The sequence below is a fragment of the Lissotriton vulgaris genome, chromosome 5 (genome assembly GCF_964263255.1).
Source record: "Lissotriton vulgaris chromosome 5, aLisVul1.2, whole genome shotgun sequence".
Classification (NCBI taxonomy): Eukaryota; Metazoa; Chordata; class Amphibia; order Caudata; family Salamandridae; genus Lissotriton; species Lissotriton vulgaris.
Genome location: NC_141693.1, coordinates 985,759,811 through 986,048,168, shown reverse-complemented (window position 1 = coordinate 986,048,168; position 288,358 = coordinate 985,759,811). Strand labels below are relative to the sequence as shown.

Below are 288,358 nucleotides of genomic sequence, written 5' to 3'. Positions count from 1 at the left end.
TCTTCTCGCACGGCGAGAAAGCGGGGGGGGGGGGGGCGGCGCCCAAATGCCCCCATGGTAGACCGCCACTGCGCACTCGTCATTTGCGGTCCGCTGATACCAAAATCGTCTATATCCGACGACCTTCATTGAACGGGCTCAGAATCTCCGAACCACAAACCCTCAGAGTCACAGAACCACACACCTTGCACTGCCCCTTCCAGCCTGTACTCCCCTACCAACCTTCACTTCCCATTACCCCATACACACTTCCCCTTGCACCCTGCTCTTGTCCAGTGGCATTGCCAGTGTGTCATGGGCCCTAGTGCATAGAATGAAATGGGCCCGCTGGACGCTGGTTGATCCATCAATAATCAGGGTTCAGTTGGCCCCTCTGGCCTATGGGCCCTGTGCCACTGCACCCACAGCACCATTGGAAGTTGCGCACCTGTCTTTGCAACATTGCTCATTGTGCTCAAACTTGTATATTTCCCTCTGCCCTAGTACCCTGTCCCCCTTCCACTTTTCATCCTCCAACCTTGACAGTGTCAAGCGATTTGATTTGTGTTGAACGGAAATGAGTTCTTTGTGCTTTGCTCTCATGGAACACACGGACAACATGACCATAAGTAGTATGTCATGGTGTTACAGCAGTGTTGTGGCAACAAATGATGGACGGAATGCTGAATAAATCAAACATTCTCCCCCAGTCAAAAGATCTGGGTTAAATCCATAATTTTTTTGCTCACTACGCCACCCCAGTTTGGACCCAGCCACATGCAAATCAATGGTGTTACAGCAGGGCATTCCCATGGCTTGAAAACATGAACAGTAGATATCAAAGTAGACATATCCCTCACATGCTAAAGGCATGATTTTGTGTGTGTGCATTGTGTGATGAGAGTTGGCTAATGTGTGAAAAATGGTCAAGCACCTGGTGGGAAGAGGGGAGACTTTCGGAACATACTTAGTTCAGAAGTAATCTAATCTCATGCCAACCACCCCAAGTCCGTGATTAGATTCTACATAGACATGCCTGGTGAACGGCGCCTCAGCTCAGAAGGACAAATGCACATGTGGTGTTTGTATGGGACTGACTCACTTGAGTGGAATGCAAACTAATTTCGAGGTTTAATGTTATCTACCCAAGCTTCCACATCATCCAAGTACAGCTTGCTCACATTGGCTACGCTTAAAAAAGTTACGGGATCATGTTTGCAAAGGTAAACGGGCATGTGCAAATGTACTCAGATTTAAATATACTACTGCCCCTAGTAGTAACTTAAGCCGTTTATTTCACCACTTTCGAGTGTAAAATTATTCCTAAGTGCAGGCTTACACATCTCCACAACCTGGTAGCGCCTTCTAGAATGGGATTTATGAGTATAAAGTTACTACTCACACATAGGCAAAGGCCTCGCCACCAGGGCGGCGATCTCCCTATGGTAAAGTATAGGAAAAATGTATGAAGTTTATTACATTTCTAAAACATACACATATTTGACCATAGAATATTAATGTCTAATATATTCATATATGATCACCGGTCAAGGAGCTTCGTGCTCTGAAACGAGTTGGGTAAATTTTGCTGCACCTACTTAAATAGACAGGCATTTTAGGCAGACATACATGAAGCGCTGTGAAGGTGGACCATTTGGTGGAATGTATAAGGGGTTTGCTACCATGCAGTGTGCTTGCTCTAGCAAAGTGGCTCACAGCTCAGCAAGGACTTACTTGAATATATATATATATATATATATATATATATATATATATATATATATATATATATATATATATATATATATATATATATATATATATGTTTAAGCAAAATGCCCTAAGCATTAAGAAGGCACACGCCATGCTTCGCCTTCCAGCCTAAATGGCCTGCTTGCATCTTCAAACTCCGGCATCCGATTACCTTTGCCGACGCGCTTCAGGGCTCAAGGCTCCTTCTTCTTGGGCGTGAAAAACAAACTCGAGGCCTGCACTTCGTTGTTACTGGCTTTATTAAACCACATCCCCGCCTCTCGTGGCCATGTGATGGATTAATTGTCCCTCGGGGCATTGTGGGGCATGTAGTTTACCATGCAGGGAAGCATTCAACTTTAAGTAAGTTCGAGTGTGCTATTCAAATTAAAAAGAGTCCATTAATTTCTCTAAGTGAGTTCCAGAGAAAGGTGATGCAAACCCATCATGCACAATGGAACATGGCACTGTTCAAAGCTCGGAAAAGTTCCAAACTGCAGCTCCGTGCAGCCGGTAGAGAGCGTCTCCCACAGCTGCCGATGATGCTCTTCTCCACGGCCGGGCCGCCGTGCGCAAATATGTTTAAGCAAAATGCCCTAAGCATTAAGAAGGCACACGCCCTGAAACGCGTCGGCAAAGGTAATCGGATGCCGGAGTTTGAAGATGCAAGCAGCACATTTAGGCTGGAAGGCGGAGCATGGCGTGTGCCTTCTTAATGCTTAGGGCATTTTGCTTAAACATATTTGCGCACGGCGGCCCGGCCGTGGAGAAGAGCACCATCGGCAGCTGTGGGAGACGCTCTCTACCGGCTGCACGGAGCTGCAGTTTGGAACTTTTCCGAGCTTTGAACAGTGCCATGTTCCATTGTGCATGATGGGTTTGCATCACCTTTCTCTGGAACTCAGTTAGAGAAATTAATGGACTCTTTTTAATTTGAATAGCACACTCGAACTTACTTAAAGTTGAATGCTTCCCTGCATGGTAAACTACATGCCCCACAATGCCCCGAGGGACAATTAATCCATCATATGGCCACGAGAGGCGGGGATGTGGTTTAATAAAGCCAGTAACAACGAAGTGCAGGCCTCAAGTTTGTTTTTCACGCCCAAGAAGAAGGGGCCTTGAGCCCTGAAACGCGTCGGCAAAGGTAATCGGATGCCGGAGTTTGAAGATGCAAGCAGCACATTTAGGCTGGAAGGCGGAGCATGGCGTGTGCCTTCTTAATGCTTAGGGCATTTTGCTTAAACATATATATATATATATATATATATATATATATATATATATATATATATATATATATATATATATATATATATATCATCAATGCTGTTCAGATTTTAAAAATTGTATGTTCCCTTTGTTATTGGATGCTCCGTCCATCGCCACCATCATCACCATCTGTCCATCACCACCCCCTTTTGTACCGCTTTTGGCCGCCATAAGTGTGGCAGGTATGCTCAGACGTGAGTCCCTTGCTCACTTTGCCACTGGATTCAAGCAAGCCGGGCTGAGGACGGCTGGAATGCCAGAAACCGGGCCTCGGAAGCTTGTTTCCGGTCCAGGGAAGGCATGGCTTGGCAGTTCGGGCTGGACTGTTTCCATGAGGCACAGGGTCAGACTGATTTGCATATAGCCATGTCTGAACTGGGGTGGCAGAGTGGGCTAAAGAACGGTGATGGATTAAACCCAGATCTTTTCACTGGGTGTGAGTGTTTCATTGATTCAGATGCTCCGTCCATCACCACCCCCTTTTGTACCCCCTTTGTTATTGGGTCACAACTTAGTTTTGGTACTTTTACCATTTGTGTATGTCATGAATTTTTTTATGTTGTGTAAATTGTAACGATTTTAAGTAATCATATACAATAAACTATGACTTGACTTGAAAATATATATATATCATGTAGAATTAACAAAATAAAATGTTACAACACATTAACTGTGTTAAATAATTATTTCGAACGTATTTATTTAATTTAAAAATAATATCCCTAAAGAATTAGTTTTAAAATTCCCACTCAAACGTTATGTAAGTGTTTTTAAAAACACTAATACATATTTTTTTGCCCAAAATACATCCTTGTGTCCAACATAAACAGTATTTAGTGCTAAAATATAGTTCTAAATACCAGTCTTGCAGTTTGCAAAACTTCATGTAATTGTTAGGGAAATTCAAGTAATTACACAAAAGCAAAATAATTAGACCAATTTTACACACACCTACGACTTTAATTCAAGATAGCTCTTAGCCTGGTACTGGTGATGTGCACCCCTAAGTAACTATACATGAAATAGCTCACATCTTGACATTACTTTGCTCTAGTAAAGATAAGACTACACTGCACCCATGAAAAGTGTTTGTGTCTACAAATAGATGCCATGTTCCCAACCTTCAGACAAGGAAGCGAATGTTCCTTTCTCAGCATCAAAGCATTCCTCGTGTATACAGAATAACTTAAGTCCAGCACCATGGGATTCAGGCTAAAAATACAAAATGATGTGAACATGAACCTGAAAAAGAAGCCCCCCTCTTATTCGACAATAGGAAGGTACATTTCTATTCTTTTATTTTTATTTAGTTATTTTATATTTTTATTTTTCTGCCTGCTGCTGCATGGTGTGTAGGCAGGCAGTAGAGCATGAAAGCCTGCCTGACTGGTTAATGCCCACAAATCTATTTTAGTTCAATTTAAAGCTAAGCATTTATAGTGGACCGTGGATTTTATTGTACTTCCTGATCTGGGCCAGTTCAGGCACATTTTCCTTGATGCCACCTTGATGCACAAAATCTCGCATTTACTTATTGTGCGTGTATTTTCGAGCGGGATTCTGTTCCCCTGTTTAATTTTAAACCACACCAAAAGGCTTCCTTGTGTATCATAAAACTGTTACTTTGCATCTGTTTGTAGTCCTATAGTATCTATACTGACTGATCTTTCACCTGCAGTTGCAGGTATACAATGTGTCAAGGGTTGTCATGTAACCTGAAAATAGAGTATTTTGGTTACATTTTATTGACCTGAAGGTCAAACATGCCTCTCAAAAAACGTTAAAATGTAGCCGATACCTCTTCTACCGCTCTCCCACCTCATAGAGCTCGCCTTCCAAGGAAAAACCAGCCTGGGAGAGAAAAATATTTCCCTGCCAATGAGACACAATCAATGGCAAAGACAATAGTTCATGCCTTTCAAACCCTTGTATCTGCCAATGCCTTTTGTTCTGTTTGGCCAGCAAAAGAAAGCTAAAATATAAATAAAAAATAGGAGGGACAGAGGTGGGAACGCGTGGGGGGGGGGGATGCTTAGGGGGAGTCGAAGGGAGTAAGGGAAGAGTCCGTCAGGGTAGTAGGTGGGGTGGAAGAAGGAAAAAGAAGCACACAAGGGAGGAAGCAGCAAGGTGGGTGGTAAGAGGCACACCTGGGAGAGCAAATCACGGGAGTAGGGCGCAACACATAGATCAGAGCCATGTCGATTATGGGCAAGGACAGAACCAAATGCTGTCACCTAGGGTTGGATTGGTCTGTAGGGCGGTCTGGCAGTGCCTGAAGGCTGGTCTCACAGATCAATGGCTGGGATGTTTTTTGGGTGCTTGTGGGCCCATGTTATTGCATGGAGGGTCAGTTTTTACTGTTGATTTATCTGATATTACCACAAATATTGCCTGCAGCAATAACAAATGCATGTTTTCTCAAGTATCCTGATACACAATTATAGTGTGTCTTTACAGGTTTAAAACTCGCTTGATTTAAAAATGTGTGCCGCTTTTTTTAGCTATGTGAATCCAGTGGTGTAAAAGAAAATTACCAATAAAATATATGGTTGGGATACCTGACACCCCCTCTCAACACAATCCCCAAGAATGGGAAGACGGAAACGGTTCTGAACTTTTGGAAGGCGGGAGGGAGTTACCCTCCCGGCCGTATTTATTAAAATATGAAACAAAATTAAAACATTAAAATAACAGTTTCATATCATGTACAATTTCATTTACACATTACAATGTTCTTGGCTAACCTTAACTCATCTCTAATACAAAGGTTCTCCTAGCCGATACTAAAACATCCTGTAAATGCATTTCTCAAAATTGAAATTGTACATCCTAACATTACGGGCCAACGGCAAGGTCGTAACCGGTGTCAGATCCCTAATACCAGAACTCCCCCCTCACTTGTGAGGGGCGGGCGCACAGAGGACTGTACCTCTGTGCCAACTTCCAATTTCCCTTGTCTTCACGGGGGCCCCTGTTTACTCGACGCCATCTTTAGTGGTCGTCCGAGGACTCGTGTGAGGTGTCTAGAAGGTAGCGTAGACCCCCCTCCCACCCCACACTGCTTACCACATCTGCCGTCGCAGATGTCCTGGCCCCGGGAAATTCCCAGGAGGGGCCCGTAGCCCCTCCTCCCCAGGGAGGGGCCTATGACCGCCTTCCCTTTCGGCGTCCCCCTCCTTAGAAGGGGACCGCCTCCCCGTTTGAGGGGCCAATGGCCGCCTCCCCCGGGCGCTCCCATCCATAATGGGTGACGCCCCACCTCTAGGGATCTTCCAATTACTGCTCACCGATCATGACCTTACCGCCCGACCAAAAATAAATACGACATTTTTAAATAAGAGAGAATAAAACAGACAATTATACTGAGCAATTCCAAGTATAACTTCTACTAAGCACTACATTTAACTCTGCTGCAATTACTTTGTCGAATACCTGCTGAAAGATCAACCACTTTATTACATACCAAATTATCAACTTTATTCACAACAACCTGTAAAAGAAACAGGATCATGTCACTCGACTTTATTCAAAACAAATCGCTGTCATCAGGGGCTGGTGGGTGGGTCAAAATTGGCTCTTCGTTCCGTCTCAAGCTCACGTGCAACGGGGAGGTGCAGCTTCAGAGCACAGGAACAAGAGGATGCTTCCTTGGCTTGTTGCTCCTTTTATCCTTCCTCGGGCGGGCGTGGACCCTCCTCCAATCCGCCTCCGGGGCGTGGCCATCGGCGTAGGTGTCTAGGACAGCCCCCTCTTGGGCGGGAAAAGGCGCGCCCCGGCTACGCCGCTTCGGGCATACCAGCTGAGACTCACCTCCCGCCCAAAATGGCTTCCCGGGGGGATCGGGGTACTCCACCATACGTTCGGGGGGACCGAGTGGTCGCCCCTTTCCATATGGTTGGGATACCCGACACCCCCTCTCAACACAATCCCCAAGAATGGGAAGACGGAAACGGTTCTGAACTTTTGGAAGGCGGGAGGGAGTTACCCTCCCGGCCGTATTTATTAAAATATGAAACAAAATTAAAACATTAAAATAACAGTTTCATATCATGTACAATTTCATTTACACATTACGATGTTCTTGGCTAACCTTGACACATCTCTAATACAAAGGTTCTCCTAGCCGATACTAAAACATCCTGTAAATGCATTTCTCAAAATTGAAATTGTACATCCTAACATTACGGGCCAACGGCAAGGTCGTAACCGGTGTCAGATCCCTAATACCAGAACTCCCCCCTCACTTGTGAGGGGCGGGCGCACAGAGGACTGTACCTCTGTGCCAACTTCCAATTTCCCTTGTCTTGACGGGGGCCCCTGTTTACTCGACGCCATCTTTAGTGGTCGTCCGAGGACTCGTGTGAGGTGTCTAGAAGGTAGCGTAGACCCCCCTCCCACCCCACACTGCTTACCACATCTGCCGTCGCAGATGTCCTGGCCCCGGGAAATTCCCAGGAGGGGCCCGTAGCCCCTCCTCCCCAGGGAGGGGCCTATGACCGCCTTCCCTTTCGGCGTCCCCCTCCTTAGAAGGGGACCGCCTCCCCGTTTGAGGGGCCAATGGCCGCCTCCCCCCGGGCGCTCCCATCCATAATGGGTGACGCCCCACCTCTAGGGATCTTCCAATTACTGCTCACCGATCATGACCTTACCGCCACAGGCCGGATAGTTGACCGGCTATCCGGACCCCCCACAAAACTCCTACTTAAAGGTCATGGCTGCACAAACTCTTTAACCAAGCTAGGAAGTCCCCTATGAGTAAAGCATTCCCCTCCCGGGACAAATGGACCCCATCCTCCAGATACATATGGTCCCCCCTGATACATCCATGAGAAATAGAATGCAATGTACCTGTACGGAACAACCTACCAAGTTTGTTATTCACTTTCTTCACCGACTGATTTAAAGCTGACACAGAAATAGCCCCCCGCCACACCTTCCGCGGAATCATGTGGGACCATGCAATCGTGCACCCCGGAACCCTTCTCGCCAACCAACTTACTGTGGATAGTATTAACTCGAGAAGTACTCGTCGACCAGTGGTCACCAAATCATTGCCCCCAAGATGCACTATGATTACAGATGGCGGTGACCTTGTCCGCCCTAACAGACCCTCCATAAAAGTTTGAAACTGGTCAATACAGAGCCCGCCCCTTCCGTAGAAGGTCACCCTGTACCCGTATTCCCCAGCCATGTGAATCATGTCACCTGCTTTGAATACGTCTGCGGCGCGCCTCACGTATGAGTGGCCGACGACCCACACCACTCTTGCCTCAGCCGGTGATCTTTGACCGCTGGTCCCCAGGTGTCGGGTCAACTGCACAGTCCGCCCCGCAAAGCCTGCTCGCGAAACTGAAAACCAAACAGAAAACAAGAAGCGTGAGTGCATGACATTAGCTTCACAACATGTGCAACCGCACATACCTCTTATAACAATTCGAGGACCAACGCCCCAACTGTTTCACTTTATCCACACTCAAACCCCTGGCTGTAGCCTCTGTAGCAGCACCTATCCGGAATGAGTGGGTCCCAAAATCGCGCGGGTTCAAGCCCGCTGCCGCGATTGCCATTGTTAACACCCGCTGAAACTGAAACCTGGTCAGTGGAGTGGCGTCGGTATGTCTCAGCAAGCTCCCCCCCCCATGCTGCCGCCCTTTGCGCTAAGTACTCCTCTACGCATTTCACTGGGCACATGTGGAACCCTAGCATGCGCTGAACAACCACACTGTCTCCGATCGCTCCCTGATCGGTTTTGGACTTGGCTATAGTGACTACCATCATGTCACCCTTAATCTGGATGTGTTCTCGACACAGACCTCCCCCCGTATCCTGCTTGTTCCTCGCTACCAGTTCGCTTATCCGCATAGCCCCATGGAATGCTAATGCAAAAGCGGCCCGGAACAGCACTGTCTCTGACTGAGATGAACAAGTTGCAGGGAGTACGGACATTAACTGGGACAACCTTGCTAGCCCTATCGGGCGCCTCTCGTCCTCTCTACGACCCTCAAGGCGTTGCCACCCGCGCAGCGCCTTTTTTACCAGAAAGGACGCTGTGAGGTCCTGAATGCCATGAGCCTGCGCCATGAACGCAATGGCGGCTCGGTGTCTATTGGCTGTTGCCACTGATCGGCCTGCCTGATGCAATGATACTAGAAATTTCAGGACATACTCTTCCTGCCCCCAATGTTCCCCCCTAGCTGGACCCAAAAATGCCCAATAAGAACGGAACGCCCCTTCATAAGCCTTCCTTGTCCTGGGGGCTAAACTCTCTCCCACGAGGTTTTGTAATCCGGGGCACCGAGCGACCAGAGAACTTCGGGAAATGGTGCCGCCACCAAATCCGCAGAGGGCAGATGTCCCCGGAAGGCCTGCATGTGGGAACGAGAGAGTGCATCAGCCGCCTGGTTCAGTACCCCAGGCACATGTTTTGCTCTAAAGTGAACGTTCAGTTGCATACATAGCAGGACAATTTCTTTCATCAATCTCAAGATCAATTTGCAGCGTGCTGCCTGATTATTAACACATTCTACCACGGTCATGTTATCAGACCAGAACACCACAGCGCGATCACGAAACACCTCTGGCCATGTCTTCAGGGCCACCAGAATAGGGAACAGTTCAAGAAACCCAATGTTACCCGCGAGCCCACTCTCGTGCCACCATGCCGGCCATTTTTGTGCCGACCAATGATTACCAAAAATGGCGCCAAAACCCACACTCCCTGCCGAGTCGGTCCACAATCCCAGCTCCTCGGAGGAGGCCGCTGGTTTGTTCCATAGGACACGACCGTTGAAATCCGCCAGAAATGCCAACCATGTCACGGCTGTTGATCCTCAGGGTCGGAATGATGCTCTAATGGGTCCACCTCCAGACGCCCCCGCACTCTAGCTAATTACCTCAGAGTGCAAGGTAGTCAGGCGAGGGAAAATATGGGTCGAAGGACAGGAACATCCGGGACAGGGACCTGAAATGACAAGAGGCATGCGTTAACTAAATCCCCCGTTAGTCTACTCTTCAACTCACTGTTGTTATCACGAACCCTCACCTGATACTGCTCAGGATATGGCTCTTTCCCTGTTTATACCCCTTCTTTAGCTAAAGGTAGAACAACAAAACAATGGTTATAACTCTCTGGTAACCCCCTATGTTTTAAATATATGTGCTTTAATATCCCAGCACTCATTCACTCACCAGTCGCCAAAGAAGGGGAAGTAGTAATGAGATCACCGAAGGAAATAAGGAAGGAATAGGCTCTTCCTCCGCTCTTTATCTTTAGATAGAATCTCCAATGTTCCTGATAGAAATAATAGAGTAACCAAACTGAAATACAGCCACCCGGCTTTTTACTCTGAGTAATTTATGCGAAAACAATGTTTTGTACAACCGGATTAGGAGGGGGCAATCCAGCGTCTCCTAATCTCGGTAAACACTTTATCAAATGAGCTCACAAACTTGGCGTGCAGTGAAGGGGGAAATCCAAGCGTCTCCACATGCACGTCCAGAACAGTAACAAAAAGAACCCAAAGGCGTGGAGGGGGCAATCCGACGTCTCACACGCAAAGAACAAACTAAGCACCAGCCGGTGCCAAGAACACAGTATATTGGCTATAAGCGTGAGCGAACCGGAGGGGGCAATCCTGCGTCTCCAGGTTCCTCACGGAAGCAACAACAGTTCCGCAAGTGCGCTGAGGGAGCAATCCGGCGTCTCACGCGCCTTGCGGATGACTCACGCAAGCACAGTCAACACCCGTCTCGCTTCCAGCTTGCTCTACAGCCGCAGAGCAAAAGGACGAACCTCACCTTCCCAGCAGATCCGCGGGGACAGGGCGTCCGCCAACAACAGCATACTATTGGACAAATCACGAGCACCTATTGCAAGGTCCCACCTATCTTTATGCACTCTGTCATCACCCCCCTAGGTGCAAAGCATTCTGGTAGATGTAGTTCATCATCTGGGCAGGCACATTTGTCAGACCCTGACAGTATGCCCCCCCGCCCTGTGCCTCCTAGCACCAGGCTTTCCCGGATTACGGGCATAGAATGAACGGATCAATCGAGGGGCATGCACCTCATGACTGGGCTCCCATGAGTCATCTTCAGAGCCGTATCCCTTCCAGGCGACAAGGAACCACAGCTTCCCCTGACGGAGCCTCGCATCCACGATGCGACGCACCTCGTACTCCAGCTGGCCATCTCTCAGCACTGGCGGGGCGGCCTTGCTCCTTACAGAACCAGCCGGCTTCAACAGGCTGCTGTGAAACACAGGATGTATTCTCATGGACATGGGCAACTTCAATTTGTAGGCCACGGGATTGATCCTTTTGATGACCACGTACGGACCAATGAAACGTGGGTGAAATATGCTGCGATAACGGAATCGAATGTTCTTTGTGGACAACCAAACTCTGTCCCCGACCTCATACAACGGACTCTCCTGTCGATGCTTATCCGCCCATTTCTTGTATACAGTCTTTGCTCGGACAAGGGTTTTCTGTATTCGTTGATGTGACTCCAACAAGGCCTTCACACGGGCGGCCACCGTAGGGTGGTTCTGAATTTCCTCAGGTATGGTTAACGGAAGGGTGTTAGCATGAAAGCCGGTATTGGCCTTGAACGGTGTTTCCCCAGTTGAGCTATGCCATGCATTATTATAGGACAACTCAGCCAGCCAGAGAAGAGAGACCCAAGAACGGCTAGCTTCTTCTGAATAGCACCTCAAGTACTGTTTTAGTGTCTGATTCAGTCTTTCGGTCTGTCCATCCGTCTGAGGGTGGAAACTGGTGGATAGAGCGTCCTCCACCCTCAGCGCCTTGCACCACATACGCCAGAACCGAGCCACGAACTGTGGTCCCCTGTCCGAGACGATCACACGAGGAATTCCGTGTATCCGGACCACCTGTGTCAATAGTAATTGAGCAGTTTGACTGGCAGTAGGTAGATTTTTGCATGGAATAAAGTGTCCCATTTTGGTCAAACTGTCTACCACCACCATGATAGCGTTGTACCCCTGGTCCATAGGCAACCCTACGATGAAGTCCATGCTAATGGTGTGCCAAGGACGGGACGGAGTGGGTAGTGGTCTGAGTTTCCCACGACTCATGGAACGATCCCCTTTTGCCCTTGCACAAGTATCGCAGTGTCCAATCCACTTTTCTACATCTCTTGACAATGTCTCCCACCAGAAGTGTCGCTTTACCAGATGGATGGTTTTTGTCACCCCCGGATGCCCGGCCAGCACTTCCCCATGACACCAGTTGAATGCCTGAAGCCGTAGATCGTGAGAGGGAAGAAACAATTTCCCTCCATGCAAGGGGACCCCGTGTTGTAGACTTCGGAGGCGGTTCTGGCTCACCCACTTCTGCCATTGCACTTGGTTTCGTTCTTTCCGTACTTGTTCTATAAAGCGATCAGCTGTTATTAAACAAACCACTTTCTCGGGTGCAATGATCGCTTTTGGTTGTTCTTTTTCCGTTGTCTGTTCACCCCCTAGTCTGGAAAGTGAGTCTGCTTTCTTGTTTTCAGTTCCAGGCCGAAAGGTGACGATGAAATTATATTCCGCGAAAAACAGCATCCACCTCATTTGACGTTGCGATAAGTGACGAGCCGTTTTCATGAACAACAAATTCCTGTGGTCGGAATACACTGTTATGGTGTGTTGTGACCCCCACAGGTAATGTCTCCACTCTTGGAAGGCTCGTTTTATTGCCAACAGTTCTTTTTCAGAAATTGAGTAGTTGCTTTCAGCGGAGTTCAATTTCCTGGACAGGAAGGCAACTGGATGTAACTGGCCTGTGACCCTATCTCTTTGCGATAGGACTGCTCCTACTGCGACATCAGAGGCGTCCGCCTCCACTATGAAAGGCAAGTCCAGTTGAGGATGCTTCAGGATAGGGGCAGAAACAAACGCTTCCTTCAACAGTTCAAACGCCCTCATGGCTTCGGTGTTCCACTGAAAGGGAACTCCTTTGCGTAACAACTTGGTGATGGGTGAAGCCAACAAGGAGAACTGTGAAATAAAACGTCTGTAATAATTGGCAAAGCCAAGAAAGCATTGCACCTCTTTCACGCTCTTTGGCACTGGCCATGCACTCACCGCATCAACCTTCCTCTCTGCCATGTGAAACCCCTTAGGTGTGAGTATAACCCCCAGAAATTCCACTTCCTCTACATCAAACTCGCATTTACTGAGCTTGCAGTAGAGCCGGTATTCCAACAGTCTCTGTAACACCAGGAGAACATGACCAGTGTGCTGGTTAAGTGAATCAGAATATACAAGGATGTCATCTATATATACGATGACGAACTGGTCCAGGTATTCCTTCAAGACATCATTAAGGAAGTATTGGAATGCCGCCGGGGCATTGCAAAGCCCGAACGGCATTACCAGGTACTCGAAGAGACCATATCTGGTCTTGAAGGCCGTCTTCCACTCATCACCGCTACGAATCCGGACCAAGTGGTAGGCACCACGGAGATCCAACCGTGTGTAGATCACTGCCTCTCTCACCTGGTCCAGTAGCACAGGGATGAGGGGAAGAGGGTACCGGTTCCTTATGGTCTGCTTATTTAACTGGCGATAGTCAATGAGGGTACGTAACTCCCCATTGGCCTTCGTCGTAAAAAACAAAGGGGACGCTGCCGGTGAACGGGAAGGTCTAATGAACCCTATAGTATTAAAGTGTGTCAGGTATTCTTGCAGATGTTTGGACTCAAGCTCTGACAAGGCGTACACCCTGCAAGAGGGAACAACAGCGCCTTCCACCAAATCTATTCCACAATCGTACTCCCTATGGGCAGGAAGTACTTCAGCCTGTGCTTCACTAAACACCTCACTGTACTCGTGGTATTCTCTAGGTAGGACGGTTACTTTTTCCGCCGCAGTGGCTATGTGTGTTATCTGGGCCAAGGCTATCGTATGTGATGAAGGAGTACTCATACAAGTGGTCTGACATTCCTCTGACCGAAAGCTCACAGTTTTTTTTCTCCAGTCTATGGAAGGGTTGTGTTTTTCTAACCATGGGATACCCAGTATTAGCTCGTATTGCGGAGCCTCGATGATGTTCAAAATTATACTCTCAGTATGTTTGACAATACTGTTCTCCAGAACCAATACCACCTCTTCAGTACGTTCAATGATAGGACCTGACTTCAAGGGGGTACCATCTACTGCCAACACGGTTTCTGGATTTTTTGTGGTCACTCTGCCCAGCCCCAAACGGCGCACAAGGCCTTCGTCCACAAAATTCCCAGTAGCCCCTGAGTCTATCATGCTCCACACGGCATGTTCTTTGCCCTGACTCAACAATAAGGAGGATAAGGCAATATGTGTTATAGGGGCCTTGCCATCAACCGAGGCCAATGATGTGAGTCTCCATTCTTTTGTCTTCTGCCCATCACTCACTGAAGGACTCTCGACACTGGTATCAAGATCAACAGTGGTAAGAGCCACCTTCTTAGCTGAGTAAAAGGTTTTGGACCTTTTGGGTTTGGAGGGACACTCCTTAACGTAGTGTCCCTTCTTCCCGCAATACATACATAGCCCCTGAGAGCGGCGGCTCTCTCTTTCGGCTTTAGTAAGAGGGGATCGGATGGCCCCAACATCCATAGGTTCTGTTGAACTGTCTCCAACCCGTGGAGCCGGCGGAAGCAAGTGACTCACTGGATCTGAGGGCCTATCATGTTTCCTTCGGTCGCCTCCCCGCTCCCCTATTCTATGGTCCAGGCGCAGGGTAAGATTGATTAAATCAGTACATGTCGTAGGTTGGGGATCAATCTGTACTATGATGTCTTTTAGCTCATCAGACAAGCCCTGGTAATATAACGCCATCCTTTTGTCTTCTGGCCAGCCTGTCTCCGTCACAAGACGATTTAAAGTAGTCATATATGACACTAAATCCTTCTTCCCTTGTCGGAGCCCCAATAATTCCTTATCTGCACTAAGTGTTGTCGCTCTCCGATCAAACACCCGTTCGAACTCTCTACGGAACGCTGACCAATCATTTAAGATGGGATCATCGTTCTTCACAAAGGGAACAGCCCAATTCGCTGCATCCCCGGACAAGTAGGAAATGGCAAACGCCACTCGGGACATATTATTGGGGAACGAAGCCGGCCTACACGAAAAATGAAGGGTGATCTGGGTTAGGAAGGCTTGAATTCTCTGAGGGTCCCCAGAGAACCTCTCTGGACTGGCTAAAGGAATTGGAGGTGGCACCGTTACTTGAATGGTGCGACCACCTGGTGCTGCATCGAAAGGATTAACCTGTTGTCGGTCCAACCTCTCTTTTAAGGCAGTAACCTCCAACTTGGACGACGCCAGTTCCTGCTGTACTAACAACAGAGCCTGGAGCACGTCGTCCATAGTTGCCATAGCTAGAGCCTTCTTCCGACCAGGAGGTATTAGTAACGTGGGCTCGTGATTCTGTCACGGCTGTTGATCCTCAGGGTCGGAATGATGCTCTAATGGGTCCACCTCCAGACGCCCCCGCACTCTAGCTAATTACCTCAGAGTGCAAGGTAGTCAGGCGAGGGAAAATATGGGTCGAAGGACAGGAACATCCGGGACAGGGACCTGAAATGACAAGAGGCATGCGTTAACTAAATCCCCCGTTAGTCTACTCTTCAACTCACTGTTGTTATCACGAACCCTCACCTGATACTGCTCAGGATATGGCTCTTCCCCTGTTTATACCCCTTCTTTAGCTAAAGGTAGAACAACAAAACAATGGTTATAACTCTCTGGTAACCCCCTATGTTTTAAATATATGTGCTTTAATATCCCAGCACTCATTCACTCACCAGTCGCCAAAGAAGGGGAAGTAGTAATGAGATCACTGAAGGAAATAAGGAAGGAATAGGCTCTTCCTCCGCTCTTTATCTTTAGATAGAATCTCCAATGTTCCTGATAGAAATAATAGAGTAACCAAACTGAAATACAGCCACCCGGCTTTTTACTCTGAGTAATTTATGCGAAAACAATGTTTTGTACAACCGGATTAGGAGGGGGCAATCCAGCGTCTCCTAATCTCGGTAAACACTTTATCAAATGAGCTCACAAACTTGGCGTGCAGTGAAGGGGGAAATCCAAGCGTCTCCACATGCACGTCCAGAACAGTAACAAAAAGAACCCAAAGGCGTGGAGGGGGCAATCCGACGTCTCACACGCAAAGAACAAACTAAGCACCAGCCGGTGCCAAGAACACAGTATATTGGCTATAAGCGTGAGCGAACCGGAGGGGGCAATCCTGCGTCTCCAGGTTCCTCACGGAAGCAACAACAGTTCCGCAAGTGCGCTGAGGGAGCAATCCGGCGTCTCACGCGCCTTGCGGATGACTCACGCAAGCACAGTCAACACCCGTCTCGCTTCCAGCTTGCTCTACAGCCGCAGAGCAAAAGGACGAACCTCACCTTCCCAGCAGATCCGCGGGGACAGGGCGTCCGCCAACAACAGCATACTATTGGACAAATCACGAGCACCTATTGCAAGGTCCCACCTATCTTTATGCACTCTGTCATCACCCCCCTAGGTGCAAAGCATTCTGGTAGATGTAGTTCATCATCTGGGCAGGCACATTTGTCAGACCCTGACAAACCATATGCGCATGTCCTGGCGAACCTCTGCCGAGAGTCTTGTGCGGTGATGCCCTTCCTTAAGGCCCACCATGGCTTGAGCAATAGAGCGAGAAAAGGGGCGAGCCATTGGTATCACTCTAAGGGCAAAATTAAGCTGACCCACAACCTGCTGCAACTGATGCAATGTTACTTTCGTCTCGCCAATACATGTCTCAAGCGAGGCCTTAAATTTTAACACCTTCGCCGTAGGCAAACGGAAGCACCCCTCTTCAGAATCGAGCTCAATTCCCAGAAACTCGAGTGAAGTAGACGGCCCCACAGTCTTGCCTGGTGCCAATGGCACACCAAATCTTTTCATGAGATCACAAAATTTACTCAAAGCCTGCGCACATTCCGTGTCCCCGGCTGCCCCCAGAAACAGAAAATCATCAAGATAATGCATAACCTGCGTAAAGCCTGTGGCTCTGGTGAACGCCCATTGTAAAAAACTACTGAACTTTTCAAAATACGCACAAGAGATGGAGCAACCCATAGGCATACATTTATCCATGTAATAGCGTCCCTGAAACACAAAACCTAACAGACGCTGATCCTGCGGGTGTACCGGGAGCAACCGGAACGCTGACTCGATATCAGATTTTGCCATCAGCGCTCCGTGCCCCAGGCGATTCAACATGGCGACAGCCTCATCAAAGGAAGCATACCGCACCAAACAAACTCCCGGGTCAATCGCATCATTCACGGAAAGACCCTTAGGAGCGGACAAATTATGTATTAACCAAAACTCACCTGGGTCCTTCTTTGGGACGACACCCAACGGTGAACAAACAAAGTTATGAACAGGCGGGTTCGCATAAGGACCCGCCACCCGACCTCGGGCCAACTCCTTTGCAATCTTTGCCTGTACTACAACCGTATTCTGTTGCACCGACAGTTGGTTTTTACACAGTGCTTCCCCCCGAAAATCCCCCGCCGGGATGCGGAAACCACTGGAGAAACCGTCTCTCAACACCCCAGCGGAGACATGATCGGGGTATTCGTTCAGCCAGGGGATCATTGCCATGATGTCGATGGGAGTAGGTAGCAGCGCCCCTCGGCCATTAGACCTGTTTGGCGCCGCCTCTGCCCCCTGTATCGCCATTCTTGGCTCGGCATGAATTCTCGGGGTGTGAAGACTGCCCGCACCCTGCACACTCATGCCTGAACTTGCACGTCCCCTGTGGCCTAGTGCACTTACCCCTGTTGAAGCTCCAACAGACCCCTTTCTTGCCAGAGTTCCCATTACTCTTTGTGTGCTGATCACTACCGGTGCCCGCTCGAAAGGGCACCGACGGGAAATGGCGGGAAGGCTCTGCCCCATTCCCGCCAAACGAAGACGGCTTTGCCGGGTTAGACCTAACCTGTTTCTGCCAGGAAATGGAGTCGAAACAATCCCACGTCAGGGATGAGTCGTGCTCTTTGGCCTTACGAAATTTGTTATCATAACCCAACCATTGATCCCCTTCGTACGATTCATAAAATTCCATTATCCGTGTCTGGTAACAAGCCAGTTCAGTCAACACCTCGGGCCTACGCTCCCCCATGATTGCAGTGAAAATCCCAAAAGCCCTGGCCCAATTAGCGATTGTCTCATCAACTCTGAAACCCGCCATCTTTGCTCGCCATACATTAGGATGCAACAGTTCCTTCTGGTTTCTAACATGTTCTATTTCATAATGATCAGTCAATAGCGAAAATATGTTCACATATTTATCCGCCCATATCATTTCCTTTGTGGCCAACGGAATATGTTGGACCACCTTTTCCCTCCTTGAGGGTACCGACCCCTCCCCAGCCATTGGCAACGGCTTCTTACCCGAATCGGCTGAACTCGCCGCAGCCGCTGTTCCAACGCTCGAAGACGGTTGTTCTGCGGGAACCTGAGAGGGAACAAAAGGACAAGGTGCCTTCGCAGCATCTCGCGATTGCCGCAACTGCTTCATTATTATTTTGGCCTCTTCGGCCGTATCCCCAGGAGCAATGGCACCCTCATTATTCTTGCCCAACCACGCCGCCAACTGGGCGGCCAACTCAGGTGGCATATCCCCCTCGTTCACAGGTGTAACTACGACAGGGATCGGCTGTCCTGCGTCCGGAATCGGAACTGGGGCCTCTACCGGCCTGCCCGGGCTCGCCGGAGGTGACTCGGGAACCGGTGCCTCATCCCCAGCCGCCCTGTTCCTGGCCCTTTTACCTCTCCCGGCCGGGACTACTCCCGGCAATGCTGGTCCGATGACTTTTTTAGGCCGGCCCGTACCGTTCATGGCCGCCATCTGCTTCTTCATGTTCGCCATGTCCTTTACCAGCATACGAAGCATTTGGTCGGTGCTAACCTTCTTTCCGACCCTTTTGCCCGGCATTTTCTCACGATAGTCGACCGAAAGGTCCTGGAACCAAAGCTTGAAGTGCTACAAGAGAAAACAGAAAATGACAAATTTTCAAAATTGGCTCTTCGTTCCGTCTCGAGCTCACGTGCAACGGGGAGGTGCAGCTTCAGAGCACAGGAACAAGAGGATGCTTCCTTGGCTTGTTGCTCCTTTTATCCTTCCTCGGGCGGGCGTGGACCCTCCTCCAATCCGCCTCTGGGGCGTGGCCATCGGCGTAGGTGTCTAGGACAGCCCCCTCTTGGGCGGGAAAAGGCGCGCCCCGGCTACGCCGCTTCGGGCATACCAGCCGAGACTCGCCTCCCGCCCAAAATGGCTTCCCGGGGGGATCGGGGTACTCCACCATACGTTCGGGGGGACCGAGTGGTCGCCCCTTTCCATGATGTTCTTCATTTGATTTGTTTATACTTCTTGATGTAGAGGAATATGGACAATGCTTTGGTGGAATGAACCTTTATATATATTGTTTTGAAACATTAATATTTGATATCATATATCACTGTGGTTTATAGAGCACCCCGCGGGGGCTTGTGCAAAGTGCGTCGCTTTCAAACAGTCTCTGTTTGTGTTATTCGTTGTGTTACTGACGTGAGCCAGTCAGGTTAAGCGACAGCACCTAGAAAATAGGTATAAGAGTAGATAGTTTAGAGTACTAGATTCGTATTTTGGAGTGCAGAGTGTCAATCTCAAGCATATATTCTTTACCCCAGGGGCTCATTCCTGGCACTCAGCACCCACACACCATGGATTTCGATGAAATTTCACACTTAACAACTAATCAAGCAGATGTAAAGGCATATTCAGCAGAGGAAGCAGAGAGTGTGTATGCACTGATAAAAGATGTTAGAGATTTTCAGGGAAAACCTGGGTCCACCCCACAAATGATAAAGCAACTACAATACACATTAAGGAAACAAATCAACCAAAGGCTTCACGCCACTACGCTAATTCAGTACCACAAAGTAAAGCGTATTCCACGCGGATTGCGTATATCCCTTAGACCACTACTTTTCAAATTCAATAAGCCGTTCATGTTAAGGTGGTACGCGATACTTAACAAGTGTTCTTTAGATCTGATTTTGCTCATAGTGGAAGAGCTGTCCAATATTTTAAAAGAATTAGACACTGAGATACAAGAACTGCAGACAGAATTATCATCAAGGTTATCGGAGGAAGTATTGGCTACCACCCTTAAGAACATCAACGATCAATTGGAAGAGCACACTAGGGAAGTACATGAACGTAAACTGCGCAAGTTTAAGCGCGATACAATAGACTATAAGCTAGACAAGGTCTATTCTTTGGCAGATCAGTATACCCAAAGAAGAACCTACAAAAAACCCCAAGCTTCCTCTTCAGAAGAGAGTGTAGCAACCGAACAAGACACTTTACCTACCCGTACACCACTTGCAGCAACTCCTAGCACAAGTAGTGAGACAGGAGCAGAGGGAGGTTGAAACATCACCCCTGGGCCGGCTTTTTTAGAGGGGGGCAAAACATCCAACCACCCCCCCCCCCCACGGAACAATCCCAATCAAAACAAAACGGACAAGGAGGGGACATGGTTCAACAAAAAAAGCAAAGAAACAGTAGGAACTTGTGATGAATATTTCAGACTACCAACTAAATCAAACTGAATTAAGGGTTTTGAACAAAGGCATGTATTTTGTACCGACGTACTCCACCAACAAATTGGAAACTGAGGTTTCATTATTTAAATTTATGAGGAAACTTCGCCTTCTGTGGTTTTTCCATACGATTAACTCAGAGTCTGCAATCTCAACTACCATACCAGAAAAACCACAGGTCTTCAGACCTAAGAGTACTTTTATGGCTCCATTTTCACACAAGGCCTTGGATCTATTTGAAACTCTGGTAAGAAAAGATGAAGAACAGGTTTCAACCACAAAGACTAGACAAAACAACTTGACCAAATTAGAACATCAGACTTTGGCAAAATTGGCACAGAATGATAGGTTAAAGATCGTACCAGCAGACAAAGGAGGAGCACTAGTTGTGCTCAACCATTCCTATTACCTGGCAAAGGTCAATCAGCATGTTACCGATGAAGACACATATATCAAATTGGATACTGACCCCACAGTCCGTTTTCAAACCATTTTGAACACAATTCTTGAAAGAGCACAGGAGATGGGTTGGATAGATGAGCAAACCCGTAAATTCTTGACTGTTCAATACCCCAAGAGACCTCATATATACATGGTGCCCAAAATGCACAAGAATCCAACAGACCCCCCATTCAGGCCAATTGTGGCGGGATGTGGGTCTCTGCATGAACCTTTAGGCAAGTTTTTAGATCACTACCTACAACCACTAGTACAGCAATGGAGCACATATATACAAGACACCACAGACTGTTTAAAAAGGATCAGTGAAGTTGTCATAACACCAGAAGAAAATGTTTTGTTATGCACGGTGGATATATCAGCTTTATATACCTCTATTCCTCATCAGGAGGGTATAGAGGCAGTGGAATGGATGTTACTACAGCATGATTATGATGAAGGCATCAATGTTTTTCTTTTAGAGTTGTTGCATTTTTGTTTGTACCATGGATATTTCAGATGGCAAGACAGTTTTTACCTCCAAAGGACAGGTACTAGCATGGGTTTTACTGGGGCACCAACTTTTGCTAATATATTCATGGCAAAGTATGAGAATGAGAACATTTTGCAGAATTCCCAATGGTCACAACATCTTAAGCTTTACGTCAGGTATATTGACGACATCCTAATGGTGTGGGATGGTACACATGAAGTGCTAGAGAACTTGCTGACTGAGTTAAATTGCTGTCATGACCAAATCAAGATTACACACTCCATTGATGATAAATCCATTAACTATTTGGATATACTCATAGAAAATAAGGGAGATGGCCTACACACAAGATTGTACAAAAAATCCACGGTCCGCAATAGTGCTTTGCACTATAGCAGCTTTCATACCTTGTCTTTAAAAAATCACCTACCTTTTTCACAGTTCTTACGTGCACGCAGAATTTGCTCACAGGAGGAACAAGGTATCCATGAGATGGAGGTTATGGTTCAGGCATACAAAGAGAGAGGCTATCCCGAAGAGGTATTACAACAGGCTAAACTAAAAGCCAGCCAGAAGGACAGACAAGAACTGCTCGTAAAAACTGTTAAACAACCACTTCAGAGGGAGGTATTTGTAATCAAACACTCCACATCGAGCAGATCCATTAAGAAAAGCATTTTGAAAAGATGGGAAGTTATTGAACAAGAGACTGATTTTAAAGATGTGTTTTTTGACAAACCATTGTTTGCACATACTAGATCCAAGAATATAAAAGAGATATTAAAACAATCTCAGACTAGAACAGGCAATGTTCGATATAGAGGCATGGTGAAGTGCCACAATTGTGGCCACTGCGGTAACGCAATGGTAGGGGATGTTTTTACACATCCACAGACAGGCAAGCACATACAGCTGAGGCACACGTCAGATTGCAACACCAGCATGGCAGTCTATGCCATTAAATGCCCTTGCGGGCTGGTATATGTGGGTAAAACCACTAGAAAGGTTAAGGTCCGCATAACGGAGCACAAAAGCTTGATAAGAACTTGCAATCCCAAATCCAACTTAGCAATGCACTGGAAAGAGAGACAGCACACGATCCCACAATTGCGTTTCACTGTGTTAGAAAGTATAAATCAGGAGGTACATGCTGACACCAATCGCCAATTATCACAAAGGGAGACATACTGGATTCGCAGTTTGAATACGCTAGAACCGGATGGACTCAATGGCAAAATTGAATTTGCATGTTTTCTGTAACAAGCATATGTATTGTGTACAACAATTGTTATTATCATTGACAGCATGAACAGCAACTTTGTCACAACTAGCACTCACTTAGTAGAGACATAAGAATTAGCACCCTTTTCTTTTTCACGTACACACTCTTTAATAATGTCCAATCTGTCTCGTTATTCACCTAAATTCCAGATCACGCGCACTATTGACTAGCTAAAAATGGCGCCCGTTGTAGTGCTTAGCGCATGGAGTCCGTTTTTAGTGTTTATGCGGAAATAGCAGTTAGTTCATAAGGACGGTGGAGAGACATCGTCTATGAACGCAAGACGACGAGAGAAGTGATAGATTTCCGGCAGCAAGGTAACGAGAGGCACGGATGCGGGTCAAGGGTGGGGAGATGACAGGATTCGTTAGCCGGGCATTAACGGCACCGTGTGTTTTTTTCAGTTTAAGAAAACGAATGGCCAGGCAACATTGACGCTCACTCACATGGGAGAACGCTCATCGATATAGGTAGGCGGCAGTCTGTTTCTGTTCTTAGAGTTTTCAGAAATGGCCAGCATAGATAGTTACCAGTTTTTTTACCAATTTAGGAATACCACACTTTTTACAGCACAGTCGTGAATTGCATCGAGTCAGGTACACGTTTATTACAATATTCATTTGGATATGGACACAGTGTGTTACGTGGTGGTTTTTAATCTTTGCTTTCAGACACTCTGGTGAAGGCTAAGCTAAGCTGGTACTTGTTATGACAAACTTGCACTAGAACCGATATGCACATGAGGTGGAGTCTGGGGCTCCCTAATTCCCAATTCTGATTATTGTTACTGTGTTGATTTTGATTACAGTATTCCCCTGATGAAGGTATTGTTATACCGAAATGCATTGGGATTAATTGAAAAAGATGAATGGATGTACATGAAGTAATGTACCACAAGACAGAAGAACAAAGTACAGGAAAAGAAAATTACCAATAAAATATGATGTTCTTCATTTGATTTGTTTATACTTCTTGATGTAGAGGAATATGGACAATGCTTTGGTGGAATGAACCTTTATATATATTGTTTTGAAACAATTATATTTGATATCATATATCACTGTGGTTTATAGAGCACCCCGCGGGGGCTTGTGCAAAGTGCGTCGCTTTCAAACAGTCTCTGTTTGTGTTATTCGTTGTGTTACTGACGTGAGCCAGTCAGGTTAAGCAACAGCACCTAGAAAATAGGTATAAGAGTAGATAGTTCAGAGTACTAGATTCGTATTTTGGAGTGCAGAGTGTCAATCTCAAGCATATAATCCAGTGGTGTCACCATGCTCACAGTACAGCAAGCATGACAAATAAAACAGTAATGAAGAGATTTCATTACCATTTTATTTTTCATTCGAGCCGAGTGGCAGCGCTGGGCGCGGTCATAGCTGCTGATTGGCAGCAGGGTGCAATGTTGCTGGCTGCTCCAGTTTAAACTGAGCATGTCACTTCAGCCGGCTGTATTGTGACGGCCAGCCTGACATGCACATTTTAAACCTCTCCTCTCATCTGTCTTAGGCAGGTGGGTGGAGAGCAAGCACAGAACCCATTGCCTGGTGGCGATATAAGGCAGCCCTTTCCAACCTATACTGGTGCTTCTCTCATGCTGTTAACATTATCAGCAGCATTAGAGCAGTGTCCGGATTCGTAGAGAGGAGTTGGCTGAGGCTCCGGGAGGACTCACGCTGACTGCATTCCAGAAGAAACACAGAGCAGAGGACAAGAAGGCGTAGGTAACTACAGTTTTGATTTGTTTTTATTGCGAGAGGTGTGGCGCAGCGGACAAGGCAGCTGACTCTAGAGTGCGGGGCTCACGATTCGATCCTCAGCGCCGGAGGCAGATCAGCTCAGCATCATGTGACTCTGGGCAATAGCTCACTTAATCTCCCCAATGGCCCCAAGCGCCTTGAGACCCTTACAGGTGATTAGTTCGCACTTTACAAATACCGGGTTATTATTATTATTTCAGGACGGGCACTTTAACATTTTTAAAGCATGCTACTGTATGTTGCCAAAGAAAACCAATTATTTAGACTGGATTCGGTGCTAGCCAAACTCGGGGTTGGATTTAATTATGTTTCACAAAGGACGGAAAGCCTTTATAAATGCATCTGAAAGGCCTCATGCTAACATCACTTACAGGGGCTTAATTACAAGCCCCTTGTGCCGCTGGTGCGTCACTTTTTGTGATGCACTGGTGGTGCATTTTGCTTCTTCATATTTACAAGGACAATTAAAGCTACCCCGCACGGCTATCACTGATCTTGTACATACAGTCCCTTTACACTCTACACTTTGTGTGAAAGGGACCTTCAGTGGGTTTTGCTGTGGGGATTTCCACGCATCACCCATGGAGCCTGACACATTTCTAGATTTATGAGAAATCGTAGACCGGTAAATGTGTATGAATGCTACGCCTCCCCAGGGGAGGCGAAGTGAGATGCAATGAGGAGAAATGTATTCATTTCCCCTTGTTTTTTCCTCTTTCTATGCGTGCTACACTCTGCAGCACGCATAAAACAAGGAAATCACTTCTGGTGATAGTTTATGCGCAGGAAGGTGACCCTTTCTGCCAGTGCTTAATTTGTAAAAAAATAAGTGCCGGGGCTCCCGTTGGGAGACCACTGCAGCTTGCACCACACAGTGCCCCTCCCACCTGCCAATGACAGTAGAAACACAGAACTAATTAAAGTTGAGCAACCTTTAAACAGTGTAGCGCACACTCCAAAAGTTCTTACCAACTCATACCCATCACACTCTTAGAAGTGTGAAAATGCATAGTATTACAGGCCCTCAAAGCGATCAGAATGGCTTGGGAGGCAGGGATTAGTCACAGTCATTTTAAAGTGTTCATATTTGTCTACAAAGGATTCAAATTGCTCATTATGCAAAATAATGTTTTATCGTGTGGGGCCCACAGCTTCAGTTCTTCCGCCACTGCTGCTGGCTTCTAACTTAAAAAAAAGATTTCGCTGCAAACGATAAAAGGTAGCAGCAGTACAGGGAGAGCTGCAGCCACGGGCCCCACGCTATAAAACATTATTTAGCAGGATCGTACATTTCAGTGCTTGGATTGTAGACAAATATAATGCTGGTCAAAGGCATTCATTTCTTACCTGGATTTCGGTAGAGCCTTCCTAGTTTGAATTAATCAGCGGCAGAGGAGGCTAGCTTCATGTTGACTTGCGAATTGCTTCTGTCCTGTGATAATGGTTGTGACGTGCCCTACGTCAAGACCCAGCCGAGGCCCCAGTCAGTTGCAGTTTCGGTTTCTGGCTGTATTGTGAGGTGTGTAGCTCAAATTAGGCGGGCAGCAGATTTGAAATACTTTACGCGCGCTCCACCATTCCAGTCTCTCCCCATCCCTGTGAAGACCTGATTTCAAACATCAATGCATGCGCGCCGCACGCTTGCATTGATGTTTGATATCAGCTCTTCACAGGGATGGGGAGAGACTGAAACGGTTGCAACTACAGTGACGCGCAAGAATGCGCAATTATCGCTCATTTGCATGTGGGCTCGTCTAGAGAGTAGACCCGGCCCTGAGATATAAGTGCCGGTGCTAAGCACCGGGAAGCACCGGCACAAATTAAGCACTGCTTTCTGCACATAAACAATCATTAAAAATATAACGTTTTGCATGTTCTATGTGTGCTAATGCAGCACACATAGAACTTGAAAAACAACCTTTCAGAGTGTCCCATGCTGTACATAAACAATCATCCTCGTGAGGCAGGCATCCTTGCACCATGGTGCAACGGTGCCTGCGTCGGCGCATGGCAACAAATTTTGCGTCAGTACAGGGTAGAGCAAAGGGATCCGTTATATCCTTGTAGATATGATGCATCCCTGTGCTTTGAAAGTGCTGCAGTCTAGTACAACCAAAGGGCTTGCGTGCTGGACTGCACCACTTTCTTGTAAATGAGGCCTACAGTTTCCGTAAAATACACTAACCTTCGGCTGAGCACTGATTCTTATGCTTTGAGCTGGTTCTTCCACCCTTCTCTCCAGGAAAATCTTAGATTAATTTCTGATGTCATTAGCATGATCCATGACGGCCACATATGGGAGAGGTTAGAGCAGGCTGGCAGAGATTAAACTAACCTGCGGAAAGATAGCACTGATCCAAAAGCATGGTTTAAATTTATTTTTTGATGTAATTACTTATTACCTTTTAGTCTGTATGTTTGTTTTGGACTTTGGTAAAGCACTAGTGTCTCCTTAAGATTACTTAACAGAAATCAGCCATGTACAAAAGAGCATTTTTTGGGCAAGCGCATGACTTGCTTAGCTTTTCCTCTCAGGGAGCTCAGCAGACATGACACTTGCAAAGTCCAGATATTCAATTCTAGTAAAACTACACTCACTTTAATTTATTTTCACAGTTTTTACAGGGAATACCATCATTTTGCCGCTTTTCTCCCCTGTTCTAAGCACTGCCTCTCCTCTCTCCATCCCTCCTGCCTCCCAGGCTATCACATCTTAAATTAACCTTCACTCTGGAGAAGAATCCCAGCTCTCCTCTCTTGAGCACCCTTTCTTCAAGGCGTCGAGAGATGATTACCAAGTGAACAAGCGCAGATACTGATGCTGTGCAGCAGCACACCCCTCTCTTTCTCCCCGCCACGGCAGCAGTGCCGCATAATTTGAATGCTAGTCACCTGCACTTATCCCTGTCTGCTTCACCTGCAAGCACATGGTATGAAACATCTCTTCTGTGTGCGGCAGGGACAACGAGATAAAGACAGGCTTTCAAAGCCTGCTCAGCAGGTGGGAACGTGTGCTCCTCTGCACTTATGGGCATTCCCTCTCTAAGCAAGAGAGAGCACGAGGCACAGACTGTTCTTTTAAATGGACGCAGAAGGTGCTTTTCTTGTTTGATTCATTGGGGCCTGGCAGTATTTCCATTAACTCAGAAATTCTCATGAAGATGTTAAATTGCTATATTTCTTTGGCTTCGTATCTTCTCGACAGTAAACCATTTCTTTCAGCGTAATTCTTGTCACTGTTAAATATGATTTTTAGGTCTCGGCTTCGAGACCTATTGCCACGGAGTTCGCTCTCAACGGAGACAGAGCGGTGCACGAGAGCCGATTGCACATCGTGGACGCGCACCCCGAGCCTCCTGGAGCCGTGCACATCTCTTGCTCCACATTCACACTCACGGAAGCACACACTCACGCACGCACGCACACACACACACACACACACACACACACCCACACACCCCCACACCCCCACACGCACACACACACCCCCACACCCCCCCCCCCCCCACACACACACACACACTCAAAGGACAGAGGCTTTTGAGCAATACTGGTAAACGTGTGTGTGTGTGTGTGTGTGTGTGTACACACACACACACTCAAGCTTGCTTACTGATATTGCTCATAAGCCTCCATCCTTCATGCACCTGCAGCCCTGTGGATTTCTAAGTGTTGAACCCAGCCCCAAAGTTACCATGTTCCCTATGTGCTTTTGTTTGTGCTTACTAGGCTTGAGAACATTCCGTGCTCTTTTTAGTGTAAACTAACCATCTGTTTATATGCCAAATGAGGTGGTTACATTCCAAAACACAGATAAGGTACAACAGAAGCTAGAAATCCAACATTCTGTGCAACAAGTAGAAACATCCATTGTTACAACATAATTTGGGTTGCCTTCATAAATTAAAAAGAAGTTAAAGATGATTTCAAGAATAAAAGGGTACTTACATTTGTGGGTTAGGGGATACACGAGTAGAAGGCAAAGGCAGGTTAGAAGTTAAGTTCACAAAAACTATGAATGCTCACTGAAACCATGAATGATTCTCCGAAAATTTCAGGCTACAGAAGGTTTAAAAATGCTTCATTTAGTTAGTTAAGTCATAACGTGTAAAGTGCTCTGATCCCTCGGGCCCAGCTAGCACTTTAGAAAATCAAAAGTTTAAAAATAAGTAAAATAGCTGAACTCTGAGAAAATGTACGACTGCTTTACACATTCTGCTGAAAAAGGTATATTTATGGAAACGTCTGCTCAGAAAAGAGGCATACAGAACACTTTTGTAAAAGTGCCTAGAACCCTAAAAAAACGTTATGTTGCAAATCTCTCACTGGCCAGAGTATGTTTGTAATTGAAATGCAGAAATCTACTTTTTGTTAAAAATAAAAGGACATTGTTTTAGTTACTGCAAGACCAACGCACATAACTTTAATGCGTGCATAAGGACTGTGTCAGAATAAGTGAGTTAAAAGAATTCTATTCCCATGAGTAATGCAATGGGGTCACTCCACTTCAGCTGGGTCTAAAGCTCCCAGAGCTGGTCAGTCATCGTATCCCTAGCGCAAAGAATGGCACTGTGCTGTTGGTAGTGATGCTCGGGTGCATAGTGTTATGCTTCAGGCAAGCAACACATGATGCAGGCGCTCAACTTTCCCAATAGGAGCTCAAAGTACAGTGCTGGATACAATTCTAATGTGCAACATTCCCAAGCCTCACCTGTAGCTGGTCAGCACGCTCTTGTTCACCACAACGAGCAGGAAAGAGCTAATGCCGTCACCCCAAATGTTCATCCCTGTATGTAGAGGGATTCGGCGGAGTCTTCGCCTTTAACCAGCTCATGCTGACGTCTGTAAACTTCCACCATGGCCTCAGGAATGTAATGAGAGTTGCGCATTCGCTGTGATGGCTGTGGGAGACGAGAGGGAGGTGCCACACAGCTCAAGCACAAAAACAATGTCAATGTCAATGTCGTAGGTTTTTATAGAGCGCCATTATCACCGCAAGGTCTCAAGGCGCTTGCAGCATAAGAACCGGGTAGGAGGAGACAAATACAGAAAGGGCATCATAGCAAAGAACAGGGGCCCCATGCTAGGGAAAAAGCCATGTTTTCAAGGCTTTACGAAATTGCTGGTGCTCATTAATGGAAAGAAGGTGAGGGGGTAACTTATTCCAGAGTGCAGGTGCGAGAAATGAAAAGGAGCGCTGCCCGTGCCTAGAGGTTCGCACGCGAGGTTGCATTAGCAAAGACTTGTGGCTAGATCTTAAGGACCTCTTTGGGACATACCAGTTCAGTTTTTTTTTAATATACCAGGGACCCTTATTATACAATGCATTGTGGGTCAAACATAGGATCTTAAATTGACTTCTTTGCTGTATGGGAAACCAGTGTAGTTGTTTCAAACTTGGAGCGGACGCCGTTCTAGGCGGCAGATCCAGCACCAATCTAGACGCCGTATTCTGCAGAGTTGGAGTTTTGTCAACAGGTCCTCATTCAGGCCGTGGTACATGGCGTTCCCATATTCAAGATGGCTAATGATCAGGCCCTGAGCCAACGGCTTCCTGGCTTCAAGCGGAAGCCATCTGAAGATCTTTCTGAGGCCACGCATTATACCATAGCAGGTGCCAGTCACCTTGGCTACATGATTTTTCAAGGACAGAGCGCTGTCCATTATAATTCCAAGGTTCCGGACCACCGGCTTAGGGGCCGGGCAAGCTCCCAACTCGGATGGCCACCACTCTGGCGTCCAACATCTGTCTGCTTTTCCAAACAGAATGATTTCGGTCTTGCCCGCATTGAGTTGGAGTTTATTCGTCCGCATCCAACAGTTGATGGACAGAATGCAGAACAATGTCATACATTCACCCCAGTACAGAGATCTGGGCCAAGATCCATCGTTTTTTTGCTCACCATGTCATTCCAGTTTGAACCCAGCCCTATGCAAATCAGTCTTGACCCTGTGCCCCATGGGAACAGTCCAGCCCGAACTGCCAAGCCAGGTCCTCCCTGGACTGGAACAAGCATCCTAGGACCAGTTTCGGGCTTTCAGCCCTCATCAGCCAGGATAGCTTGATTCCAGTGGCATGGAGAGCACATGACTCACGTCTGAGCATACCCGTCCCACTCGGGGTGACAAATGCAAAAACAACAGTTGATGGACAGAATGCAGAACAATATCATACATTCACCTCAGAACAGAGATCTGTGCCTAAATCCATCGTTTTTTGCTTACCATGCCATTCCAGTTTGGACCCAGCAATATGCAAATCAGTCTTGACCCTGTGCCTCATGGGAACAGTCCAGCCCGAACTGCCAAGCCAGGTCCTCCCTGGACTGGAAACAAGCATCCTAGGACCGGTTTCGGGCTTTCAGCCCTCATCAGCCAGGATAGCTTGATTCCAGTGGCATGGAGAGCAAAGGACTCACGTCTGAGCATACCCGTCCCACTCGGGGTGACAAATGCAAAAACAACAGTTGATGGACAGAATGCAGAACAATGTCATACATTCACCTCAGAACAGAGATATGTGCCTAAACCCATCGTTTTTTGCTCACCATGCCATTCCAGTTTGGACCCAGCAATATGCAAATCAGTCTTGACCCTGTGCCCCATGGGAACAGTCCAGCCCGAACTGCCAAGCCAGGTCCTACCTGGACTGGAAACAAGCACAGCTCAAGCTCGGCAGACTGCAGTCCGCCCACAATCGAGGACGGCTGTGTAAGAGAATTGCTTCATGTTATCCTGTTCTTTCACATTAATCCATCCATATCCATACTAATATAATAAAGAGAGAGCCCAAACCTTTGAGGCGGGTAATCTCAGGAACCACAGCACCAATCACAACACTCAATACAGCGTTGGAAAGGGCATTTGCAGCAGAAGGACATAGGCTATGCAGACGCCCACCACATACATTTAAAAGGTAAAAGAACCATGCTAGCAAAGTAGTCCCTTGTGCGTGTGTCTGCATTGTGCTGTGGGCGTGTGCTGGGGGCGTGACAAACGCTGGGGGCGTGTGGTGCGTTCTGCCCTTCATGCCATGTCACATATTGTGTGCAAATCCCACCCTGCTCCCTTTAAATACCCCTGCACCCCATAATCATAACCCACCCTTACTCCTTAAAATACCACAACACCCTTAAACACTAACCCATCTTAACCCTATAAACATAGCCTGTACCCCAAAACCCAAACCTATCGCTAAACCCTAAAAATTCTCCTGTACCCCAAAACCCAAACCTAGCCCTGAACCCTAAAAATACCCCTGTACCTCAAAACCCAAACCTACCCCTGTACCCCAAAACCCAAACCTAGCCCTGAACCCTAAAAATACCACTGTACCCCAAAACCCAAACCTACACCTGAACCCTAAAATACCCCTGTACCCCAAAACCCAAACCTAGCCCTGAACCCTTAAAATACCCCTCTACCCCAAAACCCAAACCTACCCCTGAACCCTAATAATACCCCAATACCCCAAAACCCAAACCTAGCCCTGCACCCTAAAAATAACCCTGTACCCCAAAAGCCAAACCTACCCTTGAACCCTAAAATACCCCTGTACCTCAAACAAAACATATACCTCAGTACCCCAAAACATATACCCCTATACCCATACTTACCTTATCCAAACATTAAAAAAAAACATGCTTTTACCATTCATGCATTTACAACGAATTTCGCTGTAAATGTATGCATGGTAAACGCATATAAAATGTAATGCCATGCGTTATAATGGCATTGCGGACTCATGGTACTTTCGTAATGAAAGTATGCGGAGTCATGGTATGCGGAAAGAAAGTTGCGGAATAATGGGTGTTTACCCTCCCCCGGTAAGTACATTGGTGGCACGGCGGCCCACATCTCCAGCAAAATACTCATATTTTTTCACCACCCAAATGAAAAATGCACAGGTCTCTCTCATTGATGGCCAACACCGACGACGACTTTTAGACACACCGCCCCCCACAAGTACTAGAATTGCAAACTTTAGAGCCGGGGAGCTACGTTCCAATCTCGGCATCAGCTCAACATCCTGTGATTCCAGGTAAATCGCTTTGTAAATTGTAAATTGATACTTGTATAGCGCACTACTCACCCGCAAGGGTCTCAAGGCGCTTGTACGAATACCGCTGTGGAACCCGTCCTGGCTTTCCTTGTGAGGCGTCCACTCCTGGGCACCCCCAAGGTGGAGGCCAGGCATCCTTAGCGTTGTGGCGGCCGTTTTGGAGATTAAGCAAGCTATTGCCCAGAGTTGTAGAGTGGGACTCCATGATTGGAATAGGCACCGAGGAGAGAATTATCAGGTCCGTGGAATTTTGAGCCCAAGACCCGCTGAGGCGGGGAATTGAACCCTGGTCCCGGGCCAGACCTCTGCGTCAAGGTCTGCCGTTCTAACCATTGAGCCACACTTCTCCACTCCCCGTCTCCCTGTGCCTACCACAAATGAATGTGTTCTTCTGTAATGTAAATTGTGCTCATGCCATGTTGTCGAGTTCGCGCTATATAATATTGCAAGGAAAAATAAAGTAGGGAAACTCGAGTTCACACACTTCTGAGCGCGCACTCTTAAGTGCTTCAGCAGTGCACTGTGAATCGGAGCGTTTCACAGGCCTGTCACAGATAAGAAATGCTATCTAAACGAAATCCTACAAAACAATATACTTCTGGCCGGCAGCAATTCATACCCGGACAACGTCGGGACGGGCTACTAGTGTTAATATAAAGCACGCACCCATGCATTAAAAACAAGCATTGGCATAATCAATAGGTCTCGCCTTCAGGACCTTTTAAGTGTTTACCCTTGCAACAGTTGATGTTGTTGCACCAGTGATATTGTATTACATAACTAAATACTTATAAGGTCCCAAAGGCGAGACCCATTGGCTATGCCAATGCTAGTTTGATTCAGTTTTCTCAGTTAGCGGATTCAACTATAGTAAAAAAAAAAGGCGGGCCTTCAAATGTAAATCTGTGCAAATTGTACATATAAGACTTAAACTGACATTTTTTCCACCAGCGTAATTTCTTCCACTTTACCTTTGCATATACCTCAAAATGTTCCCCCTTTTTCCATTGTAAGAATATTTTTCCTTGTATAGAGACCTCTTATACTATACCTCTTGGAACTTGGGGGCATTTGTTTGCTGTTCACACCCAGTTTACCCACATATGCCAGACTTTGCTGGCAATAACTTTAGGTGCATTAATTGTGTTTGAAAATCATAAGCAACGTGTGAATAGCGACAAAGTTACGATTTTGTGGGTATGATTTGCCTCCTAATTCCTCCTAGCCATCCGCTTGAAAAATGCATGTTCTACCAATACGCCTTAAATTCACTGTACCCGCAGGTTATTCACCATGCTACTCTCCAGCGCCATCATGTCCTGATTCTCTAAATCTGTCTTTTGAGTCAGGATCTCAGAATTTGTGCTCACAGATTATTGTGCATCAGACTTCATCTTGGGTATTCAGAAAACTCTGTGAATCGGTCCCTGTGTATTTAAGGTTGGAACATGCCTATGATTGAGGAGTAAATTGGCTAGTAGTGTAAACACATTTGGTACAATGCCTGTGGATCACCTGTTTTGTCATGCAGCTGACACTGATGCGGAAAAGGACCTGGGAGAGTGAAATAAATGGGCAAGAATTGTATGTAGGAGGGAGAAGGGGACATGAGGTGGAATCAATACTAATCAGAGTCTCGACGTATGTCAGCACCGGCAGCAGGCTGTTGAGAAAAAATTTCTGCATCGGCACTTATTTTACAAATCAACAACTGACAGTGAATGTTTGGCTTAAAGCATTGTATTGAGGCGCCAAAGGAAATGTAGATGTTATCAACAGTTTCTTTTCACTAAGGCAAATATTGTGGTATATTTTTATACATTCTACTTTTTTTCTAGCCGCACTTAGAGTTGGTGTCTCCAAGTTTGGTTATGTTTTTGTGAACACTGCATGATGGTAAATAACCTCCGTTTGAGTAAAGCAATTCTAGAAGAATTGCCGGCTTACCAAGCAGCCGTTTTGCAGTTTTCCTTACTACATTGTGCTATATCCTTACTACATCTGTGCAATTGCAGTTTCAAGATGAGTGTGCTTCATATTTGAAGTGTCTTTGGACTTTGAAGCCTGGTTCTGCATAGAAGAACTGTCAGCCTTCCCTTGGGCTTTGCATATTTAGGGTGCTCAGAGGCTGCCTTGACACAATGTAGGCGCACAGAGAAGGATAAATGGTGTGGGAGACCTATTGTTATGTATGCAAAGCTCCCCACTTACCCCATTTCACTAACCTTCTATCACAAGCCTCTGTATCCCAGCACATTCATATTTTTTCATATTCACGTGTCTCTGCATTGGAAAGGAGGTATATATTGCCGAATGACAAAACCCGATTGGCCCGCTCACGACATTATAAGGTTTGACCTGGAAAGAGACCTAATACGTTGTGCTCAAAGTCAAAGCTCATCGCATTGAACATTTATCAACAGAAGTTTAGTGAGGAGAGTTAATTGTAAGAGGAACAAGCGCACACGAGCCTCGCGCAAATGCGCTTATCTGCTGATGTGGGTCGCGCTGGCTCCCTGGCCGGAGCAGGCTATGTTGTTGGGGGAACGGCAGGGATCGAGCGCAGCCATGCAGTTTGTTGGGGCGGTAGTAGCAGTGGGGGATGCAAGCTGTACCAAGCATGCGCGCGCCTCGCACGGCAGCAGGGGGGAGAAGGGAGGCCTACGCGATTCCCTTGCAGGAGCGATAATTGCTACCACATAGCAGCGCTCGCTTCCGCAAGTGAATCGCCACACGTGCACGCGATGCCATTGAAGGCAATGGAATGCATGCACGTTTTTTGCTGAAAATCCTTAGCCATTTCTAAAGGTCTTTTTGCGTATGTAGGATATGCGCGCTGCGTAGGCAAGACCTAAAAAGGAGCAACAGCATTGGTGCTAATTATGAGTGTTTCTGTAATGCAGACAGGATGACTGTGTAAGAGAATTGCTTCATGTTATCTAGTGCTTTCACATTAATGTTAATATAAGGCACACACTCGTGCAGAGAAAAGTAATGAGAAGCGGGCGCCTTGCAAATGATTTAAAAATATGAGCCTCTGCTTCGGCTCAACATCAGGGGATTCTGGGCAAATCACTTAATCTCCACATGCCTACCAAATAATGAATGTGTTCTTCGGGTCCGGTTCACGCTATCTAAAACTATAAAAAAAAAGCCGCCCCAGAGAAATTAAAGGTGCGTCAGCTATTGTGAAAGATAAACACTGTAATACCAAAAAAAAGTGCTTAGTGGCTAATTAGGAGACACTGTCTCCTGCCCCAAGTAAAAGATCCAATCCCGGTGGGTGGGGTCAAAGAGGACAGGGTGGCAACCAGGAGGGATTAAAATGCCTCTGGTGGAATCATTACACTATGTTTAGCATAATCCATGACGACAAATGATGCACACAAATGAAAATTGCAGGTGGAGCTGAGACACAACTTCTGGTACCGTATTGATTCGAAGAAGAGAGCGAGAGCAGGGCATGCGCGCTACTAACGCCAGGCGAGACCTAAAAACAAAGTAAATCTCCTGGGTCATTGAATACAGGACCCCAGAAGAGCTTACCATATTTTTTTAAAGCACTCCGAGCTTCACATTTATGCCCTCCGGCTGCGGCGCCAGCACCTATTGTGGCTGGCTCTGTAATTGCACTTTGTGGCCTGGATTTTTTTTTAAAAAGACTCAAAGACATGTTAATGTTTTTTTTTTAAAGGCTTTATTGACAATTGTTTAACACAATCACTTTCATTAAAATTGCTGTGTGAATTTATTACATATACATTTGATTATGGTTACTAGTGACTATTTGACATAGACAAAAGGTCTGCTTTATATATGTTGAAATGCTGACCTCTTGATGAAGCCAAAAAGCCATTTCTTATATTTTAGAAATGACACCCTTTATATTGTTGCCAGCCTTCCGCATCCAATCCCGCAGCTGTTTATGGCCATAGGTTGTGTGCAGCTAGGGGTTGGGCGCACTTGGGGAGGGGGTTGGATGCAGGGCCAGGCATCCAACCCCATGCAATGCCAGTGACTAAGCCAATGCTTTTAGTCAGCCCCTGCGCCCAACCCGATGCTGCACATGGGTATGAACATCTTACCTTATGATAAAGCAAACATGAAAATTCACAGAAGAAACATAGGTTAAAGTGAGGTTATAGTTAGGAATTGTAATAATATGTTTTTTTGCGAGTTTTATATAGTGTGAACTAGACCCAGAGGTATCAGAGTGCTTTACTTGAGTACCAGTTACGTTACAGAGAGGCACATTCATTTTTGTTAGGCACGGGGAGATTAAGTGATTTGCCCAGAATCACAGAATGTCGAGTGTCCCTGTCGAGACTCAAACCCAATTCCCCAGCTCTGAGGTCAACTGCCCCAGCACTTAGGCCACATTTCCTCCCCTTTCTTTACATTACAAAAAAGTAGAAATTAACAGATAAAACACAAAAGTAAAAGTGACGTTATAGTAAGGTGAAAATGTCAGTCCAACATACTGTTTTAAAAGAACAAAACCACTGAAACTCACTAGTTACAATTATCTGAAGTAACTAGATCTCGAGCTCTAAAGTAACTATAACTTGCAGCCTCGCCATGCACTAATTAACTCACATATTACATCACTCACAACATATTCTATGACATCACTGATAACATCACTGCAACATCTGAACTGACATCATTCTTGAACGTACTGTGCATCTGTGTGGTTAAAGGTTGCATGGAAAAGGTCTGCGTGGTAAAGGCATGTGTTGTATTGTCATACATCCATGTTGCAACCCTCATCCAGGGTGGAAAAGGGGCAAACAATAGTCTGCAATGCTGTGCTGGAACAGGGCCCTACATTGCCTATACACCATTGACTAAGAGAGGTCAGAACACTGTTGGAGGGACTGTGGGCAAACGTGGACCATAACTGATATCCTGTGGAACAGCCCAAAGCTGGCAGGCTACTGCAGGAAGGTAATATGGACAATTGAAGCAATCACAAATTGCGGGTCCCAGAGAAACCTACCAGTGTTGTTAGGCTGGGTGTTTAACATCAAGTGTGGAAAGAGAAGGAAAAGGGTACAGGCACAGATGGTAAATTCACTGCTAATTACAACTAAACAGGCGATCCTCACCAAATGATGGGCACAACTGTAACACTTTATGTATATTGGTGGAGGATAAAAATCAACCCCATGTAAAGGAGAGGAATGGCACTTTTTAAAGGTCAGAAGTTCATTGTTGGACTATTTTGTGAAAGACTATAGATCACTCACATGCCAAAGGACTCTCCGAGCAGTGCAAATACACACATATTGGGTGGCTAATGGATGAAGGGGATGGCTCAGATCATTGGTGGGGGTAGAACTGGTGGATGGGGAAGTGAGCCTAGATGTGCCGGTCATCACTGTTTGGGTAGCAGTGTAGATAACGCAGTGGTACTCACCCCTTTAAGTATGCAAGGAAACAGCAAGTGTGGTGGACTGTTTTCCAGTGCTCTCCCATCCCACCAAACTCTAAATGATCCCCTATGTCTTGAAACTGATGAATGGCTATGGTAATACTGCTGCATTGCTGATGGTGAAAATGATCAAACTTTTATTTGGCCTCACAATTCCCTCAAGCCTCCCGGATTGTGTTTCTACTGATGAATGTATTCTCAAATTGGACCAACTTAAATAACAACGAAATATATTTGTCCTTTTCTTTTTCCTTGCTAATCTGTTTTTACTTTAACTTTTAGGCAACATTTCAAGGCTTGTGTACCACAGTGTGGCTGGTAGTCTGATTTCAGTCCTGATAGGGGACAAGCTTTGATCTCCTGCATGTTGAAGATGACCTCTTTGTACTGGTAGTCAATTGAGACATGAAGCTGTTGGGCCTTTTGGATGCCATACACCCTTTACAGATGTTTAAACAACAGGCAATATATCTCATACGTTTGCTAAAAGTTTCACAGTTTTTATGCAATTTCCCTGTTTAATGCCAGCCCTTCGAGGAATCATGTCTGGGTTTCATGCCAACTACTACTATTAAATATTCTTCAAAATTATGCGTGAACCTATTTAAAACTTTGTCTTCCTGAGCCTACACTTTCAAAGAATTGAGACCTGGGCGGACCTTTGCTGGTTCAACTTAATCCTGGAAAACTAAGTTTTCCTATATGCTTCAAGTTAGGCTTTGGAGTGCCTGCTAGATCTCTCTCTGTGTGGATGGATTGTGGCCATCTTTTTTTCTCTTCTTGTGAGTTTGGCTGTTTGTTTTGTGTTACTCCCTCTGTTGCTTTCTGTTCCCTATAAGCCTTCCCTTGTTTATTCAAGGAAGCCAGCCACCTTTTCCACAAGATTCTCCTGGGCTACGGAAATGTTGTCAATTTTCTACTCCAAGATAGCGATTTTCGTAATAGCCACAGCACAGGATTGTGCTATAATTTTTAGCTGATTCCTCAAGTGTTCCAGACTCAAACAGGTCTGAGTATATTTTTTTTTTTGGGGAGGGTATTCTCCAAGGGGAGTTTCTTAGCATATTTCTTTCCTGCATTGGTTTTTGCTTTAGGGCCTTGTTTTGACATGGGTAGGGGTTTTGCTTTAGATTTGGATTGATTTACAAAAAGGGGGTGGTGATGAACAGAGTGTCTGAGTTAAACAGACCACTCTTACCCAGTCCAAAGATCAGGGCTTGATCCATCACCGTTATTTATCTCACTGCCCCATCCCAGCTCAGAACCTGGCTATATGCAAATCAGTCTGTCCCTGGCCCAGTGCATCATGGGAACAGGGCAGACTAAACTACCAAGCCAATTCTTCACCAGAAAGGAGACAAGCTACCGGGGACCGGTTTCTGGCATTTCAGCCTTCTTCGGCCCGGCTTGCTTGAATCCTGATGGAGCAGTGAGAAAGGGACTCATGTCTGAGTATACCCTGCCACACCTATAGTGGCCAAAAACGATTTACAAAAAGGGGGGTGGTGATGAACAGAGTGTCTGAGTTAAACAGACCACTCTTACCCAGTCCAAAGATCAGGGCTTGATCCATCACCGTTATTTATCTCACTGCCCCATCCCAGCTCAGAACCTGGCTATATGCAAATCAGTCTGTCCCTGGCCCAGTGCATCATGGGAACAGGGCAGACTAAACTACCAAGTGAGACCCTTGCTCATTGCACCATCAGGATTCAAGCAAACCGGGCCGAAGACGGCTGCAATGCCAGAAACCGGTCCCCGGGAGCTTGTTTCCTTCCCAGTGTAAGAATTGGCTTTTGTAGTTTGGTTTGCCCTGTTCCCATCATGCACTGGGACAGGAACAGACTAATTTGCATACAGCCAGGTTCTGAAACTGGGATGGTGCAGTGAGCTAAAAAACGGTGTTGGATCTAGCCCTGATCTCTCGACTGGGTGAGAGCTTTCTGCTTAATTCAGAGACTCTGTCCCTCACCACCCCTTGTTGTAAATATTAGATTTGGATTGAGCAGGCTCCACATTTGTATGTCTACCTGCCTCTTGCCTGCTTTTCTTGCAGGGGGACTCTCCGCCTGGGAAGTTCCTTTGTGTATTTTTAAGACTTGTGGGTCCTTAATTCAAAGAAACAAATGAGGATCAAATAGTTGACATCATCAGACTCATAAAAACGAGCTCAGCTCTTGACCCCTGTCCTCCTAAGATCTTTCCCCTTGTATTCGATCTGATTAGTGAAATCACTACACAAATTTGTAATGGGATGTTTAAATCTGGGGTCTTCCCGGACGGGCTAAAGAACACGTTATTAAAACCACTTCTTAAAAAGCCTGGTTTAGATAAGAACTCGCTGAAAAATTACAGACCCATTGCCAGCCTGCCTTTTTTAGCCAAGGTGGCCGAGAAAGTAATGAACGATCAACTCTCAGAATACATTGAACAAAACACATTGCTGGATGACTCACAGTTTGGGTTTCGGAAAATGCACGGCACCGAGACCGCGCTCATCAAAGCCGCTGACGACATCAGAACTATCAGAGACCAGGGGGGTACGGCGGTACTGGTTCTGTTGGATCTGTCTGCGGCTTTCGACACGGTCAATCATTCCATTCTGATTGACCGTGTCAGAGAGTTGGGCATCCACTCTAGGGCTGGAGCCTTGCTTGCCTCCTTTCTGTCTGGTAGAACCCAGGCCGTAACATTGGGACCATTTAAATTGTCCGATTTGGCTCTACCCTGTGGGGTTCCTCAAGGCTCATCCCTAAGTCCGACACTTTTTAACATCTATGTGTCTGACTTAGCTAGGGTTATTAAGATCTACCGGATGAGCCTTACTACATATGCCGATGATACCCAGTTGGTGCTAGCCATCAATAATGATGGAGAAAAGGTGGCGGCTCGGTTTCAAGAAGGCATGTTGGCAATTAAGGAGTGGATGGCCTGTAATTGTTTAAGGCTCAACTCCGAGAAGACCGAGGTGATTATTTTCGGTAAACTGTCACCTATGTGGTCATCAATTTGGTGGCCCCCACTACTCGGAGCTCTACCAATCCCTGTTCAGAAGGTCAGGAATTTGGGGGTTATCTTTGACGAAAAACTGAATTTTGTTAATCATGCCAATCAGACAGTTTCCTTAGCATTCTACAAACTTAAACTTTTAAGAAAAATAATTTCATTTCTACCAGAAAGTGCTAGGAAAACTGTGGTGAGTTCACTGATTTTGTCATCCCTAGATTACTGTAATGGTTTATTTGCAAATGCTCAATATCAGGTGGTCGCCAAATTACAACTGGTCCAGAATGCGGCAGCAAGACTGAATTTGAATTTTTAGTTATTTGTAGAGCGCGCGTTCACTAAACAGTTTCTTGACGCTATGGGATTTCAACCTGAGGGAGACATCGAGGGCTATGGGCTGAAAGCTTGCTGGAATAGGAAGGTTTTAAGGGCCTTGCGAAACTCCTCGTAGGAGGGGGAGGATCTGAGGGGGGGGAGGGAGTTCCAGAAGGTGGGCGCAAGTACCGAGAATTTCCGGCCACCGGATCGTTTCTTCTTGAACCGGGGGATGACCAACAGGGATTTGGCAGCGGAACGTAGGTCTCTAGTGGGGCAGTAATTCAAAATAGCAGAATTGATGAACGCTGGAGCAGTGCCCGCCCTGGCTTAAAAGGTGAGGCAGCCAAGCTTGAAAAGGGCTCTCTGTTTGATTGGTAGCCAATGAAGGGCAATGAGAAGGGGAGAGGAGTGATGGTGTCTCGGTAGGCCATGCACCAGGCGAGCTGCCTGGTTCTGCACCGTCTGAAGGCGTTGGAGTGCATAGGCGGGAGCACCATTATAAATGATGTTCCCATAATCGATCTTGGATAAGACCATGGCCATAACAACCAATTTTAATGCTGAGGGGGAGAAGAACCGGGAAACTTTCCTGATAATACGTAAAGTAAAAAACAGGAAGAGACAACAGAACTAATATGGGTGTGAAATCTTAAGTGGTGATTAAGCGTAATTCCAAGGGCCTTAACAGAATGGGAGGGAATGGGAGGGGGACCAAAGGAAGGGGGCCAGAGGGTGGGTGACCAGGGGTTGCCACCGCCTCCAGTCAGTATTAGCTCCGTTTTATCCGGGTTAAGTTTGAGATGGTTTGCGTTCATCCAAGCCCGGATAAACAGCACTGCTATCTGGGACCCCCAAATTTAAACCAATTAAGCAAGTAATCAGGCATTATCATTCGTTGACGGTCAAAAACCGGATTAGATTCAAAACTCTGTGTCTTACCTTTAAAGCTCTTCATCATCTAGGGCCGGAGTTTCTTAAACAGAAGCTCACTCTCTATCGCCCTATTCGACAATTAAGATCCATAAATTTATACCAACTAGTGGTGCCACGGACCAGGACTGTCACTTGGGGAGATAGATGTTTCACCAACACCGCAGCCAGACTCTGGAACACTCTTCCATTGGTGATTAGATCTACACCTACACTGTTTCAATTCAGGAAATTGTTGAAAACCTGGCTGTTCGACCAGTAGTTCTTCTCCTCACCTCATCACCTTTTTAAAGTTTGATACTGTTCTCACTGAGGCATTAAGTTGAGTCATAGCGCCAAGACGCCCACGGGCATACGCCGCGCTTTATAAATCTTAAAAATAAATAAATAAATAAATAAATAGTACATACATTAATAGGGAGTGGGATAGGAGAGAGCGTGGGGATAGTGGCTCTGGGTCAAGGGGAAGAATACACAATGGTTAAATGCTTGTGGTTAGTTTTTCTAATAGACTGATTCTACGCAGGTTCCATGGGGACTGTGACCTTTGGAGTTGGGAGAACAAAATCTTTAATAGCAGAGTCCATCATTGCCTCCACCCTGTCAATCTCAGTCTAAATAGCACCCATAACAAATGTAAGGTAGCATTTAATTGAATTTGACAACGCCTCTCACCTAGCTTTGTCCACAGTTTGATGTTTCCCCTCACGTTCCCCCATCCTTAATCCTTAGCACTTAAAGGATGTACAGTGCCAGGTTAAGTTAAAACAAATTACCTGAGTTCTGTTGTGATAAAGTTTTGCTTTAACCCTGCCTCTCCGATTCAGTCCACAGAATAGACAGGAAGCCTGTAGATTGGGTTTTTTCCAGGAGATACTGATGAGAACCAGAGCCAAGAGACGTGGTCCAGGCCAGCCTTCTCGGGGCTCTGACGGGCACAGATGGACCCGCTCTTGGCCTGCTCTTTGCAGCAGCGGACTGGGTAAACAATTTTTCGAAAAATATTCTGTCATGACATGCAGATCCCCAATCCTGAACAAGTAGCTCCCCATGACATGATTACAGCTTTGACCCTGAGTCACTCAATTGAGATAGAAGATGTTGTCTCAGCCATAGAGTGCATCCATCTGAGAAAGCCCCGGGACCTGATAAAGTACCAATGGACCTTTGCAAACGTCTTCCACAATTCTGGGCCCGATAACAACCAATGTCATTAGAAGTGGAAAACCAGAACCCCTAGTTAAGATCTGGCAGGTAGCCATTATCGTGACAATTTTCAAAAAGGGGATAATAGGCAACCACACTGCTATCAATCCATCTTCCTTCTTGACAGTAGAGTGAAAATACTAGGCAGGGTGATCCTGGCAAAATTGGAATTGTGGGCTACAGAAACTAAAGTACTGTTGAATTTCAAATGTGGGTTTTGCCTGGGGCTAGGTACAGTAGAACAGACCCTTAACCTCTCTTTGATAATTAAAAAGTACCCAATGCACAAAAAGGCTGTGTCCATCTAGCATTTATGGATCTAACATGTGCCTTTAATACAGTGGATCACTCCAAACTATGGGCACTCATGTCAAAGATGGGGGTTGATAGAGCCATTATCACACTAATCACCAGGCTTCATGACCAAGTATCAGTAAGTGTCCACTATAACAGAACCGGCGACCTAACTGAAGTATTTCCATCCACTGTTGGGGTCAGACAGGGGTGTGTGTTGGACCCATTCCTCTTCTTGCTTTATATTAATGGGCTGGGTGAATATTTGTGTAAGAAGGGGAAGGATAGCCCGAGGGTAAATGCACACCAGATACTGCTTCTCCTATATGCGGATGATGCTGTTCTGATAGTGAGAACAGCAAATGGACTTCAATCCCTCCTAGATGCTTTTAATGTATGTATGACTGATGTAGGGGCTTAAAACTAATCGCAATAAATCATTTGTTATGTACTGTGGCCCCAAAAAGCTAAAACAAGAAAGTTTATGTTAGGAGGGGAAGAAATTAAGAAAAAAAAACTTTAGGTACTTGGGAGTGCCTTTTGATACACATCTTAATTGGATGTTTTTAGGGCTATGCAATTTCAAAGGTCTATAGAAGCTATTTTTATATTCTCTAACAATATTGGGCACAAGCCAATTAAGGAATTGCTCTATTTGTTTAAAAGTAAATGTTTGTCTGTTGTCTCTTTTGGCGCTGGCGTTTGGGGATATATAAATTGTAAAACATTGCAAAAAATAGAAAATACATTTATTAGGAGATTTTGGGCAGTGCCACAATGTACATCTGTGTCGTTTTGTCACAAGGAAGTCGGGCTGGGTAACCTAGATGAATACCTAAAACTGCAACCCTTGTTGCTGTGGGCAAGAATTTGGAAAAATCCAGAAGCAAGAATCAGCAGAGAGATGCTGAGAGATTTCATAAATCTAGATAACTGCCTAAAGATCCCACGGCTCAGGTATATCATATCCACATTTTTAAAGGTAGATATTGCAGAATATTTTTCTAATCCAGATACTCTTACTGACACTTCCTGCAAAAGAATTATTTATATTTTTTACCTTCATCAGATGCTCTCTTTGGATGATATTTTCTCTGATCTGATAGAGTTATATCACCAACCGAAAGCACAGTCTGTACTTTATTACAGCTAAGTTTAAATGAAAGGCAAAAATTCCTTCTGACTAGGCTATGCCTTAAAACAGTACACTTTTTGGCAACCTTTCCCACCCAAGGTATGTGGTTCTCTTCACTCCCACCTTTCCACTGCGATGGCTTAACACATCAAAGCATCAGGCACTTTATTCTGTTTTGCACATTTCATACCCCTCAGAGAAGGCATTTACTTCAGCCATTAGTATTAGTAGAGAAAATCAGGAATCAGACAGCTCTGGCTTATCCCTAGATAACACTTATATATGCTGTTTCAAACTATATTTTAACTGTACTTAGGATATGTATCAAATACTAAATATGTATCATGTTAATTTATTTTATGGCTCAAACAGTGCTGAATAAAGTATTTTTGATGATAATGATGATACCTATATGCATCCATCCAGCAATCCAGAGAGAACCCCTAAAGGCACACAACAAAGGCAGGATGCCTAACTGTACTGAAAGCATGTCATGCAGTTGGCTGATCACGCTAGCACTCTTATGGTCTTCAACAGCATTTTAGACATGCCTCTTTTGTTTGGAAGTGTTAATTTTAACAGTGTCTGCCCAAATATGACTGCGCTAAGCACACTGAACTGTTTTGTTATCCTGAAACATAATTGAGAATTACATCCCTTAAAATAACATCTATAGTAGTAAAACCCCATACCTATGGCAGTAGCAGTCAACCAATGGCAGATAAAGGTGATGTTGATTGATTAAAATGTTTTTGCGCAACAACCAAAAGCTGAGGGCAATGACATTTTGACTAGGGGTGGGCAAATTGTTCCACTCCACTGGCAGAGTTATTAGAGTTCCAGCAAAACTCCACCAACTGCCGCGTTCATGGTCACCAACGTTAACTTGGCAAATGCAAACGAGAATTTGTGTCCCCTGATGTGATTTTCAGATGCCACAATGCCTCCCGGCAAGATTTCTCAATGTAGGTATTGAGAAAGCTGCTGCTCGAGTAGAAAATCCGCTCGCATTTTAGAAAGAAGCAGCACTCTCGGGTGCACCCCGTGGTTCCGTTGGCACTGATTTTCCACTCAACTGCATGCTGAATGAGGGGATTCCCCTTGATTACACCCCAGGGGAGGTGTGAGCGACTAGACACCAGAAGTGATGAGAAATACGGAGCTGCCACATTTATAGGGAATGACTACCCAAAGCCAAACAAAGACCGGATAAGATGGGGGGGCTGACACCAACTGTTCTTGCTTTCTACACCTCATATGATTTTGACGGCTGGTAAATTTGTGTGCAGTGTGCCAGCAACTGGAATATTTGAGGATGGGATCACCTGGTCCAATAGAATTGTGTGGAGCGGACAGACGTTTTGTGGGAGATACCTTGATCACTCAAGAGTAAGCCAACACCGCTAAGTTCTTACCTTTTATGATTTCCTTAATAGCAATTCTGACAGTACATGGTACCTCTTAGAGATAGAATACAAGTAGTGTACAGTTCCTAGGGTGAAGAAAGGTCTTTTCTAAAAAGTGCCCTCACACACCCCAAAGGATGTCTTTTTTCTTTTTTTTTTTGTCCTCATAACCACCGTTTAGACCAGTGCCAAAAAGGAATCAACTGAGAATAACTGACTTAGTTAAAACTGGTGGGGACACATATCTTGAAGGCCATCTATCCCACAGTCTTCCACCGTAATCCGAAGAGGCACTAGATCTTAATTTGCCATCCCGCAGCAAATCTCGGAGTAGTTTTGGCAGCCATATAGGAGCCGGGCATGAACCGGGTAGCAGCTGTTCCAATGGTGCTGAACACAAAGAGCACCCTAAGATCAATCATTGGACTCGGGGGGAAAAAAAAAAATCCCGAATGTATCACTGAGACCACTTTATCAAATGCCAAAATGCCCTTTTTCTGCGATTTCCAGATCTAGCCAAATCCATGACTGATGTCCGCAATACAGAGTCTTGCCAGTCTCTAAAGGTAGGAGGTGAGGAGTCCTTCCATTTCCTGCAGATCTCTCTTCTTGCGAGCAGGATGGAATAAAAAACTAAACATTTAGGTAGATGTTGTACTCCTTTGTACTCCTTCCAACACTCCAAAAATAATCAGGGACAGATCCATTGTGACATGTCTTCCTAAGGACTCAGTGAGGCAGTTACTAATATCCTGCCAAAAAGCTGTTAGTATTGGGCATTCCAAGAACATATGTGTATCCGAAGCAGTGATTTGACCACATTTTGCGCAGGACACTGTCTGACCTCCTGTAAATTTAGAAAGCCTAGAGGGGGAGTAATACGCCCTATATAGGGTAAAGATGTGATTTCTACGAAGCCATGATGGCTTGACGATACTCCACAAGAGCTCGAAAGAAGATTTCCAAAGTATTTGTAGGTTCACATCCCCCAGAACAGAACCCCATACTGACTCTGGTAAAACGAAGTCTCCATCTACCTCCTCCATTATAGAGTTGTACCATCTAGATATTTCTTTCTTTTCTGGCCCTCTGATTAGTAGATCGGAGATAAAGGGGCTATGTCCACCCAGTTTGAACTTATTTTTTATTAGCAGGAGATGTTTTATAGGCTGCTGTCCAACTATAAATCTGGATATATTTGAAGCGTGAAAAGTTAGGACCAATCTTGGCTTGCAAATATTCCCATGAAAATAAATCTCCCTCGTAGAACAGGTCCCCCCAAACCTCCATGCCTGCCTCCCTCAAAGGGACTGCCAGGATGTCATCAAGCCAAACCGGACTTTCGGGTAGGCCCCACAACGGGGTTTTTTGCAAAAGTAGTTTACTTTTATAGCTTTCATGATTTCTGCCCATGTTCGTGCAAGACCCTGTAAGATCTTCAGTTTAATTTTTTTTTAAAAACTTAGGATTTCCAAACTTAAAAAGAAAACTAGAGTGATTGATATTTTCCCCCTCCAACATTGCTGCATACATCATACCCACCCCCAAGGAGTCAGGATTCTTTAACAACATCCTTGAGTGGGATAATTGAAAGGCCCAAGCATAGATTTTTAAATCTGGAGCCGCCAACCCTCCCTTTTCACGTCGCCGTCTTAGTTTTTTCCAGGCAATTCGTGGAAGATGGTTGTGCCAGATAAAAGAAGAGACGTTTGATTGAAATTTAGCTAAGATTTTTTGATCAAAATATAAGGGAATGGTATTAAATAAAAAAGAAATCTTTGGGAGAATAGACATTTTGATAAGATTGACCCTACCTATTAATGAGAGGGGGAGATGTAACAAAGATTGAAGAAGCTTCCGACAGTCTTTAAGTACTGTGGATAAATTAACTTGGACGATTTTATTTATGTCTTTTACAATTGTTAAACCTAAGTAACGCATAGAGGTGCTGGGATGAAGTTCTATAGGTGGATTCTCATCATTCCAGATAAGCATTTCGGTTTTGGTTGCGTTTATCTCATACCACGACACCTGTCCAAAAGCGCTAGCTAGCTTCACTATGGCAGGGAGAGCCGTAACGGCCTCTGATGTTAAAATAAGTACATCGTCGGCATATAATGCCACCTTCCTCGTCCAGCCTTGATAATGAAAAGGTTTAATGGCGGGCTCCTCCCTTAAATATTGCGCAAAAGGTTCGATGTAAAAATCAAAAAGTAAGGGGGAGAGTAGACAGCCCTGTCGAGTTCCCCTGGTGATAGAAAAAGGGCTTGATAATTCTCCATTAACGAGAAGAGATGCCGAGGGATTGCTGTACAAGAGACTGATCACCCTACGAAAACCACCACCCACACCAAACTTGACCAGGGCCTCCGACAGGTAAACCCAATTAACCCTGTCGAAGGCCTTGGTTGCGTCCAGTGCCAGGGCTGCCAATGAAAGCTTATTAGATGTTGCTATATCTATGGCACCAATTAGATCAAAGGTCAGTTCATATAGTTGTCTTCCCTTTAAGAATCCCTTTTGATCCAGATGAAGGACCGCTGGTGCGATATTGGCCAATCTTGATGATAAAACCGTGGTAAAGATTTTATAGTCCACATTCAGAATAGATATTGGCCTATACGACCCACATTCTTCCTTCGGTTTACCTGGTTTTAAGATAAGGGTAATAGAGGCACCATCCCAAGATGTTGGAGGAGACATACCTTCTAAGAGAATTTGGTTAAACAACTTTGTGAGAAAAGGAGCAATCTCTGAGCCTAAGAATTTATGTAATTCAGCCGGAAGGCCATCAGGACCCGATGCTTTCCCCTTCTTGGATTTCTTAATAGCTGATATCACCTCACTCTCCGTAATGGGGCTGTCCAAATATTGGGATTGTTCTAGAGAGAGGGAAGGTAAGGTAATATTATCCAACCAGCTCTTGACAGACTCAGCCAATATCACTTTGTCTTCTTTATAAATAACCTGAAAGAATTCCCTAAATGCCTCCCTGATGTCATCATCGGAAGAGAGATTAGTGGTACCTATTTTTATGGTTGCAATGTTGTTCCGGACCTGGTCTACTTTAGTCTTCTAGGCCAGAAGTTTGCCTGCACCTTCACTATATTCGAAGTGGGCCAGCTTGCTGGCTTCCCACCTCTGTTGGATTCTCAAACTCAGAGTCGATGCCAGGGTCCCCTTCAGGGTCGCCAGTTTGTTATGTAGGGGGTCTAATATTGACCTTGAAGATCCATTACTTAGATCAATTTCCCGTTCAATAGAAGCCATATCTGATTCTATAGAAGAGATCGTTTCGTTGTCACTCTTTCTCTGGAAGGCTACTTTGGCAACAATCAACCCTCTCAATGTTGCCTTATATGAATCCCAGATAATTTTATCAGACGCAGTTCCATCATTAGATAGGAAGAAATTACGTGTCTCTGTTTTTAAAAACGAAATGTCCTCCTCATTAGTGAGTAAGGAACGATCAAAGGACCAGACAGTCGAGGTTTTTTTTCTGCGAAGACTCATCACCAATTTAACAGCAGAATGATCTGAGAGGTGTGACGGGAGATATTCTATTGTTCTAACTGAATCGACCAGTCTTTGGGTCATTAAAATGTAGTCTATCCTAGACTTATGGTGATACTTATAATTCCTATAAGAGACCCCCTGTTGGTTTCCTGATCTTTGTCGCCAGACGTCGACGAACCCTTGCTGTCTCATGGCATCTAATAGAAAGGATCTGGTTTTAGACAAAACCCTGGAGCGATTGTTGGGAGACTTATCCAGGATGGGGTCCAAGACAATATTAAAGTCACCGGCTAAGATAATGGGTCCTGATATTGATAGTAACTTCAAAAAAATTGTTTCCGGTGTCGTGGGGTCATCCTGATTGGGACCATAATAGCCAACTATTGTAATTGAAACCCCAGCAATAAGAACTGTCGCCATAGCCCACCTGCCAGAAGAATCCACAACCTTTGAGATTAACTTGGCTTTGGCTCCCTTTTTAAAAATGATTGCAACCTCTCTTGTATGGGATGTTTGTGTGGTAGTGACCATAAAATCAATCCATCTATTCTTTTTGATTATTTCCAACATTTCAGTATGCGTAAGATGGGTTTCCTGCAATACCATGACCTGCACTGCCGATTCTTTCAGATATTGTAGAATTCTATTTGCACGGGGCTTTGTGCGCAGGCCGTTGATGTTTCAGGAAAGGAGACTTATACTACTCATCTCTTAACCGATTGAACAATTTAATTAATGATTCATCAAAAAGAGACATTTGTAATACTGTTAAATGTTTGTACCCAACAATTATAAGTAAAATATGTAAGATATGTAAAATGTATGAACCAAGAATTATTATTCCAAAAATTTCCATACTGGTTATTGAGGACATTTTATGTTTTTGCCACCCCTGTGCACTCACCCGCTCAAGGTGAGAGCCCCCCCCCGTGAAGAACCCTTGCATTATCTAACCGGAACATAGTCCCAGTAGATAGTGCCCCACCGGTTGATCCCCTATAGAAAAGTCCAACTGCTAACTATTCAGGTAAGTAGACCTAAATTAATAAGATGATTTTTGTGTTTATTTATTTATTTTTTTCCCTTTAATTCATTGCCCTTTTCCCCCTTTCTTTTAATTCTCCCCCCCCCTTTCCCCCCCCCCCTTTTTTTTTCCTTATCCAATCCCTCTCTGTCTCATTTTACCCACATGTAGCCACATGTGGAGATATGTACCACCGGTCATTATTATCAAAATTAAGACTATGAGAAGACAAACATCAAACATATTGAGTCCATTTGGTGCTAGGGAGAGGGGGAGCTATCTATATTCAAGATTTATGCCAAGATTCTTTCCATCCAAGCCCACTTATGGGTCATTACTGGTTATTCGGATCATTGTTTTACTTTTGCCCTAAGAGGCTGTTTTACCCAGATCCATTAGCAACTCATCTGCCGCTTGCACTGACCTAATGTTATACATCTTGTTATTATGCATAACTTTAAGAGCTGCCGGGAACATCAGCTGGGCCGTTGCCCCCAATCTTCTGAAAGTATCCAGGCGTTTGCCAAACTCCCACTGTTTTTCTAGTGTTATTCGGGACAGGTCAGATCTTATCAAAAAAGTAAAGCCTTTCCCAGACAAAGACTTTTGCTTCAGGGCCATATTCAAAATACGTTCCCTCAAAACGTATGTGTGAAAGTTTACTAAAATCTTTTGTGGTTTAGAACGCTGAGGATTAAGCCTAAAGGGGTCTCTATGTACCCTCTGGATGTCAACAGACAACTCCTCGGTAGTGTGTTCTAATGGCAAAGCTTCCTTCAGTAGTGAGACGATGTATTGCTTTATATCTGACCCTTCAGAGCCTTCTGGGACATTTAAGATGCGGATATTTCCTCTTCTCGAATTATTCTCGAGCGTCTCCATCCTCTCACTAAGGGCCAGATCTTCCTTTGTGAGTTTGACTATATCCTGCCTTGCCTGATCCAGATAAACTGTATGGACGCCTACTGTTTCCTCTAATACTCCCGTTCTTATAGTGAGGTTTTCGATTTTACTGTCTAGGGATTCGCAATAATTTTTGAACCCTTGTTGATTGGCTGCAGACTCAGCAAATCCTTTCCTTATCTCCTCAGTGAGGGCTGAGAACATCTCTAATACAGAGGCTGCTGTCAACGGAGCTTGAGAGATTAGAGGAGGGAACGGTAAGGAATTAATCACGAGTCGAACCAAATTTGCTGAAACATCTTCAAGTGGCCCCCCAGATGCACCACCAACAGCACCTAAATCAGTAGAATCTAATTCTTCATCCTCTTGAAAAAAAGCTGTAGTGGGAGATTGAAGTTCACTCAACTGCTGCTCCAAGAACAACTGTGATTGTGACTGATGTTGGTCTGGCTCTCTTCCTGGATCTAGTAATCCTCGCGAACTAGCCTCTTCACCAGAGATTATATCAGTAGCTTTAGCAAAGTCGATTATTTGATCAGGGAATTTCCCGTCTTGAGCCGACTCTTTGGATAATACTGTATCCATTGATGTGAATGATTTAACAACTGATGTTGTATTGGAATCCGATGTCGATGTCGCTGCCATGCCTTGACTGTTTAAGCCTTCAGAAAGGTGTAGAATCTGAGGAATGGCTTTAAAATAGGCGCGAAGTGAAGGTGTTAGTTTAGAACCTGCAGAGAGTAATACTTTAGTGTCCTTGGAGTTAATCTTTGCTTTTGCTTTGGATTTAGCCCTCACACTTGAGGCTTTAGACTTGAATTCGGTATTTAGATATGAAGAGGGTTTCGGTTTGGATAGTGTTTTAGTTACTTCTCCTGCTTCTGCCCCCCTTCTAAGGTTCCGACCTTATTAAGCTCTACCTTCTTTTTCTGTCGGCGACCTCGACCGCACTTAGCTCCTGCTTTTGGGAGTATTAGGTAAGTCATTAATTGCATTAGATGCACCAGATGATACTGACGTATTCTTGTCAAGAAGGGACTGTGCTTGCTCCCCTACCTTGACCGCGTTACCAGTCAGATCAGACAGAGTGATATCTAGCAGTTCCTGACTGATAGAGCTGACGTTAACCAATTCATGCTCAAGAGACCCCTCCACTGTTGAGACAATAGCAGGAGCTTGTAAATATTGGGGGGCTTCGTGAGATTCACCCTTAGAAGGAGAAACCACACTTATTTCAGTATCCGTGGCAGTACGTCTTACAGGCTCTAAAGCTGTCTTTAAGCTCTTAGGGGGAGAAAAAAAGAGGTTCCTCAATTTTTTCCCTTTTCTAAGCTCCAGGGCGGCTATGCAGATCCTCGGACTAGATAAAGTGCCCGATGTATTTAAGCACTTGTTAGTAGGAGTTGAGGGAGTTGAGGGAGATATAAAGTTGTTGCTGAATCCTGATTGATGTGGAGTGAAAATAGCTTCAAAATCTTCTCCACTCGGTTCACTACCGCTCTGACTGCAGCAGATTCCAAAGTTCTGGACAGAAATAAGCAACTTACTTTTGGCCGCTGAAGCCTCACCGATTCCCCCGTTACACCCATTACCTCTGCCGCCACACCCGCAGCCGTCCTCCTCGCTGCATACCTTCCAGCCGAGATCGAGAGTAAGGGAGCATGGAGGTGGAAAGAGGACTCCTGCACTGCACCAGCCGCTTCGCCAGGCAACCACCATCGGGACGTAAAAATGAAAAGCGGGATCCGTCAAAAGTAAGCGAAAATATTTTCCATATCTGCCGTTGCACAGATCAGGAAAGTGCCTTATTCAGGGCCTCCGTGGTCGCACAGTCATCTGTTCGGCGGGACTGTCCTGCGGGCATCGACCTGAAGCACCGCGGCAAGCTAGTGCGCTGCCGCCATGTTCTTCTACATCACACCAATATCGCCCTTAAAATAACATCTATAGTTGTAAAACCCCATACCTATGGCAGTAGCAGTCAATCAATGGCAGATAAAGGTGATGTTGATTGATTAAAATGTTTTTGCGCAACAACCAAAAGCTGAGGGCAATGACATTTTGACTAGGGGTGGGCAAATTGTTCCACTCCACTGGCAGAGTTATTAGAGCTTTGCTTACTCCGCGTTCCAGCAAAACTCCACCAACTGCCGCGTGCATCGTCACCAACGTTAACTTGGCAAATCCAAACGAGAATTTGTGTCCCCTGATGTGATTTTCAGATGCCACAATGCCTCCCGGCAAGATTTCTCAATGTAGGTATTGAGAAAGCTGCTGCTCGAGTAGAAAATCCGCTCGCATTTTAGAAAGAAGCAGCACTCTTGGGTGCACCCCGTGGTTCCGTTGGCACTGATTTTCCACTCAACTGCATGCTGAATGAGGGGATTACCCTTGATTACACCCCAGGGGAGGTGTGAGCCACTAGACACCAGAAGTGATGAGAAATACGGAGTTGCCACATTTATAGGAATTGACTACCCAAAGCCAAACAAAGACCGGATCAGATGGGGGGGGCTGACACCTACTGTTCTTGCTTTCTACACCTCATATGATTTTGACGGCTGGTAAAATCGTGTGCAGTGTGCCAGCAACTGGAATATTTGAGGATGGGATCACCTGGTCCAATAGAATTGTGTGGAGCGGACAGACGTTTTGTGGGAGATACCGTGATCACTCAAGAGTAAGCCAACACCGCTAAGTTCTTACCTTTTATGATTTCCTTAATAGCAATTCTGACCGTACATGGTACCTCTTAGTGATAGAATACAAGTAGTGTACAGTTCCTAGGGTGAAGAAAGGTCTTTTCTAAAAAGTGCCCTCACACACCCCAAAGGATGTCATGCTTCATCATTGGGCTTTGCTCCTCATCGGGCCGGAACTGCAATGCCCGAGGGGCACCCGCAAAGGTGCTCTTTGGCAGAGATCTTTTGGATGAAGCCATTGGTTGAGTGCGGGTGTGTGGGATAGGTAGTGCGGTGAGTAAGTGAGTGAGTCTAAAATAGGTCTATGGCCGTCATAACTAATGTGTTTTATTCTCAAGGGGCACTAGCCTAGTTAAAAGTAATCTGCCCTAATAGTATATAATAATCCTATAGGGCTAGTGTGGTGCATAGGGTCGAAATGTTTCATGCCTCTGTAGCCCCTAACGGGCTCAACAACCGCGCGGTGCCTGCCGCTTTGTGCATGTAAATGCAATACATGCATTTTTAACCTTACGGCGGGGGAGCTGCTTCAAGCAGCAACCACCGCAAGGTTAAAGATACGGGATGTGACCGCCAGGGTGGTGGTCACATCCTAATTTGTATGGAGTGACCGCCGCTGCCCATGCGGACGGTCCCTCTACCTCGGGGGTTTCGGACGGACACAGGCCCGTCCGCCATTCTAATGACCCCCTTAGTTCGGATGGCCCTTGACTTATTTTAGACTCACTCACTTACCGCACTACCTAGCCCACACACCAGCACTCACCCTACTGCTTCATCCAAAATATCTCAGCCAAAGTGCCCGTCGAACATTGCAGCACTAGCCCGACGAGGAGCAAGCCAGTACAAAAGGGGGTGGTGATGGACGGAGCATCTGAACCAATCAAACAAAAACGAGGAGCAAGGGCCAATGATGAACCATGACATCCTGCGGGGGCACTTTTTAGAAAAGACCTTTCTTCCCCTAGGAACTGTACACTACTTGTATTCCATATTATTGCATTGGAGCATGTGTGCAGGACCTCCTTAAATATAGCTCCTGGTTCCTCTTGTATAAAAAATACCTCTTAGAGATGTGCATGTGAACGTAGGGTTCTGTAAATCTATATAAGTGCATCTTGTTAATTCATCAAACACAGCAAAGGTACTATGGGAGATTGCAGATTTGCATAAGGTAGTGAAAGAATAATAGGCTGTCAGGTTTAATGCTGAGAATGTTTCAGATTAAGTCTTCTAGGATGGGTTCCATTGTTTCTTCAAGTAGAAAAATCTGCTGATAGATGATCTCGGTCAGGTAACATATTTACTGTTGAATAAGTAAAGAGAATGCTCCAGAAATGCCTTGATGACTCTCAGATGATTAATGGAAGAAACGTTTATTGTTAAATCAATTTGAAAATTGTCAATACTTAAATAAGAGATATATATATATATATATAAAGTGACAAAATAGTATTCCATTTATTGGTGGCTTCTTTCATTACTTGGATCACAAGCATGAATTTATTGCGACTGAACGCTGGCCTTTTCTTAGTCCACATTCGTGCTCATCCCTGAGGTCCTGCGTGATCTTCGACCCCGCCTCAGAAGGGAACCCCTACCTCGGCGATACCTTCCTAGCAGCTCTAGGAAGAATTTTTTTTGAATGGCCTTTGATGTTGAGGTTCTTGATTGGAGTCTTCTCAGCTCTTGATTCCTCTGATTTTTGTGGGTAGAGCAGAAAATCTTGCTGCAGAATAAAATAAAATGTTATACTTTCTGTTGTTTAGTAATCCTCACACTAAAAAGTCACCAATAAATATCAACCTTGCTTCATTACAGTTTGCTTTGCTTAAGCTTACAATGTCTTACAAAATGTAAAAGGCACTTAATTAAATTATACAGTTAAAGTTTAGTGCATCTTAATTTGGGTATTTAAATGTTACATGTTTCAAGTAAGGAAATGCCTCTTTTTGTATGGTTACCACAAGTTTTTCGACTGATGCAGCTGGTTTTCCAACTCTGGGAGTGCACTGAGACCTGCTAATCAGACCTCAGTGCCAGTACCCTGACCCTAAAGTGTGTGTCGAATTGGTTGTACCCAATTAGAAATGGCTAACTTACCTGTAAGCTCCTACCCAGAGCTTGTAAGTTAGTTAGTTAGTAGTATCCCATGGCTTGCAGCACCGATTGTGCCACCTCGGAGGCCCTCCAAGCCATTGCCAACTGGTAGAGTAGTTGTGCACTGCTAGCCTGAAATAGTCTTTGAAAGCAATGGCAAAGCCACCACTTTCCCTGGACATGTGTGTAAGTCAACCCTCTTGCAGGTGTACCGAGCCCTAAAGGTGGGGTGCAACATATGACACAGGCAGGACATGTGCATTACATACCCTGGCAGTAAAGCATGCAAAACCACTGTCTTACTATGGAAAGAATTGGTCGTCCAATTTTTGAGTGCAGAGTTACACGCTGAACCCTCAGTTGTGCTAACTCTTGAACGGTGCTACCAAAGTGGGCATTCCAAGTTATCAAACAGCTTGTTACATTAAGCCTGACTTGTAGCTAAAATAGTAATTAATTTAACTTGTTGCAGTGGACAGCTTTAACAAAGCTGCCACTTTGTTGCCTTCAAAACTCTTGTGCCTACCGAGGCACACATGAATTCTGCTCCATGAGACAGCTTTCTGCTCTCTACGAGAGACGTGCTAACGACTCCCAGGAACGAGAACAATGAGGCATTGCAGGCCAGGGAGGTCTCACCTCCCTCCTGCAGGAAGCCACTTGGGTGTTAGGGTCAAAAGGCCGACTTCAAAGGTGAAGCCACCTTTGAAGATCAGATGTGTAGCTCCAGGGGGGGGGGGCTGCCCCATTGTTGAGGTAGACAGGCTGGCACAGGGAGCAGAGAGGGGAAACCAGTTGTCCAAACCGGTTTCCCCAGGGGCAGGTAGCCCTGAGATAGCTACTCCCCGGGGGTGAGCTAGTGAGGTCTGTACACCGGAGAGGATCCCGTCATCTTCCAACCTCATCCTGCCCTGAGGGCACTTTATGAGCATGAAGGGGCACCCCTGGCCCTCAGACCTCAGATCTCAACCAACTGAGAAGAAGGACTCAAGAGGGACTGCCGGCAAAGAGAGGCTGCACTGATGAGGGCTGCTCTTGCTTCACTTAGTGGCTAGTGAAGAAAGGTACTGTCCTTGCAGTGTCCTGCTCAAGGAGAAGCTGTCTCCAGAGCCCACTCAAGCCAAGAGACATTCAAGGGCCTGCCGACGAGCCTTCTGTCTGCAGCACGTGGACACAATAGCTGAAGAATCCTGCTCGAGCAAGTTGGTAGCCTAGGGTCTTCAAGCCACTAGCACTGCTGCCATGCAGTACCAAGGACCAAGACCCGACACACAGAGTTGCACCTGTTGGAGAGTTGCTGGGATCTTCAGAAGGAAAGTCATTGACATGGGATTGATCTGCCTGTGACAGCGACAACAGGTGACTGGTAGTCAGGTGGGGACTGGACTTTGGCTAGACCAGAGAGGACTTCATGAGGCATCCACCCTGCAGCCCCTCACCATCTTTGTGGACTGAAGAATCCCTGCAAGAAGATCTCTGTTGACCGGGTTGCCTCCACAGCATCCTTACAGCATCTTTGGCATCCTTTATTCCTGGCATCAGGACCACTCCATAAGAATCCATTACAACGTGGATAAAATGCTTGAAACTGTTGAAGGGCTGCTTCTCCTGTGAAGGTAACTATTTGAGAATCTTGCTAATCCCCCTGACAAGCTCTCTGCCAGAGTTAGTCGCCCCAACTACTTCCAACTGACTGTCCAATTCGCTTACTTTGATAATGCTTGTTCACAGTTGAGTGAAATTGCATTGATTTATTAATGCCTCTACAATCTATATTTCTGGAACCCATGGGTGGATCTTTTTTGTTCCAGTGTCTAAATTCTTATAAAAATACTCTCTATTTTTGTCTATTTTTATGAATTGGTGTCAGAATTCTTGAGTGCTGTGTTGATTTCCTCTGCAATTGTTTTGGTGTTGTTTAAATGCTTAACACTTGCTCCTCTGTGTAAGCCTTGCTGCTCAGAACCACAGCTACCCAGGGTTGACCGAAGGGTTTGACAGACAACAACTAAGGGTCCTAAAGGGGTTCGTAAGTATATTACACAATGAGGTTTCACTACGACACCATATAATACACTCCATTTCCTCACATCTCATATTTTAAAAGTCAAATCTACTGAACGAAAGTATAGTTTTTTTCTTGCATCATTTCCCAAGTGCCTTATTTTATGTACACAAACCTTCACCAGATTTCACAATATGTGTCCTGAAGCCATGGCCACAATGCAACAGGAAGAACAAAAGTATCTCCCATGTTTTTCTATTTGTTGTTATTATGAAAGGAAATGTACATGACAAGGTCAAAACAGAACTGTAAATTAAATGGTCAATTTGTAATCAGTAATAAAAATAACCAATCAGGTCAAATGAAAAAAAACGTGCTTCGAGTAAAGTCAATGAATCATAGTTCCTTTCCGGAGGTTACTAATTATCATCAGATGTTTAGAGATTATGAACGGTTCCTCATGTGCTCCACTGTGCCTATATGAAGCAGATGTGAGCGAGCCAAAAAATTAACACGCAGAGCCAAGTCAGGCGCGAGCCAAGGGTCGGCTCTGCTTTTAAGAGCTTGTGTACGAGTCGACACTTGAACATATTTAGCATATGAATCAGGCAACAACATCATGTAAAATCTAATAGCTAATTCGAAATTTAAAAGTGTATATATTTAAGATGCAGTAGTGTTTTGCCCAAATTACTTCGCAGTACTGTGAGGCATTTATTAAAAGTGAGAGTTTTTTAACATGCACTATGAAATGTTCCTGCCACGCCCTGACGACAATTACAGTAGTGAGCTAAAAGGCAACTCAACTGTAATATGCAAACTGTTTGTAGCCTAGATTCTTATTATAGATGGATCAACGTTAGAGGATATTAAATCAAACAAAGCAGCAGTTTCTCTGCTGGAGAGGAGGAGCATCGCCCCTTACTCTGCGGGGCAGAAAGCATAAAAATTAAAATAGTAATAAAATTATTTTATGACCATTTTATTTTTGATGCTACCTTGCTACGGCCAAACCGACATGCTCAATTCATACATCTCCTACCCCGCTGTTTGGACAGCTGGTTGGAGAGCAGGCACAGGCCTGCACTCCAGCCAATCAAGATGCTTTACTCATGCTGCTTAACATCAAGAGAACAACTTCTTGATTGGATGAGAGAGTTGGCTGTGGTCTTCGTGTTCGGAGTACGAGCTGCAGAATGAGGACGTGCTGCAGAATGGCAGTGTAAGGTAATTGATTTTTTATGTGTATATTTATATTAATGTGTATATTATTTGCACCCCTCTAATGTGATTTGCCACCAACCGCCACTGATCAATCATAAGATAGGGTTTTGTACAGCACACATGCTTAACTCATGTACATTAAAATGCTCTCAAATAAACAAACAAGCATTTACAATGCAACAGTTTCGCCTTTGGAAAAGTTAGAGCTATTGGCATTGTAAATGACAACATTTTTATTTATGTGTTGGCTTTGAAAACATAAATAAATGGCATTGTCATTTACAAAGCCAATAGCCTAATCTCTCGCAAATGCGACACCTATTGCATTTGCACCCACACACACACACAAAACCGGATCACAAGAAGGGAACAGGGCACACACAAAACCGGGTCACAAGCAGGCAACAGAGGCACACACAAAACCGGGTCCCAAGCAGGGAACAGAGGCACACACAAAACCGGGTCGCAAGCAGGCAACAGAGGCACACACAAAACCGGGTCGCAAGCAGGCAACAGAGGCACACACAAAACGGCATTGCAAGCAGGCAACAGAGGCACACACAAAACTGCATCGCAAGCAGGCAACAGAGGTACACACAAAACCGGGTCGCAAGCAGGCAACAGAGGCACACACAAAACTGGATCACAAGCAGGCAACAGAGGCACACAGAAAACCGGGTCGCAAGCAGGCAACATAGGCACACACAAAATCGGACTGCAAGCAGGCAACAGAGGCACACACAAAACCGGACCGCAAGCAGACAACAGAGGCACACACAAAACCGGGTGGCAACCAGGCAACAGAGGCACACACAAAACCGGACCGCAAACAGGCAACATAGGCACACACAAAACCGGACCGCAAGCAAGCAACAGAGGGAAACACAAAACCGGACCGCAAGCAGGCAACTGAGGCACACACAAAACCGGACCACAAGTAGGCAACATAGGCATACACAAAACCAGACCGCAAGCAAGCAACAGAGGGACACACAAAACCGGACCGCAAACAGGCAACAGAGGCACACACAAAACTGGACCGCAAGCAGGCAACAGAGGCACACACAAAACCGGACCGCAAGCAGGCAACAGAGGCACACACAAAGCCGGACCGCAAGCAGGCAACAGAGGGACACACAAAACCGGACCGCAAGCAGGCAACAGAGGGACACAGAAAACCGGACCGCAAGCAGGCAACAGAGGCAAGGACCAACCTCCTTTAAGCTTAGGATGTCAAGATGAAATAGGAAGGTCTTATATACCTTCTGGTAGTGCCGGGCACTTAAAAAATACTGGAAAAAAGTGGGGGGAACGTATCTGACATTGTGGAATATACAATGTTCCTACTCCGAAAAATATATTTTTTTAAATATCCTAGACCAGACTGACATAGATACCATAAGGCCTTCGTGAGATTGGGGCTTATTATTGCTGAGAGATTATTGCACAGACGCGCAGGACGACTGTAGGGTTCTGGAAAAACGCATTTATGAAACGAGGGGCTGTCACCATCTACACTATCGTGCATGTGGGAGGTGGAGGAGAGGTTAGAGACTGAGATAGCACCTCTATTGATTATAAATATTTAAGAACTGTGCTGTCAATCTCTGTATGCTATGACCAGGCTCGTGCACGGTAACTTGATATTGCTGTATACGTGTATCAAATTTTTAACAAAATTAACTTTGTATACCTTTAAAACACTAATAAAAACAGTTGTTAAAAAAAGAGCGTAGCTAACAGAGTGTGTAGAGATCTGTGTATGGAGCTGTTGCAGAAAGAATCTCCTCCCAGTATGGTGTCTGGCTCATTGTGTGATGCACATTGCTTTAATGCTGACATGCCTAGGTGAGGTCGGCCAGTCTATAAGTTGAAGGGTTGGTTATATGCGAGCGCAGGAATGCCCTTATTTGGCCAAATGGGGTGGCGCTTGTTGTTAGAAGAAACGCTGTACCCGGGCACTGACAGCCAGACACAAGCGGCTGTCGATGGGAGCGACTGGCGGGGGCAGAGAGACACGAGAAGTCAGTGGGGCTGGGGCTGTCAATGCAGTCACTGCACGTGCAGCGGAGCAGGCAAAGCGGCGCAGGGCTAGTGGGGCCCGCACTCACAGGGATGGGGCTCTGACCTGCTGGCGACTAATTAGCTCACCTACGGGAGTTACCCCACAGCCTAATGTATAGTCAAAGCTGAAATTCATGCTTTGCTACACAGGCTAGCTTTGAGAGTCTGTATATGTGAACAAAGCACGTATTCATTTCTTAAGCAAACATTTCATGTCTCATGTGAAGGTTTATGGGAATGCGTGAGTTGCCACAAAGAATAATGTATGCATTTATAAACATTTAAGCATCAGCCCATTATGAAATAACCAGCGGCTCCTTGTTTGCCTGACAGTTAAAGATATTCCAGGGAAGCCACAGATTGTCATTAAAGCTAGTAGCGTTTGCCTTTTAAACGTAACACTCATCTCCGGGATGTCCTGTAAAATCAAAGGCAATCAATTGTGCTAGAGACGAGTAGAAATTCGGATGCAGAGCACTAAGACCGTGCCATGCTTTCATTCTGGAAGCCCTTTCCTGGTGTGCTGTATTGAAACTATACTTCTGCATTAGAGCTTTGAAGTGCCTGCCGCGTTTAGCGCACAAGCCCGACTTTAAAAAAAAACCTAAAATAAATGTTGAACAGGTTAAAATCTTATTGATTTTACCTTTTTTTATAAATCGCTTCTAAGTTTTCCACGTGTTATGGGGTGGGAGGAGAGACCGGCATAAGGAGAAAGGGAGTCTGATGGATGGGAGGAAAGCAAGGGAGGGACGCAGGAAACAAACGAGGGTCAGGGGGTGGGGGGACTTTAGCACAACGACGGTCAGGGGGGAGGGAGGGACACGAGCACAACGAGCAACAGGCCACAACAGGGGTTTTCATCGGAAACAGAATTATCCCCTAGTTGTGATCAGGGGTCAAAAGCAGGGGCGGCTGGTGACATTTGACAGTGGTGGGGCGTAAGCTAATTTGCATATTGCACCGCAGCAAGCGAGCGTAGCAAGCGAGCCCGAACCTCTTTAAGGGGGTTACAATGCGGTCGTTACAACAACCGCGTTGTTACATCGCAATACATTACAATGCAAGTAGTTACATTGACTTGCTGTAGGGGGTGCGCTAACCTAATGAATAGTATAATTTACTATTCCAAAACCTTCCCTACTGTTACGCAGACTGGAGTTGGAATAGTAAATTATACTATTCCTAAGTCCAGTACGCCCCCTACAGCAAGTCGATGTAACTACTTGCGTTGTAATGTACTGCGATGTAGCAACGCGGTCGTTGTAACGACTGTGTTGTAATTGCATTGAAAAAGCATTTGTGATGTAAGATGCTATATTTACTGGAAGCTGCTTCCCAAGTCATAGAAATAATTATGTCAGTTATCTGTCAGCAATGCTAGTGGTAAGAATGACGAACTATCTTATTGTCATCAATACTACTAACTTCGTTCTCGTTTAGTGAAAACCTTCCTGGAAATATTTTTGCCTACGTTCATGGTGGACTGGTCCAAGAATTCCATCTGTAGCTCAATGATATGAAGGCCCTAGTCGACCCTTTATAATCATGGCCCCTTGTCTAACAAGAGTTGGCAAAGCCAATAGGCCTTGGCAATCTGGTGCAATGTTTAATTTTGTTTTATTTACAAGCATATGCCTCAAAATAAAAAGGGAAAAAAGAAAATATGCTGCCTCCTAAATATTGCTCTTTATGCTTGACATAAAAAATCGCATTTTAAAAAACATTCACAGATGCAGCTGCTTTACCACTGATGATTTTTAAGCAACAAGCCATTCCCGTTGTACCTACCTGAGGAAGTCTGGAGACTCATGCTTACTTTTTCAAAGTAAATGAGTCCATGACACTCAGTCGGGAGTGTCAAAGCGGAGCAGCATAACAAAGACAGTATTACATGGTCACTACCTGTGGCTGGTTACTGCCCTGACACCAGTTTTTTTAAAAAGCCTTATTTTAACACTAGGAGCAGTTCAGTTTGTGGTATGTGCTATAGAAATGATCCTTCCAACCACCACCACTACTACAATTACTACTGGGTTGCAAATCGAAGGACCACGTGCATGAAAGAGCAGGGATGCATTCGCTTCTCACATCTGATATAAGATAACTAGAAAGCTCTGGTTGGTGCTTTTGTCTCTGGTGTCCTTCGGAAGCAAAAATACAGTTGGATGATGTAATGCTCATTAAACTTCCTTTGCTAAAGCCCCATAATGGTCTCTGTTTGGGTCACATCTCCAAAAGAAACACGGTTGGGAGGTTTCATTTCTTTTTGAGACTACATGAGGTCCCAACCAGACCCTTTGGTGTGTCAGAACCCCATAGAGGGTTGAGTATGAAATAAGAGAGATGATGAATTGGCTTTTTATGGTGTGGTGCAGCGCCTATACACACCAGACAATGATGTCAGAAGCAAATGTAGTTGGAGCACGCACCATCAAACCACGCAGCATAGGAATGCAGAGGCTTTCAGCCCAAAGCCAGGGTGGGAGGTAGGAAGCCCAGAACAATCAGATATGACAGAAAGAGTGACGTATCCCAGCCTCACTAAGGAAGACAGCAGCAAGTAGAGATTTAAGCAGTGCAGAGGGATAAAAGTTAACAGAATCCCTGTGCTTGAGAGAGCGGTGGCTGCGTAAAGCATTAAAAAGTGAGCACAGCAATCACATCAAACATTATACACTATTTGATGCAACCTCGCTGCCACCACCCAGGCCCTCATCTTTCGACCTCTCGAGTACTGCAAGTCACTGTATGTAGGAATAGTAAAACAGATCTGAGGCGCAAGATGACCACAATGCAGAGGCCGTTTTAGTGCACAGTACATTGTAAGTACATTTAAAAATAATGTCGATGTTGCCTTGTTTTTTAAGCAGCATGGCCGTGCTTTAAATGCAGCCCCCAAAAATTTTCAGCCACTTTAAAATATATGTATGCAAAGGGAACTTTCTTTTTTAAACATTTTATTTGAGGGGCTAACTACCTTCATTGACATTGTGGATTATATCAAGCCAAACTCATTTTTAGTTACCTGGAAAGGCACTAAGCAAACCACACCTTTCAAAAGAAGTTTACATTTGATCCACACACACATGTTGGCACTGACAACACCAGCTCTTATTACGATTTTTAACTCCGACCTCAGAGGTAATTTGCAAATCAAGTTAAATAAAAAAAATATATAATGTCATACATGAGGTCACGTTGAGAGTGCAAAACCTTAATAATGGCAGCTGCTTTCCCCCTGGGATAAAATCGACTTGAAGCCAGGCCTCAAATCTAAAACACACAACATCAGATTGCTTATAAACTGCAAAAAACACATATTTACTCCACCCCAGATGGGACTCGAAAACTGCAACAACAAAAAAATTCTCCACCCCAGATGGGACTCGAACCCACAATCCCTGGCTTAGGAGACTAGTGCCTTATCCATTAGGCCACTGGGTCTGCTTACAGCACAATCCAACTAGGGCGGTTTAAGGCAGAATCCATTCATCTACATGTACTTCCTCCTCGAACTGAATGTTCTACACACTCGTCTCGATGAAACAAGAATATACAAAGTAGCTATTGGGGTTACTTCTCCGAGGGCCCTGTCAGGGCGAGGGGACATTCTGGAAAACTGGTGCAGTGTCAGACACGTAAACTCGTAGGAAAAGGCACTAATTGGGTAAACTAGCAATTTGACACTAGTAACTCGTGAAAGGGGGGTGTTCTCTACAAAGTATCAGTTTCACATTTATATCCTACGTGTGAGCTGGACTTCGAGCAAGGGACAGCATCACGCACGCATTTACCACGACCTTCGGGGCAGATGAAGGAGCATTGTAAACTAGCACTGTTCATGGGGTTTCTGCACCAGCTCAGTGTCCCACCTGTAATCTACGTGGAAGGAGGCATTTTGCGCACACTAGTAGTTCCACTCCTGTTACTCTGACGAGAGGGCAAGTCTTTGAAACTCGCATTGTTTAAGACCGGTAACCCGTGAGAAAGGGGACTTCTCTGTAAACTAGCCATTTCACACCAGGAAATCAGCGCCAGGATTGGCTGGGGGGGCACCATGACTGCTCGCCCAGTCGCCATGTGCAACCCTAGGGGCTGCGGCCCGCCCCCTGGTCCTCTCTCTACGAGGAAATTGCCAGGGAATCAATCTGCGCATGCGCGGGCATGTTTGTGCCCAAAAATCCACTTGCGCAGCTGCAGCAGGCCCATCCTCCCCCCCCCCCCCCCTACCCCCCCCCCTGCACTCCGGAAAAGTCGGGTGTCTCCCGGATTCCCGGCCGGCAGGTAGCGAGCGCGATTATTTCAATATTTGTTGTATTTGTATTTTCATGACGACGCGGTGGGTCCATGGGGCTTAGTGGGGCTACGCCCCTACGCCCCAATGGACGCACCGCGCCTGGTCAAAAGTAGTACTGGAGTCACCGACCTCTGATTACCCCACGGCGACTGCAGGCAAACCCTGTGTGAAAATATGCAAAAGCTGGAGCAGCAACGAGGGTCAGGGGGTGGGGGGGGGACACGAGCACAATGAGGGTCAAGGGGGTGGGGGGGACTCGAGCACAACGATGGTCAGGGGGGTGGGGGGGACACGAGCACAAAGAGGGTAAGGGGGTGGGGGGACTCGAGCACAATGACGGTCAGGGGGGTGGCACATGCACAACGAGCAACAGGCCACAACAGAGGTTTTCATTGGAAACAGAATTAGCCCCTAGTTGTGATCAGGGGTCAAAAGTAGTACTGGAGTCACCGACCTCTGATTACCCCACGGCGACGTCCAGGGTCCAATAAATCGCTGACAGCGCGTCTGGCGTGGTCAGTGTATGTACCAGAGTACTGGTGTGCCCGCCTTTATTTGCTAGCCACCCAAAAGTCCACGCCACCACACTCCTCTCTCATAGTAAGATATTGTAAAGGTTGTCATGTTCGCTCGCAGTCTCAAGCGTCACACTTTACTGATCAGTTTAACAAAAGATAAGTAATCCTGCTGAACGTCGGCGCGGTTTGAAAATAAAAATTGTAAATGTTGCAGCAGCATAAAAGAGGGATTGAGTCGGGATGTTATTTCTTAGCCCAGACAAAGTCGCTGCTGGAAATAAAAGTTCTCCGCCCATTCGCATTTCAAAGAGGCCGGTTTTGAATGTGCTGTCTGATTCGTGCCCCTCCTGGCCAGCCTCTGCTTTATCAGGCCCCGGCCAGCTCTGCACTGCGCCAGGCTATTGTCGGCGCAGACGTTCCGGAGCAGGGCTGCACGTGACCGGGCACCGGCTGACGCTGCCGGGAAGGCTTTGAATTACTTTGTGAGGAGGCTGCTGCCTGCAGTGGAGACGAGGGAATAATAGCCCAGCCTGAGAAAAGAACAGGCAGATGTGCAGCAGTGTGAGCACTGGCCGCGGCGAGGAATAATGAAGGGAGAAAGCGCAGAGGGCGACAGGGAGGGAAGAGGACAGCAAGGGGGAGAGACGGCGAGAGATGGAAGTGGGGGCGGAAGAGAGAGTAAGAAAACAAGATCGAGAAGCAGCCATGGGCACCCTTCAGTGACTGCAGCACACATGGGCAGCTGGCAGCGCATTCCTCTGAGAGCCAGCGGGACCCGCAGACAGACAAAGGGAGGGCGCGTTTATACGCGCCGGCAACAGCCGAGGAAAAGTGGGCCAGTGAGGGCACAGAAAGAAAGAATACTTTTAGAAGGGCTGGTGATGTCGAAATAAACAAGCATTACGGGCAGAGCTCACTCTCCTGCGGGATACAGAGCAGGGGCTGAAATCACTCTCCACCGTGCGCCATCTTCAAAGAAATGCCCAAAACAAAGCTTTAAAAAAAAAAAACACCGCCCACCGCCGCAATGACGATCGCAAAGGGGCGAAGAGCGAAAAAATTGCCGGAACGCCCACAAATCTGCTCCGTGAATGATGGACAGATCTCTCGTCCAATGGCTAGCCTCCATTTATGGACAAAGCCAGTACTGTTGTAACATAAGATTTCGCCTGCGAGAACACTGCTGCGCAGCGGATCGCCATGCGAAACTTAAAAAAGGGCTAGCTGAAATCAAGTATTTGTCTAGGCTCACACAGTTTGGTCTGGCAATGAAGCCAGGATTGATCCCAGTTTTTCCGGTTTCACACTTTGCAGTTCAGCCACCAGATGAGTATCTCTTTCTGACATCAAAGGTTAGTGCTTTGTCCTCATGCAACAGGTAGGCTCCACATTTTATTTTTCGTAGTTTTTCACAACATGAACCTTGCACAAGGACATCAAAATGCTTCACAACAGACACAGGCTATGTTATACTTTTTGGTTTGGCACAAGGTGGTTTAAATGAAACTGAGTCGAGGTGGGGATTCAAACCTGGCTCTCTGTTGTGCGTGGTCAGCAGCTGTAGCCACCAGACCACATCATCTATGGTAAAAGTCTGGCTCATGTTGGTCTCAAGGTTCCAGGAGGATCTCAAGCTGAGTTAGAGCCAGGCTACTTGCTCGAGTCCAGCTTGAGCTTTCAGTGGCTTCCCCACCTCTAATATGTATCATTAATCTCTAAATAAGGTAGGGCCAGGCTTTCTGAAGCATGCTCACCCGAGTCTCCATGGTTCACATCACAAACTATACTGCGCAACCTCTCTAGGGAACAAAACAAGTCCTGGAATCCTAAGCTCAATGCAGAAAACAGCTTCTCATTTTGCTCACTGGATAGCAAGCTGTGAGAAAATCAGAAGGGGTGGTGAAGCTTGTTTCACATTTACATTGTGACATGATTTTGTCTGAAATCCCCATAAATGTTTGACCTACATCATCCACTCAGGAGTTCAGACTTTGAACTGGTGCCATGGGGGTGGGTGGTGCATGTCGTGGCCTGACTCCTAGTGCATGAACTTTGATCCTCCCTTCTACTGTCTATTTTCCTGACACAGCACTCTAATATGAATAAAAGCAAACCGCCAAAACAGGAGTTGGCTGTGGTTGACAAGAATGAGCAACCACCCCAAACTCTGCTAAGCTAAGCACCTACGTTGATGGTGCTGTACAAACTGATTACAAGTTGTTTCCTCTAGAATGTGGAATAACTTGTACCTGGGAGAACAGTCTAATTCTGCGTTTTTTCCCCTTCTGTGGGAGCAACAGACTTACATTCGCAGCCATTTATCAACTACTTCAAGGGGAAAGAGGGTCAGAGGAGCATCAGGACAGAAGACTCCTCTTTATTTTCACTTAATGGAGCTTCTTTTGATCCCCCAGCTAAAGAATGTGGGAGAGTGGTGGCACAGGACAGGAGTTGCTAGAATCCCCACAGCTCCACAGATGCTGATGCTCAGAATTATCAGGTCTGCAGTTTTCAGGCCCAACACACCAGGACACGCATAGAGTTACCTGGAGCAGTATCCACTCTGGACATACTGCTACAGGCAATTTGTAATGAACGAATGTGTTTCTTGGTTGTACATTAGTTGCACTCTGACCTACACAAAGTGACTGAACAGGCCCTGCAATCAGTTGGTGGCCTGGGAATGGCAGTGAAAACACTTAAGGAAAAGATGGAAGGACTGGGGGATCTACTGCAATTCCCTGAATATCCCTCCAGGGAGAAAGGTATTCAGCTGGAGTTTGTGGGGATAGGAACGCAGCCATTAGGAAATAAAATGGTGGATCCAGGTGGTATTCTGAACAAAGTCTAAAAAGTATTTCCATGAGGACTTGATATCAATTTTTACACTCATCAATCTAGGCAGTTATACATTGAGGGGTGGCTATATCACACAGCTTAACACACATCCTCTCTCTTTAAATTAAATCCAAAAGATCACAGAGGTTCTATTTCTAATTTTAATGCAACATTGAGATCGGTGTTGAAATATTAACGTTGTTCATCTTGTATCTGCCGAGCCTTCAAACCAGAAACATGGGGGAAACATCTATTACAACACAGTCAGTACAACAACTGCAACATTACCACGAGTTCCATTACAACGCAAGCCATTGCAATAACTTGATTTAGGGAATGCGGTGTAGGACTGGTGTTGGATTTTAAGTCCAACACCTTCTCTACTGATGAACAGACTGGAGTTGGAATAGTAATTTAAATTATTCGAAAGTCTAGCGCTTCCCTAAAGCAAGTCGTTATGACTTGCGTTGTAATGGTACACGTGGTAACGACACAGTTGTGGTATTGACTGTGTTGTTAAGCCATGCATGGTTTTTGCGTGCATGGTAACAGATGCAACTCCAACATTGGTTTGCCATTGGCAGGACCATCACTGAGTAAATCAATATGGCAGGCTCCCTCTGTAATTCAGCTAAACCCCCAGGAGAAGGAACATCCCTTTTGTTGGAATCTGAATAGGTTTCAGAGAGTCTCATGTTTTCGTGATTAAAAGGTTACGTATTGTTGATAAATTAATCTCTTGGGTTACTCTACACTGTTTCAGAGGCCTTTCGACTGAGAAAACTCTACGCTGATGATGAACCCAGGGTTAGAAACAACCTGGCAGTGTCCCTTATGGACCCTAAAGATTTTCCATGGAGCTATATGTGACTGTGATTTCCAAAGAACAAAGTATGGAATTGGTTTATGCGGAATCTTACTTGGTTAAAATGCTCCTCCACACTGGTGATACGGTAATATGCACAACAGAGCCAGTGAAAACGGTGCCGGATTAAACCCTGTGGAGGCCCCCAGGCAATCGAAATTTCGGGCCCTCCTCGCTAATTATCTCCTAATACCCAATGCACCGGATTATTTTTACAAACTGACAGCTGCCAGAAGAGGAACTTTTAAGTTTTAAGGGACAACCTGTTATGTGAATCTGATGTCTATGGTTCATGTACTTTAAGTTCTATTTTGATCCATTGTGGCGGGCCCCTAAAAGGAGTGGGGCCCATAGACCGGTGCCTACTTTGCCTATTTGGTAATTCGGAACGTGAAAGCAACTGCTCTCCTTCAAAGAGCAGCTCAAGAGAATGTCTGCAGGTTCTCTGGATAGCAACCTTTCTAAAACAGCCAATATGAAAACATTTTCACTTAAACACGAATTTGCCAGGAAGGCAACTTTATTCATAGCATAAATAAACTATAAGACATTGCTCCATGAAGCATGAATTGGGTATCTTTACACTGGTAGTATTATAATTAAAGATTGAGTGGAAGACAGTGAGTTATTTCATCCTGGCTTAGCTACTCACAGAAGCTCAGAGCCATATTCTACCTTGCTAGCGAGTGCCATTTTGTACCATTCGTTTTGCAGGTTTAAAGGTGTCAACACCGTATAGCGAGTAATAGTTCGCTCCGAAAGCACCATTACAAAAGAAAAGTGGTACATGGGCAGTGTGGAGCCTTTTATAGTAGACCAGGTGTAATTCTGACTCTGAAGAAAAAGATCCTGTTAAGTGGGCTAAGTGCTCATTGCTGACATCTATGTTTAGCCTACAGTTAATAGGTTCAAATCCTCACAAGGCAAGCTCAACCTTTCATCTTTCCAAAGGTGATAAAACGAGTACAAATGAGTTGGAATATTGTATCGCTGGTTACATGTGGCACAGAAGCAAGGGCTCCATCAACAACAAAGAACATATTTTTTTCTTAATTAAAGTTGGAGCTGTAATATTGTAATGTCAGCAATATATCCCAAACTCACCCTAGTAGCTCCAGCTGGACCAACAGTGACGTCTCTGGTGTCAGTAGAATAACCTGGAGCTGACGCAGTCACACTATATGTCCCAGTCAACAGCAACCGAAAGTAGTCACCCATTTCACCTAGACAACGAAAATATAATTCATGGTAATAGATGAGCTGCAGGAACACACGTTGCTTTTCAGAAGGAGGGAGCGAATGCCAATATTAGAGTTTGGTAAGACATTTCTTTTTATCAGAAATATTTTGTAGACCGGTTTTGTTTGGTGTGAGATACTGGAATTCAGAAACCTTTACATCTCTCTAGTTTCAATTTCTTGATAGAAACTTTTCACAGCTACCTTGCACTTCACACTGTCTGTAATGTCAGAGAGAAGCTAACACATGAAGGGAATATAATACTGCTCACAGTGGCTCAGATTAATCTAAGATCTCAACTCATCACTTTTTGAGCTTGAAATGTGATTCTCTATTGCTCTCCATACATGGGTTCAAAATACGCTGTGTGGCAGAACCTGCCCCTCACTGATCAGGTCCATTTAGGGCTAAAACCATTTGGAGTTGCTGGTGTTCCTCTCTGGGGACACATGCTATAAGGCTTCTAATGGAAAAGCTTATTTCCTGATATTTCACCGAATTTTCTGTCGACCTTCTTAAGGTACCCCAAAAATATTTGTGATCTTAGATACAGAATCCTTCCCATATAAATAAATATAAATAAATATTTAAGAAGATACTATTCCTAGCATGTCTTTTGCAATTTTTCAAAACTGCCGTGAAGCTGTTTCTGGCAAATGTATCCGTCAAGAAAGACAGGTTAAGAAGAACAAATTCAACATTTTCCAACTCATCTATGAAAACTGATTCCAGGTAGAAGAGCCTTTACTGCTTCTGAAAATGCCTTGCCTCCAACCCAGTTCACTGGGGAAGCAAACTGGTGTGTAGTGTAGTTCCTATATTCCCAATAGGCTCTGCGCATTGGAATAATACATCCTATAGATGTGACGTTGGAATTAGGTCAACTAGGTCTCTATTGAATATATTAGACTTAATTGTGAGTGCCAGCTAGCTCAGAGGTCACTAGAAACTTTCTCGAATAAACAAGAAGGGATTAATTTCTGACAACCGCATAAACATGACAACTTTGTTTCCCCAAGATAAACGTATCTTCAGAGTCCGTGGAAACAATAGTTAGATATTTCACTCAGTCAATCGTGCATGCTTCATTTTATCAGAGGTGCAGAGAAATAGATAGATGGGCGTTTTCAATAAAAGTATTAATTGAACAGTCTTCTTTCACATGCGGAAGAAATTAACTGCTACAATCATAGTACTGGCTGCAAAGTATAATACGTACAGCAAGAAGAGTATTATAAAATAATACTGTAAAAGCATAGTATGGTTTCTAAGCCATAAAATACATACATAAATAAATAAAGACTAAAAGCACTCAACTGGTGCTTCTAAAATACGTCTACCCCAATGTACCTAACCTAAGTCAAGGGAAGAAGTAAGTGAGGTGTAACATAAGTTTAGTATTCTTTGCCAAAAATCTATCCAAGATTTCTATTAGGGTCTAATCAGCTCCGTACCTTGGTTTAGAATGAAGGAGGTCTGATATCTCGCAGTCTTGGGAGTCGATTTCCCAACACCCCGCAAGGGGAGCTTGTAAACACTGGAGCTGGATTTCTCGGCAAGAGAAAAGACAGCGTCTCTCTGGAGGGCCGGACTCCTTGGGCACTTGCTGTAGCGTGCTGCGTCGGGCAAGTAGACAGTCGAACTGCTCCAGACCACCGAGTGTTTGCTAGGGTAAGTGTGGGCCTATTTGTACCTTGAAGGTAGCGAGTTTGACGTAAAATTGGACATAATAACGTCATCAAAGAATCACAGTTCTTTGAAAAATCCATGTGTTCTTGGACAAATCAATATTCAAGCAAGGGGAAGTCCCTGACTGCTGAAGCCGAGTTTTCCAAGAAATCGTTGTGGCTTTTCAGAACTAGTGGAAGTATCCATACCTGTATTTGAACTGCATGGGCTATGTCTAAATATGGTGATGATTTCTATGCCTATATAAGGACTAGGTTATTTATACCTATATAAGGGCATACATCGGGAAAATTACACTAGGGTCCTAAAATGATATACAACAGGTGTTAAATAGGAAGGTAGAGTGAGGTTGTGGAGCCCAAATTAGTGATATTGAATATTTAAGCAGCCTCCCAACAGTACCACTTGCTCAGAGCTTGCTTTGATCAATTAAGGTGTTGTGTGTCTGTCACGTGAGATCTAAAATGCAAAAGTTAGACTGTCACTTTTCACCCCACTCCTGCTCCTAAAATGAACCATGATGATTGTCATTGGTATGAATAAACGGCCAAAGTGCATGGGTGTGTTATCTGTGCTGTGTGTTATGTGACAGACTTGCACTTGCAGCTCACATTGATGAAGAATAAACAGGAACAAGCATTGACAAAGCCAATTGGTCTCGTCTTTGGGATCTGTTGATTTTGACCAGGGTTTTCAGAAAGTCCCGGAGGGGCGGATTCATGACAGATATTTTAGCATATTCCCATTTAGTTATATGTAGTTATCTTAAAATTCTGGCATGGATCCGGCTCTCCAGGTCCAACTTTGGAGAACCCTGATTTTGACAATGCCTTTTGGTGAACCTGTACATCATCGGCAACATATGTGCAGTACAGTCAAAAGTAAAGAAAAAGGTGCATTGATGCAGCTACAGCAGGTGCATCATTTCTCAGGAGTAAGCTTGCAACATTATGCATGCACACCTACAAAATGACGAGGGTGTCACTTTTTAAAAATGTATAGTTCTGAAATGGATCAGTAAATTAGAAAAAAAGAAAATAAGCTGCTCAAAAGTGCCTTTTTTAAGGCTGTGGGAGGGAAGCACAGGAGAGAGGGGGTAGTGGGGGAAGCAGCACACATGGGAGAGGAGAAGCACGTAAGTAAGAAAGAGTGCGAGGGATGAAGGGAGACTGACTGGGGAGAAGACCACAAGAGAGAGATCTTGCAACACGAAAGAGACAGCAATACGGAGAGAGGGGGTGAGTATTTAGCAGGTGGGAGAAGCACACGAGAGAGAGCTGGAAAATACATGCACTCTCCTGGTGTGCTTATGAAAGAAGAAATAAAGTAGTTCTCTTAAAGTGAGCAGTGGAAGGATAGAAGCCAGCGAGTCAGAGAGATGGTAAAGAGGATATGCTCAAGTGAAAAACAAAAGATGAAAAATCTGGGCCCACGAAATCTATTGAATAAGATGAAAGAAAATTAGATTGACAGTAAACACAACCAATTGTAAGCAATGAATTGGCTGCAAGACCCTGTAAGTTCCAAGTAAGCTCACAATAGGTCTTTTGCATCCGAACAGCTTGTAATGTCTGGTAGGCTTAATCTATATAAGAGGGGTGTAAATAACTTGCGAATGGTGGCACTGATGAAAAACAATAGAAGCACAGGAAGAGAAAAGCTGGACAAAACTGGAAAGTAATTGCATCCAAGAGAGACATCCAAACTTAATGTGGTACACTAATATTAGCATGGACTGTCCAAAGGAGGCACAATTTGCAACACTTAAGACTTTGATTAAAAAGCTACTGACCAGACAGACATGTCACTGGCTCATGAGTGTGTGACACGTCACACAGTTGTTTAATCACACCACTTAATACAATTTCCAGTTTGTAGTAAACATTCACAAACTGGGTCACTGATTTGAGGTATATTGGCAGGCTTCAAAACACACCATGATCCAGCTGCTTTACCCTATCATACAGAACAATCCAAAGGGAACCACCCAACCAAGCCAATGATTGGAGGTGCTGTTTAGGAATATTCAGTGAGAGTGAAAATTACCAGAGGTGATGTCATGTTTGATCCCGCTCACGGAGATAACAGCATTGGGTATGCCATTATTGTTCTCATCTGTGATCAGCCCTTTGATCCCCTGATGGACCTGAACTTATCCAATGGAGACACAATAAACACACAGGGAAGAAGAAAGAAATGAGAATTAGTTTTAGCATTAATGAACAATGTATTGCAATATGATTGCTACTAGAAAATACTCAAAAACACGTTCTCTGGAGCCATTATTCCTGCTGTACTCAATACATGTACAAACATCAATTGTCAAAGCCAATAGGTCTAGCTTTTGCTGACAGCTTTTTGTGTTTGTTGGCGCTTGCTTGCTCTGTCATAGTTTTTGTAAAACTTTATTGTTGGATGAGCTGTCGGACCCTTGCCAATATAAAAAGAAAAAATATATTTTCATTCTCAAAAAGACCACAGTGTAATAGTTGTCTCTTGCAGTGAGTAGAACAACTTTGTGTATATGGACAACTTGTGAAAAAACGGAATGCTGTCACTCACAGTTAACTAAGCCACTGGCTGAAATGGGCAGCCTCATGGCCACGTGCTTAATGCTGTAGTGAATGGAATAAAAATGTGAATGATGCAACTACAGGCCAAAGGATGAAGAGGGCTGGCTGAAAGACTCTAAATATACATATAATTTTAATAAAATCAAAAGTTCACGGCTAATTGCAAACCTACATAAATGTTGGAAAAGCCAACAAGTCTGATGTTGGCTGTCAGGCCTTTAACTTTGCCAATGCTTATTTTGATTGTGAATGCCTTTTGTATGAAGGCAAACATGTTATCATAACAAGCAATATCTAAAAGCCAAATGAATATTTGTTTTGAAAAGTATACATTTAAGAAGAATGGTCAGATTTACAAGCCCCTTATGCTGACTTTACACCGCCACTGTGTAACGTCTGTGACGCAGCGGTGTCGTAAACAATGCGCCACAATGCAACATATTTAAAACGAGACGCATCTAGGGAGATGCATCACGTTGTAAAGCCCTGTGCTACATTATACCTGTGTCAGGTATAATGTGCAGGGTGGGCGTTTCGTCGCAAGGAAGCCTCGTAAAAGTGAAGCTGTGAAATCTACAAGATTTAATTGAGTCACTTTTACAACGTCACTATGTCAAAACCTTGTGCCTGCTTGAAGCAGGCGTAAGGAGTGACACAGCATGTTAGGAATAGGCATTCCTAACCATTGCTGGAGATGTGTCGTGCTTGCGTCATAACTCCAGCAATGCGCACCCCTTACGCCGACAAGATGCATCACGCATCTGTCTATCCTTGCGCCACGGTGTGTCGCATTGTATATGCAGCGCATCCATGGTGACGCAAGTCTAATTTTCCGTCACGCAAAATAACTGGCTCATCTCTGCTAATATGCTGAGATGTGTCAGTTATTGTAAATCTGCCCGTAGTTCCTGGCACTGAAGCAAACTGCTTATATTGTGGATGTGCACAATTTGCGCGAGAGCAGAGTCCTGTCTCTCACAGTAAGGTAAGCGTCTGGCTGAAGTAGGCTAACTCTGTGCCCAGTGCTGCAGGCTATGCTGGGCGGAATCAAAATGTGAATGACCCTACAGTAGACCAATGAGGGCAGGACAACAGGAGGCGAAGGCCTTCAGCACAAATTTAGAAATGTGAACAGTTGAGCTCCAGTATGTGTGTGCTTCTGGGTCCGTAGAGCATGGAGGCTCGTGGACTGAAACCGCGGCCAGTGCAGGTGTAGCGGTGGGAGATTTCAACAGATGACGATGAGGTGAAATTAATTATTTATTTAACTATCCCTGGTAATTGTCAGTCGAAATTCACCCCGCCCGGTCCCACAACCTTTACCTACACGGGCCTCGGCTGGTGGACTGAGAGCTGTATTGGAACTCAGGCCTCTGTCAATGAGTATTTACTGCACACACCCTCTCAGGCTGTGACCTGCCACCCTTAAAATGACATTGGCTGCAATGCCTTTGACGGTCGTCACTGCTGTTATTCTTTTGGTGACTTCAATTGGTTTGTGGAGGTCACATATCTTTCTTCTATTGTCCCGACCTAAATAATTCAAGCAGAAATGAGCCCACCATCAACGCTTCACGATTTCCAATGAGGTCCATCGCGGCTGGGTGCCAGTAAATGCCTCCTGGGCTGGCCAACAATGCATGCAAATAGAATGCATTCTCAGTCAATGCTAACGTACCTGCGATGGCTTCTTAATGTACGCCAATGACGTTTGATACTTTTGTGAGAAGGTTATTAGACTCAAATTCCTAGCATTTTTGTAAAGATTTGCCCAGCTTAAATACTTATTATTACATCCAATCCACGGTACCAGTCACTTCCGCCATTTCTCCTGAGGACACCCATTTATGTCCCAATAGAGAGAAACATGAGGATACATATCAATAGTTTGTCTGACTTTTAGAAGATATGCATTGCACCTGTGAGACACTGTATTTTTATAGTGATCAAATATCATGACAGATGCAACCAAAAGACTGTGTTTATTATATGTTTGTTTATGGCATGGGTCCACAATCATGGTAAGTAACATTATTTGTACTGTCACTCGTGGTTATGCATAGCAGCCAACATTTAAGTTATTTGAAAAATGTTGCTCCAACTAAATATTATGTGATATTTTTCACCGCAATCATATATTGGATAAGAAAAGTAAGAGGTGTGGAAAAGAGAAGTAACAAGATGCCTCTATTACAATCTGAACATTTCTTCATAGGGATGTGTGTGGGTGAAGAAGTAGTTAATAGAAGTGGGGGAGTGTGGGAGACAGATGTACTGAGCCCATTGGAGGGTCAATGTACCTGAAGCAAAGTGGAAGGTTGAAGTGTTATTAACACGGACTCCTCAATCGCATTTTTATTGTGTACTTTCTACTAAGAGTTTATGTATTGTTACTATAAATCTGTACTGTACTTTTATGATCTATGTTTTTTAATTGGATCGAATAAAGTTATTGGTTAGGCCTGGTCAGTGCATGCATTTCTATCTGTTTGGAGTGGAGTGAAGCCTGGCTGAACCCCCCTTTCTTACTTTCCCAGGAGAACCCAAGGCAGGCCTGCTCTCAAGGGAGAGGAATGGGACCATCTGTGGAGCCGTCATGATTCTTAATATTTAAGACTCACATGAACAGCTTCCATGTTCACCTATGCTAATATTTGTGGGCTTTTTGTGCAAGCATATTGTGCTGTGCAGATCCTGTGCAATGGTGAGGCAGCAGTACCAGGTGACACTGATGGCCAAAAGTGGGGCCAAGGATTCGACACCCTTCATAGGAACCCTGTGCATCACACATAGTGACTTATAAAGCAATTCTTGGTATGCCCGTATCATGGATGTATGTCGTTACAACGCATACTTTTACAACGCATACCTTTACAACGCATTTTTTACACCGCAACATCCATTACAACGCATTCCATTACAACGCATGCCATTACAACGAATTCTTTGAAACTACCTTTACAACGCATTCCACTACAACGCATACAACATTTGCAACGCATACCATTACAACGCATACCATTACATTGCATGTATGGTAAGTATTGGATAGTGTAGGGGTAAAAATTACTATTCTAACTCCAGGAGGTGCAGCAGTAGGGTAAGTGTTGGATAGTGTAGGGGTAAAAATTACTATTCTAACTCCAGGGGGTGCAAGAGTAGGGTAAGATTTGGATAGTGTAGGGGTAAAAACTTACTATTCTAACTCCAGGGGGTGCAACAGTAGGGTAAGTGTTGGATAGTGTAGGTATGCATTGTAATGGTATGCGTTGTAATGACTGAATTGTAATGACATGCGTTGTAGTGGTATGCGTTGTAGTGACATGCGTTGTAATGGTTGCGTTGTAATGGTATGCGTTGTAATGGATGTTGCGCTGTAAAAGTTTTGTTGTAAAGGTAGTGCGTTGTAAAAGTTGCGTTGTAAGTGTTGTTTCCCCCGTATCATTGCTGTATTAGTGAAATGGCCTTCTGCTGAGGGAGCAGTAAATATGTGATGAATAACAGCTACAATTAAATAATGGTTGATGAACGTGGGCTGCTCAATATATGAATGAATCCTACAAAAAGCAGTGGCAGACGTGGGCTGATCTTTTGCCTCACTTAGGCAACCTAGAATTGCATTTGCTGCAGCCAATGAAAACCATATGTGTCGGCCAATATGGAGGTCATCCACAAGGTAAACAATGCACTGTATCTGTTTCACAATGGCAGCACCAATGAGGAAAAAAAACGTGGAAACACAGTGGCTAATAACACTCTATCTGCCATTTTAAATTCCAAATCTCTGATTAATGTTACTACATGTGATTGTATGGCATGTTCCTGCATTAACTGGCGTTGGTGAGTTACCTCTTCTATGTAGGCAATGAGAGCTTCACGGTTTCCAAACCACTCCCTTTCCAGCTCTTCCTGTCGTGGAAATTTGTTGCAGCTCAGCTCCAGAGTAATTTCAAAGCAGTTAGAGTAGAGATAGTTAAAATCTTGCATGCCTGTAAGGACAATGAACAATTTGTAAAACAAACATACATCAGTAGAGTTGATTGAAAAGTAAAGAATTTGTAGAACTAGAAAATAAGCCTTTGTGTATCGACCTGCACCCTTTCATACAGCGTCATGAATGGGAAGGCATTTGTACGAAAATGGAGTGAAACTATTTGCTGGCAGGAGTCCTTAGGGATTCCATCTGGATTGTTTTTTTATGCAGTTTTGCCATAGCTGTGTTCAGGAAGCATTAGTCATCCAGTGTGTGCTTGGGTTTTCGAACAAAGGTGTGTTGACGGACCAGGTCGGATCATGTAACCTCAGCTCGACAGGCAGATGACACCCAATTCATTTTAGAATGTTTTGTTGAGTGAGTGAATGGAATCTGAACATTGATTGGAAACACAGTAGGAAGCAGAGGGGCGTGTGCCCTGATGTGTTTCCTGAGGAGAAACAAAGCTCTAGGAAGATTCCACAATTGAGTTTGTTTGAAACACCATCCGAGACGCTCTTCAAACAACTTACGTTGAGTACATAAGACACTCATATTCATGGTCTAACAGTGGAGCTTGCCTTGCCTAATTTAGGAAGGGTGTACAAGATATGGATAAGAGTTAGACCTCTGGATTACAGAATCCAGACTAAAGAAAGAGGAGTCTTCATGGCACCAAATTAAGACTGGTGGAAATGAACATGTGGTGAATGTTTCAAATGTACGCCTGATCCCTGATGGCGTGGGAGTCTTACTTTGAGTGCCTGAGGTCAGGCAAGGCGAGGACACAAAAACATTGTGGGGTAAGCCTAGTTCTCTGCAGTTAACAGTATGGATTAGAAGGTTGCTCTCTACTAGATAACTCTGGCTCATATCTTCTAAAGGTGAACATTCAACACCATTGATCAGTTGCCAGTGATGACCGAATAATTCTCTATCAATATTTGTTGTGACGTTTGCAACAAGAATAGCAATCCCAATTGTGGGTTTGTTCTGGACACTTGAGAAAATCTTCCTTTCTAGTTCTAACTGGGCGTAATTCACAAAACCTTGGTTTATCAGTCGAAATGGCTGTTTGGGAAATGATGTGTGAAACCTTCTCTGATACCAGCAAGCTGATAAACTGTAAATATCCCAGACCCTAAAAGTACTGTACACTCTCTTAAGAAAAAAATGAATTACTTGAGTCTTCAGCTGTTTCTGACAAAATAGGTAGAAGGATGTTAACTAGTTTCAATTACACTAAAACAAGAGACTATTGGTCAACACTATAGGAGGTTCCTTCTTTGGAAATGCAGTGTCACTGCCATCAAGGTTGAGATGCCTACTATCACTTCAAGAATTAGATCCTTGCTCAAAACCAATAGCACCACCCTCAATTCAATTAAAAGAAATGTGGACATACATCCATCTCAAATTTAATCTAACAATTCCTCTACACATTAATAAAACATCTCTTAATTTACAATTTCAAAATCTTCCAACATGAGGTGGGATAGATAAAAACTGCAAAATACAACTTCAGGAAAATATGTTAGCTGTTAATAAATTGCTTCATCTAGATATTGGTAAATCTTTTATTACATTATCCATTTCTTTGATCTTCAGATCCGCCATTCCCAATTAGCTGCACAATAGTGGACACATGTCACAATTGTTATTTTATATTAATCACTCTTCACTACTTTTTTCACAAAACTGTTCCAGGAATGGTTCAAGCTATTTCAGTCTTATATCAGAAGAAAATATGCACAGAATAAAGAAGTAACACGCATCCTCTGTGCATCTATTGTCAAAGTAACCCCATAAGGAGGGCCTCATCCTCTATTTAAATAGAAACAAACTGGAGAATCCCTGAAGGAAATTGCAGATAAAGGGAACATGGATATTGTGGCTTAGCTTTATCCAGAAACTATTCTCTTCTCACAACCTTTTTATACTTACAACAGCTTAGTTACCAAATTAGAACCAACCATCGTTTTAAAAATGTTGAGTTTGCTGGCTTTCTAATATTTGGTTCTAGCTTCTATAACAACGTCTTGAGTACTGTAGGGACATCATTTGTGGCTCTGCCCGAAGTATATTTAAGCCTCATTTTATAAAGTAGAACCTCTATAATATTATCACATTCAATCTCCATTTAGGGACTGTCCTGAAAAACAGCTAGCTGGCATCGAATTGGACAAGTTAGCAAAACTAACGATAATGGCATAATGGAACAACCTGATCTCCACTATTAATCCCTAACTTTCATGAGGGAGATTAAAGGTGTAGCTTTATGAAGTCTAGTTTTTCATAAAAAAAAGTAATTCTGTGAGATTTTGAATGTATTGAGTGTTCCTGTACCCGTAGCTCAGTGCCATACTCTACACTTAGTTCCACCTTTGTTTAATAAGTGCAAGAGGTATCGACAAAGGACCACCACCCCAGCTGGAAGTCATAGATTGCCAACACATGGGAAGCATTATGTAGTTCCAACCCAATCAAAAGACCATATCCTATTTGAGAAAGATGAGGTTGAAGCTTTCAATGTGCTTCAGTTGCAGAAAAGAGATTAAGCCAGTTGGCCAAATTACTGCCATTGAAAACTTGACCTTGCGCTTCATGCATCTCACAGCGTTCTTCCCCTCTTCAGAAGCCATGCTGTGGTTTTGTGGATGTTTGTGTTACTGGAATTGAAGTAGGGGCACTCCCTGCTTCCAGAAGGTCTATTAGGCCTCTGGCGGGTGGCCACTCCCTGTCATTAGACTCCACCTCCACCTCCATCATCCTGCTCCCAGCAGCATTTGGGCCTTCATTTCCTAAATTGCGATCTCCTATTAGGAAATCACAATTTAATGATTTCCTAAATAGCAATTGTGAATCTGTAGGAATTGCAATAAGGAAATTGCAGCGTACGTACATTCCGATTTGCGATTCCCAAATAGCGATTTCTACAGAGTCGTAAATTAAGAATTTTGTACAAATGGGCCCTTTTCTTTAATATGCCACTAAAAAACTACAAAACCCTCTATTGTAGGAGATGGGTTACCTAGTTCATCTTCCAGTTCATAATATATAGACAGACTTACACCTGTGCTCATCAGTGTGTAGTGAGCCACCAATGAAGGCTTCACCTGTTTGGCAATGTAAGGAATCTCATTACAAATATTTTGCTAATTTATTGTAAAGCAAATACTTGTCTCTTGTATTGTGTAACTTATTTATCTCTTGTGCTTTGTACCTAGGCCTTCAAGCCTCACATGGCGAAACATGCATTGACTGTGTTTCAAGGTTACGAAACATAATTCTGTCAGCAAGCGTTGGTCTACACCTGTACAATTAAGATGAATACAAGACCCATTTCCATTCAAATTTCCTTCCTCTTCTTAAAATGTTTTACAACATGTCTCATTGATAGTGTTTGTATTTTAAAATGTAAAAAAAAATACACCCTATTGAATTATTCAACAAATGTTTTGTGCTGTCAATACCCAATCTACTCATTGACTGAGAGAAGATAATAAGTTAGTGTTTGCAAATTATTTAGTTTGGTTGTAAGTCTCCTCTAAGACCGAATCTACACTGGTAATCTGCTACTTCAATATCAGTTTCTTGGAAATATAAAATCTGTCAGGAAGCTTTTTTCAAGTTTATTTATAAAGAGATGGTTAGCAAATGAACTGTTGATTGTCACACTGGTGTCACAAGCAGTCAGTTTTTACATTGAGCATTACAATGTCTTTCTTTGGCTTCGCTGGAATAAGACTGCACAAAAATACTGTCTCATCATTTCATCACAAAATGATATTACAATATGACATACACCAAGAAGGTAAAAAACTACATAGCCCAAAAAAGCTTAAAACAAGCATACAATCTGTATTTTTTTTAAACTTTTGATAAGCAGATGAAAATATTACGAAAAGTTATTGTTTGTTTCGACTAGCTCCCACATTTAGGCCATCAGAAATAAATAGGTCCCATTTACCACATTGTAATTGTAATTTATATTTATATAGCGCATTATCACCAACTAAGCGCTTGCTTTGGGAACCTGTCCTGGTTTTTCCCTGTGAGATAACCCGTACTGGGCACCCCCAAGGTGAAAGCCAGGCATCCCGCCACGGGGGGCCATAGTGGAGATTAAGCAAGCTATTGCCCAGAGTTGCAGAGTGTGAACCCATGATTCAAGCAGGCACCGAAGCGAGAATTATCGAGTCCGTGGACATTTATGGCTCAATACCCTGCCGCGTTGGGAATTGAACCCTGGTCCCGGGTCTGACATCTGCTTCATGGTCTGCCTCCTCTAACCATTGAGCCACACTTCTCCACATAACGAAGAGGAGTTGAGCACTGTTAGCTGCCCTCATCTCTTCTGCATTAACGATTGCCCTGAACCAAAGCATCCATAGTCAATCGACAAAAGTGGGAAAAAGTCAAGGATTTCCCTCCTCGCGATCAATTAGATGTTCGTATAGCATCAATAGTGTTACCATTCTTAGTTAGGCACATCGTTTCCTTAGTGATGGGGTATACTTTTTGTCCAGGTAATAACCACTGTCCCACTCTTCCATGGTGCCTGTGTAGTACTTTCCCAGCAGGCTGATGTTAGCCTTTCACATAGGTTCTGTCCTCCTTGGTCCTTTTGAACATTTTCCATTCAAAGGGCATTAGATGGGCTTTATCATACTAATGAAGTAAAGTTGCATGATTTACAGTAGAAACCTCTTGAAGGTGGATACCATGAATCTCCTCTCTCAGGTCTAGCCACCAAGGGACTCAGCAGAGTTAATGTCTAAGGAGTAGCTAATTGGTAGATGGAATTTTCTACCAGTCCAAACATTATGCGGGTTAATAACTGTACTTAGTGAGGGTCTGCTGACTCAAAGCAGCGTTTGAGACAATTCAACTATGTGTAGAGGCTGAGGCTGGGTCTAGATGGTGTGAAGTACTTTGGGTTTATTTTAGGTCCCACAAAAACTGGTTAAAGCGCTTCTTTACTTGGACATGTTAATTCATTTAATGTCAGAGTCAGCAGGGTCCTGTAATTATTTACAGGATTTTAGTGGATTCATTTAACTAATTAGAAAATATTCTTCTGTTACGTTACACATTGACTGTATTTTAGCTAATCGGAATAAGAGCTGCCTTCTTATTATGTGTTAATGATTATATTCGCTACATAAGGCCTGACAGATTGCAAACCATGAAATAGAGGTGAAAGCTAAAAGTAACCCATGAAGATGTGCTTCACCAAACAGTTAATCAAAGACCATTCAAGCTAAATATACACAAAAATCCACAAACAAAATAGAATCCAAGTGATTACAATGTAATGATATCGGAATATGTCACTGAACAGTATTCCCATAAACCTCAGGCCAGGAAATACACTAGAGTTGATCAACTAAAAAATAGGACAATGGCGTTGTTTTAATATGATAGCTAAATTTAGGCTTATATATTTTGCTACTGAACGAGGAAAGAAAAATAGCATGACCTGTTTGTTCTTCCCCTGTATCTTTCATACACTAGACACTGGTACAGTTAAACCAAATTGGAAGAAAACTGTCATTTGAAAGTCATGATGACTCTCGTTGAGCGCAGCACAAATGTTGTGGTGCATGAAAACACTGAAACTATGAGAGAAAAACATGGGAAAATACTGCCACAGTGGCTCAACATCCCCCAACAACAACATAGCAAAACAGAAACACATATAAAACATTTGATCTGCACAGTTGGAGAGAGAACAAGGAATGAGAACATGAGAACCCTAGACAGATACTTAGGTGTGTGTCTCGAAAGTATCCGTACAGATGATCATATTGATAGAACAAACAAACATTCAGGTAAAGATGGTCACATATAAGACTACGTCCAGAGCAATACCAGACAGACAAAGGCACACTAATGCAAATATCTCAACAGTGCTGCAGGTTTACAACACTGCCTGTTTCACTGGGCACAAACACATCCCTAGGGAAAAACTCTTCATGGTAAGACCAATAAAAGGGGGCGATTCCCGAGTGGACAGGCCACGTGGAGAGTACAGTTTGTTCACATGATGTGGTGGTGCTTTAGTACAGCAGTGAGCAAGCTATCATGTTAGTGTGTCAAGGGGACCAATAAGTCATACTGAAACTGCGATGAAGATGGAATTGTCCACTAAAAATATGGTGTGCTCATCTACTTCGATATACATCCTCCAACAATGTCAAAGGACAGATCTGAGGTCGATCCATGGTTAAATATGCCAGAACGCAACTTGGTGACCCATGCCCATTGAGGCCTAATGGCTCAGCGATCTTTGCAGATACCATTGACAATGCATGAGCACAGTGCAACAAGATAGCTCTAGAACTCCACAGATCCAATTTGTATCAATGATCATTAGTTTCCTGTTGGATCACTGACAGAATATCGACAGTCAAAATATCGAGTTGCCAATATATCGAGGTAAAAATATCGAATGCCAGAATATCGACTTCCTATCTGCAAACAGGTAAGTACACAAATATCGACTCCAAAATATCGATAGGAAAAAATATAGACAGTCAAAATATCGATTTTTTTAAATATCTTAAAAGTAATTTAAAACTAATATAATAATAAATATAATTAATTTAAACATATTTAAAATACTTAAATAAACTTAAAATTAATAAAAAGTTAATGTAACTTAAAAAAAAAATTAAAACATATATATATATATATATATATATATATATATATATATATATACATATTATTAACAAAACATATACAATATTTTTTTCGTAGGATAGCGAGAGGGTTACATTTACTATTCCCACTCCAGAGAGTGCAACAGTAGGGAAAGCGTTGGCTAGCGTAGGGGTAAAAATTACTATTTCCACTCCAGAGACCGCAACAGTAAGGAAAGCGTTGGATAGCGTAGGGGTAGAAATTACTATTCCCACTCCAGTGAGTGCAACAGTAGGGAAAGTGTTGGATAGCGTAGGGGTAAAAATTACTATTCCCACTCCAGTGAGTGCAACAGTAGGGAAAGTGTTGGATAGCGTAGGGATAAAAATTACTATTCCTACTCTAGAGAGTACAACAGTAGGGAAAGCGTTGGATAGCGTAGGGATAAAAATTACTATTCCCACCCCAGTGAGTGCAACAGTAGGGAAAGCGTTGGATAGCGTATGGGTAAAAATTACTATTCCAACTCCAGAGAGTGCAACAGTAGGGAAATCGTTGGATAGCGTAGGGGTAAAAATTACTATTCCCACTCCAGGGAGTGCAAAAGTAGGGAAAGCGTTGGATAGCGTAGGGGTAAAAATTACTATTCCTACTCCAGAGAGTGCAACAGTAGGGAAAGCGTTGGATAGCGTAGGGCTAAAAATTACTATTCTCACTCCAGTGAGTGCAATAGTAGGGAAAATAAATACTTAAATATTAATACCAATTACAACATAATTACAATATTTTACAATTTTATAAAATATATTAATTAATCAATTAAAATTCCAAATAAAACTTAACCATTAATAAAAATTACCTACTAATACTAATTATTTACCAATTACCAATAAATTAATTTACAACAAAAAATAAATAAAAATTAGACACAATTTCTTTTTTAATTAATGTAATTACTTACATCTAAATTACTTCCCAAACTATTCCCCTATAAACACACAACCCACTACAGTAAATAATGTAATAAAAGTAACATATTTCTCAATTAATCAATTAAAATTAATTACCAATTATATTTTAATGAATTACCAATTAATAATTAATTAACAATTAATTCTAAATAAATACCAATAAATAAAATAACATATTTAATTAATTATATTAAATTACTTCCCACCCTATTCCCCTATAAACCCACAACCCGCTACAGAAAATAAATTACTAAAATTAACATATTTATCAATTAATCATTTAAAATTAATTATCAATTATATTTTAATTAATTACCAATTAATAATTATTTAACAATTAATTCTAAATAAATACCAATAAATAAAATAACATATTTAATTAATTATGATTAAATTACTTCCCACCCTATTCCCCTATAAACCCACAACCCACTACAGAAATTAATTAGTAAAATTAACATATTTATCAATTAATCATTTAAAATTATTTACCAATTATATTTTAATTAATTACCAATTAATAATTAATTAACAATTAATTCTAAGTAAATACAAATAAATAAAATAACATATTTAATTAAATATAATTAAATTACTTCCCACCCTATTCCCCTATAAACCCACAACCCACTACAGAATTATATTACACAAAAATTAAAAATTAATATTAACTTACCTTAAATTCGATATTTTTGTTGTCTATATTCCGTCTAGTCGATATTATGTCCATTCTATATTTTTGATTCAATATTATGTCCATTCTATTCGATATTAAAATTTTCTAGTCGATATTTTGGTAGTCTATATTCTGTCTAGTCGATATTATGTCTATTCTTTTTTTTTATACTCGATGTTATGTCTAGTCGATAATAAAAACTCGATATTTTGACTCTACACCATCTACAATAACCATCTTCCCCTTCAACATGACTGTGCACTATGTCTTTTAAATATTTCGTCATTGTGTTTGGCACCGGTGCATTTTTCAAAAATGGTGTGATCATATACCCTGGGAATGGATTTGGAAAGGGGATAGAAAAAGAGGTACACATTCATGCACTCTTGCTATAGTAATTGGGCTCTGATAATAACTTCACTCATTAGTTCAGCCTTTGTCACCTTGTGTAGACTTCTCACCTGGCCTCCACCTCCTTATGCCTGGTTCTCAGAAAGCTCTAAGTAGACCACATGGGCCCGCAAAGGCACTTACAGTAAAAAGTGCATGAGTGACTGTTGGACCATGCCCTCTATGCAGGGTCACCCCAAACCTTTTGCCTTCACTACTCCCGTTTTGCTGAATTAGTTTTTGTTGGCATTAGGACATTGAGCACTTTTTCCCTGCTAATCAGTGGTAAAGTGCTTGTGCTCGCCCCCTGAAACATTGTTCAATTGGCTTACACTTGATTGGTACATTTAACTTACTTACTTACTTATAAAGGCCTGGTATATGACACTACCTGTACCTAAGGTATGTAGATTAAATGCTATTAGTGGGCATCAGCACTCATTGTGCCACTCACTAATGTAGCCTTTTAAAAGATGCCTCAGGCCTGCCTCTGCAGCCTGTACTGCAGTTCTAAACTGCCATTTTGACCGGGCAAAAAAACCTTTTGACCCCCTTCTTTAAAACTCACAAGTCACCCCCTAACGTAGACCCTAATCGCTCATAGGACACAGTGCATTATATTTAAAATGTAGGACATGTTATACATGTACTGTTACATTGCCAGTACATGTTATACATGTACTGGCAGTTAAAAACTCCTAAAGTAATTTTTGACCTTTCAAAAGGCCTATCACTCCAATTGACTAACACTGGGTTACTTTATTACATTTAATTAGTGATAACTTTGGATTGGGAGCAGATAGAGATAGATATGCTGTGTACACTCAAATACAATGTAACATAAAAACCTAAATAATAGTAAAGTCGGATTGTACAGGCTGATCTCCTGCCTAAGCTTCATGGACATAACAAGCTCCAGCCGCCTCCCTACAACTGCCTACCTGACCTGCTACACTGCACCTACCTGGACCTGTAATGAGACCTACCTGAGCCCTGCTGGCTACTGCTGAAGTGAGTTCCTGATCCCCAAGAGATGCCTCTCCAGGTTCCGAACCCTTGGCTGGTATCAGTTGAGATCTTGAGAAGAAAGATGAAATCCTGAAGATTTGGGTTCTCTGCAACAGTGAACTGCCCTGTTTGAGTGGAGACTCTGCCACCTTCGACGACTGCCAATGTGAAGTTCCAGTAAGTCCAACTCTTACTTCTACAGTGACCACTAGTGATGAGCAGCAACGCGAGAACAGCACTCCGTACCACTGCAACGTTCGTGAAGACCAATCAGCTCTTCGTGCCACACAGATGACAGCCTGTGCTGCCTGGCATCCGCTTCACCCAAAGGTGACAAGCATCCGCGATGTTCTGCCTCCTCCTTGCAGCCTCCTCTGCTGCACAGTAAACTCTCTGTCTTTTTTGAAAAGGTCACTTTTTCAGAGTAGCTAACTTGTTACCTGTATCCAGCCGCCACTCTATCGCAGTCAGCCTGAACTTGTGACTTTCCCCTGTCAAGCAGGACTAGATGACCAAGAGTGGCACTTTGTGCTTTTAGACACTGTATCTACTTAAAACTTTGAAATGGTATATATTTGGTTCTATTGAATGGATTTTTGTTGTCTGGCCTTATGTTATTCATAAAAGTTTACTCTATTTTTTTATATTGGTTTGGAATTTTCTTTTGTTGTGTTTTCACTTTTTTTTTACTGTTTGTGTGTTGCATAAATTGTTTACACATTCACACTAAGTTAAGCCTAATTGCTTTTGTGCCAAGCTATCAGAAGGTTAAGCACAGGTTAATTTAGTGACTTTTGTGGTTCACCCTGCCAAGGATTGTGGTTGTTCTCTGAGTGGCGCTTCCTCCCCCATCAACCAATAACTCAATTTCTTACAGGTGTGAATAAGAAATCTGGGCTTAATCTGTATTAGTTTCTAAATAAATGCTACATATCTAGTATTAACTGCCATCATCTATACACAGAATCTTTCAGCTGATGACTCGATATCCAAACAGAAACAAGGCAAGACCTAGGCACGTTTGTCTTCATTCAATTCATTAAGGACAGTTACCAAAGTGCTGTATAAATGCGAGTAGCCTGTGGTACACTCATTTATAAATGGTAGGTAGGCAACTTCTTAATAAGTCAAGATAGAGAATTGGTTCGAGGAAGATGTGCTAAATGAGGGATGAAGTTACAGTAGGATGGGTGAAGAGATGGCATTTGGAAAGGCAGCATTCATCTGTTGGAAAGCAAAGAAACATTTCAAAAGAGGGAATGCACATGTGGATGGTGGGAGGTAGTAACTTAAAAGTGACAGTACAATGCAGGTGATGCGAAAGGTTAGATAATAACACAAGCACAAAAATAAGCTGGAAATAAATAATGGCTACAGTTAAAGAGAATGCAAAGAAAAGGCAATAGAAACGTGTGAAAAAGGAAGACAACTTAGAAAGGCTTTAGAAATGGAGAAATGTCGGCAGGAGGTGGGAGATAGAAAATGAGAGCCATGGGGAAATTGAAAACAGGCTGAAGCAGTGAAAGAAAACATGCAGTGAAACGAATAGCATAGGAAAACAGCAGTCAAAGCACAAAAATATGAGTTAGGATATAAATCGTAGGTGCTGGAACAGTGAAAAATTGACACATTGTCTGAAGAACGTATTATTGGCTTTGTCAGATATGTGAAATAGAAGAGGCAGTGAGGTGGATTTAAAACAATGGCTAAGTTATAGACCATAGAATAAAGACAAAGGAGGGAAGAGTAAAACATATCAAGGAAGGGCGGTATGCCTAGTAAGATGCAGGAAAAACAAGACAGGTTTTAGAGGGATTGAGAAGAAGAGAGTAGGAGGACATCTTTGAGGGACAGGTAAAGTTGGAAAACCTGATATGCATTTTAGAATAAAGGAGAAGCATCGAGTTGAGAACCCTCGACAAAGAAATGGAAAGAGTGGAAGGAGAAATATTAGAGACATGGGTAGTACCAACCTGAACGTGAAAAGAATTTAAAGACTAAGGTACCAAACATAAAAGAACAGAGCCTGAGATCAATACCAAAGGCAGTTTTATGAAAGCAAATGATCTAAAGGTCATACTAGAATGGAAACAGTAGAGTATTTGATCGGAAATGAAGTCAGAATTGGTTAAATGTCATATCCCTCCTGGATCCTGGAGTTGGAGAGGAAAAGAAAAAGAGAAAAGGACAAAAACTGGAAGGAGAAGGGTCAAGTAAAGTTTTTTCAGTGGGCGAGGCACACAACACCCCCATCATTTTTCCTATCAAAGATCTGCAGAGCAGATTCGAGAACTAACTTTCTGCCTCTAGCCAAGCAAAACCATTCTTGGAAGATATTTTATAGCTCTGGTAATTTCACCAACTCTTTAATGTGTATGATTCTGACCTAGTTCGTGATTTGTTGCCAATATGGGCATTGCAAGAGAGCAGGCTGGAAATTGTTGGATCAGAGAGATCTACACATAGATTTTTCAGGAGTGAAACAACCACTTCTTGTTTCAGGTTGGGTGCATCACATCTTAAGGGAACAGCCATGGTAAGAAGCAGTGGTATAAACACATCGTCCAACTCATGAGCACCTTGGTAAACAAGGGCCAAAATGACAATTAGAGTACCTGCTTTTCATGACTTTATATGCTTATCTCTGCTCAGGGGGACTTACAAGCATTAATACTAAAACGCCCTTACTTTTTACAAACCCTTCATGTGAAAGTGATTCTTTTAAGAAGTCTAAGCAATGACTTTCTGGATCCCAAGGATCCAATTTGAGCATCTTTTCTCTGATTTCTCTCTAGAGGGCATGAATCATTTGTCCATGCGAAATCCTGCATTAAGATGTAATTTAGAAATTGAGCAATAGCTGCAATTAAGGAGTGATCAGAAATGAAAATGGAATGCAAATTTGCCTCTGCAATTTCCTAACTGTTTACACTAGAAATATCTTGCTGTGAGTAGACTGAAAGACTGAACCAGTTTAACCGAGACAATATCTTCTCACAGTCTTTTATCCGTAACATAAGAATTTTCATTCCATTCTTACTGTCATCAAAATCTGAACAGTGTCTCATCCCACTCTTTGAATTCTTCCCCCTTCAACTGGTTGAGCCGATAACTGGTTATAACTAGGCACGGAGGTCTGACACATTTGTAGAGGGGCTCTAAATAATTGTGAATGATCCTACATAGATATCATCAACTTTCCCTTATCCTCTATGAAATTGATTTGTACTATCTGAAAACAATTATTTACTTTCATGTGAGTGAACAGTTTTTCCTAGTAGGATAATAATAGTGCTTTTGCAGGTGGTTGCAAGTGGTGCAAACTGTCACTTATTTCTGGCGATCCTGACATATGGTTGATTATCAGAATTCGACAGAGAGCAAAAGAGAGAACGACAGATAAAAGGAGAAAGAAGGAGGATGAGAAAAAGAGGAAACCGGGGATAAATGTATAAATCAAGGATGAAAAAGAACCAGCAAGAGTGAGATGAAGTGTAGAGTGGTGTCATTTAAGAGCCAAAGGGTAGAATCCCGTCTGGGTAGCACTGGTACTTGACTACCCATCATTCAGCAGCACTGGTGCAGCTCCTGTTAAACAAATTAGGTATTTGTTAGGAGCAAGGCCGGACTGTCCATACTGGGCATCAGGCATTTCCCCGGGGAGGCTGGAATGGCAGGGGCCTGTTTTGTAGCAGTACATCAGTTTTAAAAGCACTGTAAAGTTCCTTGTATATTCAGCAGTTTTCGGGAAACAATAAAAATGTCAAATGAATACTGGTGATCAATGCACCTGCTGGAGAGATATGGGAGTATTGGCTTGTCACAGTTTTGACTCATCTAAAGTAGTGCAGAGGTTTAATATGACTGCTGTAAAGAACATGCACCATGTATATCAAAGAACAATACTTTATGTGCATAACTCAGTGGTTTCTGCTTTTGTCACAGACATTAGTTTGTTACTGTGCAGTTCATAAGTAACAATCATAATCTAACACAGTGATCTATGAACTGCCATCAAAGAGCTGCATGCAAGCTACATGCTACATGTTTTTCTCCAGTTTTTCATTATCCCGATGTTTCTAAAAAAAGAGGTTTGTTTGGGTAAAAATAGATTCTTATTATTAAAGTCAACCTTAGCCACTGTGTTATGTTCTGAATCCTGAGTTTGAGCTTCCTAGACCAATCACTCTTAAACGGTGACTCGTAGTATGGATGACATGTGAATCCTGCACCTAGTAGTCTTGTTTGCCTTATGTAACATTTTCTATACACTTATTTGCACATTTTTTTGCTGTTGTTAGAGTTTTATATAGCGCGAACTAGACCCGAAATTATCCGATATCAGAGCGCTTTACATGAGCACCAGTTTCGTTACAGATGAGCACATTCATTTTTGTTGGGCACGGGGAGATTAAGTGATTTGCCCAGAATCACAGGATGTTGAGCGCCGTTGCAGAGACTCGAGCCCGGTTTCCCAGCTTTGGGGTCAACCTAGTAGGCTACATCCTATCCCCCACATGTATGATTCATTTCTTCTGTATTTGTGTGTGATGCAAAATGCTAAGAAACAAAAAAATACAAGGGAGAGAGGGACTTTGGAGAGATGAAAGCCACTGTTAGAGAGTGATAGTCATTGAAGAGCCTCAACAAAGATTAACGTATCCTGGTGCACAGTAAGGTCATCATTTACTATACTTTACAAGTGAATACAATTGAATATATAAGGACAAATGTATTATAGAATACACCATTTTTTTTCAAAATCTTCTTGGAGGTAGAAGCCCCCAAAATCCCCCCCTCCCCCACCCCCACACACTTTGTGGTCCGGCTTGCTTGTTGCAATCACTCGCCATGCACCATTGGTGGCTGGTCCGAAAAAAATTGCTAGGACTGGTTTGGGATCCCAGTCCGGGCTTGGATAGGAGATATTCTTATATGCCACTTTTCCTGACAGAAGGAGACTTGAGATGTTATCTGGATCTTACCTTTCGACAAAGAGTACCAAGAGGCTCCATTTGTGATTCCCTCTGCAAAGAAGTCATCACAGTTCCAGCCATTGCTCATCCAGCCGTGGGCATAAGAATAGGTTTTGGCCAGCTAAGAAGAGAGGTTGAGATAATTACAGAACAGAACAATTCTCTTCAATATTCCCCAAAAATCATCTTTCACCATTTTGAAGTGATCTCAGAAAAGAATGTTCAATCACCCTATATATGTGGCAGCACTATATGGGAAGCCTTCTGTGACACTCCCCAGAAACTAAATATATATGCATACTGCATGGCATGTAGGAAAGCACAGTGGAATGGTTATACACAGCATGTTGTTTAAAGCTATTTTTGAGGAACTAAGCAAAACAACCCAGGAGAAGACGACACTCTTGCAATATGAGATTTATTGAGAACAATTTGTGTTCTTTGTCTATACTCAGCTTTACACCCCCCTTACTATATTATGCTTTTCAGCAAATGGCATTCTAATTGTGTAGCTGGCATAAAAATAATTATTGAAAACTAAGTTAGTAGCATGGGAATTTGCTCCTAGAACACAGGTTGACACTTGTTGAAGGTAAGACAAAATAGTTACACATTTCTCTTGACATGTTCCTTCGACTTATAAATGAGGGACTGCTGCGCAATAAATGTGAACTGGGTGCATGCTGTTAGGAAACTCTTGCATTCCCTTATTATTAGGCAAATAAATATTTTAACGGATACTTATTTTCATTTGACTTTTGGGATGTGGCCTATTAGTACATAGGTTGCATCCCAAAATCAGAGATAGGTTAGGTAAGAAATTGAGTTACTAGTTGAGGGAAGTGAAACCCTACACAAGCACCAACTGTAATTCTCTGCTAGGGTGAAGTCATAAGCAAACCCCCAATTACCTGTGTATAACTCTCTGGTAGCTTGGCACAGAGCAGTCAGGCTTAAATTAGAGGCAACGTGTAATGTATTTATGCAGCACATTAAACAGTAACAACATGAAACACAACACAAGAATGATCCCACAATGATTTAGGAAAATAGAGTGAAATATAATAAATAATTTGAGACTAAAACAACAACAACAAAATCAGTAGAACTGATATTAAGCTTAATATTTTAAGTGGAAATAGCACCTAAGTGCCAAGTGTGGTGATCTGGTCGTGTAGAACTGGGACAAATTTACAAGTTCTAGAACACTAAGGTGGAGTGCAGGTTGGCTACAGGGACCCAGTTAGACTCGCTGAACAAAATACCTTGAATCCTGGTTGCGGAATGATGTGGAATCCCATGTCAAGGATGCGTTATGCAGTAGTGATTCCTAGGAGCTGCGATGCTGCAATGCAACATCTTGCATCATCACAAAGTATGCCGTTGACAAGGAACTCTCAATGCAAAGTCCTGCATCGAAGATGTGTCACACACCAGCTAGTTCCAAAGAAGATGTGGGGCTTGCAATGCGGAGTCGTGCATCATAGAAAAGAATACCATAGACGAGGGGCTTCCAATACGAAGACCTGCATCGAGGATGTGTCATGCAGCAGCGGTTCAAGGAAGGCTGTGGGTGGCGATGCAAAGTCTTGTACCGGGGATGTGTCACACAGTGGTACAATGCAAAGTTTGGTGAGGCGATACGTTGTACATCGACTCCGATAAGTAGTTTCAGGGATGCAATATGTCGCAATTCGTTGGTTCTGCTGGCAGCACATTTTGGCTGGCAGAGCCTACTTCCAAGGGTCCAGGACAGGGGTGGCACCACTTGGGAAGGCAGAACTCACAGCTGACTGTCCAGGTGCTGTGTTCATGATGGAGGAAGTCTGTTCTGTGCCAGTTCTGAAGCTACTAATCAGGAGACCAGCCAACTAGCTCCTGGAGTCACTTTAGTGGTCCCGGGTTAAAGATGCAGTTCCGTTCCTTCTCACTCAGGCAGGAGGGCAGCAGGGCAACACAGTAAGGCAGCATAGTGGCAGTCCTTCTTGCAAAGCAGCACAGTAGTCCTTCTCTGAATCTTCCACAGGTTCAGAGGTGTAATGAATTGTTGGGGTCTGAGGTCCAATATTTATACCGGGTGCCTACTTTGAAGTAAGAGACGTTTCAAGAAGCTTCCAACCTGCTGAGGTGTCTGGCATCCTATTCGTTACTACACTGGCCCCAGCGTGTATGGGGAAACAAATGTTTAATGACAAATCCTTTGTGAGTGTGTTCAGGCAGTGCCTTTGTGAAGTGCAAGTGTGATAGTTGACAGCTCCTTTCTGTCGTTAAGTGTCAGAGTCTCTCATCCTGCCAACACCTAGCTTTTTTTTGTCTCACTGTCTGGGAGAAATACACAAAGACCAGCTGCCAGCTACTCCTAGTAATGTGACCTAGGAAAAGGCTGCAGACACCAAAAGGTTAGGACAAGAAAATACCAATTTTCTAAAAGGGACATTTTCAGGATTGCACCTAAAAACCTGGCTTTATCTGTAAAAAGTGTGTTTTATTACAATTCTTTAGACACCAAACTCAACCTTATCTACCTGCCCCCAATTGAAAGTTACTACTTATTAAATGTAACTCGTCATCTCGTCCCATTTGGAAATTATACTTATAAAATGCAATAAGGCAATTCTAATGTTATCCTATGGCAGAGGTAGGCTGTAGTATATAGGGAATAGCGTATGGAAGACATTGTGATATGAAATGGTTAATTAGCTTAGGCAGTATTGTTGAGTGAAAATGCATGCAGAAACCCCATGTACTATGCTGAGATAGCAGAGAATATTGTGATGCTTGTTTTTGCCATTTTCAATAGACCCAACTATCTGTCAAGGCTATGTGTTTATGGTACCAGGCAGAGGCGTGTGGATTCTGAGAGACCTACCATTGAGGTTGAATTGACTACAGATGCACCTGGGAGTAGCTGGAGGCCCTTGAAGGATGATTCATTGGTACTAGGGAAGGGAAGATTCAAGATGCAGCTGGTATGAGTCAGAAGGACCTGGGGAGAGCGATAAAACACTGATAACCCCGCAAGAGCAACAGGTACGGGAAAGGAAGATGATGTTGTGTAAGCTTTTATTTTTATAAAAGTAGGGTTGCAGATTCCTCAGGGAAGCTTTCAGGCAGAGCTGTGCAGAGCTGCCTTTGATCCAAGTTGCTGCCCCCAGTTACGCCATTCCCAGGGAGGGTGGAAGAGAGCTTGGAGTGGGCTTCTCTGTGTTGTGAAAAGTTAAATTCCAAAGAAGGGAAGGGCCTGGTTCTACTGTACTATATAGACTTATCAGATTATTTGTATTGAACCCTTAATAAAGTGCTTTTCAATTGATTCAAGACTGCGTGTTTCACCATCACTGCACTAGCATTGCACTGTACCTGTAATTGTTAGTTGAAGAGCTATATCCCCATGTGCTACAGAATTACTTTTATGCTTTTGATTTACTGAATTGTTAGTGACTTTGACCTGCTTCCTACTTGCACTATTATTGTCCTAGCATTACATTATAAATATACATGCCACTGTTGTGCTAATGTATAATCATCATTGCTGAGATGTGTTGGTGCTAGTATTTTATTAAATCAGTATTGTGGCCGCTACCTCTGTGTGTCTCCTTACTGAGTGTCCTTATTTATTTGTACTTGATTGACATTGCTTGGGTTGGTTGCCAGCAGCAAGTGCAATACAAGACCTTACAGTAGTGATAATGAAATCTAGGAGTTTCTAACTACGAGGACATGAAAAACTTAAAAGTATATGTCCAACTTTTTAAATACACTGCACCCTGTTCTCTGGGCTGTTCAGGTCCTACCCTAAGGGTGACTTATATGTATTAAAAAGGATGGTTTGGGCCTGGCAAAATGTTTCTTTTTTTAAATGGCTGCAATGACAGGCCTGAGACATGTTTAAGAAGGGCTACCTAAGTGGGTGGAACAATAAGTGCTGCAGGCTCACTGGTGTCATTTAATTTACCTGCCGTGGGTACATGCAGTACCACTTTACTAGGGACTTACAAGTACATTAAATATGCCAATTGGGTGTGTGACAATTCTACCACATTTATAGCAGAGTCCTACCCCCATCAAAAACGAGATTAGCCAAAATATGAGGGATAAAGGCAAAAAACTTGGATGAAGAGCACTCTATGGCTGCCAGGTCTAACAGGTCGCAAATATTCAGTGCACAATTTGCAACCACTATCTGCAGCTTATTGCTTCATACATCAGGCCATAAACATTATCTCCGGGTCATCGTTCTTTCCGAGCAGCTTTTTGGGTGGGTAACATCTGAGCCCACCTCAGAGATTACATAGGCCAGAATAGTTAAAGTACTTTAACATTTACCTCTCAGTTCACTTACCTTTTTGAAGAGGTTGTCATCGGGTGTTGGGGTCAATGCAGTTTTGCGGTTCCCTCTCATCCGCAGCTCTCTAGATCTGTCATATGGGTAATTTGCCACCACTGCTCCTCCGTGCAGGTTTGCTGACAGAACAAAATTGTACTTTGCAATCCATTCAATTACCGCTTTAGTTTCTGCTTCAACCTGCGAAGGAGGCAGTTTGCTGAGTACGATTACTCAGAGAAGGTTACTATCAAGAAAACAAAGGTGAGCACGGAACAATGCTTATTTATTGCCCTACATGATGCCAAATAATGTTTTGATCCCTTTTTTTGCAGAATCTGATCTGTCTTGCTTGGGGTTCATGCTACAGTAGAAATGTTAATACCTCAGATTAAGACAACATTTTACAAAAATGACTAAATGTGTGAATCACACAGCGACCATATGATACAACTGAGAAATAGCAAAACACATCAGTACAGTAACTTACTTAATTTTGTTGTGTATGTGAGTTGTTCGATTGTTTTCAAGGGACAGAACACAAATATCATACATTTAATGGTATGCAATGTTGCAGATAGATGCACAGCCATTTAAGCACGAAGAATGACCTGCATACTGACATTCCAGCATGATGTGTGCCCTGTATGCATATGCACGCACTGCAATGTGCTTTATGATGTGAACAAAGTGTGCACACGTTATAGCATGCAGAAAGCCTCAGAAACATGTACAGTCAATCACAGGAGTGGCCCGTGCAGGTAACAGCGATTGGGTGGTGGGGCGGGGTGGGAGTGGGGAACACGACATATGATAACGAGGGAAAATTAAATAAATAATCATTTTCCCCCGTCGTCGTCATCTTTCGAGTCACCCCCACCCCACCTCACCACTCTTACCTGCACGGGCCGCACCTGGCCAATCAATGGATGTATGTACCTAGATATATAACCTGCCAATCTAACACAGGCGATATTTTGTATGGAGTCTACCACTGAATCATTGTGGAACTATCTGCATACAAATATATTGCTTTCACCATTGATAGAGGGCCATGTTATTTTGAAAAATTGTAGGGGTGCATAATAATCACCCGTAGTCAGCACACGCATATTTAGGGGACTGTATTAACATGTGCTTCTTAGAAATGTAGAACTAATTGAGTGTATTGCTAAGTGTAGAATTGTGCTCATATCATTTAAAGACTAATGTAGTGCTTTGATTGAGAGAATTATGCCTTAAGTAACTAGAAATTATTGCTTCATGTGTAAAATGTTGTATTAGGCTTGAACGTGCCAGATTAAAGTTGCACATGTAGTTTGTCACAAAAGAAGAAAGTGGTGTTCTAACATGAGAAAGGGTAATGTTCAGAAATGCAATGAAATAATCCTTTGAGGGTGATTTTAAATGTAAAGCTTTAGAAAAGGTTTAATGTAATGCTTGTGTTGTTGTATTGGAAATGCATTTAAAGGCGTAAAGGCCTTAGACATGAAAACACCAGCAGAGGCTTCATTGTATTTCATAGCTTAGCCATCATGGAGGGTTGAATGTTTCCTTGGGAAAAGGCTCCTGTTCGCAGTTGAATTTCGAATTGTAACTTAAAGCGTGTACAGGATTGTTTCTCTTGCATTTCTTTTGCAGGTGCAAGGACGTGTAGCTCGTTAAGTAGAATGATCCATTGTTTAGGAGTTAGATAGGTAGGAGTGAGAACGAAGGGAGTCTACTGGTATGTAAACTGCAACATTTGGCGGAGAAGGTGCCTGGAACCCAAGGACACACAACGGTTTTTGGACAAGGATGGAATTGTAGTGGAAAACTCCAGAAGCAGACACCTGCCAGAGTGGGTGTGACGGAGGCGTGTCTACTGTTTTGGGATTTAGTATTAGGGAAAGTGCCCCAAGGGAGGAGAGTTAGTCGCAGAGTTAGTCTTAGTCGCAATTGGAGTTAGAGTTAGAGAGAGTTGGAGTCAGGCTGGGTCCTGTCTACGGCAGTCCAATTGGATATGCAGTTAGACATGGGTCTCAGTGGGGAACTAGGCAGGAGAAATTAAGGCGCATCTTAGAACGAGCTCGGTAGCTTAGGCTACTTATCTGGAAAGAGTGAATGTGCTTCTTAGAGAACCTTCACAGCTGACACCTTTTTCTTCTTGCCTGGGAGGTATGTTAAGTAGGGATGTCACCTTAGAGTTAGTGTAGGGACAGACTAATCTCTTTCTTTTCCCTTTGGAGAAGATGCAGTCGAGATTTCCAGTGGGAACTGTTATTGCTTGCCTAATGCTTCTTGAATTGACTTTGCTCTTTATTTTGAGTCATCTGAGGCTCCTGCGTAGGATTATGTCTGTATTAGTGCCAGTTTATTTCTTGAACCTCTTGCTGAGGTGCTTGTATGTTCAGTTGTTTTTGGCTTTGTAATAAATCTTTAACATGTATTTCGTAGTCAGTGGTCCTTTGGATTGAGATGTATTTGCTCAATGGTAATTTGTCTTAAGTGTGAAATTAGAGAACTTCCTTTACACTTCTTTGCAGACTACTGAGATCCAGTCGACCAGGGATTCTAGGGATTGGTAAGGTGAAAATCCTATCTGAGAATCCCAGCGTCATCAGTTGGTAGCCAGAGGACTGTTTGCCTCCGGATGTAAGGGAGTTCTAGATTCGGATAAGAGTTTCCCCAAGGCCCATAGAATTCAGGCGATGACCGTCCAGTGGATTACCGGCGGAAGACGGCGTTTCATGGAAACTGACGGAAAGTGACGGCGCGGCGAAAGCAGCAGTTCGTGGGAGAGTGAGCATGAATAGGGTTATATGTTGTAAGATTGCAGTGTTTGTGTTGTGGCGTCTTGCGGAGTTGGAATGCCTGTTGTATGAAAGGAGGATAGGCTGTGAGCGCGCGCAGCCCTTGAAAAGTCTTAGGCTCAAGGAGTAGCTTAAGGAGTAATTGTCAACCATTGTTAAGGGAATCGTGAGGTACCATCGATTGCCCGCTGGACCGAGATAGGGGGAACGAATGTGTGAGTGCGTGGGTGACTGACGCTGGTCGTGGGTTGCTGAGTGTTTGTAACCTATCAGTTGAGGTGATTGTCAGGTAGTTTCGTGGACAGACAGTTACCAGTTTTCGATAGACAATTGCACGACTGTGGAAGTACAGTCAGACTGTGGACGTACAGTCAGCGGAGTGATTGCTTGGACGTACAGGTGATTATTTCAGTGTATGCATGAGACGTATGCGTGAGTGAGAAGCGAACTGAAAAGGAGGGAGACTGCTGCGAGCAGGGGAAAAGTGACGTCAGAAGGTGCAGCGCTGTGATAGGGAGGTTGATGTGAAGTCGCACTGGGATTGGTGGATTGTCATCAGGAAGTAAACAAGCGCTGCAAAAAGAGAAACACTGGTTTCATCATGAAATGTATTAAAGTTTTACGGAATTGGTTCAAAAGAGAAAAGAAATTAGAGCCCCGGGGGTAAGAGGCTCCGCCCGAGACACTCCAGCTCATTACATGGCTACGAATGTGGGTTTGCATACTATTCTGTGGCTTGAGAACTGGAGCAAAATGAGGAATTGACCTTTCCCAGATATGGAACTTTTAGATTAGAAGTGTTATACCAATTGAAATCGATTATGGCTTCTTTGCGACTTTTGCCTAGACCAACACAGTTTGAGGCATTACATGCATGGATTAGGGCGGCACACGAAAGAAACAGGGACAGGAGACAGGAATGAGTGAAGAGGTCAGTCAGTGCATTTCAAGATGCGAGATGGGATGCACTGGAAAAGAAATGGAGAGTACAGACGATTGAGGGAGATAAATTATATCCATTGTTGGTCAAGTCAGGGGACACGCAGAAAAAGAAGGTGGAGGATGACGATAGTGACACTGACGATAGCTTGTTAGAAAGACTGTTATCTAAGATACCACCTCTGTATAATCCGGAGTCAGAGGGGGAGAGATCAGCCCCGATAGAAGGAACAAACGAACCACAAGCTCCGCCGTGTTCTGAAATAGTGGGAAAGCTCTCAATGGGAGAAATGCAGAACGTGGAAAGTGTCAGTTCTCTAAGGTCACCACATGCTCTTAGGGTGCCGGTTACCATTGGTCCCATAGTGTCAGTGTACAATCCAGAACAGGTGAGGAATGGAAGTCCATCACAGACAGGAATGGAAGGAAGTGCTGGCTTTGGAGGGAAGAGTGTAGTGAATGAGTTGGTTCCATCCCCGAAGCCTGTAGAGTCGAGCACACCGTTGCCAGCTACAGCAGATTTGTCAAGAGAACTGATGGATCTGAGGGGACCAAGACCGAAATCCCTAAGAGAATTGAGGTCAGATTTAAGAACATGGGAGTCGGTGGAAGGGACTCCAAGTTGCAGACAAAGGGAGGACTGGGATCATGGGAGTGCCGAGAATAGAGTGGCTTTAAGGGACACATTTGAAGTAAATAGGTGTAGAGAACCGGACCGTGACTGCAGAGAGTAGAGTGGTGCATCTAATCGAGGCATCCTCAGGACAGCAATAAGAGCAAAGAGATTGAATGTGATGCGATTGAAAGCAGAAGTGTACGAGATTGTTGAAGGGAACTTACCTCTAGAGAGAGTGGAACTCTATGAGCCAGACAAGTTGTTGTTTGTGGCAAAGGATGTGACACGTAAGGCAATGCCAGCACATGAGAAACTAACTGAATTGGCAAAAAGGTATGAAGTGGATTTGTCTAAAACAAAAATGCTGCAGGGTGGTCACCTGTTACAGTACACTGATCAACATTTGGATGAAAAGAGGATAATTGGACTAAAGACCCACATCAGACTACTCATTATAGGGATACATGCATGGAATAGGCTTGACAAGCGGGAAGAAAGATGGTTCAAGAAAAAGAGTGTCAAGAGAAATGCATCAGAACCACCTCCTCCTGGAGGGGAGTACAAGGAATTGGGAACTACCCTTTATGAGAAGTAGCTAGTGGAGGATATGTGCATGTACCTTGGAGTAGAGGAGACTTGGCAGCATTCACAAATTACTTCCCAAAACTGAGAGAGAGCCCAGTTGAGTGGTATAAGCAGGTTAAGAGGTTTGTCAAGATCTCAAAGGTGTTGTGGATTGATTTGAATACACTGTTTGACATTGTGGTTCCGAGTGACATGTGGGTAGCCTGTAAGGTTGCCATCGAATGGCCCACCTCTGAACCGGACAGGGATGTTGTCACTAATGGCCCATCACCCCTTATTATGAAGAAGTACAAGCAGGTGATCACGTGGTTGAAATCTAAGGTACAGCAACAGGATATTGAATGGGTAAAAATAGATTGGACAGTTCAGGTACCAAAGGAGACAGTGCACGAGTACTATGAAAGGTTGTTGCAAGTCTTTAAGCAGTACAGTGGGTTGGATGTAATGGATCCTAAGGATATGGGACAGTTTGTGTCGAAGTTCTTCCTGGGATTGAGACCTGAGATTTGTCTTATGATCCAGCAGCATTTGATTTGATGGCAGAACAAGCCGCTGGACGAGATATTGAGATAAGCTAGATATTGCAGTGATTAGGTCGATTTGAAGCATAAGAATCTCAAGGACAAACTAATGCTGGTCCAGATACAAGCTGATGATAAGGGAGGCCAAGTACAGTCAGGTGGAGGTACGCTGGGAAGGAAACAGAATGGTCAGAGTAAGGCAAAGGGAAGTACAGAAGATTCTAGGCCAAGGGTGGATTTGGCAACTCTGAAAAAGACTACTGAGTGACACCAGTGTCATCAGATTGGATACTGGAGACACAAGTGTCCTTTGAATCCTGCAAACCAGATACAGCAGGAGGAAGAAGTAGTGCAGGTACAAGAGCCAGCAGTGACATAGACAGAGGTAAAGTCAAAGTCGATAAAAAGGGGGACTTTGGCTCCGCGAGTACAGGTTCTCCTACCTCCGAGGATCCCGACAGGGACTCCGACTTACCAACAGATGCCTCTTTTTTATGACAGTGACGATTGTTACCTAGACCCGTTGGCATGACGGTGCCTGAGGGGGGAGAAAGACTGCACTCTTGGGGCAGCCTTGGAGGTAGACCAGAGGGAACCATTTGTGGAAACTGATGTCAATGGTCACCCTCCCACCTTTCTGGTTGATACTGGTGCTACCCATTCTATTGTAAGATCTGCAGTAGTCCCCAACCTACCCCTCTCGGGACAATGTATCCAAGTTGTAGGCATTGCAAATAAGAAAATAACAAGCCCTTTGACAGAACAGGTTCCTGTGAAGATAGGAACGTTTTGAGACAGACATCAGATTGTGGTGTGCGATTCGAGCCCTGTTTGTTTACTAGGGAGGGATCTCCTGTGTAAACTCAATTGCACCATTTATTGCACCCCTAAAGAAGTGGAACTGCAAACAAATGATGATGATGTTGCTTTTTAGGTCACAAATCAACATTTGTGCATCGAAATGTACCCTGTTGTGACAGTTGAAGAGCTTCCACTGGATTTGAGAGATTCGGTCTCACAGGAAGTGTGGGACTTCACTGGTGAGGACATAGGCTTGATTCAGGTTAAGCCGAACGTTGATTTCCCGAGAACGCCCCAGTACAATTTGACCCCAGAGACAGTTGCAGGGATAAAACCTGTGATCGAGCCCATGACCAAGCAAGGGATTCTGAAGGAGATAATGGGCAGTACATGAAACTCGCCTATTATAGGATTTGCGCCGGGTTAACAACATAGATGTTCCTTGTTGTCCGGTGGTACTGAATCCATCTGTAATATTGTGTCAGATTCCATGTCAAGCGGAGTAGTTCACTGTGATTGACCTTTGTCAGGCTTTCTTCTCGATTCCATTGCATGAGGAGAGCCAATTTCTTTTTGAGTTTAAGCTGGAAAATTGTGTTTTAAAATGGTGTCGTATCCCACAGGGGTATACAGAGAGTCCATCGATCTTTAATCAGATCTTGAAAAATAACCTTGAGAGTTTTGTACTGCCACAGAACTCTGTTCTTATTCAGTACATAGATGACCTCCTTGTTGCGTCAGAGGCTGAAGATGCATGTAGGATTGATACCATCGCCTTACTGAACCATTTGGCAGAGAATGGACACAAGGTGTCACCAAATAAGCTACAATACTGCTTGAATGAGGTGCAGTATTTGGGTCATCGGATAGAAAAAGGCAAGAGGAAGGTGTCACCAGACAGGATAGAGGCAATAATGGGAATGATGGCGCCTTCTACTCAAAGAGAAGTCAGGATGTTCTTTGGGATGGTTGGCTACTGTTGTCAGTGGATTGCCAACTTCTCATTGAAAGCGAAGCCTTTGCAGAGGCTTACGCACAAGGATGTAAGCGATCCGGTACCATGGGACAATGACTGTATGAAGGCATTCTTAGAGTTGCGAGAGGACCTTTGTCGTGCTCTGGTATTGGGGATGTCTGATTACAACAAACCTTTTTCAATATTCTGTTGTGAGCGAGAAAAGTTGTGCACTGTCAGTTTTAGTCCAAGATCATGGAGGTGTCCGTAGACCAGTTGCCTACTTTTTAGCTACTTTAGATCCAGTAGCTTCAGCGTTGCCCGGATGTCTCAAATCTCTTGCTGCGACGGATGTCAGCATTGAAAGGTGTGAGAGTATTGTCATGGGTCATCCCTTGATTGTGCACTTTCCACATTCTGTTGAATTGTTGATGACCAGGACCAAGACACAGCACCTGACCAGTAACAGGCTTACGCACTACGAGCAGGTTATACTTACGGCGGAGAATGTGACCCTTAGGAGGTGTTCTGTTTTGAATCCTGCCACACTGATGCCATTGCCACACACTCTTGATGAAGATTGTGCGGACCATGATTGTCTTGATGTGACTGAGCTTTGCACCAAAACGAGACCTGACCTTGTTGATGAACCATTGCCTGACCCTGATGAGATTTTCTTTGTCGATGGTTCATGCTTAAGAGGCAGTGTTGGTCAGTTGAGAGCAACTTTTGCTGTATGTACCATTACAGGAGTAGTTGAAGCTGCATGCCTGGAAGGAGTATACTCCGCTCAAGTGGCTGAGATCATTGCTTTGACTCGTGCCTGCTTGGCAGCAGACCAAATTCGAATTACCATTTACACCAACAGCCAGTATGGGTTTAGTGTGGTTCATGACTTCGGACAACTATGGTCCCAGAGAGGTTACATGATATCGTCTGGATCACCCATCCGAAACGGGGAGTTTGTGAGGTTGCTCTTAGAGGCCTTACAGTGCCCCTAGGCAATTGCAGTTGTTAAGTGCACAGCTCATGGAAAGGGGACAGATTTCGTGTCACTTGGGAATCGCTATGCGGACGAAGTTGCACGTTTCTGTGCCGAACAAGGTTGTTCATTCACTGAGAAACATGTAGATGGGAGCCATGAAAGAACCGAGTTCAACATGATGTTGGCCATGGCAGATACTTGGGATGAGCTGCAAGATCAGGTTTCAGATCAGGAGAATAATGTGTGGATCAATTCAGGCTGTGTGAAAGGGGATGTGGATATTTGGGTCTCAAGTGATGGAAGGGCAGAGTTGCCAGATGAGTTGTTGAGCCCGATGGCAAGACAGAATCATGGTGAGGTACATCTGGGAAGAGAAGCTATGGTGCGAGTGTTCAGACGAATGTGATACTATCCGCAATTTTGTGCTGTGACAGAAGCTGTGTGTCAGAGGTGTGTTACATGTCAGCAAATGAATGCTGGAAAGAAAACTGTGATTACAATGAGTCACATTGGGAGGTCCGGGGGACCTTACAACAGGATGCAATTGGATTTTTTATTGAAATGCCTAGGTGTAACTTGCTGAGGTACATCTTGGTTGTGGTGTGTGATCTCAAGGTGGGTGGAGGCTTACCCTACTCGTAGGTGTGATACACTCACTGTAGCAAAGCAGTTTTTGAGGGAACTGATTCCTAGGTTTAGGATTCCGACCTTTTTGGAATCGGACAGAGGAATGCACTTCCATAGCGAAATAATGAAGATGCTTTGTACAGCATTGCAAGTTGATCAGAGACTCCATTGTAGTTATCGTCCAGAGGCTCCTGGGATAGTGGAGCAGATCAATGGGACTTTGAAAGCTCGAATGGGACAAGTGTGTTCATCCACGTCTCTGAAGTGGCCTGCTGCTTTGCCTTTGGTGTTGATGAGTATGCGCAGTACCCCAGAGAGAAGAACAGGTCTTTCACCTCATGAAGTACTGATGGGGAGGGCTATGAGGTTACCAGGGGTTCCAACGACAGCCTTGATAAGCATCACCGATGATCTGATCCTTGATTATTGTAAGGGACTAGCTGATGTCATCTGTTCTGTGTCTCATCAGGTGCAGGCTGCTGTGGTTCCAGCTTCATGTGATCTTTGTCATGACCTACGTCCGGGGACTGGGTGCTGGTACGGAAGCATGTGAGAAAGAGCTGCTTCGATGTTCGCTGGAGAGGCCCATATCAAATTATCTTAGTGCTGAACACTGCAGTAAAGTGTGGAGGGTTGCCGAAATGGGTGCATGCTTCTCACACCCGTCGAGTTTCAGCACCCTTGGAAGAAACAGCTCCTCTCCCTAATGAAAATCGAGCTGAAGTGGCAGGGCCACAGGAGGGGACAAGCCAAGCTGTAAGGGTGTCTGAAGAAGGTGGTTGCTCACTTGACCGAGGTGAGGAGGGTCACGACAACAGAGACACTGAAACTGCCTCCGAAAGGGGAAGTTGCTGTGAAAGTGGTCCAGAGTTAGACTCAGCTGAGAGAAGTTATGAGCAGAGTGAGCAAGGAGAAAGCCGGAGAACAAGCAGAGCAGAAGTGCAGTGGCCAGAGAGACAGAGACGACTGAACTTGAGACTGGTCTCCAGGAGGGATCTTGCTCCAGTGTCTGAAGAGTCAGAGTCAGACGAAGGCGAAGAAGAGCAAGCTCATGGAGGTCTGAGAAGAAAGAGAGTGCCTTGCCAAAAAATACGCCACTCCAGAGTTGTCATACGTTGTGACTGATGCCAGGAGTGCTGAGATCAGGGAGGATAAGGCAGTGACCGTGATTAGTATTTCCAGGGGCAGAGTCAGCACTAGGAGTGAATGCTCTCCTACACGCGGCAAAGACCACGTTATTTGCGACTATCTTGCAACCTGATGTGGAGAGATTAACTACTTACGAAGGAATCTCAGTATGAGAACTTCATACAATTCTATGAAAACTACACAAGTTGTGTGAGTACCATAAAACCCATCTTTTTTGTCCTGTTTTTTGTTTTGTCCTGACGAAAGCTCCATAGACCTTTTTGGCCCAGGTGAGCTGAAACATTCCGACCTGTCTTTAAGAGAAATATGGTAATCTAGTAACTCGATTACTTAATATATCACTATTTTTTAACTCACAGTACCCACCTCTTCTCAATAAATTTCGCCACAGGTGTGTCACTGTTTTTAAGAACGATTTTTTTGTTCTACCTACCACCTCCTGAGATCTGTCCTCTGAATTTCTGGACACTTCTACACTAACTTGAGGTTGCCTCGGGTGAGGCAGGCATATAGCACGTTACTTGACAACCCGATGACTATGCCTTGACGCTTGATAAGGGGCGGACGTAAAGATATACCGCAACATCAGAATCAACAAGCGTCTATGAGGGTTGTCAAAAATAACCAATGGTTATTGTAGATACCAGTGTCCATTCCCATTGTTGATTATTTCGTGATTAGTATCAGTCTTAACGTGAAGTTGGATGTGGTGTTGTTAGTACCAGGACTTGAAATTGAAGGAGTGCTGACCATCACAGTTCCAAACTCTCCGATTCTGAGCAGAATTCGCAACTTGATCTTGAATAGACTGATATTCCCTTCCTTTGAAGTTGAAATTCCATCTCATGAATCTATTCATGAGATGGAACTTTTGCAGCACTTTTGCAGCACGTTCTAGAAGCTGTTGAAGCAAATTATATTTTGTATTAAAGAGACTTTGTTGTAAATAAGTGCAATTCACCTAGGTCCGAGTGGAAATAGAAGAAATTTAGGGACTTTCCACAGAGGACGGGGAATGGTTAAGGTTGTCTTTTGCTTGTTGTAAATAAGGAACTGAAACAAAAAGGGGACTTCCAGCTTTCTGAGGTGTTGTTCGAGTTGGTTCACAAACTTCTGATGAAGAAGAAAAGAGACATTTGAGAGTTTATTGCTGCACAAGGAAGCTGAAAATATTTCTGAGACCATGAAGGCTGGAAACCCAAACCGTAGAGTTAGGTGCATAGTAGGCACACTTATAGGAGGAGTGATACTCCTCATAATCCTAGTAGTTGTAGTTTCGTATTTAGTACCACATGAGCAGGCAGTAGAGGTAGAGGGAACCCCGACACCTACTGCTCCTAGCAAGAAAGAGGTCAAAATAGGAGACGAAAGAGCTTTGCTACTAGAGGAGAGTCGTAGGTTACATGCAGATCTGTCTAGAGGTAACTTTAAGCTTAATGCGTATGCTTAAGGTAAAGATGTCCTGTGGCAGAGAGTTGCCTCGGCACCTCGCTGCTGGTCGCGCTGGTCGCGCTGGTCGCGCGCTCCTAGTGCGCTGTATTGCTGCATTTTAATTGCCCGTTTTGCGGATTTCATTTCTTTTTATTTTATTTATCCCTTGTTTTTAATCCTGGTCCTGCCCCTTACCTGCACCTTAATTTCCAAGGAAGACCCACCGCTGTTTAGCGGGTCCGGTTCCGGGGAGGTCGAGGGTGGTGAGTGCCATCTTGGTTTGGGAAGGGATTTGGAACGCCATCTTGGAGCATCCCTGTAATCGGGGACGCTGATAGCAGGCTATTTAGGGCGAGTTCAACGGTGGGGCAGCCTGGTAAAGCGGTCCTGTGGCAGAGAGTTGCCTCGGCGCCTCGCTGCTGGTCGCGCTGTTCGCGCGCTCCTAGTGCGCTGTATTGCTGCATTTTAATTGCCCGTTTTGCGGATTTCATTTCTTTTTATTTTATTTATCCCTTGTTTTTAATCCTGGTCTTGCCCCTTACCTGCACCTTAATTTCCAAGGAAGACCCACCGCTGTTTAGCGGGTCCGGTTCCGGGGAGGTCGAGGGTGGTGAGTGCCATCTTGGTTTGGGAAGGGATTTGGAACGCCATCTTGGAGCGTCCCTATGATCGGGGACGCTGATAGCAGGCTATTTGAAGCTCGCCTCCTAGCGCGCAGCGGTGACGCGCAGCGGAAGCGCCTTCTCTGCGCCTGAGTCGCGCCAGAGTCCTGCCCGTCTGCGCTCGTCAGCGTCTTGGAGGCGGTTGAGGTAGGCTCGGTGGCTCCTTAGTCCTAGCGTTGCTTTTCTGGGTTTGGTTGTTTGTCCTGCCTGCATGCTCACGTATTCTCCTTCGGAGCTTTTTACTCTGCGCACACAGTCCTCTAACTGCCATTATGTTCTTCCATGTGGTCGCTCCTTCAGGAAGAGCTGTTCGGTATGCGGCTGGCGCGCTTCTGTTTTGAAGGTTTCTGCCACGATGTCCCCTCCTATACGTCATCATTCCTCTCTCCTCAACACTCGATCACTTGGCAGACATGCCGTTGACATCTGGAACTTGCTGTACGGCTCTAAAATAACTTGCCTGTTCATCACGGAGACTTGGCTAGGAGAGTGTTCAGGGCCGGATTTGGCGACTGCCATTCCTTCTAATTACAATATCTTCAGGAAGGATAGAGTGGGAGGCAGAGGTGGGGGGGTGGCTCTGATTGTGGAGAAGAATGTCCCCTGTTCGATCTTTGCCGTTGAGAATATCTTTGGGTGTGAAGCCTTAGGTTTTACCCTAGGGCTCTCTACCTGTCAAACGTGCACTGGGATCCTTGTCTACAGAGCTCCTGGGCCTCTGGGTTCGTTCTTTGATGATCTGCAGGCGGCACTATCGGTGCCTTGCCTTAGATCGGATCACTGCATCCTGTTGGGGGATCTGAATGTCCATATGGATAATGTAGCGGATCCTGATACCATTAAATTGCAGGATACTGTGGCTCCGTTGGGGCTAATTTCTTATATTACTAGCCCCACACATATCCAAGGCCCTACTATCGACCAGATTTTCTCGACCAAGATGATTGAAGGGTCCTTGCCGCGTCCTGTGTCTTGGACTGACCATTTCTTAATAGATTTTTGGATTCTCTCTTCTGGCACGACTGGTCCTAGAGTGTTGAAAGAGGTGTCTCAGAAGGCGAGGCCCTTCCATCAAGTCACTGTGGAAATGCTGTCCGATGCTTTGCGCTGCCATCCGTGTCGACTCTCGGGCAATCTGGAGGAAAATCTAGATCTTGTTCAGAAGTGGCTGGCCGCTAGATTTGATGAGCTTGCTCCGGGGAAACCAGCTAAATCGGTGGCCAGACATCTCTCGGCCCCGTGGTTTAGCGTCAGGACTGTAAGAAAGCAGAGAGATTATGGATACGCAAGTATGACCCGGATGATAAATCTAAATATCGGGAAGTAATTAGGACCTATTAATAAACATATCTCCGAGGGTAAAAAAGTTTACCTGGAGCGCAGAATTGACGAGGCGGAAAATAGGAGTAAAGAACTCTTTAGGATTGTAAAGGAGTTCACTTCCCCTCCCTCAAGTTCGCCCTCCCATTCTCATTCCGAGCTCTGGATTAGTCAGCTGGGGGACTTAAAATTAAGTCCATTCAGGACACTTTCCCTGGCGCTGGCATTGGTTCATCTGCTAGTCAACAGGCCATTCTCCCCTCACCATTGGATGAGAGGAGTACAGTCCTTTCGGAGTTTCCTTCCCTATCTGTAACCTCCTCCCTTGACCTTCTCTGCCGGCTGCAATCTGGCTCGCCGTTGGATCCTTGCCCAGCGAAATGTCTAGGAAAAATAGCGCCTGCAATTAACAGCTTGCTTAATCCGCTGCTCAATCTCTCCTTGACCACGGGCGAAGTTCCCTCGGCCTGGAAACATGCTCTGATCCTGCCACTACTCAAAAAGCCCACTCTGGATCCTCTTGTCCACGCTAACTACAGGCCGATCTCCCTTCTCCCTGCTCTGGCAAAGGTGATCGAGAAACATGTACAGCTCTCTATCTCCAACTATATAGAGAGCAATAACATCTTACATGATTCCCAATCGGGCTTCCGTGCTAACTATAGCACGGAGACAGCTTTGCTCGAGATCACCGATGCCATCAGAGAGACGCTCGATCTGGGGGGGAAGGCTATTCTGGTTATGCTGGCCTTGTCAGCGGCGTTTGACACCGTCTCCCATGCCGGTCTCCTTTCTAGACTCTGGGAGATCGTTTTTCGTGGGACGGTGTGGAACTGGTTTAAATCCTTTCTGACCGGCCGTCAACAAGTGGTCTGGGCACCGCCGTTCTCCGCGGAAATGCCGCCGCTAGAGGTGGGGGTTCCATCCTGAGCCCCACCCTTTTTAATATCTATATGGCCCCTCTGGCGGCGGTAGTGGAGTCCTTGGGTGCACGGATCATATCCTATGCTGATGACACCCAGCTCCTTTTTACATCTAAAAAGGGAGAGGCTTTTGATGGTGGTCTGATCAGGGAATGCCTGAGTGCAGTCTTCGACTGGTTTCGGCGGCACAGTCTGAAGTGCAACTCCGATAAGTCGGAGCTGCTTTTTTTCGGTTGTCCGCCGGATCCCAGTTGGAAGACCTGGTGGCCCTAGGACATGTTTCCGCCTGATGTGGCCTCTGTGAAGGCCAAAAACCTTGGTGTGCAATGTGATGACAGCCTCTCTTTCGGACCGCAGATCTTCGGTCTGTCCGGGAAATGCTTTGGCATTTTGAAAATGCTTCGGAAGTTTCTTCCTTTGCTGTCTCTGCAGCACAAAAAAATCATAGTGCAGTCTCTAATTGGCTTGCGTCTGGATTACGCGAATGCCCTATATCGGGCTGCCTAAATATCTGTTGGCCAGGTTGCAGATTGTGCAGAACTCGACTGCAAGAGCCATTTTCAGTGTCCCACGCAGGGCAAAAGCCTTGGAACTACTAAAGAGATTGCATTGGCTGCCTATTGCTAAAAGAATCACCTTTAAGGTGTTGACCTTGGCTTTTAAGGCCCTCCACTCAATTGGCCCTAAGTATATGGAGAAGCGCCTGGCTTTCTATGTCCCGAGGAGGACGCTCCGGTTGGCCTTGTTGGCCAAGGCCGTTGTTCCCCCAGTTAAACTTGCCCGCATCGGAGGGCGTTCCTTCCGATACTGGGCCTCGCATTGCTAAAATGAGCTACCTGTCTCCTTAAGAAAGTCAAATAGTCTTCTTGCTTTCAGAAAGGAGCTGAAAACTTGGCTCTATTCAGTATGATCTTCTTGTTGACCCTCTGTAAGCTGCTGTGTTGTGTTTTCTCCTCTACAGTTCTCTTTGACGAAGCGCCGGGACACCCCAAGGGGTAGCCGTGCGCTATAAAAGAGACCCAAACATAACATAACATAACAAAGTTGTTGTATGAGAATATTGATGAAATGCATGCAAAATATTGCTATGTGTGTATGCAGTTGCCAGCTTCAGTGGATGAAGGTATCAGGTACTATCATCTCCCATTGACATATGGTATTACATGTAGTTTGCTGCTTAGCATTTTCTATGGACGAAATAATTTTGAGTATTTCTTTTCAAAATATGATGCAGTTCTTCATGAAGTGCCAGCTTATAAGCATTTGAATTAGTATGATTATTACAAATCAGAAGACAGACTTAGAACTTATTTCATTCCGACTAAAGAGTTGAATACAGTTTATGCTCATCGCCATAATCTGGCATGCCTGTTGTCGGATGTGGAGAAGAAATTTATAGATCAAGTAGAAGATAGATACAGTAAACAAAAGCAGTTGCGAGATTCAGCACAGGGTAAAGTAGACTGGACAGATGAAGAGAAGTTGCACAAGTCGAAGGGGAGTTATGGTCCGATAGCTCTATATGAGGTGCAGAAGGGGAAGTTATGCATAAGTAGACCACAGACATATTACGAGAATGTGTATGTGGGGCATACCACATGTGAGCATACCATTACATTGGCGTATTATGCGAAGGACTTTTTGCAAAGTGTAGTGCAGATAATTCCAACTGTGTATTTTGTGTGTGGGAGTAATGCATATGTGCGATTGCCTGAGAAATGGTATGGTACGTGTTACTTAGCGATCATTTTACCCAAGATTTACCATACAGAAGATTTTAAGCTCCTAGAAGGAGGACCCTCTAATAACAACAGGGGGTACCCAATCAACCACTAGGCATCTGGGTGAAAATAAACTAGCAAAATACAAGTGATGCCAATGGTATCAATTTAGACAAACTTATTTAGGGAGAAAGATACCATCATTTATCTATCTCCACCATACACATTTGTAAATGACTAAATCGACTGTTCTATTTTTATGTTCATCTTACGGCTAATTATCTGAAAGAAACACAAAACACATCAGTGATATCTAGTACTCTTTTAGTAGTCTTTTCAAATGTTTTTTGTAGTATTATAATCATACACATCAATATCTATTCTCTTGAATCGAGCAATTTTTAACAGCTGTACGACCCAAGGTATAGAGAATATCTTGCGTGATTTGGAGACGCTGTTGGTCTTTGGACGTGTTTTGGATGAATATCACCGTCCGGATCCGAAAACGCGATTAAGCCACGTATACGTGGGCACCAGGTTGTTCGCAGATATGGAGAATTGCCAAATGATATGCTTGGTGTGATACACAATAGCGAAGACCAATTTGAAAATAGGCTGGGATTGTATACCGGGTTTGAATGTGGTAAAGTACTGCTTGTTTTGTTTGCCCATTGTCCTGATGAGGCCTGAAACTGCCTGACAGGCCGAAACGCGTCGACAGTTTATTATTGATTTCGACACGCTTTGTTTGATTTGGAAACAATATGGGATATATTCCCTAGGAGTTGGACTGACTTGAGAAGCCATAAAAACAATGAGTTGTGCTTCATCTACTCCCAGATACAATTGTGGTGTTCGAAGAAGGAATTAAGGTTATAAGAGATATTACCGTTTTTTCCTCATTTACAAACTATTGGGCTTCAGACATAACCCATGGATTAAGGGTCAACGTTTGTATAACTTTGTTATTCATTTTTTCTATCTGTATGTCCTGTTAAAAATTGCTCGATTCAAGAGAATAGATATTGATGTGTATGATTATAATACTACAAAAAACTTTTGAAAAGACTACTAAAAGAGTACTAGATATCACTGATGTATTTTGTGTTTCTTTCAGATAATTAGCCGTAAGATGAACATAAAAATAGAACAGTCGATTTAGTCATTTACAAATGTGTATGGTGGAGATAGATAATTGATGGTATCTTTCTCCTTAAATAAGTTTGTCTAAATTGATACCATTGGCATCACTTGTATTTTGCTAGCCTAGAAGGAGGATAGCATGTACGGGTGAAACGAGGTGAAAGTGCAGAAGCTGTGGTTGGAGATATTTTTGGAGCAATGATACCAACTTTGGGAGTGATTTTGAATGATGTGAAGATTAGAAGGTTGGCGACTGTAGTGGACGAATTGTCAATGACACCGGACAGCTACATTATAGATGACGCCAGCGAAGGAAAGAGCTAACCACCCTCATGAGTGATCACACGCTCTGGGTGGAAACTACAGCTAAAAGATAGAATTACACTTCAATCATATCAATCGACTGTATATTTCTCTCTCTGAGACACACCAATTTCAAAAGAATCTTCTTATCAGAATAGAGAGAAGGAGAAAAGAGACAAGCTTTCTGTCCCTATACTGTGACACAGGACTAGATATTGCAGCTTTGGGGAAAGCAGATAAAGACCCCCATTTTTTCTGGCCTGGACCCTTATACTGTTGCAGGAATTTTCCTAAAAAATCGTGAACTTATTGCACAACCTGTATTAGCGCTGCTCTTACAGCATAAATAGATTTGAAGACACCCCTACCTTCAAGTATACTGTATATTTATTGGCCCTGATGAAGGTGGCATCATTTTATCTCTTGCACCGAAACGTACGTTGGCCACTCACAGACAACTGAAAATCTAACTGAAAAGGATTCCCAAAAAGAAAGATAGAAAACGAAAGACTTGGGGTGATATCTATGTATAACATCTAAAATATATCCCCCTTTGGGGGTTTCTTTGTGTAACTAGGTTGGTTGTCTGTTTTTCTAGATCCTTTGTGCGTAGTATATTAGAAATAGTATGTATGGTCAGTATGACTGGTGAGACTGATATGGATGAATGAATAAAGTTGCCTTCTTTTTTCAAAACCGTATTTATTGAGAGTTCAAGCAAGATTCGGTACAGCCCTCCACAGTCAGGAGGAGACTGTCAATGACATACATGTAAAGGCATGGCAGTGAACCCAGAGTTTTAGAAAAACATACCCCAATCCCCCCCCATCCCACCCATCCCCAAAAACGCCCTCCAACACCCTCCCCAAACTACCCACCCCTTATCCCGCCCTAACCCAGTGCACGTGATCATAGCTTAGCAACAAGAGATGAAAAGCAATGGCGCTGTCGGCCAACAGCCTAAGGTACAGGATCCACATCAGGAGGCAGTACATCATCAATATCAGTCGGGGGGTCAAGGGCCAGGCCCCTGTAGTCCGCCCACCGTTTTCAAATTTTGTAATGTTTTCGGGGACACCCCCTGGCTTCAAAAACAGGTAGTTCCAGGCCCATGAGAAAGTCCAATCCCGCCTTCCATGCACCAAGCGGGGGGGCACGTTCACTCTTCCAGGCCTGGGCCAGATCTCGCTTGGCCACCACCAGTCCCAACAGTAGCAAATGTCGTTTGTAAATGTTACCCCCAACGTTTTCCAGGACATGAAGGAGACCCAGCCTAGGGATACGGGGAAGGTCCCACCCCAACACCTCCGACAGGCAGTCCCAAACCCCAGCCCAGAATCTAGTCAGTCTCCCACAGGACCACACTGTATGGAAAAGCGTCCCCCTTTCAGTACCGCACCTCAGACACTCCGGAGCGGCTATAAGGCCCGCTCGCCACAGTCGTTCTCTAGTATAATACGCCCTGTGAAGGTATTTGAATTGGATAAATCTAAGACAGATGGCTATAGCAGCTCCACGGGGGAATCAAGGGCCTCACGCCAGCTATTTTCATCCAAGGGGCCAACATCATTCTCCCAGAAGGCCTTCAATGTCGAAAGGGAAGGGGAGCAGTGCGTAACCAGGGAGCGGTATATCTGAGAGACCTTCTTGTCGCCCAGGTCTCCCATAAAAAGTTTCGCCTCAATGGGACTAAAGTCGGGGAGTTGCTCTAAGCCCACTAGGCTAGGGCCGAGGGCATAGCGGAACTGGAGGTACCGAAAAAATTAGGACTTAGGCATATTAAATTCAGAACTAAGGTCCTGAAAGGACTTAAGCGTAGTTCCAGTGAGGACATGACCGAGGGACGAAATCCCGATCGCATCCCAGCCGCCAAACCCGGACAGGGAAGCCAGCGCCGGAAGCAAGCCATTATGCCATAACAGAGTCTCGGCCGTGAGTCTGCCCCACCAACCCATATGGTGCAAAGCTTGCCGCCAGACCGCAAAGACCACCTGAGTGACTTTCGGCAGCATCCTCCTCCGTCTGGCCGAGTACAGTAAGGTGTGGAGTGTGGCACCACCCATCAGAGAATGTTCCAGAGCATAGGCGGATCACTACGGTCCCCATACCACCACTCGTTGAGCACTAGGAGGTGGGAGGCCTGGTAATAAGACAACAGATCCGTGGACGCCAAGCCGCCGCAGTATGTAGAAAGAAAGCATGTACGCAGCGCTACCCTGGAGGCACCCCCAGCCCACAAAAACCGGCCCAGCACTGAGTTGACACTTCAGAACCACTGCGGGTCAATTTTATATGGATGATTCTGCAGTTGATAGAGAAGCCGAGGCAGGGCTACCATCTTGAAAATGGCCGACCGGCCATAGATATTAAGGGGCATACGCGTCCAAGTCTTGACGTCCATCTGGACCCTGTCCCACACTGGCTGAACGTTTCGATCCCACGCCACTGTGGCCGAGGCCGAGAGGAAGAAGCCCAAGTATTTCACGCCATCGACTGCCACCTGAAGGGACGCAGCCCACGGGTAGTGCACCGAGTCACTCCCCAACACCCATAGGGTTGACTTGCGTGGATTGAGAAAGAGCCCCGACGCCTGACCAAACTCCTGCATTATCTCAAGAATGCGAGGGCCCATACGATGCAAATCAGTCATAAAGAAAAGCACGTCATCCGCATACAAGGCTATGCGGTCCGAGTGGTCCGCCCCCCACACAAAGCCCCGATAAAGCGCGACCTGGGGCACCCGGGCGGCCATAGGCTCCATAGTCAGCGCGAAAAGGTACGGGGAGAGGGGACACCCCTGACGACTGCCCCTGGTCACAGGAAACCGTGCGGAGATCGCCCCAGAAACACGCACCGAGGCGGTGACATCCGTATAGAGCAATTTTACATAGGAGACGAAGACTGGACCCAAATTTAGTAGCGGCAGAAGAGCAAAGAGATAGGTCCAGCTGACCGAGTCAAAAGCACTATCAATGACCGCCAGCAACAGCGCCGCCCGATCCCCGGTTGTCCCGATCGCGTCTATCGCGGCCTGTGCCCGCCGAATGTTGTGTCGCGTCGCCCGGCGCGGCATAAAGCCCGCCTGTTCCGGGTGGACAAGGGCCGAAATATGTGGAAGCAGGCGGTTCGCGAGCGCTTTGGCCAGGAGCTTGGCTTCAAAATTAATGAGGGATATGGGACGATACGACTCATGGCGATCAGGGGGTCTGCCCGGCTTTTAGAAGACCACAATTTCGGCATGACGCCAGTCCGGGGGGAGGCTGCCACGCTCCCGCGCCAGTTCTAATGCCCGCCTGTAATGTGGCCCGAGCTGCAGGTGAAATTTCCTATAGAATTCGCTGGGGAACCCGCTCGGCCCCGGTGCCTTACCCACATTGAGTTGACCCAGTGCGTCGCCCAACTCCTCAGCCGTCAGGGGGAGATCCAAAGCATCACGCACTTCGTTGGAGACTGCATGTGGAGGGACCGCCGCAAGGTATCCCTCGATGCCATCGGAGGAAAGGCTCTCCCGAGAGGCATACTGACGCTCATAATAGCGCGCAAAGCTCGCCGCAAGGATCGCAGGGTCCGTTATCGCCACCCCCGCGTCGTCAACAAGCCCTGGCAAAGTGATTGGTTGTAAAGTTTGCTGACAAAGCTTGTGGAGCATGGTGCAAGACTTGTCACCCCACTGGTACACCCTACTACGCGTAGCCAACCACGCCTGGCGAGCCTCATCTAACAAGACCGAGGAATAAGACTGCTGCGCTTGTAGAAGCAGCCGCAGTGTCATATCATCAGCCACTTCCCTGTGTCGCGCCTCCAGCACTTCCACCTGCACCGCAGCGGTAACAATACTTTCCTGTCGAGTCCGGCGAGCAGAAGCGCACCAGGCGATATCAACACTCCTCAAGGTGGGCTTCATAGCCTCCCAGACCGTCACCGCGTCCACCCCCACCGTAAGGTTGTCTTGCCGATAGCGGGCAATCGCACCGCGCAGATGCTGGGAGTAATCTGGTCGCTGCAGGTGCCACGTAGACATCCGCCACCGGAACGGCTGGCGCGGCTTACAGAGATCAATCTGAACCGCCACAGGGGAGTGGTCAGACAGCCCGCGAGGCCGGATCGCCGCCCCCTTCACCCTGTCAAGGAAAGCCCCTGGTACAAACACACAATCTAGGCGCGAGAGAGAGCCGTGCACAGCAGAAACATATGTGTATTCCCGCCTCTCCGCATGCAGATGCCTCCAAACATCCACCCATCCAAGACCATCAATCATGGCACTCAACCGCGTAGGGGAGGCCACAGCCGCGACCCCTCGTCCCCTCTGCCTGTCCAAAGTCATGTCCACCACATCATTCCAGTCGCCTCCAATCACAGCCAGGGAACGGGGAAGCTCAGTCCACAAGGCAAATAGCCGCTCCGCAAGGGTCCACTGCAGCGGGGGAGGGGCATACACACTACCAAATACTACAGTCTCCACACCAATCTTCCCCTGCACAAACACAAACCGGCCCTGAGGATCGAGCCATTGACGCTCATGAGTATAAGCCAACCGTCTGTGGACAAGAATGGCCACCCCCCTCGAGCCCCTAGTGAACCCGGCATGAAACACCTGGTGAAAGCCAAACCTCTGCAGACTCAGTGCCTTGTTGCCCAACATGTGTGTTTCTTGAAGAAAGAGCACATCCGCCAAGTCCCTTTTCGCCCAGCGAAGCACAGCTCCCCGTTCGATCTTGTCTAGGAGCCCCCGAACATTCCAGCTCAGAATACGCATGGAAGTGCCAGGAGACACGAGCCATGGAGCATCAGCCATTGCCACGATGAGCCAGTTCCTGCGACCCCCCGGTACCCGACCCAGGCCCCCAACACCCCAGTTGCAAATATCATAAGAAGCACGTGCACCCCACAGAACACAACCCCAAACCCCACTACCCCTCTTAACCAGGCCAACCCACAAGCAACCAAACACCCCAGCTCCCCCCTCCCCCACCCCTATACCTCAAAGAACAATGAAGTATCTGTCGCGGCATACGGTACTTCAGGCCCAAAACATAGCGCCTAAAGCCAGCCATACCAATGGATCCCAACTAGTCCCCCCACAAACCAACCAGACACACTCCCAGAACCACCCCCCAGTCCCAACAGGAGGAGGCAGCCCATAGAACGTGCCCCGAACCCCCATCAAGCATACATCAAGGTCATAAGCAAAGCAACACAGATAGGTACCAGTCCGCGAGGGCCCCATGCACTCGCCAGAGAATAAGTCAATACTGCACCAACCAATGTTTGTTCCACCGTCCAAAGCTCAGCTGCCGCAGTGTACAGCCACAGATGAAAGGCAATCAGTAGGCAGTCATAGCGGACGATGATCAGGAGTCCTTGCCAGATTGATCCGTATCGGGCTGTGTGTCCCCCAGAAGGGGGTCTCGGGACAAGGACCTCCGTCGCGAGCGGGACTTGCGATGCCGTTTCCCCCTGCCTGGCGGGTCGCTCCGGTCCTGAGATGAGCTGCGCGATGACCCGGAGTGCAACCCCGGTTGGACGTGCGGTCGGAGTCTGGCCGCCTCGTCGGTCTATCTGAAGACGGCCTCCGGTGTATCAGAAAAATGGGTCTTGGAGTTGAAGATCACCCAGAGGCGGGCCGGGTAGAGCAGCGAATATTGGATTTTCAGGCCACGCAGCTTGGCCTTGGCTGCCAGGAAGGAATGCCTCTGCTGCTGGACCAGTCTGGTATAGTCCGGGAATATCATGATCTTATGATTGTCATAGAGCAGAGTGTCCTTAAGCCGCGCTTCCCGGAGAATGACGTCCCTGTCATGGAAGTTGAGGATCCTGGCGATGATCGGGCGAGGCCGCTCCCCGGCCTGCGGCTTCTGCATCAAGGCGCGGTGTGCACGCTCCACCACGAAGCAGCGCGACAGGGTGTTCGTGGGTAGCCAGCCCTCCAGCCACCGGGACAGGAAGCGTCCATGGGCCCTTTCTCACAGTCCTCCGGAAAGCCAACAAAGCGCAGGTTGTTTCACCGCGCCCGCCCCTCAGCATCTTCCACACGAAGTGCTAGGCCCCGTTGAGTCTGTTCCATGTCGGCAACTTTCTTCTTGAGGGCGCCAACATCTCCCTCCACTGCCGTGACCCTGGTCTCCGTTTCGGTGATGCGGGCGACCGCGTTACAAAGGTCCTGAGGCAGCAGCATCACATCGGCACCCACCGCGCCAATCTTTGCATCTAGCATGTCGCGGGACTGTGTAATGGCCGCCATCAACGCCGCGTTGTCCGGTCCAGCATTCTGGCCCCCTCCGGCCACCCCGGCACCTCCTCCAGGGCCAGTGAATTTATCAATGGGTCCCTGCTTAGTGGCGCCCGTGCCACCCCCGCCTCTAGTCATGGCGGTAGCAGAGACAGCAAGGCAACACGCACCTGTATCAGGGTCGCACCGCGCGAATGTCCACCACTCAGGCCCCGGCCGGGGCGTCCGGAGCACACCAAGCCACTCGGTATCCACTCGCCACCAGCCCGCCAGATCACGGGTAGGCACCCTGGCAGCGTCGCTCCACTAAGGCGCAGTAGTTGCCAATCACGAGCCCAGAGCGGGGCTGCCAATACGGCGCAGCCAGTCCGCCCGCTCCAGTCGGTGGAAAGCCGTCGGCTCCGCAAGCTCCTCGTCTCCGGCAGAGCAGTAGATGCGGGGCGATCTTCGGATCCGCACTGTCGTCTCGCCGGGACACCACTCCGCAGGACGCAGCAGCAGGGCGCGCCGTCACTCCACTTCCGGTGACTCCGCTCCAATCCCGCGGGCTCAGACGTCTGCCGTCCGCCCGGCCTCCAAGGCCAGCCGGCGGGCGGGACAAAAATTGAGGTCCCGGCTCATCACGCGGCAAGTAGGCCCGGCAGGCACCCCCACCAATTGTCGCTCCAATGGCGGTCTGGGGCCCCAGCGACCACACCACCGGGCACTACCGGTCACCAGCAGGCACCTCCACAGCAGTAGATGAAGGAAAGGGTTCAGGGCAAGGATAATTAAGCGGATAAAGATCGGGCCGGCAGGAGCTCTACAGAGCCGCGTCCGCCATCTTCGCCCTCGAAGCCACGCCCCCAAAGTTGCCTTCTTTTAACTTTATTTTTATCATGGAATGTTTAGGTGGGGTTGTTATTTGAAATGTGTCTGCAATAATTGCTAAATTATTCTTTTCTATTCCATAGGAATGATAAATGTGAATTTATGTTTTTGCATATTTTTTAAAAAAAACTTTAAAAAAAAAATTACCCAAAAAATGGCTTTCTGAAATAAATGACAAATTAAGAGAAATAAATGATAAATAAAGCCTTAATCATTGTTCTTTGTATGTATTGAATTAGTTCTGATGTGTCCTTGTAGAAAAATGTTTATCTTGAGTCATACCAATGTTGAAACTAGATAGGTCAGTCCAGAGGTTCTTCTATAGTGTATCCTTCGCCCTCTCCCTCTCCTCTAGACCTAAAAGAAATTTACATTGGGGGTACCCTCAGCCATGACGAATTGTCAATGAATACAGCTAAGTCATTGGTGTTGGATGAAGGAAAGATGTTATCGATAAGGATGATGGTTTTACAAAATCCTCTTGCTTTAGACGTCCTTCTAGCAAAAGAGGGAGGAGTCTGTAAACTTTTGAAGGTCCAAGAGTGCTGTACTTATATACCAGACAACAGCAAAGATCTGGAGAAGTATATAAGTAACATCACTGCCATTCATTATGAGATTGAGGATTTGACTGAGGAAACTGTGTGGGAAAAAGTTGGTAAGGGTTTTGGCAAAGTGGGGAGTTGGCTTGCGAACCTTGGAAAAGGATTCCTTGGTTATGTGTTGAAACTCTTTATCATAGTTGTAGCGTGTGTGATTGGATTGTGGGGTTTGATAAGAGCCTACAAGTGGTATAAGTCTAGCAGATTGGAGAGTTCACTGAAGGTGCGAGAGAGACGAATGGAAAGGCTGCAGGACAGTCAATATCATAACCTTAAGAACATGAAAATGCTCAGGAGAGGAAGAGTGGCAACAAGTTCTGTTTAAGTCGGTTCTTTCCCCAAGGATGGTGTAGTTGTGATGACACAGGTCATCAAAGGGGGGGACTGATAGAGCGCCATGTTATTTTGAAAAATTGTAGGGGTGCATCATAATCACCCGTAGTCAGCACCCACATATTTAGGGGACTGTATTAACATGTGTTTCTTAGAAATGTAGAACTAATTGAGTGTATTGCTAAGTGTAGAATTGTGCTCATATCATTGGAAGACTAATGTAGTGCTTTGATTGAGAGAATTATGCCTTAAGTAACTAGAAATTATTGCTTCATTTGTAAAATGTTGTATTAGGCTTGAACGTGCCAGATTAAAGTTGCACGTGTAGTTTGTCTCAAAAGAAGAAAGTGGTGTTCTAACATGAGAAAGGGTAATGTTCAGAAATGCAATGAAATAATGCTTTGAGGATGATTTCAAATGTAAAGCTTTAGAATAGGTTTAATGTAATGCTTGTGTTGTTGTATTGGAAATTTATTTAGAAACGTAAAGGCCTGAGACATGAAAACACCAGCAGAGGCTTCATTGTATTTCATAGCTTAGCCATCATGGAGGGTTGAATGTTTCTTTGGGAAAAGGCTCCTGTTCGCAGTTGAATTTCGAATTGTAACTTAGAGTGTGTACAGGATTGTTTCTCATGCATTTCTTTTGCAGGTGCAAGGACGTGGAGCTTTTTTGGTGGAATGATCCATTGTTTAGGAGTTAGATAGGTAGGAGTGAGAACGAAGGGAGTCTACTGGTATGCAAACTGCAACATTAAGCGGAGAAGGTGCCTGGGAACCAAGGACACAGCAACGGTTTTTGGACAAGGATGGAACCGTGGTGGAAAACTCCAGAAGCAGACACCTGCCAGAGTGGGTGTGACGGAGGTGTGTCTACTGTTTTGGGATTTAGTATTAGGGAAAGTGCCCGAGGGAAGAGAGTTAGTCGCAGAGTCAGTCTTAGTCGCAATTGGAGTTAGGGTTAGAGAGAGTTGGAGTCTGGCTGGGTCCTGTCTAAGGCAGTCCAATTGGATATGCAGTTAGACATGGGTCTCAGTGGGAACTAGGCAGGAGAAATTAAGGAGCATCTTAGAAGGAGCTCGGTAGCTTAGGCTACTTACCTGGAAAGAGTGAATGTGCTTCTTAGGGAGCCTTCACAGCTGACACCTTTTTCTTCTTGCCTGGGAGGTATGTTAAGTAGGTATGTCACCTTAGAGTTAGTGTAGGGACAGACTAATATCTTTTGTTCCCTTTGGAGCAGATGCAGTCGAGGCTTCCAGTGGGAACTGTTTTTGCTTGCCTAATGCTTCTTGAATTGACTTTGCTCTTTATTTTGAGTCGTCTGAGGCTCCTGCGTAGGATTATGTATGTATTAGTGCCAGTTTATTTCTTGAACCTCTTGCTGTATGTTCAATTGTTTTTGGCTTTGTAATAAATCTTTAAAATGTATTTCATAGCCAGTGGTCCTTTGGATTGGGATGCATTTGCTTGTTGGTAAATTGTCTTAAGTATGAAATTAGAGAACCTCCTTTACACTTCTTTGCAGACTAAAGAGATCCAGTCGACCAGGGATTCTAGGAATTTGTAAGGTGAAAATCATATCTGAGAATCCCAGCGTCATCACCATTTCGACCTTATGTCACAAGGTTAGCTCAGGTAAAAATGGCAACCATATACTTAAATTGAAAATACAGTAGTACATGATTTAGAGGAAGCAATATTCTTGTTGTTCAATATCCGGATGCATTATGGTGACACGGAACTGTTATGTTTTCCAGCATACATGTTTCGGCATACATTATCATATCTGCACCCCCCATATATTATCATGCAGTATGACTTAGATAAAACTATTTTCAAGTAGGTGGTCACTAATGAAATGTGCAGGTTATGTGTGAGCAATTTGGAATCTACTCCCTTAATCTGCAGTGTAAATGACCAGTGAAGTCATCTTCCAGAGAAGACCTCAGTCACCAAAAGCATTACCTGATCAAAAAATAAGGAGAAAGAGAGATATGGATATAGAGGTGACAGGAAAATGAACACAAAGTAAACACAATAGAAAATCAGACATTTTGAGCATAATCTTTCAACTGTATGTGATGCCCCCCACACCCTCTTGACAGATAGTAGGGAACGTATGATTTTTTACCTGCTCCCTCCAGTTGTCTGGCAGCGGCATGTGGTGATTAGGCCCACCATGATTTTCATAATAGTACATAAGGGTGTTCAGATCAGGGAAGTTACGATTGAGATCTACATCTCTGAAGTTGTTTCTTCCGGTCAGGTAGCCGTTTAAGTCTGGACCCTGTAAGAAGAATAGAATTCAGTAACAGTGACATATCTGTGCAGTGGACAAACAGTGAGGCGCGGGGAGTCGAGGGAGGGGTTAGTGTGCAGACAGCATGGACCGGTGTGTCCGGTGCGCCAGTGTACTGTCTACTGCACGGACAGGTCAAGAGGTGAAAGGATAAACTGGTAAAACAGGAGGCAGTGGAATGGCCAGTGTACCATGGCAGTAGTGCAAGTAAGGATATGGACCCTCTAACTGCTACATGAATTAGAAAATGTAGCAATTATAAGGATTTGGTGAGACCTGTCAAGCCCTACGGCTAATCTAAACTTAATTTCAGACTAGCTGCGTTCCACAAAAACCAACTTGAAAAAGTTAAAGCCTTCAATGACATCCAGCACCCAAAGACATCAGTTACATGCAATCCTTCCTAGGGATGGCAAGCTACTGCTCCAGATACATCCAACACTACTCCACCATCAGCAGCCCACTTAGAGAGATCACAAAACAATTAAGGTCATTTGAATGGACACTTAAATTTGAACATGCTTTCCAAGCCATCAAACGGGAAATCAGCAAAGCCACCATTATGTAATATATTGACCCCAAACTATGCACAGAACTTAAAGTAGATGCCAGTCCAGTGGGTCTAGTTGCCATATTAGCTCAACACAAGAAAGGGACTGAACGCAGGCACCTGGTGGCCTATGCCAGCCAAAGCCTCACAGATACAGAAAGGGCATACTTCCAACCGGAAAAGGAGAGAGTTGCCGTTGTACGGGCCCACAAACACTATCATGTCTTCAAGTACTGGAAGCACTTCACCATAATCACAGACTATCTAGCACTCCAAACAATATTTGGGAACCCTAAGGCAAAAATGACCCCACACATTAGGAGATGGGGGAACCATCAGCAGGATACAAATACACCATAATCCATAAATCTGGAAAGAACAAACATCCAGTGGACTTCATGTCCTGACACCCACTACAGACCAAGTCCAGGAGATCCACAGCTGAAGAATATGAACACTTTGTCATCGACCAAGTCATCTCCCTATCCGTACCCATCAAGATCATGAGAGAACACACATGCAAGGATCCCACGCTGTGCAAAGTAAAAAAGCTTGTCGAACAGACAGATGGCAACACCTAGAGGACACTCCTCCAGAAACTGACAAACACAGTTTGAGCACATTCCAGCATGTAAAAGATGAGCTCTCCATCACAGAGTACAGGCCCGTGCTCAGGGACAAATGTCTTGTATTCCCAGCCACCCTACATCAACAAGTGATAGACCTGGTCCACCATGGGCATCATGGAGTGATAGCCACTAAGAGGCAGAGTATGGTTCCCGGGCATAGATGCTCTAGTGAAAGACACCTTGAAACCTTGCACCCCATGTCAAATAGTCAGTGGAAAGAATCACACACTCCCACTACAAGTGTCTCGACTTCCCAAATGAGTATGGCAGAATTGGCAGCTGACTTCTTCTGCCCACTGAAGTCCAGCAAGTACATACTAGTAATCATGGATGAATGCTTACACTTCCCAAAAGCAAAAAGTCGACCATTAATTATTGCTCAAGCAACCATACTGACCCTGGATGAGATATTCATAGTTTGGGGGATTCCAGAGACGTTGAAAATGGACAACGGACCTCCACCAGGAGCAGCACCCCCCCCCCCCCCCCACGGCCCCCCTCTTCCCCACCTCCCTTGCCACAAGCAAATAGAATGGTTGAATGCTTCACAGCAATGATCAAAAAAGCGATATAACAAGCGGAACTAAATCATGAGCCAACTCAACAAACCCTCAACACAACAGGACTCTCAGACCTCTGGGCCCTAGTGCCACTGCACCTGCAGCACCAATAGAAGCTATGCTCTTGGCGGCAGAATATCACAATTGCCATTCTGAAATACTAGCTCTTAAAAATGGTTAATCTCCACACATGCTTACTTTGCAACCCACCTTGAACAGAAAATCCAGAGAACTAAAAAGCAGGATTCTAAAATGATGCCCCCATAGGTCGTGTGCCACACAACCAGGAATCAATTGGAAAATCAGCTGGGTACAGACTTGAGCAGCTGCGTATAATGAAATCAACCCCTTCTTGAGGATGCAAAGGAGTCAGGGAAGCAGAAACAGCTGCCTAGCACAGCGAGGCTTCTCAAATCTTCTCTGACCCCAAGCAGGCCAGCAATGTGCTCTTTTTTACTATGCCTGAACTAAATAACCAGGTGAATTTCCAAACAAACACAATTCTCCCATTCTTTTTCACCAGCGGTGCAAAATTAGGATCGCTCAATAGGGGAAACGAACTAAGCCCAAAGCCCAACATAGTCACTTTTTAGGAGCACTGTTAGGCGTTAACCAATATAATGACCATAATGGTAATTGCATGAAGGTAATTACATTGCCTGAGACCCAAAAAATCCTTTAGAATGCAACTTTACCCTCAAGGAAGTCTTTGTGCTTTTCCTACTGGGTCCTTCATGAGCTCTGGCAGTTTGGTGCTACAGACAGGCTATCCTATTGGGGAACTTAGGGCCGGACGTACGAATGTTAAGAACTAATAGGTTGCTTTTTAAATATCTGAATTGTAATGAGTCAGAATGCAACCTATCTTGTGAATATTAATGAGGTACAGTTCCAATCGTGATTCACTACGATGGGATGCCCTCATAGGAATTGCAGCCTGCTGGGGTCAGCAGACCACCATGTCTGTGTTCACATTCCAATGAAGTAAACGTTCTCTTTTTTTTTTTTAAATGCAGTTCGTGTTCCTTAAAAGAAACTCTTTCCAGCACTCCTGGCACAGAAATCTGTCTTAAAACAAGGAAACCCTTTGTGTTTTATATATAAATGGCATACAACATCAATCAACTTGCAATCATCAACCACACGTACCACAATCCAACAGCACCCTAGGAGCTGAAGAATACAACGTCAAATTCAGTTACAAATGCATTTATTAAAAAGATCCTCTTACCCACATGAATTCATTTGCAAGATTTAAAACCATGTGTAATAATCACATAGGAATGCATACATTGTTTTCAAGCATAATAAAATACACAAAAGTGATAAACAAATTTATAAACAAAAAGTTCAACAATATAAAAGTTCTACTAATAAAATGAATATTACAAAAAAGTAATAAGCAAAAACAGGGAGAGTTATATCTTTTGTCAACACACTATAGACGATCAATGTTCAATAAGCCCTTTTGTTATAACTTTTCAATCCTGGTAAGTGCAGGCTTAGATATACTCAAGAGATCTACTTAGTGTTGACGTTGATATGAGTCAAAACAACCGATGATTTAGACAAGCAAAGCGACACGTTTCGGTGGCATATGATACTTTCCACCTTCCTCAGGCTAACAATAGGTGTTTGAAAAATCTCCCCACGATTAATCGATAAAAATTTGTGGATTCTCGGAGGACAACAATCTCTCCCAACTTGCCGCTCTAATGTCCACTGGTGGTACACGAGCACATCAATCAAAATAGTAGGGGGCAACAAAACTCACCCTCAAAGCGACGAATCTCACAAAGCTTGATATGTCACACCGAATCCAAATCAAGGGGGATGTACCGCTCTAAAATTGCCTCAGGTAAAAGGACACTGTTAAAACCACAGGCCTGTTAAATGCACTTCGGGCTGACCTTTGTTCCCACGTAGTGGTTCAGGTAAAAGGACACTGGTAAAACCAAAGGCCTGTTAAATGCACTTCGGGCTGACCTTTGTCCCCAAGTAGTGGTTCAAATCTTGTTTAGATAAAAGATAATGAAGTCAGCCGGGACTCACAGGTCTCCAGGCTTCATGCGCAACTCTTAGCGATAAAAAAAGGGCTCATAGGGATGGCAGCCTGATGGGGTCAGCCGACCACCATGTCTGTGATCACATTCCAATGAAGTAAACGTTCTCTTTTTTTTAAATGCAGTTCGTTTTCCTTAAAAGAAACTCTTTCCAGCACTCCTGGTACAGAAATCTGTCTGCCAAGATTCCCCTCAGCAAATTCTTGACAGTTGTAATTGAAACATAAACATATGATTACAGCTGAAAACAGCTTTTTGGCCTGGGCAATTTGAGTGAACTCCAATGAACATCCATGCTCTCCTTAATCTTTTGCAGCAAATGTTCCAGATGGCAGGATGGATCCATTTAATATATGTGCTCAATTTGGCAAACGCCCTATCTGAAAGACATGGACTGATAGGCTTAAGAGAAGTGAAAACCGAATTGTTAAAACCATAATGGAGTAATAATAAGAGGAGTACCGTAATAGAGGAAAACAAAGCACTAAAGAGTTCATTTTATGGGCAAAGCATGGATATCAAATCACCAAAACACCAGGGGTAACTGAAGTATATCATGTACTCTTTCGCCTCGTCTACCTCTCGTGCAGTCCTAGGATTAAATGCTTGTCCAAACTCCTACCCAACAGCACCCCCAGCTTCCTACTGAGTGCTTTGAAAACTACTATAAGTAAATTCTTACAACTCTGTTTACTTTCACTTCTTTCAGCTGCCTTCATGACCCCTGAGATAAGGGAAGCAAGGACAGAGCCAGGACACCAAAGAGCAAGCCTGATGTTTCAGCTGCTACCCCTGTACACCCCTCAGTGTGTTCCATGGTGAATAGGGTCCATGAGTGACAGCATGAATGCTACGCCATTTATTGGTCGGAAACATGGGGCCCTATTAACAAAGCCATTTTCAGCCATAACCGTAGATGGTGTGACAGAGTAAACCGAGGGAGAGGCTGTAATTGAAACGGATGCCATCAGTGGGGCAGCTAGTGGGGGAGAGGCACTGTTTTTGGGTTGGCAGAGGTGAGCAAGTTGTGTCTGTCAACTACCACCATCGCACCACCCCCCAAGAACAAGTCGGCCGGCAGCACCCCCTGGACAATTCGTCCATCTGTCCCAGGCCCCGCTCTTACCTGCACCAGATGGTAAACTTAGGGGCCACCCCGGTTGACAGTAGGTCTAGCTATGCCACTAGATGCCTTTGAGATCAGCGGTTGTGAAAGGTATAAAAATGACAGTGAAACTGGGTATGGTAACTCGATGTGTCTACTAAAGTTATGTTTTCATTCTTGAGTATAAAACGAGTTACTATATTACAGATTTAGGATGGCAGCGTTTTGAAGCCGGAACATGGTCAACTTGTGACATTAGTACATCATATGTTAAGTGTGCTCCAGCATGAATAATATTTGTAGAGCATGTGTAAACAAATAGATGCACAATAAAAACATTGCTGCTTTTAAATGGAATCATCTGAAATGAAATGTTAAAGAACTATAATGTAGAGGAGGCATGCTACACGCACCTGGTCTGCAGCAACCTCATATCCATCCGGGTTCATGGAGGGCAGGATGTGGATCCGGGTGTTGTGAACAAGATTCATTATTCGTTCATTCCTTCTACGATATTCCTCGCACAGAAACTCGGCTAGTTGAATAAGAAGTTCTCTTCCCAACACTTCATTTCCGTGCATATTTCCAACATACTTAAATTCTGGCTCTACTGCGGAAAAAAACACGTTTGTAAGAGCAAAGTAAAAGGTGTACAGATGCCTGCACGTTCTCTTTAATGGCAGCACATAGATATAAAATGGATGCCGGCTTGGGCTCTAGTCATGTTACACATAGGGTGACCAACTGCCATGGGTGCAAATTCAGGACAATGAGTGTAAAAATTCAGGACAAAGGGCCAAAAATCCGGACAGGAGGTCAAAATTCCGGACAAAAGGTACGTTTTACAGACATTTCAGAGAAGGTTGCGCAATAGTATATAAGTAAGTAAATAGACAATTACTAAAGTACAAGTGAAAATAAGTTTATATTGGGTTGAGACAATTGTGCACTTCATGGTTTGTCAGTATGCGCGCAGCTTTAAGTAACTTGCAGGTCCTTTTGTGGTAACAAAACCGCCACCACCCCACCTTTCCAGCTTCCTGGGAAACGCCTGATGCCCGGCCCGGCCAGTCTGGCCTTGATACCACCCTCCAATGGCGCCCCTCATCTTCACATAGACCCTCTCTCATGTGTATTTAATTTCTTCTATAGTGCTACTCATCCCAAGTGTGTAGGGCAGTGTGTTGGAGTGCATTACACCACACACATATTATATAGAGACAATCACTCATATAAGTATGAAAGTCAATGTATAGGAAATGTTGCTTAAGATAATGGTGCTTACAATGTGTAATCATACTTTCATCCATCATTCAGTCTTTCACCATTCATTCTGTCCTTCCATCTGTGTGCCCATCCATGTCCATATTCAACCATTTACAAACCTATCCATCATGTATCCTTTAATCCATCATTTCACTCATCCATCCCTCAATCCACCCTTTTATCCATTCATCATCCATCCATTCACCCTTTCACCCTATCCATCAGTACACTCATCCATCCACTCTTTCACCCATCCATCCATTCACTCATCCATCCAGCCATTCAGCCATTTACCCATCCAGCCATCCTTTCACTTACGCATTCATTCATCCAGTCACTCATCCTTCCACCCATTCACCCATTCAGTCACTGATTTACCCATCCCCTTTTCTCTTTCAATTCCCCTTTCACTTAGCCATCCATCCACCTACCATCCATCTACTCATCTACTCATGAATCCATCCATAGAACCTATCATTCATCCATCCTTTCACTCATCCATCCATCCTTTCTCTCATCCATCCACCCTCTCACTCCTTCACTCATCTATCCATCCTTTTGTCCATCTACCCGCCCTTTCACTCACTCATCCACCCTTTCACTCATCCGTCCATCCATTCACCCTTTCACTTATCAATTCATTAATCCACCCTTTCACTTATCAATTCATCAATCCATCCATCAATTCACTCATCCATCCACCCATTTACTCGCCTGTCATCCACCTTTTTACTCATCCATCCATCATTTCACTCATCTATCCAGCCATCCATCCAGCCATCCCTTCACTTACTACGCACCCACCTTTTCACATTAATTATGAGACCCATCAAGAACACCACCCTCGCTGTAGTTCCTAAAGCAAGGGGTGGGCAGGGTTCACTATGCCCCTGCACATAGGCAAACTGAGAAAGTGGATGGCATGAGTCATGCATGATTCACAGTGCCTGGACGTAGGGTGACTGTGACATGCTGTTCTTCCCAGAGCTTTAAGTGGGATGTAAAAACTAGGGGGGTCTCTCCGAAAGGGTGTTTAATGTAATAAAATGCGTTGCTTAAAACACATAAACTAAAATCTGTGCTTAATATAATGTGCCGCCAGACTGGTGTTTTTGTTGTTTCTGTCATTGCATCCAGATATATAATACAACAAGTAACGTTACACTTAGAACAAGTAATATTACACCTACAGCAAGCCAGAACAATTGGCTTTGTCAATGGTTGTTAGTTGCATAAAATAAAAAAGCAGCAACCATGGCTGCTATATTACCATAACTATAATCCCTTCCTTTGAACTTCTTTCACCGCCTTCCTTTCCTTAACTGATTTCTCCCATAGCAGCAGCATGGGATTTTTTGCACTTCCAGGTGACAGAAAGCCCTGCCCTAGACCGAGGCTGGAGGAGGCCACCACATGCTGTGCCAGTCCGGATGGACCCATTGTCATTCTGTATGTGGCAATCAGCCCCACACAGAATGACAATGGGCGGGGGTGCTTCTCTTGTGCTCCTAGGAGTGCGAGGCACCCTTGAGGGAGCTGAGGCCTTTCACAGGGGAACAGATCTGTTTACCTGCAAAGCCTAAATTTACGGACAAAAGCCGTCCGTAAAAAAGATCCTCCCGGACAACAGACGTGAGGTCCAATTTACGGACTGTCCGTGAAATTTACGGACGGTTGGTCACCCTAGTTACACAATTACTATACATTTTTTTAGGTCTGACGTTAGCAGTGGCGGCTGGTGACATTTGAAAGCCATAAATGTGAATGTGTGTTATGCCGCTAGCAATGCGATCAAGCCCCATTGACAAAAGGGGAGCTGAAGGGCCTCCTGCCCCAAGGAAAGTTTGAAAAATTGTGCTATTTACAGCATGCATCAGAAAGCGCAAATATTTATAAAGTAATTGGGACGTGCAGTCATGAAATAATTAAACACATTAAAAACTGTCCCATATCTTACTGCATTCCTGCTTCCATCCATGCCATCCATTTAGCGTGCCTGCAATATTTTATAAAAGGATTGAAAATAATCTCTTGATGGACATGTCACCCTTAGTTTAGCAACACCTTGGCTTCTCTTAAAGATGCAAGTTAAAGAGAAGTAGCTCACGAATGTCATTGGCGCTCCCTGTAAATGAGCCAATTGCCAACATTTTAAAGTGGCCTACCTTTGACTAGAAGAAACCCCCAGTGGGCCCTTCACAGCTCAGCAGATCTGCTGAAATCAAATGCTTGCATCTTTGCACAGAAGCATAAACAACATCAAACAAACGCGGGCCGGGTCAGAGATTTAATTTCCATTTACATGATGATGCCATCATAATTTTTTACTGTTGCTGGCACAGTGCATTTGGCACTTTTGTCATTATCTGCACTGCAGTGCCGCTGCTCTCATGTTTACAGGGTGCGGCGTGACATGGGGCAAGTTGAAGGCTGGGTTGGAGGTTGACTCTATGGATAACCCCCTCCAGGAGGCAAGTCATCCCACCCGCTCCCTTCCATCGTTTCCACCAACTGTGCGCTTTTACCTTAAATCACCACTGACAGCATTCTTTGGTGCCTGAAAAGGTCACAGTTTATTCACCAACATACATTTTTATACATAGCATTTTTTTTATATTTCCAACATTCGAGGTCATAAACACATTCAAGGTCCATGTTCTAACTTTTCATCACTTGCTCATTGCAATTCTTTCTCTTGTAATTATGGACCCAGCCTCCTCAATTTCCTGGGAGGGGAGGGGCCCCTTTTTCTGGGCTTCTGATTCACGGGTCTAGGCTTCAGCTTGCTACCGATTTGTAGGGTGTCCGTCTGGACCTGCCCGGGCTGCAAGTGCCGCCCCCCTCGCCCTGTAACCCTTTCGTGGGCCCTCCCTTCTCCCAGGGGTCCCTGCCGTGTGCCATCCCAAGGACCTTACTTGAGCATCTACTCTACCTTTCCTGAGGCTGAGTCACTGCCATTTTCTCCCTTGGTACCCCTGCTTTGAGGCATCCCAAGGGTCCTGCAGGAGCATCACATCTACTCTTTCTATTGCGGCACGCCGCCCCTTAGCTCCCTCAGTGCCCCTGCCACGAGTCATCCCAAGGACACTGTGAGAACCTTCCATCTACCTTTTAGTAATTTTCTTTTTGTACTAGCTTCCTTGTGTTTGTTCCGCTACCCTGCCTTCTTCGGGCAGTTTGCCCCTTCTTATCCCACCCTTGCTCTACCTTACTCACCCCCGGATTGGGGGGAGGCTCGCTTTGTTTACTGGGGCAAACCAGGCGTTCTACCCCGACCCTCATCTGGTCCGGCTTCGCCTTCCCGGCCCGGGTCCTGACTCACTTGCCCTTTCTCAGTAGAGTGAGAGGTATTAGCGCCTAGAGGGTTGGGTTAGCCTGAGGCTGGAGCTATGGACGACTCACCCGTCTGCACCTGAAAGAGTGGCAGGAGTCAGTCTGTGCGGCACTGGAGAAGGGAGAGATGAAGAAGATAGCAGGGGGCAGGGAGAGAGGAGGGAGAGAAGAAGAAGAGAGGGAAAGAGTAAGAACAGAGGAAGGAGAGCAGAGGGATAGAGATGAGGATTAGCGGAGGGAGAGAGCAGAGAGAGAGGAGGGAGAATAGGGGTAAGAGAGGAAGGGGACAGGTGGGAGAGAGGAGGAAGAGAGGAAGGAGAGGATTGACAGGACACCAGAGCATACGTCTGTAGCTTTAAAAATCATTCTTGATTGCAATACAATGCTTGAGTAACACCTCAACATAACACTTTTGATGTAAAGCCAGGACTTACTTTCTCTACAATATAGAGTGACTAATGGAGAGATGCAACTAAGTTACTCTCTCTCTGTCAGGATGCCACATCGCCCTGGCCCTTGTCTTCTTACAGACAACGTTTCACCAGTAGCAAATAAAATAAAATAAAATATACCGTTCAGGAATGGAGGCAAGTCGTGCTGGGTTCCAGAACACCTAGCTCGGCTTGGGGAGGTGATACAGACCCGGGGAGGGCTAGGCCTGGTGTATAACACGAGGTGGACCTTGAGGCAGTAATTAGTAAATCTAAATAATTACCATTCCTGGCTGTTCAATCTCCTTGGTAAAGGCTAATTTGATGCAGCCGGATTATGCTTAAAAAATGTGGGAAACGCCTGGCTTGGCCAAGCAGACAGACACAAAGCTTCGAGTTAAGAAAGCCTGACTGGGAATGGCCTGCCCCTGGGGCCTGGAATAAAATTAAGCATGGGCATAAAATCCGTTCCGCTCGCGGAATTTGCGGATTTTTGGAAAATTTGCGATCCGCGAATTCTCGCGAATTTGCCGAAAATCCGCAAATTGAAGCCACCGCGGATTTTTTTGCTTGGTCGCGCTTGACAAATACAATATTGCGGCGCACGGCGTTCACTTACCGTCATTCGGCGGTTGAAGAGTTGTTTTTCTCCATGTTTGCGTGTGCTGCGCCATTTTGGATCTTGCTGCGTGATCCCGCGGGAGTTTGTCGACCGCGATTACGTCATCGCGTCGCCACCTTGCACAGCAAGAGTTTGTCAACGCGAGTACGTCATAAAGGCTCGTGATCACGCATCGCGGGAGTAAACAATTGCGAACACGTAGATGCGGTGGGCAGCAACAATCTCGCACTCGCGAAATTGCTAAATTTGCAATTCTGCACAAGAAATCCACCAGAAGGCAGCATAAACCTTCTGAAAATGATGATTTTTATCAGAATAACTCCTCAGGTTGACATTTGCCTGCACTTTGTTTTGCAAGGAGTCCATTTTTTGGGGGGGGGGGGAAGGAAGTGCCCCACAGTCTCCAACTTCCTGTTCCTGTCCAGCAGGCTCCTCCCAGTGCTTTGTTCATGTCCTGGTCACTTTGATTTGGATCTTGACCTGGAAGGATTACTTTTTGTGGATGCTGCTGGATATTTGGATTTGAGGCCTTTTTGACTTTCTTTGGATCACTTTTGGATTAGAAATTTCACAAGTAAGTTGATGTTGTTTGTTTGGGGCATTACAGTTGCTGCAACTACAATTTTCGAACTTTTTCAGAACATTAAATAAAATATATTGTGGGTAGCCACAGTATCCAGTAGGAACAGGGTTAGTTATGGGTGCATGGTACAACTGTTTTGTTGAATTTTAACATCATTTAGGGCATGGATGGCATTGGATTGGGGTTATTTTTGTGTGTTTTTCGATTTTTTGGCTGTTGTTGGGGCCTTTTGCCCAGGGGTACTCAGTGGTGCATGGACTGAGTCTTTCTGTGGGGTCTCTTTAATGTAAACATCATGGAGGGCATGGATGGCATTGCATTGTGGTGATTTTTGTGTGTTTTTCGATTTTTTGGCTGTTGTTGGGGCCTTTTGTCCAGGGGTACTCAGTGGTGCATGGACTGAGTCTTTCTGTGGGGTCTCTTTAATGTAAACATCATGGAGGGCATGGATGGCATTGGATTGCGGTGATTTTTGTGTGTTTTTCGATTTTTTGGCTGTTATTGGGGCCTTTTGCCCAGGGGCACCCAGTGGTGCATGGACTGAGTCTTTCTGTGGGGTCTCTTTAATGTAAACATCATGGAGGGCATGGATGGCATTGGATTGTGGTGATTTTTGTGTGCTTTTCGACTTTTTGGGTGGTGTTGGGGCCTGTCCATGTGGGTGGGGGCCATTTTGAGGCCTGGTCCAGGCAGGGCCTGGCCATGTGGGTGAGGGTCTAGGGGCCATATTGAAGCCAGGCAGTGTGCTTTGTTGTGCCATAGGCCTGCACCCAGTCTGCCATGCTTTCATCTATTATGCCCAGGGATACTCAGTGGTGCATGGACCGAGTCTTTCTGTGGGGTGTCATGAATTTCAACATGATTGAGGGCATGGATGGCATTGGATTGTGGTGATGTTTGTGTGTTTTTCGATTTTTTGGCTGTTGTTGGGGCCTTTTGCCCAGGGGTACTCAGTGGTGCATGGACTGAGTCTTTCTGTGGGGTTTCTTTAATGTAAACATCATGGAGGGCATGGATGGCATTGGATTGGGGTGATTTTTGTGTGTTTTTCGATTTTTGGGCTTTTGTTGGGGCCTTTTGCCCAGGGGTACTCAGTGGTGCATGGACTGAGTCTCTCTGTGGGGTCTCTTTAATGTAAACATCATGGAGGGCATGGATGGCATTGGATTGTGGTGATTTTTGTGTGTTTTTCGATTTTATGGGATGCTGATGGGGCCTGTCTATGTGGGTGGGGGCCATTTTGAGGACTGGTACAGGCAGGGCCTGGCCATGTTGTGGGGGTTTAGGGGCCATTTTGAAGCCAGGCAGTGTGCTTTGTAGTGCCATAGGCCTGCACCCAGTCTGCCATGCTTTCATCCATTATGCCTAGGGGTACTCTGTCAGTGGTGCATTTTATTGGTCTTTCCATTTTGGGGGGTGGGTATAATAAAAATGCTTACTTGCAAACTGTTAATTGAAGCGCTACATATGCAACATTTATTTAACTGATGTTCCTCTGGCTTCGTTTGCTTTTAGGTGCAGAAAGACGAATCATCAGCCTCATCGTTCCTCATCAGTGCCAGGAACAAGTCCTGCTGCAGTGTGTGCAGCACAACGTCACGTGTGGCCACAGACAACTCTGCAACTTGTGCAACTGCGGCCTGCTGTTCTGACATCTGAAGAAGATGGCCCCAAAAAAAGTTGCCTGTAGCTCCTCTAGCAAGAAAGTTGCCAGTAAGTAGCAGAAGAAGCAAGTGGCGCCAGTTACCAAGGAGACTGGTGTGCCGATCGCCGCATTTTTTGGGAAAAAATAAAGTACGCCTGGAGCAGCAGCGGGGTCTGCTGGGGACCAAGCTGGGAGCAGCACCCCCGCTCCATTGGGCTCAGTGACACCACCACCACGCCAACTTAAGTCCAAGCCCTTGAGTGCTGCAGAGGCAGCCAGTATAGTTGTTCAATCACCATCGACCAGTGATGTTGGCTCATCGCAAGAAAGTAGCAGCATCCCTCAATCAACACAGGTTGTTGTAACTAATCTGACGAGTGTTCAAAAACCACAGCCGCAACAACAACCACATGTGCAAGTACAAGCCCAAGTACATGTGGAAGGAGAGGCAGCGCAAGGAGATGCGCAAGCAGAGGTGCATTGAGCGGCACAAGTGCCCACAATAGTTGTTCCTCCCGAAGAAGGGGCACATCAGGAAATCGACATTCAAGCCGAGGTATCATTTGAGGAAGCCACTCCTCCTGATCATTCATTGTCTTCGAGATCCCTAGCAAGGAAAAGATCAAGGATGGTGTCTACATCTTCTTCAAGCCCCCTTCCTTCTGATGATATGGATGAAAATTGGGAACCACCACGGCCGTCTGAGAGTGAGGCACACCATGTTCTGACAAAGGTAGCTAAGCGTAAAAGGAAGGTCCCCAAAAGTCTCGTACTTATGGAGTGTGATGATGACGCTGAACAAGAAGTGGCGTATACTCCTGCTGATGAAGACTCTCACCATGACGACGCAGTCATCAAAGAGGTCACTTCAGCCCCAGCGGGCATGCAGCAAACAGACATTTTTACCCTAGCCCGAAATGCTGCTGAGCGTGATTTTGGCGACGTGGCAATGGGACCACCACCAATGCAGTTAACTAGTACACCATAACCTACCGCTTCAATATTTTCTCACCAGAAGGGACCTCCATCCACCTCGACCTCCATTTCCTCAATTAGTGGTGCTGCAAGTGCACAATGTAGTAAAGTTCGGCAACACACATCCTCCACTTCATCTGGCATTAGCATTCCCAGTATCGCCTCCTCCACCCCCCACAGACATTTGAAGTCCGCAGTTTGGGACTTCTTTAGTGTTAGCCCAACAAGGGAAAACATAGCCATTTGTACCATTTGTAAGCTTGGAGTTAGTCGTGGTAAGCTTGGTACCAACTATGGTACCGGACGCCAGAGAGGTCATCTTGAGAGACAGCACACTGTCAAATGGCATGCGCACTTAAAGGAGATCAAGGAAGCCCGAATTGCAAGTCAACAAACTGTATCTGTTGATGTTTCATCTGATGATGACGAGGAGGAAGAAGCGTCAAACATTTCTTCACTTACACCCAGTACCCCTGTCAGCAGCACAGCCCCTGCAAGATATATGAGCCACACTAAGAGTGTGGGAGAGAGTGAGACACCAACGAGAAAAAGTTCATCATCACCGAGGGTAACTGGGTCGAAGAAGTCATCATCATCCCGTAAAATGGTCCGGCCCACCATTAAAAGCATGTTGTTTTCAGATGCGCCATTTGAACGCAACCACCCAATGACGCGTCTGTATAACACTAAGCTGGCTAAAATGCTAGCGCTGGACCTTCTCCCTTTTTCTTTTGTGGAAGGGGTTTGTTTTCTTGAATTAGTGGCAACGCTCTGCCCTAAATGGAAGGTTCCTAGCCGGTTCTATTTTGCCAGAGTTGCGGTTCCAGCACTATATGAAGATGTGCTGGAGGTGATTGGGGCAGCTTTGCAGAAGAGTGCTGTTCACACTATACATCTGACAACAGACATGTGGACCAGTTGCCAAGCCGTTGATTACATGTGGATCACTGCACACTGGGTCTCTTTTTCAGGGGTTAAAGCAAAGCTAACCGCAGGTGTTGACCCGGACGTTTTTAAAGCTGCTCGGAAACATGCAACACTAGCCATGTTTGGCATGGAGAGAAATCATACAGGAGAAAACATTTTGCATGAGTTTAACACAAAGGTCTTTCAATAGCCGTCCCCAAGAAAACGCATGATTGGTTATGTTTCCACGGATAATGGCGCCAATGTAGTTAAGGCCATGGATAAGGGTAACTATTTCAGAGTGCCGTGTTTGGCGCACTGTATAAACCTGGTTGTTAAAAAATTCTTGAGTGAAGAAAGTCCAGTGTGTGAGTTACTGACCACCTGCCGAAGAATGTGCACACATTTCAACCATTCTTTTAAGGCCCGGAAGTAGCTGAGGTGCCTGCAACATGAACGTAAACTGCCAGGGAAAGCACTCATCCAGGAGGTGGTAACACGTTGGAACTCAACCTTCTACATGCTTGAGCGTCTGTTTGAGCAGTGTGCGGTAGTCGATCAGTATTTCTTTACACAGGGTGCAGGTATGAAGGACCTGAGGATACAGGTGGAGCAATGGAAGCTAGTTAAAAGCCTGACAGACATGCTTCATCCTTTTGAGGTCTTCACGCGTGCAGTCAGCAGGGAGGACTGTAATTTGGGAAAAGCTATCCCATTGTTGCGAATGCTAGAGCACCAACTGAAGGCGGTGTCTTCTACGTTTCAAAAAGAGGAAGAAAAGGAACAAGCATTTGAGTTGGCGGAGAAGTTATTACAGCGCCTACTTTGCGAGGAACGTCTTCAAAAGATCCACACAGAACAGCATTACATTTGTGCTACTATTCTGGATCCACAGTACAAAAAGGCACTGGCATGCATTGTATTCTTTCCTTTTGATGACGCAGATGTTACAAAGTACAAACATTGGCTAGCTCTGGCAGCCAGTCGATTTGAAAGAGAACGGCAGGAAATAGAAGGAAAAGGCAGTACATCAGCATCAGCAGGCCACCTGGAGTCAATAAAATCCACTTCTGCATCTGTGGCTGTGGCAGAAGTGAGTGATTTTCCCTCTCAGCCGTTAAAGACACCAGCAACCGTATCATCTGCACCAGACACAACAGTAACATTGTGTGAAGAAGAGGATTGGCTAACTCAGCTTGGGTTTGCTTCTGAAGGACTATCTGAATGACTCAACAGAGGTCTATGTTCATGATGACCCATTGGCGTATTGGCATGGGAAAAGAGAATTGTGGCCAGAGATCACCAACCTGGCTATAAATTACTTGTCTTGCCCACTCGCAAGTGTGTCTTCTGGACGTGTTTTCAGTGCTGCTGGTGGCATTGTAACTTGCAAAGGACCCGCCTCTCGCCCAAAAATGTGGAGAGGTTAACAATGATCAAGATGAATCAGCACCTCATTTCACCAGATTACAAAATACGAGAATGCACGCAGGAAGAAGACAAGAAGGACACCAACTTAGATGAGGGAAGTTCTTCTCTGTTAGGTGACCTACTCCCGCCTGAATTCGCAGAGTTTGAGGACGAGCTCTTCTTCCCAGACACCGAGCCCTGAAAATGAGTCAATGAATCACTAACTTTCTTTTTCGTCCTTATTCACTTTTATTCCTGTGTGTCTGTCTTTCTCTGTTTTGCAAAATCTGCATAAAACAAACTTTAATCACCTAATCACAAAAACAAGCCCATCAGCAGAACTGTCTTCCCTTATTTGCTTATTGATTTGAAGGTGCCGCAGTCTGCATTCCTCAGGTTCACAAGTTTACAAGAACATGCTCCTCTATCCTCCTCCTCCAGACTCCTATTTCCCTCAAAGCAGATGGCTGGATTACACCCAATGAAGAAAGACTCTGCACTTGTGGGGGTGTTCTACTTCTTTGCGGGTGAGTTGACGGGTCTGGGGCATTGCTGTGAAGGTCTAATACCGGATAAAAGTGGTTTGGAGAAAATCGGAGCAGAAAAAGATTTTGCGCTTTTGATCACTTGCCTGTCTTTGGGGTGCTGTTTGGCGGGCTTTTAGGTTGTTGTGGGTGGGTTTTGGGGTCTGGGAGCACTGCTTGCACAGTCTAATGTTGATTGCATTTGTTTTTCAGGAAATCCATGGTGGAAAAGGGGAGTTAGGGCCTAGCTGCAAAGCGTATTTGGACTGAATTCCAGGTAGTAGGCCCATTTTTGCTTTTTGCCAGTTTGGGGGTGTTCTGCTTTTTTGTGGGTGGCTGCAGGGGTCTGGGGCCATTGCTGGGAATGTCTAATACCGGTTAAAAGTGGTTTGGACAAAATCGGAGGTGTTATTGTTTTTGCGTTTTTGCTGACTTGCTTGTCTTTGAGGTGCTGTTTGGGGGGGTTCCGGGTGTTTGTGGGTGGGTTTTGGGGTCTGAGAGCACTGCTGGCACAGTCTAATGTTGATTGCATTTGTTTTTCAGGAAATCCATGGTGGAAAAGTGGAGTTATGACCTAGCTGCACAGCGCATTTGGACAGAATTGAAAGAAGGCCGAAAATATTTTAAGTATGAGATTTTCCATTTTTGCTTTTTGCCTGTTTGGGGGTGTTCTGCTTTTATGTGGGTGGGTTGGCAGGTCTTGGGGCATTGCTGGGAAGGTCTAATACGGGATAAAAGTGGTTTGGAGAAAATCCATACTGAAAAGCGTTTTGGCACTTTTTTTAACTTAGGGTTAGGGTTAGCACTAGCAGCAGGATTGCATGTGTTTGGGGGTGTTCTAGATTTTTGCAACTGGGTTCTGGGGTCTTAGAGCACTCGTGGGAATGTGTAATTTTGGTTGCAAGTGGTTTGAAGAAAATTCATGGTGGGAAAGGGGGGATTTGGCCTAGTTAAAGAAAGCGTTTGCCACTATTCTTAACTTAGGGCTCGTTAGGGTTAGCAGTATTGTATTGCATGTGTTTGGGCGGGGGTTCTAGATTTTTACGACTGGGTGGGGTCTCTTGGAACACTTGTTGGAATGTCTAATTTTTATTGCAAGTGGTTTGAAGATAATCCATGGTGGGAAAGGGGGGTTTTGGGCATACTTTCTGAGTATGTTTTGGCAGGATTTGAAATTAGACCTCTGCGAGGTAGCAGCAGTATTCTGCACGTTTTTGGGAGGGTAATGTGGGGTGTTCTAGATTTTGGGGATTGTCATCTCTGAAAGTGACAGTATAATTTTTGCACTACACAGCGTGCCTTATATATTTTTTTTCTACGAGGTGTCTTTAACACTTACTGTTGTGTTTTTCCATCATCAATTACAGGCATGCTTTTACCCTGTGCCATCGATGTACTCAGGGCTTTAAGTGGGATGAAAAAACTGGGGGGTCTCTCAAAGGGGCGTGGCCACCAATTAGGGGTGTGGCTTTTAAACACTTGCGCTAAAAATCTGTGTTTAGTATAGTGTACTGCCCAACTTGTATTTTGTTGTTTCTGTCATTGCATTCAGATATGTGAAACAACAAGTAACATCATACCTACAAGTAAGGACTATTGGCATTGTCAATGGTTATTAGTTGCATAAGATAAATAGGCTGTAACTATATCTTGTTACATATAATACTGAAAAAGCTTCCAATTAAAGCCCTGGTGACCCTACCACAATGTTGCTGCTCTTGCGTTTCAGAAAGAGAAGGGAAATCCAGAGAGAAAATGACTCTCTTTAAAGGATTTCCCTTCCCCCACAAAGCTCACCTGGCATGACGTTGTGCCGTAACTTCTCCATTAGTGAGAAGTGAGCAGTGTGGGCAGCGCACATCCATGTGCTTGTTGTCTCGAAACGGGTCTCTATCTGGCTGTTTTGCGCCCTGGCACTTTTTTCCGGACTGCAGTGACAGTAAACTGCTGTCTCTGCAGTCTGGAAAAAAACGGATCCTCTGTGCCAGGGCTCAAAACAGAGCCCGATAGAGACCCGTTTCGAGGCCTCTTTTAAAAAACTCCCGGTGCTCAGACCCCTTGAGACCCGGCCCACTTAAAGCCCTGGATGTACTACTCAGGCTTACAATTAGCGATCCGCAAATCCGCATCAGGCAGACAGTGGACAGTGTGTCTGGTCACCAAGATTGATCGACAGAGCATCCGATGGAATGAAGGAGTACCGCGAATAAGAGGAGTGGCTGGATGCATCAACTTCAGAAATTCAACGGGATAACTACAAAAAACAGTAACAGTATCCAAAATTCTCCTTATCTTTTAAATGATATTCTTGTGAACTCGAACTTACTTCTACGAGTGTGACTCTGTGCGTTTGTTTGATCTCTGCTTCAAATTCATCCCTCCAGCTATTTGATACATCTTTGCTATGTTTAACACTAATTTAAAGTTCTAAGTGTTTATTCTCTCTGAGGGCAGAGAGGCAAGTGAAATTGCGTAATGACTGCAGCCCTGTACTGTCAACTTGTTTCTTCGAACTTACTAGTAATTTGCAGTAAGTAGTAGTACTACTTTTCAGTAACCTAACCATCCATTTAGTACTTCTGGCATGTAGTAGTGCACTTCCTTTATGCCCTTAAAATATTTATCAATATCTTCCAATCCAAAGATTTGTTTCTCTTCATTTGTTGTTTGAGTGTCCATGCTGTGTTTTTTTTCCTCTCTACCAAACTTTTCCAAAAACCCCCATTCCCATCCAATTTTCAAACCCTAACCCTCTTCCCCCGGGCTGTGTGGTATTTCATTGAGGTGTGACTGACAACAACAATAAATTCCACACACTTGCTGGGGAGGATAAGGTCAAAGCAGCCAGAAGTTCATGTGCGCCATCGTGGATTGATGAGAACATCCTCCTCCTACACGACGTGAACAATCAAATGCTTAATGCTTACCTTACGTTGGCACTGCTTAGAGTGCAATTTAGGGCACTGTTCTGTACCATACTATCTACTGTACTGTTTCTAATGCTACGCTCAGGCCACTCAATGTTTAATTTCTTCTTTTTTTCATATGGTGATACTGCCAGTGTGTACCACTAGTGCTACCAGCACAACAATGATATTGCATCCGTCGAAGATTCAAGTCAACAACCAACCTTAATCACCATTTGCAATGCAGCCAGCCCGGGGCTACCCTGATTGTCAAACACAAATCACAGGTAAGATAAGCATATTGGAGAGGTAGTAGAATAATGGGCTAGGAGGACTAAGTTGGGAGGAGACTAGGAGAGCAGAGACTGACAGTACTACTAGTAAAGTACATAAAGTACAGTAGTAGGGCTACTAAATTTACTAACTCGGTTACTTGCATTTTGGTAGATTTCAGGACTAGATGTTTCATTCATGCTGGTAAGTTTGAAGAAAACAAACGTCCAGTAACCACCGCCAACCTCCACACAAAATAATATATGAACGCGTATACTGTGTTTTTGAAAGAAAAGTAATTACTAGAAAATATATATTCGTGTTGTTTTCAGCACAACAATAATAAAATAAACTACCCAAACTCACCCCCCCTCCCGAACCCAACCAATCTCAAAAAGTCCAAAAGTCCCCTTTCCCAAACACCCAATACCCACCCCCCCCCAACAGTCTTTAAAAAAGGGGCAAGGGACAGTCACTTCCTCCGGTGGCGTAGTTTGGCAAGCTGTTGCTGCATGTCCCGCTGCTCTTTGCGGAGGTCCCGGAGCTGGCGCTGATGTTTTTGGGCCAACCGCTCCAGTTAGTCCACTCTTCTGCGTAGCTGGTGCACACAAACCATCCAGGATCTGGGGGAGGCCACTGATGTTGTTGCTGCTGTGCGGCGGCGGCGGGAGGCTGTCGGGCCACGGCTCCGTTTTGCTGGAGGCTTCTGGCTGGTGGACCCGGGGGCAGTGGAGGAGGATGTAGATGTTGATGTCTCCTCATGCTCCCCAGCCCACAACCGCCGATACTCTGCACAAATAGCCTCCAGCTTACGGGCCCTGGCCCGGACAGCCATCTCTTACGGGTGAGCTTTTTGGGAGTAGCATCTATGAATAAAGAAAGAAAAATACTGTAGCCAATAGTCTTTAACATAAAGTCAAAATAATTCAATGGAAGGTTGACACTCAGTAACACCAGCAAGTAGCAAACACAGTATAACATTTTGGCATGTAGCTTTCCGCCGTCTTTGTAAGCATGTGACACTGTGAGTTTCAAGAATTCCACTAGCAGCACTATAGGTGGACTCACTACTACATACATAGTCAGAGAGTACTATAAAAAAGGCCTTTTTTACTTTTTTTCTCTTGTTTTGAAAAATAAATTACTGGTACGTCAACTTGTGGTAGCCGTCATAATGGCAGCTCACTCCGCTTTCACCCAAGAAATACAGACACAGGCCAAAATGATGCAGACTCGCAGTACTTTAAGCAGTACATGCAGGTGGGGATAGGAATGTCTTACTTTTCTATAGGGGTGGCACTGCCACTTGCCATACTTCATCCACTCAGCGTCTGCTCTACTACATCATACACCTCTCTATCGACGAGCAGGATAAGAAGATAACATCCAGGCTTCCAAAGTACGTCTATGATTCTTCTTAATGTCTCAAATGTATCAAAATTTCTTTTTGTCAACAACCAACTAACACCCTTTTCATAATATTTTTGAAACCGCTGTCTTCTTTCTTATGTTGAATTGCATTCATCAAAACCATTCTTTACAGTCATAAATATTAAGACTCCCTCGTCCTTTGTTTCACCCTTCTTTAACTTTTCGTTCTTCACATCCCTAAACTACATCTGATATGACTTGGCTTCACAATAAAAATTTGCCAGCTGAGTTGAAGTGAAATAGAGGGGGCCATTGGTTACCAGAGAAAAACCGCTGCTAATGCTATTAAAAGTCAAGGTTGACTGTCTTCTCCGTGATAGCCCAAAAAGTAGTTCTAAATTAGTAAATGTTCTTGACAGTACAGTGTACTTATACTAGTGTACTGTGTACTACTGTACAGTACGTCATACACTCCTTTGAGAGCCTACTCAAAAAAATTTAAATAAGTAAGGAGTATAATAACTTACCTCCGCCCGCCGCCGCTGAGTCTTCCCCCCCAGCTCCTCCTGTTGGCGCCGCCGCATCCAGAGTGGACCCGTCCGCACTGCTGGCCCCGGCATTGGTGGTCATCTGTGTCGCATCAGATGTTGTGACGTCTAGGAAAAACATGTCATATTTTCAGATGCCATACACAACCCCCTATTTTGTCTCGTAATGGAAGAAAATGTTACATAACACATTTTTTATTACTGGGTGAGGGTGTTAACCTTTTATATGCTTATTCCATTAAATGCAACACTTCTTCTTATGACAACTGATGAATGCTTGCTTAACGTGCACCATTTTTTCTCGTTACAGAAAGAAGATTCCATTGCCCTTCTGCCAGACGATTCATCAACTACGACTAAGTCATCACCAGCAGTACTTTAAGTACTTTAAAGAAGGTGGGAGCTCCCACACAGTTATTCTAATAGTTTCATGTGTCTGTTGACTATTATTACGTTTGAGTCATATTAATTTAATTCATGGGAATGTTGTTTAAACTTTAACGTCATCTTCATCCATCAGAATACTACGCTATTAAAAATAAAGAAATAATGTTTTCATTTCTTAATTGAAAATAAAACTTTAAAACTAACAAACACGGTGTGGTTTTTGTTTACGAGTGAGTGAGTGAGTGAGCGGAAAGGTTTGAACTACTGCACTTGGCAGTCATGTTTCAGTGACTCAGATAGGCCAGGACTCGGAGGTAGTCTTCTTCTGTTCTTCTGGGTCGTAAAATCATTGGTCAGACATTCTAGATAGTCGGTCAGGGGATTGGGGGTTCAACTTCTGTTCTAACTGTCGAACTGCACCTATCATCAACAATGTCCTATTTATCTTGTCCATACTTCTTTGTGTGCAGAATAGTCCCTGAAACACTAGCGGTATGTGATGTGCTCCTCTCAAATCAAAAAGGCACCTGCTACCTTTTACTTGGTGTAAACAATGACATTTTGTTGTTGGAAATTGACAAAGCACTTACATTATGAAGACTGGAATAGACAGCAAGGGCAACCCAGAGGACTGCACTCAGTGCCTAGAGCTATTGCTGTATCAGAGTTTTGTTTCACACCGTTTGCTGAATGGGCAAGCTTAGCTACCTACACACACCGACTCATAATTGTAAATAGTAGTAGCACAGAGAGTGATGGTAGAGCCAGGATAAGAATGTAGAAAGTAGTCTACATTAGAAGAAGATCAAAGACTTTTTGTAAAACATAGAATTATTAGGAACCAGTTTATAAGGAATAGGAGCTGTAAAAGTTAGGGAAGTATAAGTATTAATATAACAATAAAACAACTTACTGGGACCAGCAGAAGAGCCTGCAAGGGACTGCTCGTGTCCAACTTCTGCTACCGGAGTCTCTGTCGCTGCCGGCGCCTTGCCCCTGGGAGTTGCTGGTGATCATGAAATAAAGAAACACAACATGGATGATTGTTTTTTGGGAAATATTTGATTTCTTTGTACTCAATCTAAAATTATGTCGGGGAAACAAATTAACATCAATTGCATCTGATCTGGTCAACTAGGAGGATAGTAGTACAGTATTGCAAGATTCGCAGACTGTCTAATAGGAAAGTTATGTAATTCACTAACTACATCAACAACAAAAAGGTTCTACTACGACTGCCATCACTCAGCAGCACGACACGTCGCGTGACAGACACAGTCCGTCATCATGATTGCAGACCACTAACAAATGTCCTATAACAAGTAATAAATAATATACTCAACGTATCAATCCACCACTATCTCTTCAAAGTGGCAGCAGCAGGAGTACAAAGAAGGACTAGACTTGAGTCTACTGTCTCTAGCATTACGTAGTAATGCTCTCAAATGACTAAAAAGTTGCAAACAATTAAGCATAGTAGCAAAGCCAATAACCAGGCGAGCACCTGCAATGACAGAAGCTATTTAAACATTAATTTCCTGCAATGTAATCTAATCAGCAGCATTCGTACTCTTCAGGAAAAAAATAGATTAGCAATATAACAGAGCAGAAAGAAAAAAAGTAGTTATTAAATAGCTACTTACCAAGGCCAGGGACCTCCACACCGAGCAGGCCGATCATGTCATGCTCCCGGTCCAAGATGTCACTCCACCAGTGCGCCACTTGGTGGTAAATGCGCCGGACCCCAGACTCCTTATACATGTGCCGGCACACCTTCTCCCACAGCTGGCGCGCTCCCGGAGGCCGTAACCGGAAGCAATCCCCCCACCTGCTGCCACGGTCTTAGGGAGGTGGACTTGCACAAAAACCATCAAGGCGGCCACCTCCACCGCAGAGAAGATCTCCCTGGGCTGCACTTCCTCCCCCCTCCAACGCCCGCAAGGGAGCTGGGTACGTGGGGCTGGGCCCTTCCCCGTGCCCTTGTCGCCTCCCTTAGCCATGGTCCTGGGCACAAGAAGAAGGAAAGAAGAATAGGTGTGAAAAAAAATAAGAGAGAGAGCGAAAGAAATAAAATAGGTAATAAAGTAACAAAAAGTTTAAAAAAACACAAAATATAGATGTAGGAAATTGAAGAGAGAGATAATAAGCAAAAAAAACAAAAAAAGTTCAGAAAAACATAGGATTACAAGGATGTAAGGTGGATAGAAAGGTAGCATGCCCAAAACCTTAGCATTGAATGAAAAACAAGATGGCCGCGCCCATAGAGGACCGCATGGGTAAGTTCGCGCGATATTTCCCCCGCTAGCACGCAAAAATGCCCACGAATACGTAATCGAGCACCGCATACGATGCGAGCATGCAACGAGCGCCCGGAAACGGAAACATGTCACGCAAACAAGATGGCCGCGCCCGTACACGACCACATGGGCAACCTCGGGGTCAGTGCGCTGCAAGCGGTCCGCGAATAAGCAAAAAAACGCCTGAACACGCAAAAAAAAAAGAAACCAGCAAATTCGAATGAATTTGCGGATTGCAAGATCGATTTTGCACGATTTTGCGTCCCGCGAATCTCACGAAATGGCAGAAAAACAAATTTTGGAAAACTGAAAGCACTTAGCAGGTGCAAAGGTTCAAGCTAATTTGTAACCATTCCTTGTAGTGCTTCCTGAGGGACCCCTCCAGAGTTCATTTGCCTACTTTCAACTATTCTCTGACCCTCAAAGCAGGGTCAGAGAATAGTTACAAGTATGGCACAATGCTCCTGTAGAAAAAATAACTGCAACAGGAAGGTCTTACAGCTAAGGAAGCAAGTGCCAGACTTGAAGCACAAATTCAGTGTCACATTAACCAGCCCCAAATTACTTCATCTCAGTTGAGTCTGGGAAGGTGTGCTTTGCTTTCCCCCCATAATCTACAGTGGTGAACAATAGGGTGGTAGTGGTGAACCAGAGGGTGCTGTGATAAACCAGAGGGGGACAGTGAGGATCCAGAGGGTGGCAGTGGCAAACCAGAGGGTGGCAGTGATGAACCAGAGGGTGGCAGGGATGAACCAGAGGATGGCAGTGATGAACCAGAGGGTGGCAGTGATGAACCAGAGGGTGGCAGGGATGAACCAGAGGATGGCAGTGATGAACCAGAGGGTGGCAGCCTTGAACCAGAGGGTGGCAGGGATGAACCAGAGGATGGCAGTGATCAACCAGAAGGTGGCAGTGATGAACCAGAGGGTGCAGTGATAAACCAGAGGGGGACAGTGATGATCCAGAGGGTGGCAGTGGCAAACCAGAGGGTGGCAGTGATGAACCAGAGGGTGGCAGGGATGAACCAGAGGATGGCAGTGATCAACCAGAGGGTGGCATTGATGAACCAGAGGGTGCTGTGATAAACCAGAGGGGGACAGTGATGATCCAGAGGGTGGCAGTGGCAAACCAGAGGGTGGCAGTGATGAACCAGAGGGTGGCAGGGATGAACCAGAGGATGGCAGTGATCAACCAAGGGGGGCAGTGATGAACCAGAGGGTGCTGTGATAAACCAGAGGGGGACAGTGATGATCCAGAGGGTAGCAGTGACCAACCAGAGGGTGGCAGTGATGAACCAGAGGGTTCTGTGATAAACCAGAGGGGGACAGTGATGATCCAGAGGGTGGCAGTGGCAAACCCGAGGGTGGCAGTGGCAAACCCGAGGGTGGCAGTGATGAACCAGAGGGTGGCAGTGATGATCCAGAGGGTGGCAGTGGCAAACCAGAGGGTGCTGTGTGTGAGAAGTTGGCCTGGTATATGATGATCACTATTCTAGTGAGCACCTTGCACCAGTCCAAAAGACCCTTATTGTGATTGGTTGTAAGTCAACCTTATAGACCAGCTATCCTAGTGGTAGCATGGCCAAAAGCAGTCTTAGGCTAAGCTCAAGAGGCCATGTGAAGCCAGCTGTTTTACCATATGCAATCCTTTAAATACCAAATGAAAGGACACCACACAAATTATATATTATAAAATATATGTATTTATTTCTAGAATAATCCCCTTGACTCTTTATGAGCACAGGAGCACAAGTGTTAAACAAAGAACACAGTATAACATACAATAAGATGCACAATTATGGATAGGCAGGGTGGCCACTCAAACCATATATTAAGAAAGTGGTATAAGTACCACGTCATGGACAATGAACAGGCCTAGGGCCTAGGGAATCGCTGGGCCTACACTGGACTAACGAAGGTTAGGACATAGGAGGCCCACAGGATGCGGGCGCAGTGTCTATAGGCAACCGCATTTACCATACCAGTCAATGGTGCGTAAAAATCAGAAAGTTATAGGTTTAGGAGTCTCCCGACTGGACTAGAACTTAGCCACTAAAAAGTAGGACACTAGAGGTGTAAACCACTATAGGAGCACCAGTGCAATCTTGTTACCTCACCCACAGGAAGCGGGTGCATAGGTGCCAAAGTGCCTCGGGTTTCTTCGTGGAGTTCTATGGAGCCTGGAGGTAAAGATGCTGCAGGCAGCCAGGAGAGAAGAGTCCGGTTGGATCCAAGGGTGGATCAAAGATGTAGAGTACCTGAAAGCAGAGGGGACAGAGTCTAGGTCACTAGCCAGTGACCAGGATGGAACCAGGATGGAACCAGGCAGTGTCGGGTTGCGATTAGGTGCTGTCGAGTAGTTTGTCTCCGCTGCCACGTGGACCAGGAAAGATCGAAGATGACCAGCTAGTGGACTCGAGCTGTCCCACAAAGGCTCTTGCTGTCGGTGGTGTCGGTTCTCGAATTGGAGTCACCAAACCTTGGCAAATGCAACCCAAGCAGGACTCGAAGATGTCTTCTGGATCGGACCGGGGACGGTCAGATCGATGGCTCCTTTTCAGGGGAGCTAGGGCCAGTCTAGAGCAACCAAACCAGCAGTGGTGTTTTGATGGATTGTTGCCACAGAGGCCACTAGCCAACGGGCAAGTGACCAGACAACGCGGCAAGCAGGAAAAGTGCAAAAGAGCCCCACGCAGCCCTCGGTGAGTGTGGAGGTGTGATCTTTGGAGCACAGGCTGCTTGGGGCTGGGGCTTTTCAAACCCCAAAGCACAGTGTCAAGGGTGCCTCGGGAGCTGCACAGAAAGCACTTTGTTGACTCTTCAAGATGGCCAGTCCCACGTCTCTCGTCGCATCCACAGGTCTCAGCTTTGCCAGGACTGTGGATCGGGCTGTTGGATGTCTGGGAGTCTGGGTCTTGTTGATCTCTGTCATTCGAGTTCCGGCAGGAGCAACAGCAAAGAAAGTCTTGATGCGCTGATGGTGCCTGCTTGCACAGGGTGGCCACTCCTTGACCACAAAGGAGATTCTTCAGTCTTCCACGTCAAGTGGGATGTCGAAGGGTCCAGAGTTTCATTTCAAAGTTTCAGTCAGATGATCTGGTTTGCATTGGCACAGCTCCTACCTTTACTCCAAATCTAGGGGCTGGATCTCCTGCTAGGTCCCTCCTATGGGTGGACCCAGGAAGGGGGTGACTACACCCCTTTCCCTTTGTCCAGTTTCGCGCCAGAGCTCCAGCACCGGTTTGAACTGGACTTTGCATGGGACACCTTGTGTGCCCCAGGCAGTGTCTAGTTTCATTCAGCCCTCCCTGCCCCAATCCACAGCCTTGAACAAGAGGGTGGCAGTGATGAACCAGAGGGTGGCACTGGCGAAGCAGGGGGTGGCAGTGATGATCCAGAGGGTGGCAGGGATGAACCAGAGGATGGCAGTGATCAACCAGAGGGTGGCAGTGATGAACCAGAGGGTGCTGTGATAAACCAGAGGGGGACAGTGATGATCCAGAGGGTGGCAGTGGCAAACGAGAGGGTGGCAGTGATGAACCAGAGGGTGGCAGGAATGAACCAGAGGATGGCAGTGATCAACCAGAGGGTGGCAGTGATGAACCAGAGGGTGCTGTGATAAACCATAGGGGGACAGTGATGATCCAGAGGGTGGCACTGGCAAACCAGAGGGTGGCAGTGATGAACCAGGCAGTGGCAGTGATGAACCAGAGGGTGGCAGGGATGAGCCAGAGGATGGCAGTGATCAACCAGAGGGTGGCAGTGATGAACTAGAGGGTGCTGTGATAAACCAGAGGGGGGCAGTGATGATCCAGAGGGTGGCATTGGTGAACCAGAGGGTGGCAGTGATGAACCGGAGGGTGGCCGCGATGAACCACAGGGTCGCAAACAGGCTGGACACGTAGAAACAACATGATCGTGACCGTTGCGACCACACAAGTAAGTTCGCCTTCCCGAACTTGCACAAAACCCTCGCGAACTGGCAAAAACAGCAAATTAGCAAATTCGCTTGAATTCGCAAATTTTGCGAATTGCGAGTTTGCAAATCCCCAAATTCGCGGAGCGCGAATTTGCAAAATTCGCCATGTTTAAATAAAATTCACTTTCAATTTACCCCACTCATTGTGGGCGCTTCACATACATCTTCACTAGATTAAGTTTCACTTTAAATAGCTTCTGTGTACCTATTGGAGACAGTTCACGTACTGCACCTGGCTGTTGAGTCACTTCAGAGCGTGAAAGCAAGTGTCCTCGCCAAGACAGCTGCAATCACTAACTACAGCAGTGCTAGGATTACACATGCTTAATCACTCTCAATCCGTCATTTGTCAGTATGGAATCGGATTGTTTTATTCAACCTCTTACTGTCCATTTTAGAAGGCAGTGAAGTTCACTTCCCCATCCTTGTGGTTATTCTGCTGCCAGATTAGCAGGTCTGAGAGCCAGTCTCGGATGGATGTAACAAATGCTGTTGGGACCCAGTCTGTCTCTGTGCGAATGCTGTGCCCTGGTCCTGTTTCCCTGGGATGCTTGAAGAAGATTTGTAGGTGGCAGCCTTCTTACGGCTCCCGCTCTTCCAGCCCTCGCTTCTTGTGCTGTGAACTTGGCATGCCCAATCTTGTGCTGCCTCCCTAGTGAAAAAACCTAGACTCGGCCTCCTTGTGCCTCTTGAGGCAATCCACACGCTACTTCCATGATGTTTATATTAGAAAGCAGAATGAAAGCAGTGCCAGGGTTGGCTGAAGCAAAGCGATACCAAAGGGGATGATGGACGGAAAGCTTGAGCAAATCAAACACTCACCCCCAGTCAACTGATCTGGGTTTAATCCATCCTCATTCTTTAGCTCACTCCACCACTCCAGTTCAGACATGGCCATATGCAAATCAGTCTTACCCTGTGCCTCATGGGAACAGTCCAGCCCGAGCTGCCAAGCCATGCCTTCCTGGACAGGAAACAAGCATCCTGGGACCAGTTTCGGGTTCATAAGCAGGCAAAACCAGTGTCACTGAGGAAGGCGACAGCCAAAACTCATTTGTATGCACACCATTCAATTAATTAATGAATTCATCTCTGTGAATGCAGATTTTTTGTGGGGACAAATAATGGAGCCATTGTCGGAAAGGAACATTGTAATCCCTACGGCGGTGCCTGCCTCAGCACCGCCTTCATTCAGGATCACGATTCCTACTGCAGCCTCATCAGGATCACTGATTCTGGCGCAGGCAGCAGTCCATCCCCCCAACAGACAAGAGTCTGACTGCCAGCATTGCAATGCGGCGGTCGGACTGAAGGGCTGTCTGACAGTGGGATGCCACCAACGGCTAGTCATTGGCGGTCCCACCTACATTATAATGAGACCCTAAGACTCTTTCCCACTTGTCAATCTGTGCACTTAAACCATCTTCCGAAAATAAGTTATGTGACCACTCTTTCAAAGAAGCTAATTAGGCCCTCAAGATCGATGTATTTTCAGAACAGGAACCTCTCTGTGCCCTCAAGTCATCGCCCTTAGACATGTATGCCACTGAAACTAACAGTCCATGCCAAAGAATGGAATTTGTTTGCCCGAATATAGACTGGCTTAAACCAGAATTGTTGAGTGCGCATTTGTATCCAGTTTGTTCATAATAATATCCTCAATATGCAAAATATCGAAGTGATGGAGGGGTTGTCTCCTCATTTCCTTCTATCTTATTTTGATGTTTTGTGCAATCGAACTGCAATACTCAGCTTCCTGAAGACCTGTATACATTGTTGGGGCAGGATATTGGTCTAAATTATGTCATAGTCTGTGAATTGACATAGGACCCCATCCTATCATTTACGCTGCTTTACATGAAACTGATTCGACATTTGAGCTAGAGAATGAACATCGCTGTCAAGAAAAACGCAGATGGAGTCCTGTATTTTAGTTCAGAATATTTAATCAGCCACAATCCTTAAAATACGACAGCATGAAAATATTTGCTACACTAAATTCATGAACCAATGAAAAAGGGTGGCGTGGCAGAGCATTCATTTATTCAGCTCACCAGCAATCCCCATCCTTTACATCAACCCGATGTTCTAATGGTCATGTTGAGTGCTTTGTAAAATGTCAGTAGTGAATGGCTTGTCATTTTCTGAAGTGTACAAAACACGATTAATGGAATGCCTGAATCAATCTCAGCCACTGGCAATCAATCGTGGCCACAACCCAATTGATTGTTATTTTGCACACCATGCCACCACAGTTTGGAGCAAATCAGTCTTGGTCCTGCTCCAATGGGAACAGTTCAGCCTGAACTGCCAAGCCAGATCCTCCTTAAACTGGGAAACATGCAACGCAGGAATAGTTTCACCCATTTTATGGCTCATCAACCAGGAACAGCTTGGTTTCAGTGGCACAGTGTGCATGAGATATAGAGGTAAGTGTGTCTAGTAGGGTCCATAGTTTGCACCCCCGGATGAACTGATCAATCGTGTCGGTCCGGCAGTGGCGTCGTGAACCCCCGCTTACGTGGGGGTGGTGTTCAAATTTATACTTATTTATGAACCCGTCCTGTCTGAAACACTGCAGACAAAAGCTATTAAAAAATCTAAAGTGAAGAAAAATGATAACGGAGATCAGGGGTTAGCAACAGCAAAGGAATTAAGAGAAAAATCAAGGGAAGGAAAGGGAGGGAGAGGGGGTGGAATGAAAAGCGAAAGGAAGGGCATATGAAAATAAGGAAGAAACTGGATTAAAGGATGGATGCAAAGGTAAGAGGACTGGTGGATGGAGGGGTAAAATAAGATTTGCATTGGTGGGTGAAAGAAAGTGGCTGGAATGATGAAAGGCTGGATGAATGGGTGGATGGGTGACTGGACGGCTGAATGGCAGAGTGAAAGGATAGATTAGTGGATTGTTAAAAGGACAGTGAATTGAAGGATGGATGGCAAAATTATGGATGAATGGTTGGACATGAGTGGTAGATTGGAAGGACAGATGCAAAACTGTAATGATGAAATTAAGTATGGATGGAATGCAGAAAGGATGGGTGGAGACATGAAAGATAGATGGATGCATGAAAGGCTTAAGGGATCGAGAGATAGATGGATGGAAGGATGGATGAAGGGGCCTTGTTTAGAGTGGGTAGAATTGCTAGATTCTCTCACTTGATGTCCTCAGAGGGATGGATCAAAGTGGGGGGTATGTAAATTTTCTGACTAATCCCTTGCGATCCGGTTGGTGGCTCTAAGTAGGTAATAAGTAATAAAGTATTGCCAAAAAGACATAGATTCAAAGTCCAAGAGTTCCTTTCATGAGCAAAATGTGCCATAATCACGATTAGAAGAGTAGAGCAGGGGTTCTGAGCGGGGATATATGATGAAAGTTTAAGATATGGTCTAGACCCAAAGGATTAGGTGCTAGACCTAAGAGAAGATACCTTACATCTGTGATCTGTGATAGTAAATTAATATAATTTATTTCACCTTTCAACAGAAAATTAGGCTCCTGCTCTATGTTTAAACAAGGTAAACAAAAGCTTAAAAATTCTTTATAACATTTCAATAAAACATACAAGTAACTGCATTTTATTAATTATTAATAATAAAGATACAAAAGTCAATTCATAATATATTTATGCAGTTGAAATATTTACAGATACAATGAAAGAATAAGCTAAATATATAACTTCACAGAAAGGGAAACCATTATTAAACCATATGGGCTGAGGAAATTGGTGGCGATACAAGATGGCCGCTCTGTAAAATCCTCAGGTCTAAGGGCTGGGGGAAAACATGGCGGCAGTCGGCTGACTGCAGCAGTGCTCCGCTCCGTCTCGCTCCCAGATGCCTGACCGCTAGCGGCTCCGACTCCGACTCGCTCATCTCTTTGAGATTAAGCAGCAGCATTAAGCACTTTTTCCTCGAGACTCAAGACTTGTCTTACTTTCTTATTCCTTTCTTCGAGATAAAGCTTAAACAACCGTGATAAAGCTTAAACACCCAAGCGATTTCTTCGCTCCTACCTCGATGTGCCGTGTTCCTAACGCAAGTCTCAGCGCTCAGGAGGGAGGACACAGCGGGTCCACGAATTCGACCAGCTGCAGCGGAGGCGAACGAGGAGGAGGTGAACGCCCTTCTCGAGCGGAGCCCTCACCTGCGCAGTTACGGTGGGAACAAGCCGCCCTGGAGCTCCGCAGAGCCAGGCGGATTCAATGTCTCCTCAGGGTTTCCAGTACTAACGGAGCTTCTCACAAAAACAAGTCGACATCTTGAGTTAGGGCTTTACCGGCCATAAAATCAGACGGCGGTTTTGTTCTCCCATGCACAAGTGCTTCACATAAGGGCGATACCAATGAATCCTCCACAGTAAGTGAAAATCACGTTAATGAGGGGATGAACAGCAGAAATAATCGCAAATCCACAAGCTCAACTTTGGCACACATGAGCGCTGCAGAGTCTGCTAGGAAGCTAAGAGGTAAGAGCACAGCAAAGGGCTTGGTGGGGACTAGTATATCTCGTAAAAAGAAAGCAAAAAGCGCGTTGCAAGCTATTGAAGAGGAGGCTGGCAGGGAGGTTTTTGAGTTAGGAAAAAGCCCCTAATCCGGCACAAAATTAAATCCAGATCAGGAAACATCCTCTTATCTTTCGACTGAGGTTAAAGCAAAAAGGGGTAGGAAACGCAGTAAAGCGAAACCCCCTACAGCTCCCATACCCAAAATCACCCCATCTTTGCGCTCATATTTCAAGGTGGTTCCTCAAATCTTGAATATTGGAAAAGAACATTCCCAATCTAGCAACAATAATTTCAAATCCGGTTCAGAGACCATGGAAACCAATGGGCAAGTTCTGTCCCCCGTGACTGAGACCTCAGCCAACTCTTTAGACAATCAGCTTCAAACAGCTTGTATTGACTTCTCTCATATATTACGACCAGAGGAGAGACCATCTAATGAGGTTGAGGTAGAGAGTTTAATGCTTAAAAATATAGTAGACCAAGCTACAATAAACTCTGATATGGTAAAGGCAGTGGATGAAACGGCATTACCCTCTGTTCCAGCTGATGGCTGTAGTGATCCCATCAGTGTCCTTACAGTTAACATTGAAGATAACTTTGAGGCTGGAATATTTTCTGAAACCCCTTTGAAAACACCCCAAGAATTAAGTGATGCTGTCGGGTCATGTTCAGAAACTATCTCTGTAGCCTCAATACAAACTATGTTTGCAGCATTATCTGCGGAGATTAAGCAAGGCTTTGCTGAGTCAGCCTCCAATCAGAGAGAGATAAGGAGTTTCTGCGAGTCTCTGGATGAGAGATTAGGCACCCTGACACTGAGAACCCAAGCATTGGAGGAAACTGTGGGCCAAATATCGATGAGGGCCGAGGGGACCACGGAAGATATCGCAAGATTAAAAAAAGAAGATCTAGCCCTCTCGGAGAGAATGGAGATTTTAGAAAATAACTCAAGGCGTAGTAATATACGCATCTTGAATGTTCCTGAGGGAAGTGAAGGCTCGGATATTAAGAGTTACATAATCACACTACTAAAAGAAACCTTAAACCTTTCCCAATCTATTGAGGAGTTAGCAACGGACATTCAACGCATACATCGGGATCCCTTTAGACGTAACCCCCAGCGGACTAAGCCTAGGAAAATTCTCGTAAACTTTCATACCTACTCCTTGAAGGAACATATCTTAAATCAAGCACTTAAGCTTAAGTCACAAACATTCAAAGGCTTTAACTTTCAGATTCGCTCAGATTTGTCCCGCTTTACCTTGGATAAACAGTGGGAGCTGGGCCAAAGGATGGACGCTTTTCGTAAACTGGGCGCTACAGTACAGATGGGTTTCCCTGCATCACTTAAGATTATGCTAAACAACAAAATGTACAACATTAGATCAGTACAGGCTGCAGATGATCTCTTATTATCTTTTGGCAGCAGGAGACAAAGGGAGTAATACTGACAGGCGTTGAAACAACCAAAAATGAACTAAAAAAGAACGCCATCATCTCTTAATCTCTGAATACCCAAATGCCTAAACGCTCAAACGCCTAAAATGCATTGATTTAGGTAATGTAGATAAATTATACTATGAGCAAATGTAGACGTGAATTCACCTTGGGTAATTTAAAAAAAAAGAGAAATGGTGAGCAAAAGGGAAAGGGTAAAAAAGGAGACTATGAAGGGAGAAAGAAATGGAAAAAAAAAAAAAAGGAATTAAAAGGGATAAAGTGAGGGGGGGGGAAAAGGAAAAAAGAAAAAATAAAGAATAAGGGAGGAAAAAAAAACAAAAAAAAAACAACACAATAATACTTGCCCATAAGATAAGCATAAAGTCTAAAGGCGAGTCACACTATAAATACTAGAGGCACATGGGGTCGAGATGGAGAAGAGCTAGGGGCACTTACTTCCGGAAATTTTCCGGTTGGTGAGTACAGGGTTTTCCCAGGGTAGGGAGGGGGGGAGGGGAGGGCATGGGGGGGTTGGGGGGCACAACCACACTTCTAAGAATGAGCTCCAATCTTTTTCTGTGAATACATTTTTGAATACTATGTTCTTCACTCATCTTAAGCCAAACAGCAATAATCCACATAAACAGTCACATCATTTTTTTCTTTTTATTTTCAGTCCTACCAAATAACTTAAACTTACAACACAATGAGTAAACTCAAAATATTATCCTGGAATGTTAATGGTCTCCGCACCAAGCCTCGTGCTAATAAAATTATGCAATATCTTCGAGATACCGATGCGGGAATCATTATCCGCCAGGAGACACACTTAATTGAAAGTGAGATACTCGAGTTGGTTCGAAGGAATAGATGGATAGAATCCTCGATTTCAACAACACAAGGTTCTAATACACGGGGGGTTTCGATTCTTTTCAAAAAATCCGTTACGCTTAAGATAAAACAGCAGAAAGTAGACTCTGGAGGGAGATGGGCTATTGTAGCAATAGAATTAGGAGACATCAAGTTAACACTTGTGGGATATTATTGTCCAAATATTGACGATCCCTCAGCACTGAAAACCCTTTTCAACCACTTGCTTAGTTTCCCAGACCCGGTGATTATTGCAGGGGATTTTAATATCACTTTGAACCCACTTCTGGACAAATCCCCCAACAGCAGACAAAAAACCGTTTCTAAATCCAGAAATTGTCTTCTAGGTTTAATGAACCAATATGACTACATTGACATCTGGCGGTTTAGAGAGGGTCAAAGGCAAGATTTTTCATTTAGGAACTCGAAATATAGACATAGATCTAGAATTGACTTTATTCTCACTAGTAGAGCTCTAGCTGAGGACACTACCTCAATACACTACACTCCAATGCATCTCTCTGACCATTCTGCAGTTGAGTTAGAACTAAAACTGGCTACGACACCTCTTAAAAGAATATGGTCCTTTGACAGGTCTCTACTTACATCAGTAGAGGACATTGAATTCTTACAATCAGAAACACGCCACTTCTTTAATACCAATAAAGGTACAGCCTCAATAGGAACTATATGGGATGCATTTAAGTGTACATTAAGAGGTCTCATTAAAAATGAAGTAGCCTATCGAAGAAGACAGTATACAGACGAAGTAACCTCCATTGAAAGTAATATTTTGGCAGTTCGGAATGATATTGACAATACCGCTCTAACAGATAATTACAACCTTGCCGCAAAACACGCAGAGTTGGACAGGCTAAAGTATTCATTATCTGCAATTCTAGAGAAACGTGTCATGCAGAGATGGGAGGCAAGTAAACTCTCGCATTTCCAATATGGGGAGGGGGCAGGGAAATTACTTGCCTGGAAAACAAAATCTGACCGGGTCCGTAACAATATATCTTCTGTTACATCAGCGGGGGGCACCTTTTCTAGGGACGATAAAATCAGGGTAGCTTTCAGAAATTTTTTTCAATCCATATATCAGGACGACCTTAATCTTACTCAGAATGATATAATTAGTTGGCTCGAAGGTATTTCTCTTCCATCTTTAACAACAGAACAGTCCTGTTCTTTGGATGGGGAAATAACTACTACAGAGGTAGAGGAGGCTATAAGGAAAGCAAAGAGTGGAAAGGCTGCAGGTACTGATGGTTTGCCATGTGAAATTTACAAAAAACTCATCACAGAGGTCTCTCCAGTCCTGGTTACTCTTTTTAACCAAATTCTAAGAGATGGCGAGTTGCCACCCGAATCATGGAATAATGCCTCCATAACCCTCATCCTGAAGCCTGGTAAACCCTCCTCAGATTGTGGTTCATACCGGCCTATCTCTATATTAAACGCTGACTACAACATTTTTACAACTATATTGGCTAATCGGTTGGGCCGGGTAGCTCCTGATATTATAGCTCCGAACCAAAAAGGGTTTATAAAAGGGAGACAGCTTTGTGAGCTTACGTATGAATTACTAGGCTCGATAGATATTGCTATAAAGGAGGCAATCCCTCTGGTTGTCCTCACGTTGGATGCCACCAAGGCTTTCGACAGGGTGAATTGGCTGTACTTGTCGGAGGCCTTGAGGAAATTCAACGTGGGGGACAGATTTCGGAGAACGATAAATCTTTTATATCGAAGCCCATCCGCTTCACTGTTGATAAATGGAGGCTTGACGGAGCCCTTTATGGTCACGAGAGGAACTAGACAGGGTTGTCCCCTGTCCCCCCTCCTCTTTGATGTATATATTGAACCCTTCGCTCAAACCCTAAGAGACAGTATACTCATTAAACCTTTTATTTATGGTGGCTGGGATAAAAAGGTCGCACTTTATGCAGACGATATTATGATTTTTTCTACGAGTTACGATGAAGCATACCCAGAGATAATCGAACAGGCCCTCAAATTTGGCAAAGTTTCAGGGTATGAAATTAACGCCCTAAAGACAGAGTCAATGTCCTGGAATATTAATACAACTGATAATAATGGGACATCCAAAACCCAAATTCGTTATCTGGGGGTGAATATAGTTAAGGATATCAACTCGATTGTTTCTCTTAACTTCAACAAAGTAGCTGCAGAGTGTCGGAAACTTATGAGAGACTGGTCTCATCTTCCGCTCTCTGTTTTGGGTAAGGTTAATTTGGTGAAGATGAGTATCCTACCGAAAGTTTCTTTTTTGTTTAATTCAATTCCACTTTTTTTTGATCCAAAATTAATCTCAAAACTACAGAGCGCGATCACTAGCTTTATTTGGAACAGTAAAAGTCCTAGAATCTCGTGGAAAAAAATTAGGCGTCGCAGGGAGAAGGGAGGGCTGGCTGGACCAGACCTTCAAATATACGCATGGGCGTTTCAGCTATCGCACACGCGTATGCTGCTTAAAACCCCTACATCAACAGGGATGGGCCTTCTTTTTTCCACATTATTGGAATGCGAAGGAGTAAATCAAGCTGGTTTTTTGTTTAAATTTGGCGACCCCAAATTCTTTAAGAAGATAAAATTGAAAGTTTTACAAGGGATTGTATCTACTTGGTACAAAGTTAGGCAAGCGATAAAGGTTGGCTACTATTCTGCGAAGGCTCCTATATGGAACCTACCTGCTCCCCCCTTATGGACAACAGACGCCCTTAATAATCCGCTAATAGAAGCTGGTATCAATAGTTGGGATGACTTGTTTATGGATGGGTCTTTACTCCCATGGGACTATTTAATTAATAAAGTAGGCCCAAGTCTGTCGAGATTTAAATATATCCAGATCTCCAGCTGGTCACAGTCATATAAAGAGCAGCCAACACGAAGTAACAAGCAGCCTATAGGTGGTTATAGCGATTTGGTAACTTGTCTTTTAGACAGCCCAGTGGCAAAGAAAGAAATTTCGCGTTGGTACAATAAAATAATAGATGAAATAGATGTCAACTTTCAGCTACCGACAACACTGTGGGCTGAGCTAATGCCAGGCTTAGATGTGGAAGAGCTCTGGACTGCTTCTTGTTCAACGCTTTGGGACCTAGTTAAACCCTCGTGGCTTCATAGGAACCACCTCTTCACCATACATAGGGCATACTATTCCCCCCATAGGTTAACTAAGTTCTCGTTAACAGGCCCAGTCCTATGCCCTAGATGCGGGTCAATCGCAGCCTCGGATATACACATGTTTTTAGAATGTCCAAATCTATCGGATTATTGGGAAGCCATCAGGAATAAGCTATCACAATCTTTGGGTGAACATGTCTCTATAGACCTTGCTCTTGTTATCTTTGGTCTTAAAAGTAAAACCCGCAACGCAGCAACCAATTTGATATTTTATTCCATTCTAGCAGCACGTAGGGAGATATGTAGACACTGGAAAGATGCTCTACCGCCTACAGTACATGAATGGCGAAAGTCACTCCTTCAAATCTCCAAACTAGATCTAGCCAGAGTAGGAAATCCCAATAGGAGAGCTTTTTGGGCTATGCTTGGATAGCAGTGACAATACCTGGTTTTTTTTTTTCCCCAGGTCCTATGATTAATGTGTGCATTGCCTATCCTAGTTACCATGACTAACAGTATTGGTGCTAAAGGGGTCTCGATAATTCGGGCACTATCTACTAAGGCACCGCCTGAAGCAAGTTCGTGCTTGGTCTGTGTGTATGGTGCTGACGGGAATTGGTCCTCCTCCTTATCGCATGAATTCCCCTACCAGCTATAGCTGAGATAGCACAGAACACGACCATTCGCCTCTTTGCTCTGTGGTGTTTTTTTCTTGGTTTTGATAGATTGGAGCTATGCACGCAAATGAGGATAAAAAAAAATAAAATAAAAAAATAAATAAATTAAAAAAAATAATAAAGATACAAAAGTCAATTCATAATATATTTATGCAGTTGAAATATTTACAGATACAATGAAAGAATAAGCTAAATATATAACTTCACAGAAAGGGAAACCATTATTAAACCATATGGGCTGAGGAAATTGGTGGCGATACAAGATGGCCGCTCTGTAAAATCCTCCGTGGCACGGAGAACATTGCAGGGCACGGGAAAGGAAGTCAGAAGCTCCCGGGAGTGGAGAGGCAAGTTTTTAGATCTTAAATCATTCTAATTTTCTGTTTATTGTTTTTTCTCCTCTGCTCCTGGGGCACCTCGTGTCCCGGCCGCCATTTCTTTTTTGTCAAAGGTGTTTTTATTGATTGATAAAGACAAAGGAAAAAACATGCGACAGTCCCGCACAACTTCCCACGCAGGGGAAAGGAATGAAAGCAGGGTGAAAAGTGGACCTCTATTTCCGAGCAGTGCCACGGCCATCTCAAATAAAACTGCCTCAGTCTATACGCAGTAGCGGCACGTCCAGGCCGACTGCTAATGAAGGGTAAGAGCTACTTCATGGAAGAGGCCGAAGAGAAATTCTAAGTGCTGAAGCATGCAGAAAGATGTGGGCTTCTCTTGAGGGAGAGCGCCGCAAGGCCCCTGTGACTTCGCATAAACATAAACGTAAATCCCCCCTACTCCTCCCGCCCCCCTCCCCAGTGGTGGTAGCATGTAGTCTTAAAAGGAGAAAACCAAAAGGATGGTGGCAATCATAGTTGGAACAAGTGAAGTGCCCGCACACTAGGGGGACAGACTGCGGAGGGGAGACCCTTGGAGAGAAACTGAACCAAGGGGCCCCAACGATATATAAAGTTTTTTAAATCGTCTCGGAAAATGTCAGCCATTCTCTCCACACTCAGCAACTTCCACAGCCTTGCATGCCAGAGTGAGATCGGGGGGGCCTCTTTCTGCTTCCAGGCCGCCGCGAGGGTTAGTTTAGCTGCCCCCACGCATAGCCACATTATCCTCTTATCAGCTTTCGTTTGATGCTCAAGCTCTGGGTCTCGAAGGCCTAGCAGTATATGAGCTATGGAGTCCTCGATGGGATAGCCTAGTATCTCTAATGTGGGACAAGATCTCCGCCCAGTAAGGCCGGATGATGGGGCAATCCCACCAAATATGGCGGAAGTCCCCCAGCAGCCCACAACCTCGCCAACATCTGTCTGAGGAGTTCGGGAAGATCCGTCTCAACTTGGCCAGGTAGAGATACCAGTCCATGATCGTTTTGAGGTGAGCCTCCCGGAGGTCTATCGAATGGTTGTGTTTCGGTATGTCGGACCATAGACGGGACCACTCTACCTCAGTGATATCACGTCCAATCACTCCCTCCCACATGGACATGTACCGAGGTCTGGGGGACATGGTAGTGGACAGAAGAAGGCTATACAAGAAGGAAATTGTCCCTCGCATGGTGGAGGTCCTCAAAAGGAAGGGCTCAGAAGTTGTATGGCGGTCTGGTGGCTGCATCCCTCACCGGGGGGAGAAGGCCCAGTGCAATAGCTGAGTGTTGTGGTACTTCTCGGATTGTTGGATACCATAGTCCCGCATGCAGTTGTCAAATGTGAGAGGTGCGTGGCCATGGAATAGGTGTGTCAGGGCAAAACATCCTCCCTCCCTCCCTCCACTTATAAAAGGGCCCCTCATGTGCCGCCGGGGGAAGGCTGGATTAAAGTGTATAGGAGTAAATGGAGAAGGAAATGTCGTCCATCGGTCATCACCAGAGATCGAGTCCCATACCTTAAGGGTAGTGCTAGTGGGGGTGCTAACGTAGGCATTCCTGGGCCTATCGTTTTTGGGTTTCCACACCAGGTCCCATATCGACCGTCCTGCTACACTTCTGTCCATATGCAGCCAATGCTTTTCCGATTCTCTTTGGGACCATTCTACCAAGACGCGGAGTTGTGCTGCCTTAAAGTACAAGTGCATGTCAGGAAGGCCTGTTCCACCCTCCCTCCTTGGATGACAGAGAGTAGCGTAGGAGAAGCGGGCTCTACCCCCCTGCCAGATAAAGCGGAGTATCTGCGTTTTGACCTGTCTAAAGAAGTCCCCATCAGGGGTGATGGGTAAAGCTTGAAAAAGGTGTAGGAATTTAGGGAGAAGGGTCATCTTGAGCGCATGTATGCGCCCAAGCCAGGAGATTAACATTGGTTTCCACCAGGCTAGGGTCTTTTGGATGGATGCCAGCAGCGGCGGGAAATTAGCGGAGTAGAGCTTCTCAACTGTGGGAGTCAGTTGGATCCCCAGATACTGTATAGAGGTGTGAGACCACGATAGGGCCATGGTAGATTGAAGACGCACTGCCTCCGTTGGGGGCAAAGTGAGGTTAAGGACCTGGGACTTCCCATAATTTACCTTAAAGCCTGCCACCTCTTTAAAGTGGAGCAAGGCATCCTGAGCGTAGGGTAAGGAGTGGGCGGGGTCTGAAAGAGAGAGTGGGACATCATCCGCAAACAGGGTGATCTTGTGTGATTCTCCAGTGAAAGGAAGGCCATGGATTTCAGGATCCTCCCTCACCGCCACCGCCAGTGGTTCTATACTCAGGGCAAAAAACAGGGGGGAGAGGGTGCAACCCTGGCGTGTGCCTCGGGAGTGGAGGAAGGGCGCGGAGACATGGCCATTGACTACTACTCTAGAGCGGGGGGCGCTAAAGTTGGCCCTAAGCATCGTTAAAAATTTGGGAGAGAAGCCAAAGGATGTCAGGGTGAGGAACAGGAAGCTCCAATCCACCCTGTCAAATTCTTTTTCAGCATCCAAACCCACTAGCACAGCAGGGATCCTAAACTTATTAGCTTTTTCGATGAGATGTATCACCTGTCGGGTGTTGTCGTAGGTTTGTCTGCCCTTGATGAAGCCAGACTGGTCCGGGTGGATAAGAGCTGGCAGCAGGTCTTGTAATCTCCCTACCAGTATGGACGAGTAAAGCTTGGCGTCCAGATTGATTAGGGCTATCGGTCTATAGGATGCGCACAGCGACGGTCCTTCCCAGGTTTGGGGATAACTGAGATTAACGCTTCAGCCATAGACCTGGGGGACACCCCTTCGGCAGCCATGCAATTGAACAGTTGGACCAGAAAATCACACAGTTCAGAGGCAAAAGTTTTGTAAAAGGTCGCGGTAAGTCCGTCAGACCCTGGGAACTTATGAGGTTTCAGGGTTTTAATGGCCGCTAGGACCTCCTCTCTGGTGAAAGGAGCGACTAGATGGTCATTCCATTCCGCCGACACCTGAGGGAGTGGAAACGTCTTCATGTATGTCTCCTGTGCCCCGATGTTGGGGGAATCCCCGGTGTAGAGAGCCTCGTAAAAGTTCCCGAAGAGTCCTGCCTTGGTACTATTGTGATGAATGACGGAGCCCCGCCCATCACGTATGCCCCCAATATACTCCTTCTCCCGCTTGTCTCGGAGTTGTCGGGCCAGGTGTTTCCCCACCTTATTACCTTGGGAATATGAGAATTGTCGCAGCTTCAGTAACGTGAGCTCAGCTCTGTTATTATAGTGGGCCCTAAGCTTCCCCCTAACCGCCGCTAACTGCCGCTCTGCCCGCCGGGATGGGTTCTTCTTGTGGGGGAGTTCAAGCGAGGAAAGATCATCCTGTAGTTCTTCCCGCTCTTTCCTTCGTAGTTTGTTAAGGGCAGCGTTGAGGGCTATACAGCTGCCACGGATAGAGGTTTTAAAGGCGTCCCACGTGATGTAAATCGACGTGTCGCCTATAGCGTTAAGTTCAAAGAAAGTGGCTATAGCTTTTCTCAGCTCTTGGCAGGAGGTTACATCGCGAGTCAGAGAGGCAGGGAAGTACCATCTACGGTAGGTGGCATCCAGGGCTTCCCAATGTAGGCAAATAGCTACCAGGCTATGATCTGAGACGGATAATGGGAAGATCTTGGCGTCGCGCAGGTCCCCCCGGAGAGATTGGCTAAGGAAGAAGTGGTCCAAGCATGAGTATGAGCGGTGAACATGCGAGAAGAAAGTAAAATCCCTGGAGTGCGGGTTCAAGGATCACCAACCGTCCACCAACCCCATGTCTGCGATCATTTGTTGGGTGTCAGGGGAGAATAGGCCGGTATCCGATCTCTGGTGATGAGTGCTGTCCATATCCCTTTGCCAAACGAGGTTAAAACTGCAGGTAGCAGGTCCGGGCGCCCGCCCTCTATACTCGCCGTGCTCTGGCAGTCAGGGGAGCGGCGATGCGTCTTTTGCTGGGACAGCTCTCGGGACACAGCTCACCAGGCAGCCAGGGGCGGTCCGCCGCGCTCCGGACACTGCAGTCTCTCTCGGCTCTGCTCCCCGACCCGAGCCGCTTCGTCTCTAGGTGCCGGTGGGCCCCGCTCGTGCTCCACCCCTGACAGGCCGCAGTTACAAGCCCCGTCCCAGGGCACCACCGCAGATGGATGGGAGCTCCGGACTCTTCCGATCAGCTTCAAAGCCCCGGCTGCACAGGCAGCGATGAGCAGGAGCACCCAGGGGAAGCTGAAACAAAGCTAAGAAGGCTTGTGGCGCCGGAGGGACCCTCAGACACGTCTCACTCCGTCGCCATCTTGGACACGCCGCTCCAGGCCGCCATTTTGAGAGTCAGCAGCTCATATTCTCCTCAGTTGATGGAGCATATGCTGTGCCCACTTGATAGCCAGAAAGCATGGCTCTGAGGAATATGGGAATCTCCCAGAAATTGTTAATCACTGATAGTCTTTGGCTTACTTGACTACCTGGCTATTGCATTTATCTGTAATGAAGAATATCCCTTTTTTTGTCTTTTCTGAGAAGAACTGTCTTTACTTGGAGTGCGCTATGTATTTACAAATGTGGGTGCAAGAAGATTTGAAAGCCCCAGGAGCAGAAAGGCGTTTTACATCACCATTAATTGAGCAAACTGATAGCTTGTGGAGCTTTGCCCCCAGCTTCTGGAAAGTTCTAATTTCGGCCACCATTTGGTTTTCACCTCAAGAATCGCCTCGCCATAATGACTCTTTAACATTAAGACTTTTTACCTTAAAATATATAGAATAAGTATTCTTTTTTAGGAATATCCTTAATTACGTTGCAGAGTCACTCCTATCTGCTTCAAAAATGGACTTTGTGAATTCAAATAAATCTCAAGAATCTTCTAGTTCTAACGCTACTGGTCGCAAAGAACCTGCTGGCAACACTAACAAAAGGGTTAAAAAGGATTCTTCCTCTCCAAACAAATCACCTCTACCATTGACCTTAGAGGATATTATGGATGAATTGAGAAATATTCATCCATTTATGGCGGATACCACTGTGGCACTTCAAAGAATTGAAGAGAAATGGTCAGGTCTGGATTCAAGACTCACAAACGTTGAACAAAGAATTAGTGATGTGCAAGATGTTGTTGCTAAAGTGAACATTTTATCTAAAGAGGTTGCTCAATTGAAAAAAAATAACTGAGGATTTGGAAAATCGAAATGTACGTAACAACCTAAGAGTTTATGGTATTCCGATAGGGTCTGAAGACAATGACATGATTTCTTTTCTGAAGGTCCATATTCCACACATTGTTAGCTTACTGAAATATGTAGACTTTAACATCAACAGAGCACACAGAATTAGTCTTCGAAATGCAGAGGCTTCAAACTGACCACAAGGATTCATTGTCTTCTTTCTTTTATATTCTGACTTAATGGCCACCCTTGCCACAGCCAAACAGCATAAACAGATGCTTTGGTCTGGTCACAAAATCTTTTTTAGTCAAGATGTTTCAAAACCCACAGCCAATCGCCGAAAAGAGTTTCTGGACCTCTGACCTACACTTCGATCTATGAATGCTCGTTATGGCCTTATTCATCCATGTTTTTTAAAAGTTACATATAAAGAAAGAACAACTACCTTCGAGGATCCTGCGGATCTTAGGAACATTATACACATGCACAAAGGAGATGAGATGGAACTGAGTAAAACCTAATTGTTCTTTTCTCTTGATTCATTTCGCAGGTTCCCATTCATATTGTGTCTGACGTTGTGTCTTTGTTCCCATCGTACATCAGTTCTGTTGTCCATGCTTCGCTTGGTTACATTGTCCCCACAATGTATGATAAGTTCTCTTGCGCTGTGTTTGTTCAGCTCCTTTTTCATGAGCATTGTCCTTCCATTATATGTTGATATTTCAGTAATTTGTTTTTGGTGTTGCTCGATGGAGCGGTGTCTGTCCTTCTTGTCCCCCCTTTCATCTTTATTGTCCTTTCTGTTTGTGATTACTATGGCTAAAGTCCTCTGGATTTTTGTAATCTTATATATATATATATATATATATATATATATATATATATATATATATATATATATATATATATATATATATATATATATATATATATATATATATATTTATTTATATATATATATATATATACATCATAAGGAACAGGGCATAAATTCTATCAAGAGACAATGGGTTGGGAATGTGTTCAGTTCCCAGTGCTGTACAAAACAAAAATGGCGTTCTTATATTGTTTCATAAATTGTTAAATATTCAATTGCTAAACAAATTCGAAGAAGATACTAGAAGGTGGCTTCTCTTAGACGAGTTGATAAATAATACAAAATTTACGATTTACAATGTATATGGGCCAAACTGAGTGGACCTAGTATTTCAGAATAACTTTTCTTCTGTGTTGTCTTCCCATGCTTCTGAAAACCTGATAGTTGGTGGTAACTGCAATCAACTTATGGATCCATTTTTAGACCGTGGATCACAGACCAAATTTGTACCAACTAAAATGCATAGAGCCTTCCACAAAGCCATATCTGCTAGAGGGTTGATTGATGTATGGAGAGCACTTCACCCCGATGTTTTGGAATTCACTTTCTTTTCTACCGTTCATAGGTCCTACTCCAGAATAGACTATGTATTTTTTCCCAACGTACACTTCAATTTTTAACACCCACAGAAATAGGGCCAATTCTTATTTCTGATCATGCACCCGTTATTGTAGATTTTGATTATCCTAATCCCATTTCCTTCAATTGTAGATGGCGATTTAATAACTCCCTTTTATTGGATCAACAGTTTATAGACCAATTCATAGTTTTTCTACAAGAATATTTATAAAACAAGCTTCCCTCAGATACACAGATGAATTTTGTATGGGACGCTTTAAAAGCAACTACAAGAGGTTTTATAATAGACTTTCTAGCTAGAAAAAAGAAAAGACTTCTTAGAGATTCCAAGCAACTCTTAGAGCAGGTTAAGATTTTGGAGGGCAAATATTTTTCCTCTAATAATAGTGATACGTTATCGAAACTTATTAACACCAAGTTGCAATACAATAAACAATCCAGGGATAATGCTTGTGGTAAACCTACCTCGTTTCAATGCAAAAATGTATGGAGGTCACAAAAAAGCAGGTAAATCCTTGGCAAATTACTTTTAAAATGTAAAGAGAAATCTAAGATTGTTGCCATCACAGACCCATCTGGGGCCTGGCATATTAGTGATTCAAAAATTCAAGAATGCTTTTCGGATTATTATACAAGTTTATATACCCCTGAATCATCTCCCTCCACTGAAGAACTAGATACTTTTTTCAATCAATCCCAAAAACCCTGATAAAAAGGTAGATTCATCTTCCCTAGATACACATTTATCTGAACAAGAATTATTAATTGACATAAATCAGCTTCACAAAGATCAAACTGCTGGGCCTGACAGCTTTACTGTACGCTTCTATTTACATTTTAGACATCTTTTAATTCCTAAGTTATTATATCTTTTTAATAATTTTTTAAGCGAGTTACACAAGGTTCTTTCACACAGGCCATGTGATGTTTATCCCTAAAAAAGATAAAGATCGTTCTCAGTGTAGTAACTATAGACCTATCTCACTGATTAATATGGATTGTAAGATTTTTGCTAAATTATTGGCTCTCCGGATTCATTTGGTTTAGTCGCTATGCATCAGTCTGATTTTGTGAAAGGAAGATCTATTTCAGGCAACACCAGAACTTTTCTTAACATTATTAATTTAGCGGATAAACTTAGCTCTCCCTTAGCTGCCATAAGACTGGATGTCGAGAAGGCTTTTGATTGAGTGAATTGGGAATTTATGTTTGGTGCATTAAAATGGCATGTTTTTAGTCCCCACTTTATCCAATACATTAAGGTATTATATTATAATCCTGCTACATTTATTCGGGTTAACGGTAAACAATCCAAATACTTCCCCCTTCACAGAGGTACTAGGCAGGGTTACCCATTGTCTCCCCTTTTTGGAAATTATTTGGCGATCCCCACTTTTCCTGGTTTTCAGTTAAAAATCTGAATATAAAGTACACTGCGTATGCAGATTATATTTTATTATATGTATCTAGCCCCACTACATCACTGCTGGAATTCTTTTCACTATTGAGCACATACTCTGTTGTTTCAGGTTATAAACTGAATATTGATAAGTCAGAAGTATTACTGCTGAATAAATACTGTCTCCCTCATATGTGTAAAGACTCTGGTTTCAAATGGAGTTCAAAAGGTATTAAATGCTTAAGCATTCTTTATTCTAATAATGAAGGACACTGTTAATGATAAAAGAAATGAGATTTTGACTAATGTTAATGCACTAATAGATGGTTGGTCTCCCCTATTTCTTTCCTGGTCGGGTAGGTTGGCCACAATTAAAATGATGTTCTTACCTAGTGTTAATTTTTACTTATCAATGCTTCCTATATCACTCCAGCATAATTTCTTTAAAATCATTAACCATTCTTAATCTAAATTTTTATCGAACAAACGCAAACCTTGCATTGCTTTAGCTCGACTTCAACAACCTAAAGACCTCGGTGGGGTTAATTTTTCTAATATTAGAACATATCATTCATCGTTCACATTGAAACATATTTGGGTCTCCCTATCAGAAATTCACACTGACTCATCAACAGTTTGGGGCAATTGGAGCATGAACAATTTTTTCCTTTTGCTTTCAAAGATGTGATCTGTATCACCCAACTTCCAAAAGGCCTTATTTACCCAGTACTTACCCACTCTAGAACTATTAGCAAACCTTTAGTCATTTCTTCAAATCCACTTCTGAAAATGTTTTACAAACCCCAATCTGGCATAACACAAATATTAAATTGAATAATAGAGATCTTGGGTGGAAAGAATGGATTAACAAAGGCATTATTGTCACTGGACAGTTATTCTCTAAAGGCTCCTTGTTAGAATTTTCTGAGATACAAGGAAAATACCATATATCTAACAAATATGCCTCTCAATTTCAACTCCTTAAACCTCTTATTCTCCTCTACACCTCTCAACAAATTCTTACAGCTGCAGGCATGCAGTCCCCTTCTTCGTCAATAGATTTTTCCACACAATTGAAGGCTTCCAGCATATACAAGGTATTGCTTGGTGCCTCTAAATTGATTTCAAAGTGTAAAGTAGAGCTCGTATGGGAATCAGAATTACATCAAGAATTTTCAGTCCATACTTGGAAATCGATATGGGCCAAGATTCATGCCTTGTCTTCCTCAGCAAGCACAACACAAACATATTATTTCTATAAAAGATTATATATCACCCCCACAAGCATTTATAAATTTAAAATGTCACCTAATACTAATTGTTGGTCCTGTACTCATAATAAGAGTGGTCATTTACATATGTTTTTCAAATGCCCTCCTGTCAAAAAGTTCTGGTTACAAGTCTGGCATAAACTGAATGATTTTGTATCTGTGTCTTTCCCTTTTGATGGTATACCCATCTTTTTGGGTGGTGCCTCCCCCTTTGGACTTCTCAACGTTTGGTTGAAAAATTTGTTGACTTGTTGTTTGCCCTAGCTCTTCAAATAAAAACCTCCTATTGGAAAGATATAACTAAAATTTCCTATGGCATGGTGGAACCTGTTATGTCATCATCATCATTTAGATTGAGCCCATGCCACCTCTCTTCCTTTAAAAATTAAAAAAGATTCACTATGGTCACCCCCTCATTTCATTTTTATCTAGATGCATGCCTCGATACATTTCTAAAGTTTGTAATTAACAACCTCCTTAAATATTATCCATTTATAGTGCTACATAGCTGTTAGATATTCGCTGATTCAACTTTACAGTACATTATATTTTCACCTCTCCTTCCCTTCTTCTTCTATGTCTTTGCTTTGGCTCTCTCTTTCCTTTTCTTCTTCACTGGCTTTCTTTTTATCCTTATAAAATCATTAAAATGCATTTATTTTAGCATTAAAGTTATGTATTTCAATTTGTTTCTTATGTTCAATATTTTCTTAATATAGGATATGTTTAATTTGTTAAATTCTTGTACGTTTATTATATTCCTTCTATTATCAGAATGTTATATTATTCCTTTTACTCGTTCATATATTAACTTGGATTGTCCTTCAGATGAGTACTTTTGTTTGATGTAATTGCACATTAGTCCATATTTATTTCTCAATAAAGCATTTTTAAACTTAAAAATATATGGGCTACACCTACAGCCAAGAAAGTGCATCAACAGAAACCATAAACTGGAAATGTACGAAATATTCAAGTGAGTGGTATGGAAGGACACCTACAAAAGATAATAGTGTAATAAATGTAAAAGAGCATCACCCCACCCCAAATGTTACAGAAGTAGAAATTAGAAAGATGTTACAAGATAAAAGAGAGGCAAGCACTAGCTCCCATGAAACTACAGGCAAAATCCTGAAAGACATACTACCCAAAGTCCCAATTAATGTAATATGGTTAACTACCACCTATACCCACTTTAAAACGCTTAATTGCACGCACTAAAAAAACACCATTGATACCCCACCTGCTCCTACAACATACCAAGGGATAGATATACCTGACCATTTAAAACTAACACATAATGAGGAACCCGTCCTTTTACATAACAATTTAAATAATGTAAAACAAATCTTACCCAATGTCAAACCTGGATGATGAATGGGACCTTCGAAATGTGCCCCAAACCTTTCACACAAATATGCACCATACATAGTGATTATGAAAACACAAACGTACCTTTCATAAATGATTTAATATCAAACAAACAAAGCAGCACCTACTATGAACTCCTAAATAATATAAAAGAGCATACAAATAACTACTACCCCCAGAAAATAATCATAGACTTTGAACAAGCTATGATTCAAGCAATTTTAAAAATATACCCCCATACAGCAATACAAGGCTGTTACTATCACTTTAATCAAAGTATATGGAGACACCTCCAAAAATCTACACTATGGGCTTGATTACGAGACTGGTGGCCCATGGACTGCCAGACTAGTGGGAATGCGGTGGTGGCAGTCTTCCAACCGCCCTATTACAATTAGGGCGGTCAGATCACCATTGCCCCAACGCAGCCTGGCGGTGTTGCAGTGGTCTTGAGGCCGCAATATGCATGGTGGGAATGCCATGGTTTTCATGTCAGTTCCTACTCCATGAAAACCGTGCTGGAGAGGAAACAAAGGGGGTCCTACAGGGCCCCTTTGTGTCTCAAGGCCATGCGCTGCAAGCAGGGGGGCACAACATGTGCCCCCTGTGTGCATGTACCCCAGTTCCTGCACAGCATAGACATTACAGTCCATGCTGTGAAGGAACTGTTTTTGGCGTTCCAACTACGGTGTCCATTTCCCGAGGCACCACCATGGGAACATTAAAAAAAACTGCCAGACACGAGAAACACTCGTAATCTGGCGGGTGGCCTGACCACAAGTTTGGCGGACCCAGCGCCACACCGCCAAGCTCGTAACCAGGCCCTAATTGTAGAATACTCCACTAGTATTGAATTCACTGTATAAATAAAAAAAAATGATAGCATTAGCCTACCTCCCTTTCAAATAGTTAGTTAATCACTATTAAGTGGAGAAGTGTGGCTCAATGGTTAGAGCGGCAGACCCTGATGCAGAGGTCTGGCCCGGGACCAGGGTTCAATTCCCTGCCTTGGCAGGTCTTGGGCTCCAAAATTCCACGGACCTGATAATTCTCGCCTCGGTGCCTATTCCAATCATGGAGTCCCACTCTGCAACTCTGGGCAATAGCTTGCTTAATCTCCACAACGGCCCCCACAACGCTAAGGATGCCTGGCCTCCACCTTGGGGGTGCCCAGGAGTAGACGCCTCACAAGGAAAGCCAGGATGGGTTCCACAGCGGTATTCGTACAAGCGCCTTGAGACCCTTGCGGGTGAGTAGTGCGCTATACAAGTATCAATTTACGTTTATTTACGTTTACTATAACTTACATATTGTTCTACCAACAAAATGAAGGCACACGTAGTCCCCTAGTGCACTAATTCAAAGATACATGGATTGGCAGATTGCATTGGTCAGGCAGACTGCAACACTGAGGACACAGACGCCAAGCCAAGTGCCAAAAACCATGGTGGAACGTCTATGACAGCACCTTGGTACAGGAAGCCAAAACAAACAACGCAGTGGAAGAGTGGCGAATTGCTTTCCAATTCAAACTAGGCAGAACCCAAACTACATTATACAAACTTATCGAAGCAATACAAAAAGAACAAAGCTACCAAGAACTAAGAATAAAGCAATTAATTACCCAAATTGACCCAGTATTAAGCAAACAAATTAACTGATGTACGGCACGCTACAATTTAAAGTCAAACTCTCCATAAATAACAAAGGACCACATTACTTAGAATTGATAGCCGAAAGCATATTATAAATCAAATATAAACCTACCAAAAACCTCAAAAACTATAACAAACTATAAACCAACAAATAAAAACCTTTTTATTTTTTAAAATATGAACATGAATATTATATTGACTCAATATAGCAAATAAATAAAATCACCAAATAATTAAACACCGATAAAATAAAATATATATTAAAGTTTTTTTCTAAAAATAGCAATCCATCCACCAAAGTACAAAAATCCAAAACATAACATCAAATAAATGTAACACTTATTCGAAATGATTGCACATACTAATAACATTCATATAGCATAAATATAGAGGCTGATTATGATGTCGGTGAGTCCGACACCAACGTGTCGTTGGTGTCCGACCCACCGACATCCGCCACTGTGGTCCACCCACCGCATTATGATGTAGCAGGTGGAGGCATCGGGCAGAGGGAACGTCCGCGGCACTTTCAACGGGCTAAAGGAGCCCATCGGTGCATCGGATAGACAGCATAATCTCTTAATGACGGCGGGTCTGCCGTCAGGATTATGATGTCGCTTTCCGCCAGCCATTCCTTGTCGGCCTTCCCGACATGGAACGGCTGTCGGAAAGTGGCATTGGGGGCCCTGAACAGGGCCCCCTTCCGCCTTGGCCCTCCGTAACGAGACCTGTCATCTCTGCACCATGCAGGCATGCTTCAAACATCCATTTCACTACGGCAGCTCATGCTGCAGGCTTTTTCCGCCCGCCGCACAAGCTGCCATGATAAAATGGATGTTTCGCATCTAAATTGGGATGTCTGAACCACCGACCTATGGTCAGATGGTTCCAGACCGATACAGGATATGCCTAACATTGTAATTAAGCCAATTTTTGAAATGCACCACCCAAATAAAGTAAATTGCCACTAGGCTTGATTTGTAAGGTTCATAAGCAAATAGTAGTTCCAGATGAAAAACGCTGAATCCGTGGTTGCAAAAGAGTTCTTTTAATATGCCAAGAAAAACCAGCCAACGCGTTTCGTTCTGTCAAGCAGAACTTCTTCAGGGCTGTAAATCATAAAGTGAAACATACAAAAACCCGTGTAAGTCATTTCTATCCAACGGTTGTAAACCACAATAAGAGTGTGTGCACAGACATTACATTAAACAACAGAAAAATACATACAAACCACAATTTCTAAAAACATGTCTCAATTTTAAAATAGCAGCATTCTCCTCACAGCAATACAGTTTATGTATATTTACCAAAGTACCTATGCTGCAAACGCATTGTCTAACACAGATTTCATTATGAACCCACCTACTGTTAGTTGTATACGGGTACATCATTCCTAGAGTATTGTATGTGCAATTACAAGCAGCAGAAACAGCGTAGTCCTTAATATTGGTCATAACACATTTTGAGATTTAAAATCAAGCACATGATTCCGCACCAAAAACCTTTTTTGTTAAATACAAAAGCAAACATTCTATCCCCATTGTCACAGCTCTTTGTGTGTGTCACCTCTTTTATCAAGACCACAAATTCATGCCATACTATAGAACGACAGCAAACAATCTCCAGATTTGGATACAATAACCTAACACGCAGCTACCCTTAGTAATGGATAAATAAATATAATTCCTACCGCAATGGTGTACAAGAAGACGGGGATATATTCCGATTCAAAATATCTGTATTGAAACAAGGAGCCAAAACCTTCAATGTAGATATCTAATAGGCCGTGTTGAGTTCCGACAGTATTTCAAACAAAATCTTCACCTAAGGTTGCCTGCAACAAGTGCATACATAAGAGAAACACAAATACTGGGAATACCATAATATATTTATATACCAACTAAGTAGTTGCTTCTACACCCTAATTGGAAGAAAGTAATAAATATGTACCTTATATATTCAAGGGAAGTAATTCTAAAAGGGACGCTTGATTTGCATCATATAAATTTTTCAGCGTATTACGCACTCCACTGGGCCCAAGTATTGGCCTGCAACGATAGTAAAAAATGTAAAACAAACCATTAGTCGTGGAGATACTTAAGATCTATATTGTTAAACTATCGTCACTCTTAGGGGGGAAAGTTAGGTCCATCGCTATATATAATGGCCTACCTTCAAGTGGTGTGACGTGCACTTCGTTTGCACCGTCAAGTTTTTCAATTCCTGCAGTCCATAGTTGGCTCCAAATATGTAATCAAATGAAGGTAGTTGCCTGTAAATTAACGTGAAAATATATATATTTGTTTATACCATGAGGGTTGCATGGTCCTTAGTGCTAAACAAATATTTTTAACCATATTTCTACCCTTAAAGAGGCGGAATATCTGTTCCCCAAATATTGGCTTAAATGTCCCTTCGGCACATAATAATTAATGCGTGAAAGCGCATTGCACCACACTTCGGCAGCACCCGTTTTTGTTATTGTACCCAGTATTAATGGGCCCGATATGATGGTCACCTGGTCTTAGCGACATGAAATCATGACGCAAATACTTATTGCACTGTGTGTTAATCAATGATGACAATGCTTTGGCACTTGTCCCAAAGCGAACTATTTGGCTCCATAGTGAAAACGACCTCAACACCGTTTTTAGTAAAAAATGCGTAAACAATGTTAAAGTACGGCTCTTTCGGAATATGGACCCCTATCGTACAGGGGTTCTGTAATTTATACCGTAAGCCGAACGAAGAGGTCCGAAATTAATGAAAGAAAGAGTCTCCTGTATATCCTACCTTAAGGGGTCGTATTATTCCCCCAGTTGGCGTGTCCACGGTCCGCGCGCCAAACCCTTCCCGGCAAGTTGTGGGAAACGTCCACCTGCGCGCTGGCTGTGATATAACCACACCCTCCTCACGTGTGGACGGCGGAAATTCATGCACCTCGAACCACTACTTGCCTGTCCAAAGTAGCCGCCATATTAAGCTAGTCAAATATGAGCTTATCTCGATGTTAGATTCTGTCGGGTCAGGGCGTGAGACGGGAGTGAGCAAAACAGTAGTGGCTTGACATTTGTTTCGCTCAATTCCTGTACATGCGAGGATTGTACTAATATATAGTCCAGATCAATCATTAGTATATAGAAAAAACTATTATGTGCCATTACGTATATAGACCAGTATTCAAACTTTTTAAGCATATGTATAAAGTTTGAAAGTATATATAAAATACATTTATTAAAAACATTTTTTCATTGTAGCATTACCAACAGTAGTTCATCTAATTCGGTAGGATACAGTGTATCAAATGAGAGGAGATTGCTACTGTCGCCCCACGTGCGGCTCGAAAATGACGTCAAGACAACAGGATACACATAACGTAATGTGTTGTTATAATGTTGCTCACAACTCAATCGAGGGGGTAGGGAAGACAAAGTGTTTGTTTGCTATTAAAAGTTTGTTGTGAGACTAGGAGGATTGCATATGTATCTAGAAAAAAGAATAAATCAGTGGGATGTACAGTTCAACATAGTAAAAGTTAATGAGGGGAGCACAGATCACACTTTTGGCAATACAAATAGGCAGTCAAGAGTGAAATAAGGCAAAAAACCAATTTGATAGTGGTCCGTCCTAAATAAGCCAACACCAGTTTTTACAAAGTCCATTTTCAGAATGTCAATGATTTATAGATTCTTAGGAAACACACCAGCACTGTTATTTCAAACAAGGTGATAGTGCATTTCATCCTCGGTGTTGTGTCCCCATTCGACACACCTTAAGCGACATATCCAAGATGCTTCCCTTTTCCTGAGGGTGAGTTCGCGATTCCCCCCTCTGGGATGTGGCGGTATGTGATCAATACCATGAAACCATATTTTCTTGTCGTCTTTGTGGTGTTCCTGCATGTGATAGGTCATGGGGTACTTCAGGTCATAGTTCTTCATGGCTCGAGTGTGTTCCTGAATCCTGATTTTTAACAAAACGCACAGTGCTCCCGACATATATTTTATTGCAACCACAGCCTATGACGTAAATCACATGGCTAGTGTTGCAATTGATATAATGCCTTATCTCATATTCTCTTTCCGTGTTGTATTTGAACTTCTTGGTTTTATTCATACCAAGGGGGCAAATATTACATCCTCCACATGTGTAAAAACCTTTTGGTCTTGTCTGCATCCATGTTCCTGTTTTCTTCTTCATGGGATAACTGGGGCACAAAATATTTCGTAAAGTTTTACCTCTCCTGAAAGTGATGCTAGGTGTCTCATTGACTACCTCCTTCAGATTAGGGACCTCACATAATAGTTTCCAATGTCTTTTGAGGACCTTGAAAACTTCTGTGCTGTTTTGTGTGTATTGGGTGGTGAAAGCCATCCTGGATTTGTTCTTCTTTTTGTTGTTTTTGGCCTTTTTAATAAGAGTATCACTACGTGCAACGGTCAGAATTCTCTTTTCCGCCTTATCCAGGGTTTTACTGTTATAGCCTCTGTTGGCAAACCTGATCTTACTGTCCTGTATCTCATGTTTGAAGTTCTCCTCTTTGCTGCAATTTCGCCTTATGCGCACCATCTCACCATATGGAATATTGTGGATGGTTGAACTAGGGTGCGCACTGGTGGCGTGCAGCACACTGTTACAGGCTGTACTTTTGCGGTACAGATTGCTCTGTATGGTGTTTTTCTCAACGAAGAACAATATATCTAGGAATTCAATTTGATTGTAATCAGATTTCACTGTCAGATGTATATTGTAAGGATTATCATTCAAATAATTGAAATATTCCAGTAGTTGTGCCTCACTCCCTTTCCACAGCATGATGATATCATCAATATACCTCCCCCAAAAGATGATCATATCCATCCAGGGGGAGGCATATTTGCCCCATGCGTGTTCACGTTCCCACCATCCCATAAAGAGTCCCGCATACGAGGGAGCAAATTTGCTTCCCATTGCGGTCCCCCTTATTTGATGGTACCAGTTGTCCTTGTGTAAGAAGAAATTTCTGGATAGAATTAACTCCGTCATTTCGATCAACATTTCATTATGATCTACGTGATCTGCTGTTCTCATTGACAAAAATGACGAGAGCGCTCTGATACCAAAGTGTTGTGGTATACAGGTATAGAGCCCCGTCACGTCCAGCGTGACAAACATCAGATCAGCAGACCATTCTAGGCCATCTAGTTTTTTCAGGATGTCCCCTGAGTCTTGTATATAGGACGGTAGATTGGCCACAAGGGGTTGTAAAAACCCATCAACATATTGTGAAAGGCGTTCTGTGGGAGAATTAATTCCCGATATAATGGGACGTCCTGGTGGGAAATTGCCTCCCTTGTGTATTTTTGGCAACACATAGATACATGGTGCAGTTGGATGTATGACCTTTAGGTATCGACATTCCTCCTCAGACAGAAGGCCAACCTCACCCCAATCTTGTATTCGGTTGTTGATATGGGTGACAAGAGATGGAATGGGATTGGTTTGTAATGCTTTGTAACAGCTAGTGTCGCTTAGTTGTCGGGCAATTTCCTTATCATAGTCCACAGTATTCATCACAACCACATTCCCACCCTTGTCAGCCTCCTTTATTGTAATGTTGTTATCTCTAGCCAATCCATCGAGTGCCAGTCTTTCTGCCTTTGCCAAGTTGTTTTGTTTACATGTGTATTTGTTTGGTGAGTCAATCATTCTACAAAAGTCTTGTGAAACTCTTTCATTGAACAAATCGATGTTTTTATGTGTATTTGTAGGGATATATTTGGAGCGGGCCTTAAGACCACTGTTGATGGTTATATCCTCCTCAATATTTAGATCCGAACGGATCTCCTGTAATGAGGGATTGTCGCCACTCTCAATAGATAACAGCAATTGTGCATTTTGGAGGTCAGAAATGGTGGTGGTGCAAATGGTCTTAGTGTTCAAATTACAAACAGGAATTCCAGGATAGTTTACAAAATGATCTTTTAATTTCAAAAGTCTTATGAATTTAAACAAATCCACCATCAGTAAGGTTGGATCTCCAACCTGAGAAGGGCAAAAACTCAAACCTCTCTTCAGGATGTTAATCTCCACATCCGTAAGTTCGCGGTCTGATAAGTTTACGATAGACAGGGCGTTGTCAACAGAAATAGTATTGTCATTGTTAGAATCAATATTAGTGGGGGAAGTCATATAGTTTAGGTTCTCTTCGACCTGGTGTCCATTGGGTGTGCGGTCCCGCCCCTGGGCTGTTTTGCTTTTCCACCTTTTTCCTCCCCTCCTGATTTTGGGTCTGGGTTGGTATTGGGTAATTTTGTGCCTTGGCGGATGCGGTCCATCTCCCATAAAAAATTATTACTTCTTGGAGTGGCCGCCTGGCATGCCCCCCCATCCTTTGAGGATGAGCTTCCCATGGAGGAGATTGAGCTGCTACTAGCGCTCATTGACTCTTCTCTAGGTCGTTTGCCATCACCTCCCTGTTTTACATTATCAAATTTGTGGGCAAACGTATAAATACGCCCTGTCCTGTAATCATTATCGTCGCGCTTTATTTTGCGTAATTTCTTATCCCGTAGGTAGATCTGATACCTGCTAATGACATCATCAAAAATTTCATAGTTCTTTTTTATGCTATCTTTCAAGCTAGATGTGTCTATTTCGCGTTCCAAATCTAAGATTTCCTGCTTAAGAGCTGCGACTTTTTTCTCTGAATGGCGAATTAATATTTTCATCATTGTATGTGAAGCCTGTTTCAAATTCTCTTCCCATTCTCCGAGGGCCTCATCATCCAAGTCCTCAAAGGTTGGGAAGATTAAGATCCGCAGGCCCCTAGGAATTTTCTGATTATCTAGATACTTCTGCAGTGTGATGCCATCCCACCATCTAGACATCTCCAACTTTTTTAATCTCTCTAGTTTAAGAAATTTGGCACGAAGGCCTTCTGTGCTGGGTTCTTTAGTCGTCGTGGCACCCCCAGACTGGCTATTGCCAAACAAACTCGAAGCCATCTCCTCTCTAGTGTCTTTGAATTTAGACATGATGTTATACGGTTAAATCTAGATCGTACTTGAAAGGTGCGAAAACAATGTGTTACAGTCTCAATCGTTCAATTTACAAATCAAAAATAGAAACTGACAGTAATACAATTTGGAATGGTTTGGATTGTGCAGTCAATGGATCCAAGAAATGAAATTTTCAACAACTGGCACGGGACAGTGGACCACTTATACACCTTCAATGCACCAACCCATATATCACCAATAAGTAAATACGAATTTCTTGTAAGTAGCGTGCAATTTCAAATACTCCCTGTCCCAGGAGTATATCCCAGAGACACCCTAGGAAAAAGACAATTTTCAAACAAATTTTGAAATGCACCACCCAAATAAAGTAAATTGCCACTAGGCTTGATTTGTAAGGTTCATAAGCAAATAGTAGTTCCAGATGAAAAACGCTGAATCCGTGGTTGCAAAAGAGTTCTTTTAATATGCCAAGAAAAACCAGCCAACGCGTTTCGTTCTGTCAAGCAGAACTGCTTCAGGGCTGTAAATCATAAAGTGAAACATACAAAAACCCGTGTAAGTCATTTCTATCCAACGGTTGTAAACCACAATAAGAGTGTGTGCACAGACATTACATTAAACAACAGAAAAATACATACAAACCACAATTTCTAAAAACATGTCTCAATTTTAAAATAGCAGCATTCTCCTCACAGCAATACAGTTTATGTATATTTACCAAAGTACCTATGCTGCAAACGCATTGTCTAACACAGATTTCATTATGAACCCACCTACTGTTAGTTGTATACGGGTACATCATTCCTAGAGTATTGTATGTGCAATTACAAGCAGCAGAAACAGCGTAGTCCTTAATATTGGTCATAACACATTTTGAGATTTAAAATCAAGCACATGATTCCGCACCAAAAACCTTTTTTGTTAAATACAAAAGCAAACATTCTATCCCCCATTGTCACAGCTCTTTGTGTGTGTCACCTCTTTTATCAAGACCACAAATTCATGCCATACTATAGAACGACAGCAAACAATCTCCAGATTTGGACACAATAACCTAACACGCAGCTACCCTTAGTAATGGATAAATAAATATAATTCCTACCGCAATGGAGTACAAGAAGACGGGGATATATTCCGATTCAAAATATCTGTATTGAAACAAGGAGCCAAAACCTTCAATGTAGATATCTAATAGGCCGTGTTGAGTTCCGACAGTATTTCAAACAAAATCTTCACCTAAGGTTGCCTGCAACAAGTGCATACATAAGAGAAACACAAATACTGGGAATACCATAATATATTTATATACCAACTAAGTAGTTGCTTCTACACCCTAATTGGAAGAAAGTAATAAATATGTACCTTATATATTCAAGGGAAGTAATTCTAAAAGGGACGCTTGATTTGCATCATATAAATTTTTCACTCGATGGATTGGCTAGAGATAACAACATTACAATAAAGGAGGCTGACAAGGGTGGGAATGTGGTTGTGATGAATACTGTGGACTATGATAAGGAAATTGCCCGACAACTAAGCGACACTAGCTGTTACAAAGCATTACAAACCAATCCCATTCCATCTCTTGTCACCCATATCAACAACCGAATACAAGATTGGGGTGAGGTTGGCCTTCTGTCTGAGGAGGAATGTCGATACCTAAAGGTCATACATCCAACTGCACCATGTATCTATGTGTTGCCAAAAATACACAAGGGAGGCAATTTCCCACCAGGACGTCCCATTATATCGGGAATTAATTCTCCCACAGAACGCCTTTCACAATATGTTGATGGGTTTTTACAACCCCTTGTGGCCAATCTACCGTCCTATATACAAGACTCAGGGGACATCCTGAAAAAACTAGATGGCCTAGAATGGTCTGCTGATCTGATGTTTGTCACGCTGGACGTGACGGGGCTCTATACCTGTATACCACAACACTTTGGTATCAGAGCGCTCTCGTCATTTTTGTCAATGAGAACAGCAGATCACGTAGATCATAATGAAATGTTGATCGAAATGACGGAGTTAATTCTATCCAGAAATTTCTTCTTACACAAGGACAACTGGTACCATCAAATAAGGGGGACCGCAATGGGAAGCAAATTTGCTCCCTCGTATGCGGGACTCTTTATGGGATGGTGGGAACGTGAACACGCATGGGGCAAATATGCCTCCCCCTGGATGGATATGATCATCTTTTGGGGGAGGTATATTGATGATATCATCATGCTGTGGAAAGGGAGTGAGGCACAACTACTGGAATATTTCAATTATTTGAATGATAATCCTTACAATATACATCTGACAGTGAAATCTGATTACAATCAAATTGAATTCCTAGATATATTGTTCTTCGTTGAGAAAAACACCATACAGAGCAATCTGTACCGCAAAAGTACAGCCTGTAACAGTGTGCTGCACGCCACCAGTGCGCACCCTAGTTCAACCATCCACAATATTCCATATGGTGAGATGGTGCGCATAAGGCGAAATTGCAGCAAAGAGGAGAACTTCAAACATGAGATACAGGACAGTAAGATCAGGTTTGCCAACAGAGGCTATAACAGTAAAACCCTGGATAAGGCGGAAAAGAGAATTCTGACCGTTGCACGTAGTGATACTCTTATTAAAAAGGCCAAAAACAACAAAAAGAAGAACAAATCCAGGATGGCTTTCACCACCCAATACACACAAAACAGCACAGAAGTTTTCAAGGTCCTCAAAAGACATTGGAAACTATTATGTGAGGTCCCTAATCTGAAGGAGGTAGTCAATGAGACACCTAGCATCACTTTCAGGAGAGGTAAAACTTTACGAAATATTTTGTGCCCCAGTTATCCCATGAAGAAGAAAACAGGAACATGGATGCAGACAAGACCAAAAGGTTTTTACACATGTGGAGGATGTAATATTTGCCCCCTTGGTATGAATAAAACCAAGAAGTTCAAATACAACACGGAAAGAGAATATGAGATAAGGCATTATATCAATTGCAACACTAGCCATGTGATTTACGTCATAGGCTGTGGTTGCAATAAAATATATGTCGGGAGCACTGTGCGTCCTTTAAAAATCAGGATTCAGGAACACACTCGAGCCATGAAGAACTATGACCTGAAGTACCCCATGACCTATCACATGCAGGAACACCACAAAGACGACAAGAAAATATGGTTTCATGGTATTGATCACATACCGCCACATCCCAGAGGGGGGAATCGCGAACTCACCCTCAGGAAAAGGGAAGCGTCTTGGATATGTCGCTTAAGGTGTGTCGAATGGGGACACAACACCGAGGATGAAATGCACTATCACCTTGTTTGAAATAACAGTGCTGGTGTGTTTCCTAAGAATCTATAAATCATTGACATTCTGAAAATGGACTTTGTAAAAACTGGTGTTGGCTTATTTAGGACGGACCACTATCAAATTGGTTTTTTGCCTTATTTCACTCTTGACTGCCTATTTGTATTGCCAAAAGTGTGATCTGTGCTCCCCTCATTAACTTTTACTATGTTGAACTGTACATCCCACTGATTTATTCTTTTTTCTAGATACATATGCAATCCTCCTAGTCTCACAACAAACTTTTAATAGCAAACAAACACTTTGTCTTCCCTACCCCCTCGATTGAGTTGTGAGCAACATTATAACAACACATTACGTTATGTGTATCCTGTTGTCTTGACGTCATTTTCGAGCCGCACGTGGGGCGACAGTAGCAATCTCCTCTCATTTGATACACTGTATCCTACCGAATTAGATGAACTACTGTTGGTAATGCTACAATGAAAAAATGTTTTTAATAAATGTATTTTATATATACTTTCAAACTTTATACATATGCTTAAAAAGTTTGAATACTGGTCTATATACGTAATGGCACATAATAGTTTTTTCTATATACTAATGATTGATCTGGACTATATATTAGTACAATCCTCGCATGTACAGGAATTGAGCGAAACAAATGTCAAGCCACTACTGTTTTGCTCACTCCCGTCTCACGCCCTGACCCGACAGAATCTAACATCGAGATAAGCTCATATTTGACTAGCTTAATATGGCGGCTACTTTGGACAGGCAAGTAGTGGTTCGAGGTGCATGAATTTCCGCCGTCCACACGTGAGGAGGGTGTGGTTATATCACAGCCAGCGCGCAGGTGGACGTTTCCCACAACTTGCCGGGAAGGGTTTGGCGCGCGGACCGTGGACACGCCAACTGGGGGAATAATACGACCCCTTAAGGTAGGATATACAGGAGACTCTTTCTTTCATTAATTTCGGACCTCTTCGTTCGGCTTACGGTATAAATTACAGAACCCCTGTACGATAGGGGTCCATATTCCGAAAGAGCCGTACTTTAACATTGTTTACGCATTTTTTACTAAAAACGGTGTTGAGGTCGTTTTCACTATGGAGCCAAATAGTTCGCTTTGGGACAAGTGCCAAAGCATTGTCATCATTGATTAACACACAGTGCAATAAGTATTTGCGTCATGATTTCATGTCGCTAAGACCAGGTGACCATCATATCGGGCCCATTAATACTGGGTACAATAACAAAAACGGGTGCTGCCGAAGTGTGGTGCAATGCGCTTTCACGCATTAATTATTATGTGCCGAAGGGACATTTAAGCCAATATTTGGGGAACAGATATTCCGCCTCTTTAAGGGTAGAAATATGGTTAAAAATATTTGTTTAGCACTAAGGACCATGCAACCCTCATGGTATAAACAAATATATATATTTTCACGTTAATTTACAGGCAACTACCTTCATTTAATTACATATTTGGAGCCAACTATGGACTGCAGGAATTGAAAAACTTGACGGTGCAAACGAAGTGCACGTCACACCACTTGAAGGTAGGCCATTATATATAGCGATGGACCTAACTTTCCCCCCTAAGAGTGACGATAGTTTAACAATATAGATCTTAAGTATCTCCACGACTAATGGTTTGTTTTACATTTTTTACTATTGTTGCAGGCCAATACTTGGGCCCAGTGGAGTGCGTAATACGCTGAAAAATTTATATGATGCAAATCAAGCGTCCCTTTTAGAATTACTTCCCTTGAATATATAAGGTACATATTTATTACTTTCTTCCAATTAGGGTGTAGAAGCAACTACTTAGTTGGTATATAAATATATTATGGTATTCCCAGTATTTGTGTTTCTCTTATGTATGCACTTGTTGCAGGCAACCTTAGGTGAAGATTTTGTTTGAAATACTGTCGGAACTCAACACGGCCTATTAGATATCTACATTGAAGGTTTTGGCTCCTTGTTTCAATACAGATATTTTGAATCGGAATATATCCCCGTCTTCTTGTACACCATTGCGGTAGGAATTATATTTATTTATCCATTACTAAGGGTAGCTGCGTGTTAGGTTATTGTATCCAAATCTGGAGATTGTTTGCTGTCGTTCTATAGTATGGCATGAATTTGTGGTCTTGATAAAAGAGGTGACACACACAAAGAGCTGTGACAATGGGGGATAGAATGTTTGCTTTTGTATTTAACAAAAAAAAGTTTTTGGTGCGGAATCATGTGCTTGATTTTAAATCTCAAAATGTGTTATGACCAATATTAAGGACTACGCTGTTTCTGCTGCTTGTAATTGCACATACAATACTCTAGGAATGATGTACCCGTATACAACTAACAGTAGGTGGGTTCATAATGAAATCTGTGTTAGACAATGCGTTTGCAGCATAGGTACTTTGGTAAATATACATAAACTGTATTGCTGTGAGGAGAATGCTGCTATTTTAAAATTGAGACATGTTTTTAGAAATTGTGGTTTGTATGTATTTTTCTGTTGTTTAATGTAATGTCTGTGCACACACTCTTATTGTGGTTTACAACCGTTGGATAGAAATGACTTACACGGGTTTTTGTATGTTTCACTTTATGATTTACAGCCCTGAAGAAGTTCTGCTTGACAGAACGAAACGCGTTGGCTGGTTTTTCTTGGCATATTAAAAGAACTCTTTTGCAACCACGGATTCAGCGTTTTTCATCTGGAACTACTATTTGCTTATGAACCTTACAAATCAAGCCTAGTGGCAATTTACTTTATTTGGGTGGTGCATTTCAAAATTTGTTTGAAAATTGTCTTTTTCCTAGGGTGTCTCTGGGATATACTCCTGGGACAGGGAGTATTTGAAATTGCACGCTACTTACAAGAAATTCGTATTTACTTATTGGTGATATATGGGTTGGTGCATTGAAGGTGTATAAGTGGTCCACTGTCCCGTGCCAGTTGTTGAAAATTGTAATTAAGCCCTTAATATCACATTTCCTACCCACACAAAATAAGTGAAAAATAATACTTACAGTTTTGTACCCGCAGATCTTTTTCCATCCTCACACAAAAAATAGGAATCCACAAAAACAATGTAAATCCAAAACCAAAAAGCCCACCAAAAATACAAACATATGAGCAATCCAATTGAAATCCCTCGAAGCAATCCAAAGTCTGTTGGTTCCATAAAAAACAAGCATTTACAATGCAATGGGTCTCGCATTAATTAAGTTTGAGCTATTGGCATTGCTAAATATTGCAACACCAATTGCAAAAAAAATCTATGAATTGTAAGCCAAAACAAATGTGTATTTATTTTTGTAGCAGTGGTGGCATGCTGCCCTTTAAATTAATATGTTTAAAAGTAAAGTGCGCTATACTGCGATTGCTACAATAGTTAATTGTGGATGCTTTAACAATTGATGTGTGCACTGATGGCTAGTGGTGTGTGTGCCTGTAGAAATTGTGCACTGATGCTGTGTAGTTGTGGTTGTGTGTGGTTGTGTGTGTGTGTGGTTGTGTGTGTGTGTGGTTGTGGTTGTGTGGGTGTGTGTGCTTGTGGTTGTATGTGTGCTTTTCTGTGTGTGGTTGTGTGTGTGGTTGTGTATGTGCTTGTGGTTGTGTGTCTGGTTGTGTGTGTGTGGTTTTGTGTGTGTGTGAGTGTGGTTGTGTGTGGTTGTGTGTGCATGGTTGTGTGTGCGTTGTTGTGTGTGGTTGTGTGTGTGTGTGTGGTTGTGTGTGGATGGTTGTGTGTGTGGTTGTGTGTGTGTGTGTGTGGTTGTGTGTGGTTGTGTTGTTGTGCACAGTGTATCCCGCTAGGCGAGAGACCTAAAAATGGCTGAGGATTTTTGTTTTACTTCGGTTTGTTTTGTTTCCCAAACAGCGTGAAATGTGAAAAATGCAGCCGGAGCAGGTGAGAGGCACGGGCAGGAGCCTCCTGTCCGGACTTGTAGAGCTCCGCGGAGCATCCAGGTTAGTGTTTGCGAACCGCTCCCGGCTGAGCGCTGCCCTGTCACTGCCCGTTTGTCCCTGCTACTCTACTGCCTAGTGGCAGTGCTACTCCACTCTACTGCCCTGTGCGCTATGGCGTCTCTCCTGCCCTGTCACTGCCAGCTCCCCTTACCCCGCTCTGCTGCCCTTTCAATTGTCTCTCGCTCCAGCGACTGCCCCGCCATTCTTCTGCACTCTACTGCCCTATGACGTCTCTTTTGTCCAGTCACTGCACCCTGTCCTGTCACAGCCTGCAGTGCTATAAAGGCTCTCCTGCCCTGCCAATGGTTTCTTGTTCTGTCACTGCCCTTAGATTCTCACAGCCTTACCACTGACCCCTTGGCCTGCACTGCACTCATGCCCTGCCCCTGCAACCCGCTCTCTCACTTTTCTCCTGTCCTGCCCCTGCTACTCGCTCTTTCACTGTTCTCCTGTCCGGCCCCTGCTACTTGCCCTGTCACTGCTCTCCTGTCCCGTCACTGCTCTGTGCCCGGTCACTGTTCTCCTGCTGTCTTGTCACTTCTACTCAGTCCTGTCACCACTCCTACTACTCAAACTGCCCAGCTACTGCTTTCCTGCCCTGTAGAAGCTCTGCTGCCCTGTCGTGGCCCCTGCACTCTCGCTAATCGTCTTCTCTTTTGCTAGACCACTGGGCAGGAAAGCAGTAGCTGGGCAGTTTAAGTAGTAGGAGTGGTGACAGGACTGAATAGAAGTGACAAGGCAGCAGGAGAACAGTTTAGGTCGTGAGCAAGATTAGAGACACCCACACAACAGCCGGCTGTGAAGTTTTTTCCATTTATTGTCTTCTTTGAGGTGCGCATCCTTTCTTTGCGTTGTGGGTCTCTCTTGTGCCGCCTGTGCGGGCTGTATGGGGTGGGGGTTCCGCCGACGTCCCACGGTTTGGGGGGCTGGAACCCACAGTAGGGGCAAAGAGTCCACGAGGGAGCCCCAAGTCCCCTAGAGGGGGCAGAATTCACAGGAGGGAGACCCAAGTCCACGGGAGGGAGCCTCAAGTCCACAGGAGGGGCAAATCATCCACGAGGGAGCCCAAAGTCCACTGGAGGGATAGACTCTACATGAGGGAGGCACAAGTCCACGGGAGGGGCAAATCATCCATGAGGGAGCCCGAAGTCCACTGGAGGGGCAGACTCCATGTGAGGGAGCCCCAAATCCACGGGTGTGGGCAGAGTCCACGGGAGGGAGCCACAAGTCCACTGGAGGGGGCAAAGTCCATGGGTGGGAGCCCCAAACCCACAGAAGGGAGCCCAAGTCCACGGGAGGGAGCTTCAGGTCCACAGGAGGGGCTGAAGAGTACACAGGAGGAAGCCCAGGTCCGCGGGTGGGGGTAGACTCCATGTGAGGAAACCCCAAGCCCACGGGAGGGGGCAGAGTCCATGGGTGCGGCACAAGCCCACACGAGGGAGCTCAAAGTCGATATGATGGAGTCCAAAGCACATAGGACGGGCCCAGGGTCCATGGACCGGGGCAAGGGTCACGCGAGGGTGCCCAAAGTCCAGTGGAGAGCGGTGGGCGGGGGCGGTGACGGGGGGAAGACGAGTTCACAGGCACGGTGGGACGCCCACGGGCAGATAGATGCTCCCTTTTGGAGACATCAATAAAACTTAGTAGGGGAATCTCAGTGGACACAGGTTGAAACTACGCTATTAGAGGATGGGGCGAGCACACGCTAAGTGCATGTGCGTGTTGTGTGCTTAACTTGTACACTTTCCATGTTCTCATGCTTGTGCTTCACTGGCCTGGTGTTCGTGCTCTCGGGTGCTAGCTCTCAGGTATGCCGTGCTTCACTGCCCTGTTGTTCGTGCTCTCAGATACTTGCTCCCAGGTGTGCCGTGCTTCACTGCCCTGGTATTCATACTCTCGGGTGTTTGCTCTCCGGTGTGCCGTGCTTCACTGTGTGTGCAGCTAGATCCAAGAAATGTGCAGTGCGCGCTCTGCATGTCAAGGGGCACTTGTATTGTCTGTTGTTGTTTACATAACGCTTAAAACATTAGATATCCTTTAAACAATGGGTTCTGCATCCCACTGTTGATGTTAATCTGCTGTCTGGTGGCTGGCGGGCGCTCACTATTGCAAAAAAAAAATAACATGCTCTCGAATGGTGCACGCACCACTGCGAGCATATGTTTTCAATTATCGTGCCCGTGTCTGGGCACGATAATTGAGAACATATGGGCTCTAGTGCGGGTAACAGACACCAATAGGCCATAGGCGGAGCTACGCGACCGCCTATGGCCTATTGCGTGTTCTGTTAAAAAACAACACGCACGTAAAGCCCAATCTAAATGGACCATAGGAAATGAACACGCACAAGAGTGTGGAATTTCCAGGTCCATTTTGAAAACCCGGAAAAAAGGACTCTTGCTGCGCGAACGCTGCTGCGCAGTGTTTCCCGCTAGGTATGAGACCAAAAAAAGGAAGGAGATGGGCCTATCTGCCGAAGATGGCGGCCGCATAATCTGTGAACTCCTGGGCCTGGACCCAAATATTTGCATTTATCCGCTGTACTGGGGGACACTCGCCAGATGGAACTGCAACTTGGCCGGCGGGTGTTGCTCGCTATCTGCTGCACTGCAGTGAACACTGGAGCTGTCAAATAGGAATCTCACCCTGCTGCCAAGATCCAGGTCCTGTGGGTGAAGACAGCCGCGCCAGCGGTAAATCTTATGAGGGGCTGTTAAACTCCCCTTGGAGCTGAAGACGGTGCCTGCTCCTGCTGGAAAGCTGAATGAGGCCATCTGGGCAGATGAGGGGAGTAGGGAGTAGGGTGAAGAACGGAAGTGAGCTGCGGAGGCTAGGTGGCTGACGGTGTGCCCGGCAGTGCAAGGCTGCTACCTGAGTGGCCCCCTATGTTACCAGCACAATCCTGCAAGGCTGATACCTGAGGCCATCAAGGGGCTGACTGCCGCAGGCACCCCACATGTGACCCAGTGGTCTCACTTTGCACCGGCTGGAGGGGTAGTGGCACAGCCCTGCAGGTCAGAAACACCACAAAACCTTGTTGACCATGAGGCACGGAGTGGCGTTGCTTCACTGCCAGGGCTAAAATCAAAGACTTTGGGCCAAATCTCCTGCCTCCCCACCTGCCCCCAATTTACACACTGATGCCTGCTGAGCATTTGGGGAAGTGCCCCCAGGGAAGATGTCCCAAGATATCGGAGGATGCCCGCGAGGGTATCAGTCAGCAGTAAGAGGCCGGTGGTGATAGGGAGAGCAGTAGGTGAGAACACAAGCAGTTACCTTCGCTTCCAGAAGTGTCAGGAGGATTCTGTTTGCACTTATCTGGCACAGGGCCCAAATGTAAATAGTGCGCTGTGGGGTATTACGGGCCTGTGGTTCCACTTCTTTCCAATACGCGCGAGGAACCAACCATATATCGACTTTCCTCCTGGAATCACAAAGGCTATAGTCAACACTTTTCACAAATGTAGAGGCCTGTTTCACCCTACATGGGGCTGGATTGAGCTTCCTCTGAGCTCGGCACATTACCTTGCCAGTCTCACGCACGTTGGAGGTGGTGTGGACCAGTAGAGAGCGCATATCTTGCCTGTGCCATCTTCCTGACATCTGTGGGATGAATAAGACTCCTGCACTGCCCTCAGGGCCATGGCAAATCATCACAGTGCGGAACTGTAGGCCACTTATTTGACTAACATGGGGTGCACTACTGCCCAACCACAATCTCCCCACAAGCTGACATATGGTGACGTGCAAAGTGGAGGCACTAGAGTCAAGACCCCGAAACCTCTGGGCCACTCTCGCTCCCAGTCCACCCCATTTGAATGCTCCTCTGTAGCAGCACCAGAAAACAGTGTGCCCTCCTATGATGGTGAGTTCCCATTGTATACATTAGACATTATACTACAGGAAATCCAGGACTCCTAGATGGCTACTGAGTAGCGCAAAGTGACCATCACCACAGATCTCAGTCTGCTCAAAGATGATCACAGGAAATTATCTGACAGTAAAAGCTAATTAAATAGCTCTTTCCTCCTAACAACATGGAAAATGGAACAGTCCCTCACTGTAGCCCAACTCTGTAGACAAGTTGACATACTCCAGGAGCGTGCAGAAGATGCAGAAGGGTGAGCACATCGTAACAATGTCAGAATCATTGGAATGCCGGAAGGAGGTGAAGGTTCCCACACCACACAATATGTGGAGAATTGACTCTGGGACACAGTGGGGCCATCTGACTTATCAGGCATGTTCAGGATGGAGACCGCACACCTGGCACAAGCATAGAGGCCACGTCCGGGTGGCCATCATGCCCCATTGTGCCCGCATCCTAAATTTCAAGGACATGCTGCTCTGTAGCGCAACAGAGTCAACACCTATCATAATGAACAATGTGTGTATCTCACTAATTACCAGACTATACGCTATAGTTCAACATCAGAGATTCTCCTATCAGACTGTAAAGCATCAACTAAGCCCAGTGGGCCTCACCTGTGCCTTACTTTTCCTGGCCAGACTCAAAGTGAACCATAAGTAGCGATCACTCTTTTTCAGCACCCCGAAGGCAGCGTGGGATTGGGCGGAACAACATTTTCCCAACCCACGTAGACCTAGGACCCTGTGGCTGGCTTTGCCTAAGGCACAACAACCACCCTACAAGCAGCACCCGGGCCCAGTCCTCTGCACTCAGGCAAATACAGCTCCTTCCCCACAACAGGCTGCAAGGGAAGGAGGACCGCACTCCTATTGGTGACATCTCTAAAGAACACTGAACTGCATGTGAGTACCAGCTAGGCACCGGGCAGTGCTCCTACTCTGGGAGCAGCATGGCTCTGTTCCGCTCAGGCACCTCATAGACTGTCAACGATCTCCTGTGCTGAAAGTCATGAGTAATCCAGTATGGAAGTCTTTCCCGAACTGGGTGTGACTGGCAAGTGGCACTGCCCCCCCTTTCTACTTTTCCTGCCGTTTATTCTCTTTCTTGTATAATATAGCAAACACTTGCTGTTGTTACTCTGATTGCTCCCACACTATAGGACTGCAGTATTATTCATCATTGTTGTGTAACTCCATGTGTATGTGTTGGCCCCAGCACCATAAATACCTTGATAGAATACTTTCCACTATCTCAATCCAGATTAATGTTACACATGCTACCTACCCAGGGAAAACGTTATCAGATCATAAAACCCTGAAACTCACTATATCATGGGGCAGAATACCAGCCCCAAAACCCACCTGGTGCTTGCAATCCCAGCTCCTAGAGGATGCTGTGTTTCAGGAGACTCTGGCCAATGCAATCGATAATAACTTCACATAAAATTCTAACACAGCCACTTCTTCATTGCTGGAATGGGCGAATTGAAGGTAGTAATACGGGGAACATCAATTAATGCATTTATAGGTTCCCGCAAAAGAATTCTTTGCGAACTTACCTGAGTTCAGTACAGTATGGGCCCTCTTGAACAGGCTGCAGCATCAGATGATGCACATGCACCATGGCTACAAGACGCCAAAATTGAATATGCTGAACTCCTTGAGCGCATTCACATTCTTGATTATAAGTCCTATGTGCAGAAGGCCCATTCTGAGGCCGACAGGTCTAGTGCTTTTCTGGCTTGCATGATTCAGCCCGTGCTCCTACCCACACATATTGTCACTTATACCATGCCACAGCGCGCTACTGTTAACACCCAAGTGGGAATTAACTCAGCATTTTGCAATTTTTGTACCACTCTGTATGACGCCCCCCCTGCAGACCCACTGACTATACGCTCCTCCTTGGAACGGTTGACACTGCCTAAAGTTTCAGCTACAGACAGGAAGGCCTTGATCGCCTCTATCACCCTAGGTGGAATCTACGGGCCCTCAAATAAAGTATTTCTATACCACCTACACTAAACAATTGGTTTCACATTTGGAACAATTCTTCTAGTCTTCTCTGGAAGAAGGAACACTACCATCCACAACCAGACAGGCAGTGGTCATCTCTCTTTTAAAATCAAGTAAGTCCCCAACTGACATGGCCTCTTACAGGCCTTTATCTTTCCTTAACACTGAATATAAAATCTTGAGCAAGGTATTGGTGCACTGGCTTCTTCCTCTATTTCCTATACATGGATCAATGTGGCTTTGTTCCATGCTGCAACACCTCACTCAATAAACACTGCTTACATCAGATCAGGGACACAGCCTGCGGTCATTATCTTTTGGCCAGCTGTCAGACTTAGGATCTCTGATAGGCTTTTGATACACTGGGCTGGGACTTCATGTTTTTTATACTGTGGGTCAAACTTTTGTACACTTCCCCCACTGCGAGGGCATGGACCATAACATTTTCTCTTCATACCCAATATTTCACAGCACCAGACAAGGCTGTCCACTGTCCCCACTACTTTTTGTTCTAGAATTTGAGCAGCTAACGCATTAAATTTGGCAAGACGCACAGAGTTGTGGGATCCTTATAGGTTCTACAACACATGCAATATCGTTATATGCCAATGATATGATGCTGTATATGAGGGTAAGAATTAACATGGCTAAGGTCTCACACTTATGTTCCATGATTTCTCTGGCCTTTGCCTTAATATTGATAAATCTTACACATTCTCTATTGAGAACAGGTATGGTAGACACTCTATCCCCTTTGGTGAGGTCAACATACAGCTAGCACCCTAGACTTTCCGTTATTTGGGAATACAGCTATATCGTGGGCGATTAATTTATTGGGAGGTAATCTCTAAAAAGCCATCACATCCCTTAAATTGCAAATTGGTTTCAGGATTACTTTACCATTATCTGTGACCGGCCTCCTGATCCTAGCGAAGATGGTGATGCTACTTTGTCTTCTCCACCATTTTGTGAATCTGCCCGTCCTTGTTCAGGACTGGATTTTTAAACTACTAAACACGTTGTTAATTATTTTGGCTTGGGGAAATGGTCAGGAAAGGGTTAGCCTGTCCAAACGACAGTTGCCACTGGATAAAAGCGGGCTTGGTGCCCCAGATTTCAAATCATACTGCTTAGCTGGACAGCTGCAATGACTCTTCTATTGGTTAGAGGGTCATAACCATATGGAGATTGACTTCTTGGACACCATACTTGACCAGGGCACCCTGCACAGGTTCGTTTGTGCAGGTTCCACCCTACCCTCTTCTGGACCCTTATTATTACATGTAGCCCTTGCATATTAGAGGATGGCACTGCTCTACACTGTCCCTAGGGTACCATATGCCCCAAACATTCCCTTCCATTTCCTCCCAATGTCTTCGGTACTCTCACAGCAAGGTGGTTGCATCCCTGGGAGAACGGAGGATCACAACAGTGGGAGCTCTTTTTCCTGATGGTATGATTCTGACTCACTCAGAGTTTACACATGCTCAGGGTTTGCCGGAATCTCTCTTTTTAACACACACCAGTGTTACGCACTATATTCGACAACACTGGGTGCCAAATGGTGCGGAACCAACCATGCACTAATTTGTACAAGTGATGGACATGATGGGACACAGCAGCAATCTCGTTTGCTGACTATACAGAGGTCTTCACTCACACATTATGAGCCCCTCAACTTCTCTGCGAGCCAAATGGGAAATGGACCTTGCCCGACATTTCCAAGTCAAGAAATGGTCCTTCCTCCTTGATACCCCCAAACATTTCTCCTGTAATTCCTGCTTTAAATTCATCCAGTTTTTCATTCTCCACTGAGCCTACTTTACACCGCACAGATTCCACTCGATTTTCCCTGCGGTGTCCCCTACATGTCCCCGTTGTCAGGCTCCTGATGCAGAGCTCCTGCATATGCTGTGGGCCTGTCCCTCATTTACCTCTTACTGGGCAGACATCTAGGTTGCATTATCAGAATTGGCTGAACAGGTTCACTTGCAGACAATGGAACAGTGCGTATTAGGCCTATACCCACAAACCAAGGGTGCCAGAATAATGGTACACTTTACGGACCTAGTACTTTTACGGCCAAAATGATTATTGACGAGGTGCTGGAAGTGTTTGGGGGTAACTTTGAAGATTCTTTATTAGTATTAGTTGCAGGCTGGTATCTAGGTACAGCAGCCCCACCAGGAACAGCCTGACTGCTGCTCAGCAGATCTTCAACTGTCACAACTCACCACACAGGCACTCAAACATTCCAAACATCTCCTTTAAACTTTATACAAAAATGCATTGCTAAAGTAAAACACTTCCATGAACCACATGTAGCCCACCACACCAATCACTAAAATAGATTTAGCGATGTAGAAGAGATGTAGAACTGACTGGTAATAACCAGACAAACAGAACACTTTGCTCAATTCTGCCCGATCTGTGAAGCACAAGGATTACTCCTAAATCCAAACAGGTTGTCTGTACCATATCTAGTTGATACACAAAGTGCTGTCTTTAAACACCCTTAGGAATAGAGCTGTACAAAGATGCAGGAAACAATCAGTGACAGCTTGAGCTGGCTCCTCGAACCCCAAACCCAACACTGCTGATCTACTTGTAAGTTGTGACTGGATATAGGATGTGAAGAGACACATGCCCTGGATGGGGCCGAATGATGAAGAGGTCACTGGTGGGGCTGAAAGGCGACAGGGCAGTGTTTCTATCAAGTTGCTTTAAGTTTCCACAATTTTCCTTTAAAGTATTGCTTCCTTTAGAATCTTGTGGACCATGCTAGGTCTGAGTCCTTTCGCTTCAGTAAACATCTTCAGATTTCCAGTGTACTGTTAAATGTCAGCCTCTGTAGTTTCTGTGAGTTCCTTAAGCTTTAAAATCTTCTTTTGAGTGTCAGCTTCAGGAAATCCAGTTGTACCCATGGGTCTGTCTCCAGATCGTTGCCAAAATTATGTTGTGATGTATGACAAGTAGCCGAGGAGTATCTTTGAAGATTCTTTATTAGTCTTAGTTGCAGTATGGTATCTAGGTACAGCAGCCCCACCAGGAGCAGCCAGCCTGCTGCTCAGCCAATACTCTGTCACACCTCACTTCCCAGGCACCCAAACATTCCAATCATCTCCATCACACCAACAGTCCACTCAGAACACTCACACTGGCTGAGCAGCTACGAGCCCAGGTAATATATTCTGTAGGCATTAATACCTAAGCAGGATACACAGGTACCTTACATAAGGATGAGTATAGGGGCTTGGGCAAGCAACCTATAGCACTGGAATGGGATGCTCTGATGGAATCCTTCAAAGCTTAAGAAATGGATGGGGACTAACTATTGTCATCAGCAGGGCCCTATCAGCAGGATGTACATACTCTTCTTTATTATACCCTCTGCCGGTATATCAAGTAGTGCGCTACCCCCTTCGCTCATCCGCACCACCTAAATACACAAGCACACGTCCCCACAAGCCTCAGACTTGCTCTCGTGATTCACACCATTTGCGGATGTTATGCCACGGTGTGCATCCCATCCTCAATGACCAAAATTTTATTCCGCTATCATGAACCATTCACATGACACAGAAATACCTATTTATTCAGTGACTATGTCAAGTTGGGGGGTTGGAATGGGTTGGGGTTGTTTGCTCTAGATTAAGGATTGCATTGTCTGCTTTTTCTTTCAATAACTAATGTAAATCTCGCTTGATTTTCCCCACTCACTCGTAAATATATTTGTAACTGAGCCTCACATTGATTTTGCCAAATTGTGGATTTATGGATATCATGTTGAACTAATCGTTGCCAGATGGTGGCGCTTGATGGTATATGAAAATGCAAAAAAGCTTGTGTTAAAGAAAACAACCTGAAAAACAATAACTGCTCCAGAAAACCCAAAAAAAGAAAATGTGATTAAGAACCATTGGTTTATAATAAACACAACAGATATCATAAAAAAATGTAAACTCCAAACTCCCATAATCAGTAGTATAAGAGATATATATATATATATATATATGAAGCTCCAAGGGTAATGTCCAACAATGAGCGGCACACGAAAGTAAGAAGCTTTTACCCATCAGCCTTTTATTGGTATGGAAATGCGTAGGCAAGGTGGGAGAGTGAGCATGGATTTAGGACGTGCTGCAGCAGAGGGGCTCATTCGGAGCCTTTTCGCACGCAATTGAAGGTGCATCCATTCCGGAAAGGAAAGGGATATGTTTAACCTAAAGGCTACGTGTTTGCAATCCTGCATATCGATTTTTGCCAAACGATGGAACTAACATCCCCACAATGCACCTTGCTGACTTTGAACTGTCCATGAGGAAGTGTAAACGAAACGCGTCGTACTCTGAAGGTCAGGTGTTCATGATTAACTCTGCCTACGCATTTCCATACCAATAAAAGGCTGATGGGTAAAAGCTTCTTACTTTCGTGTGCCGCTCATTGTTGGACATTACCCTTGGAGCTTCATATATATATATATATATATATATAATACACTAATAAAAATATTGTTGAAAAACGTACTTTAAAAAGTGTATAAATTTCAAATGTAATGCATTTTTTAAAATGTTAAACTTGTCAATCAATGTTGCAAAACATATTTAAGAAAATGCAAAGTATAAATTAAATAATAGTATAAATATATACAATTATTTTCTATATACTCAAATAAAAATATAAAAATAGTTTTTAAAAATACAATTGAAAAAAATTGATAGATATATAAAAATGGTAAGCAATCAAAAATAGCAATTGCAAATGTACATCATACAAATATATAACGAATGATGTGCTTCTATTTTTCCCACAGTAAAACATTAACAAAAGGTTTTTTATGTCACTTTGCAATTTCTTTTCTTTTAAGTTTAAAAATATAATTGCTCAAATGTAAAATAAATTAAATATACATATATGTATGTGTGACATCTTATTATTATTATACAATGTATTTTAATTTTTTTTACAATAACGGGTTGACATTTACTATTGCCACTCTAATCTAAACCAACTTGGGGAAAGTCTTTGGCACTAAAGGGGTGACATTTACTATTCCCACTCCAATCTAAACCAACTCGGGGAAAGTGTTGAACACAAAAGGGGTGACATTTACTATTCCCACTCCAATCTAAACCAACTAGAAAAAGGTGTAGTGCACTAAAGGGGTGACATTTACTATTCCCACTCCAATCTAAACCAACTTGGGGTAAGTGTTGAACAGTAATGGAGTGATATTTACTATTCCCACTCCAATCTAAACCAACTAGAAGAAGGTGTTGGACACTAATGGGTTGACATTAACTATTCCCACTCCAATCTAAACCAACTTGGGGAAAGTGTTGGACACTAAAGGTGTGACATTTACTATTCCCCTCCAATCACAAAAGCTCTGTATCTCAATATTTCTAATTTATTTTGTACAATCGCCAAACTGGGGTCTATAATTGACCAAAGAGTCACAATTTTATCCTTTCGCGATTTCGTTTAAATGTAATCCAGTTGATGCTGGGGTATCCAGGTAGGAGTTTTAGACATTATCATTTACCTTCGTGCCCATGCGACTTAAAGTCACCACAAAATGATTTGCACGTAGTACTTTTCTGTAGCCTGTACACTCAAGAAAGAAAGTCATTCATTGTACCAATTTTAAAGAATCATAAATTTCGTCAGTGCCAGGTTGTATTATATTTTTTAAAATCACTCCAGAACTCATTGGTCTGCTTTGCGGTCGCATCTTTTTTATGGGCATGTATGCGTAAAAGGAAATACGCTGTGCATTAATGAATTATGAGGACCCTTTATTTGATCACTGTTTTCATTACTTTGTAAAAAGGAAAGTATATATTTGTACAAAATGATAGACAGGGTAACTTTTTTAACTTCATTCCTTGAATGTGTTTTATATGGAAATACATTATAAATTTGCTTCCAGGGGGGCTTATTTAAGGAAAGAATTGGAATTGTGATTGGTTGTATTTTAAAAGCTGTATTTTAAACGTGTTTTCGTATGAATTGTTATGTACTTTTATGATCTGAACAAAAAAGGATGGAAAAAAGTTGAATTGGATTGGACCAAAGAGTCAATATCTCAGTGTATGAGTTACACCCCTAAAATGATAACTTCCTAAACTGAAGCAACTACAATAGTTCTAATCCGAGGCCTATTTTGCAAGGCCTATTTTGCGATAGCTGCTGCAGGATGGGTAATGGTACAAACACACAAGGCATGGACATTCCAGGAGACTGATGCTGCACACTAGAAAAATATCTCAACTGAACAGAAAGATCTCTGAGGCTGCCGTGTACCCATGGCTGCCTGGGATCAGCTATGGTGTGTGCACAAGAGTGAGTAATGTTCCAGTTTAACAGCCTTTGAAAGGCTCAATGTGCTTTTAGACACAGAACATCAACACAAAACAGTAGAAGTCAGAGGCATAACGGAAGTAGAAGTAGTCCCCCTGCAAGGTATCTGGAGGGCCCTGCTCCGGATTTAATCCAGAGCTCTCAGGCCTGAGTACTGTGCTGAGGGGTCCCCTGCAGCTCGGGGGGCCCCCGCACCGCTGGGGTGCGGGCCTGTGTTACGCCCCTGGTAGGTCGGCACTGAGGTGACCGTATAATATAATGATTAGAAAGTCCTTCTTATCTCAGCAGAAGGGTAGTTTATGGATTAACCATGCCTTGTCACCTGTCACGCTCTTCTAGCCTGCCTGTATACCATTTAGTTTAGGCATTAAAGAAATATACGCCTTCTGGTTTATGGGGAGAGTTTGAAGCAAACTATTCTCCAGAGTAGACTGAGTTTTGTTTGTGTTTAAGTTTGGATAGGAAAATGCACTGAGTTAAGAAGTTGGAGCAAGTACTGAAAAGTATGATTTAGTTTTATAGATGTTGCATTTTTAATAATGACTGGCCCGAATGAATGAATAAATACTTATTAATGCTTATTAAGCACAAATATATGCCATGCAGCCATCTTGGTACTAGGAGAGTCAGAAAAGAAAGGAACGCGCAAGTTAATAACAGTATCCAACAGACTATTCTGAACTGATCCTAACGGATAGGTCACAATTGTCTTTATAGTCAGGCAAATAGAAAGCTTTTTAATTTCTGGAGAAAGACTCCGTAATGCTAATTGCTCGGAGGGCACTTGGTAGTTGGTTCCATGCCTCCTAGGCTTGAAATAAAAATACTTTTTACCTAGTCTGTCTTTTTCCTAACAGGGAACAGTTGCCCGGACCTGCATGGCATATCGCAAAACACACCCAGCAGTATTTTTGGTAACATAGTCCATGACAGCAGGGGTACCAAAGCAGTTTATCGCTTTATGGGTCATACATAATGGTTTAAAAAGCAGCTGTGGCCGGTCTATTGGAGCTGAGGAGTCCGTCCCCTCTCCTTTTGTCCTTCAAGAACAGTGCCTGTAAGGCTGAGCAAAGGTCAGCCTGACAGACACTCTTCATTTTCAGTTCAGGCAGCCAGGAGCTAGACATGCGCTAAATGTGCAGGATCCTGGCTACCTGAGCTGAAGTTTGCAGCACTGAACATGTCACAGCTCCTGTGGGCACGACCGCCTCAGCTCAGCAATAGTCCTTAAGCCCCCCCTTCAGTGAAGAGTGGTAGCGTCTATCATTGCCTAGGATATGGGTGCTGCAGTTTTAAGCACTGAAGCACCCAAGGTCAAGTATCAATTAGTGACACTTCATCAAAGAGTGAGGTGGAATCATCAGCCTCACTGACCCCATCCCACTCTGTGATGAGGTTGGGACTGCTGCCTTCCCTCGGTCAGCCAATGAGGGAAGACAGCAGTCCCAAACCTAATATGACCTTTGAGGCTTGGATTGCTGCCTTCCCTCATTGGCTGACCTAAAGTCAACAAATGAGGGAAGGCAGCAGTTCCAACTCTCCAGGGACCTACGAGGCAGAGCTACAGGTAAGTGTGTTTAATTAATGTTTGGAGCTTACATGTGTGTATGTTTGAATATTTGATAATGAGTGTTGGGAATGGATGTATATGTGTGTGTGTGTGAGTGCGCACACGTATGTGTGTGAAAGCATGGGTGCGAGGGAATGTGTATGTGTATGTGTCCGTGTGTGTACTGTATGCCCCTCTCTCCTAAAATTCCTGGCCGCCACTGTTAAAAGGTACCCTTTGTTTAACTGGAAGTCAGTGCAAATTACGCCTGGCATCGGGGATGAGCTCAAACGTTTGCATTCCAAGAGTTAGCTTTACAGTTGTATTGTGGATCAATTGAAGCCTGGCCAAAACATTTCTGATAAACTCAGACAGCAGGCAGGCATTGACATAGTCAATCCTCCAAATGATAGATTATGCAGCTACCAAAAGCTCAAAACTCAGACAGTATGATTCTGAGACTTTTCCTGAGGAGTTTAATTTGATACGAGCATGCCAGAAGAACGTGTTAATTTGTGTCTCCAAGGACAAGTCTTTGTCAATTTTAAGGCCTACTTTTTTACTGGACTAGGTGAACCCATAAGTGTATGAGTGAAAAATGGTTGCTCCATAAGGAGTAAGGCTACACATCAAATTACTGTTTTGTTACATTTAAAAAAGAAATTCTCATCTAGGTCTGTGTATAGCAGCAAGGCAGGATGGTAGAAATTGAATCTCTTCAGTAGGACGAGCGAAGTGAAATAGAAGTCGTCAGCATTAAGTGGAGCCTTAAAGTGTATGTATGCCACACAGCCCAGGCCAAAGGAATTAATAAAAAAAAAGTTCAACAGAAATGTTAAACAAAATCGGGACAATGAGGAGTCCTGGGGGACTCAGCATTTCACCTAAGTTACTTTGGGCCTGAGAGGTGTCATTGATAATGAATATCTTTGAATTGACAAAAATTAGGAGAGCCACACCAGGGTAGACCCTTAAAATCCCATATCTGCCAAATGGGACTCCAGTGAGTTTTTCAGCATTGAAATTGTCTCCCAGAATGATTAATTTCAGTGGTGAGCGTCTTCTATTTCAATCTACTCTTAGCAATTAGCTATAATCAGGCCTTGTTGAATTAAATTCCGGTACACAGAGAAACAGATCAGAGCTCTCTCCGTCATTATTCACCCTTCACATTTAATCTCTTATATTAGTCATTTGTCTATTGGCCTATTACTGTGCAAGAGCATTCATTAAATATTTGTGCTATAGAAACTGTAGTTCTTATTAAAGATCCATAACCAATGCTACAGGAAGTACTACACCTTACTGATATACTTGAAAAACTTGCTGAATACATATTAAATGTTCCATAAAATGCCCTCAACTCCATATCTAATTTAAGTATGTCATCTGACACTTTTAATTGTGGCTAAATTGCACCTTGAACCACACAATGTTTGGAATGCTAGTTTTGAACCCCTCCTGCGAAAAGCAATCTACAAACTTCATAATGGAATAAGATCCTCCCTGTCCCTGGCTTCTCCAGGAAGCAAATCTCCTCCCACCAAATGGCAGTAGTGTTTCAGCCCCAGGCCTCTTCAAACCTATTCAGGAAGCAGCTTGGCTCAGGCTGTCATTTGCTTATAATTACTATAAACCTGACCATGGCAAGTCGTTGGGTTTATTGTAACCATTATTCTGATACTTTGAATGATATTGCTAGTTAGCTCTCAAGCAACAATATACGTTATTATATTTAATAGAGCCTTCTCATGTTAGCCTATGGGGCCAGCAGCACTACAATAGGAAAAAACGACTTTGGCTGTTTTTCCTTACTAGGGCATATAGAACAGCTTTTATATTGTACCTGTTTTTTATAATAATGCACCCTACCCTTGGGGCACCCAGGGCAGACCCTAGGTGTGATTTGTAAGGTATAAAAGGTCGTTTTGGGCCTTGGAAGTACTTTTAATTCCAAAGACTAATTTAGACATAGTTTAATATTAAAACTAGCCTGCTACGTATGACTGGCTTAAAAATTACACCAGACACCACAGCAGTGTACACTTAAGTGCATTAAATCCACTGGGGTCTCTAAACCAACATGCCCTATCATATATTAGGGATGGTACAGGTAAGTTGTCTTGGCCAATTAGAATTATACCAATTACCATATACCTTTAGAGGACAGAGCTCTGGGCCTGGGTAGCAGAGCCCAGGGCACTTTCAGAGACAGTGACCACAAGCATCTGGGGGTGATCAGGGCAAGAAAAGGTGACTTTCCTGTATAAACGCTTTTTGAGAATGCTCAGACAGAGTTTTTTGGATATGCAAGTGTTGTAGGTGACGTCCTCCTCCCCCTTGTTAACTCAGAGTGGCCCATTCTGCCAACACCTGACTTCCCTTTGTCCCACAGTTTGGCAGCAATGCAAAAAGACCAACTGCCAGCTACACCCAGTCATGTGACCCAGGATCAGGCACCAAATGGTTAGGACAAGAAAATGCCAACTTTCTAAAGTGCCATTTTCAGATTTATGACTAAATATCTGACTTTATCATTAAAGAAGGCTTTTAATTACAATTCTTTAGACACCAAACTTGAACCGTCAACCTGCTCCCAATTGGAAGTTAAAAAAAAATAATATATATATATATATATATATATATATATATATATATATATATATATATATATATATATATATATATATATATATATATATATATATATATCTTTATTAGCATTTGCAACAATTATGACAATACAACTTTGACAGTTCAGAGATTATACGGTGAGAATCGCCACCTATTCATGATCACAAGATTAACTGCATCAGATACAATCCTTGCATATGTGTTAACCAACAGTTAAAAAATGTAGTCCCATCACTGTGCATTCTACCACTTCAATCCTGGTTTCCTCAGCCCCTAATTCTTTAGGGCAAGTTTTCATTGTACTCGGAAACATTCTTATCTCAACTTAACCAAACGTCTATCCACCCCACCCCTAACTAAAACTAAAACACACCACCCCCCATGTCTGGCGTGCATCTCTGTAATGTAAATCTGTGTCTTTAGCTATTTATTCATATCAATGCGCTATGTCCCCCGACAAGTGATTCTTTCATGTAGTTGCCCTCTGGCTCACCACCCGGCTGTACAGTCCCTTTGGCCTCCTCCCGTGGCTCATCGTCTATCCCTACATTTTTTTATCCCATCCAACAAAGCCCTCCACACCCTCACATCATCCTCTAGTTTTTCGTCATATCTGACCTGTTGCATCCGAATCAGCTCGCCCATCGCCCATTCCTTCATGTCTCGTATCCATTGCGTCATTTTGAGTGGTTTGCAGCTTAACCAGGAAATAGCTATCCAACACCAGTCCCAAAAGCATAAACTTACTACTAAGGTTCTTGTTTTTTTGGGCAGGGCAGCGACCCAAGCAACACCACCCGGATCTCTCTAAATATTTCCCACCCCGTCGCTTCTCGCAGCACAGACCAGACATCCGTCCTGTATCATTGAAGCTCTGGGCAGGCCCAAACCATATGAAGAAATATAGCCTCCGCCTCCCCACCTTCCAATTGGAAGTTATCACTTATAAAATGCAATAAGGTAACCCAATGTTATTGTATGGGATAGGTAGACCTTGCAGTAGTGAAAAATTAACGTAGGAGTTTTTCACTAACAGGACATGAAAAACTTAAAAGTACATGTCCTACTTGTTAAGTACACTTTATCACAGTATGCGTGGGACTAGTCTGCCTGAACAGTGAACCCTATGATGTAGTACAACAGATTTATGTCTGCTATATCCTGTAATAACTATCATTGTTATGTTTCACTGTGGTTGGGATAGTGGTTAGGTTGCTGGAATGATCTGGTAAAATCGTTCTCACCTCACGCACCACACTGTTGTTTCACAGTTCAGGTATGCCTTCCGAGGCCATCCCTAGTTTACTACACAGGTTGCATACATAGGTCTGTTTATTGAGGCACTGTGCCTTCTCTCTCGTTGAGAATTTACACTGAGGGGAACAGGGAGTGATAAGGAGTACCCAAATGAGGATCAGGGTCAGTTTTAGAATACCCGGAGGAGACATTACCAGACTGTCTCTCAGAGCAGCAAATGTAGAGCCATTGCTGGGGAATGGGAGATGCCATCAAATGCCATGTTTCCTATGGTGGCAAGAAATCATTGTATCACCTATTTAGAAATAGTGTTCAATTCATTTCATTATTAACTTTTAAACATTTCCTGCAATTGACGTTTTTCACTATAGACAAGAAAATTAAATATAAAAAATCTCTGCAAAAGGGATACTTTTTGACTGGCTGAAAACATGTATTCCTGCATTCTTACATACAGATATTGCATTCTTGCTGGCACAATATTAGAAATTGTTTCTCACAAGCAATAAAATGTCTGTGGAATAATGGTGGACAGTGGCATAGATTTTGCTCGGCACCCAATTACTGATCTCTTTGTTATTCACTTCGAAATGTCAATACTAAGGCCGAATATTACTTGTTATCCACATGTACTTGTGTTCAATATTGTGAAAAAAATATGACCAGTGGGTATAGTACTAATATTTGTAAGGTATATAGGGGAGCTTCGTACAGTAGTGAAAGAACGCCTCTAGTTCTAATTTAATGAGTGTCCTCTTTGGCGTCATCAAATAGTCCTCTGCCATGTGGCCCTGAGTGGTGAAGATTTTGCTCAGGGCCCTCCGGATGTGTGAGTCTCACTAAGGGTTTCTCAGATGTGACTGCCTCAGCCATGGACATATATGTGAGGGTCTTAGCTAGAGACTCTCAGTGCCCCTCAGGAGTGAACGCAGTGAGGACCTTATCCAGTGAAGGTTTTGGGTAGACATCTTCAGTCAGAGATCATAGTAACATACTCTGAGCACCAACATCCTTTTTTGAAAAAAGGATTATAACATAGTGCATCTTGCCAAATCTACATAATTATTGCCTCGTAATTGCAACCATATAATTTATAACTGCAATGCAGTTTATTTGGACAGATCCCTGATTCCCACTCACTCCATCGACTGACCCCTTACTTCCCCCAGAGTATATGCCCTCCTTCCACAATCCACATAGGAAATGAGTTTGAGAACATATAAAATTGACCAACACAATAAAGGGACCTGAGGAGCTAATCAGAGATACCAGCATACCGCCAACTATAAAAAAAAATCATGTCTATCTTTCACACTTCCTCACCTCATAACTCAACAAAGTAGAGTGTTCCATAACTCGATAACTGCGTCTTGGTAGCCATCACGCGGGACATGGAAACACTTGTGACACAGTCTCAAAGGAAAGACAACACACTTCCAACTACACACCCAAATAATGTAGCCTGCTGCCCGTGTGGATAACGTCTTAGGCACCCCACACAGAAGTAGCAAGCACTATATAAATAGTATAATACATTACACAATCTTGCATGCAAATATTGCTTTTTTCTGCAGTTTTACATTGTCAGAATGCATCACATCTCAAACCCACACCACCACTATATTCCTAAAACCCTGCATGAAAGTTGCCCTTGACCTACAACAATCGTTTCGCTCTCCTTTTTTTCTGTCGAATGATGATCTCCTTACCTTCCAGCCTGCATGCCTCTTTACTCCAAGTATGGCCTACTCTAATTTGCCTGACTGTCCGCCTTATTCTCTAATATTGTATAGCTGCAAATTGCCCTTGGCTCATTTCATAGTTCACAAGTTCCCCTTCTTTGAAACATATCTCTACAACCTAACTGTACCTATTCTCTTCTTGCCTATCCCACCAGCTATCTGCATAAACTCACATATCCCCACTAAGGATCACTCCTAACTTCTACTAAGGGGCCGATTCCGATATCGGTCTGAAGGGCTCCGAACAATGGCTGGAGCCCTTCCGACCGAACTAGAACGTGTCGCCCGGATTCCTTTCCGACCCAGCCATTCTAAAGGGCTCGATCGGAAAGGAACCCGACTCGGATTTCCGGATTGCAGACGACAGGCTCGGAGAGCCCGTCCGCCATCCAGAAATCCCGCAGTACTCCCCGGGCCGCCTCTTTGCGACCGAACGTGTACGGTGGCAGTTTTTCACTGCCTTTTCGTTCCGGTTTTTACGGCACGAAAAGGCAGTCGGAAACTGTCTTTGGGGGCTCCGAGTAGGGCCCCAGTGGGTGCGAGGGTGCCGAATGGTGGCCTGGGGGCACCTATGGTGCCCCTCTGTAGATCCCTGCACCCGGTGGCAGGCACCTTGGGGTGCCGGCCACAGGGTCCAGGGATGAACTGCACCCCTGCTTTTCACAATGCAAGCATGCATTCCGCTTGGAATGCATGCTTGCATTGTGAAGTATACGAGGTTCGGTCGCATCATACTAGCAGGGCCGTAACCGACGACAGCAGGTCGGTCGGTTACAGCTCCTGACCGATGTCGGACGGACCTGAGTCCATCCGACATCAGAATCGGCCCCTATATATGACAAAAAACTATTGCAGTTTAGTGCCAAGATTGTGGCTCAGATTGTTTCTAAAAGTACAGCAGTCATGGAGATTGAACAATTTAGTGCACAGACAGAAAATCGAGTTTAAAATGTCGACATACACAAATATCGAGTTTAAAATATCGTGATACAGAAATATTGACAGGAAGAATGTCGTGGTCAAGAATATCGATTTGCAGATAAGAAATATCGTTTTTGGTAATATTGAAGTTGTTAATATCATTTGCAAAAATATAGTTGTTTAAAATATCAATGTTTTAATTAGTGTTATGTATTTAAGTATGTATTTAAAAGTATGTGATCTATTTTTTGTACAATAATTTGTATTTTTAAATATATGAGTTGCATTTTTAGTAAGTATTAATTTTATCTTAATTACATGTTGTGTTTTTAAGTTCTGTAACGGGTTGTGGGTTTATAGGGGAATAGGGGGGGAAGTAATTTAATTAAAATAAATGTATTCATATTTTTTATTTATTAATATTTGTTTAATTTATATTTTATAGTGTTAATTGTGGAAGTTATCTTATTAATAAATATTTATAAATTATTTGTTAAATATTACTAATTTATTAATTTGTAATTAAGTATGTTAATTGTGTAATCTTTTTAGGACTGGGTGGTGGGGTTTATGAGAAAATAGGGTGGGAAGTAATTTATTTATAATTAATTAATAATTGTTTGTTATTTAATGCTAATGAATAAACAATAAAATATGGCAATTGTGTAATTATTTTTTATGTAAATTGTGGGGTGTATAGTGGTAAAGGGTGGGAAGTAAATTCTTTTAAATTAATTCATAAGTTGTTGTTAATTGATATAAATTTATTAATGTAAAATTATTGTGTAATGATTTTTAGGTGTGGGTTGTGTTTATTGTGGTAGAGGGTGCAAAGTGATTTGTGTTTAATTAATTAATAATTAGTTGATTATTAATATTAATTGATAAATTGATAGATATTTATGGTAAGTGTTTATTGTTATTTTGTGTGTGTGTGTTTTGGTTTTAATAGATCAATCAAGGTAGGGTCAATCTCTGCTTTTCACATCATGGACCATAATATGCCCCTCTGGACAAAATCAAAGGTGTTTGAGAGGTCCATGAAGGCCATGTGGAGGCCTTTTCCCCCCACCAATATATTTTCCCAAAATCAAAAGGAGATTCAATGTTTGGTCGACATTCCTACCCCTGGGTGGATGCTGTTATTATGCCTCGGAGAAGAACCTATTATCAGCTGCCCACTCATCCAGTCTTTCGAGGACTGCCTCACCTAGGACCTTAACAGAAGAATTCAATAGGGAGATAGGTCTGTAACATGAGGGATCATTTGTATTTCCTTTTTTGAAAATAGGGACTATAGTAGACTCCTTCCAGGAGCTAGGGATGTCGCCTCTAACAACAGCATGGTAAATGTTATTTAACAGAGGAGCCCAAAAAGAGGGGGTCTGTCTGAATATTTCAATGAGCAACCGGTCTGGGCCAGGCACCTCTTCAGCAGAGGATTTCAAAATTACTCTAAACTCTGTGCTGACTTCGATGGAGTTCAGTCGGAATCTCCACTATGGAATATGGTGAATGATCTTTGCTAAAAATTCTGGAAAAATGACGGACCTATTCCTCAGCAGGGATATGACATTCTATTTTTGGTTGATTGGAGTTTGTAAAATAGGGGCTATTAATGACTTCCCAAATAGCCCTATAGTCCACAAGGGCAGGGGTCGCTTGCAGATCATCCGAGCCTGTTTTCTTACCTCATGTTTTCTAGATTCTATAATGGTTTGGTAGCAAGACCTGAGAAGTCTAGCCTTTGCTATATTACAAGGCAACCTAATTTAATTGTTTGAGTGCTTTGGTACAAGTTAAGTTGTGCCATTTAAAAGGGCATGGTTCCTTTTGCTAGGGTGAATACCCAACAAGTTGGATGCAAATTTGCAGATAGCATCAGACTCCCCTCAACATCCTCAATTGTTGCATTATCAGATAAACATGTCATAACGTCCATTTGCTTCTGGGAAATTGAACTTGTCAAACATTGAATATGATCAATTCTTTTCCATCCAAGACGGATAAATTTTTTTGGGGCATTCTCAAGGGCAGAGGAACAATTGCACATTTGCAGTTTTGATGAGGGACATGTTAAGACATTAACATTGGGTTTATGGTCACTTATATTAGTGGGGAACACATAAGAAATACTGGCCAGAAAGAAGTATAATGAGGAGACTAAAGGCAGGAAGAAGGATCTCTTGAGTGAACGCTGGGGAAAACTTTCAGAGGCTGTCAACCAAAAAAAGGGTAACATCTTTTGGGCAGCAGTAATGGACCTTCGATCCATGGGCCAGACATCCACCCCGATTAGCTGCAACATTTCTAGTGATGCATGGGTTAAACATTTTTCAGAAATGTATGCCACACCGTTATCAAGTGAGGCAACCTATGCTCCAGGTAGCCCTGAACCTACAGAAATAAGTATTTTAGAAGTTGTAGAAGCCATCAATCAGAGTTTAGGCAATAAAGCGCAGGGGCCAGATGGGCTCCCTATTGATTTGATCAAGTGGAATCCGGATTTTTGGGCCCCTTTGCTCTTGAATGTTTTTAACAGTCTGTGGCCAAATTACCCAGCACTTGGGCTAGGAGTATAATAGTCCCGATTTTTAAGAAAGGAGATAGATCCCTTCCATGTAATTATAGACCTATTTCCCTAAAGGTAATACCCTCAAAATTTTAGGACTAGTCCTGTACAATAAAAATTTGGCATGGACAGAACTGAATGCTATTTTAGATCCATGTCAGTTGGTCTTCAAGGGTAAGGTTGGAACAATTGAACAATGTCTAAACCTAAATCTAATTGTGGGGAAATATACCGTTGCACGGAGGTCCCCTATTTATATGGCTTTTATGGATTTGGCCACAGCTTTTGACTTAGTGTATAGGACAAAGCTGTGGACAATCCTTTTGGCAGGAGGGTTGGATAAGCCATTAGTACATTTTTTAGCGTATCTACACAAAGACCTCCAGGCACAAGTAAGGCTCGGCATGGGAGGTGAGGTTTCGGGGACTATTGATGTAGGCAGGGGGTCAGACAAGGCTGTGTCCTGGTCCCCCTGCTTTTTATTATATACATCAACGGGTTGACTAGCTTCTTGAAAATGGCCACCCAAGATGTCCCCTATATAAATGGGAAGCCCATTCCTGTGCTCCTTTACGCTGACGATGTGGTCCTTATAGGCCGCACACCAAATTCTTTGCATCTCCTGGTCGAAAATTCTAATAATTACTTGAAAGAGTTGGACTTGCGGTGAATTTTAAGAAATCTTTTTTAATGTGCAGTGGGCCAGGGAAGTGTAAGTTAGGCACTATCACAATAGATAGCCAAAAATTGACCTGTGTTAGATCATTTGTTTACTTGGGGTTGGCCTTTGCTGCGAACGGCTCCTGGAGTGAGCATTTTGCTCACTCCAGGAGCAAGTTCTCAAAGGCCATCAATTCGATTTTGAGTTTTCCCCGTCCTAAGACTACTGGGGCTCTCCTAGCAGTCCAGAAAATCTATAAACTTCAGAGATCTCCGGTGGCCAAATTGCGATCAGAACACGTAGGTCTATGATGGATCCCTGAACATTTGTGACACAAATTGGGAATTGTTTTAACTCTTTTATATAAAAATGATGGCTGTGTCCTTGCACTATGCACTTTAGATATATGAAAAAAAATGTTTATTTGTATGGACTGTTTGTGATGTATTAGTGATTTGTGCTTTTATGGGTACTATTGTATCCGAATAAAGTTGAACTGAACTGAACTGATAAAAATATCTTTTTAAAACGTATGGCAATTTTTAAAATTGTAAAGAATTTTGATTAAATATAGTTAAATTCTAGAATTATACATTGATATTTTTCACACTATGCTTTGGTAAACTCAATATTATTTTAATCTATAGTTTTGCATTCGATATTTAGTTAGTAACTTTAGATATTTTTTTAGTACTGTAATATATAATTGATATTACTGTTATTTTAATTAAAGCTGTCAAGCCAGACCTAAAAATCAAAAGGAGAAGTGCAATACCTCACCCCCTCTCTCAAAATAATTATCAGAATGAGGGGGACTACATTTTCTTGATACATCACTACTCTCTCATCAATCCGTTAACATAGAAGCAGTAAGGATTTTTTAACTTGCACTAAATAATAGTGGAGACTCACAGTACCATCCAACCAAAACGTTGGTATAAATATACATATGTCCAAAATACAGACAGAAAATATTAGATAACGTAGCTTAGCAACGGTGTTGAAATAATCTTACCTAAGACTCACATCAAGACTTTAAAGGGAAATTAAGCCGAAGACAAAAAGTTTGATAAATACATGACGATTCACTGAGAAGTCAAAATTATATAAAAACCAAAATATAATTTGGCAAGAATATCTAGCATTAATTCCCCCTTGAAACAACAAGGTTATAGTAAAATTACTTCTCATCTGTTGGAAGAGCCTGAATATTGTTGCAACACAATTGACATATGTTTTTTACAAAGGTAATATCAATCATTAGATATCTCCAAATGCAGGCAATCACCATTCAGAACACATTCAAACAAATTCCCAACTGTAGGTATTCTTGGGTTGTAAACTGCAATAGTACAAATAAATCATCTGTTTACTTGAGAGAAAATCTAGAACAGTATTAGTTGAGCAATGTTCTGTGAAGGAATGAACAGATCCCTTGAACTGAATAATCAACAGCTTCATGCTAGGAAAATATCCAAATTATCAAAAAAAGCAAGAATGTCTCTGAGCTGAAATGGTCCTCTTTTGTTAATGCAAGCAATGAATTCAGAGAAGCTTGTGTCACCTGGGATTACTAGTTAAAAAACAAAAGAAAATCGTCAGTTCCCCACAAATTTCAAAGGAACTTCAAGATTGGTTTCTTTGTAAGCAGCAGCCCATCCTTAAGGACGGAGGGGCAACCCCCGCACCTTTTGGACAGAAATAGTGTCTGTCAGGCTTAGAAAAGGTCAGCCTGACAGACGCTCTCTATTTTCAGGTCAGGCAGCAAGGAGCTAGACATTCGCTAAATGCACAGGCTTTTGGCTGCCTGAGCTGAACTTTGCTGGACTGAGGATGACACAGCTCTTGCGGGTGTGACCTCCTCAGCTTGGCAAAGGTCCTCAAGGCCCTCCCCTCATGACAAGGGAGAGTGCCAGTGATATTCTCATACCTGAAGTGCCCAGGGCCAGGTATCTACCACTTATCACAGGGTGGGTGAGGTCAGCAGTCTCTCCGACCCCACCCTACTCTAATGACATAGGGACTGCTGCCTCTCCTCAATGGCTGACCTAGGGTCAGCCAATGTGGGGAAACAGCAGCCCCAACACTCCTGGGACCTCCAAGCTTCTCTCCCCGAGAGCTGCAGCAAGTACGTGTTGTTTTTTATTGACTGTTTGGTTCATGTGTGAATGTATGAATGTATGTGTATTTGTGAGTGAGTGTTGTGAATGGGTGTCTGTATGTGAGTGCTTGGGTGTAAGTGGTTGTTCATGTGTGTGTCTGTATATGTCCTCCCCCCTCAGTTGGATTTACCAACCGCTACTGTTTGTAAGAAGTAGCATTCCTACATTCACTGGCATGCCTCATTACTGGCCACTTATGTGATGTAATAACTTGTTTATTGGCCTTGCATATTGATTTGTAAGAGGGTTTGTGGTCAATTTACAATCCCAGGTAATAACAGTGCACATCATCGAATTTCTCAAGCCCCAAAACCAGTCATGACACACTCTGCTATGCCTGAAACAGTTTATCTTAGGTTTATCAGTACTGTTGTTGTTAATTGCAACTGGCTTAGATCAAGGTGGCTTTCAATTACATAGGAGGACCTGAAGTTGTTTGGACATCCATGAAACCTTCCTGGAGTTGCATCCAATAGTAACATATTATCTGTAGAGAAGAAGAACAAACATGCTCACCCCAACTTAGGGGGAATTTACCACATCCCCCAACCTCCTCTGTAAGGCCATGTATATTGATGTTTAAAAGGAGGGGTGAGTACACATCCCTTACTCACAGCATATTGACGGGATTGGCTTGTGGAATGCATACATGCTCTGCCATACTTGTCCTGGCATAGCTCAAAAATCATAAGGATCAGCCATTGTGGAGCTCCCCACTTAAACATTTTCATCCAATCGATGACTCTCGCTACTGTATCAAACTCACGTCTATAAACACACAGCACACAGCACAATAGCACATCTTAAGTAATGGCCATGCCTAGTCTTCAGTACCAGGAGGCTGTATTTTGCATTGTGGATCTTCTTGTAATGAAAACCTGTCTGGAATGTTGGTATATACTTTCGGCTCACCATTAGCCTGTGCAGATTTTTTTTGTAGAACCTCTGGGAAAAGTTTGGAAGATGTTCTCTCATTAATTTCACTACATAAGCCAATAAAATAAAACACCATCAGGCATTTGAATATGAGCTTCTCTAAAATCCAAATCCTTTAACAAGCCTACTTCTTTATATTTCTGAGAGAAACACAATGAGAGATGTTATTTTACTTTTCAGTCATAGATTTTGCAGGTGCTGTCAATCACAGCAAAATGTAACTGTAAAGTTCAAGCTAATAAACCTGTAGACCTTTCACAGCAAGATAAACCTTTGCTACTCTCATATATATTCCAATCCTTGGGCCTCATTTATGAAAAGTTATGCATCGCTGCGTGAAAACAGCGATGCGTCACTTTTCACTGCGCACTACTTACGACATTTCTGATGCGTCATATTTAATGTATGACACATCATGTCGCAAGGAGTTACAGATACGTCAGTATTTCTGACATATCTGTAAGCGCAAAAGCGACGCATTGCTGGAGTGTGTCACAAAAGTGACGCAACTCCAGCAATGCGTCCTTTCACATGGGGAAAGCCCCATGTGAAAGGGCTTGCGTCAGTCTTACGCCTGCTGTGAGGCAGACACAATATTTTGACGCAACAGCGTCCTAAAAGTGACGCAGTGAAATCTCATAGATTTCACTGCGTCACTATTACGAGGCTTTTTGCGGGGTAACGCCCCCTCTGCATACATTATACCTGACGCAGGTATAATGTGGCGCAGGGGTTTAAAAAGTGACGCATCTACCTAGATGCGTCACTTTTTAAATATGGCGCAACGAGGCACATTTTTTACACCGCTGGTGCGTCACAAAAAGTGACGCACCGGCGGCGCAAAACTGACGCAAGGCCTCATAAATAAGGGCCCTTGTACTTTTAAGTTTTACATGTCCTGGTACTGAAAAACTCTTACATTTGTTTGCCCTACTGCAAGGCCTACATCTCCTTAAGGATAACATTGGGGAATCCTTATTGCATAGGCTGTAATTTCCAACTGGGAGCAAGAAGCTCGGTCATGTTTGATGTTTATGAACTTGTTATGATAAACCCTCTTTATGGGTAAAGTTGGATTTTTCATTATATTTTTTTTAATGGCTCTTTTAGAAAGGTGCCATTTTTCTGCCCTTAGTTTTTTTGTGCCTGTCTTGCGTCACATGACTGGGTGTAACTGACAGACTTTGTGAATTCCCTCAAGATAGTAAAAAAACAGAGAAATTAGGGGTGCCTAAATGGGCCATCTGCTGCCAGGATAAAGGGGTAGAAATGAGCACAGCCCCACTTGCAACTGAATAGCCTGTGCTCTTCCTTCGCACAAAGAACCTAACAATTACACACTGTCACTGCAGCCAGCTTGGAGCCAGGGCAAAGAAGGTAGGAAATCCCATGAACTTCAAATCCTCTGTCTAGAAACTTCTTACACCTCACAACTGTGCTGCTGAAAGGAACTGCCACTCTGCTGTGACTGCTGCTCTAGAGGAACTGCTGTCTTGCTGTGCTGACCTACTGCCTGCTGCCCTCTTGCCTTCTGAAGGAGAACTGGACCTGCAACTTCACTGTTGAACCCAGGACTCAAGAGTGACTCCAAGGGCTAGTCTGCTGGCATCCTGATCTGAGCCTCATGGACATAAAAGTCTCCCCAACATCCTGCACCAGCCTCTGGGACCAGCCGATGTGAGTGTGACCCCAGCTGGTGCCCTCAGGTCCTTGGTATGGCTCAGGGAGCTAAAATCAAGCTTTTGGGCTCTTAGAGACTACAAATAGGCCTGTTTGAACGAGACTTCGCCACTCCCACTGCGTATCAGCAAAAAGCTCCATCAGCCGGACCCTTCGGACTACAGTGAAGACAGCCAATGTGAAGCTCCAGGAACACCCACTCACAACATGTGGCCTGCTCTTCGTCTACCCTGACAGCCACCAGTGATGCTCTCCCTGCTCCTCACAGCTCCTTACACCGCAAACAGGACTCCTGGCACAAATTTTGGAAAGGTAAACTTCAGGTGGCCTAAACTGCTGACTGTAGCCGACCTGCGCTTCATCACGGTCGGCCTGAAAGTGTGACTTTGTTCACGCCCAGATCAACCAAATATCACTAGTTTGTACTTTGTGCTTTTTTATCGCTATTTTCACTAAAATATTTAAAAAAAATCATAACTCCTGTTCTACAGATTGCATTTTAGTTGATTTCATCTTGTTTTATTTATTACACTTAACTCTATTCTTCTGACTTGATGTTTGATTCTTTTTGTGTGGAGTCTTTCACTCTATTACTGTTTGAGGTGTTGCACAAATACTTTAAGCATTGCCTCTAAGTTAAGCCTGACTGCTCTGTGCCAAGCTATCAGAGGGTTGAGCACAGGTTAATTTGAGGTTTGCTTGTGCCTTACCTTGAAAAGGATTGTGGTTGCTGCTTGACCAGGGTTCACACTGCATTCAAACAACACCCCAATTTCGTGAAGCAGGTTTATAAAGCTATTCAACTCAAGACTGGATGCAACAAACTACTTCAGGTACTTCATACAAAAACCCTTTTTCAGCAAGAAAATACCTTAAGTAAATGTGCCCAAGACGCTTAACAAATAACTACCTATAATTTACATGGGTAAATTATATGATAGCAATAAGTACTTTTATGGACACAAAGGTTACAGCACCCAACATAAGTCTAAGGGCCTGATAATGAATTTGGCAGTCTTTGAGTGTAGTGCAGTCATATCTGAGCCTTAGAAAGGTACCGCAATGGGAGCGCCACAGCATCTTCCTGCATGGCATGGACATGTGCCCCTCTGCATGTATCCCTTGGCCCTGAGGCAATGGAGGGCCCTATAGTTCCCCCTTAGTTTCCTCACCACCACCCGTTTCATGGCGGGCTCACTGCCATTAAAACAGTGGCAGTGAGCAAACTCGTAATATGCTTGGAGGTGCCGCAGCATATCCCTGGCGGTAGCAGCAGTCCTATGGGGTCCGACCATCCAACTTGGACTATGTCAATCGAACCGTCAGTGCGGCAGTAGCCGCACTGCCACCGCGGGTTTGGCGGTCCATTGGAAAGACAAACTGGGAATTAGCTATGAAAACCGTACCGGTGAGGAAACTCCTAATATGCTCGATAGTGCTGCTGCAGCACCGCCAGCATATTAGGGCTGCTGCCCGCCGCAACATCGCCGCAGGATCCATGATCCCTGGTGGTTGCTGCAGTCCTGTGGGGGTTGTAATATGGCGGGTGGACCACCAGTGTGGCAGTCCAGGGATTGCCACCAAGGGTTCGGCCCGATCCGTCGCCCTAAGTCTGGGTAGCTGTGTCATGGCTATGTGACCCAGAGGATGCTGATTCCTCCGACAACTCTGATCTGGTTGGCTCGGCTAAAGTTTCGTCTTTCTCTATGGGGAGCAACAGATCTACAGATTGGCCTAATATTACTCCACGGGAGACAGTATTTGGCTTGCTCTCAATGATTCAAATGTTTACGATTCCTTGTTGTTTTCTTTCAACTGATGTTTCTGCTCTTCTGGTTATTTCACTTGCTTACGGATCCTCTCATGAACACTTTTAAGCTGATAACATTAGCTGTTGCACAATCCTATGTAGTCTCCCGGTCTTCCCCTTCCTGTCTGTCAATTTTTCCTTTCAAAGCTTGCTATGTACAGAAGGCAGATCACATATTGTTTATATGACAAAGGTTTGTCAGGCTGCAACGGACCTTCCTGATGTGCACTTTTGTCCTGTTACCAAGCGCCACATCCACCCTACCCCATCCCCGCGTCCCTAGTGGTTCCAGATCATACAGAGTTTGGCATGGTTGCCAGTTCTTGTTCGGGTAACAAGTAAGTTGCCTATGGCCCTCGGTTGAAGAGCTGGGTAACTCTAATAGGCATGTTTGCCTACTGTTGTATCTGCAAACTGACATCATGGAGTTCATGGATTGGGTGTGGACTGGTATGTCTCTGCCCTTGTGTGCCTTGGGCCAGGGGGAAAATCACCCAAGCTGACATGCCCAACCTTTTTACTATGCCGTGAATAGGTTTTATGACCTGGAATGAGCGAGGCATGAATTTTGTTAGGAAACGCCATGATGTTTACTCTTTCCTGAAGCACAGAGGTGTGCTTAGTGTGAGGCCTCAGGAGATGCCCTCCAACAAAAGATATCAGGAGACACACCTGATGTGGATGGAAGGGTTTAGCCTGCAACAAGGATGGTCAAGCCAGTGTTCCTCCACAAGTTAATTGATCTATGCCAGGGGTGTTTTAATTTGGATCTGACCCACTGCTACTTTCCATTTTCTTACAGCTGATTTACTGTCGCGGCCGGCAAGACTCGCGGGTGGGGGGGCGTGGGTCACTTGGGGAGGGCGGAGGGGTTAATTTTGAACTTACCTTCACCTCCGGTCCTGGACTCCTGCGTCGCGTTTTCTGCTCTCACTCTGCTCACAGGAAGCAGAAGCAAGCAGCTTCCCTCTTCTCCCCTAAGCCAATCACAACACTGCAATGGCAGCGTTGTGATTGGCTAGGACGCCGTCCATACAGGTGTCCATGGGGAGGAAATTTTCTACATGCAGGCTGTGTAGCACCCCACAAGGAGAAAACAGAGAGTGCTATGACTGTTTGAGGAGGCCCTGGGGCCGATCCAAACAGTCAGCGCCCATAACATTGGCCTAGCCACTCCTCGCCAATCCATCCGCCCACCCGCCCGCCCCCAACCAGGCATACCCTTCTTCTGCTTTATCGCAGTGCGAGAAGCAGAAATGTAAAATGGTATGCAGTTGGTCGATGCTCCGACGCCCACGTGGAGGAGTCGCCCCTGCTGATTTATATGAAGAGAGTATGTACATGTTTGTTGAGGGTGTTGTGGAAAGGATGCCTGTATTGCTAGGAAACATTTATTTGCCTAATGTGGACCAAACATAATTTCTTGGCTAAACTATTGTCTATATTGTTGAAACGGTCTCATCTCTCTTGGGCATTGGTAGTGATTTTAATAGTGTGCTGGGTATTCAATTAGACAGATCAGTCCCCGCACCCTAACATCTAGTGATGCATCATGAGCTTTCATCATGGGCTTCACAATGGTCCCTGGTCGACGACTGGTGGGTTGTTTGTCCATATGCAAGGTAATATTCCTTTTCTTCAACCCCACATGAGCTCCATATTCAACTGGGAAGATTATGTTGCTGTATTACATTACAGCTCCTCACCACAAACTCAGAGTATGTTGGAAGAACTATCCCCGAGCATAATCCTTTGTTGCTGCAACTCAAGTTGGGGCGGAGGGATATCTGACCCCTGGCCAACTTGGAGGCTTCAGCCTTCCACCTTAGAAGATTTCTAGTTTATGGGGAGAGATTCATGAAGTTATGTCATAGAGGTGAGGAAAGGAAGATACAGGGTTTAGAAAGTTAGAACATAGTACCCATCCGCCCACTCATCAGTGGAATTTCGTCATCTGGGTTGGTGAAAAGAAAGGTGTCCTATGGGCTTCTCCTCAGGGAGAGTCTGAGGTAGCCAAATGTTGGACCCTTAAGAACCACATCCAACCAACAGAGGATAGTGTGTGAGTGGAAGGGGCAAATAAATTTGCAGTGCTCAGAAAAGAAAAGAAAAGGAAACTAATCCTAGTGATTAAAAATACCTACTTTGATGACATAAGAAAACTTTTATTCTGTGTGACCATCAAAGTGGTATTGTTAAAAACAGTATGCTGATAGCATGTAAGGAATTGCTATCTATCATGTATGTTAATCGGTCGACATGTTTCAGCCTATACCAGCTTTCTTCAGGACCTATGATAAGCTACTGCAACATATACTTATCGTGAGTTGGAACTTGAACATGAACAATCTCCAACAAATGAAGGTGTATCTCCTCCTGTGCATAAAAATGTGGGAAACAAAAAACACAGTGTTAAATATATACAAACTATGTGGTGTTTACCTCAACCTCTTGAAATGCAAAGAAAACATAGTCTTCACTCACCCCAATTGTAGGGAGAAAAAACCTCACCTCGCCTGGCAACAGCTCAGGTTGGAAGGAGGCCACGCACTGAAAAGATAAGTGCGAGAATAAGAATTAATAATGCAGTAACTAAATAAGTCCTGCATTTTGTTTTAGACTTTTACAAACAGTGACACCAAAAGGCATAAGGAGGCGGCTGGATTGAGAAGCTGATGTGAAATTCATCTCTAAAAATTGTATCAAACCCCTTAATATTCCAAGGTTGTGCTACCAGTGGAGTTAAAAACCGCCATGCTATGTTGTTAGCGTTAAGTTAAATCAAAGGGAGTTGGAGTCTTCCTATTCAGAGCCCTCTCAGAAAGAAGCGCAACATGGAGCGCTAAAGAACTCACCTATCCGTCGTTACCTCGGGTAGAATCCTGAGCCGAGGGGGAGGTGACTGGCTCACTGAGAATGGCTGTTAATAACAGCCGGTGGCGGACCTGAGAGAGAACTCTCAGTATGTGCGTTGTTATTGGTTGTCAGAAATCGACCAATAGTGGCGATGCAAGCTAAGCCTGCAAGAGCACGAACCTCTTGGCGCGTTCTCATTGGTTAAGACTTAAACCAATGCCAGCGGATGGAGGCTTTTTGTGCGGAACTGTGTAAAATACGTACCGCTAGTTTTCTATCAGTCATTCATGGTGATCATACATCTATATAAGAGAACAACCTCATCTGAGGACTGCATGTAGAGCATTCGCATGGAAAACGTACGCCGCCCAATGACTCTGAGTATGTCAGGGAATCGTCTAAATGGGCTTTGGCACAAGGTGCGTGATTGGTGAGCTTGCAACCAATCACGCACTGTTTTGTAAAAAGGGGGTTGTTTTGTTTACTTTTCATAATGCCAATATAATATGTTACAGAACAAGTCCGCTTTCAATAAAAGCTCCGCGGTTTGCAGAGAAGTGATAGAAAGCAAATTAATGTTCATCTACACTCCATGTATACATGATGGTGTGTGAAAAAAAGAAGTTGTCATGTCTAACAGGTTGTATCCGAATGTAAACAAATGAATAGACAGATCGACCGGCAAGTTGCAACCAAGTTGTGTATACCAAAGGGAAGGCAGTATGTCGGAGGATTGTCCACTACTATGTGCGATCCCTAGGTTGCGGTCTGCGTATACCAGTAATGTTGGGCGAGGCTAAATTTGCATGGTGCCACTATCAAATGGGAAGTCAATTCTATGGACCAGAGAGAGCGGGCCTAGACACTGACAACCTCCCATGTGGGACCAATGAGGTGGAGATGGTGTGCATCCATGTTTGAAATGTTAGCCCCAGGTGACCAAAAGCCAAGGTGAACTGTAAATATAATGATTTTAAAGATGGATGCTCACAGTTGCATCCAGGGTATATCATCGTTTAGCCCTTGTGTGTCGCTTTGCAGTTTGTAGACCCACCTTTGCTCTTTTCTCAGAAGGAACAATGAAATGTCTGTGATGTGACTGGGTATGTGTGGTTGTTCCAGGATTAACCACCTCAGTTCATCAGGATGATGTTTTTTCTCCAGAAAATGTGAGGTAAGGCGGGTAGCCTGTTTTGTGCGTCTGATTGTACTTTTGTGCTCTTGGATGCGCAGTTTAATTTTTCTTGCTGTCATCCCTATGTACCTTAAGCCACAAGGACAGGTGATCTGATAGATGACTTTGTCACTATTACAGTTTGTGTGACGTTTTAATTTCCAGGGTATAGTGGTGCCAATATCGACTTCCAGGGTTTTACTGGTTTGGGCACACACTGAGCAGTTGCCACAAGGATAATGGCCCTGCACTGGAGGAAGATTCCATAGGTTAGGAGTGGATTCTGCAATGTCATCACGAGGTCTTGTGTGTACAAGAGCATCTCTAAGATTGGCCCCTCTCTTAAAAGAGAACAGTGGTAGAGAGATGTGTTCACCAGAGCTATTTAAAATGCGCCATTTCTGTCTAATTATTTTCTGTATTTTAGACGAAGAGGTGTTATATGTGGTGACACACACTATTCTGTCGAGGGGTGGTTTTGCAACTGGTGGTTCAAGTAGGGCCTCACGGTGATTATTGGCAGCACGTTTGAAAGACTTGTGAACCAGAGATTTAGGATATCGCCGCATTCGCAGTTTGCTAGTGAGATCCTTTGCTTTTGCACGGAAGTCTACAGTGTCAGAGCAGTTCCTCCGGACCCTGAGGAACTGGCCAAAAGGAAGATTTTCCCTCAGGGAGCGGGGATGATGGCTGTCGAATCTGAGCAATGAGTTCCGTGCCATAGGTTTTCGATATAGAGAACTGGCCAAATGCCCTTCTTGTGGAAAGATTGTCAAATCAAGAAAGGGGAGTTCAGTTTTACTGTGCTCTAATGTGAACCGAAGGTAAGGGTTTTGTCCGTTCAACCAGTCTTGAAAAAGCAAGAGGGATTGTATATCTCCTTGCCAGACCACTATGATGTCATCAATGTACCGTTTCCACATCTTCAAATGGTGAAGATGTGGATTGGTGTTATTCAGTACCTGTTGGGTCTCAAAATGATGGACATAAAGATTCGCTAAGCTGGGTGCGAATTTACTGCCCATAGATGTCCCCGAGATCTGTAAATACAGAGAGTCCTCGAAGGCGAAAAAGTTTTCGGTCATGGCAATCCTTGCCAGCTCCATTATAAAATGGATGGGAGTTACAATATCCGCCGAAAAATCTTCTAGAAGTGTTTTAACCGTCTCCAGTGTCTCAGTCTGTGGTATACACGTGTAGAGTGATTCGACATCAAAACTTGCTAGAATGTCAGTGTTGATGTCGAAAGGGACATCGGGTAGTTTCCGTAAGATGTCCTTGGTATCTTGGAGATATGTTGGCATGGTTTTCACAATCGGACTGAGAAAAACACCAACAAAGCTTGATAGAGGCTCTAACAAAGATCCAATTCCAGAGATAATCGGCCGGCCAGGCGGTGGTCTGGCCGGTTTATGAATCTTTGGAAGGGTGTAGAAATACGGAATGATGGGGCATTTTGTGACTAGAAAGTTGGCCTCTTGTGGGGTAATCCATCCCTCAGTGCTAGCTTCTTCCACTAGACACTTAATCTCATTGGAGAGTCTGGCAGTGGGATTATCAGCAAGGAGGGTGTAGAACTGTGTATTGCCTAATTGTCTAAGACATTCATTACGATATGTAGTGATGTCTTGAACGACAATGGCTCCCCCCTTGTCCGCCGGTTTGATCACTATCGTGGTGTCTTTGGAAAGCGAATTTAGGGCGGCTCTGTCTTTCTTAGAAAGGTTCTGGTAGTTTCCTTCTTTGGAGAAGTTTATAGAATTCAAATCTTGCAACACTGCTGCCTCAAAAGTGCCAACCTTGGATGGCACTTGTTGAAGTAGAGGCATAAAGTTGGATTTTACTTTCAGTCCTGTGTTCGTGTCATTATTCGGTATAACAGGCTCTTTATCTTTGAAAAAATAGTGTAGCCTGATAGTCCTGAAAAATCGTTCGATTTCACTCCTTAACAGAAAGGGTTCTCCACGGTTAGTGGGAACAAACCCGAGACCTCTGTTGAGAACCTCTTGTTCACTGGGGGTAATGATCCGGCTGCTCAGGTTCACAACTAGATCTTCTTCCGGGGGCTGGGGTGTGTCGTCTACTGGCCTCGTTTGTTGTGGCTCGTCGAAGGATCTTGATCGGCTGCCCATTGTACATGGCCTTGTCCCTGCCCTCTTCGTCTGCCTCGGTTCCAACCGCGGCCCTGTCCTAAAAAAGCCTGGTTGTCAAAATACTGAGGCTGCATGGGGTAGTGAGACATAGGTGGGGGAAATTGAGGGTAACCCCATGGGGCGGGTGGCCACCATGGTCCTGTCTGATACATACTGCCCCGTCCGTTATATCTCTTGTTGGCTCGATTATTACGGCCTCTGCCCCTTGGTTGACTGGTATCCCCACTGTCTGAGCTAGAGGAATCAGTGTCTGTTGATGTGGCATAGGAAGAACCTTGAATGTTTTTCTGTTTATGAGAGTCAGTGGGAGTGTAATTATCACTGGTGTATGGGTATACTCTCTCATGTGAAAATTTGGCCAGATCTTTCTTGAACTTCTCTATCTTGGCCAAAAAGATTGGTTCTTTATATTCCTTATTCGCCTTGTTGGAATCTTCTTGTTGTTTCTCGAATTTTTTAGCTGTTAAGGTAGTCTGGATTTGTCCTTCAAGGATCTGTATTTCCACCAAGATGGCGTCTGCGATACGTTTGGCTGTGGTGATAATTAAAATCAGCCAATCTCTTGTACAGCGCCATGCTATTAGCGACCAGTCCTTGATAAAGGCCTTGTCTGTGAGAAACAGCCTTGGCGCATTGGTCACTATGAGACCTGTAGGGGCACATTTTCCATGCAAATACTCCGCCATGATCTGTCCATGTATGACTGTGCGAGAATGACTTTTTTTAAGGTTAAGTACTGTCTCCCAGTCTGCCACTACAGTAGGTGTCGGGGTTGGGAGTTGATCTAGCATGCTCGGATTTTCTGATAGAATAGATGATAAAGTCTCATCATCAAAACCCAAACCACCAAAGTCTGCCATGGTATCACTGAATTAAATTGTCAAGTAGCATTCGCACAATAATGCGAGAGTATGGAAAGGTAGGGACCCGCAGCCTGAGCTGCACAAATGAACAAAAATACAACAGAGTATTGGGGGGTCCTAGGGGAGTTAGTTTATAGACAATGTAAGTACCTTGTCCCCCAACTACTACTACAAAAAACAAGAGAGGTACTAAGAGTCTATGAAGTGAAGAACTGACAGGACCAGATTGTGTCCAGTATGAGTGTTCAGATCAAACCGTTGATCTTGAGCACATGACACTATTATGTCATAGAGGTGAGGAAAGGAAGATACAGGGTTTAGAAAGTTAGAACATAGTACCCATCCACCCACTCATCAGTGGAATTTCGTCATCTGGGTTGGTGAAAAGAAAGGTGTCCTATGGGCTGGGATTAAAAATACCTACATATTTTTAATCACTAGGATTAGTTTCCTTTTCTTTTCTTTTCTGAGCACTGCAAATTTATTTGCCCCTTCCACTCACACACTATCCTCTGTTGGTTGGATGTGGTTCTTAAGGGTCCAACATTTGGCTACCTCAGACTCTCCCTGAGGAGAAGCCCATAGGACACCTTTCTTTTCACCAACCCAGATGACAAAATTCCACTGATGAGTGGGCGGATGGGTACTATGTTCTAACTTTCTAAACCCTGTATCTTCCTTTCCTCACCTCTATGACATAATAGTGTCATGTGCTCAAGATCAACGGTTTGATCTGAACACTCATACTGGACACAATCTGGTCCTGTCAGTTCTTCACTTCATAGACTCTTAGTACCTCTCTTGTTTTTTGTAGTAGTAGTTGGGGGACAAGGTACTTACATTGTCTATAAACTAACTCCCCTAGGACCCCCCAATACTCTGTTGTATTTTTGTTCATTTGTGCAGCTCAGGCTGCGGGTCCCTACCTTTCCATACTCTCGCATTATTGTGCGAATGCTACTTGACAATTTCATTCAGTGATACCATGGCAGACTTTGGTGGTTTGGGTTTTGATGATGAGACTTTATCATCTATTCTATCAGAAAATCCGAGCATGCTAGATCAACTCCCAACCCCGACACCTACTGTAGTGGCAGACTGGGAGACAGTACTTAACCTTAAAAAAAGTCATTCTCGCACAGTCATACATGGACAGATCATGGCAGAGTATTTGCATGGAAAATGTGCCCCTACAGGTCTCATAGTGACCAATGCGCCAAGGCTGTTTCTCACAGACAAGGCCTTTATCAAGGACTGGTCGCTAATAGCATGGCGCTGTACAAGAGATTGGCTGATTTTAATTATCACCACAGCCAAACGTATCGCAGACGCCATCTTGGTGGAAATACAGATCCTTGAAGGACAAATCCAGACTACCTTAACAGCTAAAAAATTCGAGAAACAACAAGAAGATTCCAACAAGGCGAATAAGGAATATAAAGAACCAATCTTTTTGGCCAAGATAGAGAAGTTCAAGAAAGATCTGGCCAAATTTTCACATGAGAGAGTATACCCATACACCAGTGATAATTACACTCCCACTGACTCTCATAAACAGAAAAACATTCAAGGTTCTTCCTATGCCACATCAACAGACACTGATTCCTCTAGCTCAGACAGTGGGGATACCAGTCAACCAAGGGGCAGAGGCCGTAATAATCGAGCCAACAAGAGATATAACGGACGGGGCAGTATGTATCAGACAGGACCATGGTGGCCACCCGCCCCATGGGGTTACCCTCAATTTCCCCCACCTATGTCTCACTACCCCATGCAGCCTCAGTATTTTGACAACCAGGCTTTTTTAGGACAGGGCCGCGGTTGGAACCGAGGCAGACGAAGAGGGCAGGGACAAGGCCATGTACAATGGGCAGCCGATCAAGATCCTTCGACGAGCCACAACAAACGAGGCCAGTAGACGACACACCCCAGCCCCCGGAAGAAGATCTAGTTGTGAACCTGAGCAGCCGGATCATTACCCCCAGTGAACAAGAGGTTCTCAACAGAGGTCTCGGGTTTGTTCCCACTAACCGTGGAGAACCCTTTCTGTTAAGGAGTGAAATCGAACGATTTTTCAGGACTATCAGGCTACACTATTTTTTCAAAGATAAAGAGCCTGTTATACCGAATAATGACACGAACACAGGACTGAAAGTAAAATCCAACTTTATGCCTCTACTTCAACAAGTGCCATCCAAGGTTGGCACTTTTGAGGCAGCAGTGTTGCAAGATTTGAATTCTATAAACTTCTCCAAAGAAGGAAACTACCAGAACCTTTCTAAGAAAGACAGAGCCGCCCTAAATTCGCTTTCCAAAGACACCACGATAGTGATCAAACCGGCGGACAAGGGGGGAGCCATTGTCGTTCAAGACATCACTACATATCGTAATTAATGTCTTAGACAATTAGGCAATACACAGTTCTACACCCTCCTTGCTGATAATCCCACTGCCAGACTCTCCAATGAGATTAAGTGTCTAGTGGAAGAAGCTAGCACTGAGGGATGGATTACCCCACAAGAGGCCAACTTTCTAGTCACAAAATGCCCCATCATTCCGTATTTCTACACCCTTCCAAAGATTCATAAACCGGCCAGACCACCGCCTGGCCGGCCGATTATCTCTGGAATTGGATCTTTGTTAGAGCCTCTATCAAGCTTTGTTGATGTTTTTCTCAGTCCGATTGTGAAAACCATGCCAACATATCTCCAAGATACCAAGGACATCTTACGGAAACTACCCGATGTCCCTTTCGACATCAACACTGACATTCTAGCAAGTTTTGATGTCGAATCACTCTACACGTGTATACCACAGACTGAGACACTGGAGACGGTTAAAACACTTCTAGAAGATTTTTCGGCGGATATTGTAACTCCCATCCATTTTATAATGGAGCTGGCAAGGATTGCCATGACCGAAAACTTTTTCGCCTTCGAGGACTCTCTGTATTTACAGATCTCGGGGACATCTATGGGCAGTAAATTCGCACCCAGCTTAGCGAATCTTTATGTCCATCATTTTGAGACCCAACAGGTACTGAACAACACCAATCCACATCTTCACCATTTGAAGATGTGGAAACGGTACATTGATGACATCATAGTGGTCTGGCAAGGAGATATACAATCCCTCTTGCTTTTTCAAGACTGGTTGAACGGACAAAACCCTTACCTTCGGTTCACATTAGAGCACAGTAAAACTGAACTCCCCTTTCTTGATTTGACAATCTTTCCACAAGAAGGGCATTTGGCCAGTTCTCTATATCGAAAACCTATGGCACGGAACTCATTGCTCAGATTCGACAGCCATCATCCCCGCTCCCTGAGGGAAAATCTTCCTTTTGGCCAGTTCCTCAGGGTCCGGAGGAACTGCTCTGACACTGTAGACTTCCGTGCAAAAGCAAAGGATCTCACTAGCAAACTGCGAATGCGGCGATATCCTAAATCTCTGGTTCACAAGTCTTTCAAACGTGCTGCCAATAATCATCGTGAGGCCCTACTTGAACCACCAGTTGCAAAACCACCCCTCGACAGAATAGTGTGTGTCACCACATATAACACCTCTTCGTCTAAAATACAGAAAATAATTAGACAGAAATGGCGCATTTTAAATAGCTCTGGTGAACACATCTCTCTACCACTGTTCTCTTTTAAGAGAGGGGCCAATCTTAGAGATGCTCTTGTACACACAAGACCTCGTGATGACATTGCAGAATCCACTCCTAACCTATGGAATCTTCCTCCAGTGCAGGGCCATTATCCTTGTGGCAACTGCTCAGTGTGTGCCCAAACCAGTAAAACCCTGGAAGTCGATATTGGCACCACTATACCCTGGAAATTAAAACGTCACACAAACTGTAATAGTGACAAAGTCATCTATCAGATCACCTGTCCTTGTGGCTTAAGGTACATAGGGATGACAGCAAGAAAAATTAAACTGCGCATCCAAGAGCACAAAAGTACAATCAGACGCACAAAACAGGCTACCCGCCTTACCTCACATTTTCTGGAGAAAAAACATCATCCTGATGAACTGAGGTGGTTAATCCTGGAACAACCACACATACCCAGTCACATCATAGACATTTCATTGTTCCTTCTGAGAAAAGAGCAAAGGTGGGTCTACAAACTGCGAAGCGACACACAAGGGCTAAACGATGATATACCCTGGATGCAACTGTGAGCATCCATCTTTAACATCATTATATTTACAGTTCACCTTGGCTTTTGGTCACCTGGGGCTAACATTTCAAACATGGATGCACACCATCTCCACCTCATTGGTCCCACATGGGAGGTTGTCAGTGTCTAGGCCCGCTCTCTCTGGTCCATAGAATTGACTTCCCATTTGATAGTGGCACCATGCAAATTTAGCCTCGCCCAACATTACTGGTATACGCAGACCGCAACCTAGGGATCGCACATAGTAGTGGACAATCCTCCGACATACTGCCTTCCCTTTGGTATACACAACTTGGTTGCAACTTGCCGGTCGATCTGTCTATTCATTTGTTTACATTCGGATACAACCTGTTAGACATGACAACTTCTTTTTTTCACACACCATCATGTATACATGGAGTGTAGATGAACATTAATTTGCTTTCTATCACTTCTCTACAAACCGCGGAGCTTTTATTGAAAGCGGACTTGTTCTTTAACATATTATATTGGCATTATGAAAAGTAAACAAAACAACCCCCTTTTTACAAAACAGTGCGTGATTGGTTGCAAGCTCACCAATCACGCACCTTGTGCCAAAGCCCATTTAGACGATTCCCTGACATACTCAGAGTCATTGGGCGGCGTACGTTTTCCATGCGAATGCTCTACATGCAGTCCTCAGATGAGGTTGTTCTCTTATATAGATGTATGATCACCATGAATGACTGATAGAAAACTAGCGGTACGTATTTTACACAGTTCCGCACAAAAAGCCTCCATCCGCTGGCATTGCTTTAAGTCTTAACCAATGAGAACGCGCCAAGAGGTTCGTGCTCTTGCAGGCTTAGCTTGCATCGCCACTATTGGTCGATTTCTGACAACCAATAACAACGCACATACTGAGAGTTCTCTCTCAGGTCCGCCACCGGCTGTTATTAACAGCCATTCTCAGTGAGCCAGTCACCTCCCCCTCGGCTCAGGATTCTACCCGAGGTAACGACGGAGAGGTGAGTTCTTTAGCGCTCCATGTTGCGCTTCTTTCTGAGAGGGCTCTGAATAGGAAGACTCCAACTCCCTTTGATTTAACTTAACGCTAACAACATAGCATGGCGGTTTTTAACTCCACTGGTAGCACAACCTTGGAATATTAAGGGGTTTGATACAATTTTTAGAGATGAATTTCACATCAGCTTCTCAATCCAGCCGCCTCCTTATGCCTTTTGGTGTCACTGTTTGTAAAAGTCTAAAACAAAATGCAGGACTTATTTAGTTACTGCATTATTAATTCTTATTCTCGCACTTATCTTTTCAGTGCGTGGCCTCCTTCCAACCTGAGCTGTTGCCAGGCGAGGTGAGGTTTTTTCTCCCTACAATTGGGGTGAGTGAAGACTATGTTTTCTTTGCATTTCAAGAGGTTGAGGTAAACACCACATAGTTTGTATATATTTAACACTGTGTTTTTTGTTTCCCACATTTTTATGCACAGGAGGAGATACACCTTCATTTGTTGGAGATTGTTCATGTTCAAGTTCCAACTCACGATAAGTATATGTTGCAGTAGCTTATCATAGGTCCTGAAGAAAGCTGGTATAGGCTGAAACATGTCGACCGATTAACATACATGATAGATAGCAATTCCTTACATGCTATCAGCATACTGTTTTTAACGATACCACTTTGATGGTCACACAGAATAAAAGTTTTCTTATGTCATCAAAGTAGGTATTTTTAATCACTAGGATTAGTTTCCTTTTCTTTTCTTTTCTTTTCTGAGCACTGCAAATTTATTTGCCCCTTCCACTCACACACTATCCTCTGTTGGTTGGATGTGGTTCTTAAGGGTCCAACATTTGGCTACCTCAGACTCTCCCTGAGGAGAAGCCCATAGGACACCTTTCTTTTCACCAACCCAGATGACGAAATTCCACTGATGAGTGGGCGGATGGGTACTATGTTCTAACTTTCTAAACCCTGTATCCTCCTTTCCTCACCTCTATGACATAATAGTGTCATGTGCTCAAGATCAACGGTTTGATCTGAACACTCATACTGGACACAATCTGGTCCTGTCAGTTCTTCACTTCATAGACTCTTAGTACCTCTCTTGTTTTTTGTAGTAGTAGTTGGGGGACAAGGTACTTACATTGTCTATAAACTAACTCCCCTAGGACCCCCCAATACTCTGTTGTATATTTGAGAGATTCATGAAGCCATAACACAATATTTCGAAAGTAATGATTGCAAGGCTTCCTCAAGATTGTTTGAGTAGGATGCTTTTAAAATAGTCATCCTTGGGAGTGTATCTGAGTGGTTGTTGGTGCCTGTGGCATGCTGGAATGGGAATTGGATAAAGTGGGGAGATCTGTCTCCCGATTGGAGCAAAGTGCAATTACTGTTGGCCCCGGCAGAGATCCTTTACCATTAACTAGGAAGTGTCATGCCGAACTCTTAGTCTTTCTGAGATGCATAGAATATTGAGCACATCTTGCTAAAACTCGCGCAGGCCGACAAGTCAAGAAGCCTACTAACCTGCCTGGCATGAGAATAAACAGCTGGTCTGCCTATTTCAGCTGTCTCTTTTTCTTCCGATAAGACTTTGTACACCCAAGCTGACATCCATTCCCTTTTCTGTGCCTATTACTGCTCTTTTTATAGCCCTATTAAGCATCTTACTTCTGCTCCTATTGATGACTTCTTGCACGGCCTGCTGCCAGTCATTCTCTTTGAAAATAGAGATTTGTTGGACGGTCCAATAACAGAGCAAGAGATCAATGCCACAATAAAGGATCATGCCACCTGTAAGACTGCTGTATTGGATGACTTACCAATAGAGTCTTATGAGGTATATGCAGATGTTTTTGATCCCTAGGCTTGCCATTCTCTATAATGTTGTGTTGGGGGGGGGGGGTCATTTCCCCCTGCATTAGAGTGTTTTTAATTGTTTCCATTCCTTATGGGGTACGTGATTCACTAGATGTGGTTTCATACTGACCGTTGGGCCTTTAAATATCAACTGTAAGATTCTGAGCAAGATTTCAGGATCCTGATTATTACTGCTGCTTCCCAACCTAGTGCACAGGACCTAAAGTCGGTTTATGTATAGGAAGAAGCACTTCCTTGAATCTTCACTGACAGTTCGCCCAATAGGTCTGCTCAGGAGGTTTGGTCTTTTTTAGCATGCGGAGCATTGGGCCTGAAAAAGACTTTTGACATGCTGAATTGGGATTATATGTCCTTTGTCCTCCATAGATTTGCTCTGGGTTTCAAAATGATTCATGTGAATAAATTGCTTTATTCTGAGCCGAAGCCTAAGGTTAGGACAGGACAACTTATCTCTGGCTCCTTAGTGGTTGGTAGGGGGTTGCATAATAGGTGTCCTCATAGGTAATGGCCGTAGGTTGGGTTCATGGATACACTTGTCTATTCAGGCACTAGTAGCCAGTCTGTTAGATTGACTACAGGAAATGTAGGAGGTAGACATTGGTAACAGTCTTATTCAAAAGGAATAGGAGAAAGTATTAGCTTATCCACATGAAATTCCTATAAATGCCAGATTTCAGCACATTCAATTGAACATACTTCACAGTGCCTACCTGGCTTCATGCGATTAGATAAAATATAGCCAGGCACTAACTCAAACTAACAGATGTTCTCTACCTGACGCTGATCTCTAGCATATGGTGTGGGCCTGCCCCTTGGTTGCTAATTATTGGAAGGAAATACACACCATATTGGCCTCTATAATTAATTGTCCGGGGTACACAGCTTGGAGAGAGTTCATTGCTGGGCTTGTACTGGTGGCCGAAAATTGGGTAGAGTTGTAACTAGATTCTCGGGCCTTGCACTGTTACTAGACAAACGTTCTATTACCATGAAGTGGAACGCTTACTTCTTATTGGGTCCTTCGATTTGGCAGGCCGAGAACAGTTACACAATTGGCTGGGGGTGGTGAAGCAGCAGCATTGTAAAGGGAATAGCCAGAGTTCTTAATCCATATCCTAATAGAAACATCTGAGAAGGGTTCGTTTTCTCTTTCTGGGAGGCCCTTAAGGATGACACCAGGCCTTCATGATGCCTTAATACTGCGATTCCTAGAGGATTTTACATCATTATAATCTACCCCCTTGCTCCACACACACACACACACATGACTGTGGGAGCGGGATGGGCTTTTCAACCTTTTTACCCTTTCAGATCTACTGGATGTTCACAAACAGGTCATAGACTATCCCTGTCTTAGTTTAAGATTTGTTATTTTTGCCTTCCTATTCAGTCTTCTCTTCCTATTGGCAATTATCCAAATAATTGTTTAACACACAAGTTGATATATCCTCTGCTGATTTTTATTTTCTTTAACTGCTCGACATATTTACAATGTTACACTGTACTGACATACTCTGCAATCCATTTGTTAATTGATACACAATGGCTATATTCTGGAAAAATCAATAAACATTGAATTAAAAAATGTTGCCCCACATGAGCCACATAAATTATTCTTCTGACTTTATGACATTCATACTCAGTCCCACCTAGGAGGACCCATAACATGTAAATGGATTTTTTACTACTGATCTATTGAGATACATTTTATGACATTGACTGATGGACAGATCACTTGCAAATCTAAATGGCATCACAAATTTTCATAATTGGAAGAAGAGTTGCCCATTACTTGAAAATGTACTTCATTAATCCTTATGCCACACACTGGTGGTGCACATGGATCTCCTGCAGCATTGTCTTACTTCTTCACTTTCTCGTGGATGGCGCTAGTTTGCACATTAATGCTGAAGTTCCAGAACTGCTTGGGTAAATGACCACATGAATTATACGCCCATGTTAGAGATGGACAGGCAGATCGGCCTTTGCTCACACCGTGCGGTGTGAGCAAAGGCCGTGGAAGGCACCGTGGAAGGATTCAAATTTGTCGCCCATTTCCTTGCATGTATTTCAATCTAGCTGGTGCCTGCAATTTGCTATATGAAGATATACACGGCATAAACTGTTAACTGCAGTACTGCACTGAATCCTCAAATCAATTTTTGGGGATCTTCATATTTGTAGTACTACATTTTTTAGTGAGTACAAAGAAAACAACAAGTATTATAATGCAGTGATAGACTCTAAACATCTAACACTAGAGCCCAGATTCTGAAAGGTGTTATGCAATGCAGCACAGCACCCGAAGAGGCTGTGCTGTGTCGAGTGACGGGGAGAGAGGAGAGTGCCATATTCAGAGAGATATGGCTCTCTCTCCTCCCCTAGCGCCAGTGCTGATTTCAGCTGCTGTTAGCCCAGCACAGACCTTAGGGCCATAGTGCTAGGCTAGGTGACTGAGTCTAGAATAGGTTTTGTACAGGAAGGATATTCTTTCTGTATAAAATACTAGAGCTTGACGAGTTTAAAAGCTTTTCCTTCCTTGTATGTGTGCTGCACAGTGCAGCACGCATGCAAAGAAGGAAAAGGCAGGCAAAATAAAACCAGTTTTCCTTTTAACGACTGCTTTCTATGTTATGTTATGTTATGTTATACTTTCTTGTATAGCGCACGGCTGCCCCAGCAAAGGGGCGTCCCGGCGCTTGAACAGAAGAGAGAAAGCAAACATAGCCAACAGAAAGAGCACAGCAAAACCAATTACTGACAGAAAGGGTGAGTCTTAATGGCCTTTCTAAAGGCCAAAAGATCATTTAGATTCCGGATCTGTGTTGGAAGAGCGTTCCAGAGTTTTTCAGCCAGGTAGCGGAAGGAACATCCTCCCGTCAGAGCTAGCCTAACCCAAAGAACCACAGCCAGACACTGTCCCATCGATCTAAGGGCTCTTCGAGGGGAGTACTTTGTCATCAAAGGGCAGAGCATAGGGGGAGAGTCCAGTTTCAGAATCTTAAAAGCGAGACACAAAGTCTTGAAGTGGATTCTTTTGTCGATAGGAAGCCAGTGTAGCTTTGAAAGCGTATCAGATACTGATTTAAACCGGGGGAGTCCAGTCAAAGCACGGGCTGCTGCGTTTTGGACGCGTTGTAAACAAGCCTTCTCCGTCTGGTTAGTTCCCAGAAACAGAGAACTTGCGTAGTCCAGTCTTGAGAGGATTGTGGACTGTACCACAAGCTGACGCGTAGGTGGATCAAAATGTTTTAATATTGGCCTTAGATTATGCAAGAGTCCAAAACACATAGCACCAGTTTTCTTAGTGTGGACCACAAAACTTAGTGAGGAGTCAAACCAAACTCCTAGATTTTGTACTTCCTTTTTAGGTTCTGGAAGGTTGCCGAGAATGTCTGGCCACCAGTCCTCACTCCATGCTGCAGCATTTTTACCGACTACCAACACCTCCGTTTTATCAGCATTAAGCTGAAGATAGTTTGCCGTCAGCCAAGATGTTATTGCAGTCAGGCCCTGTTTGAACTTGTGTGCTTTTGCCCCGGCTTCGTCACTCAGCAATACCACCAGCTGAGTGTCGTCCACGTATGAGACTATAGATAGGTCCCACCGTTTGGCGACCTCAGCCAGTGGTTGGACATACAGATTAAAGAGTGTCGGGCTGAGCGCGGAGCCCTGGGGTACACCTTGCTCAATGCTACATTCTTTAGACAGAAACGGAGGGGTGAAGACCCGAAAAGATCTCCCGGTCAAAAAAGCTTTAACCATGCCAGGGCTTGTCCCACAATTCCTGACGTTTCCAGTCTATGTAGTAGGACCTCCTGTGACAGGACCTAGCAGCGTTAATTTTTGGCGCTTAACCATGTCTACTAATGTTAGTAGACAGAGGCGGTTGGTGACCCACAAAAATGGTGAGTTGACATAAATAAAATAAAAAAATAAAAATGTACATTTAAAAATGAAAAAAAAAAATCACTTACCTTCTTAGCCTACAGCACATCCTCAGTGTTCTCTGGTCCCAGCTCCAGACATCTCGAGCGTGAGGTCCAACAGCTCCTTATGAAATCCAGATACTGCTCTCATGCTGCGTGAGAGAATCATCTGGATTGGCAGGAGTAGGCTGCCTCAGAGCTCCAAAGAGCACTGAAGGCATGTGCCTGCTCTCCAACCTGGCTGTCTTAGTTCAATTTATGAATGTCGGTTTGGCAGTAGCATGGTAGCAAGGTAGCCAGACAAATCGATATGCACAATTTACACTGAAGGGACCACTCGTCATTGCTGCCAATCAGCAGCAAAGATGCACTGTCCCCGCCTTGCCCCCTCATTCAACAGAAAGCCAGAAAAATAAAATGGTAGTAAAATCCTTTTATTACCATTTTACCATTCTATTTTTCCAGCTTTCTACAGAGGGGTGCGGTGCTCCTCTGCTCCCATGGAGGAACCGCTGCTGTTAGCGTCAAAAAGCATGGATGGTTGCATGGGAACGCCCATGTACCACCCATGTATTACCCCCTTAACAGAAAGTAATGCAAAGCAGCATTTTGCACTGCTTTGCATTGCTTTACTATACAAACCAGGCCCGGACTGGCCGTTGAGGGCACCGGGCAATTCCCCGGTGGGCCGCATGGTTGGGGGCCAGTTTTGGGCCCCTGGGGCCGTTTTTGTTACAGGGCCGTTATGCTGCAAAAACGCCCCTGTACTGTCACAGAGCACGGTCGCACCTCTCCCCCCTCCCCTCTCCTCCCGGAGGGGGGAGGGGGGCCGGCCGAGCACTTTGCCAGGGCCGGTTCTGGTTCCCAGTCCGGCCCTGATACAAACCAATGCTAATACCAATTAGAGCTGGTTTCTTAATCCCCAAATAGGCTTAGTGGTGGGTTACGTTACAAAAGTAACGCTACCCCGACGTTAAACCTTTGTGAATCTGGGCTTCATCTTGTAATTGCAAATATTTGACCAGAAAGAAGATCCTATGTTTAGAGGCCCCTCGCGAGATCCGCGCCCTAGGTATGGGCCCAGTTCGCCCGTGCTTAAGGTCAGCCCTCAGAGGCGCTCGAAGTTTGAAACCTAGATCATATAGAACAGTGATACTCAAAGTATGGCCTGGGGGCGCCACTTGTGGCCCTCTTGACCTTTAAATGCGGCCCCCTTAGTGAATGGCAACACCAGCTGCTGTTTATTTGCCAGCACTAATATTTAGAAAAAGATGTTAAATAAACGGGCAAGCATTTATTAACCTGCAAATAAATACTTGCCTGTTTATTTAACATGTTTTTGAACCTCCTTCCACAATCCATGACTTCGCGCACACCACAAACCTTACTTTGCGGCCCCTGAGCAAATGTTTGTGAGTACCCATGGCCTAGAATAAAACAAGCCCCCCTACTGATGTATGTCTTGGCTCTACTGTGTCTGGTCTCCTTGGCGCTAAGTGAACTCATTTCTCATGCTGCCTCTGTTTACGTTTGAAACAGCTGGCTCACCTGCGTTTAATGCCTTTTCACCCCAATAGCAATATAAATGTGTTCTTCGAGCTTACATGATTATAGCAGCATCAAAGCCTCGCTTGAACTAAACTATTCCCACGTGTACAGATCAGTGATGCTGCCAGAGTAACACGAAGGCGCTAAAATACACAAGCCAGCAGCAAATCCCTCAGCTATCGCCTGCACCTCATGTTGTCCAATTAAAAAGCAATGGCACTCTATCACGGCGCTAGGCCGCTCTACAAAATGCTTCTGGTCCAATTAACTTCTTCATCCTCATCCCAGTTACATCCCACCAATGTCAGGTGTGTAAATTAAGAGTACGTTCACCTCAGAACCGGTGCACCGCGCGCGCTCAAGGCATTCAGCTCCACCGTGCTCTCGCTTCCGTACCTGTGTGACATGGCCGCTCGCGCCACAGCACGTGCCGGGAGCAGCGAGCCAGTAATTTCCCGTCACACTGTAACAGCGCGCGCTGTGGCTTCACCACCCAAGGGAGCGTGCTTTCTTCTCTTATTACCTGCGTGCACTCAAACCTGGACATTCACTAATGTTACTTGTTCTGGTTCTGCACGTTCTGGATGGCATCCGATTGAAAATATGTCTAGTTAGTGGTAGTGGCACAGGATAGGCTCTGATGTCGCCACTGCTGATGCAATAGAGAGATTAAAGGTGACGATATTAGAAGTACTAAAATGGAGCCCACCACCTAATGTCCTAAACCTAATCCCCCAGGGCCAGATAAATCTAAAACTATGCATATGGATGCGTCACTTTTTTTGTGGTAGCCCCGACGCAAAACCTATTTTGGGATTTGCAAGTCTGAATTGATTGTCTTTGTAAAATTTTGTACAAAAAAAAAAGAGTAACGCACGGCGCTGTCTTGTGTTTCCATAGGTTGTCTTTATTTCTCCTTCTTACTTCCTCTTTGCATGAGTGCTGTAGAACGCAGCACACTTAAAAATAGGAATATGCCTATAAGGATAGTTTTTGTACAGGAAGGTACCTCTTCCAGCACAAATTCTATGGCAGGACGGAGGCTACGATTATGCTTTTCTCTATTTCTTTACTCAAAGAACAGCAGCCAATCAGCACACAGAAAAGAAAAAAGGAACTACAATACCCATGAATCTGGGCAATCATAGAGTATACAACACTATAAAACGGGTCATAGAGGTTAGAACTTCCTCTTTCTTTGCTGCTGCCACAGCCAGTTGAGTGCATTTTTCCTTACTCTTCATTGTTTAATTGTGCCATTGTATTGCTCGCGCTTTACTTGCTTTTTTATTACACGCTTAGCGCTTCCGTGATATTTCCCTTGTTTCTGGTATCTGCTTCGGCCGCTTCGCGTCTCATTGTGTGTGCGCTGAGCTCGCGTGTCCCTCTTCGGTGCAGGCGGCTGTCAGCGTGCATGCGCGACAGCCTTTGTTGATGTTTCCTTCGTGTTCTTTTCAGCTGCTGCCCACTGCTTGTCACCTGTTTGCCTTCACCCACGCCCCTGATAAATGATATTTGGGGTTGTGAAATTCTGCATAGGCTCTGCCTAGAGTGGGGTATTGGTGCAAGCCCTCCCTCCACTTTTCATTTACTTTTTCAGTCAGGTTCTTGCCTGCATACTTGGCTTGCATTGGGGTTCCACTCCCCCTGAATTGGCCTTGGCTATTGAAATACTGTTCTCCTCCTCTTGTGGGCATTTTATTGGCGCTCTTTGTCGCCATGGGAGACTATTATGAGGAGGAAGGTGATTATTACGACGAAGAGGAGCCTTCCGCCTCTGTGGACGATTTCATGGGTCAGGCTTTGTTCCAGGCCATTGCCCCTTTAAAGCGTCATTTATCTGAGAAACGCCACTCAGCAGGGCTGGTTGCCTCCGTCCTCTGGGCGCGCTAAGAAGTCTCCAAAGAATCCTCATCATTCTGATTTTGCGAAGCGGGCAAAATCGCTCTCTTCTGCTCCTCCTTCTAAAAAGGCGTCTAAGGCTGGGCGTTCCTCCCCCAGTTCTTCTGATGATGACATCTCTTCTTCTTCGTCCTCCTCTGGTCCAGCGAATCCTCCGCCTTCTAAGAAGCCACGCAAAGAACATTTTGTTGATGCTCCTTCCGTTCCCCAGTTGTTGACTTTCGACCCGGCTGTTATTATCCACCCAAATTCTTCTTCCTGGCTGCCCTCTCCTGAGGTAGCAGAGTATGTTCAATGCCATATCCGCCATCCCTTTGAAAAGGATGTGCGGGCCCGTTTGCGCTCAGAATGTCCGCGTCCAGACCTCGCTGATAAACTTGCTGAGACTCCGGAAGTGGACGCTACCATGGTCACTTACATGAAGAAGTACGCTAAGGACCCCAAGAAGGGTTTGGACAGGTCCTGGCGGTCCTGTCAGGACACAATGTTAAATCTCCTGGGGCCCCTGACTAAAATTCTTGATTTAGGCTTTCGGGCCAAGGCGTCAGACGCACTCATTGATCAGGAGGAATTGGTAGGTTGGGCGCAGAGGGCCTTTTGCATTTTAGGGAATGCCAACTGTGCTCTTTCCAGTGAGCGGCGGCGCTCGATTTTGCTAAAACTAGATCCCAAGCTCACGGACTTGGCTTCCTCTGAGTCTGGACCCTTGGCCCATGGTTTGTTGTTCGGATCTCCCTTCCTAAAAGAGCTCACCAAATTCATAGCCGCCTTTAGTGGGCTGGACAAGGCCCAGTCTAACCAGCGTCGAGCTTTTCTCCCGGTTTTTGCAAAGGCCGGACAATGGGGACAATCGTTCGGCCGTGGCTCCGATCAACCATCTCGTGGTTTCAAGTCCCAAAGGGGTGGTGGCCAGGATTACACCACCGGCAAGTCCAATTTCTACCCCTCCAAAAAAGGCAGAGGACAATACAAGAAAGGTGGTTACACAACGGTAACCAGGGAGGACGTCAGGATTCCGTCGCCTCAGGTGAGCTTGATTCTCGCTTCAGATGTAATTCTGGGGGGCAGATTGCAATTTTTTCTCCCAAATTGGCGATTGATCTCCAACGATGCCTGGGTGTTGGAGACGGTGCAGGGTTACAAAATCGAATTTTACAGTCACCCTCTCCAACATCATCTGCCCCATCCTCTTGCTTTTTCCCAACAAGATCAGGATCTTATCTCCGCGGAGGTCGCTTCTCTTCTGGCCAAAGGGGCCATCGTTCATACAAGCCTTCATCCACAGGGGTTTGTCAGCAATGTGTTTCTGGTGCAGAAAAAGGGAGGCGGTGCACGCTTGGTCCTCAATCTAAGAGAGTTCAATGGCGGAGTGGTTTACTGCCATTTCAAAATGGAAGGCATCCGTCTTCTAAGGGACCTCCTTCAAGAGGGCGATTGGATGGTCCGACTGGATCTGAAGGAGGCCTACCTGTCGGTGCCGATCTTCGGCCCTCATTGGCGCTTCCTCCAGTTTCAGTGGCTCGGGACTTGGTACGAGTATGTGCTTCTTCCTTTCGGCCTCTCCTCAGCTCCGTTGTGCTTCACGAAGCTGCTTCGTCCTGTGATGGAGGCGTTACGGTCCCGCGGGGTTCGCCTGATCGTTTACCTCGACGATATCCTCATCCTGGCGCAATGCCCTCTACTTTTGACGACTCATTTACGCTGGTCCATAGATCTATTACAATCTCTGGGTTTTCTTGTGAATCCTCAGAAGTCTGACTTCCTTCCCTCTCAGTCGATGGACTTCCTTGGGTTTCGGGTAGACTCAGTCTCCTGTCAGCTCCTCTTGCCCGGTCAGAAGGTCAGGTCCATCAAGAGGGACTTGAGGTTGGTCTTGTCTCAGCAGACTGTCTCGTTGAGATCGGTGGCTCGGATAGTTGGTCTCCTGTCCTCTTCCATTCAAGTGATCTTTCCGGGGCCATTGCATTACCGGGCGCTTCAGCGTCTAAAAATCAAACATCTACAGAAGGGTCTTCGGTATTCGGATCATGTCCCTCTGACGGAGGATGCCCGAGCGGAGATGTTGTGGTAGTTGAACCACATGGAGGCCTGGAACGGTTGTGCGCTGTTCGGGAAGACGCCAGATGTGGTGATCGAATCCCACGCCAGCCTTTGGGGTTGGGGAGCCCGGTGTGGTCTGGTGACGACGGGGGGCCGTTGGTCCCAGGAGGAGTTGTCTCTTCACATCAATTGCTTGGAGCTCCTGGCGGGCTCCATTTGCGATTCGTTGTCTGTCTCCTCACCAGACGAATTGTTGCATCCTCCTCCGAATGGACAATGTCTCAGCGGTGAGGTATGTCAACAAGCTGGGGGGAACCAGATCCAAGCTTCTGGCGGAGATTGCGAAGGATTTCTGGCATCTTTGTCTGCAACGTCAGATCATTGTTATTGCAGAGTACCTGCTGGGTCGCTACAATCGAATTGCGGATTGGAACTCTCGCCATCTACGGGATTACCGCGATTGGAGACTTCATCCTCAAGTTTTTCGGCTGTTGTCCCGGATTTGGGGGTGTTGTCACCTGTTTGCCTCTCGCCTCAACGCTCAACTTCCCCGGTTTTACAGTTGGCATCCGGATCCGGAGGCCCTGGGCACGGATGTGTTTCTCCAATCTTGGCCTCCTCTCCTCTGTTATGCCTTTCCTCCGTTCATGATGATTCCCCGGGTTCTGGCCCGTGCGAGGCAGTTTCTCCCGGAGCTCATTCTGATCACTCCTCTTTGGAGGGCTCAGGCTTGGTTTCCGGTTCTTCTGGAGATGAGCTGCTTGTTGCCGCTCCTTCTTCCTCACAAATGGAATCTGTTGCTAGATCCTCTTCGCGCCCCACACCCTCTGGTTTTGTCGGTTCAACTCTGGCTGGTGGCGTGGAGGATTTCGGGGACGCTGGAAAGTTCCAGGTTTATCTGGAGACGCTGCCCGATTTATCAGTGAGGCTTGGGCTCCCAACACACACAAACGTTATGCGTCAGCTTGGAAACAATAGTGTGGTTGGTGTTCACAACGGTCGGTGGATCCCGCTTCAGCAGATCTCGCTCTGATTCTCAATTTCTTGGCTTCCATGGCCTCGTCGGGGTTAGCTTATAGGACTGTTAACAATTTTTGTTCTGCTATCTCTGCAGGTCATGTCCTCATGGATGGCAAACCAGTTGGGGAACATCCCTTGATTTCCAAACTGCTGAGAGGCATTCGGATGGTAAAACCTCCTTGTCCTAAGCATGTTGCCTTATGAGATGTGTCGGTTGTTTTGCGCTTTTTGGATTCATGGCCTTCTAATTCTCTGTTGTCCCGCAAACAACTTTCCGCTAAATTGACCATGTTATTGTGTTTGGTATCCTGCAAACAGGTTTCCGATGTGCGGGCTTTGGACCTTGCAGGTCGCACTTTCTCCCCAGAAGGTGTCACTTTTGTCATTACTAAACAGACTAAATGTAATACTTCTTCCTTTACCTATCCTTCTTTTCCTCACAATCCCAAACTCTGTGTAGTTCAATGCATCAAGGATTACGAGGTAAGCACTGCACCTTTTCGACACTCTTTACAGGGTCAATTGTTGATTGCTCTGCAGAAACCTTTCAAGCCTGTCACTCCTGCTACGCTAGCACGTTGGTTGCGCTGGCTCATGTTAGAAGCTGGCATTGATGTTTCCCTTTTTGGTGCCCATTCCACTCGAGGGGCTATGGCTTCCAAGGCTTTTTCCATGGGTATCAGTCTTCATGATATCATGAAAGACGCTAATTGGTCTTCTGAATCAGTGTTTAAAACTTTCTATTTTAAACTTATTGTGGATGTTGCTTCAGTGGTGGTGGCTAAGCTTTGAACAAGCATAATCGGAGCCTCCGTCCTGGCATAGAATAAAAAATTTGCTAACATTTGTGCCAAGAATTTTCAATTCTATTAAGGACAGGAGGCGAGGATTATCCCACCCTTGTTATTCTAACTGTTCATTGCATTTGATTCTATACAGTTGTGATATGCCATGTTTCTAATTGTTCTATGCAATGTTCCCACCCTCTTATTGTTTTGATTGTTTCTCCTTTGAGGGTATGGATATTATGTCTATTTTTCCTCTTTTCAGGTTCTGATCTTAAATGAAGCTTGGCTCCACATGCTCTGTTTGCTAGTCAAGGTTGTTCCAGAGGACTTTGGACCTTGCCTCTTCCTTCGGCCTGTTGTTGACCTTTCCTCAGACCGTTCTGCATGGATCCTTTGGTTTTTTCAATAGATTTTTACCTGATTGACTGTTATGGACAAAGAAAGAAGAAGTTCTAAACTCTATGACCCATTTTACAGTGTTGTATACTCTATGGTTGCCCAGATTCATGGGTATTGTAGTTCCTTTTTTCTTTACTGTGTGCTGATTGGCTGCTATTTTTTCAGTAAAGAAATAGAGAAAAGCATAATCCTCGCCTCCTGTCCTTAATAGAATTGAAAATTCTTGGCTCGAATGTTTGCACATTTTTAATTCTATCCGTCCCACAATGCAGGCTCACTTGCACCATGGCGCTAGACAGCCACAAGTGGCCAGCACGAGGAGAGAGCTGAACTGTCCCACATCTTTGTAAATTTGCCGCAGTTCAACTCTCTCCTGTTCACTTGTCTTGCTGCGATGCGTTGCTTGAACGGTTAGTAAATCTGGCCCCAATAAACAAGTTTACACTGGAAAAGAGAATTTCACCTGAACTCTAGTATGAAGAATAGATTGTAAAAATGCTTGCATAAGAAAATGGTGGTGGTAAATGTTCTGTTTGTCCTCACATGGAGCTGATATGGTGACCCGTCTCATGCATCACTTGTAAATGGACCACACCTTGGCCACGCCATGAACCCATATTAGGCGTTAACACCTCGAGGGTTCGCCTCCTCACATTTAAGGGCGGCCTGATCAATGCACGCTCCTTGGGCTGCCATAGCCAGGATATCAGGGACCTGATTCTTGACTCTGATTTGGATTTTCTTTTTGTGACCGAGACCTGGCTCAATGACACTAGTAACCCTGATCTATCGACGGCTCTGCCTCCCGGATTTACCATCTTTAGGTTAGATAGACCGATTGGGAGAGGAGGCGGGGTCGCTGTACTTCTTAGAACCTCCCTTAAGTGTCATACTTTCAATTTAGGTCCCCTCAAAGGAGCAGAAGGTATGGGTTTCTCGATCATGTTAAATGCATCTACCTCCCTTTCGGGAGGACTGATATATCGCCCCCCCAGGCAATGCATCTTCATTCTTAGACTCTCTAGGTGATAGTCTAGGCCAGCTTCTTCTGCGTTATCCTCATTTTACCCTTATGGGGGATTTCAATCTGCAACTGGAATCGAAAATTGATGCTCAAGCAACCAATTTTTATCAGACCCTAGATATCTTTGGTCTGCATCAATTGGTAGTGCTACCCACTCATTCCGCTGGACATACCCTTGATGGCGCCTGTTCTAATTTTCCCGCACTGGAAACACACACCCCGATTCCCCAAATCTGGACAGACCATAGTCTGATTCCTTTCACGATATGTGTCTCTGATCCTGTAAAAACCTTGCGGACTAGTCAGCAGCCTACTTCTGACTTAAACTGGAAGAGAGTGGCTGAATGCATTAAATCCAACCCCCCAGACAGTCTCAAGCCCCTAGATTATCTGGGGTCGCTACTCAGGACTCCAAAGACTTTCACTCTTGGATGCACCAAGTTATTGCAGAACGTATCCCACCTACAAATCGTTCAAGCAAGGGCTCGAGGAAAAAGCCGAATGCACCTTGGTACTCGCAGGCATTAGCAGAAAGCCATTTACTTTGTAAAAAAAGCGAAAGGAAATGGAGAAAAACCTATCACCATTCAGCCAAAACCCTCTACTTACAGCATAGGAAATCCTACTTCGACAGTATTAAGCTGGCCAAAAAGGAATATTACATCAATGCTATGAAAGAGGCAGTGCAGAAGCAAAGAACGGTCTTCTCAATAGTGAAGTCCTTCACGCATCCTAAAGCTCTGGAACCGCAAATTCCTCCTTCGGTAACTTTCTGTAATCAGATTGCCGACTATTTTGAGGAAAAAATTGAGCAAATACAGAAAGATTTCCCAGTCCCTCCTCCCCCCCATGACATTAACCTTTTAAGGCTGAGGGAAAACAAACTTCACACCCTGAATGTCTTTCAACCGGCTTCCCTTATGCAAACCCGGGAGGTCATTCTGGCTTGTAAATCAGGAGCCCCCTCTGACTCATGCCCCCCCCAAATACTCCATCAGATAATTGATGTAATTAATCCTACTAATAATACGATAGTCAATGCCTCACTCAGCTCTGGAGTGGTTCCTCCTGACTGGAAAAAGGCAATTGTAAAGCCTTTAATGAAGAAATCCAACAAACCTACCACTGACCTATCTAATCTTCGACCCATATCCCTCCTTCCTATCTTGGGTACAATTACAAGCAGATAGTTTACCAAGAATTGAAAATTTTTGTTGACACTCATAACATTTTACATCCTCAACAGTCAGGTTTCCGGCCTAAACACTCAACTGTAACTGCTCTCATTGAGCTTACTGATTCTATCAAACTCCTGAGGATGAGGGCAAAAACGCTGTCTTGATCTTATTGGACCTCACGGCAGCGTTCGACACCATCTCGCATGATATCCTGTTTGACAGGCTGATAAGTATAGGTATAACAGAAGTTGCCCTGGCATGGTTAACATCCTTCTTGACCGACAGATCTCAAACAGTATCTTTAGGCTCTTTCTTATCCAAAGAAAAAAAAGTTCCAACTGGGGTCCCACAGGGCTCCATCTTAAGCCCGTTATTATTCAACATTTATATGATCCCCCTTATTACACTTATAGAGGCACATGGGATACTTGTTACATCATACGCTGATGATACCCAGTTAGTGGTCTCTATGGATAAAAATTCCATAAATATGGAACAAAATTTTAAGAGCTGCCTGATGGAGGTCTTCAGATGGATGAATACCAACCACTTAAAATGTAACACCAACAAAACGGAGATTCTACCGCTGGGAAAAGATGTTCAATTCTGTCCCAAGGACTGATGGCCTGATGACTCACCTGCTCCACCCCAATCAGTGGAAACCGCAAGAAACTTAGGGGTCCTATTTGACTCCGCCCTTTCCTTCGACCAGCACGTAAGGAACACTGCAGGAAGCTGCTTCAGCATTATTAAATCTCTAAAGAGGTTTTTTGAGTTCCTGCCCACTGATTCCAGAAAAACGGTGGCAGTAGCATTGATATTATTGTGTTTGGATTACTGCAATGGCTTGTTGGCCGGGGTAAAAAAAAAACTTCAAAGTGTCCAACACGCAGCTGCAAGATTAGTGCTCAAACTACCCAGAAGATCTTCGGCTACCAGTGCACTTAAGATCTTGCACTGGCTGCCACTACACAAGAGAATCTTCTTTAAAATCTTGCTGACCTCTTTTAGAGCCTTAAACAAGATAGGTCCAAAGTATCTTGCGAAACCTTTCGTGAGTTATAACCCTTCAAGATGCCTGAGGTCGGCAGGCGGCAACCTAATTAACATCCCCAGATTTAATTACAAAACCAAGGGAGGTAAGACACTTACTGTACTGCCCTCCAAGGCATGGAATGCTATGCCCAAAAATCTCAGACTTCTGACTCAGGAGAATGCCTTTAGGAAACAATTAAAAACTTGGATTTACAGTCTGTCAGACAGTTTTGTAATGGCTGCTATCTAGGTTTTAACATTTGTTTTATACACTGTATCAGCGCCAGGATGCTCCTTTCGGAGTGACAGTTCGCGCTTTATAAATTCTGTATACAAATACAAATACAAATACAAAATACTGTAAAAGAGTCATATAAACATGGTATGCTAAAACTGGAACCCCGCCCTCCTCCCCATCTTTTCTTAGAATTTTCTTTTCAGGAACTTCAGACCTCCAGGTCTTTGTTTCGCAAGAGCAGCTGCTGGATTGGTGCCGAGTGGCAGAGCATGGCTTCCCTCCCCTGGAGCCTGCTTTATCTACAGCTGGATTACCTCCATGGCAATGAGTAATGATGGGAGATGGAGTGTGCCTGGTTCTTGCGTGAGAGCAAGGATGGATTGGAAACCCAGAGCGGCACTCGCAAAACGTTTAAACCAGTGCTGCTCCCTACCTCCTTTCTATCTCTTCTTTTGTTTTTCCACTCTCTCTTTTCTCTGTCCTTCTTAAAGCACATGGGGCTGTATTACATGCAGTGCCCCGGGGGGACGACAGACTTGGGCGTCTGTTTTTCTTCTTCTGTACGCCGGGGGCACTGTAGTATTGCACAAGGAGCTTTACTGATAGCATTAGCGGATAAGTAGAGCTAACACTATATTGAGAGTAAGCATGTGCGCAAAATCCGTTCCGCTTGCGGATTTCGCGTATTTTCAGTAAATCCGCGATCCGCGAACTCCCGCGAATTTACTGAAAATCAGCGAAATCCGCGAGCGGCGGATTTGGGGGGCAAAAGTTCAAGCCTGTTGAACTTGTAACTATTTTAGGATGGCGCCGGCAACCTGCCAGCGCCATCCTAAAATAGTTACTAAGTTAGCTTCAACAGGAAGCACTAATAGATAAAATAAAGCAGGTCCTCGAGCACCTGCTTTATTTTATCTATTAGTGCTTCCTGAATCCTGATGAAGCTAATTTAGTAACTATTTTAGGATGGCGCTGGCAGCTTGCCGGCGCCATCCTAAAATAGTTTCAGGACAAAAATGTGAGTTTTGTCGAGGTTGGGCAGGTGTGCATTCTCCCCATATCTATTGTCGAAAATTAGCTATGATGCTTGATGGAGGCCTTTGCATTATTGACTTTCACGAGCTCAATCCCTGTGCAGTTCCTGTGACCACGAGCTTCTCTGATCCGTGCCTGTCCTTTTATGCACACAAGAGGCATGTGAACTCGCATATAAGCCCCGTCCGTTTGGCCCCTGCCCCTCACAAATTCGCGGATTTTGCGGATCGCGAATTCGTAAATTTGCGAATTGCAAATTCGCAAAATTCGCCCAGGCTTAATTGAGAGGATGTTCCCTCATTTGCCTGGGGGTGTGGCCCCATGCAAATGAAGGAATCCTTTTGCCTTTGCTTCCATGTTATATTGTGGATGCGGTGAAGAGGCAAAGAAGCAGTTAGGCCGAGTACTGACTGCACACCACAAAGAGGTAGCGCACACTCTTGCGCCCCCTGAGAGTAGCCCATTGAAGGGCCAAAAGGGGGTTCCATGGACCCCCACAGATCCCCAGACAAGTGGGCGCAGTCACTCATTGCACCAACCTCTATGGGGATCTCTGTCTCCTCTTTGAACAGAAAGTCGTGTGACAACTGCATGGCAAAACAGAGCAGCTGATTCAAACAGCTGGTCCGTCATTCACTAATGCACGTCGCTAGAGCAGCAAAAGTTTGCGGTTGTCCTGGGGGTAACATTTTTTTTGTAACAGGATGCACTGTCCCGGTTTGCGCCCAGCACACCTGTTTGAGGGAGCCATGATGCAAAAAAGGAAAGTTCACCCTGTCTTTAATACTGGGCCTACTGTGCCAGCTGCACCTTACCTGGGGGAGCCTGAGAAATTAGTTTAGATACCATCAGTGGCCTCCTAACTTACAGCCCACCGGAGAGATGCCCGATGGAATAAAAGGGTAGCTTGGCACTAGTCAAGAGCAGCAAAAACAGGATCTATGGCTTTGGGCTGTCTTGTACAACAACAATGAGGTTTATTAAGGTGGGGACTGCACTCATGGTGAAGGCAGGATGAGCAGGGCAGGGAAGAACAAAAACATGAGTAGGTACAGCTTCGGCCACATATTTGGTCTATTTTTTTTAATTCAGCCTCTTGATTGTAACTCACCAGTGGCTAATATGTGCAACTGACGAAATATTGCTGTAAGGACACCATCTGTATGGAACAGGTCTCCATGAGACTAGTCAGGTAGACAGCATAGTTTCTTCAAATGTGTGACAGTCGTACAACACCAGAGAAGTTGAAATTCACTAACAGGACCACCTTCTTTGCACTGACGAATCACCATCATCTGGTAGTCTTTCCATGGGGAAAAGCTGTTTTTTGATAGAGATACTGAGTGTATTGTATCATGCACATACTGATATTAGTCGCTGATGATTATGTGACCCATTAAATGCCTAGGGATTTGCATCTCAAGAGTAAAAGCGGGGTTCCCACATACTATCATGAATCACACATATACTAAAGTTGAGGCACCCTGCTGCTGTTTAGCCAGCTTTCCGGTTGAAGCCGTGACCTACTGGAAAGCTACAATATGTCAGTAAGTAGCCTCTTTCTTGGGGTCCCCAATGGCATAGACACAACGCATGTAGAGAGATCAGGCAGGGTAACACCAAGTAGCAATAGTAACAGTTAAAACATTTTTTCATAGCTGGGAGTAGTGTTTGTAAACACACTGAGTTGGTCCCCCCTGATTAGCCGGAAGAAGGGGGACCTGGTCAGAGCGACGCAAATGTTTTTAATTTTGCTACAGAGTGGGGGGGAAATCAATAGGGGCTCTTTTGAAGATTTATAGTGCCAAGTGCATTGCAAAAAGTCAGCTATGGGAGGAAGATATGGGTTTATGCAGCGTTAGAGGCCCTGCAAGTGATAGAAAACACCTTAGACGGGTACTTTCTTTACCGCAACGTGCTTTGTTATATGAGGTTTATCAAGAGATGGGGATGATATTTTTGACAGATGAATTGGCGTTCCATCCACTAGCACTGTGGTTAAAGATTTGGGCCAAGAAAGATTATGTTCTTGGTAAGGATATTTTAAAGGATTGTCTGTCCCTTGACAATGTTAATCGAATCAGCTGGCTAAAGTATGTAAGAGATGGCCTTCTTAGCCTGGAAAGGACGGATTTATTTGATAGCCCAGAGGGCATATGTAAGAAGGATTTTACCTGGGCAAAAGAATGGTTTTTTTAGTAGGCATTGTTGTGAAAGAGAAGCAACAGAGTTGAGGATGCCAAGTGTGCGTATGTATATTGGGCTAAAAACTGTACAAACTATTGAACCATACCTTTTGGGGATCAAAAGCAATCATGATTGTTTTTTACTCACCAGATTTAGTCTCAACCTTTTTTATTACCTGTTGGCCCAACCACAAGGCGCCCATAGAGGCCAGTGCCTCATGCCCTGTGGCTGCGGCAATCTGTCTCCTCAGGACAAGATGCACTTTTTAATGTTTTGCAGTTTTTATGAGGCTCCCAGAAAGTATTTTATTATTCCTATATTTAAAAAGGCTGGTTTTAGGAGGGTGAGACCCGCTTTTATCTTTTTATAACTTTTATCAAATGAAACCGTTTTGTATACTCTTAACTTTTAACTTTTTTACTTTTTAAGGGCTGCCATTAGGCCAAGTTGTGACTAATTTTGTTTTGTTAATAGGTGCTCCTTTTTTCTTTTATTACCGGACTGCAATTATTTTATAAAGGCTGTGCACTGTGTGGAGTTGGCTGCCTCCTGGTGAGTTGGCAAACAGGACCTGGCTGTTACCCTGTGTGCAACCCCCTCCTGTGCACAGCCAAAAGCTGTGCGCAACGAGGGGTTGGCTGCAGGGCCTGCAGAGGCCAGGCGGGCAACCCTCTGCTGTGCACAGTTTGGGGGTATTGGCTTTATTTATTGTAATAAAATATTATTTTACGTTTAAAAAGAAAACTAGAATTTCACAAAAAAAACAAAGGTTAAAATGATGTTATAGTTAGGTGAATATCTCAGTGTCCACATTAACGTTTTGAACTAAAAACAAAACATGGAAATTCACCAGTTATAGTTAGCAGAGCTAACTATAACTTGCGCTCCTGCCATGCACTGCTTATGACTTCATATATTACATCACTCATGACATGTTCTATGATATAATTTATGACATCACTGATGACATCGTCCAAGCTTCTTTTATACACATTGCTTTATAAACTGGTATGACATTAGAGCTAAGAAATGTAATGTAAAATAGCCCAGAATAATAAGTACAAAGCATTGGGAGGCAGAAATGTTTTGCCTACTGTTCCCCTTCGGGTTTATTGAGCATTTCCGTAAAGCTGTAATTTTCAATAAAATAATATTGAGAGTGGAAGCCATTTGTCAGAAATATTATTTGGCGCCTGGGGGCATCTACATTTGCAAATACTTTGTTTGTGTGCAGTTACTTGTTGTTGAAAGATTAAAAGCTCTATGCCCAGTGCTGCAACACAGGGAGGGTGGACGTGGGGGTCCTGATGCCTGGAGAGGATGGAGGGAGGGCCCAAGTACCACGGGACCCGCTTTCAAGTGAGTACTGCCTTGTAAACAGGCCTGTGTATGTGTTATAAGCAGGGTGTGTGTGATTTAATGAGGGTGAAACATGAGGGGTGGGGGTAGTGGAGAGATGGGTAGGGGATGAAGGTGTCCTTCTGCTAGGGGTTATTGGTGAAGAGGAAGGGTGACACCAGAGTGAAGCTGACGCATGTAAAGGAATGTGTTGCCTTTTAGTTTCCTTTTCTGTAGGACAGTTTTTTGCCTATCACGATCATGTTTGGCAACAGAAACACTGCTCATCCAGGTCAGCTGTGTGTGTGGAGGGGCATGTGATAGATGGACTTGAACAGTAAGAGGGGCGAGTGACAAACACTACATTTGTGGGACTTTAGACAGTACGGTCTGTGTCAAACACAGGGTAGAAACTTGGGGCAGTCTTGCTCTTAAACATGGACAGGGTGCCTAGGCATCTCAGAGAAATCATACCAGCCTCCTCCCCTCTGACCCGCCCCACTATTAAACTCTACAGAACCCCAATTGTGAGCAGCAGGGACACAGACTGGTGTAAGCCACCCCTGCCCTGAGAGAGGACTTCCAAAGTAGTGGTTTTGGTCAGAAAATTTAGAAACTGGACACAATACATTACGTGGCCATGTTTTCCAACCTTCCCAGCTTTTTTCTGGCTTTGTTCCCTATTTTCAGCTGTTTACTTTAAATTGGTAAAATATATTTATTTATTTTGTCACGCCTCAAAATAAATCATTTCAGTTACAAATTAAGCTTACTTTCCTGAAGCTGTCAAACATGTCTGGGAGGGAAGGAGAGCTAGAGAGACCCCTTGTCCTATGCAGTATACTGAATGGTGGTGTTTGGCGCATTGAGGTGGCCGTAACCTTGTAGTGCAGCAGAGAAGACATATTTTTGGATGCAGAGGAAAAGAACACAAACTAAAAATGGGAGCAGAAAGGGGCATGTCTAATATTTGTTTTTGCAGCTACCTCGTAGGTGTTGGGTTCCACAGCTTCCAGGAGGTAGAGGTACTTTAACCCTTTCTCCCCTGGTCGGCTGCTTTGAAACCGATTAGCTCTGCGAGGGGGATTTTACACTGTTATCATGCCTTTAAAATTGCCCATATTCAAAAACACCAGGATGGAGACAGCTACCTTTCCTAACAGAGGAAAGGTAAATTTAAATATGTTTACATTTCAAATGTCTTCCAGGCTGCACTTCAGACACAGCATTTGTGTAGTGATGCCCTTCACAACAGGACTGTCTTCAGCCTGGAGCACCCACAACAGATGTACAAAGAGGTGTGGAGGCTATTGGCCTCACCTAAAGGGTCCCCTTCAACCTGAAGCTCCACCCCTACTCACCTATAGCATCTACAAACAAGCATTTACAATGCAATGGTTTCGCCTTTGGAAAAGTTAGAGCTATTGGCATTGCTCATGACATTTCCTTTTTTTTTTTACTTATAAATAAATGGCATTGTTATTTACATTGCAATAGGTCTCACATTTGGTGGAGTTGGAGCTACTGGCATTGTAAATGGCAATGTTTTTTATTCATGCTTTTTTGTTTGCAGTGGAGTGATTTTTTTTTAATTGCACACGACCATATTATAAGCTTTTATAGCAACTATACAGTAAAGCTATAGCTATTTTAACGTAAAAGGGTGTAAATGGATGAATACAAATACAAAAAAGAATCTTAAACTGTATGGTGGAATGTATAGCAGGTGACAGAGACTACCGATCACAACATACGTACTTGAAGTGATTGTGGGTACCATATGTAACGAGATGCATCCATAAGATTTGAACACTTTTAAGAGGCACAGTCAAGTATTTTGGAATAACGACAAAGAGAAGAGCAGCAGTTAAAGCGATATAGAAATAAAGAAGAAAGAAGAAACTGTGTAGAAAATAAGAAAGAAATATCTTAATCTCGCATATATTAGCATCAGCCCTAATAAATCATCCAAGCTCCCTCTTCATTGATCTGGCCTGTTGAATTTGGGACTTTTAAGCTGCAGGGAGTGCCACTGTCCTGGGAAAAAGTGGCTTTGGTACTTGATGTTAGGCTGGAACATATTGAACAGGAGAGCAGCAATAAGAGAAACCACAGGAAAGCACATGCAGCAGGTATTATCCACGACCAATGCAATACAAAGGAATCAAATGCTTTCTTAAAAAGAACCCGGAGCTCACCCTTTACATGACGTCTACCTCGTGTGTATCATTAAGAAGAGATGCTAACAACAATATGATGTTTGGATAGTCAAGTCCAAGGATGACTAGCCTCCACCAGGGCTTTATAATTTAGGCTCCATGTGATCGCCCTCCTCAAACTATTAATGGGTCTGCATCCTATGGAGAAGTGTCTTTGCAATTGCTTACTGTATACAGGTCTCAGCAAGAGCAATTCACAAGCATACCCTTCATGCTCAAAGTCTGCCTTGGGGCCAGCAATGATGAAAACTATGCGTTTAATCCCATGGCACCTGGTCATCAGGAGGTTCGGGCTCTCTCTCTCAAGCAGCAGCACACTTTGTTAGTTCTTCTATTGTCCGGGCATCTGGTGTATATGTTGCACTTTATAAAATCACTAACATAAGAGAAATGTTCTTGAGTTCTATGTAAATGTTAGGGCCTTGTCATATTCCTACAATATGGCCTGCAGGATGACTGTGCAAATGTAAATGCCCAAGTCTTATGTTAAAGAGTTGAAAAGAAAAAACTTTTGACGCCTACAGCTGTGTCATTTGGTAGACATGTGCGCATAATAATTGCAAGCGCACCCTTACAAATTACAGAGGCTTTTTTTTGTTACACACCGAGTTGGATCAGTAACTACAAAAAAAAATGCAAGGGTTGAGAGCAGAAGCAAAACAGAGAACGGGGGATACGGGCGGAGAAGCGTGGCGCGAAAAGGCTGGTGGATGACGGGTATCCTGGCCTTTGATAAGGGGACATTTATTGCCCATTACTTTTCTTGGCATCTTACCCCAGTTCTGCAACAACGCCTACACATTAATTCTACAACACAATACAAAATACCCGTGTGTTTGTGCACTCTTCACCATCGTACTGTACAATTATGGAATTCCAATTCCCACAAAAGTCCAAGTCAAGTATTGTTGGGTCAAAATGAAAGTCTTTTAATGGTGACTTTCTGCAGCTGCCAGCAGGGCCGGCCTTAGGCATATGCAAGCTGTGCACCTGCACATGGGCCGCCAAACCCCAGGGGCCGCCACGCCAATATATATCCTTAATATAATAATCCTCTGATAATGGATACATATTTGCGTGGCGGCCCCAGTGGCAGGGATTTGGCGGCCTCCGGCTCTGTTCCACTTCCAAACCCCCCTTTCACTTCCAAACACCCTGACCCCCTTCCTGAGCTCCGGGGGGCTCCGCCCCGCCCGGACCCCCTCTTCTGGGGCCCCCTACCTACGCTCCCTGCCCAGGGCCGCCATGAGCCTAGAGCCGCCCCTGCTGCCAGCAGCGCAAGCAGGGCGCACTCCTAAGAGGGCAGCCCCTTAATGCCACATCCATGTATCAATCCAGGACTGGCAGTAAGGGATTTAAAAATGGTGACGCCAAATGGGTTGGCCAAGGCATTGTTTGGCTCATCAGGCGGGTGGGCACTTTAGGTTACTCACCGCTGCCTGCCCTTGTTTCACCCGTAAGTTAACGCACCACGTTGGCATATTTCACTTAAGAATCGAATGAAACAAACATGCAGCAAACTGTTTTTCCACCAAATCATGTGTTGTCTGATTTATTTAATTTCTTGTGTGCTGAGTAGCTATTAACCTGGTGAGCGGGGGAGGGTTCGATATCGGTGCTAAGTGTCTGGACAAATGCAAGCCTGTCTCCAGCACGAAGATCTGCAGAACGTTGTGGTACAAATTCATACATTTTCAATATGCATTTTGACTCAATCGATGGTCTAGTGGGCTGAGTGAGGGTGGAAGGTGGAATCTAGATTAAACGCAGGAGACCAAGCTTCCATTTCTAGTGTAAAAATGTTATATTCTATTCCATATATTACTCACTCAGATCACTCCTTTAAATAATTCCCTACACAGGGATTCCATGGGCCAGGATGAGGACAGTGGCTTTACATTTGATGCACAAATCCGCAATTTCACATCACTCTCTCCTGAGCTTACAGATGTAGTTTATGTCTCGGAAACCCAAACCGATGTGTTACTTTACGAATCCACAGGTGCTAAGATGGATAACATGACATACCCAAGTGAAGTGCCTTACAAAGGAGCAAGGGTCACTTCATTGGAGTTTGGTGACAGTTGCACTCTTACCAAAATATATAGGAAATAAACGGTGTCCCTATTCCTAACCCAATATGACATTTGTTTCGCTGTAATATTGCAGGATTAGTCCAAAGTTTAAGGAACATAAATGCCAATTTCTTCAGTAAGGCTAATATAATATAACTTACACAAAATTAGCAAGTTACATATCTCTTCCTAGAAGATGTTACACTAATCTCAGACCTGGAAATTCTGGCACTGAGAGGTCACATAGCAGAGGGTCAGCAATTTTTTTTGCGTGTAGTCGTAGCTGGTGCTGTGATCCTAATAAAATCTTTAGCCAGAGTGATTTTTATCAGGACGGGCCACACTAGATAGAACACATGCAGACAACTCTTCCAGGTGTCCACAGCAGAGGAGTTCCGCCTCAATCAAACCCTTCACTAGGCAAACACACAAACTGTTAAAGAAAAGGCTAGCAGGGCGAGGTCTGGCAGCAGCTGTGGATGCGGGTGGTAGAAACGTACATCTGTCTACAACACAAAGCTAACTCCTATGAAATACTCACTAGATAGCACTTCACCCAAGTACAAATACACTCCATGATTGGGGCTTCTGACTTTTGCTGGAGGCGCTGTGGGAATCGAGGCACATATTTTCACATGTGGTGAAGCGGTTCTGGAGTGAGGTGCTCCAACATCCGCCTGATTTGCTCAGTGACTCTGCAGATGGACCCGTTGGTTCTCATATCGGGTGGGGCTGGGGAGAACTTGGTTTATCCCTATACGACTCCCAGGGGCAGTTAACTCATCTTCCTTTTAGCAAAACGCGCAAAGATTTACCGTGCCCAATAGAACCCTCTCCCTGCGGACCTCACATTGTGGTGGACCAAGGTGAGGCAAATGTATGCCATCAATCATTTGACTGCATTAATTAAGAACAGGATATACAAGTTAGAAAGGATCTGGCTACCATTTAGATCCTATGTTTATAGAGACAGACTCCAACCAGCCCCGGTCACGACCATGCCAGATGTCCTACAACGCACGCGACTAAGAGGACTCTTGTCTTCGGATAGCGCGGCTGACCTCTTATGACCTCTTATGATTTGCGTTCGATAACATGCCTATGCAACCTGTTGACTTGTTTGTCTGTGCTTATCTTTCGAGATGCTACATTCGGTGTATGTTGATGGCGTACCAATCCTGTCACCTCTGGAAGCCGTAATCATGCTGGAAGCCCGACAAAATTCCAAAATTAGTGTTTAAAAAAAAATCTTAAGCCAGGAATTTATGGCAGTGAAAATATATTAGACATTCGAATTGTGCATCTTAATCTCATCTGTCCGATGTGTATGTTCCCACAAGTACCCGGTAGGAAAAGTTATTTGTAAAAATGGTGGCAATGATATAGGAGAATCTACTAGATAATACCTCGTGGTGGAGTTCACGGCACGTATAGAATTTGCAGATTAACATGGCACATACTTACAGTCTACAAATGTACTCTACACCAATTATTATTCCTATGAGCGCAAATTGAAAAACAGCTACAATGACACTACTGTAGTAGAGTGAATGCAATACTTGAACATTTTAAATGGCACACTATTAGTAGATACCCTGGTTGTTTCAACTTGAGAAAGGAGTACTTATTATTCCACTGTTGTAAATCCATCCCAAGTATGACCGTTTGAATATTCAGTAGATTTGAAGGGGCATTGATCCCAATCCTGTACTTTCTTTGTCAATCCTGTAAGGAGAGAACTGTATCTGAAAGACTGCTACAAACATCATTTTAATTTACTTGTACAAAAGGAAATGTGATCAGATTGAATTCTTGTCCCTCTATTGCATTAGATGAACACTTGCAAACTGTGTTAGAGGGTCTGCCTTTGGGGCTGATCTACAGTGTTTGTTTGGTTTACGGTATTTCTAATGAAACAGTGATTAACTCCAAGGACCTTGGTCCACAATCTTGTCTAATGCTAGGTTGGAATATTTTCATCCACAACAAGAAAAAGAGGTAAGGCAGAAGGGTGGGATATTTTTTGTTTTGGTACTTCTACTTCAATAAAAGGATCACCCGAGCGAGGCAAGGCACTGTAGACCAATTCCTCTGTTGGACTCAGCTGGTAAAATATTTGCCTTCTTCAGAACCAGGCAAATGCGAACCATGCAATATCTATGGAACTGTAAGTACTCTTCATAAGACCTGATCCACTACAGCCGAAGGAAGAAACTGAACTCCCACTGAGCGCACAGGTGTGCATAATATACCTAGGCTGGCTTAGCAGCACTTACGACTTCTTGCTCCACAACTGCAGCCCATCTTTGATCCTCACTAATTGTATCTATGTTTTAACTTCTTACTTGCTATCACTGCACACACACTTATCATTAGTGTCACCACTGCTTCACTAAACCATGTAGAACCCACACATCTTCTTTAAGGCTTTTCCCTGCATTATGTGTGTCGACCCTGTAGGGTACACACTGAAGCACTCGCCCAGAACTTCTGAACACTGCCTCTCACACGGGTTCCTCCAGCCAAAACCCGCACATGTATAATTTCAGAGGTTGACTAACAGCGTTTCGTGCCAACACCAGTGGAATCAAAGTGCTATAAAGATGCAATGAAAATGTTTTTATTTGGAACAAAACTATATTATATATATATATATATTCAAACACACATATATATATATATATATATATATATATATATATATATATATATATATATATATATACACACACACACACACACACATTCACATATTTATATATATATATGTATTTATTTATAATTTTTTAATAGTTTTATAAAGTACAAACTTGACCAGAAGATATTAGACTGCTTTACATGAGCACCCGTTACATTACACAAGAGCATATTCATTTTATTTTTAGGCCCGGGGACATTAAACGATTTGCCCCAAATTGAAGGATATTGAGCTGACATCGAGACTCGAACTTGATTCTCCAGTTGCAAAGTAGGCAGCTCTGGGCGTCAAATTCTCTCCTCATCCTCTCATTGATTCTACAATTACATCAACTGGACATATCAAGTGGACAGCTGTAACCGGATGAGAATTTAATGGGATATAAACCCACATTTTTGTGACAATCGTGGACCTCAATGCTATGGCTTCCGATGTAACAACTAATGGGAAGATGGCAGCTCCATTTTGAAAACAGGTTTGTCTCAAGGCATGGAATCCCCCTTTGCAAGGCGACAAATTACAGGGGTTTGTGACCAAAAGAAAAAGGCCATAATCATTTACTGCAAAGGAAATCAGCAGATTCACCTCTGAAGCAGGTGGGCTTGAGTAGTTAGGCACATGCAAAGCAAGCTTCATTGATGGTGTGTACGGCATAGTTTGCATCTCTTACAGCTGAGTGGTACTTAAAATAGCCGCTCACCTCCTTTGTGTAGTGAAGGTCCCCCATCAGATTCCCCGCAAGTCCACTCTGGTGCCGCGGTAAAACGAGGACAGGGGGGGGGGGGGAGAGGACACGGACGGCGGGAGGGGGGAGGGAGAGGACGAGGGGGGCGGGAGAGACAGGCACATGCGGAAATTACATTTCTTTCCACTGGGGGCTACTCCACAGGAAAAACAAGCACCTACGAGGACAGGGGGGGGGGGGCGGGAGAGGACACGGACGGCGGGAGGGGGGCGGGAGGGGACGAGGGGGGCGGGAGAGGACACGAACGGCGGAAGGAAATCAGCAGATTCACCTCTGAAGCAGGTGGGCTTGAGTAGTTAGGCACATGCAAAGCAAGCTTCATTGATGGTGTGTACGGCATAGTTTGCATCTCTTACAGCTGAGTGGTACTTAAAATAGCCGCTCACCTCCTTTGTGTAGTGAAGGTCCCCCATCAGATTCCCCGCAAGTCCACTCTGGTGCCGCGGTAAAACGAGGACAGGGGGGGGGGGCGGGAGAGGACACGGACGGCGGGAGGGGGGCGGGAGAGGACACGGACAGCGGGAAACGTGCACAGGACAGCGAGGGGAGGGGGGACGGCGGGAGGAGGGACACGGAGGAAGGCAGGACAGCAGCAAGCACGGCCCGGCCGGACCAGATACGGGGGCGTTCCCGGCTTTTGGCTGACGTCGCATGACGTAGCCAAAAGCCAAAAATTCTCGGGAACGCCCCCGAATCTGGTCCGGCCATGACGGACGCCTCTCTGTTCCAATGGCTAGCCTCCATTTATGGAGCTAGCCAATGGGACAGAGGGCGTATTCCAAGAGTCCCTTACTGAAGACTAGAGATTTCTCTGGAGGCGGAGCTTACGCTCCGTTCCCCAGCGAAACCTAAAAAAGGGCAGAGCTTCAGGAAGTCTAATCAGCAACCATTTGCTAACAAAAGTGTTCATTGAATTTGTAAATAGAGCCCTTTCACTATCCCCTCACTCACACCAGTATTTGCATCACCTACCATACAGCCACCGGAATGCAGGTAATACACTTCAACTGTCTGGGAAGCTGTCCTCATCTTCCATCTGGTGCCAATGCAAAAGAGAGGCATTTTTATGTATCCCACTTTGCTGTATAATTAATACTCCGAGTCAAATCGGAGGAAATACACTAGAATCTTTTTTTCAACGTGTACATTTTTAGGTTTCGCCTCGCCGAAGATGCGCTCTGCGCATCTTTTCGGCGCAGGCGAAATCCTGTTGAGAACCGTAGGGTGGCTTGGTTCGGCCCTCGTCCTTGATTGGCTGGCTCCGTAAACGGAGCCTTGCCATTGGACGAGGGGCCTGTCCGTCAATGCCGGACCAGACACGGGGGCGTTCCCGACATTCTTTGGCTTTTGCCGACGTCACGGGACGCCGGGAACGCCCCCGTGTCTGTTCCGGCATTGCCGGCACCTCCCTTGCTGCTCGGGTCTCCTTATTTGTTCCTAGTTGCCCCTCTCCCGCCTCCCTCGTCCTCTCCCGCCCCCCTCCCGACGTCCGTGACATTTCCCGCCCCCCTCGTCCTCTCCCGCCCGCCTCCACCGCCCCCCCCCCCAGAGCGGAGGAGTCTCCCGCCTCTCCCGCCCCCCTCCCGACGTCCGTGACCTTTCCCGCCCCCCCTCGTCCTCTCCCGCCCGCCCCCCCCCCCCCAGCGGCCTCGCTCAGAGGAGGCTCGTGCTCCGTGGGGCTGCTGTTCCTAGCTCCTCGCTCCTTGGGTACGTTCAGGAGGGACCCTGTATGTGCGGTGCTGCCGGTGCTGCTCGTCGCCCCGGCCCCAGCGGCCTCGCTCAGAGGGGGCTCGGACCCGGCGCTGCCGCTGCTGCTGTGCGTTGCCCCGTGCGCTGCCGCCTCTCTGAGCTCCATACTCATATGAGGCCTCGCCGAGCCCTGCGCCCGCTGCCGCTCCGGGGAGGGGGTGTCAGGTTCCAGCCTGGCCCAGTCACCTGATCGCTGCTCTTCTCACCCGGGGCGGGGGTATCCGGGGCGGAGGTGGGGGCTGGGAGGGGGCAAGAGCTGCCCGGACCTCTACAGACCCACCCCCTCCCCTGCTGCTCTGCGCCGGTCTATAACCTGCACACAGAGTGGATGGAGGTTCGGGGTCTCCGTCACCAACTGCCTCCTTATGCACCGGTCCATAACGTGGACCACCCGCCGCAGTTCCTGGGGGTTTAGGGGGGAGCGGTGGGTTGGGGTGGGGGAACAGGTAAGCGCTGCGATGGAGACCACACCCACCGAGGCGCTCACTGCCACCCTGTCCAACTCAACGACGATGTTTTAGGCCGGGAAAGAGGTGAGGGGGCACCAGCCGTCTGCGTCGGCCGATGATCTTCCGTGTAGCTTGGAGTCCAGTGAAGGGGGCGAGTGCAAACTAATATCAAACCGCCCCACCCCTCCCACCCTGCCCTGCAGGTAGAGAGGAGAAGAGGGGCAGACAAATAACAGCAGGGGGAGGCAGCGGCCCCACTGACCCGGGAGAACCCCGCTTCTACACAGCAGGGGAAGGGGGAACGGGTCAAGCCCACCCTGCACACCCCACGCATATCACAAGTCCACCTCACCCCAAATATATCAAAATCCAGACAAGAAGGAACTCTAAAGGTATGAACCGCTCCTCGTGCACCGAGCTGCCTGTGCACGAAGGAATCTCAAGAGAGTGAGCAGAGAGTGACCTCCCCTTGTGCACAAAGCTGCTTCTGCCTGTGCGTGGTGCTGTGCACGAAGGACTCACAAGAGTGAACAGAGAGTCTGATCTCCCCTTGTACACAAAGCTGCTGTTGCCTGTGCGTGGTGCTGTGCACAAAGGCTCACAAGAGAGTGAGCAGAGAGCATGCCCGTCCCTTGTGCACCGAGCTGCTGCCTGTGCATGGTGATGTGCACGAAGGGCTCACATAAGAATGAGTAGACAGTGACCTCCCCTTGTGCACAAAGCTGCTGCTGCCTGTGCGTGGTGCTGTGCACAAGGGCTCACAAGAGAGTGAACAGAGAGTCTGATCTCCCCTTGTACACAAAGCTGCTGCTGCCTGTGCGTGGTGCTGTGCACAAAGGCTCACAAGAGAGTGAGCAGAGAGCATGCCCGTCCCTTGTGCACCGAGCTGCCTGTGCACGAAGGGCTCACAAGAGAGTGAGCAGAGAGTGGCCACCCCTTGTGCACCGAGCTGCCTGTGCTGTGCATGATGTAATCACTAGAGAGTGAGCAGAGACTGACCTTCCCTTGTGCACAAAGCTGCTGCGGCCTGTGCGTGGTGTTGTATATGAATGACTCACAAGAGAGTGATCAGAGAGTGACCTCCCTTGTAAACCAAGCTGCTATTGCCTGTGCGTGGTGCTGTGCACGAAGGGCTCACAAGAGAGTGAGCAGATAGTATGACTCACCCTTGTGCACAAAGCTGCTGTTGCCTGTCTTGATGCTGTGCACGAAGGGCTCACAAGAGAGTGAGCAGATAGTATGACCCCCCCTTGTGCACAAAGCTGGTGCTGCCTGTGTGTGGTGATGTGCACGAGGGGCTCCCAATAGAGTGAGCAGAGATGTCCTTCCCTTGTGCACCCAGCTGCCTTTGCTGAGAATGATGGAATCACAAAAGAGTGAGCAGATAGTATGACCCCCCTTTGTGCACAAAGCTGCTGCTGCTGCCTGTGCGCGGTGATGTGCATAAGGGGCTCCCGAGAGAGTGAGCAGAGAGAGAACTTCCCTTGTGCACCCAGCTGCCTGTGCTGTGCATGATGGAATCACAAGAAAGTGAGCAGAGAGTAACGTCCCCTTGTGCACAAAGCTGCTGCCTGTGCGCGGTGATGTGCATAAGGGGCTCCCAAGAGAGTGAGCAGAGAGTGGCCTTCCCTTGTGCACCCAGCTGCCTGTGCTGTGCATGATGGAATCACAAGAGAGTGAGCAGAGAGTGACCTCCCCTTGTGCACAAAGCTGCTGTTGCCTGTGCGTGGTACTGTGCACGAAGGAGCTGTCGGTATGCCGGTACTCCTCACCATGGCCAGGACAGCGGTGGCAGCAGCGATACTCCTCTTCCTCACGCTGGCATTTGCAGTAAGTCCCGCGGGGCGCACTCATCTTCGTGGTGTGTCGAGCCACGCTGGGGGGGACGGGAGCAGTGCTTAATTTGTGCCGGTGCTTAGCACCGGCACTTAATTATCAGGGCCGGGGCTATAAGCATTTAGTGCACGTCAGTAGAGGATGTGGGTGACAAATCCGGGAATATATGTGTTATCAAAAGACTTTGCCCTCTTACCCCACCCAACCCTGTGTCTCATGTCTTAAGCTCCACAAGACGGCCGCAGTGCAACTCATTACATCACACCGTTTTTCCATGGCGCCTCCCTTTAACCTGAATTTCACATCCTTGTTTTACAGTACAGAACATATTGTCACCTCACCAAAACAGCACCGACCATGTTTTTTATTCATATTTTTGGTAGTTTTATATAGCGCTAATTCGGCCCAAGGGCATCGGGGTCCATTACATGGGAGATGAAGTGATTTGTCCGGAATCACAGGTTGTTGAGCCGACGCCGAGACTGGAGCCGCATTCCTAGGTTCTGAAGTGCGCAGCTCTCGTCGTAATGCCACATGCACTTTTACCCACAACGTCAGCAGAGAGCGTCTGCATAAATAGTATAAAAGTATAATTATACATATTTATACTGCATTAACACCTGCGCTACTTCAACAGATACGGATACGGACAGATACGGCTAGCAATCCTTACAATAATTCGACGGATCTCTTCAAGGCGCTATCGGAGGTGCTTTAACAGTCGTGGATAAACAAGTTGCAGCCATCGCTGTACGCTTGTTCATAGACTAAAGGCATAAAATGCGTGTCTCAGTGGGTGACGTAAGGGCGGTAGTCTTTACCTCACCAATGCTCGTCCGCGCCAATCATGGCCTTACTTTCTGTCTCTGGCAGGCTGATTATTCATTCGTCATCATCAGAGTCCATTTGTTTGCCGTTGCAGACTACAGTGGTCAGCCGAGACTACCATTTCTTTTTTTATCATCGTGTAGTCAAACTATTTGAGAGGATTAATCAGGGGATATATATAACCCGATACTAAGACCAGCACTCTCAGGGAAACTGAGTGCCATGCTAGCAGGGCCCATGCTGAAGCCATTCCTGCTGCCTGGGCAGAAAGGGGAAGATATATATTTATTTATTGGAAGACAGAGCTTACTGTGGTATAGCTATTGCCCGAACATGAAAGTTCAGCACTCCTACATTTATTCATAAAACGCTGTCTGCTTCGCCTGAGCCAGACCAAGCCTTTTCTGTTTTTTAAAAACATTTTTTATCAAAGAATAGGAAATATCTTTACTTGCTCTGAATTTGAAGACCGCACTGAGAACCAAATATTTCTGACTGGCTTGGCATCTCCTTTTGGCACGTGGAGCAAAAGACAATCCTCGCAGAAGCCCGGTTTCCATAGCGCTCCACCTGGTACCGTGTTCTGCTGTGTAATATCAAATGAGTCGGAGAGAGCACTTACATTTAATTCATAAGGAGAACAAGCATTGGCAAAGCCAGTAGTACTCAAGGACTATTGTCTTTGGTGTCTAGATTGGCAAACGTGAATTATCCATTCTATTTCTGGAGTTCGTCTGCTACAACTACAGATCTCCCTACACTGTCAGTCTGTAAAAGCTTGGCAGTCCTGTTTTCATTGTGGCAGTTTCCTAACAGCAATCCTTCATTCCAGTTAAATAAGTGAGCTCTAACTTGCCCACAAGGGCTCGTGACAAAAACCTTCAAGGATGTAGACTTTGGGGGTTTCGTTTTTCATAAGACCCTGGATCGTGATTGCCATTCATGTCCTGTATCCTGGCTCTAGTGTATTTATATTTTACCTCTGGTGAAAATATTAAATTGATAGTGCCTGCAGTGTCCGTCTGTCTGTCTGTGTGTGTGCCTGCAGTGTCCGTCTGTCTGTGTGCGTGCAGTGTCCGAGGTCCGTCTGTCTGTGTGCCTGCAGTCTCTGTCTGTCTGTGTGCCTGCAGTGTCTAACGTCCGTCTTTCTATGTGTGTGCTGCAATGTCAGCCTGTCTGTTCGTTCCCCCAGCAAAAAAAAAGTGAGCACCTACTGTCAAGGCAACCACAGTGTCATGGAGCAGCCCCTCTCCTATCTGTTCCTTCCTTCAACAAATCTCGCACCGGGTGAAACGCCGAAGATGCGCCACTCCGTGCCAGCAGGAATAAGAAACAACCCTTGTGTCTAGGTTTACAATGTCAACCGGCCAGGATACGGTGCCTGTCTGTGTGCCTGTAGTGTCCATCTGTCTGTGTGCCTGTAGTGTCCATCTGTCTGTGTGCCTGTAGTGTCCATCTGTCTGTGTGCCTGAAGTGTCCGTCTGTCTGTGTGCCTGTAGTGTCCGTCTGTCTGTGTGCCTGTAGTGTCCGTCTGTCTGTGTGCCTGTAGTGTCCGTCTGTCTGTGTGCCTGTAGTGTCCGTCTGTCTGTGTGCCTGTAGTGTCCGTCTGTCTGTGTGCCTGTAGTGTCCCGCTGTCTGTGCGCCTGCAGTGTCCATCTGTCTGATTGCAATGTCCGTCTATCTGTGTGCCTGCGGTGATCGGCTGTCTGCCTGCCTGCAGTGTCCGTGGTCCGTCTGTCTGTGTGTGTGCCTGCAGTGTCCGTCTGTCTGTGTGCGTGCAATGTCAGCCTGTCTGTGTGTCTGCAGTGTCCGAGGTCCGTCTGTCTGTCTGTGTGCCTCCAGTGTCCGTCTATCTGTGTGCCTGCAGTCTCTGTCTGTCTGTGTGCCTGCAGTGTCTAAGGTCCGTCTTTCTGTGTGCGTGCTGCAATGTCAGCCTGTCTGTTCGTTCCCCCAGCAAAAAAAAGTGAGCAACCACTGTCAAGGAAACCACAGTGTCATGGAGCAGCCCCTCTCCTATCTGTTCCTTCCTTCAACAAATCTCGCACAGGGTGAAACGCCGAAGATGCACCACTCCGTGCCAGCAGGAATAAGAGGACTTTGCAAACAGCAAAAAAAAAATGGAGCACATTAAAACTTTGCTGCGCAGCCATGTAAGAGGCAGGGCATGTCTGCGCTTGTGCAAAGTAGTATATTATAACCAGCCACGTAAAAGGGCCGATCTGCGCTTGCGCAGAGTCCCCATCTCCAGACCTCACACGCGTCACCCAGCATCACAGGCACTGGTCACGCTCGAACCCGCGCCATCTTAAACCTTTGCACCTAGGATCTCCGTGCAAACCAGAGCGCTCCACAGCCCGGGGATGAAGTGCTGTGTAAATGTCACAGTGCAGTACATGGTATAGGCCAATTCTACTACAGTACCTGCTTCAGTGCACACTTGCACTGAGAGCAACTGCTGTGCTGTGACAGCTGTGTGGGCGGATGGCTGTGAGAGCTGTGTGGGCTGTGAGAGCTGTGTGGGCTGTGAGAGCTGTGTGGGCTGTGAGAGCTGTGTGGGCTGTGAGCTGTGTGGGCTGTGAGCTGTGTGGGCTGTGAGAGCTGTGTGGACTGTGAGAGCTGTGTGGACTGTGAGAGCTGTGTGGACTGTGAGAGCTGTGTGGGCTGTGAGAGCTGTGTGGGCTGTGAGAGCTGTGTGGGCTGTGAGAGCTGTGTGGGCTGTGAGAGCTGTGTGGGCTGTGAGAGCTGTGTGGGCTGTGAGAGCTGTGTGGGCTGTGAGAGCTGTGTGGGCTGTGAGAGCTGTGTGGGCTGTGAGAGCTGTGTGGGCTGTGAGGGCTGTGTGGGCTGTGAGGGCTGTGAGGGCTGTGAGCGCTGTGAGCGCTGAGAGCTGTGTTGGGCTGAGAGGGCTGTGTGGGCTGTGAGGGCTGAGAGAGCTGTGTGGGCTGAGAGAGCTGAGAGCTGTGTTGGGCTGAGAGCTGTGTGGGCTGTGTTGGGCTGAGAGCTGTATGGGCTGTGTTGGGCTGAGAGCTGTGTGGGCTGTGTCGGCTGTGGGCTGTGTGGGCTGAGAGAGCTGTGTGGGCTGTGAGAGCTGTTGGCAATATAAATAACAATGCCATTTATTTATAAGTAAAAAAAAAAGAAATGTCATGAGCAATGCCAATAACTCTAACTTTTCCAAAGGCGAAACCATTGCATTGTAAATGCTTGTTCCCATATATTTTCTTGACATATGCGTCCAGCCATCATTTCCTACTTTCAACCCTTGAACTGATCAACTGACTTAGCGAGATGGGTGGTCTGGCAGGAGCCTAGCAGAAGAGAAATGGTTAACCTGATTCTAGGACCTATTAAAAAAGTTCCCAATACAGCAAAATCTTCACAAGTGAATAATGTTTCTTTCTACATTCTTGCATCCTCAAACTGCATGCTGTCTCAAAAATAATCACTACATCTCTTAAATCCTGCATTGAAAAAACTGTCCTTTAATTAAAACTTGTTTGTTGCATCTTCTTTTTCTTCTCTTTTCAAATGTCCTTTTTCTTTCCTTCCATCCTCTGCATGCCTCCTCTCTCTAAGCACAAACTACTCTGACACATGCTCGTTTGAATATTCTCTATTTCAGCAAATTTCCAACAACTCATTTAGTAGATCACAATCTCTCTTCCTTCAGCTGAAAGTCATACCTATGCATCCTAACACTACCTAATCTCCTCCAACTCTTGTATTAATCCCACCTACCATGCGTTGAGCTCCCCCCCACTACAGATTGGAGCCAACCACTATTACTGTAGTCCAGCATAAAAAAAACTGAAATGACTGCATGGAATGGTTTGCTTTGAGCACAAAAGACTAATCCCAATAACTAACAGTAACAAACAACACTGTACTAACCATTAGCCTTGGGTTCCGGAGCAGCGTGCTGCCTGGCGTAAAGCGCTATGACACCTCGTCAGGGGTAGTAAGCGCTATATAAATGCAATTACATTTACAATTTGACTCGTGGGGGACACATAGTAATGACTTGCAGAACTACACCAGCATAAAAGAATGACAAAGCTTTAGTAGAGTAGCAAAAGAGGATATGTACATTTTATGTTGAAGTCACACCACCTCAGTTTTGTGAAGGACATTTTAAGCAGTTGGATCTTACTCAAGAGGGAAAATTTAAGCCCAGATGTATGAAGCATTTGTGTTGCAGTGGAGTCATGCAAGGCAATGCAAAGGCTTCATTGAGATTTACTAAGCCATGCAAAGCCACCTTGCGTGGCTCTGTGTGGTTTAGCAAATCTGGTGTAACACAAGGTTGCTTAAGTCTCTGCTTGCTTTACTCTGCCCTAGGAAGGCGTTCTATGGGTGGAGTGTGGCATTCTGCACCACACATAAAAAGGGGAAAACGCCTCAGAGGATTGTTTATGTGCAGGAAGGTGTTCCTTCCTGCACAAAAACAGTCCAGCTGTAACGCAGGCACACTTGCACCATGGAGCAAGGGTGCCTGGTTGGGCACTAGGTTGCACTCAGTGCACCAGTGCAGAGGGAGAGCAGGAATACGCCATATCTTAGTAGAAACAGTGCATTTTTGCCCTCTCTCTGTCACACAACCCAGCAAGTTATCTAACGTGAGTTATTGCAGCATTGTGTCATACTTCTTAAGCATTTGCTTCTGACTTGAGAGGTACATCTAGTAAATGTCTGAAGGGTTGCAGTCTTGTTAAAGACTTCACATCGTTTTTTCTGACTCGGAAAGGAAATCTTGTAATTACTTGAGGTAACTGTAGCTATGTGGAAGGCCAGGCTGATTGGCTTTGCCAATGCTTGTTAATGTTGAACGCATTAACGCGTTTTATTCCATTATTATTATTTGTTACCAATAATGACTCCTACCCTCCTACAGACAGACCTTGTCAGATCACAAATTGGCAGCAGCTTACATACTAAGGCTCCAAAGGCCAAGAACCCTCTACCAAGGTTTGTTTGCAGGTACATAGCTTACGTCATTATGCCTACACTTAGCCCAGATGATAAACTTTACCCTTTACTGATGCAGCGCAACAGCATTTGTGAAAAAAGGAACTTTGTAGAAATTAGATTTGTTTAAAATTGCTGACCTTTTTTTAAACACATAATACAGAGAAATTTGATGTGAAATGGGATAAACAATTTAACAAACTGAATTAGGTTAACATTTATTAAAAAATATTGAAAAATTACTCTTACTCCAAAAACAAATATCATTATAATTAGATATAAAATTATAAAATTTATTAGAAAGGGTTCTGTTTGCAACAAATTATTTATTTTTTGCGGTGCTGCTATACATTGCCTTCTTAACGCATGGCACATTGGGCAGTTGCCCGGGGACCCACGAGCATAGGGTGCCCATGCTAATCTATGCACACTGATTTTGTTGGGGGTACCAATAAATATAAGTTTATGTTATCGATAATTTACATTTTTATTCCTGTGAGTGGTTGTGTAGGCAGGGCCCAGTGCTCCTTTGCCCGGGCCTATAATGCTGTTAAGACAGCCCTGCTTCTGTAACCGTAGGTGTAGTAGCACAATTGTTATTTTCGCTTTTCAAAATAAGACTGATCATTTTGCGGCTCTGCTGACATACTGCACTGCTAGTGGGTAGAGGTAGGAAGGGACAGAGATAGGAACTTGCTGAGTGGAAGAGTCGCTTGAACTTGGACAGGAATCAGGGCAGTAAGTGCGACAAAGGCAGAGAACAGAAGGAAATTATATGCACGTTTTAGATTAAAATGCAAATTATTCCCACGCCTATGTGTTGATTTTACCTGCCCGTCCCTGCCTTCCCCCAGCCACAGCTAAAGACCATAGGGCCCACTGGAAGAAGAAATGCGGCTGAGGCCTTAAGAACCATTAAAGCACTCCTGGGTTTTCATGTGCACTACCCCAACAAGGAACAGACCAGTGCCCGGGACCCAGTTTTACTTCTGCGCGCCTATCATTCTACCCAAGACACCCACGCTGCAGTGCAAGCCACAGCCAAGCTCCTGGGGCCGGTGCAAGCTGCACCTCAGAGCACAATGGCCGCCACCGATGGTGGGTTCAAAGTTCATCCACCAGTCTGTCACCCGTGGAACTAGCCTGAAACGGCACAACAGGCCTCTTCAGTGCCCATGGCAGAGATCTGTGCACATTTGCATAATGTGTGTAGGAAGGGCCAGACAGCACACAACGACTAAACAACAAGCAACAACTCAGAGTGTGGCAAAAAGAAAAAAAAAGTGTATTATAAAAAATCACAGATCGATGGTAGCCGAGTAATGAAATTACAATCCATGAACAATGTTCTGGAGGCTGAGCATTGCTCAGCGGTACCACAGACCCCACCAGGATCCCCAATGTGTCCCCTTACTACTTACAGAGCTCGTGGCTTCCAGGGAAGTCGCTGATCTCCAGGGCGTAAAGGAGTCTCCCTTGGGTGCTGCGCCCGATGCTGTAAATCCTGGTGATTTGGGGGCACTCGTTGTGAACACTGTAGAGGGCCTGCACCAAATCCTCATAGCGGTGATGGAAAAAATGAACAGGCGCTGCCACCTCAAACAAGAAAAGGAAACTCGCCAGAACCCAAAGTTTCTTGGCCATCCTTCCCGGCTCAGCAGGACAGGCTTCTTGCTAGACAAAGCCCCCGGACCTCTTGCCTCTCTCAATGTCAGGCGGCTGAAGGGCGTACTGCAACCAGTGCACGCCAGTTTCACAGGCCAGTGCCTGCCCACTGCAGCTGGGGTGGGGTGGGAATATTTGAGGTAGGTTTGCTCGACCTCCTGCATCAGCATGATTTATAGTTCAGAGTCAACACTGCTGCCTCTGGCTGCCTCCCTCGCCATCAACAACAAATCCGGCCCCCACCCCTTGCAGTTAACTCTCCAGGACCCAATGGTTCTGCCCTATGCTTTGGAAATTCCAACTAACCTCTGTTCATTTATTAACAGAACAGTAAACAGGCCCTCTTAGCCCATTAACTTTTTCCACCCAGGAGAGATTCAGAAAGATGTCTTTGTGTGAGTTCTAACAGGGCGCCGCTTCATGCAGCAGAATCAGTCATTTGTGCCCCACGAGCTCTTTAAACACAAGCAGCTCAAACACTGCTGAGAAGCTGCTGATAGTTCAGATACATCTGTTTGGCTGCCCCTAATTGGTAATCTCAAAGGGGTGTCACTGAGCACAGCTTCACGGTGGCCTTTCATGCACGTGGGGATTTTGCAACGGTGTATTTCTGGTAAATGTTGTCACAGAAGCCGTTTTTAAAGCAAACACCAGGCAGGAAGACAAAGGTGACAGGCCAGTCCCTTTTGAATTCGCTCTGCACATTTCTCGGTGGGCTAACGTTTGATATATGGAGATCCGAGTAAAAGGATATCGATATCCATGGTGCTGTAAGTGCAGTAGCACCGGGGCCCATGGGTCCCATGGTTCTAATACTCCTAAACAATGACTGTGTTTCCCTCCAATTCCACTGGTTAGGGGGGCCATTTTGAACCAGGACCCATGGCGCCTGGCTAAACCACTGACCGAATACTCAGAGCTTCCTTTCTCGGATTTCTGCCTTCATGCACCATGGACATCCTCAGAGTCGAACATTAAATGTTATCACAGTGTTGTAAAGTAAATAGGCAGGATAATAGCAAATATGTCGAAATCAGCGTAGAGGTTTATTAGAGCAGATAACAGAAGTAATCCTCTTTCCCGCTGACCCAACTCGTAACTGACACAAGATAGAATCATTGGGAAAGAGCATAGAACAACCTAACACTCTGGAACACTAAATGGGAAAGGACACAAAGGAAGGGCTAATAGCAATAAGGGTGAAGTACAGATAAGATAAATTACAACACACAGCTACCATTCTCAAGCGTCCCACAACGTCATCATAAGTAGCTACAGGGCTTCAGTAAGAGACGTTGTGCTAGGTAGAGACTGAACCACCATCTAGCAACTGAAAGCTGGATTCGGTTGGAGCTAATAAAGAAGCAGGAGAGACTGCTGTAATGTCCTCCGGCGCGGGGTAGGGTGCAGTCTACCGGCACCGGAGAGGTCACGTTAGCGCTGGCGTGTGTTGTCACCCGCCAGCTACAAAATAAAGAGGGCATGGCCCGGCGAGTCAGCCGGAGCTACGAAGAAAGCACAGAAAGGTGTCCTGTCTGATTATTATTGCTGCAGCGCTGCTGCCACGTGCGCGAGCGGCTCCCACACCCCCACGACACTGGCGACGAGGGGCAGAAACGACCCCATGTGGTGCTGGGCAATCACCTCAATTGGTTGGTGATTGAGGCCTTCTATTTGCCTTTGATCTGGGCTCTAAATCCACAGAGTGTGACCTGGCCTTTTGCTGACCTGCTGGGTGCCCCAGAGCGAGTCTGATGTGTCTGTGGCAGCCCCTGACGCCCCTGAAGGTGCCTTACATGACAGGTAGGCCCTTCCTGCATGCGCGGAGGAGCCCACACCTGAGTGTGCCCTTGCACGCTGTTAAATAAAAAAAAAAAAGAAAGGAAAGAAGAAGGAGAAGAGGGAGGAAAGGCACCACGCTGAGGCTGAGGACATGCAGGCCACAGGAGAAGCCCCGGACAACATCACCGTCACCTTCGGCCATGCGGCTGCGAGTGCGCCCAGGAGGTAAGCAGTGCACGTGCCGCGAGCTTTGACTGCGTTTGAGCCAAAATGGTGTCGATCCCTGCCATTGAGCCCTTCGCGGTGGACGGAGCACCCTCCTCCCTTGCTCCGCGATGGAGAGACTGGACCTATCGCCTCCAGATCTACTTTGAAGGGGTGGGCATAGCCCGGGAAAGGCGCAGAGCCCTACTCCTCCACCTTGGAGGCAAAGACATCCACCGCATCTACAAACCCCTAGTAGAATCCATACCCAAAAATATTTCACGCTTCTCAGCACCCTAAACGCACACGTCGAGCCGATGGCGAACAGAGACTACGAGAGGTTTATTTTTCGCCAGGCCATGCAAGAAGCAGAGGAATCGTTGGATGCATTCCACGGATGATTAAAGGAGCTGGCCAGCACTTGTGGATTCCGCAACGAACAGGAAGAAATTCGAGGTCAGATAATTCAAGGGTGCTATTCGTCCAAACTCAGAGTTAACATTCTTCAGGAAGACGGCAAGCCACTAGCGGACATCCTCACCCTGGGCCGATCAAAGGAACTGTCACAAGCCAGAGCTTCTCACATGGAAGACAGAACAAGTCAATATGGCGGAGAAGGCGAATTTGGTGAGGCCGAAAGTGTGCCAAAACGCAGATAGAAGACAGCCGGACAAGAAGAAGGAATGCAGCTACTGCGGAGGCCCACCCCATCACATGCAAGACTGCCCGGCAAGAGGAAAGAAGTGCAGTGCGTGTGGGTGGATGAACCACTTTGCGGCGGTATGCCGGTCAGGGAAATCAAAGAAGGAAGCAGCAGAGACTGTAGCTAAAGAACGAGACAGTAAAGATATGGATGATGACGTGGGGACTACCCGGTCCACTATGTGTTTGCAGTTGATCAGCCACGACGGAAGAGATAACGACTTCCAAAGTGCAGAATCAAAGTCCACCATGAGGAGGTGGGAGCCACTATTGACACTGGGGCCTCGATTGAACTGATGGCCGCCAATGTATACAACCATCTAAGTACACGCCCACCCCTACGAGAGGCAAGGATCAGAGTATTTGCGTACAGCCAGAAGACACCCGTGCCGCTCATGGGATGCTTCAAGACTGAACTGCAACATCAAGATCTCAAGAACCCGACTATAGTGTACATGACAAAGGAAGGCAGCGGTATGTTAATTAGGGGTGGGCGGCCAGCTACGCTCCGTGCACGGAGTGTGCGTAGTGCCGCCCACTCCGCATTTTGCGGAGCTGACGGAGCCAGGCGGCACTACGCACGCTCCGCAGACGGAGCGTAGCTGGCCCCCACCCGCCTCCCTCCCGCCCTCCCTAAATACTTTAAAATAAAGGAATGCAATAATTTAAAAAGCACTTACCTTGCCGCCGCTGCCCGCCGCATCCCCGGGGCTCGTTATCTTCCGTCTTCCGTCTTCTGCAGTAATGCGCATGCGCGGGCGGCCGCGCATGCGCATTTTCACGAGAAAATGCGCATGCGCGGCCGCCCGCGCATGCGCATTACTAAAGAAGACGGAAGATAGCGAGCCCCGGGGACGCGGCGGGCAGCTGCGGCAAGGTAAGTGCTTTTTAAATTATTTCATTCCTTTATTTTAAAGTATTTAGGGAGGGCGGGAGGGAGGCACGTGGCGGGGCTGGCGGCCAGTGGTTTTGCGGAGTGGGGCTACGCGGAGTGTGGAGGTGGGCGTAGTTTCTCGCCCACTTCGCGTAGCTCCGCAAAGTCCCACTCCGCCAACTCCGCCCAGGGCTAATGTTAATAAGCGGACAATCAGCTGAAGAGCTGAGGCTCATATCATTCACCTTGGCAGTACAGGAAGAAGAACTAGAGGCTATCATGGAGTAGTTCGAAGATGTCTTCAAAGGCATTGGATGCCTGAAAGGGAAAGAAGTCTCTCTCCATATCGACCCGTCAGTCCAACCGGTGGCGCTGAGGCACAGGCGCATTGCATTCCACCTGCGGAAGAAGGTTGGGGAAGAATTGGAGGCACTGGAGAAGCAAGGTATTATTGAAAAGTTCAGCGGACCCACCCCATGGGTGTCCCCGATCGTAGTGGCATGGAAACCGAAACAGCCGGGGAAAGTCCGCATCTGTGTGGACATGCGCTCTGTGTGGACATGCGCCTCCCAAACACCATGGTGAAGACGGAGCGTCACCTGACCTCGACCATCGATGGCATACTGGGAAAACTGAACAGTGTGAGGTCGTTCTCGAAGATGGACCTCCGGTCCGGTTATCACCACTACCACTACACCCGGACTCCCAATACATCACCACCTTCTCTACACACGTCGGTCTTAAGAGATACCAACGCCTCAATTTTGGAATCTCGAGTGCAGCGGAGGTGTTTCAAAACACCATCTCTGAAGTCCTCAGCGGACTCCCAGGGGTTTTGAATGTAAATGATGACCTACTCATCTACGCGTCATCAATAGAAGATCACCACAGGAGACTTCGGGAGGTCCTCCAAAGGTTCAAAGAATCCGGATTGACCCTACACAGAGAGAAGTGCCAATTCTTGAAGAACAAGATCAGCTTCTTTGGCTACACTTTCTCAGACCAAGGAGTGGCCCCAGATCCAGACAAGGTGCGAGATGTACAAGAAGCCTCGGCACCATCTAATATCTCGGAAATAAGAAGCTTCCTGGGAATGGTGAACTTTTGCGGACGTTTCGTCCCCGACCTGTCCAACCTCACGAACCCCCTTAGGGAACTGATGAAATCCTCCACCACTTGGCAGTGGGGCCCCATAACAGGAACAGGCTTTCAAAGCTACTAAATCAGCCCTATCGGCAGATACAACACTGTCCTACTTCAACCCAACCAGATCCACCAACGTCGCAGTGGACGCCAGCCCATATGGGCTCGGAGCTGTGCTCACACAATTGCAAGGAAATGGAGAATGGGCCCGATAGCGTACACAAGCCGTTCCCTGATGGACACGGAACAGAGATACTCGCAAATAGAGCGAGAAGCGATTGCCATCCACTGGGCCTGTCAGCACTTCCACGTCTATGTATATGGCCATCCATTCACAGTATCCACAGACCACAAACCCCTCATTCCCCTGTTTCATCGTCCAAACCTCCACCGAGGATTGAAAAATGGATCCTTCAACTGCAGGGATAAGACTATCGGGTGGAGTACAAACCGGGCTCATCCAATCCAGCGGACTACCTCTCGAGGCATCCCCGAGCGGCCACCAAAGCAGAGGAAGAGGATGCGGAAGACACCAAAGAATATGTCCGGCTTGTATTGGAAAGATCCCGACCTCTGCCTATTAGCCTTGAGGCTATTGTTGAAGCCACCCGGAATGATGAATGCCTACAACTGACCGTAAATGCAGTCCAATCGAATGACTGGTGCCCCATTCAGTCCACCATGATCAGACGGACGCCGCAAGCAAAGGCCATTTTGGAGTCAAAGTGGAACTTTCGGTCGACAGCCGAGGCTGTCTGCTCCAAGGCCACAACTGGTGATGCCATTGAGCCTGACTCATTAAGCAGTAGACCTCGCACACCGGGGACATCAAGGCATGGTAAAGACCAAGAGCCGGCTGAGAGCTAAGGTGTGGTTCCCGGGAATGGACACACTGGTTGAACAGACAGTCAGAACATGCACATGGTGCCAAGCAGCGAGGCAACCAGATCACCCTCACCCTGTCATTACGGAAGACAACCCCCAACGCCCATGAGAGTGCGTGAGTGTAGACTTTGGACACCTCCCAGATGGACGCTATGCACTGGTGATCATTGACAATTTCACAAAGTACCCGGAGGTTGAAATGTGGGGAGTCAGACGTCCATGGAGGTCATTACCAAGTTCGAGAAGACCATTGCTACCCACGGAATATTCAAAGTGGTGAAGACAGACAACGGTCCAACCTTCCATGGACAAGAGTTCACGGACTATCTAAAGACCTGGGGAATTCAGCACTGAAATGTGACCCCGCGCTGGCCTCAAGCCAATGAGGAAGTAGAGAGGTTCATGCGTACTCTCAACAAAACAATACGCATAGCGCATGCCGATTGGTCACTGCTGGAGAGGGCCATCTACAGTTTCCTGCGGGATTACCGTCTGACGCCCCATCTCACAACCGAGGCAGCCCCAGGACCGGCAACTATGGGCCAAGTAATGAGAGAAACCATTCGCATCACCCAAGCTGGACCCCATCTCAGATTGACGCTGGAAAGAACCTAGCCAACCGGACCAACTCCAATGACCAGGCCAGTGCCAGACGACGGGCCCGGAAATCTGTCATTCAAGTGAGAGACAAGGTATACATCAAGGATAGATACCCTGGGAGCAAATTCCAACTTCCATTTGAGCATAAACCTTGGACAGTCATCCGCAGAACCGGCACTATGGTAGCAGCCCGGAGAGGAACAGAAGTAGTCACTCGCAACATCTCTTTCTTCAAGAAGGTGCACGCCGGAACTCCGGAACTGCAGGCGTCCGACTACCTGGAGGCCAGGCAGCGTCAACCAGCGGCGGAAGAGTGCCCAGAATGGGGAAAGGAATGCCCCCCACTGAGAATAAGAAATGCTAGACCAGGACACTCAGCCACTACCGGTAATGCCAGCGGGAAGTCTGCCGAGCTCTCCTGCGAGATCCCTGGAGAGTGAAGTCTCACAAAAAATTACCCCATCACTGCCATCCTCACGGGGAGAACACTCCAGGTATGGACTACGAAGAAACCCGGCTCCATCCTCCAGGCTGGCCGACTTCATGGTGTGACGATCCTGGGACTGAAATTCTAGTGACTGGTAACAGATCCAACTGATAACTATTTGTTTAGTTTTGTTTCTGTATTTAATAAAGGTTAGAAGGAATGTAATGTCCTCCGGCGCGGGGTAACGGTGCAGTCTACCCGCGCGGGAGAGGTCACGTTAGCGCCGGCACATGTCGTCACGCGCCAGCTACAAAATAAAGGGGGCGTGGCCCAGTGAGTCTGTCAGAGCTCTGAAGAAAGCACAGAAAGGTGTCCTGCCTAATTATTATTGCCGCAGCGCTGCTGCCACATGCGCAAGCGGCTCCCACACCCTCACGACAACTGCAAAGGATAAGTTGCCAGCAATGCTTTAAAGCAGCAGCCTCCCTTAAGACTGCCAGTATGGAGGCAGGGCAGACACAGGGTGAACCTCCACCCTTGAGACTGCCAGCTTGAAGGCAGGGCAGACACAGGGCGTGCCTTCGCCCTTGAGACTGCCAGCTTGAAGGCAGGGCCTCCACCCTCGAGACTTCTAGCTTGAATACAGGGCAGACACAGAGTGAGCCTTCATTCTTGAGACTCCCAGCTTGAAGGCAGGGCAGACACTGGGCATGCTTTCACCCTTGAGACTGCCAACTTGAAGGCAGGGCAGACGCAGGGCGTGCCTCCACCCTTGAGACTGCCAGCTTGAAGGCAGGGCAGACACAGGGCGAGACTCCACCCTTGAGAATGCCAGCTTGAAGGCAGGGCAGACACAGGGCGAGCCTCCACCCTTGAGACTGCCAGCTTGAAGGCAGGGCAGACACAGGGTGTGCCTCCACCCTTGAGACTGCCAGCTTGAAGGCAAGGTAGACACAGGGCGAGCCTCCAACTTTGAGACTGCCAGCTTGAAGCAGGGCAGACACAGGGCGTGTCCCCACCCTTAAGACTGCCAGCTTGAAGGCAGTGCAGACACAGGGTGAGCTTCCACCCTTGAGACTGCCAGCTTGAAGGCAGGGCAGACACAGGGCGAGCCTCTATCCTTGGGACTGGCAGCTTGAAGGCAGGGCAGCCACAGAGCGTGCCTCCACCCTTGAGACTGCCAGCTTGAAGGCAGGGCAGACACAGGGCGTGCCTCCACCCTTGAGACTGCCAGCTTGAAGGCAGGGCAGACATAGGACGTACCTCCACCCTTGAGACTGCCAGCTTGAAGGCAGGGCAGACACAGGGTGAGCCTCCACCCTTGAGACTGCCAGCTTGAAGGCAGGGCAGACACAGGATGTGCCTTACCCTTGAGACTGCCAGCTTGAAGGCAGGGCATATACAGGGCGAGCCTCTATCCTTGAGACTGCCAGCTTGAAGGCAGGGCAGCCACAGGGCCTGCCTCCACCCTTGAGACTGCCAGCTTGAAGGCAGGGCAGACACAGGGCGTGTCTCCACCCTTGAGACTGCCAGCTTGAAGGCAGGGCAGACACAGGGTGAGCCTCCACCCTTGAGACTGCCAGCTTGAAGGCAGGGCAGACACAGAGCCTGCCTCCACCCTTGAGACTGCCAGCTTAAAGGCAGAGCAGACACAGGGAGAGCCTCCACCCTTGAGACTGCCAGATTGAAGGCAGGGCAGACACAGGGCGAGCCTTTACCCTAGAGACAGCCAGTTAAAGAGAGGTTCTCCAGGCTGATTAAACAAAGAGGGTGTACCTCAAGCACCATGTTATCAAACCTTTATAAATCGCATTGTGCTCAAAACCAACAGAGTTTGGGATAATATCACATGGATTTTATCAGTTTTACTTGAGAATGAAACTACATCTACGACCTACTGTGGCGTTTACATTTTTATTCATTACATTTTACCATACAGGTTTAGGGGAGTTCTATGCACAAATTCCAGGCGGCCAAAAATAGTGATACTAGCCAGAATTTTCACAAAGAATTCTTTCAGTTACAAGTGGGACCCTCTGGAATGGGCAATAATTGCGCTCTGAAATTACCAGGCAGAATCCTGCAAAGTCTTCGTGATTCCCATAGCTTTAATGTAGACACTGTGGTAAATGTCTCCAGGGCCTCTGTGCAATGGTGGTGGTGAGAGAGCAGGATAGGCAGGGTGGTGGAGGGAGGGGAAAAATGTCATCTGTTGGAGAAGGCATTATATTCTTCCTGTGTCGTGGGTGAAGATCGGGTGGGGTCCTTGAAACTGGTCCAGCCTGCAATACATCCGTTTCCAAAAGTGATTTTATAGACGGGGTGCCAGAACGGTTGTATGTGATTTTATAGAAAAATCTTTTCATAGAATACCACCACTGAGAAACCATTTCACCTAAACTGTTTAATGGAAATTTGCAGGATGAATGGCATTTACCATTTTGTAGAAACCAATTCATAGAATTTTTTTTTTCGAAATTGTCTTTTGCATGTTTATGTTTTTAAACGTTAAATGCAATGGTTGCAGCTCTTGCTTTCAGAAACATTGTTGTTGGAGATATTTATTTCAGTGCATTACTTCATGGGACATCATTTCAGATTCATATATTTTCAATCAATTAATCAGTAGGTCTTGTATAGTGCAGCTTGTCACCGTGAGGAGTTTCCCGGTGCTGGGGTTCTGTGAGGCTGGGTCAGGTGGCCCTGGAGGTCGAAGAGCCTGGTCCTGAGTTTCTTCCTGAAGACTTCGAGAGAAGGGGCGGTGCGGAGGTGAAGGTCGTTCCAGGACTTGGTGGAGAGGTAGGAGAAGGAATGAGCTCTGCGGTGGCTTCGATGGATACGAGCAATATGGGCCAGGGTGAGGGTGGAAGAGTGAAGTTCCCTGGTCGGTTGATGGAATGTGTGGCAGCGGTTGATGTATGCAGGTCTACTTTTGTGGAGGGCTTTGTAGGCCAGAGTAAGGAGTTTAAAGAGATCATGTTTACTGGACTGGGAGCCAGTGGAGGGCTCTAAAGTGAGGAGCGGTGCTGGTTCTTCTTGGAAGGTTGTGTTCTGGATCATCTGGAGGTGGTTGGGGACTTGGTTGGTGATTCCAACGTAGAGTGTGTTGCCGTAGTGCAGATGGCTGGTGACGAGGGCCAGGGTGACTGTCCTTTTGGTTGAGATGGGGTTTCAGTGGAAAATCTTGGAAAGCATGCGGAGAGTCCGGAAACAGGAAGAGGAGACAGCATTGATCTAAACCTTTATGGACAGTTGGCTGTCTAGGATGATTCTGGGGTAGTGTGCGTGGTTGGTGGAAGTGGGTGAGGTGCTGAGTTCGGTAGGGCACCATGTGTCGTTCCAGGTGGAGGGATTGTTTCCAAAGATGAGGACTTCTGTTTTGCTCGAGTTGCAATTGAGGCAGTTGGTCTTCATCCAGGTCACGATGCCGGACATGATGTTCCAGAAATTGGATCTAGTGGTGTCTGCGTCTTCCGTGAGGGAGAGGATGTGCTAGCTGTCATTGGCGCAGGAGAGGATGTTGAGTCCGTGGGTGTATATGATGTCTGCGAATGGCATCATGTAGGAGCTGAAGAGGGTGGGGATGAGGGAGGAGCCCTGGGGATGCTGCAGATGATGTCTTTGGGTGCGTAGGAGAAAGGGTGTAGATGGATTCTCTGTGTTCATTCGAAGAGGAAGGTGGAAATCCAGTTGAGTGCGTTGCCATGGTTGCCAATTATGTGAAGTCTGGTGATGAGGGTGTGGTGGGAGACGGTGTTGAATGCTGCTGAGAGGTCAAGGAGGATGAGGGCCTCTGTTCCACCTAGGTCGAGGAGGTATCTGATGTCATCCATCGCTGCGATCAGGGCGATATCAGTTCTGGGGTTGGTTCAGAAGCCACATTGGGAGGGGTCAAGTAAGTAGTTGTCCTCGAGGCAGTACGTGAGCTGGCAGTTGATGGCTTTTTCCAGGACCTTGGTGAGGAAGGGTAGAAGCAAGATGGGACGATAGTTCTTGAGGTTGTCGGGCTTGGCCGATGGATTCTTTTAGACTGTCAAACTTTTTCTTTGGATCCTTTAATTCGCTGACCCCTCACCATCCTTAAGCAGCATCCATACATGCCCTCTAATAACCTCTCACCACACCTACCTGACCCCTCATAACCCCTCGCTAACCCTAAACGACACCCAATATTGAACCCTAAACACCCCTTTCTGTGCTTATACCCCACCCATCCCTGAACCCCACCCCCCCCCCCCCCCCCCTCCCCCCCCCCTCCCCCACCCCCCCCTCCCCCACTCCCCCCCCCCCCCCCCCCCACACCCCCCACCCCCCACCCCCCCCCCCCCACCCCCACCCACCCCCCCCATCCCACCACCCCCCCCCCGTTCCCCTAAAACTCACTCATTCCTGAACCCTAAAACGCATTCTGCACATGAATTACAACCATCCCTGACCCTAATATCCCTCCCTTCCCCTGAGCTACACCCATTCCAGAATCTTAAAAAACACTCACCACCCCTAAACTCTACCTATCACTGAGCTTTAAAAACTCGCACCAGACCTAAACTCTGCCTAAAAGACCCTCAACACCTCTAAACTGCATCCATCCCTGTACACTAGAAACCCATTTCTACATCTTAACGTCACCCATTCGTGGCCCCTAAACTCCCTCATCGCCCCAAACCTTGCCCATCAATGAACACAAAAGGCCTTCACTACCCCTAAACTGCTCCTAGTTTAATGTAATTTAGCATTTTTTCTCAAAATTGTCTTTCCATAAAATTGTGTTTCCATGATTTGGTTCCCAGCAATGTGGTTTCTCAGATTTTGTTTTTCCATTAATTCAAGTTCATCAGCAGGGGATCACCAGGCCACTAATAATAGTGCAAATCAAAATTCCACACTGTAATTTTAATGCACACTACTTGTTATTGAGGCCTTAGTATTTAACTCACTACCTTTGATACTTTTCTCACTATCCTTATCAAGTCTATTCCTGTCTTGCTTCTAGCTATGAGTACACCTGATCCTCAGAGCAGTAACCATTTTGGGGCGCGAAACTTGAGAGTAGATTTGGTTTGGCATTTGATGCTCTGGATTCCAGTGACAAGTTTTCTAGATTTTTCTAGGAACACAGAAGTCTGTTTTCTAGATCCCCTGGCACCAAGGGCTCAGTCAATGTGCCAATCGAAATAAGAAAACCAGTCACACTACAACTACCTTACAACCCACTGAGCATTATCTGGGTTAGATTTGTTTCAGGTAACGAGCAATCCTATGAGACATTACAAGGATCATGATTGGAACTCCAAATCATTTTTCATCGAAGAATTACAAACACAAGAACACTAGAACATGGGGGATACATTTTAAAAATGTATTTCATAATCAAGAGTCTAATATAGTGCATGTGATAATGTAAATGTAATGTAAATAAATTTGTTAAGCGCGGTTGCTGCCCACGGGCGTCCAAGCGCTGAGTTGAAGCAGAGATGTGACGGAGCAGAGGAGTTAGAACTCGGAGGATTTGGCAAACAGTAGTGTTTTCAGCTTTTTTCGGAACGAGAGCAGATCTGGGTTGGACCGAAGTGGGAGGGGGAGAGCATTCCAGAGCTTAGCGGTGTTCAAGGAGAACAGCCTACCCCCGCTCCTGGCCCTCTTTACTCTAGGAACAACTGCCAAGAAAGCCTCCGTGGACCGGAGGTTCCTGTTTGGGTGGTAGGGGATGACAAGGTTGTCATTGATTGCTGGGCCTGTCTTCCAGAAGGCCCGATGCGCAATGCATAGCGCCTTAAATGCCACTCTCTGCCTCACTGGCAGCCAGTGCAGACTTTTTAGTCCAGGTCTGGCTGACTGGGTTCGCGGAATCTGTAGCAGGGTACGTGCTGCGCAGT

General features: G+C 44.9%; 1 protein-coding gene and 1 long non-coding RNA gene across 3 annotated transcripts; both read right to left on the bottom strand.

Annotated features, from left to right (window-relative positions):
* Positions 1 to 55,969: 55,969 nt before the first annotated feature.
* On the bottom strand, positions 55,970 to 276,087 carry CPN1 (carboxypeptidase N subunit 1). 2 transcript variants are annotated; one of them, XM_086922584.1, is made up of 9 exons: positions 275,622 to 276,087; positions 132,039 to 132,235; positions 126,551 to 126,706; positions 98,932 to 99,114; positions 94,599 to 94,710; positions 79,797 to 79,936; positions 75,421 to 75,520; positions 71,551 to 71,669; positions 55,970 to 56,261 (listed from the first exon to the last, which is right to left on the bottom strand). In XM_086922584.1, the coding sequence occupies exons 1-9, from the start codon at positions 275,842 to 275,844 to the stop codon at positions 56,130 to 56,132; spliced, it is 1,362 nt and encodes a 453-aa protein (XP_086778710.1). In that variant the 5' UTR covers positions 275,845 to 276,087; the 3' UTR covers positions 55,970 to 56,129. The 2 variants fall into 2 exon arrangements, with proteins under 2 accessions (XP_086778710.1, XP_086778711.1); XM_086922585.1 differs by having other exon boundaries at positions 132,039 to 132,232; positions 275,622 to 275,856.
* Positions 180,112 to 180,687, bottom strand: LOC147711863 (uncharacterized). Its single transcript, XR_015295724.1, has 3 exons — positions 180,588 to 180,687; positions 180,366 to 180,463; positions 180,112 to 180,249 (listed from the first exon to the last, which is right to left on the bottom strand). It is a non-coding gene; the product is annotated as an uncharacterized LOC147711863 (long non-coding RNA).
* Positions 276,088 to 288,358: the final 12,271 nt, after the last annotated feature.

Bases quoted from the DNA above. Each gene is read 5' to 3' on its own strand.
- CPN1 (XM_086922584.1), bottom strand. From the start codon at position 275,844: ATGGCCAAGAAACTTTGGGTTCTGGCGAGTTTCCTTTTCTTGTTTGAG. The intron at 99,115-126,550 runs GTAAAAAATCAT...CCTCCTTCGCAG, and splicing joins CAGACAACTGGAGGGAGCAG to GTTGAAGCAGAAACTAAAGC. The intron at 56,262-71,550 runs GTGAGTTTGGGA...TTTATTCTGCAG, and splicing joins GTCCAGCTGGAGCTACTAGG to CAAGATTTTCTGCTCTACCC.